Raw genomic sequence first — 240,599 nt, forward strand, 5'->3', positions numbered from 1 at the left:
CAGAAATGAGTGATGTTATGATGGTGTAAATATGCTTATATACAGGCATCAGAGTCCTCAGTATATGAGTGTGTTCAATGTCATGAAGATATCCAGTTAGACTTTTTTTTATGTATAGGCTTGTTCTATAGTCTATACAGTATTTAATGCAGTTACTTCAGAACTAACAGAAAAATTAACATTAAAAATTAATGGTAACACTTTATTTTACAGTGTCGTAGTAACACTTTACTACATGTACTTACTAAAGTAATAACAGTAAATTATGCATAATTACAAGTAACTAACCCTAACCCTAACTGTAACTCTATAGTAAGTACATGTAGTTAATTAATAGTACTCAGTACTTAGAGTAATTACAATGTAACTACGGCACTGTAAAATAAAGTGTAACCAAATAAATCCCTTTCTATACTTTTGACTTTGATAAGGGAAAAGTAATTAAATTACAGTTATTACTTAGTTACTTAGTAATGCGTTACACCAAACACTGGTACTAACATAAATTCTGCTTGGACAGGCCACAAAACTTAAAAAACAATTTTTAAAAAAAGATTATTTCTATATTAAAGGTGCTCTAAGCGATGTCACGCATTTTTAGGCCAAAACATTTTTTGTCACATACAGCAAACATCTCCTCACTATCCGCTAGCTGCCTGTCCCCTGAACACACTGTAAAAAAAACACGGTCTCTGTAGTCGCCACAAGCTCCAAAAACGGCAATAAAAACAAACTGGTGCAGCCTGGACCACGAAACATAATAAACATGCTCCAGCCAATAACCGACAAGAATGATTTTAAATGCGCGTTCATGACTGTTTCAGGAAGCACGGAGGGGAGGGGGAGGAGGAGGAGGAGGGAGGGTCTAGCTAGCCTCTGTTTTGTTTGACAACACTTCAAACGTCAACAGGAAGTTACTCCACCCAGGATCACTTAGAGCACCTTTAAGGAGTTAATTTGGATTAATCTGTTCTTCTGCTCTTCCATTTTTTTTTTTCGTTATACAAAAAATACTCAGTATGGGTCAACACTCAGATTCAAAATATAGTGTCAAATATTTATAATACATTTTATATTGTCAAATTACATTTATTTCAATTAATGAATAAATTGAGACTACAGAATGGTTTCAAACAGGTTTACATTTACAGAAAATAGCCATATTTTGCTAAATAGGAACAAAGTTGTGAAACCTTATGAAAGATATTTTTTAAAGGTAACCTATTGCTTCTGTCAGGACATAGTGTTTCTCATAAATATATTTAAACATTGAGTTAGTGATATTGAGATATATGGTCTGAGGACATGTGGTTTTTAGGGGAAGGGGTGGATGATAATGTGATGCCATCATTTTGATCTTTTTCATCTGATTATTTTTGAGAAAATATTACTGTTTTAACCCCCTATAGCATTCCTGTAAAATTTGCCTAAAATGCCTAAAAAAGGCATACCCAAAGTAAATTGCATTGTGTTCTTGAACCATTTGGAGTATATGCATGGTTTTGGTCTCTTTTGAAAGTGTACTGCGGGCGGTCCAGTGGAAAATGCAAACATCTTTTATGTAAAATATCTTACTCAGGACAGTACTAAACAAAAAATAAATGCATTTTTTATTATCCCTCTTATTTTATTAAAATAATTCTCATTTTCACAGATTCTGCAAGGGGTTCACATACTTTTTCATGCCACTGTATGTAAGTGTTATATTACTGATGTTGTGGGTGATAAGCTGATTCAAACATAATTTTCCATTTAGTTGTTTTCAGCTCAAAATCAAAAGAAATGGTATAAAAATATCCTCTGATTATTTTTATTGTTGTTGTTTTAAATACTAATGGCAGGTAAATTTGTGGGTCATGTTTTATTTCATGCCTCATATGATTTATTTATTTATTTGAAAAAAACAGTGTGCCAGTATTATGTTTGTTATTGCTTCATATTTTGTGCACATCTGTATTAGCTATTTTTGATTGTGTGTGCTTATGTCATATCCTCTTTCTCTGTCTGCATATCATATGTTAGCATTATTATTATTGTTACATTTCACATTTTTAGACGCTCCAGGCTATTATGACCGTGTACTATTTTGGGAGAGCAGGTGAGTACTCCAAGGCAAACAGAAATCCAATGAATGAGTGCTTCAGCCTTATGACTCATCTGGCATTGGCCATAGACAGCAGGTGGGTGAGCTAATGGGATCTAATGCCAGGAGCCGGGGGTGTGTTTTCTTTAGCCGAACAACACCCCATTAAATGAAGAAGCAGTTTAGCAATTAATTAACGTATTGAATATTTGATCCTCTTACAAATATCATCTAAGCACTCCAGAAAAGGAGTTTAATTTGTCCAGGCATTATTCATCAGTGGAAAGAGTAAAAAGAAAACTTTAGAAAAAAATTCCATTGTTTATATATTTATATAAATCAATGGATCTGTACATTTAGACTTATAACCAGTGTTGAGGGAAAGTAATGTTACAATTGCATTACTCCCTAAAAAAGTAACTAATTGCGTTAATTGGTGATTTTTTTTTTTTTTTTTTTGGAAAGTAATGTGTTACTTTTGTGTTAATTTTTCTCACCTGGATTTGGCTTGCTTGTTTGTTTTTTAATAACAAAAAAAGGCAAATGTAAAGGCCCTTTCACACCAAAAGTAAAATGAATAAGCCTCATGCTGAAGGAAATGCAAATTCACGCCTGTACAGTAGAGGTGCAGCTCAAACAATCCTTTTCTGGATTGCAGAAGAATAGGACACAGGATCAACACTCTCAGCAATAAAAACAAAGTAAATTGAAACACAAATGTGATGTTTAATGTCATTTTTGCTTATTAGTATGGTTGAATTGGATCATCAAAGGTCAGTAGCAAAGACATTGGTTAATAAAGTGAGATTAAATACATAAAGTATATTTGTGTTATTTAAAGGCACAATATGTAAATTTCCGCCGCTAACAGTCGCTTATTCAAAACAAAGGTGTAGCTTGATGACGCCTTCGACGGGAATTTTGACGCGGGATGTGTTGTCTTCACGTCTACAGCCAGTGGAAAAGAATCGGGACAGGACTCAGACAGAAATCATGTTCATGGATGAGATTATTAACTTTACTGTAGTATGAAGCAGATCAGAGCCGAGTGCTGTGCGAGCTGAACGAGGCCGCTGGAGCGATTGCTAATGAGAGATGAGCTCGACACATGGATCTAGAGCAGTGGAGCTTTTATTATGCCGCAGTCACTGCTTCCGCTTCTTCCGGTCAAGCATATGTGGGGTAACGCAGTGCTGTTTTGTCATATTAGATACATTTGTGTGTTGAAAGTTGTTATAGTGCTACTCTGTGCTCGCTTGGTGGCTGCTATGAGAGTAACTGCAGTAAGCTAGATCCATATTAGGCATAATAAAACATAACATATTAGAGCGTCTTTGGCGTTTCCATGGTTTCTACAAAATAAACCAAGGGTAACATGGGTATGATGTCATTATGCGACACACGGACACAGTTCGTGTCCTGGTTAAAATTGCTTATTTCTCTGAATGTAAACATTCTTGGAAACATTTGGGATAGTCTAAGTACACAAGTCAACAAAATATACAACATTGTTCTTGTGGTTTTTGGATAATTTAATCCAAAAATCTTATTGTGCCTTTAAAGGGATAGTTCACCCAAAAATGAAAATTTGATGTTTATCTGCTTACCCCCAGCACATCCAAGATGTAGGTGACTTTGTTTCTTCAGTAGAACACAAATGATGATTTTTAACTCCAACTGTTGCTGTCTGTCAGCCGTATAATGCGTGTCAATGGGAACTTCTTTAATAAGAGTAAATAAAACTTGCTTAGACAAATCCAAATTAAACCCTGCGGCTCATGACGACACATTGATGTCCTAAGACACGAAACGATCGGTTTGTGTGAGAAACTGAACAGTATTTATATCATTTTTTACCTCTAATACACCACTATGTCCAACTGCGTACAGCATTCGCTTAGTGAGGTCTGATCACGCTCTGACAACAAAGCAAGTTTTATTTATACTCTTATAAAAGAAGCTCCCATTGTCCCACATTATACGGCTGACAGACGGCAACGGTTGGAGTTAAAAATCATCATTTGTGTTCTACTGAAGAAACAAATTCACCTACATCTTGGATGCCCGGGGGGTAAGCAGATAAACATCAAATTTTCATTTTTGGGTGAACTATCCCTTTAACATTTAATTATAGCAGGTTTGCATTTCACTGTTTTTATTCATATTTAGGAATACTGAATCTGTTTTGTGCCAGTGAGATGAGTAAATGTATGCTCACATTTAGTCTAGAACAGGGGTAGCCAACCCTGCTCCTGATGGGCTACCCTGCTCCAACACTGTTAGGCTTCATCCAAAATGGCCCTCTCTTGAGCAGGTACTTATTTTGAATAAGTAATTACTTCACGACCGCTAAAAAGTATGTTCTATATAGTTTGAATGTGTATGTATTCATATTACATTCATCCATGTTGCCCTTATCATCTCACCTACCAGCGTCAGTTATGTTGCTTCACATTCACAAATCCTCTCATGGGATAGTAAAGTGTCCATCGTATGTACGCTTCAGAATCTCGCCAGAAGAAGTAGGTCTTTTTGCCTATACTCTTTTATGAATACTGTGAATTCAGACACACTTCTTTTGTCACATACTATTTTTCGCCTACTATAGTATAGTAGAGAAATATGCAATTTCAGATGCAGCCATATACCATGAACACCTTGATTAGCTGGTTCAGGTGTGTTTGATTAGGGCTACAGCTAAATTCTCCAGCATGGTAGCTCTCGAGTAGCAGGATTGGAGACGCCAGTTCTAGAACTACTCAAACCATCATGTTTACATATAGCACACACATGTGGCTCTGCACCAACTTCCAATTTCCCTCAACTTGGGGACAGGAGAGGTGTCAGTCAATAAATGGGAGAACAGAAAAGTAATATTTTAAAAGTAATGCGTTACTTTACTTAGGTAACACTTTAGAAATGATCATTAATGAATAACTACACAGTAACAAATGAGTAACGCAATAATAACACTCTAGTAACTACTATTAACTAACAAGAAACTCTGATTAATGAATTAGTAAGTAATAGTGCTTAGTCAAATAGCTAATCAATAACTTTTTTTTTCATACCTCACATAGGACTACTAACTGCTATGTACAGGTTCATATTATTAACATGAATGATGTATAATTAATTCTAAAGTGAAGATCATGGTAACTCACTAAGTACTTACTAAGTATTACCAAAAAAAAGGAATTACTAATTATTTGGTCAACTAGCTGTTGTTTTTAATTGTGCCTTATAAATAAATTGCCTTGCCTTACTTTACTTTAAAAATGGCAAAAATACTGTACTTACCCATGCAGAGCAGAAGTGTTAAGCCTCAGTGCAGCATCTCTGTCAGTGAGCGTTTGCCAACGTGTGTCTTCTGGTGTATCAATGCAACAGGCTTGATCTAACTATGGAGCAGCAGACACACATACACACAGATGGGCTCTGTCACGTAACCTGGAGAGCAGAGCACCACCCCTACCGCAGCCAGGAACAATATGAGCGGACTAAAGCACCACTCTGCATGTGTTCAGACACTGTGCAAAATGAATGAGGCCACAAATAAAAAACTAAAACATGCAGTCTGAGAAAAATGAGAACAATTGTGTTCCAATTCTCTCATAATGGTTATTCAAAAAAGGTGTCCACAAGTCTAATAGCTTTTGTTGTACACATTGGCATAAATCATTTCACACCTGTATGTGTGTCGGGTTGCATTATTAATTATATTATACCAAAGGCTATATTTATAGTATTAAAATATCAATCACTTAAAATACCATCTACTTCAAAATAGTGATTTGTTACATACACTTGTTTTATACAATGTATTGTTGGCTATTGCTACAAATATACCCATCTGACTTATGACTGTGGTCCAGGGTCACATATGCTTTAAAATTAGCTTATTCAAACATACTTTTCCAAACATACTTTTCCATATTAGAGCTGGTGGGAAAAAATAAAAATAAAAATTAACATTAACATTAAATTGTGTTTCAGTATAGGGGTCATTTACGAATAAGGTTTTTAAAAGTGTGAAAAAACATAATGGAGACATAATTCATTTTGAAGTTTTATTAAAATGTTAACAATGAGATTATGTGGTTTTTATAATCAATTAACTCTGCTTTTGTCATTTTTTACAAGATGGACAAAATTTGTCACCAAAAAAGTCATTCGGTTTAACCAAAAATTTCAGTTTTAGTTAGTTAGCTTGCTATCTAGTGTTATAGCGGTTGTACCAAATGACCTGTTTTGGGACATGAATTTTGAAACATGAAGTTTTCAAATAGTTAAGAGAGATTTAGTTACTTTGCTTCATGACCATGTGGTCCTTTGCAGGTGTCTGAATGATGTCACATCCTGTCACATGATATGACCACATGATTTGATTCAAAATGGTCCCTTTATATTGGTTACTCCGAATGACATCGATGAAATTAATTTTTCTGGACATTCTTTCTCATAACAAAGCAATGACTTCTACACATAATTTTAATACCATTTTGCACTATGTTGATATATGATGTTATAAAATTATGCCAGAATATAAAATATATACATTTATTACACTTTAAGATATTTTAATCACTAATGAAATGGCTGTATTTGCCTTTGGACGGTTAAACCGAATGATCTTTTGACACTTCATAATCTTTAAAATACCTTTATATGTAAAATATAATTAAAAGAGATTGAGGTGTACTACCTTACATACTTTGGATGTCATATCTTTGTTTTTTTATTATTATTAAGGCCTTTGGACAAAAAAATTACCCATCACGTCATTGACCCATAGGCAATTTTTGATATTTACTTTACCTTCAACTGCAGTAAAGTTATGTCAATCTGATCTTAAGTTTTAATGTAAACAGTCAGATAGCAGAAACAAAAATATTACAATATGCAGTTTTAGGAATATAAATAGAAAGTTATCAACTACCATGGGTTTTCAGTCAATTTGTAGCAAGTCTTTGCAAATGTAAATCGACTTCATTTCTTTTATCAATTCAGCACAATCAGATGTAAATTTAAGAACAAATAGCCTGATTTCTAATCTATGCAAGAGGGTGATTTTAATTAACTGAACAAAGGCCAATTCTGTTGGCTAATGTGATATTTGCAGTGTGGAACATCAAACACACAAAGTCTGCTCCAAATCATTTCATGTTGCTACAGTAATTATCAGCGAGAAGCTACCTCTTCATGTGCTGAACAGAATCAACAGAGAAAATATCTCTAAAACAAGCTGGTTTATTCTTTATTTACATTTTCAATCGGAGGGACTTGCCATGGATGATCTTTAATCCACATCTGTCCATCAAATCAGCTAATAAAGACAGCAAATTCACATAATCGAGTGTTATGTATATTTATTTATATTTAGTCATTATTCACAGTGTAACGCTGTGGGCTGTGTCTGGATTCCTGACACACTCAGCTCAATATAAACAAAGGTCTGGTTTCACAGACAGGTTTTAGTTCAATTAGGACATTTAAGTAGCTTTTACAAATGTGCTTCAGAAAAAAAAAAAAAAAACATTACTGGTGTGCATTTTGAGGTAAAACAATGACACTGACATTTTAAGATAAGTCAATGCAAGTACACAACATACATTTTAGTCTAGGCTTAAACCTTGTCTGTAAAACCGGGGGAAAGTGTTTGTGTGAGCAGTTCTCTCACAAGCAAATCTCATTTATTCACCCTCACATGATTTTATAACCAAGCTTCATGAGTATTATTAATCAAGTAAGCTATTGATTCTTTCTCAAAGTTCTGTGACCTAAATCGACTCAATGTAAAATGTTGATATTAATGTCAGCATATTAAAATAAGCCTAGGTTAGCAGACTAATCAAGGACATTGCTATTTAATTGAGACGATTATATAAAATGTTAAAGCAGTATTCATTTATTTATATGGTAACACAATAAGGTCTCATATGTTAACATATATAACATTAATAAAATAAATTTGTTCTTGTTCACAGTGCATTAATTATTGTTAACAAATACAACATGGTTTTAAAAATCTATTAGTAAATGTTGAAATTAATATTAACTAAGATTTATGAAAGCATTGTTTGTTAATGTTAGTTAACTAATGTTAACAAATTAAACCTTACTATTAACGTTAATATTTACACATTTGAATTATAGCCTGAGCTTTCCTGATGAATGTTAGATCTGCATATTATGTCCATATCTACAAGAAAAGTATCCCAATCCAAGTGAGACCTGACAGAACAAGAAGAATGTCCTGTGGAAAATATAAATTAGCACTGGCATGAAGATCTGGTAAGCAGAAAGCTTGTTCTAACATGAGATGATTTTCTGCGCTGATACCTGAAAAACACCATACAGTATCTCAGTTTGCAACATAATGTGAGGAGCAGTCTGCTTTGATACATTTACAGACTATACTATAACATGGACTCAAGCAGTGTTGGGCATGTAATCCGTTTAATAATGGAAAAGTAACATAAAAATTGTAACAAATTACTGTTGCCAGGAAGTAATAATATTACATTTACTTGTTTGTAAGAACATATTCATGTTAACAATGCACATTATAACTACTGCACTGATTCACTACAGCAGCAAACACAATTCATCACACATGGCAGCATAATGTGAAAAAGCTTTTCAGATTAATAGTGCTGAAAAGGTGCCATCTTACCATTTTTAATCCATTCATTCCATGCATGTATCTTGGCACTATCATGATTCACAGTAGACACTGTGGACATATAAACTCTTTTAATAAAGTACAGAAATGGATAGAAAAATTCTTTAAACAAAATAGAAAACTGCATACAAACACCTATTAAGGCATTATTCTCACCATGCGAGTGATCCAGAAGCAGTTTCCTCAGTTCTCGCAGTGTCTGTGTGAGGTTTTTCAGTTTGTGATGTAGGTACGCATTCTCCTCCCTCAGAGTGTGAATTGTATCCTGAAGCTCATATGAAAAGTTCATTTGTGGTATAAAAGACATGGTCAACAAAATAAGTCCCAGATGCACTAAAAACATCATTCTCTAAATGTAGAAATTGTTGCACACTTCTTTCAGTGAACTGATTCTTGTGTGGCTTGCACATGCATGGCAAAAAGCACTTAGAGCTGATGCGTACATTTACAAATCAATCCAATTCTCATGCACCATTTCTTTTGGTCTCAATACAAGCTGTAAGTACACACTGTTCTATATACAAAGCTCTTTTATGTTAACTAGTAGTGTGAAAGAAAACTGCTGTGAAAGCCTCACAATGTAATGTGACTTATTTAGTGTCGGGCATGAATCTCAACAGATTGCTTTATGTAGCCTACTTTAGTTTTTTTATTTATTTATTTATTTATTTGAATAATATAGTTTAAATAGGGAGAGTGGCCCTAATTTTTACTCCAGGGAATATTTCATTTTTTTCAATATTTCAGTTTTTGTATGGCAATATACCTCGCAACCACAAAAAAGCTGTTGTTGCTCAGGAAAAAATCGTACAGTTTATTTAATACACATGCTTTTGGGGGCATGTTGTCATATTTTGACCCTGCCATTCATCTGTTTTAGGCTATTTAATGGCTTTTCAGCAAAATATAAAGAGTAAAAATAAATTATGAATCACATAATGATTCATGAGAAAGCAAATCATAAAATGTATCCGTTTGGGCCAAAAGATGTTGTAATTTTATACAATTAATTAATTATATCCAAGTAGAACACATGTGGCAAGCCCTAAGTCTAATTGGACTTATGATTTAAACCTTTATAATTTTTGAGATATAGCTCTTCTGTGACAACTAGTCCCAGTCTTTTCTACATGTTATGTAAGCATAATATAAACTAGTTGTTACTGTGCAAATAGGCCTACCACGTTGTTGTATATTTCTCATCACAGTACCAATATAAATATATATTTTGTTTCTAAATCTGTCTTCAATATTTACATAATATGCCGTCTATATGTGGGCAGTCTTTCGATTTTAACATTTTGTTTTATTTGTTTCTGGGCAACATCGTAACAAGGAAGTAGAGTAGGAAGTGTTTAATAATCATTTCCGGGCAAGGTTCATGGTCAAATAGAATCCAACATGGCTGCTCACATGTCCAGATTGCGGGGCTGGAGCCGAGCTCAAAGGTTTTATCTAATGTCTTAATTACTGTGTCATATGTATAGAGACGTAGCCACATGTTTGTTCTGACTTTATTCTGAAATAATATTATATTAGGTATTCTCTCTACTTTATAAAATCGTTTGTATAGCGGTGATGTACATGTGATAAACTTCAAAATCTCGCGTGTTTTCGCTCGCGCTTCGGTAATTAAACTGTTTTGACAGCAAATGTCACAATTACCTGTGTGGAGAAGTTGTTGTTGTTATTATTGCTCGTGACTTACCTGTTGTCATATGTGTTAATGTTGAGATACCTGTAAAAGCAAAGTAGTTAGTACAGTCAGTATATATTATTATTGCTTATTGTCTGTGTGTTGCAGGTATGGCATCGCAGTATGTAGACAGTACAGCAGTGGCAGCGCGTATCCCAATGTGTCCCTGTCCACACCACTGCCCGGGATTCCCAAACCTGTCTTTGCTTCTGTGGACGGCCATGAGAAATACGAGACTAAAATTACCACCTTAGAAAACGGACTCAAAGTTGCGTCTCAGAACAAATTTGGTCAATTCTGTACAGTTGGAAGTAAGTAAAGTGTGTAGCAGATAATGTTGTTTGATTCTAATGAGCCGAACCAGATACTGAGTGTTTTATTTCACCTGCTTGATTTTAGTTTTAGTAAACTCAGGCTCTCGTCATGAAGCAAAATACCCCAGTGGAATTTCACACTTTTTGGAAAAGCTGTCCTTTTCTGTAAGTCTGTCAGTGTTTAAGAGTCAGATTACTAAATTGCTTTGAGACTGTTTTGATTTTTAGTGCATAAACCTACTCATTCTTCTTTACTGTAAGTCTACAGCCCAGTTTGGAAGTAAAGATGAAATTCTCCTAACACTTGAGAAACATGGAGGTATATGTGACTGCCAAACATCCAGGTCTTGCATTTTAATCTCTTTTTCAGTCCAAAGTGATTTTTTTTTCAATGCCGTTTTGATTCTTTTCTGTTAACCTCGTGTTTTATTTCTTTCTGTCATTTACAGGGACACAACAATGTATGCGGTTTCAGCTGAAGTGAAGGGTCTGGAAACTGTAGTGAACCTCCTGTCAGATGCAGTTCTTCAGCCCCGTTTATTAGGTGAGCATCTGAAACACAACAGACTCTTTGAATCTTTACAGTCACTCAATTAAAGATACTCTACCTGTCAAAAAAAAAAAAAAAAAAAAAATGTTGAAAGAAGTCTGTTATGCTCACCATGGCTGCATGCATTTGGTCAAAAATACAGTAAAAAACGTAAAATTGTAAAATATTACACATTAAAATTGTTTTCTGTTTGAGAATATTTTAAAATGTAATTTATTCCTGTGATGGTAAAGATTCAGCATCATTACTCCAGTCTTCAGTGTCACATGATTCTTCAGAAATCATTCTAACATGCTGATTTGGTGTTCAAGAAACTTCTTCTAAATGTTGAAAACAGTTGTACTACTTAATAATTGTAGAAAGCGTGATATTTCTATAATTCAAAGGTTTTGTGGTAAATTAATACATTTATTCAGCAAGGATGCATTAAAATGATCAAAAGTGACATTAAAGATATTTCTAATTTTATGAAAATTTCTATTTCAAATAAATACTGTTCTTTTGAGTTTTCTGTTCATCAAAGAATACTAAAAAAAAAAAAAAAAAAATCCCTGTTTCCACAAAAGTATGAAGCAACTTTGATAATCATTATTTAAAATTGAGCACCAATACTAATTGATAACTGCACCAAATCAGCATATTGGAATGATTTCTAAAGGGTCATGTGACACTGAAGACTGACCGTGTGTCTCAATCAGCTCCCTAGTTCAGTAGTCAGGGCACTGATCAGGGTATCAGCCACATTCACTTTCATTATATACTGATTCACGACCTAGGGAGCTAGGGAGCTGATTGAGACACAGGGCGAGTAATTCAGCTTGGCAATCACAGGAACAAATTACTTCAAATATATTAAAACAGAAAACAGTTCTTTTAAATTGTAATATTTCACAATATTATTGTTTTTACTGTATTTTTTTTTTATCAAATAAATGCTTTGGTGAGCAGACTTCTTTCAAAAAAACTAAAAATTAATTATTCCAATCTTTTTACTAAATAGCTTATGTTATTTTCTTCAGATGAGGAGATTGAGATGACCAAAATGGCTGTTCGGTTTGAATTGGAGGATCTGAACATGAGACCTGACCCGGAGCCTTTACTAACAGAAATGATTCATGCTGTGAGTATGACCACTTTTACAAATATCAATACTTTGCTGTAAATCATTGAAATGAGTTTGCAAGTCTTATTTTAATGTCTCTTCAATGTTTAGGCAGCATACAGGGGCAACACTGTGGGCCTGCCTCGCTTCTGCCCTGCCAACAATGTTGAGAAGATCGACAGGAGGCTGCTTCATAAGTACCTACAGAGCTATTACTGCCCGGAGCGCATGGTGCTGGCCGGAGTTGGGATTGAACATGAACAGCTTGTTCAGTGTGCCAGGAAGTATCTCCTAAATGTTAAACCTGTATGGGGCGTGAGCACACCTGCCAACGTCGACCTGTCTGTAGCACAATACACAGGCGGCATTGTTAAGGTGAGCACCTTTTTAAAGGCTGTGACACACCAAGCCAATGTCTAACGGCGACGGAAGCCGACTGTCTTGTTGCCTGCGTCTGTGCCAGAAAGCTGCGCTTAAACACACCAAAAGGACTACAGGCAGCTGTCAACTAGCATGTGCGTTCTGCGCCTTAGTGTAAGGAAATAACTGTCTGTATCAGAAGGTATCAACAAGTTTTTTTTCCTCATTCAAAAAGAGAAACCATAACTAGGACTGTAGATAAACAAACCGTAAACAAAGCAGTGCTTGCTTACCATTTTGAATATCAGTCGCTTTCTTCATTCCAGGCGGCTCATGTTATGAAAATTATGGCTGCCAAGTGATTTAAATATTTAATCTAATTAATTAAACTATGTGGTGATTAATTAATCTAATTAATCACACATCAATTTTGGCTGAGAAATTACCCCCAAAAGATCATTTAAAGTCATTATTGTGTTAAATGACAAAAGCATCAAATAGACCTTACAAAAAGTAGCTTTAGAAAGAAATATTATATTTAGAATTTATTACATGAACTTTTAGGCAACAATAACAATGAGGATGAGTAAATGATGAACTATACCTTTAATGGATTTTTTATTAATATGATTTTTTTTTAAATTAAATAATACTCTAAATAAGAAACTAAAACTGCCAGTTGGTGGCGGTAAATGTCTAAATGAGTAAGTGATTGAGTCTTTCCTTAATTCTATTCGTTCAGAATGCAAATTCATTCAGCAACACCAGTGTTGCTCTCACATTTATGCTAATAACTTTTGAAATGTAAGGGCTAGAAACAAAATAAATTTTTCCTCTGATTCCTTGGTGAATAGATTCCTGAAGAATGGACCATTGAATTATTGGTTTATCCAATTCGTTCAAAGCGCAAATTCATTTAGAAACACCAGTGTTGCTTGGAGATGCACAATCGTTCTGGTATGGCTTATAGGCAGTGTTGGAGAAAGTTACTTTTAAAAGTAATGCATTGGAATATTACGCTACTCCCTAAAAAAGGAACTAATTCCGTTACTTAGTGACTTTTTATGGAAAATAATGTTGTTACTTTTTCTCTTCTGGGCTGAGATGTTTGTTTTTATAACAACAAAAAAAGTTCTTTTTTTAGCAAATGTAAAGGCCCTTTCATATCAAAAATGAAATGAATAAGCCTCAGGCTCAAGGAAATGCAAATTCACACTTGTACAAAAGAGGGTGCAGTTCAAATAAACAAGCATTTCAGCTGTGCTGCCATTCTGGAATACAGAAGAATAGGATGCAGGAGAAGAACGAGTAAATAAGTAACTTGCATTACTTGTTTGAAAAACAGCTCAGATATTTTGTTGTAAATGTAAAAGAAATGCGTTACTTTACTAGTTACTTGAAAAAAGTAATCTGATTATGTAACTTGCTTTATTTGTAATGCATCAACCCCAACACTGTTTATAGGTAACAAAAGCAAACAATATGTGTCTAAAATATAACACAATATGAACTTTTTATTTGTTGAACTGTTGTACAAAATCAGTATCACATTTGCACTCGTGCTATTTGGAACAAAAACAGCACTGGTTTGATATTGCTTAAAGGGTTAATTCACCCAAAAATGAAAATAATGTCATTAATTTCTCTCCTACATGTCATTCCACACACATAAGACCTTCGTTAATCTTCGGAACACAAAAAATTAAGATATTTTTGTTGAAATCCGATGGCTCGGTGAGGCCTGCATAGGGAGCAATGACATTTCCTCTCTCAAGATCCATTAATGTACTAAAAACATTTAAATCAGTTCATGTGAGTACATTGGTTCAATATTAATATTATAAAGCGATAAGAATATTTTTGGTGCACCAAAAAAACAAAATAACGACTTGTATAGTGATGGCCGATTTCAAAACACTGCTTCAGGAAGCTTTGGAGCGTTATGAATCTTGTGATGGATCAGCGGTTCAGAGCGCCAAGGTCACGTGATTTCAGCAGTTTGGCGGTTTTACACACGATCCGAGTCATGATTCGACACAAAAGATTCATAATGTCCGAAGCTTAATGAAGCGGCAGCGGCCATCATTATATAAGTTGTTATTTTGTTTTTTGGGCGCACCAAAAATATTCATATATCACAATATTAATATTGAACCACTGTGCTCACATGAACTGATTTAAATATGTTTTTAGTACCTTTATGGATCTTGAGAGCACCATTGCTGGCTATGCAGGCCTCATTGAGCCATCGGATTTCAACAAAAATATCTTAATTTGTGTTCTGAAGATTAACGAAGGTCTAACGGGTGTGGAAACGGCCTGAGGGTGAGTAATAAATGACATTATTTTCATTTTTGGGTGAACTAACCTTTTAACTATATCATATGATATAAATGAGAGACAAAAACATTTGGGGAATTTTTGAATTTCTTGAATTTTACGGGCATATAACTGCCTTGGGTGCATTAATAACTTTAACGTGTTAATTTTTTTCCCATAATTAAATAAAATTAACGCAACAGCCCTAATGAAAATATTTGCTATTGTAATACTCTGGTAAGATGAAGTAATTAGAAGACTCTTGACTTCTTTTGCTCTCTTTCAGCACTTTCACTTTTATCCTCATGTACTGACACTTTCGTTAACCTGAATAGCAAATCAGTGCGATCTCACTCACCGATGACCCATGCTAGATCGGGTGAACTGCTGCTGACACACTAACCCATCAGACGCTCACTGATTGCCGACTATCGGCATGGTGTGTCACAGCCCTAACACCAGCAAGAATTTTTAAGATTCCTGTAATACTTAAGCTAAGCTTTTTGTCTCATGTCAGATGGAGAAGGACATGTCTGATGTGAGTTTGGGTCCGACGCCCATTCCTGAACTAACGCACATCATGATTGGGCTGGAGAGCTGTTCCTTTTTGGTTTGTTACACATTAAATCAAATCAGTTTAATTTCACACTTGCTGAAACTGGTTGTGTGTTAATATAAGCCTTTTTTTGTGTGACTGATAGGAGGATGACTTCATCCCCTTTGCAGTCCTCAATATGATGATGGGAGGCGGAGGGTCCTTCTCTGCTGGAGGGCCAGGAAAAGGCATGTTCACCCGTCTCTACCTTAATGTGCTCAACAGGTGTGGCATCATCTCTTTATGCTCTGAAACTCTGCAGTTATTGATGTGGTGAACTGTTTTTAGCAATTTGTTGTCGTTTGGACAGGCATCACTGGATGTACAATGCTACTTCGTACCACCACAGCTATGAAGATAGTGGTCTGCTGTGCATCCATGCAAGTGCAGATCCTAGACAGGTACTGTAGTTAAGTTTATGTGATATATTCTGTATAACTACAATACATCACATTAATTGAATTATTATTACTATTTTTTAGGTGCGAGAAATGGTGGAGATCATTACAAGGGAGTTTATTCAGATGACTGGGACAGCAGGAGAAGTAAGACCTTTCTAATGTCCTTCCTTTGTTATTTGTTACTCATTCTGAATTTGTTGCATTCATAACTTGAAATTTCTCACTTGTGCAGATGGAGCTCGAGAGAGCCAAGACACAACTGAAATCCATGCTCATGATGAACCTGGAGTCTCGACCCGTCATCTTTGAAGATGTAGGTCGACAAGTACTTGCGACAGGCAAGAGGAAACTGCCTCATGAGCTGTGTGACCTCATCAGTAAGTCTGATGTTACTTGCATTTAACATCTATATGAATGCTTAATTCAGCTTGTAAATTTATGTTTGTAATGTTTACTTAATACTTAAAATGCCATTCAAAAGTTTGGGGTCAGTAAGATTTTTTAATGTTTTAAAAGAAGTATCTTCTGCTCACCAAGCCTGCATTTATTTGATTAAAAATACAAACAAAAACAGTAATATTGTGAAATATTATTCCAATTTAAAACAGCTGTTTTCTGTGTCAATATACAGTAAAGTGCAATTTATTCCTGTGATCAAAGCTGAATTTTCAGCATCATTACTCCAGTCTTCAGTGTCACATGATCCTTCATAAATCAATCTGATATGATGATTTGATGCTCAAGAAACATTTATGATTATTATTAATGTTGAAAACAGTTATTTACATTTTTATTTCATGATGCTATGATGAATAGAAAGTTCAAAAGAACAGCATTTTTCTGAAATCTAAATCTTTTGTAACATGAAACACTACCGTTCAAAAGTTTGGGGTCAGTAAGAATTTTAATTTTATTTTTGGGGGATAGAAATAAAATTAATCAATACTTTTATTCATCAAGGATCAGTTAAACTGATCAAAAGTTACAGTAAAGACAATTATAATGTTAGAAAATATTCTATTTTAAATAAATGCTGTTCTTTTGAACTTTCTATTCATCAAAGAATTTTGAAAACAAAAAATTGTACACAACTGTTTTCAACATTGATAATAATAATGAATCTTGAGCATCAAATCATCATATTAGATTGATTTCTGAAGGATCATGTGACACTGAAGACTGGAGTAATGATGCTGAAAATTCAGCTTTGATCACAGGAATAAATTACACTTTACTGTATATTGACATAGAAAACAGCTGTTTTAAATTGTAATAATATTTCACAATATTACTGTTTTTGTTTGTATTTTTAATCAAATAAATGCAGGCTTGGTGAGCAGAAGATACTACTTTTAAAACATTAAAAAATCTTGCTGATCCCAAACTTTTGAACGGTAGTGTATAAAAAAAATTATATAAAGAAATTAATACTTTTATTCGGCAAGGATGCAGTAAATTGATCAAAAGTAACAGTAAAGGCATTTATAATGTTACAAAAGATTTCCACTTTAAATGAATGGAAAGTTCAAATTAACAGCATTTTTAAAAGAATCCCCCCCAAAAAAAAAAAAGTATCATGACTTAGCTGTTTTCAACACTGGTAATTATAAGAAATGTTTCCTGAGCTCTACATTAGAATGATTTCTTAAGGATCATGTGACACTTGAATAGGGAAGGCGTAGTGAAGACTGGAGTAATGAAAATTCAGTTTTGCCATCACAGGAAAAAATTACATATTTTAAAATAGATTAAAAAAGAAAACGGTTTATTACTTATAATATTTAACAATAATATAGTGTTTTATTATTAAATACAGCTTTGGTGAGCATAAGAGAAAAAAAAAATCTTACCAATCCCAAACTTTTGAACTAGATTGTGTGCATTCTTGAATTGATACATTAATTGGCTTGAATCTGTAATATCAGTATTTTTTTTGCCTTTTTATTCTATTCAAAAAATGTACATTAATCAACATTCATGAATGTAAATTGTACCCAAATTAGCATGAATTTCATTGGTTAGTCCCTTTGCCAGATGTTATTAGGTATAAAAATTAGAGAAAACAAAAAAGATCAAACTATTAAAGGATTAGTCCACTTTTAAATACACTTTTCCTGATAAATTTACTCACCCCCATGTCATCCAAGATGTTCATGTCCTTCTTTCGTCAGTCGAAAAGAAATGAAGGTTTTTGAGGAAAACATTCCAGGATTTTTCTCCTTACAGTGGATTTTAATGGCTACCAACAGATTGAAGGTCAAAATTACAGTTTCATGCAGCTTCAAGGGCTTTAAACGATACCAGATGAGTAATAAGGGTCTTATCTAGCGAATCGATCGGTCATTTTCGAAAAAAATACAACCGTTTATGCTTTATAAACAAAATATCGCCTTGAACGTACTTTCCGCTTCCGCATTCTTCATAACGCTTACGCTGAATATTCTACGCCTTCCCTATTCTACTTACGGAACGAACGCGGCGCCAGTTTCGTTTTTTTCCGTAACTTGAATAGGGAAGGCGTAGGACATTCAGCGTAAGCGTTATGAAGAATGCGGAAGCGTAAAGTACGTTCAAGGCGATATTTTGTTTATAAAGCATAAACCTTCATTTCTTTTCGACTTACGAAAGAAGACATGAACATCTTGGATGACATGGGGGTGAGTAAATTTATCAGGAAAAGTGTATTTAAAAGTGGACTAATCCTTTAACTTGTTTTTTCCATTGTAAAAAAATAAATAAAATAATAATAATTAACAATTTCTTTGTCTTAGGTAATGTTACAGCCAGTGATATCAAGAGAGTTACAACGAAAATGCTGCGTAGTAAGCCTGCGGTTGCTGCGCTGGGAGATCTGACAGAGCTGCCCTCATATGAGGACATTCAGGCCGCTCTCTCTAGTAAAGATGGACGTCTGCCTCGCATATACCGCCTGTTCCGATAGGGGGCCAACGGCTGACACTATCTAGAGACAAATAGGAGAACTGACCCAACAAATATTTTTCTTTACTGGAATTTAAGTGCAGTGCTTAGAAGGACTGTCTTTGCATTTCCTCTGTATAGTGTTTAAAAGGTAACATAGAGGTAGTCCAGCAGAAAATGGAAATTCTGTCATTTACTCACCCTCATGTCAATCCAAAACTTTAGCCTTTCTTCTTTGGAACATAAAAGATAAATGTCTTAGTTTGCTGTCCATACAATGTTTGGTTCCCAGCGTTCTTCAAAATATCTTTTCTGTTACGCAGAAGAAAGTGTTGTATTACATTAGTAAACTAGTAAACTACAGCATTTTCAGTTTTTGGTGAATTCCTTTAAATTTTAAATGCTGATGTGATGGCTGAGTTCAGTTTCACATACCCATGTTGTTGTTTTTTTGCATGATTTTGTTGAACCAACCATGTGTTTAAAGTGAATTAATGTGCTCATTTTTCACATTTCCATCATATTTAGCTTGACAAGTGGTTTCCCATGTCATTCAAGTCTGTGTTGCTGTTCATACTGTAGGCTGTGCTCTTCTGTGTAAAACTGGCCAAACCAGAAAGATATTCCTCACGTGACAGCATTTTCCCACAAAGCTCTATAAAACACTCTTTTAGTTTAAGTTAGATATTAAATATCCAATCAGAATGCAGTAAAACCTGAACCATCAACCAATGATTTTAAGTATATATAATCCCTACTTCTGTTGTTAAATCACTGTTCACAATTCCTTGCATATTGCATATTTATTCGCTTGCACTTCCATTTACTGTTAAATTTTTCCATTAAGATGATGGGAATAGGTGAAAAAAAGTTTGATCTTTTCTATCCCCCCTCCCCTAATTTAAGCTTTCAGTTTTTTCTCTCTGTATTTATCATGTGCATTTTGAATGTTCAGTAACATGTTCTTTGGTTTATGTCTGAATAACAACCTTTTTACCAAATGTGTGCTTGAAACAAAATAACACCAAACATGAGTCAGTTTTTGTATTACTTTACATTGTAAACAAATATTTGTAACAGGCTATTATTTGGTTTTAAACAGCAGAATGTATTTGAAGTCACTGAGGCAATCATGAGCAAGATCGCAGGCACTTTCAGTACAAATAGAACTGAAATTCATGATGTGAATGCGTGACTTACTGTTACATCAGTCACTGAGATCCATGCGCAAGCAATACCAATACTATGTTCGTTCCTGCTCCTGTACGCATATCACACTTGACATCAAGTAAGCTGAATTTTGTTAACAGTTAAGGCAGTAAACAAGTATAGTCTGTGCCTCTTCACTTAGATTTTGCACACATTTTTATCCAAAGGTCAGCTTCTCTACATGATACACCACATTCACCTATCAATGACAATCAATAAATAAATAAACAGCTGCTAACACCAATTCTCCCTCATTTTGCTGGTAATGATGCTACAGTACAGTTCCCTTTTAAAAAGTTGTACCACTGTTAGCACGTTGTTAAGAAACTGTTTAAAAGTGAGACCCAGGTGCCAATAAAACCAGGAGGATCAGCTACCCAGTACTGGTATGAGGTGTTTACAGTGTCAGTCAAAGATTAGAAGTTGAGCTAATGGTTTAAAAAGGCCATGAAACACTATCAGTTAAAACCATACAAAGAACAGACTTTCGGCTTGCAAGTTAAATTCCAGAATATGAAATACAAAAAAACGAATTAGGAATAATGGATGTACAGTACAGTACAGTTAACTTAATTTACTCTGATCAGTATAATTTATACCCCCGGTTTCACAGACAAGGCTTAAGCTAAAATGTATGTTTGAGCTGTCTTAACTGAAAGCAACTTGCACTGACATATCTTCAAATATGTCAGGCATTGTTTTGTCTACAGATGCACACCAGTAATGTTTATTTTCTAAGGCATGTTTATAAAAGCTACTTAAATTACCTAATTGAACTAAGGCCTACTCCTGTCTAAATTTAAGCTCTGTCTGTGAAACTTGGCCATAAAGTCATATAATATTTTATAGTTCCAACACTAGCTGCTAAACATCCAGCTGCAGTCTTTTGGTCCCTGGGCTGTGTACTTCAATGCCATGACATCCGTAGTAACCAAGTTATCCTTTGGTCCTGAAAGTCCAGCTTTCCAAATCAGTAGCTCGGTGTTTGAAATGATCAGTTTTAGCACCCTATGGCTCTCACACATTGGTCCAAGATCAGGATATGGTGCAAACCGTACTGTTATTCTGGTTTTTCATGGTTGCCTCTCTCTTTTTCAACTCCCTTGTGATTCTCCTTCGGATTCCTTCTAGGTACAGGCTCCTGTCAAACTGGCCAGCACCCAAAGGAATGCTGGGGAGGATAACAGAGTGAGTTAGTGGTTTATCAAACCTGCATGAAAACATTCCATTCCATAAATTGATGAAAAGCTAGTGTTGACTTTGCCTTGGTTTGTTTTGTCCCAGTGCTGGAGACACTTAATATTCAACAATATTACTGACTGACTGCACTGACACTGCAATGAAAACTGAACTGAATGATGACAGCACCGTTTTATCCAGAGCTGCTTTATAGATATATTAACTAAATTAATAACTAATGATTTTTAAAACAGAAATTAATCAACACTGAACTTACTTAAGCTGGACAATGGCATTATCTTCTTCTAGAGATGCCAAAAACTTTGTTTCATAATTGTCCTGTTATCAATGTAAAGCTGCATTTCAACAATCTGTATTGTAAAAAGTGCTATATAAATAAAGGTGACGACCTTTGCTTGTCATTATCTTTTTTAAGGTAACTCCACCACCGAAATATTTAGAATGACATGAATGTGAAAAAGTCAAACTGGAGAGTCATTTAACTACTAGTTTGTGCACCCAAAAATTCTGTCATCATTTACTCAACCTCATGTCATTCCAAACCCATAAGACTTTTTATCTTCAAAACACAAATGCAGCTTCTAAGCTTCCGTTGACCATATCTGACAAGCTCTATGTATGTGCATTAATCAGTGTTTACATATGAATGAAATTATATCAATAAATGAAATCTGCTCATCATATCTTCTTTAGAATCCAATGGATTCATAGGAATTACTTTTACGATGCCTTTCTGAACTTTCGAACCGTGAAAGTTTTGGTGAAATGGAGGGACAGAAATCTCTCAGGTTTCATTAAACGCATCTTCGTTTGTGTTTCAAAGATGAATGAAAGTTTTGAACAACAGGAGGGTGAGTAAATGGTGACAGAATTTTCATTTTTGGGTGAACTATGCATTTTTCAAGAGTACAAGTAGAAATTAGTGCAAGTGCAACTGTTATAATGTGCCACTATAAACAGCTGCTTACTTATCTCTACCCGGACGAAGTTTGACCTGAAACATGCCGATGACAGGCCGGTGATCTGACGTCTTAATGGACGAGCAAGACGTGTACTTGATGACTTTAATGTCATCTGCTTGTCTGTTTCGATAAAGAATCCGATCCTGCCAACACAAGAGGAAAAATCAACCATGACACTACAGGGTATATAGTGACATATTAGCATATAATTAGCAAAAAAACATTTTTTTACTGTATATGAGGGTGTTCTCTGCTTTGTGGTGGTGTCATAGACGTCACAACCAATGTCATACTTGTAAGTAGGTGGAAAGTGAATAGATGCTTCCTGAAATCCTTTAAAAATGGAACCTGGAAATGCACACACAGATTCTTCCTGTTAAAACAAAGTACAAAGAACAAAATATTCCCTAAAAGGGAACATGATAAATGCAGAAATTACACAGGACTGAAATTTCGCATCTTTCCGCACTTGCCTTCCTTCATTTCCCTCAACAGCTGGTCATGTTGTATTAGTGGGCTCATATCTGCGCCTATACACTGATTCAAAATGGCCTCCACCTCTACTCTGGCTTTATTCAGGCGGAAGTTGAAATCTCCAAACCAGAAGACTTCATCAAAACGGGTTGTGACGTCACCTGAGAATAAACAATTTTTTGTACATAACATTTAAATAATAAAATAAATACACAATAAAATCTTTAAATATGACAAAAGCAGCAACACTCACAGGTGGTGGAGCGGTAAGGGTTGGTATCAGGAAGGTTTCTAGGAAGAGCCAAAGCTTCTATGATCTTGTTATAGTCTAAGATCCTCTCATATATTTTAGAATCTCCAGCTGAAACAAACACAAAGACTGGGTTGGATTTATTCCTAGCTGGGCTTAAATCTAACGCCATAGTCATTAGAAACATTCATTTAAACATATGACTTAACATATAAAATATAACTGGGCTGTTTGCCCTTGGATTAAGTTTCCAAGAAACATTCCACTTACAGGTGAAATGCGATGTAATAAAGAGGAAGGATGTCCCAAAAAAAGTGAAGCAGATACCCACAGCTCCTTTAGTCTTAATCTGAGATATGATTCGGGTTGTGACTGTAGCATGTTCCACCTCTGTAGTGGCAGAAAAATACAGACTTTTATAATATTATTATGTTATATTATTCAAACATTTGAGGTCTGTACATTTTTAGAAGAAATTAGTACTTTTATTTAGCAAGGATACAATAAATTAGGGTTGGGCTTTTTTAAAAATATTGTATTATTTGGGCTCATAAAAAAAAAATGAATATTCGATTATTCGTTTATTTAAATGAAGTTTAACGAGAAAGATGTTATTTTCAATCATTACATTTTGTCACGGTTTTCTTTTAGTTGAAAACATTAAGCAATGTGTGTGTGGAAAAAAATATACAGATCAAAAGCATTAAAGCTCAAACAGAGCGAGTGGAAAAAGCAAACAAAGCAGACTGCGCCAAATATCGTACAGAACGGACATATATATTCAGTATATGGTTATCGTGTTTATACCGTTTCACATAGTCATGTTGAGAAAAATAAGACTATCCACATGCTCAGGTGAAAGCTGGCTGCTCAGTCTGCAGCGAAAACACGTTCCGTTGACACAGACATTGCAGAAACACAAAGATAACAGTGTGCTAAGCGAAGTTTCTTAAAGTGCTTTGTGTTTTCTGTTCTTAAACATGTCACAAGATCATTTTGGTATCAGAAGAGTTATCTTGTTATCTCGCTCGGGGGTACAGCTGTCGTAAATGCAGTGATGGACAGCTGTCTTCCTCATTCGACTGGTCAATAATAATGGTTCTGTGTTTGGATTTCATGCGATTTCTCATTGTGGTGATGATGATAAAACTCAGTTTCACCCGACAATGTTTGCACTATTCGTGCACACCCCTACATTAAAGACTGCTATTGTATTCTTCTGAACAAATCATCATATGAGATGATTTCTGATGGATCATGTGACACTGTAGAATGAAGCAATGGATGCTAAAAATTCAGCTTTGCCATCACAGGAATAAATTACATTTTAAAGTATATAAAAACAGAAAACTTGTAATAATTGTAATAATATTTCACAATGTTTCTACTATATTTGTGAACAAATAAATGCCATGGTGACAAAAATATTAGACATCAAGACGTCAAACTTTTAAATGGTACTGCATAATATATCATAGGGCTGGGCGATATATCGCATGCGATCACGCGCATTTCGTCAGTAAAGCCGGTTCCCTGATTACCGCTAAATCGCCATCACCTGCTTTCAGATAGAGCGGCATTTAATAGACAGAGCCGTAGTTCACTGACAAGCTACGCAATATCGCGATTATCTGCGATTCATCTGCGATATGAACGCAATATTGCGTAGGTTGTCAGTGAACTACGGCTCTGTCTATTAAATGCCGATCCATTTGAAAGCAGGTGATGGCGATTTAGCGGTAATCACGGAACCGCTTTACTGACGAAATGCGCGTGACAATCGCATGCGATATATCGCCCAGCCCTAAAAGATCATATTAATATGAAAAAAACAAACAAGCTATACCTGAACAGAACCATATGAGATCTCTCCTGACAAACATAGTGAGATAGAGAACTCCATGGGCTGCTGCATACAGCATCACGTAATACGGCCCAAGAGTTTCCTGCAGGCGGATCTCCCACTCCCTCCTGTGGATGAACATGAAGAGAGTAAACATGCTGAGCATCAGGAAAAAAAGCTGTGAAAAGCAAAATCTTACCTATCTGGACAACCTTCCTGAACTCCTATAATGTAGACGTCCTGTGCAAAGTCTGTGTCGGTTGGGAGCAGAAGATCATCTAGGTTGTATGGAAGCCCCTGAGAACGAGAGTGAGAGCTTCAAGCTACAGCTGCTATGCACTTCAACAAACAAAACATGATAAATGACAGTACTGTTCCACACCTTCTCTCCCTGCATGTTCCATGTGGCGACGTAGATACCAAGTCGTCTCTCTGGGAAGTAGCGGTCTAGCTCTTCTGCCCCCAGCAAGGCACCGTTACCCAAAACACTGCCCTCCAGAAAGCTCCTAAAACCATATGCAGGTACATTTTCAGGAAAACAATAAACAAGAACAAAAGTTTTGAGAAATTCTCTTTCTATCATATGTTACAATGTATTCATATAAACTGCATTAGGATGACTTCACCCAAATGTTTTTAATGGTCATGCTGCCCTTTTCCACACAATGAAAGCATACAGTGGCCAGGATTGACTTTTTTTTTTTTTCATCTAAAAAGTAAAAAAGTACCATAAGATCTGTAGATTGTGTGTGGTCTGGGTAAACCCTACATTGTGGGAACCAAACCTCTTAAGTATAGTAAACCCTTACAAATATAAATATGGATGCAAGATAAATCAGTACCATATCGTTTATTAGCCAACTTTAGAGAATTTTTAATGTATTTGTACTGCCCAATTTTGGATATAGGAGTCGATAGTCAAGCGGTGAATTCTGGAACAGTGATCGACCGAAATTGATTTTTTAGAACCGATGCCGATAATTTGTGTGTTTATGTGCCCGATAACCGATATGCAGAAACGATTACTGATTTATTTACTGTTATACTTCTGGTTTTGACACGATTACAACACCACTGAACTAAACAAACCATTTTATTTATAACAATCACTGTATTGTTTTATGCATAAATCTTATTTACACAACAATAAATAGAGGGGTCTGAAAGTGCAAAAAATAAGTGCACTGTTACTAAACTGTTTTTGTTGAAAATTAGTAGTCTTTCAAGATAATTTTAATCTTCATATTACAAAAAAAGCATTAGCAGCAACACTAATGTTAACAATAAGCAAAATAAATGTAGAATGTCTAATATTTTCAAGTGGAGAAAATAAATTAAAGACAGGAGGCATATCAACTTTGCAGAAATGTAATACTTCATTTTAAACTAGTTTTAGTAGATTTATTAGCTGTTTAATAGGCTAAAGAGTGAAGAATAATTTGCTGGATAATGTTAAATAACTGAATAATATTCTCTGGAATACTGGAATATAACAAACAAAACATCGTATTTTATTGCATTTCTCAACTGGTATGTTATATCAGAATTATTCATGTTTTTGTTGTTCTAGATTATGAAATATCTGCTGACAATGCGCTGTTTATCTATGCATTTACACAGAACTATACTCAAACTGCGATCGCTCGCGGAGATTAGTTGTGTTTACTTGGATGTTTATTAGTGAATTAATGGTTATATAGTAAATGTTTATATAATTACGGTGTTTTAAACAAGTGAATCTTGTTCAAAATTACATGCAGTGGCCGTGCTGGAGAATTTCCTGAGCATCAACCCGCTAAGTGAACAGCAAAATGCAGACGACTTCACGAGACTAATGATGAGCATAGACAACAGAGAGAGAATTAAATTCAGCGCTTTTATTTCCAACATGTGCTCATTCATGGCTGTATTATTTAATTCTCTATTTCTTAGAGACAAGCTGCATAAACTAGCTACATTTCACACTGTTGTCGATCCTGTGCGCAATTCTCAAAACACACCACAAGATGGCGCCATTTATTAGTAAATCCAATATTACAAAACCGATATCCGATATTGGTAAAATGCTTAAATATCGGGGAAAATATAGGTAAATCAATATATCGGTTGATCTCTATTCTGGAATCCACTGCTGATTCAAAATATATACTTTTGAGTGATTTGTTGATTAAGTTATTAATATTTAACCGATTTGAATAACTTCTTCAAGCTTATGAGATTTAGGTCGTTATAGAAATACATGTCTGTTCACTGGAATGTAGTCTCTCTTTGTTTGCGGGAGAAGCACCCAACACATGTTAAAACATATATTTATTCTTCTAGCTGACCATGACAGCCTAGGTCACTGGGGTCACTCAGGCCTGGCTCCTACGTGACCAATTCACAGTTAAAGCATTTACTTTATTTTTCATCTTCAATCACTAGAGAATAATGACAAATATTATCTGAACCTCTCACCGAGAGAAACTACAGCTTATCATTATGTTGTGGTAAAGTTTCCTGAACAAAGTTTCCTGAAACATTCCTAGAGCTTGACTCCAACCTTGAAGAAGCGGTGTATCTGTATGTGTGCGTTAGTATTCTTTGTTACAGGTCCTGACTTTCGTGAGGTGAACAACTGGCACCCAGGGGAGATGAAATGACCATCTTGTTTCCAATTCACACCGCACCGACAAACGGCAACAAACTCGTCTGTTGGAGTTTGTTGGATAGGTGCGATACCCCTGTTGGCGTCTGTTGGCATTGGTCGGATGAACGTTTAATCGGCGTTTGTCGGGTCGTGGAATGTCTGATTAGTGTGAACAGTTTTCCAACAAACGGCAACAAACTCTGACATAATCTGACCTTGCCACCAACCGTTGCCATGACGATGAGGCAAGTCCCCTGCAAAAACAGCTATTTGATCGCGCCAGCGCCTCACGCACACACAACAAAGCACTGGAAACGTGACATCGCAGCTTGTTCATTATAAAAAAAAACATATAAAAAGGTACAATAGTCTATAGTGCAATATGTGCCATTCAGCAAGAGCACTGCTCCACTTCACCGAAAGAGAGGTATAACCACCATGAGAGCAACGCAGGTTTACCATCAGTTTCGATTAATTAATTAATTAATTTAAATGAATTTGTTTTGGCTTGTTTAGCTACATGGTTGTATAGGCCTATGGGTCACATAAATAAAAAGGGTCACGCTTAAAAAAAAAACGGTGTATACCAACCGCAGCGCAATAGGTTGCAATCAGATCGATGGCTAAAGTGCTTTGGATTTCAGGTTAGTATTTTTGTTTTGCCTCAATACTTTAATACAATGAAAATATAAATTATACTATATTATTAATATAATAAACTTGCCTGACAATATTGTTAACATGGTTACACGTATGTACTCATTTGTCGGTGTTTGTTGGGGCAGTGTGAACATGAGTTTTTTCTCACAGATTTCTAAATCCAACGGCCAACTTGTTCGTTGCCGTTTGTCGGTGCGTTGTGAATTGGCCTTTACAGACAAACTGGAGCCTAGAAACTCAGATTTGTGACCTCACGGGTCACTTCACGCCTAAGCCAGGATCCTTGTGTCATTCGGATAATCAATGGAGATATGCTTCTGAATGTTCAGTCCATATGTAGATTTTTTTAAGTTTATCTATGTCTTAACCAATCAGAATCGTTCAACTTGAAGTAATGACATAGTTTATTGACCTGTGTTGAAGTATAATTGATGTTGTATTGAGTATTGTGTATGGACAGCGGCCAACAAACTCCTTGCTGAGTGTGAAGCTGACTTCTGCTGATGAAACTGCAAACTATTCTTCAGTAAAAAATTTTTCAATTGACTGCCTCTCTGACTCCTGGTCGTCATTCATCATATCTGGTCTTGGGTCTTAACTGTAAATCCCCTACAACACGGACTGGATATTTAATTATGCTTGCATCACAATACGAATTTAAGTAATTAATTTTATTAATTCTTAAAACTGTTAAAAGTCATTTTTAATCTCAAAATAAATATCTATTTTTCATATTGCCCATTATTGGTATGACTAAATATACTTGTAGCATTGTTTGTTTAGTTTTTAAGTGTTTATTCATTGACATTTAGGCAAAATAGTATACACCTTTAATACTAGCCATAACATAAAAGTAATTAATTATCGATAAGCAGCTTATCGGTATCGGAAATCAAGCTTATCGGTATCAGATCAAAATGTATTATCAGTGCTTAAGATAGCTTTGTGTGAGACCCTGGTCACGATATGATCTTACTGTATGGAAAAGAACAGTGAGAACATTCTTAAAAACATCTCCACTTGTGTCCCATAGAAATAAATCATATGCGTTAGAAACGACATGAGGTAACAGTTAGTTAATGACAACAGAATTTCATTTCTGGGTGAACCATCGCTTTAATCAACACATTAACTGTCTAATAGTTAGATACTGTATTTCATATTTTCCTTGTATTAGTCATTTCACTTTCAAGCAGAACATGAATGAATGGTCTGATGCAGTTTGACTGTTACAGTAGGTACTGAACAAGCATCTCACTGATCCATTAATGCCCTATGCATTCACACTGCTTCACCTTTCCTCTTCAATCTCTCTCTAAATATCCAGCTTCACTTTTCACTTCACACAACTAAAGCTGTTCAGGTGACTCTTTAAGTAGCAACTCCAAGGGCCTGTACTCATTCCTGCAGGAACATTATTCATGATTTACTTTCTTGTGAAACACTGAATTTGGTTCATGCATTCACACAAAAATTCTCACATTCTGCTTTAAACAAAATTAAAAAAGTTCAAATACTTGAACTCTTTAGACATTCATGTCAGCACGTGATCATGTGATCTTAAAACAGAGGATATGCTGAGCAGTAACTTCTAATAAGTGCAGAAAATAAGAAATGAATGAAAAAACACAAGCTTCTCACCTGTTCCTCACATCCCGGGGTCTGATGGGGTTCAGAACACTATAGGTGGACTTCATGGAATGGACAGAGGTATTGTCTGACACCATGGTGTCCAACAGCCGGCTATCGCTCAGATTCCTCTGAAGCCTCTCCGACCGCCCCTTTCTCCCCACCACACTGTAATCCAAACAATCCTTGTCAATCCGATTAGTTGTCCTTAAGGACGTGGAGGCTGCACTGTTCTCCAGAGGAGGATATGTCCCAGTGAGCTGCAGTGGGGACAGAATAATTCTGGACGGTTTAATTCGCTCTTTATTCGGATCAAAATGCTCACAAGGGGACATGTCAGTCTCGGAGAAGCTTCCGGTCCTAATCATGAATGGTGGTGTCTCCATGGGTGGGAGATCGAGCGGACGTCCAGATGCAAGGCCCTGGCCATTCACTGAGGTGGTGTCTTTAAGCGAATCAGTGGAAGAGCCCATCTCTCCTGGGTCCGTCAGACTCTCCTGGCTACTCCTCAATATTCTCCGCCACACCTTCTCCTCAAATGAGATGTTTTTACCCCCCATGCCCAACCCCGCAGGCTTCGGAAGAGAGGGAGGTCGAGGCTGATATGGACTAAGCTTGGCGTCCTTGTTATGCTCATCCTGACGCAGTTTGGTACCATCATATGGCTTCTTGATGTCTTTGAGCTCCTCCTTGTTGCTCTTCTCTGTTCTCAGGTCTACACTTAGAACATTAATATCTGTTTTACAAGCTGATTCTCCTGACCGGAGTTCTGCAGGGTTAAACGGGACGATGCTGTCTCCATGCTCACTCATCCTACTGGCAAACTTGGTTTTAGATGTAAACAAGCCCCATGGTACTTAATTGATTACATCCTGTGGAGAAAGTGAGGAAATTATTTTAGAGATAAATTCTGATTATCACATAATTTATATTATGTGCAGGTCTATGAATTTTGTGTGAAAAAAAAAAAAAAATCTAAATAATTTTAAATCTACTTTTAAATTCAAAGGATTAGTTTACTTTAAAATGAAAATCACCCCATGATTTACTCACCCTCAAGTCATCCTAGGTGTATCTGACTTTCTTCTTTCAGACGAATACAATCGGAGTTATATTAATAATCACCCTGATGCCCCAAAGCTTTATAATAGCAGTGCATGGAAACCACCTGTTTGAAACTCAAAAAAGTGCATCTATCATAAACATACTCCACCTGGCTCCAGGTGGTAAATAAAGGCCTTCTGAAGCAAAGCGATGCATTTGTGTAAGAAAAATATCCATATTTAACATGTTATAAAGTAAAATAACTAGCTTCCACCAAACCGCCTTTCCATGCACTGCCATTATAAAGCTTGGCAGCATCAGGGTAATTATTAATATAACTCTGACTGTATTTGAATTAAAGAAGAAAGTCATTTACACCTAGGATGGCTTGAGGGCGAGTAAAAAATCATAGGTAATTTTCATTTTAAAGTGAATTAATCATTTAAATCTATTTAAATCAAAGTTTTTTTTTTTAAACTTTGCATATTTAAAAAAAAAAAAAAAAAAACAAAAGTACCCCTTCCTTATAAAGGCAGCTAGCTATACATTAGTAGCTATACTTTTTTTTTTTTTTGCTCTTATTTATCATTGTACTAATTGTACATTGTATCATTGTACTAATTGTTGATAAATGAAAACACTAACTTAAATTCTCTATATTTTATCTTTTGCAAAATGCTTATGCCCCTGTATTGTAAGTAGCTTTGGAAAAAAGGGTCTGCTAAATTAAAATGTAATTTTCTCCAGTAAATAAGTTTTGTTCTATCCAATAGTATTGGGTAAACTTTAAATCAGTCAATTTTAAAATATATATATAAAAAATGTATAATTATAAAAAAAAAGGTTCCAAACTAATTTACTTGGAAAACTGCACTACCACACAAGAAAGATAAGAAAGAAAACTATTGTAAAATCTTTCTTATTTTCTTTGACCTGCCCATTGACCCGGCCTTATAGTCTGTAAAATGAGTTAAATTTTTACATTTTCAGTTTGAAAACTGGATCAAATAATCAAACTCAGGGTACGTTTACACACGACAACGAAGCACTAAAAACGGAAACGCTTTTTCTTTGCGTTTTTCGCGGACAGACGGCAACGTTGACAAAACAAATTCGCGTTTTTGTGAAGTTTACACAGAGACAATAACTGTATCCTTTTCAAAAACTTGCATTTTGAAACCCGTTTTTAAAACTTTGCGTTTTCAGGCCCCCAAAACGCCATTATTGTGTAAATGAACGTCCAAAACAGATAAAAAGTTTTCCGTTTTTAGTTGAAAACGTGTCGTGTTTGTTGTGTTTGTTAATAGCTAGTTGTGCAGAATTACATAATCCATAGACAATTAATCCTACGTAAGACTGCATGACAAACATTAACGGAATAATAAACATTAATCATTAATAATCTACCGAAATGTTTATTTAGCAAAAGACGTAAAACGTATTAAACGGACGTCGTAAATTATCAACAACAATCATTTTAACTTACTAGTAACAACATTACAAACAGTATCAACAAAAACATTACTATTGTTAATAATGGTATCCAACTTTTAACTAATACTTAACTAAGACTAAAAGGCATTAATAATGAACCATAATGATCAGTGATTACAGCTGACTGAAATCCGTCCCTCACAGCGATGTAAAACTCACTGATGCCACACGATGGTCACTCGCACATCTGTAAAATGTAGCGTTTTATCTTTGCAAAATATAAATAATGAAATGGTGGGATTAAAATATTAAGATACATTTGAGTGAAGAATAAATTGACGCATTCTGAATATGAAATAGCTCTCCGTTACCTCTAGTTTGCTGAAGAGGCAAACTTACTGGACTTCCTTAGCAACCAAAGCAACCAACAACTTCTCAAGAGGGTGTGCTGACAGTTCGCAGTAGTGTATTATGGAACAGCGCCATCGTGCGGTTTTTTCTAATCGAGTTGGTATTATTTTCACAAACAAGTGGCCAGTTTACAAAACTATTCACATATTCAGCAATATGAGAACCAAATGTAATGTTTTAAGTATGTCACTGAAAACTCCATATTGATTACTGTGAAAGAGGATGGTATGCAAATGTTCAGATTATTACACTGATCTGTAGCTTTATCATATGTCAGTGGAATATTATTGTCCCAAATGTTTCCAATTTTCCCCAGATTTGAAGAACTCAACGGATAATAAATTATAAAGTAAAGCATTTAAACACTTTTGACTGCTTTGGGTATTTTATTTCAATGAATTCAAAGATCGTTGTCATTTCCACACTGATTAATAATCTGCTGCCCTCTTGTGTTCGGATCCACATCTTTAGTCTGAGAGTCATTCATGTTATTAGTTTGAAATTAGTGATCGAGTTAATGTACAGGAGAACTATTTTTTGCTGTTATTTGCTTTACCATAAGCTGCAGACATTTAATTGATGCGTTAAAGACAGCAAAACAAGAGAATACTGGCTTAGAATTATGTTCTTATTTTTACAATGAATTTTATTAATATCATGTAGGTCATGTATAAACAACTATTCTTGTGCTTTGTACAATTTTTGTTAAATTAAATTGTTTATTGTAGTGAAAAAAACAGCACCACATTGAAATCTGCTTTCTGCAATATTGTAGAGCATGTATTATACCTCTGATGTGTGGGATTACAAATTTAAGAGTCTGTTTAAAGGCACAATATGTAATTTTCTGCCGCTAGAGGTTGCTTATCCAAAACAAAGGCATAGCTTGATGACGCCTTGATTTCGCGGAATCATGGGAGGTGTTGTCTTCAACTCTACAGCCGGCGGAAATCATATTCATGGATGAGCTAATGTAATAAAGATTTGTTAATATTACTGTAGTATGAAGCAGGGTGTAGCTGAAAGCCGTTGGAGCAGGATGACGCAGCTGGAGCGATTGCTAATGAGAGATGAACGCGACACACAGCTCGAGAGCAGTGGAGGTTTTGTTACGACTGCTTCTTCCAGTCAAGCGTATGTGGGGTAACGCAGAGCTGTTTTATCATATTAGATACATTTGTGTGTTGAAAGTTGTTATAGTGCTATATCGCTTGGTGGCTGCTATGAGACACTTGATGCACACTGCAGTAAGCTAGATCGATATTAGGCATGGTAAAACATGGTACTCGCTGTAAATCAAGTAAACAATATTTAAACAATAAGACTTACTGTGTTGAGCGATATAACAATAATCAGTTTTCTGTAGATAAATGTATCCAAACACTTGCTCACCTTTGACTATGATGGTGGTGTACTTTCCAGCATGATAGCATGTCCCTCTAAAGGGTCAATGTGAGTTCAGTGAACTGTATCATTTTTCTGTGTCACGGGGCGAATGGACTGTGACTATACAGCACATATATTTTTAATAGCACAAGGTGGCAGGTTTTTTAGTCTGAGAGTTATGAAAATGTAATGCTGTCCTCTTCAGAGAGAGCATTGTCTTATGGAAAAAGAAAAACGTGAACATCACAGTTGCTTGCATTCCTCTGCGGTTGGCTTCTCAGTATGGCGGTACTACAATTTTGCGGTTATCGTGACAGCCCTAGTGTAACCTTTAGCACAATCTGCTGCAGACACAATGTGGTCTGAGTACGGACCAGCTCTATCAGAAAACCAGATTCGTTTACGGAGAATAAGCTTACAACAATAATGAATCACTCAGACACTGTGTTATGTTCAACTGAATATATTATCTATTTTGTTAGAACCTGATATTGTAACACATTAACTGGAATGCATAAACGAGAGCAAAAAAACAATATCTCATAAGAAAGAAAGAAAAAGGGGTAAAAGTAAAAAAACAAAAAAAAAACAAATTCGATATCAATGGTTTTACTGTCATATAGAGTGGTGGAACTATGATGTTACTTTGTAGGCCAATCCAGTAGCTCCTCACGGCAGTACACAAGATCCAGGGGGCGAGGTTGGATCCAGATCCAGGGGGTGGAGACGGGTTGGATATCCACCGCAGGCTGTAGCGAGACGCTTCTTACATGTAAAGTGGGAGGAGTTGGATCTGGATCCAACCTCGCCCCCTGGATCCTGTTCTGCAGTGAGAACCACCTCAGCCAATCGGCAGTTAGCATCACACTAGCTCCCTCAACAAAATCCCAATAGGATTTTCCAATAGGCTTTTGGATTATCGCAAAAATAAGTTCTGTCATCAACAAAAGTTTACGATACTTACACGTTTTGTCCATCAAGATAATTTTCACTAATGAACACAGCTTTTATGAATTTTGAAGCCTGAATGCAGTCGCCAGAAGCAAAAAGCTAAAGGTAGGCTATAAGCGAACTTAGTGAAACACTGAAGCAGTTGAAGCAAATGTGCCGTAATGTGTCGAGGCTTCAAAACAATCTGACACCCGTCTCCACGGTGACCCCTAGTGGTCAGAACAGTGTAAATGCAACAAAACCCAGGCCAAACATGCATTAAAAATACCCTTTTACAAATGTATTACAAATGTTTTATTGAAAGTAAAATCTTTCAAATGCAATTAACTAATCATCTAATAAGATTAAATATATAGTGTCTGTATAATATGTGTTCTTTTATCAATTTTCAAGGCTTGTTTCTCTGTTCCATGGCGCAAGCTACACAGATCAATAAGAGATTAATAATGTCTAATTAAAACATCTACAAGTGTATAAAACTGATCAGAGATCTGGTAAAACCATAAAGCCCTATAGACACTTGTTCAATAGTTCTCAGTGAATCTGAATGATTCATGGGTTCACTTTATCATCGCCCTCTACCGGTGAACCATTGAAATCTCGAAATGTTTTGAAACGCTTCGAAACAGTGATGACGTAATGAAGCCTCATTTACTGAAATCACGTGACTTTGGCAGTTTGATACATGCTCTGAATCACTGATTCGAAACAAAAGATTCATGAAGCTTCGGAGCTTCATGAAGCAGTGTTTTGAAATCGGCCATCACTAAGCGAACTACACCACGGTCACACAATTTCAACATCACCACCACTAAGCTTCCGACAACTCTTTCGTGATGACGTTTAATGTCGTCGACAGCCTCTATAGTCCAATTTAGCCACTTGTTAGCAACCGTCATTTTCAAGACATGTAACAGCTTAAAAAAAAAATCACAGGTAGGTTAATACTGATTTATTGTATGTTGTAGAATAAAACATGGAAGTATCTTGAGCTTGTGTTAACCATGGACTTTATTTCAGCCTTTTAACCAAAAAGTCATTGACTTTTGACAATGGAAGCGGAAGTGCTAAAATGCTAACTTGCTTCTGGGTTTTGGCCTACAAAAATGCGTCATAGTTCCACCACTCTATTCTTAAATCTTTTTCTCCTTTTCCCATACAGGTTGCACTTGCAATGACTTCAGATTACCTCAGGAGGACTCAAATACTATTCACCTTTTCTTGAATAATGTTTACATCACTTGAGGTATTAACACTTGGTTCTTCCCTTCTAGGTATTATTCACTTATTTTTTTCAGTTTACTCTGAACTGAAGACGTAAATATGAACCAACAATAGTGATACTCTGAGTTCATCTTTTGAGTAATAAATTCACGCTAGAAATAATAATTAAATGTAAATTACCTTATTTGGTACTTCCTGAAAATGATGCAATACATTTACCTTCAATTTGTAAAAAAAAAAAAAAAACATAAAAAAGTTAACATAATTTTGAGTTTAACTTTTCAAAATGAGTTCTCTGAACCATTTTTTTAAGTTATATTCAAAATTTTATACACGGTTTATTCCGCGTAGTTAAGCCTGTCCTCGACTGACATCCATAAAAAAAAAAAAAATGGCCTCTGGTCTCCTTCCCTGCTTACCGCAGTGTTATCTAGCCTTACGCTTTTTTTGGGTAAGGTTGCAGGCTTGCCTTCAAGTGGCTTTGAGTGGGCATTCGATGAACACTTTAGGCTTGTTCAACTTCATGCAGCACTGAGAGTCTATATTCTTTATTCTTGTACAAACAGATGCTGTATAGACCTATTTTGTGTTTGCAAACAGCGATGACGTTTTTTGTGGGCGGAGCCTACCTGGTGGCAGAAAAATGACAGTTCTACAGTAGCAGTCTGTGGAAGCCACAGAATTTAATTATTTAAAAAAAATGTAATATAGAGTTTATATCTCACAGTTCTGACTTTTTTTCTCACGAATCTAAGTTTATATCTCACAATTCCTAGAAGGAAAAACAGAATTGTGAGATATACTGGTTATTCTGTCTTTTTTCCTTAGAATTGCGAGTTTATATCCTGCTTTTTTCCCCTCAGAATTGTGACATAAACTCACAATTTCGAGTTATAAAGTCTGAATTGGGAAATATAAACACAGAGATGCAAGAAAAAAAGTCAGAATTGTGAGATAAAAACGTCATAGGCTATGTTTAAAAGTTATTTATGTAAAATGTTATAGGTTTAAATATTATTTCTTGCTGTAACTGCTATGTATGCATGTCCCTTATGAACTGCATTTGTGAATATTATGTAGACTTACTGTTTACATCAAATTAATGCTTTAATAGACTAATCATTGCAGGTTTCATCAGTACAGGCTGTGACTTGCAACAAAAATGTCTGTGTTTAGCTTCAAAGGACGTCTTCAATGACGGTATTCTATAAAAATGAAGACTATATTTTCTACATTCCGATTCTGACATCCAAAGGCACAACAAAACATTTTTCTCTTATCCTTTGGATTTTCCCATTTTCCCCCACTTACCGCTATTTTTCTGCCACCACTATATGCGCACAATTGGTCTATTAAGCTGCACATAAAGTACTGAATGAAAACATCTCTGAAATGTCACTTATCTTTGATAAAGTATGCAAACACCACACAAACTTCACTACGGGAAGCAGAAAGTGTCTGACTTCAAGTCTCTGTTTTCAGCTCCTCCTCGACTGCAAGCGGCAACTCTCGCTGATCAGTTACATGCAGCCAAAGTCGAACACACCTAGTACTATTACGTGAGGCCACGGGAGGGGATTTAAAGGTGGGGGTATGTACAAACCCGTGAATAAAAACAGAATGCAATGATGTGGAAGTTTCAAATTTCAATGTTGTCGGAATGTTGTCCTATTCTTGTCTAATACAGGATTCTAGTTGCTCAACTGTCTTAGGTCTTCTTTGTCGCATCTTCCTCTTTATGATGCACCAAATGTTTTCTATGGGTGAAAGATCTGGACTGCAGGCTGGCCATTTCAGTACCCGGATCCTTCTTCTACGCAGCCATGATGTTGTAATTGATGCAGTATGTGGTCTGGCATTGTCATGTTGGAAATTGCAAGGTCTTCCCTGAAAGAGACGATGTCTGGATGGGAGCATATGTTGTTCTAGAACTTGGATATACCTTTCAGCATTGATGGTGCCTTTCCAGATGTGTAAGCTGCCCATGCCACACGCACTCATGCAACCCCATACCATCAGAGATGCAGGCTTCTGAACTGAGCGCTAATAACAACTTGGGTCGTCCTTGTCCTTTTTCTCTGAGAAACTCCTTTCTGATATTCTTCCACTATTTTTCGCCACAGCATTGGGGGAATTGGTGATCCTCTGCCCATCTTGACTTCTGCCACTGCCACTCTGAGAGGCTCTTTTTATACTCAATCATGTTGCCAATTGACCTAATAAGTTGCAAATTGGTCCTCCAGCTGTTCCTTATATGTACATTTAACTTTTCCGGCCTCTTATTGCTACCTGTCCCAACTTTTTTGGAATGTGTAGCTTTCATGAAATCCAAAATGAGCCAATATTTGGCATGACATTTCAAAATGTCTCACTTTCAACATTTGATATGTTATCTATATTCTATTGTGAATAAAATTTAGGTTTATGAGATTTGTAAATTATTGCATTCCTTTTTTTATTCACAATTTGTACAGTGTCGGAAATTTTTTGGAATCAGGTTTGTATTTTTTCAACAACACTGTTTGGAAGATGGTCAGGCCGACACCAACAACAAATTTGTAACCAATAATCATTAAGGGGCGTATGATGGTCGTGGAGACAGAACGAGCAAGAGGGAGATTTGAAAGAAAAAAAAACGCAGAAAGAGAGATGATGAGACAATACAAAACAGCCCAAAATAATATCATTTATATTATTCAATCTTAGTACTATTGATAACAGGGGTTACACCAGAAATATCACAAGCAAAAGTGCTATTTTCCCAAATATCAGCACGATTGCAAATGTAATTTTAATATATTCATTTTAACACAACAGTTCAATAAACAATAAGTTGATATTAATTTAAAATTTTAAACAGAGTAATGTCAATTTTGACTGTTTTTGCTCTATTTCATGAAGGAAAATATTTCTGAACAAAGCAGTTGTTGCTTTTCACTCTGTACATGCTACCCTTGGGAGATATCATTAGGAAGCATGGCGGTAGTTTTCACTGTTACGCTGATGATACTCAGCTCTATATTTCTTCGCGCCCTGACGAAACTTACCAATTCGCTAAATTAACAGAATGTATAGCTGATATAAAAAACTGGATGACCAGTAATTTCCTACTACTAAATTCAGAAAAAAAACAGAGATTCTAATTTTTGGACCGAAAACTTCACGCAATAACCTAGAATACTGTCTAACACTTGATGGCTGCTCTGTTAAGTCTTCGTCGTCAGTTAGGAACCTGGGTGTGCTCTTTGATACCAATCTTTCATTTGAAGGCCATGTTACTAGCATATGCAAAACCGCATTCTTCCATCTTAAAAATATATCTAAACTACGACATATGCTCTCAATGAAAAATGCAGAACAGTTAGTTCATGCGTTCATGACCTCGAGGCTAGATTACTGTAACGCTCTACTGGGTGGTTGTTCCTCCCGCTTGATAAATAAACTACAGCTTGTACAAAATGCAGCAGCTAGAGTTCTTACTAGAACTAGGAAGTATGACCATATTAGCCCAGTTCTGTCAACACTGCATTGGCTTCCTGTTAAACATCGTATAGATTTTAAAATCTTGCTAATTACTTACAAAGCACTAAATGGTTTAGCTCCCCAGTACCTAAGCGAGCTATTAAAGCATTATAATCCTTCACGTTTATTGCGATCTCAGAATTCAGGCCAGCTGATAATACCTAGAATATCAAAATCAACCGCAGGCGGTAGATCCTTCTCCTATTTGGCACCTAAACTCTGGAACAATCTTCCTAGCATTGTTCGGGATGCAGACACACTCTGTCAGTTTAAATCTAGACTAAAAACACATCTCTTTAACCTGGCATACACATAACACATAATCAATTTATATTTCCAAATTCGTTAAAGGATTATTATGCTGCATAAATTAGGTCAGCCGGAACCGGGAACACTTACTATAACACCAGATGTACTCGTTACATCAGAAGAATAATATTAGTCTTTCTGTTTATCCCGAGGTTTACCGTAGTCAACCGGATCCGGGCCGTATCCAGCTGAGACCAAGGACCTGTGCCTTGACACGACCACAACGCAGCCCTGAAGTATCAGCAGAGATCGAGTTGTTGTTGTGAAGACATCATCGACACGACAGCCAGCGCCACAGTTCCTCAACAAACCGTCCATACCGGCGTGATGAATACGATCCTCAACTGAAATAAATACTTTGAATGTTGCGATCCTATCAGACTTATGATAGCAACCTGATTCGTAAAAAAGCACTGTTCGCCAGAGGAGAACTGGCCCCCCGACTAAGCCTGGTTTCTCCCAAGGTTTTTTTTCTCCATTTTAACACCTATTTGCCACTTGTTTGCCACCTGATGTCACCTGTTGGAGTTTGGGTTCCTTGCCGCTGTCGCCTTTGGCTTGCTTAGTTGGGGACACCTGACATTTGACTTGACATTTGATATTCAACAGTATTCTTGACATTTATTCAACAGTGCTTTGATCTGCCTGCATTGACACTATTCTTTAAGAGCTGCTGTGCAGCCAAAATTATTTACCAGTTATCAATGTAAAGCTGCTTTGACACAATCTGCATTGTAAAAAGCGCTGTAAATAAAGGTGACTTGACTTGACTAGGCCCCCTGTTCCACCCTCAGCCAGCCAGTGCCCCGTTACCATCACTAGGCCCCCTGTACCACTTACCCCCACTGTCAAGGACCCACCATCTGCCACTCTCCAATCTGGTGCAGTATGTGGAAACCCTTCAGAAACCATTCAAACGTCACCCCCCTCCATCCAGTCAGACAGGCATGAGTCACAAGGTATTGCATCAAAGACTGTAAAAAATATAAATGTCAGTGCTGTGGTTGAATTACTTTCTTTTTTCTTTTTGTGGTGTTGAAATATCTCTCTTTACATTTTACAGAAATAACACATAAAATGACACTATTCCTACTTACTATACAGTAAGTTTAAGACCTTATTATATTCAAGTATCTAAAAATAACATTGTCATGTCTTATAAGACTGAAATATTGGTCATTTTTCACTGTACTCTTCACATGCCCTTTTTTCCACCCCGAGTGGAACGAGTGGACGAGTTATTTGGCTCATCAGGGATTGGTACTGCACCACCTGGCACCATTCAATCCACTCCTCTGGGTTTGGAAGACATATCCTCCAAAAGGCCCACTATTTCTCAAGTCCAGCCAGCAGGTGTTGTGATGGATGCACAGCCTGGAATCTGCAATGCACAACACAACCCTCAGCAGCAGGCAGAGACGATCACAACCCTCACAATTTCTGGATGCCTTTGAAGCGCATGCAGAGAGAAGGACTGCTGTGCACAAAAAGTATTCTCGTTACTTCATAACATTAAGGTTGAACCACTGTAGTCACGTTGTCTATTTTAATGATGTCTTTAGTACTTCTCTGGACCTTGAATGTGGTAATTTCATTGCTTTCTATGGGAAACCTCTTGGATTTCATCAAAAATGTCTTAATTTGTGTTCCGAAGATGAACGAAGGTCTTGCGGGATAGGAACAACATAAGGGTGAGTAATTAATGACAGAATTTTCATTTTTGGGTGAACTAACCCTTTCATTTAAAATATGTATAGCTTTTATATAGTGCATAATAAAACAAACACATAATTTATTTCATTTGATAAACTTAAAAATAATAATAATGAATATAAAAGCCTAAGTTAATAATTAAACATCATTACATTATTTTCATAGGCTAACTGAAATATTTGGACATTTAACACTTAATTTAATACGTAATTACATGAAAGATTATTGTGAATACATGTAGGATAAGTACAAATGCACGTATAATCTAAGCTATCGTGCTAATCAGGTATCTATGATAGTACATAACATACTGGCAGTTTCAGTTTTATATCATATAGCCTACAGAAAAGTATTTTTCATTTTTTTCATTTTATACTTCTATATTCAAATTTTCACATTTAAACATTAATTTCATAACATTTTTTTCCTGCTACTGTAATTGCAGTGTAAATACATCTAAATAATAATAGTAAAAATAAATAGTAATTTCTGTCAGTAATGCACAATATTGATTGTGCGAATTGAACAAAAAACACATTTATTTATTTACATAAATAAATGAATAAATATGAATTTAAATTAAATTTTAAAGCTTTAAATTTATACATTTTTTAAGTATTTTTTATGAGAAGACTGCTTTTCTTCTCACTTGAGTACCTGCCCCCCAAAATGTATGCGCACGGCCCTAAAAATGATACAATGTTTAAATGTTCCTAGACTCACGTCTTGCGCTCAGTCTGGCACGTGCCGCCAATTGATCAAAACAATGAACCAAAGCGCGAGCTTGACCCAGTGACCTTGTGAGGACCTCGGTCAAGCAAGACTTCCAGGGGGTCACGCAAATCAGACAGGTGTTCAGTGCCCCAGACAGACCGCATTCCTGTCTGGAATCTTTAGACGATTCTTCTATAAATACTGATCAGGGGTCATGGGTGACACACACCTGACTGACCGACACTGGACATGATGCAGCCCTCCTCTCCGACCGATCTTCGCAAGACGATCCCCGCAGCTGAAGACTTCCTCATGTGGCGGGACTACATGAATCTTGGCAGGACTCTATCCCAACTCTTGGAGGAGCATCGCGACGAAAGGCAAGCCGTAACTGCGCGTGTCCCCCCCGCGGAGCGATTCATCACGAGAACCGGCTCCACCAGTAGTACCTCCAGCACCAATGCCTCTTCCTCCAGCCGGGACCAACGCCGTGACACCTGCGGCTTCTGTCTGCAAAATGGAGAGAGTGAAGAGGTGTACATGAGTCACAGACTGAAAGCCCGAGACGGACGGATCCTCTGCCCGATCCTGCGGAGTTATGTCTGTCCTTTCTGCTCTGCGACCGGAGACTGGGCGCACACGCGCCAGTACTGCCCTCGGAGAGCATCGAAGACCAGCAGAATGTAAACCGATGGACTCTCACACTCTCTTATTCGTGTCAAACTGTCTGTGTTCGAACTTCGAAGTATGTTGTGTTGTGAAAATATGTTCAGAAACGTTGTTTACATACTAACGGTTGAAACTTTTTCATGGTTCCTTTCAAAATAAAAATATTTTTCTAGTATATCTCAAACACGTTTCAATTCTTGTTATTGTCTTTGCATTTAAATACGTTCCCCATTGTTATGGTTTGGAATTTAGTTAAAGCAACTGATAATATTTCAGGTAACAGTTTAAAATCTGGTGTGTTATAGGGACTGATTAAACGGGTTGTTTTACAAAAGCATCAGTTATGAGAAAACAAGTTTCACAAGCTAAGAAAAACATTTACTAAGTAACCATTTGACTTAAAACATACTACTAAAACACATCAGGCTGAAATATCCCGTTGTTCTGGTAAACTGCAGAATAAATCTTATACTACCCATGCTTAATGTTCCTTTCTTGCGCAAGAAAAGCAAATGAAAATTAATTTTGGCTTAACTTGGCACATTATATAACAAATGATGTCAATTCATGTATATTGTCATAAATAGTTTTCTAAACATTTTTATTTCATTCAAAATATAAATATAAAAATGTTTACAAATATAAAAATATACATACAAATGATTTGTTTTCCTGGGGGTCCGTCACCGAGCGCATTTCCTCAATAAACCAACATCTAAAGATAACCTGTGCTGTTTTATAAATGTTGGTCTTTGTACACGTTCATATGGTCTTAAACCATTATTATTAGTAGTAGTATTATTATATTACTACTACTATTATTATCACTCAGCCAAAGCAAGTCGACGGATATTAGCCTAACGTACTTCTGCTGGATCGCGATTCGAGGTTCTGAAAGAGGAGGTTATAATGGTAAGAATTCACATTAAAGTCCCTTTAGTTAGCATTATTTAATTAATTAACTAACGTTTACAAATACTTATATTTCTTACAGTAGGCTAGTTAAGCTGTTTGTTAGCATACTTTTGGCGCTCTACCGGCTGCGGAAGAACACTGAGATTCTGGTCTCTGTGTTTGGATATGACGAGTCACGCAGGTACTGGATTACTCCGCAGCGGTTATCGCCACGCCCAGTCTAAAATAGTCCGAATATAAACATTTATTTAGGCGTACCGTACGTTCAGGATAAGACAGAAACACGGTTTGGAAGATGGATTCAGATGTACTCGGTCAGTATGTAAATTGTGAATTGTATAGTGTACCGTTGAGTATTATTAATAAATGCTTTATAGTATTATTAGTTCATGTCAACCAATCTAGTTAAAGGGCATATTGCAGGTTAGAGCTTCAGTGATTCAATGTATAGAAAAATAATGTATGAAATAGATTTTCTTGAAAAAACACATATAAATACGCTACATAGGCTTCTGGAGTCGTTTTTTGAGAGAAAATTTTACTTCTGCATCTGAAAAATGCCAAATCGGAAGTGACGTAACTGAAGGGAGTGCGATCTTTATTTAGAAAACAACTTTATTTATAAACATGCTCTCTGATTATGATCTGTGCTGTTATGAATACTTATCCACTTTTTCATGAGAAATGCTGTCCAAATGTCCCGTTTTTAATGATGACGTCTAAAGTCCCCGCCAAAGGAAGTTGTCCCTTTTATTAGCAATTTGTTAGCAACCGCAGATTTTAAGACAGTAAAAGTTTAAAAAATCACAAGCGGGTTATAACTGGTGTGTTTTATATCATAGATCAAAACGTTAAAGTATTTAGAGGCTTTGTTAACCACAGACCTTATTTCAGGCGATTTAGCAAAAACCCATTCAAAAAACCCATAGACTCTACGGCGTTGGAACCAGAAGTCCTAAAATGCTAACTCGCTTCCGGGTTTTGCCTAAAAAAAATGCGTCATCCCTGAGGCACTTCATATAAACAATAGGAAAACAATGGATCGCATTGACAGTTCGGACTCTGAGGAAATTGTAAATGTTTATTCATACTCGTATCACAAACCACAGCCATACAATTAGCCTGCTATGTGGTCAAGGAGCAGGAACAGGCCAGGGTTAGACAGAATAACGTCACTTTATCTACTAAATTCGTGCCCTTATGTCCTGCAAAACATTTTAAAACCCTGCAGTACCTTTTTATATGGTATTTTTGTACAAGGTTATATATTCATCTCGAAAAAAATGTTTAACCTGCAATATGCACTTTAAGTTATCTAATGTCAACACATATCAACAAGTGTTGCCACTAACTTAACTATAAAGGCAGATCTGAATATATCCATCCATAAGTCAGGTTAGCAGCAGGGATAAACTGTAAATAGTGGATACTCTCTATTTTTTAACTATGCCGTTTGAGATTTGACTAACCCATTAGAAGCAAGCAGATTAACAAACACAGTCACAGTGGATGCCTGCAGCAGGCTATACTTGGGCAATTAAGCCCACCTAAAATGCATGAATGTCTTTGCATTAGCCTATAACACAATATCAAACCAAGTATAGCATTTATTGTCTCAAGCGCACTTTAGCAAAACATTTTGTATATTATGTTTGTTAGGTTTCAAATGGTAAAAATAGAGATATTTTTCAAAACCAATGTGAAGAACTACCGACACTTTTGTGTAAACTTGAGTGAATCTCAATCGTCCAGTATCACAGACAGAGCTTAGACTAAGCCAGGATTAGGCCTTATTAGGGTATTTAAGTAGCTTTTATAAACGTACCCTAGAAAAAAAACATTACTGGTGTGCATCTTGAGACAAAACAATAACACTGGCATATTTCAAGATATGTCAGTGCAAGTTGTTTTCAGTTGAAACAGCTCATATCTGCATTTTAGTCTAGGACTAACTTAAGCCTTGTCTGTGAAACCGGGGGAATATGTCTTCATATGTAATTTTTAATAGCCGAATCCTTTTTTTCATACTTTCTCTTTTAAAGTTAAATATACCTTTATGTAATGAATAAGCCTGTCAGGAAACACAGACTCGTAAAGAATGGTGAGTGAACGATAACACAGGTGGGAAGCAGGAAGGATTCTGGGAAATGTAGTGCAGAGGTGACAGATGATTGTGACAAGGCCTATTTTCTTGATTATTCATAAAGATTTTCTGGACCTGCAACATGTCCATAAGAAATTACAAGTGAAACCACCAGGAAAATGTACTCTAACCTTTGTTTTCTGCTCTATTATTATGTCCTAGATTTAAGATCTGTAAGCAAAATGCCTATAAAAATACATGAATAGGCCTTACATAAAAAAATGATTAACTTTTATTAACAAATTAGGTTACACTTTACAATAAAGTTCATTAGTTAAACATTAGTTAAAGGCAGGGTAGGTAAGAAATTTTGTTCCAAATTTGTTTAAACTTTCTATATATATACATGCATAATTAAAATGTAAGAACTCTGATAAAAAGAGTATAAAAATCGAGTGACTCTAGACCGTTTAATCTGTATTAAACACAGCTCATTATTTCCATCCGGGACGAAACATAGGATTGGCTTAGGCGGCTGTCACTCTCTCGCAACCATGGCAACCACCCTTTTGCCACACATGACCTGCCCACTTGCGCGCACACGTTTGATTTGGGGAATCCAAGAGGCATGGATCCTAGGAATACCAAAACAATGGCAGAGAAACAGCAAGCTAAATTCACAGTACCGGCCTATGCAGTTAGTGAAGGCAAACCAGGCAAAAAAAGGAAGACAGTAACAGTACAAGAAAAGGCAATGAACAAAAAGTCTTTGGATAAACAAAGAAATAAAACGCGAGTTAATATCGGCGTGGCTTTCCAGCGATGGCGAGAACTGAGGGAACTCAAGGGGCTGAAAAGTGACTCCTTGATGGCTTTATTTCTGCTGGACAGGTAAATCTTTCTTTTTGTATTTTGATCATACATATTTTTTTGTTTATTTTTTCATGAAGCATGTGTCATTAGCACACGTAGCTGCGTAATATAGCTAACATAACATTACTTAGCGAGCCGTAGTAGAGACGATAAATAATGATAGCTATAGTGTTGAATTGTGCATAATTTTACCCTCTGTCTAAGTCTTTTACCATGTTCACCTGTAAGTTTACCTGCACGTTTTTTTCGCCTTTGTTTTGTTTTTATATTCTCTACCTATGTTTACTGATGTCTTTATCTTGTATCTGTGTGTGTCGTACACACTTTGTTGTATGTGTGTGTTATTATTTTGTGTCTGCAATGCAGTTGTGAGTTGATATTTGAGTGTATGTTACTCTGTTGATCTGTAGAACAACGTATATGTTATGAATCTTACACGAAATTCATCTTCATCACAGTGTAAATGATGGTAATGGAAAAACGTGTATCATGCAACCTGTTTTTAGCTTTGCCTTATAGATAACTAGCTCGTTAGCGATTCAAAAAATATATATTTTAAACTTTACCAATATCAATATGCTAGCTTGATAGTGAGTACTAAAATACATCTTGTTTATCTTCATAATTATAAAGTTATTTTTATTACATGTGATTCTGACATGATGTCACTACATGCACTGTGCTCCTTCCTCTCCGCTCGTCTCAGGTAAATAATGCGTCTTCCAGCTCAGTGGTCGGAGTCACACGTTCATGCGTTTTGGGGGCGTGGCTTTGGAAGGAGCCCAGAAGGGAGGGGGTGGAGTGAATGGAAATAATGAGCTGTCTTTAAAACAGTCGTGAGAGGTCTACAGACACTCGATTTTTATACTTTCTTTTTCAGAGTACTTACATTTTAATTATGTATTGATATATAAATAAAGTTTAAACAAATTTTGAAAAAAAGTTTTTTATACATTTTTTTGCCTACCCTGCCTTTAATGTATTGACTAACCTGAACTAACCATGAGAAATACATTTGTTACTGTATTTTCTAATCTTCTTTAACATTAGTTAATGAAAGTACAGTTGTTCATTGTTTGTTCATGTTAGTTCACAGTGCATTAACTAATGTTAACAAGATTTTAATAATGTACTAGTATGTTGAAATTAATAAAGTTTAATAAATGCTGTAGAAGTGCAGTTCATTATTAGTTCATGTTAACTAATGTAGTTAACTAATGAACCTTATTGTAAAGTGTTACCAAAAATTATTCTCTATAAGCAAATAGGCCAATACTTTTTAAATTCCAAATCTGTATTTGAATACATCAGTAAAATAAATGGAACTGTTTATTGAATCTTTAGACAAAACATAAAAAGAAACTCTTAAAGAAAGTTTACATGCTTTATGATTTGTATCATATTTTATATAAGCTTTTATGGCTCATATAGTATGATATAGTGAGAATATGGAGCATTCAATAAGTAAAAATAAAAAGCCTATTCCCAAACTGAGCATAAATGCAATTTGGTGCAGATGTTATGGCTAAAAAGATGAAATTTCAATAAATTTTGTAAATCAATAAGCTTTTATAACAAACAGCATAGCAGACTACTTACATAAAATGCATATAAATAACTATCTGTTGTCACTATTTCCCAATATGTCACAGTAAGATGATATTTAAAAAAGCTATTCTTATGTTTACAGATCATTAAATCATTAAAGATTTCACAGCACAAAGATGTGCACCATGAACTGAAATAGATTCATACTTTTTTAGAATTATACTAAAAGGCTTTTTACTTGCTAAAAAGTATAAACTATACGTTAGAGGGCAAAAAGGCATGTAACAGATTGTATACAACAGGTTTTTCAACAAAGTTTTGATCATGATAATTTAGAAGCCTTAGAAATTTCCTTATCAACTATGGTAATGTTGGCTGTATGGGGTTAAGTATTCTTTTCCCCAAAACTTTGAACGTGTTTGGAAATGTGTCTCCGATACTGTTTTTCCCATTTCTCCTACATGGTAGTGATGTGTCGTTCTTGAACGATTCATTCATTTTGAACGAATCTTTAATGTGACTCGGGAAGAACGAGTCGTCTCGGGGGGTGATTCGTTCATTCGCGCATGTGCAATATTCTACAGGTTCTGTACTGCTAGTAGTAGTTCACCTGATGATTCAATTGATTAGTTCATTTCATGAGTCTTTCGGGTTTTTAGTCGTTCCTTAATCACGTGACAAACCCATACACTACCAATGCATTCTGAGCCGGAAAGAGAATTGATTAGTTCTTTTTATGAGTCTTTCGGGTTTTTGAGTCGTTCCTTAATCACGTGACAGACCCATACACTAAACCAATGCATTCTGAGCCGGAAAGAGAATTGATTAGTTCTTTTTATGAGTCTTTCGGGTTTTTGAGTCCTTCCTTAATCACGTGACAGACCCATACGCTATGCTGTGTGACCCAAGCACATTATATTTATTAGTAAATAACGTTAACTCTCCAGTTTTGTTTGAGTTTGTGTTACAACTGTTAAAGCTGAAGTTATCATAACCTTGATGTTTTAAACTAACATTAATAATTCAAATTCAAAATGTTATTTGCTTTTAATTTATGTCATTATGTCCTTTTTGAGCAATCTTCTTATACATATATTAGACCAATATGTCAAGTCTGCCTAGGAAAAGCAATTATTATAACAGCAAACTCAAAATTGGAGTAAAAATGAACAAACTAGGCTATAAATACTTTGTATTGTAGGCTTGGATTATTATATAGCCTAGTGTTTATTTACAAATAGACAGTCAAAAAGATAAATTAATCAATATTTGATTTATAACAGGGCTTTATGTATTTATAATAACACACCACAGATCCTCAGTAACAAAAACAGTGACAGAAATGTCAGAAATAGCGTATGGGTCTGTCACGTGATTAAGGAACGACTCAAAAACCCGAAAGACTCATGAAATTAACTAATCAGTTCTCTTTCCGGCTCAGAATGCATTGGTTTAGTGTATGGGTCTGTCACGTGTTTAAGGAACGACTCAAAAACCCGAAAGACTCATGAAATGAACTAATCAGGGGTGCGTTTCCCAAAGCGAACTATGGTCGCAAGTTCCGTCGTTACCAATAGAGTTCAATGGGACTTGCGACCATGGTTCACCAACGATGCTTTCGGGAAACTCACCCCAATTCTCTTTCCGGCTCAGAATGCATTGGTTTAGCATGGGACTGCCTGTCACGTCATTAAGGAATGACTTAAACCCGAAGACTTGTCAGACAAGAGGTGAGGTGAGCTTAATCAGCTTGTCATAAACTGAAGACCCAGGTAATTAATTAATAATTTCTGAATCTTATAGCATTGTAGTTTTGTATTGTTTGTAGTGGGATCAGCGTTTGCATAAGTAGTAGATGTGTTGGGGAAGTAACACGTAATATTTAATTACATTTTGCTAAAATGAACGAAATGACTCGAAAAAAGATTCGTTCATTTTGTTGAACGAGACTCAAAAGTCCGAGTCGGTAAAATGATCCGAACTTCCCTTCATGGCACTGTCTGAGCACTGCGAAAGGTTATTCTCCACCATCAAGATAGATGGCGCTGTACTAAAAAAAACTCCTTCGTTTCTCTGAGGTCAGTCATCCTCGCGTTGCCAAATATATAAAAAACACTTATAAAAATGTATGTTTTCCTAAACTGGTCAAAACACCAACTGTTATCCCAGCTACATCATTTAATGTTTCAGTTTCACATATGTTTAAAATTGTTCTGGGATGGACCGAGATAAATGTTACACTTTGCCCTTATGATTTGACGCGTTAAGGGGGATTTTAAAGGTGAAATCTGGCAATTTTTCGATGCACGTGGACAGGAGAACGTGTGGTCGGTAAAGAAAGACCGCTGATCCATGTGAATAAAACGTCTTCAAATGAACTATAGGTCCCACCGATTATGCTGTATATAAGTTGTAGTTTCTTTGCTTTATAGTCGCTATTATTCGTAATGTAGAAGTCCACCAATCGAGATGTGTAATAGACCGGTATCGGTATCTTAACATGACTCATAATGAGTAACACCACAGTTCATGGCAAGGTCTGGGCGGCTGTGACACAAGCTTTCAAATTGCCAATGGCTTTCATAAGGCAGATGATAACGAAGCTGATTAACCGAGTGTTGATGAGCACGCTGCCATCGCCGAAGATGGCTGGTCAAGCGATAGTTGACTGTAATAGAAGAAAAATGGTAGGTTATGTCTTTTACTTGGCATTGTTATTATAACAGGTTATGACTAACAGTTTTCCTCAAAAATAGATACTAAAGTTACCAGTGCCTGTGTTGTAGTTACTGGTTATTAGTCCAGTAAAGTCTCTTTTTCAGTACCACTAACGTTAGTTTTACGGCTGTTCGTTAAAGTACTTATTCGTTATATTCTATTCCTGTAGTGACTTGTATATTTTCAGTTGGTCACGAGAACTCATAACAAACTACACATTTTTAATTTGCCAAAAGTCGCTTTCCCAATAGTAGGAAGTATCACCAGTAACAAATATCTACTTCAGTAACTCGCTTATTTAACACTAGTGTGTATTTCATTTGTTGATAGTAAAAAAATATTTTAAAAGTAAAATTTTAGTAATTTAACTTATTTAAAAAAAAAAAATTAAGCCATTCTGACAAGTTGTATGTCCTCCTGGGACCCAGGAATAGACTTTTGTCCTCTGTAGTGGACATTATATTTTAGTGATTTTCTCTTTCTGTTACAAAACAGGACATTGATTTCATACATGTCCACTGTAGAGGACATTTAATTCATGATTATCAGGCATTTTAGGAGATACAAGTGAATAGGGAAAGAAATTATATATCAATATTCCTATTAATTATTAGATATTATTATGAAAATGTCACCAATTATTACTCCCATTATTACACTTCTTTTTCTTTGAATGTTGCTCCAAGAACACATTAATATGCAAATTAGATACAGTGTATAGATACATTGTATTGAATGGGAAAACCCATGTATGGCTATTTTACCCACATATTGCATAAAGTAAAATGATATGTCAATTAATTCCATTATATCTTTCATAACATAGTCGAGAATCATCTTTATACAAAGTTTTAAAAAAATCCTGAAGCCTAAAAATTGATTGGTGATTTAAAAAAATCCCTTTGTTTTTGCCTATACATGTAATTTCATGTCAATTTATTTTTTAAACAACGGAGTCCTCGTGTCGACTACAGAGGGCATAACATATGAATAAAATAAAATGTTTACATTTTTTTTTTTTTCATTTGTTTCTTATGCTCTAAACAATGTAATGACGTGAAAAAATACTAAACTCGAAAAAGCTTTTTTTTCTGGGTCTCGGGAGGATATGACAAGTAAAAATAGAATTAACTAAAAAGATGAGGCTACTTATAACAGTCGAAATAGTAGTACTAGTTTAATCAGGACCTATATAAACCTATGACTGATTCACTTTGTGTATTGCTGTTGTGTTTCAGGTTGTCGGGCTGGGAAACCCTGGTATGAGTGGCTCTCGACATAGTGTTGGTATGGCTGTGCTGACAACGTTAGCAGAACATTTGGGAACACCAGACAGCTGGAGACCTGACCGAGAAGTCTCAGGAGAGGTTGTTGTAACACAGCTTCAAGACATCCAGTTGGTTCTTCTTCGACCCAAGTTGCTCATGAACATCAATGGTGTGAGTGTGGCAAAAGCAGGTGAGACACATTGTATTATCCTATAAAAGAATAACTCAACATTGCACCTTTTGAGCTCCAGAATGGAAAAGACATCATTACAATAGTCAACATGACTACAGTGGTTCAACCTTAATGTTATGAAGCAACGAGAATACACAACGACTTTATTTAACAATTTGAAATATTGTCATACACAGTTGACATAGTGAACGCAGTGAAGGCATCCATATTCAATGGATATTCGGAGTCTAAACACCAACTCCTTATTGGCCCTGCTCCTGCGTCGTGCTCCTCACGTGTACAGCGTTGGCCAATACTGAGCTGGCGTTCTAACCCTTTAAATAAACCCTCTGTACCTGAAGAATTTGTATTTCATTTGTATATTTGCTCTTTTTTTTTTTGTTATAACAAATAAACATATTGTGATTATATATCATTATCGTGAAATAAAATTTCTTATATCGTGAAATAAGATTTTGGTCATATCGCCCACCCCTATTTCCATCATTGGAAATCTGAATTTATTGCTTTATTTTTATTCTTTTTTCCAGCCAGCAAATTTTTAATTCCACCTGAACATATTCTCTTGATTCATGATGAACTTGACAAGCCACTTGGGAAGTTCGGCATTAAACATGGTGGAAGTGCAAGGTGGGTAAACTTTTGTTCAGACTTTTGTTTTGATAACATTGGTTTAAGTTCCTCTATAATATATTATATTGACCTCATTGGACTATGTCTCTTCCTCTCAGGGGTCACAATGGTGTGAGATCATGTGTGGACTGCCTTCATACTGATGTAAGCTAGCAAATATTTTATAGAGCAAAACATCAGCTGTACTAGCGACTTGCTGTATGAGTTCATTATAACATACGCTAATTGTGCCCGCAGGTGATGCCACGGTTGCGCATTGGTATTGGGCGACCGTCAGGTAAAACGCCTGTTGACCGTTACGTTTTGGGACGTTTTTCACAAGAGGAACAAAATGTTCTAGACTCTGTCATGAAGCAGAGTGTAGATGTTCTGCTGACATTTCTCACAGACTCGCAATCCCAGACTTCTCCAGCAGAGGGAAGGAGAGCGTCACGCAAGAATAAAGCAAGGACACTTTCACCGCCTCAGGACACCACAGAAGAGCACAAACAGAACTGACCTTCTGTTACTACACATTATATATTTTATAACTGTTTCTCTGTTGTGAAGGAGCTCAGTTTGGTTATAATGCCATGTTTTGATCCCCAGCAAAGCTAAGGACATGGAGGCCAAAACCAAAACTGACATCATTACCTACTAGTAATTTTCTGATAACTCTGTTCTGAAGGAGTTAAGCTTGTAATGATCGGCTACACAGATTGTTAGAATGCACTGTCTCTGCCATCTTTTAAAGTTTCTTCAAAATTGGGGTTTACAAACCCCTAGAGGTTCCTAAGGGAACAACAGAAGGTTTGTGGCACTGCTGTACTAAATTAAAAAAAAAATTATAATATTGAAAATAAAAGGTTTCTTAAAATATAATAGAATTACATTACTTCAAATATCAGCATATAAATAAATTCATAGGCATTAATGTGACAAAACAGTTTGGAAAACCCTGGTATATAATCTGGACAACACTAACCTCACTCTTAATAGTGCCATTTCATGTAACTGGGTGATTTTTAAATGTGTTAATTTCATTGTATTGTGTTTTGCTTTTACAAAATATTTGCCCATTACTATGTTCAGCTATAGTCAAGTCACCTTTATTTATAGCGCTTTTTACAATGTAGATTGTGTCGAAGCAGCTTTACAGTGATAACTGGTACATTACTTTGGCTGCACAGCAGCTCTTAAAGCAGAACTAAGTAACATTTTTTACCTTCATAAATAGTTTTCTAAGTCCTTACGATGGTTAATTGACTTGTAGTGGTGTGTTTGAGGCGTGCACTAACCCCCTCTGGCACGTCTACGCCAGAAAACAGCACTTGCAAGTTGAGCTGCACCGACCCGACACAATCTCGCCTCATGTTCATGTTCACGCGAGAGTGACAAAATGCTTTACGGTAATTCGAAAACAATGTATATATTATGACTTTATAAGACAATTTCAAAAATTACCCACCTCCATCGAGATTTCTTGTACTGTATTTACAAAACTACTGAGCTGATGAGCGTTGTAGTCCAGAGCTGCACTTGGAGTACTTACGACAGTGTGATTCACTGAAGGAACCTGTAGGGGGAGCTTTGCAAATCTTACTGAGTTCCGCTTTAAAGAATAGTGTCAATGCGGGCATATCAAAACACTGTTGAATATCAAATGTCAAGTGTCCCCAACTAAGCAAGCCAAAAGGCAACAGCGGCAAGGAACCCAAACTCCAACAGGTGGCAAATAGGTGTTAAAATGGAGAAAAAAAAAACCTTGGGAGAAACCAGGCTTAGTCGGGGGGCCAATTCTACTCTGGCGAATTCTCTGGTGGGGCGCCAATTTTTCTCTTTGTTACGACTCAGGTTGCTATCATAAGTCCGATAGGATTGCAACATTAAAAGTATTTATTTCAGTTCCATCCAGTTGAGGATCATATTCATCATGCTGGTATGGACGGTTATTGAGGAGCTGCGCCACTGGTTTAGCTATAGGTTTACAAACATTTCTGACATTCAGAGAACTGTTGCTTCATAAATGTATGCTTCATCATCTATTAATATGAGAATGAGAAACCTGGACTTAATCTATATTAAACCTGCAAAAAAGTGTTTAAATTTTTAAAACAATTACACATGATGTAAAATAATTACGAAAGTGACGTACAAGAAATATTTCAGATTATAGGTCACAAATAAGTTATGTCATTGATCAAATTATCCCAGGTGAAAAGAAGTACACTTTTATAATGTACTTAAAGTGCTCTATTTTCATGCACTATTTTTATACTTAATATACTAAAAACTCTTCTTTAATACTTCTTAAGATAATCTTAAGAACATCTAAGTGTACTCAACTGTGCTATTTTGAGACACAATGAAATATGAACTAAAATGTGCTTTTAATATACTATCTCTATTTAAAAACTATATTTAGTTACCACATAGTACATTTGAACCCATACAAGTAGTATCTAAATATGTTTTTTAAATACAGAGACAATATATTAAAAGCACATTTTAGTTCATATTTCATGGTGTCATAATAGCACAGTTGAGTACACTTAGATGTTCTTAAGAAGTACTAAAGAAGAATTTTAAAATAGAGAACTTTAAGTACATTATAGAAATGTACTTTTTATCACTGGATGGAGTGCTGCAAGGATCTGTTTTAGGCCCTCTGCTATTTTCAGTATACATGCTGTATCTTAATAACAATAGAAAACATGGAATTAGTTCACACTGTTATGCTGATGATACTCAGCTTTATATTTCATCACAATCAGATAAAATCTCTAAATTATCCAAATTGACAGAGTGTGTTAAAGATATAAAATTTTGGATGACCAGTAATTTTCTTCTAGTAAATACGAATAAGACTGAGGTATTGCTTATTTGACCAAAAACCTGTAGGCCTACACAGAATCTTAGAATACAATTTGCATCTAGAGGAATGTACTGTTACTTCATCCTCTACAGTTAAAGACCTGAGTGTTATATTAGACAGCTACTTGTCTTTTGATAATCATATTTCAAATGTTAAAAAAAAAAACAGCCCTCTTTTACCTCAGAAACATTGCCAAGCTATGGAACACGTTATCTGTTTCTGATGCATAAAAGCTAGTTCATGCATTCATGACCTCTATTACTGTAATACAGCTGATTGTCCTGCATCCTCAATAAACAAGCTACAATTAGTCCAAATTGCAGCTCTTACCAGGTCAAGAAAATATGATTAAATCACCTCAGCTTATCATCTCTACACTGGTTATCTATTAAGTTCCGTGTTGATTACAAAGTATTGCTACTGACCTATAAGGCTCTAAATGGTTCAGCTCCTGTGTATTTAACCGATCTTCTGTGGCCCTACAGTCCATAACGTTCTTTAAGGTCACAAACTTCTGGACTTTTGTTCCAGATATCTAATTCCACTAAAGGAGGGAGAGCGTTTTCGCATTTGGCTCCTAAACTCTGGAATAGCCTTTGTGATGATGTTCGAGGCTCAGACTCACTCTCCCGGTTTAAATCTATTAAAGACATCTATTTAGCCAAGCATTCACATAATACACCTCATCACCTTGTACTCCAGTTATTTCAGATGAAATGCACATGATTATCTTTTCTTGGAATGCAATGAACAGCTACACTAATTATTTTCCACTTGCGTTTCTGTACCTTGGGATTCCCATAACGAGAGAATACACCAGCTCTAGTTTAGATCCAGCCTCCTATGAAGATTTCAGATGTCCCAACACCTGTGAAGAGATGACGCCAACTCTGAATCAACATCAACAATCAACCATTGCCAAATTTTCTATATTATGATCACAACTTGTAATAATTGCTTTAATGAGATCATTGTTTCTGCTTAAATTAATACATGATATGAGCTAACTTGATTTGTATTATCTTAAAACAAACATACAATAAATGTGAAATGAATTGAATTGAATCATGTGACTATACAGACATTTAAATGTTCTTCCATTGAAGCTCAAGATACTCTTTGGATCATCTAAAATCATGCTGGAGAACAAGATCATCAGATCTCACACAGACTTGTGGAGTTCATGGAGCTCGAGTGCCGCATGCTCTCATTAAAGCAACATGAGAGCAAAAAATGTGCTACAACATTCTGAAATTCAGTGTAAAAATAATAATAAAAATAATTTGCTTTGAAAAAAATGTAATTAGAAGAATTCTAAATTAGAAGAATTCTAAAATTAGAAGAATTCTAAATTATATATATATATATATATATATATATATATATAAACTTTCATCAACTCATATAAATGTAATAAAGACGTAATGAAGGAATTCCATTATTAAAATGGGTTTTATTGCTCTAACATGAACAAAAGTTTTGTAGGTCTAAGAGAGAATCACTTGTTTCGTCACTGAATTAAAGAATGCTGAATGAACACTTAATCGACAAAACATAATCAATGCAACTCAAATACAAACAATGGATATTGCATACAGAGCCAGTTTAATGTCAGCTCTTTGCTTGTATATCATTAGGCTATAGGCTTTAGTTACACTTAAAAATGTGATCATTCCTTATTGGGATCAGTGCAGTTATCAAGTTACAAACTCATATAATTAACTCTATAACTGATTAAAAAAGAAATATGGACAGCGAATGATAAAAATCTTAAAAATCAGTGGTGTGTGGAGATTTCTGACAGATGTGGAGCATTCATCCGAGAGGACCTCAAAGATTTCCATCAATACCACAGCATAAGAGAACTATTGAAAAATACTTCAAAGACAATATCACTTGTGGCAGATTTTCAACATTCAAGCTTGACAAATACGCTTTCCCTGAGCAATCCTTTACAATGGACCATTCCCAGCTTCTGTGAATGGTCAGGATTTCTTGGTCCACTCTTAGCACTAACAATAGTTAAGGTCAGAGGTTACTGGCACGGCTGGACACAGCTAATACAAAAGTGCAAATTTATGCAGGGTAATGTTCTGAGCCTTCTAGGGGGTCTTCCCTGTTTTACAAAAATATTTAAAGTAATACCACCTAATACACAATGCCTAAAGTAACTAAAAGTCATTATACACAAATCAATGTTTTATATACAGTTGTTTTTTTTTAAAAAAATGTTTGTTTCAAAAACATTTTTTGTGTGAATTCTGTCTTTTAAACATTTTAGGTTTGCTTTAAATTTATACAATTTACTATTCACAAAAATATTTTTGGCCAAAAAAGTTTGATATTTTTGTTACATTTAACTTTACTTTTTTCATTTTAAAAATTGATGTGCCTCATTACTGTTTTACTGTTTAAATTATGATAAAAAAACATTATTAATATGTTGCTTAATGGCAGGATACAATGTAAAAGTTTACCCCATTTGAATTATATTTTTTTCTGAGCAATAACAATGTAAATGTTCAATATCATTTTAAAACATGTAGTCTAGATTTTTATTCCGTGCTAAATTACTTTATCTACAGTATTTGTGCAATTCTTGCAATATCTCCCCAATATACGTTTTAAATTAAAGAAAAAATGGCTTTTAGTAACGTTATATAAATGAAAGCAGTCTTATAAAGGTTGTAGTTTTTATGAGGTACACATGCAATTAATATTTGACTATAGGCTACTTTAGTGTTTTCAGAAACCCTGTATTATGCGCCTATAAAAACACTTTATGAAGTGTTAATGAACGATTCCTTTGTGGTAAAGTGCCAGGTAATCCCTTACACGAGTGGCTTTTGAGAGATAGGAAACGTCATCGACGACACAAAGCGTAATGGCACTGTAGACACTGTTGGATTGTAATTGCAATGGGCAAAAAATGGAGTGTTGTTTCTTTAAGAGGTTACTGGTCCCAGCGCAGCTGCTGGTCAGTACGCCGATTGAGACAGTGGATGCTCATCCCCTTCTCACCACAATGGCCATTTATCACTCACTGGTGTGTTATTCAAATCTCGTACCAAGCGGCCACCGACCCCACTCCCCTCGCCGTTTATTTAGAAAGCTGCGCAGTTGTCACGCGAGCCTCCGCGCATCCTTTAGCCAGAAACGCCGCCAGTGTGTTTTGGTCCTCATTTACAACAGTCATCCGGACGGGACTGATAAAAAGCTATGTATAAAGGAATTCGTGCCTCACTAACATATATTGTGAGTGTCACGAGCATCGCGTCTTGAACACGCTAAACAACTTTATTTTATTCTGCGCATTGAAGTTGGAGACTCGCAGCACCGCGGAACGACACCTCTGGAGGAATTTGACGCACATCAGGAGGTTTCTCTTTTTTTTGCTCGTTTTTGGTCTTCCATACTTGATCAGAAACATCTCACAGGTGCAGACATGGCGAATCGCTGCCTCAGTGCCTTCTGGAGAAAGTGTATCGTGATGGTGCAGCACAGCCTCCTAAAGATCACCGACCACATCGACAGAGCAGCTCCGCCAGCACATTCCTCGATTATTTTAAGTGGGAAATTTTGATTTTGTGAACGACAATCGCTCATTTATTTATTGCACTGGAACGAATTAATTGATAAAATATTTCATTAATTTGCTTAATCTGAGCCTTATTTACCCGGTAAGACCCGATTTTATTTTGCGGTTATTATTTTAATAACAACAACAACAAAAAAATAGGTCTGTGGAAATGTGCTTTTATTTTTTAGAAAAATAACATAGAGTCTTAAAGCAACATTACAGGCTTGACGGACAGTAGGATATTGAGCGTCAATTTCGTCTCGTGCTATTGTGGCATATTTCTGTAGATAACGAAAAGTGGACCGAAAAATATTATGATGTAATTCTACTGCCAAGGAATTTGTGAAAAACCGCCGATATAGGCTACTGAAAGGCAGCACGCCTGAATTATGTAAAGAAAAAAACAATGTGCTTGAAGGCCTTTTCCCACTGAAGAGCAGAAAACACACGAGGACCCAAACGCATGGATCCTATACAGTAAATATTCACACAGTTGTGCTGTTTGTGGAAACATGAGCTCAAGCAGTTGATTGTCCAAACGCAATTCTTGTGAAATGTCAAGCGATCAGTCGAGAATTGTGCCTGGACATCTGTTGCTGGAGGCTCCCACGCGTCTCCAATCAGCTCTGTTACATCGATTCATTATTATTATTATTTTTAAATAATGAAGAACTCTAATGAAGAAATTGATGGTTTAAAATGCAATGTTGAAGAAAACGTTTGACTTCATTTTAATTAGCAAGATTACATTTGTTGTATTTTTCGTTATGTGCTGGTAATGTTTTGAATTAACAATAGAAAATTTAGCTTGAACGTTAACTTCATGGCACGTAAACACAACTGTTTTATTATAGCTGATTTTATTTCACATCAGATGTTTTTTTGTTTTTTTTTTGCATGTTGGTTGGTTTGTTTTAATTGGTGTATTTCCATAGCATAAATGTAACCTAAAATAATGTAAATTCAGCACTACACCATCATGTTTTTTTAAAGGCTAACCTTGTATAATAAAATCCACATATTTATATCACGAAAATAGATTTTGCCTGCATTATTGTTTAGTAAAGCAGAACGAAAAATGTTTAGGAAATTAATTTGTTAATTCAATGATTTGTCGAGTAAAGTAACTTTATTAAATTAACTTTAATAAAGCTTTCATTTGTGATATTATTGTTTCTTTTTCTCGTTCAAAATGAGCTGACAGGATTTTACTATTTTGTCACATTTATTGTATGAGGTGTCTGCTACAGACTTTAGGATAACAAAGAAATGGCATGTTAATCCAATAGGATTAAACAAGATTAGTTTTACACACAGGTCAGATCTTTTGATCTTTTGAAATCAGCACGAGTAGCATTAAACGAATACATAGTTGTCATCCATTTGCATTAGACCTTTTCATTTTTTTTCTTTCCATGTGAGATCATTACATAGGATATTTCTGCTGGAATACATTTAAAATGCGATTAATACGATAGTCTAATTGTTTAATGGTAATTTAAATCGTTTTCTTAGATTTAAACCACATAAAATAATGATTTGGTTCTAGCCATAACGTTACAGTAACAATTCATAACCATCATAGCATTTTTAGGACACTTAAAAAAACAAAAAAAACAAGCAATTGACATTTAAAAAAGAAATACAAATTAAAAAATAATTATCAAAATATAATTTAAATATAAAAAACAAAATAGCCAACAATTTCTGTGTAGGAACTTTAGGAATGTTCTGTTCACCTATGTCATAATTTAGAGGATTCTTTATTGTTATTATTATTAGCCTGTTTAGCGCCAGCACATCATTTTAAAAATGTAAACTTCAGTATTTTTTTTACTGAAGAACTTCTTTCACAACAAAATGTGTTTATTTATGGCATTCTACTAAAATTAATGAAATTCCTCTGCTATATTAAAAATATACACCTACTAAACGTATATGATTTTATTCAAATGGTTACAAAATTATAAGCACCCTCTGAATGAACTGCATTGGTCCTAGAGACTGACTCTCCATGCACTGCTGTGCGAACTTCACGTCCCCAGCAGAATAGAGTCACTGAGCTGATATGAAAGACTAGAAGCTGTGTTAGAGGAATTCGCACTTATCATTGCAACTGCCTCACGTGGAAGCAAATGAGGCCATACATCATGTAGAGGGAAGATGTGACAGTGTCAGCATCAGAGTCTTAGTAAGTTAGAGGATTATCAATCATTTCATGCTTGCAAAGAGGGACAGATTTTGGACAGACATTTTCGTATGCATCCTCCAGAGGCCCATGTCCCCCACTGACCACACAGAGGCCAAGGGCATCCCCGGTGCCCCCTCCACCCCTCTCCCAGCATTCCCCCTCCTCTCGCCCTTTGTTCACCTGTTGTCCTGGAGACTCCATTGCTGCGGTAACCACCCATTGTTTGGTTGAGAACAGAGATGAAGAGACACAGTCCACAAATAATCTCACAATCAGCATATGACCCAATATTGACTTTTGAAATCGGAATGACAGAAAGTGGGATGTATTTGAGGTCGCAACATCTTAAACGTTTAGTGGGCTAGTAAAACGGCACCCTAAAAAGAAATTCAGATGTATTAGCCTACCACAACTTAATGAATGCATGATTGCAACTTTTATTCTAATTTATTGATTTAATGTAACATTTTACGGAAAAAAAGAACCTTTCAGTAGACAAAAACTTGAGTTTTCGAAGTTGTGAAAATTATGTGTTCTAGGACCTGTTTACAGCCCATACCAGCCTTGTTTTCGTCATTGTAAATTTCAATTTCAAAGTGGCCGTTTACACTACACCGTTTTTTAACTAAAAACGGAAACCGTTTATGTGTTTTGGTCTTTCATTTACACGACAACGGCGTTTTGAGGCCTGAAAACGGGTTCTTGAAAACAAAACCGTTTTTGTCACGGTGTGTAAACTACAAAACGCGAATTTGTGAAAACTGTGACGTCATGCGCATGCGTATTACGTATTCAGTCTATAGGCGCGTAACGTGACCTTGCCACCTACTGGCCTGGCATGCCATGCATAATACAGCATTTTTAATCGTTTTCTTGGATCCGTGTGAACAGGGATCGTTTTGACAACGTTGTCATCTGTACGCGAAAAGCGAAAAGAAACACTTCAACGTTTTTAGTACATCGTTGTCGTATAAACGTACCCTAAGTTCTAAAGGGTCACGTAAATTTACGTGATAAACATGTTACATTTAGCATGTGCTATGCTATCTGTTTATTTTAACTGAAATAGATAATATTAATTGGTTCCAGGTTGCATTTCTTTTTTTTAGCCAAAACATTTTTTTTTAAAGTGATGAGTTTCTAATATTAAAACATTGTTTAATAAGAATTAATAATGACAATACTGAGTCTCTATAAAGCATATACGAAACACAACCAAATAACTGATGCAGTCAGAAAAAAGCAAAAGTTGGTTTAGCTGAGCGTCTCAGCTGAATGCACCTTAAAAGGACTTTGCTGATTGTTTTTCATCTCTGGGCCACACAAGGCCCGCTGCATCCTCCGTCCCACCCCTCAGCCGGCCGCTAACTCCGGCCTGACCCTGGCCATGCAGATGAAAGCCTCATCAGCACTGTGGCTGGGCACATTTACAAGTGAAAGACAGCCAATAATGGGGTGGTTAGGGAGAAAATGAGGAGACAGAGGGGTGCTCACAGATGTTGAGGGGGGTGGGGGTCCATTGTAGCCAGGCCAGAGGGGACCAGCGGAGGGGGTGAAGTTGTGCCTTTTTAGACCTGATTTAGGACAGAATGGAGAGAGGTGTCCAAATGAAGGGGCCAGTGGCCAGGCAAGGGCAGCCGCTTTGGAGAGCGTGTGAACGGGAGCACGGGGGTCAAGCTAAGAGCAGAGGTCTAGCGGAGGGAGGGGGTCATTCTGCTATTATCTTGCTTTTTGTAACAGTCCTGCAACGTTTGAAAATCCTTCCTTTGACGCCACCCAATGTGAGGGCCTTGTCGCTACACTTCCTCTTGGTATACTGGGATGGGACAGATGAAGTCATCAGAGTGGGTATTAGTGCTTTGTGTGCAGGTGAAATGGTAGGGAAAGCTTTAAGAGCTTATCCACTAAAATTCAACACATTCTCAAAGGGCTTAATGTCCAGCTCACAGTCATGGTGTCCGTTTCGCGGACCCTTCAACAGACCACCTAACACCTGCTAACATTTCCTGCTGAGAAACATTTAATATCCTTTGGTAAGTGGAGGAAGAAGGGCCGTCAGAAGGAGTTGGGGGGCTTTGTGTCATTCAGTCCATGTTTAACAGTTATATGTTCACACAGTAAGGGGCTAGGAATGGTCATATATGGGGTTGGGATGATGCTCAAAGCATTGTGAAAAAAAGATCTTGTGGATTTAAAAGATCAAATACACAAGTTAAAAAATGAAAGTTGATTTTATTGCCTTGTTTTTGATGAAGTGTTTCTTTTTTGCATTTTATATTACTGTACATGTTTCAAATTAAATAAAAAAGAAAGACAAAATAACATTGCTGAAAAAGATGGTTGATCAATGAATAGAAAGATGCATAAAGAAAATGCTTTAAATCCTTTAAAACATATTTACATCACATTGAAGACTATTCTAAATGAATGTGCAGAATAACTGTACAATGTAAACAACAGTGAACAACACTGGAATTAGATATGGACACAATTCCACTGAATTTCAGGGCACTTATTTTAGTGTTTAAAATTAAATAAATTAACTGTTGTTCTTTGTTAGAACCATTCAAGGAGTTTTATATAGTAAAGAGAACAAAAAAATACTAAATAATTTAAGTAATATTTAAAATCTGGCAATTTGTCTCAGATCAAACTAGACAAAGTGGCTTTTCAGATGAGAGAACAAAATCTAACACCCCCACGTTGTTCCAAACCTGTATGACTTTCTGCAGTGGTTTTGGTTACCACTGACACCAATTGTATAGAAAAAAAACAAAAACAAAAAAACACTGAGGCGTTTCTCAAAATATCTTTTATGTTCCACATAAAAAGATAAAGTCATACAAGTTTGTAACAAGGAATGATGGTTTGTAAATGATACATTTTGGGTGAACTGTCACTTTACGACATCCTCATGTACAACATACTAAAAGAGCTGATAGATTCCACTTTCTGGTTTCATTTACATATTTAATATGAATGTTTTAAAATTGAAAAAAAAAAAGAGAAAAAAAGTGTTGTGGGACAAAAACCCTGCTTCAAATAGGCACTGCTGCCACCCAGTGGTCAGCATAAGAAATACAGCAATTAGTTTAATTGCCAGCCCATGATAAAATAAATAATCAGTTCAGAGAGCACTTGATTTGTAATGAACTCCACACAGAAAATGAGTGTTTTGTAGGTTGTTTCAGTGACCCAGAGAACTCTGAAGTATAACAGAGGTCGGCTTTGTGAATTTGCCTTTGTATTACCTAGCAACTGGCTTATTCTTGCTTGATTTAAAACTGCAAAAACCTGAGATGTTTATCAAATCATCTACATTCTTTATCAGAACTCATCCACATGGCTGAAACATACAACTGAAAGAATGTCTCAAAATCCCAAATTCAGTTGGCTTCCCAAAAGTCTTTGTGCTGTGAAGATCCTAAAGAGATCTACCTTCAGCATTCAAAGGAACAGGTTAACTTTAGCTGGTACCAATTTGCAGCCAGTGCTGGAGAAATACTGGCTGTCATTTGGTGTGTAAGTTATGGCGCCCCCTACAGATGATGCCACATCCGCACGCTGACACTCCCCGCGCTGGCAGAGCTCCCGCTGGGCACAGCGCTCCACGTGTCGCCGAAGCAAGGGAAGGAAAGGCACAAAACGAGTGATGAGCTTTTCTGTAATTATTCTGGAGTGGTAGAACCCACCTGGGAAACAAAGTTCATCCACAGATTAGATTGAAAATTGTGCAACATGCATCGAGTACTGTAGCTAGCAGCTATCATTTACATGATTGAGCTGAAGACCTACTACACTCACTGTTCTTGTTGTTGTACACGGCATCAGCAATACTTTCCTCCAGCTCATCAGGGCGAATGTCCTCTCGATCTCTACCTGCCTGTCGACTCTCCAGCGCAAGTTTGTTAACTACCTCCTGACCTACAGTACTGAAAAAAGGATGAAGATATGAAAATCCTCATTAATACTTGAAATTTGTTCTGCTTTAAAATGTAATATTGCCCTGAAAGATGGAAGCCTAGCCATAATAAGTATATCAAATATTACTTTATTAATCAGTCATTCAGACTTACCTGATAAATATATAAATCGCCTTACGGTAGTTTGTCTGGAACAGAACATGAAAGGGGCCTAAATGCGGTTCTAAAACGTCAATCACACCAGGAGGCATTTTCTCCATCTCATCGAAGATAAAGATTGAGCGAGCACAAGCGGTTAGGTTTCTCTCGACCCAACGTTTTAGATCAGACTGTGCACAAAACAAGAAAAGAACAAATAAATGAAAAATAAACAGATATATCTTATCTATCTTAAAGGATATAAATAATAAAGTGCACAACATTTGTGTTTGTATCCAGAGTTGCCAAGTCTGTGGTTTTCCCGCAAAACTGGGCTACTTTTGAACGGTTACAGCGGGTTTACAAAAATTGTATTCGACTGAAATTATTGTATTGAAATATAAACAAATAACAGCAACTGTAAAATATGTGTTTATGGCATGAGAGTGGCATATTTTGAGTTTTGATATTTGGGATAGGGTCTTTTGGGGCCATTTTTGACTGGCCATTGGACTAGTTTTGTTACGCAAACCTGGCAACCCTGTTATATATCTATCAATAAATATACACATACCCTGTATTGTTGCACCCGGTTGGCTAAGGGAAAGTGTAACGTGGGAACAAACTGATGGATGTACGGACTGCCCATGGCTGTTCCATAGATATGTCGTCCAATCATAGCGCTGACCATACTTTTTCCAGTCCCGGATGCTCCATGGAAAGACAGCACTAGTGGTCTGTCTGGGTTTTCATTCAGTAAAAATTTCACCACTGCTTCTGAGACAATGTCCTGAACCATATGCTGACCATAAACGTTTTTATAAAGGTCCCACTCTAAACCTGAAATTAAAAAAAAGCAGGCACAGTTGGGATGAGTGAAGGGGTTTGTAAATAAAAGCTTGCTGTTACTCACAGCTGAAGTATGAACAAATGTCATAAGATCTTCATTTGACAGACATAGTCCTACTGAATGACGTCATTACAAAGCAATTCATTAAGTTCTCCAAATATTGAGAAAAACAATAACATTTCAAAGCAGAAGTTTGTCTCATGACATTTATTGTTGCCCAACAACACATATTAAATATAGCTACTTGGGATTGCTAAGATTACCAAGTATGTAACATAATCTAACATATTTATTTTTTAATATTCATTAGAATGTCATTCAAGCAGTGATCTGTTTTAAACACATACAGAGATGCAGACATACTGTAAACTATGTAGCATTTCGTTTATGTTTACAGTGTAATCAGTTGTCACCTACCACCAATGGTTAAGTTAAATCTGTTGTATTAGGTATAAAGGAATAGGGCCCATATTTATGTCGAAAGTAATCCCGAAGAAGTTTTTCTCTGCCAAGCTGGCAACACTATTGAGTACTACAGAAGCTAACGCTAACTGTCTATATGCTGAAGAGACAGCTGTTAATATCATAGACACCTTACCTTTTATGTCTGGTTTGTAGTCACAGTCGCAGCTCTCAGATATTGAACAAAAAATAGACTTCATCTCAAAACCAGTACCTAAGGAAGTACAATAAATTAAGAATATTATAAATATCATCGTAGCTACAGCCTCGGAGCACAGCTCCATGAGTTGGATGACGGAAGAGCAACTACAGATGCCGGACACTAGAGGGCAACAACTGATTTGATCTCACATATTACCGCGAATCGGTTCTTTCGAGCAGTTCAGTTCAAAGGACAATTCACTGATTCTTTTACGTCGTGACGCAATTGCGCCATTTCGTGGCGCCTTACTTCCGGCGTTTATTATATATAAAAAAGCAAATATTTCTGCTTATCCTTGAGAATTTTGTGGAAGGAAAAAAGTTTTTTTTGCTTCAGAAATCTATAGAAAGCTGGGGTGTATGATACAAACGTGTGTAGGCCATTTGATGTGCTTTTGTATTATCAGGATGATCATTTGGAATGTAAAGAACAATATATTATGCAGTTTTTTTTATGAAAACACCATATAAATGAAAAATTTTTTTTCACACTTTATAATTTATTTAAGTTGTACATAAAGCTGGAACAAACTGAAAACAAAAATGCGCTGAAAACATGTAATGTTTTAAAAGCACCAACATTTATGTAGGCATTTTTTTCTCTTTCTGATGTTAATAATGTGATTATGTCCCCCTCGATTATGCTTATTGCGTTTTCTTTTCAATCAAGTTTTCTAAATAAAGGTATAATTGTAATTTTAAGTGTCCCATTTGCAGCCATGATTCATCTAATAAAAATATATAATTTAAAACCTATAAAAATAGCCTAATTTGCTTTTACTATTTACACACATCTAAGCATGATTTCGCACGTTTTAATAAAACGCCATCAAATACAAACATTCTTCGTATGTGTGATACATTTTTCTACCATTTAAGTAACCTTTCGCCCTATCAGATCGTTTGTAGTGTAGTCAGCTCACTGTCGACTCATTACGAATCGGACATGTTCGAACGAGACCGTTCTCGGTTCAGTGACTCGTGAACCGCTAGAACTGATTGAGTTTGTAAACGAATTTTTCAGACAAGCTTTATTAATACAATCCATTCAAAATAACGATATTTAGAATTACTACTAGTAGGCTACCATGGATGATGATTCAGACTCTATTATATTTCAACAAATAAATAAGGCAGAGCCTAATATATTCACTTGACGCAAGCTTTATTTGACTGTGATGTGGCGACTGGTATCAAAGTACATGATACAATTTCAGATCAGTATGCTGTAAATCAGATAAACAAACATTTCACTTGGATATCATAGAGTACCACAGTCAATTGAAATAACTAAATTTATTTATAAACGATGTAAGTATGAAATAGTAGAGTTAAATGTATGCATTTAAAATCTCCAAAAGGTCTACCAACGAGTAAATATTACCCATTATTTGGTCATTGATTATATGAACCAATAACAAGTGCAATTAAATACATACTTCAAAGTTTAAAGCTAACAATATTAGTATAGTTAAAGTTATTTCCTCTTGAAAATATAACAAATGAACAAAAACCCAAAATCCAATAAGTTAAAATTGCTGAATGTGTTCAGTTTATGTACAGTGGCAGACATACATGCCCTCCATATTCCATGAAAAAAAAAAAGAAAAAAAAAAAAAACTGTAAATAAATTCACAAAACATAGTGGATATAATATGTGAATAGCTATCTTCCCTTCTGTCATTTTGGTGAGTGAGAAAGCTCAAGCCTGTTGGAGAGAGCTGTTAGCACTTCATCAAACTTTGAATATCGTTCATCTTTATTTCTTTCCACTCCACGGCTTCCCCACAGGAGACGCATCTGAAACTCTGTGAGGAAGACCTCCTGAACATCTGCTTCCTCCTGAAACCCTGCAAATAAAAATACATAAATAAGCCTCATGACCTATAACATTGCCTTTATGTTCACTTTTCATTAAATGCATGCAAATTTTATGTTTTGCATCACTAATCAACTTCGGACTTGTTCTTAATTCCATTGTTTTTACATTATTATTTTATACTTTAAATATATTTATATTTTATACTTTAGACTTTAAAGTGGACAGGGTATGAGACATATAAATGCAACCATTTATTGTCTTTATAAAAGTGTAGCTATACTAAATAGCCCTAAACTTCTATAACCATTAGAAATTGTTTATGTTATAAAGCCATTACCCTGCAGTTTGGCCTCTGCATTAGCACTGAACATCCTCCCATTGCACGCAATCTTACGTGCAGCATTCAGATGGCTCAAGACCATGGCCACCCCAGTGTCTGCACTTTCCCATGACTCGGACTCCTCCAGAGCCACAACACTCCTTTCAAGAAGGGACAGCAGGGGGAGCACATGGGGAAAAGTTGTCTCTGTGGGTCCACTTATCTCTGAAAGAGAGTTTGAGGTTGTCACTGGAGAATTTAAAAGAATCTTTAAAGCAAAGGTGAACTCCCCAGCTAACAGGGAACATTCTTAGAATGTTCTGGCAAGGTTCTCTCAATTTTATAAATTTTCAAGTAACGTTAATAGAATGATTGTTCATCTGGTTCTTCAATGTTTTCAAAACATTAGCACAAAAATATTATTTAAACATCATTCATGGAACTTTTTTTGTCTGCAATGTTTTAGTTGGATGTTCACCTAACAGTTTTTAAAGGTGCCCTAGAACCAGTTTTTACAAGATGTAATATAAGTCTAAGGTGTCCCCTGAATGTGTCTGTGAAGTTTCAGCTCAAAATACCCCATAGATTTGTTTAAATTAATTTTTTAACTGCCTATTTTGAAGCATCATTAAATATGCTCCGATTAAGCGTGTGCGGCCCCTTTAAATCCTCGCGCTCTCTGCCCCCCCGAGCTCTCGACTATAATACAGTTCACACAGCTAATATAACCCTCAAATGGATCTTTACCAAATGTTCGTCATACATACTGCATGCATGCATTGGATCATGTGAGTATTGTATTTATTTGGATGTTTACATTCGATTCTGAATGAGTTTGATGGTGCTCCGTGGCTAAAGCTAACATTACACATTGTTGGAGAAATTTATAAAGAATGAAGATGTGTTTATGCATTATACAGACTGCAAGTGTTTAAAAATGAAAATAGCAACGGCTCTTGTCTCCGTGAATACAGTAAGAAACGATGGTAACTTTAACCACATTTAACAGTACATTAGCAACATGCTAATGAAACATTTAGAAAGACAATTTACAAATATCACTAAAAATATCATGATATCATGGATCATGTCAGTTATCATTGCTCCATCTGCCATTTTTTGCCATTGTCCTTGCTTGCTTACCTAGTCTGATGATTCAGCTGTGCACAGATCCAGACGTTAATACTGGCTGCCCTTGTGTAATGCCTTGAACATGGGCTGGCATATGCAAATATTGGGGGCGTACATATTAATGATCCCGACTGTTATGTAACTGTTATGTTGAGATTCGCCTGTTCTTCGGAGGTCTTTTAAACAAATGAGATTTACATAAGGAGGAAACATGGTGTTTGAAACTCACTGTATGTCATTTCCATGTATTGAACTCTTGTTATTCAACTATGCCAAGGTAAATTCAAATTTTCATTCGATGGCACCTTTAAAACATTACTTTTTAAAATGGAAAGTTCCGGTCAGTGTTTATAATTGGTTGAGCCGTGTTCAAAGGCAAAGCCGTTGTAAATTACTCTCCAAACATACACAATATGAATTACATTAGACGATTAGTATGTGTAAATGCATACCTTCTCCGTCATTCATCATCCTCATTGAGGATCTAAGGGTTTTCTCATAAAGAACAGCACTTTCTGTGTACTTCTGACGTAAAACTGTCCATGTCTCATCCAAACGAGCAATCTGAAAAAAGCAGAAGACTGACTGAGTAGAATATTATAGACGTTCACTGAACATTCCTGTCTGAAACTTTAGTCTTAACCCTGTGTCTACCCCAAAACTTATCCATAAAATCAAAAGGAAATGATAGGTGAATAACACTGATGTAGAAGCACCTAACACCTGGTTGTATGCCTAAACTTGACATAAACTGTATACTTGTCCCTCAAATCTGATTGGTTGATTAGAATGTTGTTTATTTACTTTATTGATACACTTTTCCCTCATGGTTCAAGAGAAATGCCATCAGTCTCCTAACCTGTGGTAATTCGAGGCATTTCATAACTGTGGCAAAGCCAAACAAATTGCCCAAATTGCTCTTGAGTTCAGAGGCCAGGCAGATGGCTCTATGCAGCAGGGTGGCTCTCTCATCGGCACTGCCCGTGCAGCCCAGCAGCTGTACAGCCAACATTATGGACATAGTGTGAAACCTGAGGGGACAAGGAAGAGGTATTTGGTTATTTTAACCAAAGGAGGTTAACATCTCAAAGAAAGAATTTACCGGGTAACCAACCTTTCAAGCAGATCTTGACGGAGGTGATGTCCATGTGGGAGGGTAAGTAGCTCCATTCCCGAACTCACCCCCATCCCTTTCATCATCTCATCAGACATATCCAGAATTCGAGCAACCTGCAGAGTGAAGATTAGAAATCTTATTAAAGGGATAGTTCACATCAGACTCACCTTCAAGTTGTTCCAAACCTGTATGAGTTTCTTTCTTCTGCTGTGCTCTTAAAGGGACAGTCAACCCAAAAATGAAATTTCAATCATCTTTTACTCAGGTTGTTCCAAACCTGTATGAGTTTCTTTTTTCTGCTGAACACAAAAGATGATATTTTCAAGAATGTTGTTAACCAGACAGTTGACAGTAGCCATTGGTTCCATTGGTTTTTTTAGTCCTACTATGGAAGTCAGTGGCTACCGTCAACTGTTTGATTACCAACATTCTTTAAAATATCATCTTTTGTGGTCAGCAGAAAAAAGAAACTCATACAGGTTTGGAACAACCTGAGTAAAAGATGATTGAAATTTCATTTTTGGGTTGACTGTCCCTTTAAGAGCACAGTTCAGTGCATAATTTACTTGGAAAAATAACATTTTAAAATGTTCAGAAGATCCAGATTAAACATTAAAAAGTTTTGATTTTATATATATATATATATATATATATATATAGGGCTCCACAATTTGGCCAACAAGTTTGTGATTATGTATCATAATAATAATAATATAATAATAATCAACAAAATAAATCACTATTGTAATATTTCAATGTAAAATAAAAAAGTCAGTATTTAAGAAAAAAATAACGACAATAGTTGAACACTGAATTATGAGCTGCCCATGTGTAAATGAACACTCTGAAGCATGCAGTGCAAATGCAACCTTTGTGTTTTGATAATCACACTAAGCCATATTGCAATTTTGGTTTTATTTTGATAAATCGTGAAGCCCTAATGAATTTCAGTTATTTTAATGCATGAAAAGTAGGCAAAAGATTAATACTTTATAAAGTCAAACCTACCATGCAGTCAATTTTGGTAATATACATTGCCATTGTCTTTATGTCAACTTCAAACAGGACATCCTTCACTTTTTTCAGCATTTTGTTCTCCAAAGGTTTATTTTCTGGGGGGAGCAGTGGTGACTGGTACATACTAGGCCTGAAACAGGAAACTGTGTCTATGGTGAAAGGCACTAAATAATCCTCGTCGTACTCCTCTCTGCGATCCAAAGTCTGTATCTCATGTCTTACAAAGGGATGATTTGTAGTAGCAGGCTCAGTTTGAGAAATCACTGGGTCATTTTGTGGATGGTTCGCTTCTCTGTTGTTTTGATGGGAATGTGTCATGGAGGACAGAAGATGTACTGTTGGTTCCAAGTAGATGAGAGTGTTTTCAGGGGGGGATGAACAAAGCCGTATTTCACTGGATTTTTGCAGAACAGGTGATGAAGGGACTACAACAAACTTCCTGTTTTCAGAGGGGATTCGTCGCCGCCTGGCCACTGGAGACAAAAGCAGGTGCACAATCACAATGCTATTCTCTGATTTTCTGGTTTTACTTGATTTGATGACATTGAACTGAATCTTACATGTGCTCATTAATATGGGGGAAGTCGACACTACAAGGCGCTGCTCTACAGTGCCATCAAAACTCCTCACCACATCACTGTGGAATACAGTACAGGACAATCAGTTATTACAACAAAACCTAATCATTTACAGGATTAGATTTCTGTACATTCCTTAAAGGTGAAATGTGTGATATTAAATAAAAATACTTTCATTCATATATACACTTCCCGGCCAAAAAAAAAAAAGTCGCTGTTTGGATTTAAAGGTGCAGTGTGTAAATTTTAGCAGCATCTAACGGTGAGGTTGCAAATTGCAATATAGAGAAGCTATGGTGGCCAACACAGGACAAATATGTCGTCGTCTGAGACAGCAGAGAAAGCTAGTCAATCAAACGCACTCTGTAGAGCAGTTTGTCCATTTAGGGCTACTGTAGAAACATGTCGGCGCAAAATGGTGACTTAACATGTAAGGGACAATGAAGAATCATTTTCACACACGAATTGGCACCTCCAGATCATAAATTCATAAAAAGTCTTAGGGATGTGCTGGAGCAGACTTTACAGAGTGCTCGACTCTTGCATTGTCAATACAACATTTTGGCCAAAAAGTGATGCACCTCTTGATGGAAATAGCATCACAACATTTATTTCCATTAAGAGGTGCAGGTTTAAGCATCCCAACCAGCCTGACAACAGCAACATTGGCTCAACCAATGAGATGTGTTTGGGGCATGACCATGTGTTTGACTGACCAATGGCATATAGGGGGAATGTTTTCAAAACAGCCATTATTTTTGCAAATCTGTTTGTTGTTGCTTAAAGGGAAAATTCTCTTATCATTTACTCACCTTCATGCTGTCCCAGATGTACATGACTTTCTTTCTTCACATGAACACAAAGATTTTTAGAAAAATAATCCATCTCTGTGAGTCCATATAATGCAAGTGTACAGGACCTCCAAATTTGACACTTCAAAAACCACACAAAGTGAACATGACGGTAATCCATACCATGCTTTCTGAAGTGAAATGATTAACAATCGCTTAAGGCCAACTGTCATATGATTTCATGCTTGACGTAAGCGTGTTGTGAAACTCAAGCATGTGAAACTTCATCACTTCTCACATGAGTGAACTCATTTGGCAGTTAGCTGGAAGCAATTGTTTATAAGTCTCGTATATGGAGTACATTATATGGACTCACAGAAACAGAGTTAGAAAAAAATCCTTGTTCGTGTTCATGGGAAAAAAAGTCATACATCTTGGATGGCATGAGGTTGAGTAAATAATTAGAGAATTTTCATTTTTTGGGCGGAGTGCCCCTTTAAGGCTAAGAATTTACACACGTCACCTCTTACACCAACAAATTAAGATTTTCTGAACAATTTCTATCATAAAACTCACCTCTGTGGTCTTCTCAGCTCAATTTCCAAAGCCTCTGTCACAGTTATGCTTTCCCTCTTCTTTTGGCTTCCTTTCTGCCTAGTTGGTGAATTCAATGGGCCGCTCTCCACACTTGGTAGCCCAAACATGGTTTCTAGGTATCTTAGTGGAAGTGTCCTGATAACTGGTGAGTAAATGTAGGCACCACTCTGCTTTGTCAGAGGCCTTTTATTTCCAACAAATGAATGAACCAGCGTCGGCACAGAATCAAATGTTTCCCCCTCCAGAATATACTGCGTTCGAGTAAATGCGTCAAAAGATCTGAGCTGAACCTTGCTGATGAGGAAATGAAGAGCATTCTGGTTCCAGCAGCAGGTTAAGACATAGTCTCCAATGCTAGTGAGGGAGTCACGGACTAAAAAGTCCCCATTCCGTTGCACAAGAGACTCGGACACCTGTGAGAAGCAAAATTAAGTCATATTGTTCATTATATGTATTTTTGAGAAGAAACATTAGTCAAACCAAGAACTTACAAACATGTAAGGATATAACATATTATATAAAAATATTTACAATCTCACCTCCCAAGGTATGCGACCATGGTACCAGCCATGACTTGATAAGTTACAGCTACTCAGTTTCAGCTCTTTCTCTAACTCCTGCTTTAGTTTGTCTGATGGGGAATTCAGTTGGCATGTCTCTTTAGAAAACTAAAGGAAATAAAGCAATGATAAAAAACCATAAGAATAAAGAAATCAGTACTTCCTATGAAACTAAGTGACTCACATGTACAGTGGTTTTGGTCAGTTGTTAAGGAGACATCACTGTGTTTACAGTTTGTATAGGCCAATATATTATCACTAACAACATTGTGTTGAGTCTTACGTGCACCAACTAGCCCTATTATCCAATATATTTATATGTTTATCTGGAGCAATAAAACTGATATAGGTGAACTTGAATGATGGGAAAATGTCCTGAATGTTAAATAACCACTGTGCAAAAGACAAACGACAGTGATGGTAAAAAGAAAAATGTCTTTGTTCTAGAGGCTACAACAGAACTACCAGTGGTATAATGTGACACATCTCTCTTTAAATGTGAGCCCATTTTCAGTTGCCCTAAAATAAACAGCAACATTTGGCACAGTTGGTTGCCTACAGTAACCCTGTTTGTCCTCAACCATTCTGAAGACATGGGCAGCAGTCCAAGCCCCTTTGTGTTACCCATCTTAATTCAATTAGAGTTTAATGGCTATGCTCTCAGATTCCTTTGTGACTATCGCTTTTTGAGGGAATGTCACCAGAAAAGTAAAATAACCAGTGTATTGCGGATCATTTTTTCTTTAATAATCACTTATTAGTTCACCCAAAAATGAATTAATTTCATTTACCATCATGTCATTCCAAAATTATATGGATTTCTTTTTTATTTGGGCAACACTAAACAGTTTGTTTCCCATTGCCTTCCATTGTATGGACAAAAAATACAATGGAAGTCAATGTGAGCCAAAAATGTTTAGTAACCATCATTCTTCAAAATATCTTCTTTGTGTTCTACAGAAGAAAGAAAGTCATACAGGTTTGAAACAACATGAGGGTGACTAAATAATGACAGAATTTTCATTTTTGGGTGGACTGTCCCTTTAGATGATCTGCATGACTGAAAGCCATTAAGCCAATTTTACCTTAAAGGGTTAGTTCACCCAAAAATGAAAATTCTGTCATTTATTACTCACCCTCATGCCGTTCCACACCCGTAAGACCTTCGTTAATCTTCGGAACACAAATTAAGATATTTTAGTTGAAATCCGATGGCTCTGTGAGGCCTCCATAGGGAGCAATGACATTTCCTCTCTCAAGATCCATAAAGGTACTAAAAACATATTTAAATCGGTTAATGTGAGTACAGTGGTTCAATATTAATATTATAAAGTGACGAGAATATTTTTGGTGCACCAAAAAAATAAAATAAAAAATAACGACTTATTTAGTGATAAAACAATGCTTCAGGAAGATTCGGAGCACAAATGAATCAGTGTATCGAATCTGCTGTTCGGAGCGCCAAAGTCATGTGATTTCAGCAGTTTGGCAGTTTGACACGCGATCCGAATCATGATTCGATACGCTGAATCATTATGCTCTGATGCTTCCTGAAGCAGTGTTTTGAAATCGGCCATCACTAAATAAGTCGTTATTTTGTTTTTTTGGCGCACCAAAAATATTCTCGTCGCTTTATAATATTAATATTGAACCACTGTACTCACATGAACTGATTTAGATGTGTTTTTAGTACCTTTATGGATCTCGAGAGAGGAAATGTCATCGCTCCCTATACAGGCCTCATGGAGCCATCGGATTTCAACTAAAATATCTTAATTTGTGTTCCGAAGATTAACGAAGGTCTTACGAGTGTGGAACGGCATGAGGGTGAGTAATTAATGACAGAATTTTCATTTTTGGGTTAACTAACCCTTTAACAATGTCACAATGTCACCCTGAAATTTGTCAATTAAAAAGTTAATATATTACATGTATCATGCAGTAGCCTACCTTTACATAAACACCGCTGTTTTCCATGGGACCTGAATGCCTGTAAATGCAGGAAAATGATCAGATTAGACCAGTGTGGTAACTCAGGTCAATTGTAACTTTTTTGTAATGAAACTTCACATTGGAGTATAAAGTGACAGGCAGGTGGCCGTTAGGCAGGAAACTGTCAGAGGAAAAACACATGCTGCTCTTTCCCATGACAACTATATCCTCTGTGTATAATGGGGATGCCGTTACACAGTTCAGAACATTAACTGCTGGACCACAGACACATCTGACAACACCCAGTAACAGCCTGCTGTGTCCATTCCCAAACACAAAGCCTCCATGCCAAACAGTCTGAATATCTTAGAGATTACAACATCAGTTCCCTCTCACGGTTTCACAATCAAATATTTAACGCTCTGTGCAGAACGAAGCCTTCTGGGTTGAAAAAGCAGCACATAAAAAAAAGAAGGAAAAAACACATTCCTCAGCACATGGTGTTCACAGTCAGACACATTAGAGACTTATAAATGTAACCATTGTTACATTTATTAACCATTGTTTCTTAACCATTGTTTTTGTTGTTTTCAAGTAAAAAAATATCACACTTACCACCACATTTCTTTAGAGTTTCTTTATAGACATGTACTAAGTAAAAACAAGCCAAAAAACTAATAAAGAAAAGGTTTTTGCTGTTTATCAAAATGGCATAAACAGATTAGAAGACACTTTAACACCTTACTCCAATAATCTGTTAACAATATAAATCAGACGTCTTCTAAACGACCTTTATTTAAAATAACCTCCCAGGGATTCTCATCAAAGTCATTCTTCTCTAAAACACTTTTTAGACTCACACACAAACACAACACAGGCGATATGACAGGATGAGGACGAGCACGTACTGTGCTTTGTTTTGCGGTGTTTCTCGGTAAAATCATTATTTTTGCAGTAGGCATATGGCATAAGAAGACACTTTAACTCTTTTCTCCAATAATTTAATTCGTTTACAGTATAAATAAATCTCCTAAACGCATTTTTAACAACCATAAAATAACCTCCTACCAGAAAGGGATTCTCACCAAAGTCATCCTCCTATATACTTCTAGACTCAGACACTTCAATACAAAATCCTTCCACAAATAGCCTATCGAGGTTCGATACGACAGGATGAGGATGAACACGTACTCTGTGCACGCTTTCTCTCTGTGTTTTCTTCTGTGATCCGTTCTCACTCTGATGTTTATAACGGAATCCCAGTGGAACTGTAGGAATGTCAGACTCAGAAAGCGAAACGCGAAAACGCATTTACAAACAGCAGTTACATAATGAGCACTGCAGACTCCCCTTCCCGAACCTCTCTCCTCTCAGACATCCATAAACAAGCACCATCTATCGCTATAAACACAAATGATATACTGACAATGTAACTTTTACCCTATCATGTGACAATTTACCTGTACACAGAATGCAAATTCTACGATTAATCAGAAGACCCGGTCAGTTCAACAACATTTCATTAACATTTCAAATAATTTTGTAATATCTCACCTCAGCGCTCAGTGTAGAACTCATTTCTATAGAATTTCTCTTTAATTCCGTTTTTTAAAGTTGTGTAAGTAACTTCAACTGTCATTAACCACTACTAAGATGGTCATTAAACTTGGTGCCGCTGGTGAGAGGAAGTCCATCATTGCTTTGTGTGTATTTCACCCGCAGTACATGGACACGCAGAGCGTCTATTATTCTTCGCTACAATGTTGCAGTATCTCATGATGTCATGACGTTTCTGTCTGTATTTTTCTCACCCCTCCCCCTCCAACTTGGCAACTTTGTCATACTCACATAAAATGCTTATTATTGTACGCAAAAAAACAAAAAACAAACAAAAGAAACCCTTTGTTTATACAGTTCAGTAATACCAACTGAACCTCGTAGATGCCCATTTAGGTCACTGTTTTTATTCCTTGTGCTAGTCTCTGGCTGGCATGCTTTGCAGATAGAGCACAGAAAATTATTTATTTATTTATTTTTTGTGAAACATTATAAAGTTAATTTAACAGTGAGGATTTAAAAATGTCAAAAGTAAACAAAACATAATACCCAAAACGTTATAAACCTTATTTACTATATGAAAATGTCAAGCCACATGCACCAAACTCAGAAAACCTGAAGATTTGGTTAAAAATAGACTGTAAGGTCATACTTTATGTTAGGCGTCTTGAACTATGAACAAACAATCTAACATCTAACAAACAAAAATACAAAACAAACAAGAAAAGTTAGGTAGGCTATTTATAGTGTTCATGTTGCATTGTAATTTGCAAAACACTTTTGCTGCTGGTGGGATACGGGTAGGTTTAGGGGCAGGTTTCATGGTTACATTAATTATACGGAAAATAACTCTTTTACACTCCTTTCCTTTGTTTTAAATTGTACTCAAAACTCTATAAAATGACAAACAATATATATAAAAAGGTCGGTTGTTATTTGAAATATTATCCCATTAGGTCTACACTAATTCTCATGTTTCATACAGAAAAAAATACTTTATTATTATTGTTTTCTTAAATTAAATATTTGTAAAACATTTATGTAAAAATACAAACATAATGTTGTTAATAATTCTCGAAATCACCACCAGATGGCGCAAAGAGGCAGGTGGCATCATTGCTCACGCTGTAAAAAAAAAAAGAATAGGCCTAGTAAAAAACGGTCAAATGACTGGAAGAACTGTAAAAACTGTAAAATTAAAGTAAAATATCTTAATTTAAATAAAGTGCAAAAACTTGTATAGAAATGTTCATTAAAAGTTTTACAGAAAAACAAAAGTGTGGGTTAAAGGGGAACGGTCAACAGTGTAATTATGCAGGCCTAACTTAATTACAACTGTAATTACATGCAGGTATTTTTAAATATAGGCTAAGAACAATGTAAAACATGTATATACACATAATAAGTACATTGTATGATTACACAAATGATTACTTTAATGGTTATTACATAAAAACACTTAAAGAGGGATTACTGTAATTTTAACATGGACTGTTTATATAACTTTGTTATTAAAAAGGGGAATTCTGCAAGGGTGAATAAGGATATTGCAACAGACAAGAGGGCAGTTCTTTATGCAAATTCTCATTATCTGAGAATGTAAACAATGAGAAAGAGTCAATGTCTTTCAACAGTTTTAACCTGGTCCAAGGAAACTGCATGATTATTACTATTAGTTTATGATTATCATTATTATTATTATTAGTTTATTATTTTAAAATAATTCTGGTTGAGTATGTTAACATAATTTGTGTAAAATAACACGTGGTATACAACCTGTGGGTCAAAAATCAATTGGTTTCAGTATTACAGGTGTTTAGAAAAGTGCTGTAGTGATTTTTGTTGTATATTTAGTTGCAAATTACATTTAAGGGGCCTTTTACCCCAGGTGACCTTAAGCACCTTTGATCTATTGAGAACAATATGTGCAAAATAAATGTAAATATTCAGAGGACAATTTGAATAGCCTATTGTTTGTTTGTTAGCCTGTTCTTTTCCATGGATCAAAGTCTATTGGTTCCCATGCCAAACACCATGTGGTATCCTATTTATAGCGCATTCTTTATCGAAATCTGACCAAACAAGGTTAAGAAAAAATAAAAATAGCCTAGCTTACCTAATTAAAAATTAGAATTAGGCTAACCTAATCGGCTGATTGAGTAAATGAACTGGTACAATTCAACTTTTAATCAAAAAATGTTTTATATGGCCAAACCTTTTTGTATAATATTTTCAACAATTTTATGTTCTGAAAGTATGTGAAAAAGCACAAAATGTTGCCTACTTGCGCACGTCTCTGCGCAGCGCATGACCCACAACTCAAACCTCTCGTCCATGGCAACAAGAAACAATCGCATTTGTTTAGGTTTTTACTTCTCAGACTGTTTAGTTTAAAGCACGTAAAAGTCCAATGCCTCCCAAAAAGAATGGAAAGGGGAGCGGAGATTTCTCAAATAAAAAGGAAAGTATTGAGCCTGAGCAGAAAAACGACGAAGAATTAACGGAGAGTGACAAAAACTTTTATCGGGCTCAAATACGTGATTTGGAGGAGCGTCTGGAAAGGTGAGAGCTCTGGCAAGTTATCACGACCACTGACATTGCTGCTTATTATATTACATACACGTTTTTACAGGTTTACACGGTATTCAAATACTTAATTTATTTGAGGAAAAACAACAACACAAAACGCATTTGCGCATTCCTGTAGCCTATAATAAATCTGAAGCAATGGGCACGTGCGCAGGAAACACTCACCTAAATGATGATGTCGATTTGACCACTTGATTGAAGTTTCATTACAATATTATAATCGCATCTTCAGAGATCAGTTGTTTAATTGTGTTGTATTCGTTTAGCTCATGTCTGTGCCTTTGAGGGAAATAAAATGGAGTAGACTTTGGATTACAATGTATAATGTTAATAATTAACCAGCCAATGTACTTCAACAAATATGCCCTCAACAGGAAGTACTTGCCTCATACATGTTATTAAGAACTGTTACCTTGTCTTTTTCCTTGCAGATACCAGCATAAATGTGATGAACTGGAGGTTAAAGAAAAGGACTTATCCTCTAAGATTGATAATGTGGAGAAAGAGAAGAAAGACATAATTCTCTACCTGAAAGGCACACTGGCTCAAAAAGAGGATGAACTGACTGATCTGACTGAGACTTTATCAAGACACCAGCAAGCCCAAGAAGCTGAGAGAGAGTCTTTTGAGTTACAACTGAGCATGCTTAGACACGAACTTCAGGAAAATAAGGAAAAATTCACATCTGAGAACATGGCACTTGGTACAAGCTTTTGAGCAGTCGCCTATTTGCATATATACAATACAAATATCTAATGAAATGAAAGCATATATTGATTGTCACTAAGTGTGAGATACACTCTTAAAAATAAAGGTTCCTTATGGTTCCTTGAAGAACTTTTAACATCCACGGAACCTTTTTCATTGCGCAAAAGGTTCTTTGTGTTGGGAAAAGGTGTTTTAGATTATATCAATATTCTTCACACTAAGAAAAAAAAATATTTTAAGAACTGTTAATGTAATGTTAATGTTTTTTGGTCTTAGCTGTACTGCTATGTGAGAGAGAGGCACTATCATATAAGTGACTGGTATTAATAAATGCACTTTTCTACCGATCAAGATTGCCAGTGTCCTTAATTAAAATGTGTTTACCTTTCTGTGTTTAGCCGGTAAGTTGGCGTCTTTGGAGGACTTTTCTATGCAGCGAGAGAAGCTGATGGCGGAACGCAGGTCTTTGGAAGAGCAACTTCAAAATCAAAAAGAGGAACATCAAGCACAAATATATAATCTGGAGAAAAAAGCTGTACTGGACAATGACAGGTGAGCATGTTCATACTCATCATTCAGACATATAGGTCATGGGAGGTGCATTCTTATTTGAGCATGACTTGATCAATAATCTGCTCTTCTTTTTAAATACTTCACATTATTTAAGGTCTGAAACCATACAACTTATGATTTTAATAATGCATTGAAATTACCATGAAATTAAAATGTTGAAATTAACATGAACTAAGATTAATATGTGCTTTAAAGAACCTTATTGTAAAGTGTTATCAATGTTAAATATTTTTAATACATTTATATATTTTTTAAATGTATATTTTTAAATATAATGTTGGTAAATAAAGATGTTTAAAATAAAATAAATGTTACATTTTTATTTATTTGACCTTTTCGGCTTATACAGGCTAAAGAAAGAAATGCTGCAACATGTTGCTGCTGTAGCAGCTGAGTTTCGGCGGGTGTCAGACCAAAAGATGCCCGAGACGACAATGAGGGCCATGCAAGAGAACCTCTTTGTGACGGCACAACTTCAGAAGCTCTCAGATAAGACCCAGGAACTGCTGAAGGAGAATGATGCTCTACGAGCAAGAGAAAGGCAACTCAAAATAGAGAATGGCATTACAGAACCGCTGCTGCATGAAATAACCAAGAAGAATGTTGCTAATCAAAAGGTTGCCAATTTATCCATCTATACTCAGCTAACAGGGAACATTCTCAGAACTTTGGATAACGTTCTGGCAAGGTTATCTTAAAGATATGAACAAATGTTCTTCCAGTAACGTTAACAGAACATTCTTTCAAAGTTATCTGGTATTTCATATTGTTTTTAAAGCATTCATTAAACGATTTTTTCTTCCTGAAACGTTTTAGTTGAACGTTCTAATTTTTTTGGTAAATGACATAGTTGCTACTTTTGAATGTTCTCTGAACATTCTGAAACAATCACATTATGTTCGCAAAATGATCAAATGGAATGTTCCATTAACGTTCACATAACCAAGAAAATGTTTTTAAAACATAAAAAATGGACATTTTAAACATTATTGTAATATTCAAAAATAACGTTTTTATATCTCAAAGGGTTCAACGCAAAAATGAAAATTCTGTCATTACTCAACCTCTTGTCGTTCCAAAGACTTTCATTCATCTTCGGAATGCAAATTGAAGATCTTTTCTTTCTGTCCCTCCATAGACAGCTACGCAGCTGAAACTTTGATGCTTTAAAAAGTTTATAAAGGGATTGTAAAATTAATGCATATGAATTGAGCAGTTTAGTCCAAATTTCCTGAAGAGACTTGATTGCTTTATATGATGAACAGATTTAATTTAGGATTTTACTCATATATAAAGGTTGATCAGCGAACATAAACAGAAGCTCAACCGAACCTGATTGACACGCAAGAAGCTCTTGACCTCTTGCGGAAGCTCAAATGTGCTGCCTAACACACGAGAATGAACCTCATTGGTTCACCAAAACATGCTTGATCTTCCGTTTACCACAACTGATATGTGAGTTGATGAATATTTAAATGTAAATATAAGCCTAAATTCAGTATGTTCATCATATAAAGTGATCATGTCTCTTTAGAAAATTTGGACTAAATCACTCAATTCCTATGGATTAGTTTTACGATCTATGAACTTTTTGAAGCTTCAAACTGGTAGTTCCGTAGCTGTCTATGGAAGGACAGAAAGCGCTCAGATTTCATCAGAAAGACCTTTATTTGTGTTCCGAAGATGAACGAAAGTCTAATGGGTTTGGAACGACATGAAGATTAGTAATTAATGACAGAATTTTCATTTTTGGGTGAACTAACTCTTTAATGGTATCATTAGCAAAACATACTTGGACCATACTGTATTTTTGTTACCTGGGTACTTTCATGCATTTATAGGTGCAATATGTAATAATTTTGCAGTAAAATATCCAAAATCCACTAGGCCAGTGTTATGTCTGCAACTATTTGTAAATCGTGAGAAAATTGCAATTTTAACCAAGGCTCCGGGACGTGTGAGGAGTCGCCTGTCAATTGCGTCATACCCGCGTTACCCTCGGTTTTCGGTTTTATTTTGTAGAAACCATGGAAACACCAAAGATGCTTTAATATGTACATGTTTTAATAGACAAGGGAACAACTGTTTTGATATATTTGTAGACAGAAAACTAATTGTTGTTATATAGCTCAACATGTTTAGTCTTATTGTTTAGGCTAAATCTAATTTTCTTGATTTTTTGCGAGTACCAAGCTTTACCATGCCTCAGAGAAAAACAAGTAGCTAAGTAGCTTTTGTCAAGTAGCTGACATAGCATAATCAGATGCAGCTTTATTTTTAGTAACAGTAATACAGCATTTTCTCCAGCATGCAATACGTTTTAAAATTAATTGCATGTCATTTATCAACACAAGCCATCCAGCATTTAATATGATATTCTAAAATCGATTTAGCTTACTGCAGTGTCTCACAGCAGCCGCCGAGCGAACGCTCAGAGTAACGTTATAACATAATTTTCAACACACTCATATGTATCTAATATGATAAACAGAGCTGCGTTACCTCATGCTCATGACTGGAAAAGCAGAAGCAGCTCCGGCGACTGTGTCATAATAAAAGTTCCACTGCTTGTGAGGCGTGTGTTGTGCAATCGCTCCAGCTCCTCGTTTAGCTCCCACAACACTCAGTCCTGCTCTGCTTCATACTACAGTAACGTTAATAATCGCATCCATGAACATGATTTGTTCCCGAGTCCTATCCCAATTCTATTCCACTGCCCGTTGAGGTGAAGACCACATGTCCCAAGATTCCGCGCTCAAACTTGGCGTCATCAAGCTACGCCTTTGTTTTGAATAGGTTTCTAGCAACCTGTAGCGGACAGAAATATTACATATTGCACCTTTAAGTGATCTTTTTTGCTGTTTTGAAACACGTGAATTTTATATATCCTATCGCACAAATGAAACATAATTATTTCTCAAGGTGGTCCATCAGTTGACAGAAAAGTGCAAGCAAATGCAGTCTGAAGTTGAGAAATGTGCCAAACTTAAACTGGAGCACCAAGAGCTGCTGGACAATCATTCTGCAGTATGCACAGAGCTTGATGCTCTCAGGTTGGACTCCTGAAGTCACTTATGAGTTAAATAAATGAATTTAAATACTTGTTACATGTATTTTATTAGTATTACTACCACTTACAGAAAGAAACATGCAACAGTTAAAGAACTGCTGAACAAAACAAAAGCTGAAGCCAAGACACACAGGAAAGAGCTTGAGGAGGAAAGGACGCTGAGAGAACAGATAAAGACAGTTCTTGAAGAAGCAGCTGTAGCACTAAAAGAGGCCTTAAGGGTAAGAGTGAACATAAAGATACATTATCATTCGGTGCTACAGAGAAGTAAATAAACAGTAGTCTTTGTTTTGGTTACAGGAGGTCCCTAAAGAGGAAGACTCGGAACTGAAGGCTACTGTAAGACGAAATCAGATGATGCAAAAGCTTCTGGCTGTGCTGGACAGTGCTGCAGCTTTAGGAAACGGTCCCACTCTTACTGAATTTATGCCAGAGGTGGCTTGCAGACATGATCTGAAAAAAGTCTCTGACGTGAAAAGGTACAAAATGTATTTAATTTCAATGGCATGGAAAACAAAACCGTAATATATGAAGAAATGATTATAGCAATGTGATTCAATGACTCTCATACTGGCTTTCAACTCCAGACCGAGTGAACTCAGACAGAAATCGATTAATCTTTCTCACTTCAAAACTGGAGACCTGGGTTTGGTCCCTCGCAAAACACACACCACATCATCAAAGATGGGAAATCTCTCAAGGAGTGTTTATACCTCTCCACATAAGTAAGTATATAAGTTATGGCACATCAACAGTACAGACAGCATGTGACTATGGATGTAATGTGAAATATTGTTTATATTTAAACTGATGAATTTAATATACATTTAACTCTGTCTTTTAGGAAATTATTAAGTGAAAAATGACTGACTTCTTCATAGTCGTACACCATCAAACTTTGTGGGGGATATTTTTTAAATGTAGAATAGAATTCTAAATGTCATTGTTGTTTTCATGTCTTGTCATTAGGTGGCAGTGTTATATCATTATATGGATAGATAAGTGAACTTGGCCTGAAATAGCAATAAAGTGTACTTTTTTAAAAGAAAATGTCTGGTTCATCAAGTGTTGTCTATTATTATCAAATATCAAATGCTCTTTTTTTATTTTAGACTGGAAGAATTACGAAGCAAGCAAAGGAGATAATATGCTTTATTTACTATCTAGCCTACTAAAATAGCTTTAGGCTAAATTTAAACAAGACAAAGATTGAAATCAAAAATTTAAAAAAATTGCTTATTAGTATTGCCTACTGGTGATGTCATAAATACATCATCTTTATTAATTTTGGGGGGTCCTGAGCAAGCTGAGCATGTTCTTTTGAGATGAATGATAATACTGATGGATATCTTTCCACGGGTATATAGGCCTTGGGTGTGTCCCAGTGGTTGGGTTATTGAGGGCCATACAATCATGTAACACAACTGCAAATGTTTACACATAGGCCTATAAATGACTCAACCTTATTACAATTTTGAGACCTTATCAAGGGTTAGTTAAATTATGACCAACTAGTAGGGAAAGTGTTTCCTACAAGCAAAATTTACAGCAGCAATCGCTGAAATGCTGACTGTTATTTTAGTTTAGTTACTGTGTGCATATGTCAATGATTAACATTAGGCCTACTTACCTTTACCAGTTACATACAGTCATATCTCAAAGCGTAGCCTATTTTGATTTTTTCCCTATCAGTTTTGAACCAATAGTTTCATTTGTAGTATTTTTGCTGGTGTGATTGTGGCCCATTGCCAGCACTGTGGGCTCAGTTTCAGTACCCAGACTAGGACCAGTACCAGCTAAGTGTAGTATTTTTGCTGTCGTGATTGTGGCCCAGTGTTGGCTCAGTTTCAGTACCAAGTCTCGGACCAGTACTTGCTAAGTGTACCATTTTTGCTGGCATGATTGTGGCCTAAAGCCGGCAGTGTCGCCTCAGTTTCAGTACCCAGACTTGGCCCAATACCGGCTCAGTGATTGTGGCCCAATGCTGGCAGTTTTGGCAGCTGGACTCGGGCCAGTGTATTTGGGCCGTATCTGGGGCGTCATTCATCCGTTGTCCGTTCCGAGTCTGGCAACCGCAACCAGGCTGAGTTATTTCTTCTGGCCTGTCAGATCTGGGCCTTTATCGGGCCGAACCGTTTTGGCTACCTGGGTATTTAAATGCTGGAATGAGACGGTCTAGTAAGTGTGTATGGCTTTGTCACACATGTTCCATGGTCAAGGCACTGAAATACTATATTAAAACTTATTTTTGTAAAAATAATTTGTATTAAAAATCTTTAAATTAGAGAAAGTGAAAGTGACGTGTAGCCAGAGTATGTACACCATCAAACTTTGTGGGGGATATTTTTTAAATGTAGAATAGAATTCTAAATGTCATTGTTGTTTTCATGTCTTGTCATTAGGTGGCAGTGTTGTATCATTATATGGATAGATAAGTGTTGTCTATTTTTATCAGATATCAAATGCTCTTTTTTTATTTTAGACTGGAAGAATTACGAAGCAAGCAAAGGAGATAATATGCTTTATTTACTATCTAGCCTACTAAAATAGCTTTAGGTTAAATTTGGGACACTTATGTGAATAAAAGCCTAAATTAAATGTTCATCTTAATACAATCAAGTCTCTTCAGAAAATTTGGACTAAACCACTCAATTCATATGCATTACTTTTCCGATCTCTTTATGAACTTTTTGAAGCGCCAAAGCATCATTTGCATTGGCTGTCAATGGAGGGACAGAAAGCTCTCAGATTTCATTAAAAAGATAATTTGAGTTCCGAAGATGAACGAAAGCCTTATGGGTTTTGAATGACATGAGGGTGAGTAATGATAGAATTTTCATTTTTGGGTGAACTATCAGTTTAACTGGCTTTCTATTAATGGAATACAGTGAATGACAACCGTCTGTGGTCTCCCAGTGGCTTAATTTAATTAATTTACACCAAAACAAAAGATAGCTCAGTGCTGCCTTGTTTTCCATCCGTTCTTTTTCGTGAATTGGAAAAGGATTGTGGGAGGTTGAAGGCTGCTGAGGATACATGCATCCTTCAAAATGAGCCAAATGTAGGACGCGGAATGAAGGCTGCCTTCCAAGGATCCTTCAAATTGAGATGTCCTTTGACAGAGCTTGATGATTGGCCGGCGAGATATGCAGCCTTCAATTGAGAAGCACACCCAACGGGTGGTGTGTCCATTGCCCTATGAATCCAGTGCGCATAAGTTAAAAAATTTGTTCACTGTTGTCATATGTCAAGAGTGTCATAAAGATTCTTCAAGCTTTCTATTTTTGTTTCGTTAAAGCTGCTGTCCGCAGTTTTTCCTCTTTGTCGCCATCTCTGTTTGAAACATGCGATTGCAGTCATATGCGGAACAGTTATCTGTACGTGCGTTGTGCCTCGGCACAGCTCGTCAGCGCGGATGAATCTAACGTTTGCTGTCAGTCACTGCACCGGTGTGGATACTGTACTTCAGAATCACAGATTCTACATCTTGAAAGTATGACCAAAATAAGAATTTTCACTGGAAAATATCATCTGAACAAGTAAGTAACATGTCTGCCACTTTTGTTTTGACCAACTGAGGAAAAAAGCATTAGGCTTACAATAAATTGCGCTGCCAATGATGATTAAATCTAACGATCGCTTAGCTCTGATCACACCAAACCGTGCAAATTATTATTACTGTTATACTGTTCTCAAATTGTTAATGTTAACAACATCAGCACTGCGTGAATGTGTATTTAGTGTGTATTAGCGTTACCTGTAGATTTCAATTTCTGTAGCCACTCCACAGTCAATGATGATTGTCATTTGGACCTTTCTGGATTACAGTCCGCCATCAAAATGATAAGTTTAATTATTTCAGCTGCTGTGAGAAAAGGCTATAAATGTGCCGCTACCGGCAGCTTCCTCACGATATAACTGATTCGATGGGACTCCTTTCTTTGTTTACGGACGTGACGTAATGACGCACAGAGGAACTGCTGCATGCTTGAATTTCCCGCGGAAATCCGCCATGTCGCTCTTATTATAAAACATTATTACAAGCTAACCGTCGTGAATCGAGACAAGATAATTAGATAGTTTTGAACACTGGCTGGTTATGTACTTGTTCAAAAGTTGACTTTGGATAATTTTTAACCAAAAAAAGTTGCGGACTGCAGCTTTAATAAAACATTAGCATAGGGGTTTGGAACAAAATGAGGGTGGGCATATTTTCATCATTCTTTATTCAAACGGCCAAAACAACTTCATACAGACAGATATAAGGACTGCTGTCCCGCACACTAATATTTCTGTGGTATCTTTGTGATTTAATTTACACAAAACAAATCTTTGTTCTTTGGTTTTTGCTAGATTTTGGAGGTAATGTAAAAATATTCATTATGAGAATATCCACCTCTTTCTTTGCTCTGAAATCACAACATGCATTACAGTGAGACCTCATATTTACACTTACAAAGAACAGATATTTAACAACCCCTTGCGGCAAGATAAGATGGCTCCTGACAGTTTTGATCAAAATAACAGAAATATTTCACAAGAATTTCATACATAACTCTTTTTAGTCACAGATATTGAAATAATTAGCTTACCATGATGTCAAAGCCATTGCTCATGACAAACCTAATATAGTGGAAGATTCTAGTGCTCTCATTTTGATCAGCAACAGCAATATTACAACTTGGATTTGTACGGTTTCTAAATTGTAACATTCAGATTTGTACACGCACCTCAACAAAGACACAAAAATCAGTAATTTTGACAGAGCAGAGCACATTTTCCATGTCAAACAATTACTTCTGCAGTCAGATAGGGCTTATGCAATTGCATATGTACTTGATGGAAAGGCCTACAGCTGAGTGATATAAAACACAGTGGATGCTACAACACCACGTTTGCTATAATAAAAGAGTTCTTGTGCCTTTAAAGTTCAAATATTTTTACAAATAAAGCATAATAGAAGATAAAGGATTAAAACAATTTTGGCTGGAAAAAAAATCATTTTAACTTTACTTTTAAAAAAACGTATACAAAAATATTCCCTTTCAATGTATAAAAGGCACTTAAGTTAAAAACATTTGACGGAAACGGAAATCTAACCACAGGAGTTAAATGCATGTGAATCCATTTCTTTAAAATGTTTTGTCCCAAAACACCAAAAACATTAGAGATGGGAGGTAGATGTTTACATGTAACTTTTCAAGTCTGGATTCACCTTGACTCATATTCTGGCTATGAATTAATGTATATGTGTGTTTATGCACGTGTGTTGGTATCTGAAGCTTTTACAACAGACCTGCAGATATACACAAGTACACACGACAATGAACCTGAATTGAATGATATGAGTGACAGTAAACCTCACTTAGAACAAGAAGATTCATCTTTTAAAAACAATCTGTTCATTCTCTATTGCACTTTACAGAAAATATACATACACACACATGTACATGTATAAATACACATGATCATGTATAACTATAGAATACAAAATAAGTACTTCATTAAAAATAAATGTCATAATTGCTCCTTACAACTTGTCCAAAACGGAACATCTATGAATAAATTAAGACTTCTAACAGAGTTTAATAAGCACCTCTAACCACATATCCAGGCCTTGTTTTGCTCTGAAAAGGCAGTATCTGTCATCTCGAGCTGCTCGCATAAGAAGTCTTGTTTTCTCCAAAGCTGCTCTAGATTCCTCTTTCCTCCTGTTTAAATGCTGAGGTCCATGCTTGAGAGAAGAGGTACAAAACCCGGGCCAGTTTTGCTGGCCTCGAGAAGCTCTGTAATCCTGTTGATCAGGTGTATTTAAGGTTTCCATTGTTGCTTTCTTTATGAAAAGCATACAGGGCCCACCTCCAGGTGGTAATGTGAGCCAGGTTTAGTGCTGGGCAAGTTGTAGACCTCCACAATGGGCAGTAAGTTTGGGTCCTGTGTCCGGAAAATGAACTGTGCCTGATGCCATCGGCCATCTGTGATCTGAGAGGATAAAACGTGGAAGGATCAGTTGCAATAATGAGGTATCCTAATAATGCCATGTGTAAAATAGTTGCACTATTATGCTACACCAGGGGTTCCCAAACTTTTTTGTTGGCTGAAACCTTTAAAGGTGCCCTAGAATTAAATATTGAATTTATATTGGCATAGTTGAATAACAAGAGTTCAGTACATGGAAATGACATACACTGAGTTTCAAACTTCTTATATAAGAAGTTTCCTCCTTCTTATATAAATCTCATTTATATAAAAGACCTCAAAAGAACAGGCGAATCTCAACATAACACCGACTGTTACGTAACAGTCGGGATCATTAATATGTACAACCCCAATATTTGCATATGCCAGCCCATGATCAAGCCATTAGAAAAGGACAGAACGTCTGGATGTGCACAGCTGAATCATCAGACTAGGTAAGCAAGCAAGAATAATAGCGAAAAATGGCAGATGGAGCAATAATAACTGACATGATCCATGATAACATGATATTTTTTGTGATATTTGTGAATTGTCTTTCTAAATGTTTCGTTAGCATGTTGCTAATGTACTGTTAAATGTGGTTAAAGTTACCATCGTTTATTACTGTATTCACGGAGACAAGAGAGCCGACGCTATTTTCATTATTAAACACTTGCAGTCTGTATAATGCATAAACAACTTCATTCTTTATAAATCTCTCCAACAGTGTGTAATGTTAGCTTAAGCCACGCAGCACAGCCTCAAACTCATTCAGAATCAAATGTAATACATCCAAATAAATACTATTCTTACATGATCCGATGTATGCAAGCAACATGCATGACGAACATCTTGTAAAGATCCATTTTGAGGGTTATATTAGCTGTGTAAACTGTGTTTATGCTAGGCAAGCGCGAGCTCCGGGGGAGGGGGAGCACGAGATTTAAAGGGGCCGCAACCTATATATCAGTGCATAGTTAATTATGCCCCAAAATAGGCAGTTAAAAAAATGAATAAAAAAAAATCTATGGTGTATTGTGAGCTGAAACTTCACAGACACATTCACGGGACACCTTAGACTTATATTACATCTTTTAAAAAGAAGTTCTAGGGCACCTTTAAACGGGTCATATAATGCCCCTTTTACAAGATGTAATATAAGTCTCTGGTGTCTCCAGAATGTGTTTGTGAAGTTTCAGCTCAAAATAGCCCACAGATAATTTATTATAGCTTGTCAAATTTGCCCCTATTTGGGAGTGAGCAAAAACATGCCATTTTTGTGTGTCCCTTTAAATGCAAATGAGCTGCTGGCCACTTTCCAGAAGAGGGCGGAGCTTTAACAGCTCACTCTTAGGTTGCTCAACAATAACAAAGCTGGAGAATCTCACATGCAGCCAAAATGAGGATTGTCAGCAACTGTTTTCAGCCTTACATTGTTTAAACCGGAGTCAGACACTAATGGAGAGACTCAGGAAGAAGTTAGAACTTATAGAATGCATCTGGACGTTTCTGAATGGTTAGTGGATACATTTATGTAGTTGCTGTGGAGTTGATTCAACTCATTGACTAGCATGTGCCGACATTTTAATATTTTGTGCAAATCCAGCATTGAATTGACCCTTGTTTGTGAAGCAGTCTGGCGTAAAATGACGGCATGGCAACAACACTCTACTACAACAACTCTTCCTCTTCTCTAAAGCAGCCCAACATGGCCTTACCCCCTTTGTTGCATGTTCTTGGGGGCAGGGTTTATGTCAATTTTAGGGTTAGTGATGCCACTAACCCAGGAAGAGCTCATTGTAGTTCCTACTAGCCGTTTGCTGTGGTCCTTAATGGGTTAGTTCAACCAAAAAAAAAAAAAAAATTCTGTAATTACAGAATTGTCATTCCAAACCCGTAAGATCTTTGTTCATCTTCGGAACACAAATATTTTTGATGAAATAAATTTGTTATTTCTGTTTTGTTTTTGTGCACAAAAAGTATTCTTGTCACTTCATAAAATTAAGGTTGAACCACTGTAGTCACGTTGACTATTTTAACGATGTCTTTAGTACCTTTCTGTACCTTGAAAGTGGTGATTATATTGCTGTCTATGGATGAGTCATATACCTCTCGGATTTCGAACTTAATTTGTGTTCCGAAGATGAACAAAGGTCTTATGGGTGTGGAACGACATGAGGGTGAGTAATTAATGACAGAATTTTCATTTTTATGTGAACTAACCCTTTAAACAGAGAATTCTTTAAAAGAAAATCCCTTTGCATTGAACTTTGAGTGTCGTAATTTTGCAGATGTTATTTATGCTCAAACAGCAACATTACACACTAACCAAAGTTAAAAAAGTGAAATCATAATCAACCACCCCTTTAAAATATTTACTTTAAGTACCCCATGAGATTTTATGTTAATATTTCAATTATATAACACATTCACATGTTCCCATTTCTTTGATGTTGATTAATGGTCACATGACATTCAAGTAAAGCCTAATCTTTTTATTTGTATTTTATTTTGACTTAGTAGCTTTAAAGTGGACTCAAATCTCAGTTCACATTACATTTACACTAATGTTAAGAACCTTTCAATCAAATTGAATGATAATGATAATAATTATTTTTTAACTTTAATTATGAAATGAAGACAGAAATATATTACTGTTGTAAATTAGTTGTACTTTAAAAAATATATGAGAATAATTATAATATTTTTTACATTGTAAGTTACAATTCAAAGAGCTAAAGAGCTTTTAACATTTCAAATCCTCAAGCTTCTTCTTTGGCAGAATACTGGTGAAATTCTGTAAACGTCAGAAGTGTTGGAAATTATGCAAATGTGTAAATAAAGTAAACAATAGCACTTGTTGCTTTCCCAAATTAACAGAACATGCAAATTAAAATCGCAGAACATGCAGAGATGGAGTGTGAACTGAGCCGCTCTGAGACACATAATAAATATGGTGCCGTGCTTCACACTGAAACACGCAGTGCATCAGAATATATCGATTTTTAATAAAATTGCAGCCTTTTATTAGATAATCGCACAAAGCTATATCGCGATTATTGTAAAGTCCCATTTATATACTTTAATTTTAGCTTTTCATCAGCTCACAAACTCCCTGCAGTTTCCTCACAAACCATTGTTTGGGAAACCCTGCATTAATTTATGCATACCCAGCACTCATCCTTTATCAGATCAGGCTCGACGAATCCCCCAGACTCGATTATCTGTCCATTCCAGGCTTTAAAGTACACTGCGCTAGAGGAAGGTGTTTTGGAGTCCCCTGCTGCCCAAACAGAGACGTTCAGGCAGTGGATGGTGATGATCTGCATAGCCTCTGAGCTCAGGAGGTGGATGAAGTTCATCTGGATTAGACTTACTCCAGTCTCCAACTTTAGGAAAGAAATAAGAATATAATGAATATATTAGAACAATGGAACAACATGTGGGGGAAGAAATGCTGACAGATTTTCACTTCTGAGTGAACTATTCTGTAGAGAAATGGACACAAAACCAGAGCTTCCTGAAATATGGCCATTTAAATTCTAGAGAAATCTGTGGGTTCAGATTCTCATAATGTTCTATGGTTGGTTGCCGGCTTTAAAGACCTTGGACACAGCGACTGGCTTTAGGCAGGTTTGACCTCCGTTGGTGAAGTTGCACGTCACTTCAATATTGTCAGAGGAGCAGCCCAGGTTAGGATCTATCCAATAAGTGCCTTTAGTGAAGAAACAAGATACAAATAGAATGAATGAGTCTGTTCCTATCCTTTTTTTTCCTATCATACATGACAAACTACAACTGCAACTGGCTATTAGCTACTTTTATTATTTTACATAATAGGTTGTGTTAATGTAGCTATAGTGAATGTCACACAGCTGAAACAATGACATTTACAATGAATATAATGTACTCACCATCATTCAACTTCTGCTCGCATTCGAACAGATCTCTGCACATTCTGGCTGGATTCTCCTGCGTGCCCAGCGGGTTCTTTATGCTGTGGATCAGGTTGCTGAGGTAGTGAAGAGTCTTAAAGATTTCGGTTCCCTGGTCCAGCATTGGAAAGTCAGTATCTTGATACATCTGTGGAATGGAATGAAACAAAGTCAAGATGGTCTATGATGTTTTGCAGACTACCTGTGACTAGGGGGGTTTTCACACTGGGCACGTTTGCTGAGGTCTGCATCCAAGTGCGATGGTGATGGTCTGGTTTCACACTCACTTGATTCAATTGAACCCTGGTGCATTTGCATTCATCTTACATCCTCACTAAAGTGAATGGCGCATAATAGAAAACAGAACGTGTGTCAGTACGTAGTTTTTTCTTTTTTTAATTAAATTGGGGCTATTATGCACAGCAGAGTGAATGACTGCTGTTCACAGACTCTTTTGTGGAGACAGCTGATTGTGAGTCATTCATTTGCCGCTCAGATTTCACTCACTCTGCATGATTACACTACACGCTCACTCTCGTTTGTATCCAAAGTAAATCATCACCACTGTCATCCCCTAAATGTGTTTTGTTGGACTAATGATGACGTCGTCATCAGCTAAAACGCATGCGCAGGTTACTTTGCTTCGTGAACAACCCGAGTGCAAGATGCTTTCAGATTCAAGTGAATCACTGCAACCGAACTCAGGCCAACTCCTACAGGTAGTCTTGAGCTCAGTGTAAGGTCTGCACAGGATCAAAATTTAGCAGGCCCACCATAAACTGTGTTTAAGCCTTAACCCATTGAACTTTTGTTTGTAAATCTTGCATTGGCTCCGGCCTGGCGGACACTAACAGCTCACCGGACACATTTTAGGGCTATTTCGATAGATTCCTGAACATCTCGCTTGCGACTTCAAACGAGCGTGGTCAACTCGGATCGAATTACTGCAAGCCATGTGGTGGCATTCCAGCCAAATCCCAACACACACACACACAAACACACACACACACAAACCCGCATGAAGATTGTATGCACAAATATGACTGTGCCTAAGTGTACCCGCCGGTGTATTTCAAATTGCATACATGTAGCCCTAGTGTATAAGCTATGACCGTAGTGTGTTAGTGTCATCCTAAACGATGAGATTCGAGTATACCGTATCTTCCCTGTTTGTATAACTGTATCTTCCCTTTTATGTTTTCGCCACCTGACAAGTTTGGTTTCGTTGTAAAGCTCTCTTTATGCCTTATTCAACAATGTATGTCACATTACTGTAAAATGCATTGTTCTAGTTTTAATGGTACTTTGGAGAAAATACAATCCGATCTGACACTTCATAATTCATGCAAATGAAGTCATAAATGGAGACAAAGAAAAGTTTGCCCGCCAGGATTGCACCCGCATCTATTGGCTGTTTCACCCAAGGAGGCGTGTTGGCTTGTTTTTCCATAAAAGACAACAACACGCAATTTTTCTTTTGTCTCTCGATTGTCTCTGAATTGTCCATCGCCATCTCGTGCACGTCTGTCCCGGACATCTCAGGTGACCGCGCTTCCGCTCATCTTCTTTCGGGACGACCATCTCCGGCGAAACAAACTTTCAAGTCCTCAGTTCAAATTTTCCCGCGGAAACGGAAGCCAACGAACTGCAGCAGCACTGAACCGAAACTCGGCATGCAAACTAACTGCAAGTACCGCGTCTCTATATTAGATGCGATAACAGTCATACAACTTAATGATACTGATTCTTTGCTGGCTCTCAAGGACTGTTAGTAAGTTTTGCTACTTGTCTTCTCTCTTTTCCTGCCTTTACTTTCACTTTTGTATATATGTATATCATCTGTGTATATTTAGATGTATAACCTCTGTATTAGTCTTCATATATTAAACACATTATATTCATGCTCGATTGTTCTGCTGCTCATTCAGAAAAACCAAGTCACTTCTTCATTGTCGATCCGACAACACTGCTTTACGCTTTGATGCTATAATAGGAATTTATTCTCGTTGCCAGAGAATAACATTCTTTTTATAATAGTTTATGAGAAACTTAATGGTTTGCTGGACGAACTAGGATAGTTTCTCTGAACAACTATTAAACTAGAACTACTCATATATGTAATTGATTATAATTCGTTGTAATTAATTCACAATATATGTGCATAATTCCCTCTTGGGTCGATATATGTATCATCATCATTAATCATAAGGCTTTATGATTTATTATATTCATATATTTCACCCATGAATTGATTAAATACTTGTAATATCGCTAAAGATTTGTTACATCAGTACCATGGTGTGGTACTACTCTTTGTTAGGGATGGACCTTTGCAGCAATATACTTTTAACAAACATCCTGATGCCGTCCACTGCTGAGAGCGGCGTTTAGATGAATATGTAAATATGTGCTGCACTTTCCACTCAATTACAAAATAAACACACAACAAAAATAACAGCAGTGAGAAAACAACAGTTAAGAAAGCATCTGATCATAGTGATGTGGACAAGTTGCAATTTACTGGCATCATGTTGACAGATGAGGTAATTAAAATTACACTGTTATGATAGAATACTTAAAGCATACTTGAGACTATAGAATATATAGATCTCCCTTTTCTTTGCATGACACATTGACATTACAGTACAGTACAGAATGGCTCTTTTGGCATTATCCTGAACATTGTAAGCATTAATTTTACGTGCTATTGAACAGAAGCGAGGCTCTCAGGAGCGCACATAAATGTTTTAAGTTTCGTTAAAAGCTGTTCACACATTGACAATAAAAAAGTGATTAATGCATAAAAAATTCTCACCTATAGCCCCTTTAACAGACCGAGTCACTGCTTTGAGGTCAAGTTAATTTGCTAAGGTCAGTGATATTGCAAACTAAAACACATTTCAAACAATATTTGCACCTACCTCAGACCTTAATGTAGAACGGGAATCAAAAGCATTTAAAGGAGTTCCAAGAGCCTGATTTTCCTTAGAGAAAACAAAGCAGAGTAGGACTATAAAGGAAGGTAAACAGTACAATGATGTACAGTCAAACACAATATGTGATGTATCAGCTATTATGTAGGTGTGAGTGTTTTTATTTTAGGAGAACAAAGCGGTGTTTCAAGGATAGGGACTATCCTATGGTGAGACATTTTTTCAGGTAGCTCATAACAGCAATCTAGGCAGTGTTAGAACAGAAACAGTAGGAAAAATATATGTGGTGGTGGATGGGGTTGACTTTAATTTTTTTTTCTTTGGTAATCTTTGTGTCTTTTTAGACTAGCCTTGGATATGCAATACTCCACCTAGTTGTTTTCTTGACAATAATTACTTCTGTTTGTAATTTCATCTGAGCTGGTGTGTTTAATTAGGCTGCTTGAGCTGATTTTCCTATTAAATTATATGTAATATCTAATTAATTTAACTTGAGGAAGGTTTTCCTCAAATTTTCGGTGACCAAGACTGTCAAAGATACCTTAATATATTCTAGGCATACTTACATGAGGAAAAGATACACCAGGAAGCCCCTATAAACCAATGAGAGATAAAGAAACAGAAAGCATTGATTACAATGAGCTTCAGCTAAATGCAACTCAAGCATGACACATACTATTCATTTGTTTGTTAAAATGCATCAAAACTACTTACTGGTGGTCCAGGTGGTCCACGAGGACCTGGAGGTCCCTAAAGGGTGGCAAAAAGAACATTTTTATGTTGGTTAAATATATACATATCACTGTAAAGCTGCTTTGAAACGATTTGTATTGTGTAAAGCAGTATATAAATAAAGGTGACTTGACTTGGTAGTAACATTGGGGAAACATACCCTGGGTCCCTGAGCACCCTGTTTAAAATAAAAGGAGAAACACAAAATGTTATTTTCAGTGGGGAACCCTTTTTAACCATGAATTCACTTGGAAACAGACTAGAAATAGTTCTCCCTACTAATTTGAATGTAGCTTAAAAGTGTCTCAGGCTGAGTCTCATTCCACTCTCTATTTCCATATGATGTGAATCGGTTCATCATAAACATAAATGATTCAATTACCTGCTACACGGTTACAAGATTCCCAGTGCATTCTGGAAACTTGTAGAGTGAATGTTTGAGTGCACTTGGAACAATTTTGACAATGCGACAGCCTTAGAAATGGTTTACTCCCTGGGAAGTGCACTTGAGTGGATTGAGACACCCTTAAGGTGTAATATCATTTAGAATAAAATTAGGCAAAAATTAAGCTCATTTGGAGTTTGTTTCGGTAGTTCTAAACACCTTGCTAAAACATTACAGTGGTAAACACCTCTGAACTACCAGTCATGGTCAGTCATGATTAGCTGTGCTCTGGCAATCTATTGTATAAAGTGCTATATAAATAAACATGACATGACTCGAATGGACTGCCAAATTGCAGAGCTTGTGCAAACATATCCACATCCCTATGATTAAATGTTTTCTTAACTGCTGTAGTATGTTTATTTTGTTATTGAGAGGAAAGCACCCAGCACATATTTATACTCTCTGAGCAGTGTAAGCGGCGTTGAGATGTTCGTAACTATATCGCTGCAAAAGTATTTCAATTTCTTTTTACCCCTTTACAAAAAAATTAAAGAGTACTTTGCTGTGAGTATATTGGGGCCTTTAGTAATGTTATTGAATTGAGATGATAAAGCAGGAAGTGAGCTTGTGCCAAAGTCAATGCCAGTCTAAAACAGGATTATATAGGAACCATACATATTAGAAGTTCAGCATTTCAAAAAGATTCTTACCATTTCCCCTCTATTTCCTTTGTCTCCTTGTGGTCCCTAATACAAAGAGAGGAAGAGATAGATGTTTTTTAAATATGCAGCCAATTAGAAAGCACCTATGAAACATCTTGAGTGATTCAGATCATACATACTGGGTTACCACTAGGCCCAATGATACCAACGCGTCCGATAGCTCCTTGCATCCCCTTAAAAGAAGAAACACCTACAGTAGTTGCTGATCAAGAACTCTTCATCCATCTCATTGGTGTTTTCAGAACAGTTCTCACAGTGGTACTTACCATTAAACCCTGAGGACCCTTTGGGCCCTGGATACCCACAGGGCCAAGGTCTCCGGGTGGCCCCTGTGAATGACAGAAACACTTTAGAAATCAAAACTGTTTGGCCTTAAACTGACACCAATGTCATTGCAAAGCTTTTGTTTGGTTATACTGTGTGACTAGATCTCTCAAAGCTGCTTAAGAAGCTATTTTTCATCTTAAGCTCCAGTGCTTCTACAGCTGTAATGAAATGCTACAGTAGATTGCCTTGTTTGCTTGAAGGCTTAGCATTAAAATGAGAAATAAACAATTAATGCTTGCCTGATTGTTTTCTGATGAATCACATAAAAGTGCTCTTTTTTTCCAGTGTTCATTAATCACAAGACTAGTCACTGGTTTTATGTAAGCATCATTAAATATTATGAAGCACCTAACAGCTTTACTTTGTAAAATAGATTTGATTTGTGGTATAATCTACTCTTTTCAGCTTCTTTGGTAAAACAGGAAATTATTTCAGTTACTCAGAATAGAGAGGACATCATTTTACTTCTGTTATGTAACATACTAAAATTACAGAAAGGGACTTGATTAGAAATCTTGTAGTATCTATATGGCAGGTGGTTGGAGGGAAAGGGCCCTGGTAACATCGGTTAAAACAGATGTGGAGGAAATTATTACATTTTGATGAAAGATTATGAAGACAAACATTTTTTTTATTATTTGGCACAGATCATTCACAATAAGACTAGCAACACATATTAAACACAGTCAGTTTTTATTAAAATTTGAATTTATAAGATAACGGTAGTGCAATAAGTGAGTTTACCTTTGGTCCAAACATTCCAAGAACTCCAGGAAATCCCTGTTCTCCAGTATCACCCTTAAGAAAAATTTAAACAGAACAGTACGGTTTAAACAGAAACGGAAACGGTTTGTGACAGTAAGTGTTAAAGAAATGTCACTGTCATTCATTCATTACTGTTGAATAGACTGAAAACATGTATATTTACACTAGTGTTCAAAAATTTAGGGCCAGTAAGATTTTTTGAAATAAACACTTTCATTTAGCAAGGATGCATTAAATAGATCAAATTTGAAAGTACATAAATGTATGTATGTGACCCTGGACCACAAAATCAGTCATAAGTCACACAGGTATATTTGTAGCAATAGCCAAGAATACATTGTATGGGTCAAAATTATCGATTTTTCTTTTATGCCAAAAATCATTAAAGGTGCCCTAGAATGTTCTTTCACAAGATGTAATATAAGTCTAAGGTGTCCCCTGAATGTGTCTGTGAAGTTTCAGCTCAAAATACCCCATAGATTTTTTATTATTCAGTTTTTTAACTGCCTATTTTGGGGCATCATTAACTATGCACCGATTCAGCGCACGGCCCCTTTAAATCTCACGCTCCCTGCCTCCCGAGCTCTCGATTCTATATACAGTGCATAAACAAAGTTCACACAGCTAATATAACCCTCAAATGGATCTTTACAAGATGTTTGTCATGCATGCATGCATCGGATCATGTGAGTATAGTATTTATTTGGATGTTTACATTTGATTCTGAATGAGTTTGATAGTGCTCCGTGGCTAAAGCTGACATTACACACTGTAGGAGAGTTGTGTTTATGAATTATACAGACTGCAAGTGTTTTAAAAATGAAAATAGCGACGGCTCTTGTCTCCGCGAATACAGTAATAAACGATGGTAACTTTAACCACATTTAACAGTACATTAGCAACATGCTAACGAAACATTTAGAAAGACAATTTACAAATATCACTAAAAATATCATGTAATCATGGATCATGTCAGTTATTATTGCTCCATCTGCTATTTTTCGCTGTTGTCCTTGCTTGTTTACCTAGTCTGATGATTCAGCTGTGCACAGATCCAGACGTTAATATTGGCTGCCCTTGTGTAATGCCTTGAACATGAGTTGGCATATGCAAATATTGGGGGCGTACATATTAATGATCCTGACTGTTACGTAACAGTCTGTGTTATGTTGAGATTCGCCTGTTTTCCAGAGGTCTTTTAAACAAATGAGATTTACATAAGAAGGAGGAAACAATGGAGTTTGAAACTCACTGTATGTAATTTCCATGTACTGAACTCTTGTTATTCAACTATGCCAAGGTAAATTCAATTTTTGATTCTAGGGAACCTTTAAGATATTAAGTAAAGACCATGTTCCAAGAAGATATTTTGTAAATTTCCTAGTGTAAATATAACAAAAATGTATTTTTTTGTGAGTGGATATGCATTGCTAAGGACTTAATTTGGAATTTAAAGGTGATTTTCTCAATATTTTGATTTTTCTGCACCCTCAGATTCCAGATTTTCAAATAGTTCTCAGCCAAATATTGTCCTGTCATAACAAACCATACATAGATGGAAAGCATATTTATCCAGCTCAATCAAAAAATTGACCCTTATGACTGGTTTTGTGGTCCAGGGTCACATATGTTAAAATATGTCAGTTTGTCCTTTTGCACTTTCTATTCATCAAAGAATCCTGAAAAAATGTATCTCAGTTTCCACAAAAATATTAGTGATAATAATAAAAATGTTTCTTGAGCACCAAATCAGCATATTAGAATGATTTCTGAAGGATCATGTAGCATTGAGGAGTGGAATAGCTGCTGAAAATTCAGCTTTGCCATCACAGGAATAAATTACTTTTAAATATATTAAAATTACAATTTTAATAATATTTCACAATATTACTGTTTTAACTGTATTTTTGATCATGTAAATGCAGCCGAATGGTAGGGTACAGTATAATGCATAGGCAGGTGCACTGTGTGATTGTTAAAAAGTCAAAATGCTGTAATTGTCCAGTCAGAATCAAGTATTTTAGAGAGTTGTGTAAGTTACTTATGTTTGATTTAGTTATGATTTAATTATGTTTGATTTAAGCAATCTGACATCAGTGGAGCAACATTTGTTGGTGTTTTTGTTGTATTTGGAATGGATTGTTTGTCATAACAGAGAAACGATACTCACAGGTTGCCCTTTGACCCCTCGGTCACCTTGTTTTCCAGGAAATCCCATTCCTCCAATAAATCCTCTTTTGCCTGGAGGTCCAGTTTGGCCAGGGATGCCCGTGTCACCCTAAGCCACAACAAAGTAAAATGTGAAAACTAAGCTGAATATTGTGATAGATGCAAATAAAGAGCAGGTCATTATCCATATAAGCAAGGTACCTTTGGCCCAAAAGAGCCTTGAATTCCTGGCAGACCTGGTACACCTGTGTTTCCTTGAGGACCTTGTTTTCCAGGAAGACCAACCTCCCCATCACTTCCATGCTCACCCTAACGCACACAACAGAGAAAAACAAACCAAAACATCACAAACCACAAAAAGCACCTGGGCCATATAAAGTGTTACACTGAGAGCATTGAGAATTACATTCATTGTCTTACTGGCATTCCTTTAGCTCCATCTTTTCCAAGGGCTCCATCAACCCCAGGATCACCCTCAAGACCCTCACGACCAACAACTCCTCTGGGGCCAGGAAGACCAACGGGACCCTTTGGGAGAAACACAACTGTTTATATTAACATCAGTTGTAGGTTTATCATGATCTCACTGAACTCAGTTCAGCGTGTAAGAAACTTACTTACAGGGGACCCTTGATTTCCAGATTCACCTTGAGGACCGTTTTTGCCTTTTGGACCCTGAATAAAATTGGTTATTCAGTTGAGGTGGACATTGGCCTGGTTTCACAGACAGGGCTTAGATTAAGCAAGGATTAGACCTAGTTTAATAAGGACATTTAAATAGCTTTAATAAACATGCCTTACTGGTGTGCATCTTGAGACAAAACAATGGCACTGACATATTTTAAGATATGTCAGTGCAAGTTGCTTTCAGTTGAAACAGTTCAGACATACATTTTAGTCTGGGACTAAGCTTAAGCCTTGTCTGTGAAACTAGTGGAATATGATTTAAAATGTGTGTGTGCATTATAACCAAAACAAAATCCACAATATGTTTGTGTTCACATGGTAAATTACTTTACTGCCTTTGGATCCTTTAGGCCCTGGAAACCCTCTTGGCCCTGCATTTCCCTGTGGTTAGACAGGGAAAATAAGATGAAGAAAATGATGAAAATGTATATTTTATAACAGTTTATTTATAACACAGTTTAAAAGGATTAGTTCATTTCTGAATGAAAATTTCCTGATAATTTACTCACCCCCATGTCATCCAAGATGTTCATGTCTTTCTAAAGCTTAATTTTCTAAAGAAATTAAGGTTTTTGAGGAAAACATTTCAGGATTTTTCTCCATATAGTGGACTTCAGTGGGGTTCACTGGGTGGAAGGTCCAAACTGCAGTTTCAATGCAGCTTCAAAGGTCTCTACACAATCCCAACCGAGGAATAAGGGTTTCGTCTAGTGAAATGATTGGTCATTTTAAAAAAAAATAATAAAAATTTAGAAAGTTTTCAACCACAAATGCTTGTCTTGCACTGCTCTGTGATGCGCCGCACATTACGTTGAAAGGTCACACGTGACGTAGGCGAAGTACCGTGGTAGGGCGAAAAATCTAATTTTCTCCTCCAACTTCAAAATATCATTAATATCCGATATCGTTGTTTTACCTTTTTTTTGTAAAGGGCGTTTGGCTTAATCTTTGCACGTTCTCTTTGTAGACACTGGATCAGTACTTTTGCCTATGTCACGCATGACCTTTGTAACGTGATTCCGTCATGCGAGTGGATTGCAGAGCTAGTGCAAGACGAGCATTTGTGGTTAAAAAGTGTATACATTTTTATTTTATCGCTAGACAAGACCCTTATTCTTCGCCTGGGATAGCGTAGAGCCCTTTGAAGCTGCATTGAAACTGCACCCCACTGAAGTCCACTATATGGAGAAAAATCCTGGAATGTTTTCCTCAAATACCTTAATTTCTTTTCAGCTGAAGAAAGAAAGACATGAACATCTTGGATGACATGGGGGTGAGTAAATTATCAGGAAATTTTCATTCAGAAGTGAACTAATCCTTTAAAGCAGGGTTATTAATGTTAACTAAAACTAAAACCATAAAAACATTTTTATTACTTGAAATAAAATAAACATTAACTGAAATAAAATATATATAAAAAACCTTAAACATACTTAAAAAAAAAAAAAAAATCAGCTAGTTGCCAAAGCAACATTTCTCATTTTCATTTAGTTTAAGTTGAAGTACTAAAATAACTAAAATTAAATAAACTAAAACTAAAAAGCATGATCAAATTATAGTAAAAACTTAATAAAACAATAAAAAACTATTTACATATTTAAAAAAAAAACTAATAAAAATGACTAAATGACTAAAATTACTTTAAAGCTGCTGTAGGCAACTTTTGTAAAAAAATATTTTGTACATATTTGTTAAACCTGACATTATGTCCTGACAGTAGAATATGAGACAGATAATCTGTGAAAAAATCAAGCTCCTCTAGCTCCTCCCAGTGGTCCTATTGCCATTTGCAGAAATACACCGCTCCCGGTAAGAAACAACCAATCAGAGCCAGGAGGAGTGTCTTAGTAGTGTCAATCAATCAAGCTCGCGTGCGCGCTCTGATCACACCCCTCTCATGCACAGTGTACAGGCGATCAAATTCAAGATTACCGGTGTGCTGCAGCTTTGCTTATGGCGAAATAAAACGATGTTATATGCAAAGGACCACCCTGAAATCTACAAGAAACCATGCCATACATAATTTGTCAGTCCTGTTTTGAAATTATCTTAGTTGTGTTGTTCTTAAAAAATTAAACAAATCAAGCAGGGATAGCTCCCTCCACCTCGGAAAAGTCGCTCCGATATTTACCCTCGTTTTATTTTGGGCTCTATCTAATTCTTTCTTTTTGGCTTTTTTATCATCGTCAACTGTCTTTTTCCGTTTACCCGTCTTTATTTTATGAGCAGGTGCCACTCGAGGAATTGGCATTTTGGATTGTTTGTCCGCCATAAGCAAAGCTGCGGCACACCGGTAATCTTGAATTTGAACGCCTGTACACTGTGCATGAGAGGGGTGTGATCAGCGCGCACGCGAGCTTGATTGACACTGCTAAGACACTCCTCCTGGCTCTGATTGGTTGTTTCTTACCGGGAGCGGTGTATTTCTGCAAATGGCAATAGGACCACTGGGAGGAGCTAGAGGAGCTTGATTTTTTCACAGATTATCTGTCTCATATTCTACTGTCAGGACATAATGTCAGGTTTAACAAATATGTAAAAAAAATTTTTTTACAAAAGTTACCTTCAGCAGCTTTAACTACAATAAAAATTAAAACAGAAAATAAATAATAAAATAAAATCTAATTTAAAATATTAACAAAACTATAATACTATATTACTAAAATCACTCACAGGGAGTCCAGGAGCCCCCGGTTTTCCTCTTTCCCCATGAACACCTTCATTACCCTTAAGATTTAAAATAGAAATTCAAAATTTGACATATAAAGCATGTTTAATTAGTGATCTATTTTGGATTTTTTCTAAAAAAAAAAAAAATGTGTATAAAATAAAAAGCAAAAAACTCACAGGGTATCCAGGGTCACCTGGCTCTCCCCTTTCTCCTCTGTTGCCGACAGGTCCCTGAATCCCAATGAAAACCAAACACATTGATCAGGTTGGCATCCACAATTCTCCCAAAACAAGGCATAAATGTGTAGTATATCTAGCGGACTGACTCACGATGTCACCTGAAGGACCAGGTGGACCTTCAACCTTCCCGTCATCTCCTTGCTCTCCCTGAAAAAAATGAAATTAATTTCAATATTGATTTCTGAATTTTTCTACCTAAAATATCTGGTATATTTGGCCATGTGCTGTGTGTATATCCTAAGGTAAAATGACATCAATAAATTAGAGTTTATGATAACTGGAAGATGATTTAAAAGAAGGTTAACCTCCAAAGTCCATTTAGATTTTTGGAAAAACACAATGTTTGTTTATGCAAATACAAAGAACATTCATCTGTTAGATTTATTGGGCTTCTGAAACTAGCTTCTAGTTATAAGCAATCTATTTTTTTTTTTTTTTTTACCTTTTCACCTTTTGGTCCTGGGTATCCCATTGGACCTTGTGGTCCTTGATGACCCTAAAGTAAATGTGAAAATAAAAGAAAAGAAGTGGAGTATGGAACCATTTGAGCGCACAAAGACAAGTCAACTAGCTCTAACAAGCCTTATTAGCTCAGAAGAACCTCACATAATGCAGAGCAGCTGTTTTGACTTTGTACCACTTTATGCTGAGGTAAAATAAAGTCTTATAAGGCATGTCTATGTTAAATAACACTTACTTCATATCCCACTAAACCCGGTTCTCCTTGCTGACCCATTTTTCCCAGAGCACCCTGAAAATGATAGCCATGGGATCTGAGTTAGTTTTCAGAGAGCAAAATCAGAAATTGCATTCTTGCCAAAACAAAACACAATTAATAAAAAACTCTACAATATTTTCTGTTGTTTATTATGACATAAATATCATCAGTTTCTATGGTCTGTTCATGTAATACGAGATGTTTAAAATCAAACAATATATATCTCTGGCAAAGAAAAGCCTTTTTCAGAGCAAAGCATTTTGTAATTATTTCTCTCTTCCTATGGTGGCATCATCAGACCTTTGCAATCAATGGACTCATGCCGTTTCGGTTGACTGCATTGACGTTGAACATTCAAAATATGGTTTTGCAGAAGAAAAACCTTTGAAAACAACAAAATATGTACCACAAATCCAGTAGTTCCTCTGCTTCCTTTTGGCCCGATGAAACCCATGGCACCTTGCTCTCCCATTGATCCAGTCTCGCCAAGGTGACCCTGGTGACCTTTGCTGCCCTGAAATGAATTTAAGCATCATTTATACTCTACATTTGGAAAAAAGAAAAGTTTTGATGGGTAACCATGTAAACTAAAAAGTCAAACTTAAAATACCGTCTCTCCTGGTTTTCCCCTCTCACCAATTTTTCCAGGTTTGCCCTCAGGGCCCTGAAATTACATTACAGAATTGACACTGCAAAAATTAGTAGACAGATATCTCTGAATGAACACATTCAGTAATGACTTATGAGTTTGATCATTCAGAACTACCACAAAAATGTGCAGTTTGTCTTCGCTGTCATCCAACTCATCACTCAATCTTCAATAAAATGTTAAAGCATGTGCTACAGCAATATAAAGTGTCCTAGAGTGAAATGATTTATACCAGTACTGCTGAGAAACTGCTGAAACCAGTGTAAGTGTCACATCTAGTTTTGTTTTGTTTCATGTTTCATGTTTTATTTTGAAGTTTAATCATGTTTAATGTTCCTGTTTGCCATGTGCATGTAGCCTTGTTTGTGTCATGTTGTAGTCATGTGATCCTGCCATGTGCTCCCCTTGTCATGTGTCCTATGTTGTCATTGGTTAATTGTCTTCATGTTCACAGGTGTGTCTGTTTAGTCATTAGTCTGTGTATTTAAGCCCTCGTGTTTGCCATGCTTCTTTGTTAAGTATTGTTCCCTTTAACGTCCCCTGTTTGCCTAGTAAAGTCCCGCCTTCTAAATAAGAGCCAACCGCCAAATGGTAAAGTCATCGTGTCACTGCAGCTGCCATTAGAAGCTCCGGTTCCTATAGAAACAGTCAGATGTGCACTTCCTGTAGAGACTTGCACTTAGAACTGCGCATATGCATTGGCTTGATCAAGCCTGAAAACATCTCGGTTACAACTGTAATCCTAGTTCCCTGAAGAGGGAACGAGATGCTACGTCGAGAATGACGCTGTTCTTGGCAATAATGACAGTCCTTAGATCCGTGGCTGCGGTTGAGAGCACCTCCCCGGTCCCCCTTCTTTCTGGGGGGGAGCCCGAGTGGCGACGCTCTGTTTTTGAATGGCATGTGGTGCGAGGAGTTGGCTTTTGATGTGTGGGGCTGCTCCCTCTCAGCAGCCCCTGAGAGCGGTAGGGGATGTAGACGCTTGCTTAGTGGCCTCCTGAAACCTCTCGACAACAGTGGTGACTGCATCGCTGAAAAGGCCAGGAGGCGAAAGCGGTGTGTCCATAAGATAGTTCTTGTCTTTATCTTTTATTGAGGTCAGATTTAACCATAAGTGCCTCTCTGTGGCCACCAGGGCTGCCATAGCACGGCCGATGGATCTGGCCGTCTCCTTGGTGGCACGGAGAGAAAGGTCTGTGGCCCGACATAAATCATTGACAGTGTCCAGGCCAATACCCCCGCCCTCATCTAGGTCTCGTAGCAGATCAACCTGGTAGTCCTGCAGCATGCTCATAGTGTGTAGACATGCTGCAGCCTGACCAGAAACTGCATAAGCCTTGTCCACCAAATCTGAAGTCGTTCTAACTGGCAGTGTCGGGGCCTTTAGGGCTGACGCAGACTGAGGAGATAGCATGCTAGCGTCTCTTTCACCTTAGGCATCGCCCCATATCCGTGCTCTTTAGGCCAACTATCGAAGAATAGTGAGAGTTCATAGTGCACAAACATCTCACTATTCTTTGATAAAAAACGGAATGCCCCGACGTGGAGGTTGTGCTCATGAGGACAGGAAGCATTCATCCAGTTTGCGCTACTGAAGACACAGAAGCTAGCGTTTCCCTGTTTGAGAATGCTTTATAGTTTCCTGGTCATGATATCACCTGCTTATGACGTCTTGTTACACCATTGGACTGATTCATATATGCTTCATGACGCAATCACACAGAGCGTTCCGACAGCATTCTCGATGAAAGGGAAATGCAGTTTTTTGTCATGATTCGAGCATTTACAAACAAAATTTATGAGACAGTTGTTAGATTTCATTGGTGAATTCACATATGAAATTTAATCGTAAGCTTGGCAAAAAGCTTTGGAGAATTTTATGTTTCACCATTCAAAGAGATAGGAGATGCACTTGCATGCCCGAGAGGCGTTTTAAAGATGGCCGCTGAGTGAAATGACTTGTCTTAAAGGGACTTTGGTAAAACTCAACAAAATTATCTGCTATTTATAAATAGAAAAGAGCAAATACCTTGATGCCTATTAAGCCAGGATCTCCAGGACGCCCTTCAGTTCCTTTAAACCCGACGGCTCCTTTTTCACCTGTTTCTCCCTCCATTCCAATATCCCCCTTTTCACCCTACAGACAACAACATTTGTTGAGTCAATAAAATATTATCCCTCCAAGCAAAGAACTAAACAAAGTTTACAGACATTTCTTAAAGGTGCCCTAGAATTAAAAATTGAATTTACCTTGGCATAGTTAAATAACAAGAGTTCAGTACATGGAAATGACATACAGTGAGTCTCAAACACCGTTGTTTCCTCCGTCTTATATAAATCTCATTTTAAAAGACCTCCGACGAACAGGCGAATCTCAAAATAACACAGACTGTTACGTAACAGTCGGGATCATTAATATGTACGCCCCCAATATTTGCATATGCCAGGCCATGATCGAGGCATTAGACAAGGGCAGGACGTCTGGATGTGCACAGCTGAATCATCAGACTAGGTAAGCAAGCAAGAACAATAATGAAAAATGGCAGATGGAGCAATAATAACTGACATGATCCATGATAACATGATATTTTTAGTGATATTTGTAAATTGTCTTTCTAAATGTTTCGTTAGCATGTTAAATGTGGTTAAAGTTACCGTCGTTTCTTACTGTATTCACGGAGACATGACTGTCGTTATTTTCATTTTTTAAACACTTGCAGTCTGTATAATGCATAAACACAACTTCATTCTTTATAAATCTCTCCAACAGTGTGTAATGTTAGCTTTAGCCACGAAGCACAGCCTCAAACTCATTCAGAATCAAATGTAAACATCCAAATAAATACCTTACTTACGCGATTAGACATGTTGCACGACGAACACTTTGTAAAGAACAATTTTGAGGGTTATATTAGCTGTGTGAACTTTGTTTATGCTGTTAAAGGCAAGCGCGAGCCCCGTGGGCGGGGAGCGTGAGCATTTAAAGGGGCCGCAGCCTAAATCGGCTCATATTTAATGATGCCCCAAAATAGGCAGTTAAAAAAATTAATAAAAAAAATCAATGGGGTATTTTGAGCTGAAACTTAACAAACACATTCAGGGGACACCTTAGACTTATATTACATCTTTTAAAAAGACGTTCTACGGCACCTTTAAATAAAGTGATTATGCAAAAAAAAAAAAAAAGATTTGGTGTTTTTCCTGACCTTAGCTCCATCAGGACCGCTCAGACCAGCCTCCCCATCAAGCCCATGGTCACCCTAAACAAGAGCTTCATTAAAAAAAACTCACTATACTAATTTGTACTATTTGTATACTACAAATGAAAACAATGCTGTGAGGGACAAACATAGAGACTCTAGGTTGCATCTATAAACCATCCTTTGTGAAAAACAAGTACACTTTAGCCTACTTTTAAAAAGACTACTTGTTATGGAAATGATATACCTAAATAAATAAACTTAAAGGGATAGTTCACCCAAAAATGAAAATTTGATGTTTATCTGCTTACCCCCAGCGCATCCAAGATGTAGGTGACTTTGTTTCTTCAGTAGAATACAAATGATGATTTTTAACTCCAACCGCTGCCGTCTGTCAGTCGTATAATGGCAGTAGGTGGGAACTTCATCTATAAGAGTAAATAAAGCTTGCTTAGACAAATCCAAATTAAACCCTGCGGCTCGTGACGACACATTGATGTCCTAAGACACGAAACGATCGGTTTGTGTGAGAAACTGAACAGTATTTATATCATTTTTTACCTCTAATACACCACTATGTCCAACTCCGTTCATGACTCCTTTAGTGATGTCTGATCGCGCTCTGACAGCGGCAGTGATGTCTGACACTCATTGAAGTATATGCGCGAGACATCACTTCCGTTGTCAGAGCGCGATCAGACATCACTAAAGGAGTCATGAATGGAGTTGGACATAGTGGTGTATTAGAGGTAAAAAATGATATAAATACTGTTCAGTTTCTCACACAAACCGATCGTTTCGTGTCTTAGGACATCAATGTGTCGTCACGAGCCGCAGGATTTAATTTGGATTTGTCTAAGCAAGCTTTATTTACTCTTATAGATGAAGTTCCCATCTACTGCAATTATTTGACTGACAGACGGCAGCAGTTGGAGTTAAAAAATCATCATTTGTGTTCTACTGAAGAAAAAATGTCACCTACATCTTGGATCCGCTGGGGGTAAGCAGATAAACATCTAATTTTCATTTTTGGGTGAACTATCCCTTTAAGTGTGAACTGAATACAATGTTGGACACTTAAAGGGATGGATCACCCAAAAATGAAAATTCTGTCATCATTTACTCCCCCCTTCAGTTGTTCCAAACCTGTATAAATTTCTTTGTTCTGCTGTACGCAAAGGAAGATAAGATAAACTATGCTCAAACTATATAAAATATACTCAAGCGCCATTCCTATTGAAACTTTTGTCATGTATTTACATAAAGTGTAATTACACATTTGTAATGAAGAATTTGCAATTTTGTACATTTATAGTATATTAACTATTAACTGTAATATTGAATATCACACTACAGTTAAAATTATCTTACAAGTACCTTACATGTGCTTTAGTATGCCAACACATCAAAATAAGCATAGTATGACAAGCGCACATTCAAAATAATTAAGCACACTTCTTTTTCATGAGGAATTTTTTCTATTCTGTCCACTGTACATTTTTTGGAAAGACGTATTTTAAGTGTTATTAAATTAAATATGGCATCTCTCCTGAAAAAGTGTGGCTAAAATAAAGAAACATACTCGAGGTCCAATCAAGCCTTGCTCTCCAATATTCCCAGGAGATCCAATCGCACCCTAGAAAATGTGGAAAAAAGTTACTCCATTTTGTGACCATGTACTGAAATTCTCAAATAGGATAATTATTTATATCCAGATAGGCTTTGTATAAAACATCTGCAAATGATCACAGTAACCTCACTATGGTAAATGTTGGACATGACATCATTACACAACGGCTACAACACACTAATCAGCATTCAGTAAAAAATGAGAAAACACAGCAGATTTCACCTTCTCTCCTGGTTCACCTGGTAAGCCCCGCTCCCCAACCTTCCCAGGTAAACCCTGTCACACAAACCAGGAAACTAATAAATGCTGAGCGTTTGGCTTTCTGAATCTTGCTACAGTCTTTGGTCCCTCACAGCTAACAAAACATGTGGGAATAATGGATAGGTAATTAGAAACAAAGCGACAATGTGGGACAAAATCTGTTTTTTATTTCTGGTAAAGTATTTCAGTTAGCAAAGCCAAGCTAAGTGTTGCCTAGTGCCACTTGAGGACATTATAATTGTTTACAGGATCCAAAACTAATTTGGCATTGGTTAAATTTGGGCATAATGATAATTGTTTATTTAAAAAAACAGTAAAGAGAGTAGGGCAGAGTGGTATAATGGGAAATAACACAGCTGGAGAAGTAAATATCAAACTGACTTAATACTGCTGGATGTACAATATAAAACAGATTACGTAAAGAATCTTACCACGCCTCCAATCTCACCCAATGGACCTAATACTCCAGGTGGCCCTTGAGGACCCTATTAAGAGACAGAAGACGTCATTAAACCTGACATGTAATTTGTAAAGGCACCATTTTTAAATTGATCTGAACAGCGGAGCAAAACATATTCAACTTTTTCACACAAAGTTATTGTATACAGGGACGTGCACAGACATTTTGGGGGGCAGGGGCTCAAGTGGAAAAAAGGGCACTGCCACTTCTCATAATTATTTATTTAAAAAAATAATAAACCCTTAAATATATTAAGACAACTCTGACTTCCTTACCAATTTATTTTAATTCCCTCACACTCATGCAATTGTTTTATACTCCACAGATTTCTACAAAATAATCAGTTCACACAGAGACTATGGTCTTCTTTAGTATTCACTAGGTTTGTCACAAGAGAAGGCAACAGCAAAGGAAACTATGCCACAATGTGCATGTTTTCTACACAACTATTTTCAAGTAGCTATATTTCATTGGCTTCAACTTGTATTTAAATGTATTCATTTTGATTATCCCAGTTACCTGCAGCAATATTTTGTACCTTGTTCATTAAATTATTTAGTTAGGCATTCTGTTCAGATTTACTTTTTGGTTCCTTGTGCAAAAAAATACTTGGTAAAAGAGCATTTAGGTTCAAAGCACCAATGGATTGGAATAATTTACCTGTAGATATTAGATCCATTACATCATTTGGGCTGTTTAAACAATGTGTAAAATCTTATTTTAAGAAAGATTGTACATGTTACCCTTGAGACTGTCGCTGTTTTTTTTGTGTGTGTGTGTGTGTGTGTTTTAAAAGTTCCCAGTAAATGTATATCATGAATGCAATGAAAATCACTTTGGATAAATCCTGTAGATATTAGATCCATTACATCATTTGGGCTGTTTAAACAATGTGTAACATCTTATTTTAAGAAAGATTGTACATGTTACCCTTGAGACTGTCGCTGTTTTTTTTGTGTGTGTGTGTGTGTGTGTGCTGTTGTGTTTGTATTGTTAGTTATAATTTATGATGTTTGTATGTTAAGATTGTGTAATTTTGAATGCTGGGACCCCCTCGAAAACGAGATGTTACATATCAAGGGGTTTATCCTAAATAAATAAATTTCACATATATTTAGAATAAATGACTGCACCAAGGAGAGGGACATAGGTTCACTAATAATTTGTTTATTTTGCTCAAGTCATTAAATCGTTTAAATTTTTTTGTGTTATTGGAATACTTCTTTCATGTAGTGGACAATTTTAAGATTGTGGTCCATTTTTGCTTCCATGTCTTTTACTCTAATGGAAAGAAAACTTAACCCTAACCCTACACATTTAGATGGTGTTTGTTTTAAGCCTACTACCATCCGTCTGTTTGCATCTGTAGGTTTCTTCTAATTAACCAAAACAAGCTAATCTGCATATCTAAGCACATCAAGAGTTTTTTCCCCTGAAATGTTATAAATATATTATATATTATAACAAATTCCTGCAGAGGGTGCCAAAAGCCTGCTGATTTTTGTTGTTACACAGCACAGCATGATCAAATCCATGATCAAAGCCAACCACCATAATTAAAATTATATTATTAGTTAAATAATAATTTTCGGTCACTTTTTTATTTTTGATAGAAATGCTACAGCCACTGTAATTTCTTCAACAAGAATATGTGGACATCAAACATGCAAAGACAGAGCGAGGGTTTAAACTTTTATTGATGTATTATCCTGTGTAAGCGTAGATTTAAGAATAGCATTATGTAATGCTGTATTATGAGTCTAATAATGCGGTTCATGGATGCACGTCCATGGAATGCTCCTCTTCCGGTATTGACAGCCCTACAGAAATCTTTACCATGGTTCAAATGGCACGGAGGGAGGGCAGCTGAACTCGACAAAGCTGAACTGATATATAGTATTTTTTTTTCAGTAAATATATTTGTTTGACAGGGAAGCTGTGCACAAACAGGAATATATGTTCATTTATTTTTTTATTTTTAAAAAAAGCACCCCAGAAAAAAGGGCACTTTCTCTCGAGGAAGAAAAAGGGCAGGGGCTCAAGCCCCCTTTTATGTATATGTGTGCACGTGCCTGATTGTATAGCTTTACAATTGAATTGATGCTTTTATGAACTTTTATGCTTTTTTGGCATTTTGGAGCTTGAAAGCCCAAGTCTCTATTCATTATATGGACAAGACCAACCAGTACATTCTTCAATATTTCTTCTTTTGTGTTTCACTGAAAAAAGAGTGATGGTGACAGAAATCACTCCTTTTAGCAGATGTACTTACAGGTTCTCCTAAGATGCCCTTTGCTCCAGGAGGTCCAGTTGGTCCTTGAACACCCTAGAAATGGATGTTTTTCAGAGATTTGTAAACATTCAACATAGTTTATGCTTCTAAGGATATTAGTTACTTCATTTACTTACTGTAAATCCAGTTGGTCCTGTTTCACCAGTTTCACCAATTTGACCCTAATACACAAGAGAAAATCTCAGTGCTCCAGCAGAAACACACTTAAATGCTATACTGCCCGTTATATAAATGACCATCTATCTTATAAGTAACTAAGTATTGAATCAACCTAACACCGCCTAGGTCGTGGGTTCGATTCCCAGTAAATGTATATCATGAATGCAATGAAAATCACTTTGGATAAAAGTATGTGAAAAATGCTTAAATGTACAATGAATCAGATGACAAAGTATCTTGATGAGTGAAATGCTAATATAAGGAAGAGTCTTAGCACTTTTTAAAGACCTGATCAACAGCTAACCTTAAACTCTGTCCAGCATGCAATGATATTAAAGTGTCAATCAGAAGTTTAGAACTTAAAGGGATAGTTCACCTAAAAATGAAAATTACCCAATGATTTACTCACCCTCAAGCCATCCTAGGTGTATATGACTTTCTTCTTTCAGACGAATACAATCAGAGTTATATTAAATAATGTCCAGGCTCTTCCAAGCTTTATAATGGCAGTCTGCCGGAAGCCAATAATTACGTTTTTAAAGTTTTAAATGTGGATATTTTTCTTACACAAACTCATCACTTCTCTCCAGAAGGCCTTTATTAACCATTTTTATGATGGATGGTTGCACTTTTTTGGGCTTCAAAATCTCATCCTCTACTCCCATTATAAAGCTTAGGAGAGCCAGGACAATATTTAATGTAACTCTGATTGTATTCGTCTGATGGCTTGAGGGAGAGTAAATAATGGGGTAATTTCCATTTTTGGGTGAACTATCCCTTTAAGAGATAAAACAAATAAAAACTGTAATTTTACCATTTGTCCACTGAAACCTTGTTTTCCTGGTGGGCCCTCAGGACCCTGTAGAAAAAGGACAGAACTCAAAACAGTCACCAAATACTTTCCATTGCAACACACTGAGAGCCAAATGAAACTATCCTTTTTTATTCTGTTTAATCAAACCAAAACCAAGTAATTTGGACATGTTTTGGATAAACCTTCAATGCACACTGTTTCCATCATTGGAAGGTTAATAAAAATGTTGTGCTGACAATTTAGATGCGTTTCATATGTTGTTTTGTTCTGTGGTAGGGAAAATGCAGTGCATGCCAGCATGGCGGAAGGCAGTTACTTCATTTTGAAACATAGCATAGCATCACAATGCTGCTTTCAACATGCACTATTTTACTTCATACAGCTGTATCATGCACACCCAGATACACTTTTTGAAGTTAAAGTATGACATAAACACATGAGAATAAATTTGCTAACAATTACTTAGCTAAATGTTTCAAGATCTAAAAATTAAGCTGCCAGTGAAGATCAATATCAAAATAATCATATGCAGCAACTAATTATGTTTTTAAAGAATTGTGAAAACAAGGAAATTGTTTCACCTTCATTCCTATCACTCCTTTTTCTCCAACTGGTCCATCTGGTCCCCTCTCACCCTGCGTAGAATATATGGAGGTGAGAATGGCATTAAGAAGCAGACACATATGGTGTAAGAAAATAATTAGTTGAACAGCAGAGGGCACACTTGTACAAACAAAGACATTTTGAGTTATCAAAGGTGAAACACTGGGTCAAGGGAACAAGTTATTATTACTATCTAGCAGATGTACATTATGGCATTTTGTCAAGGTTGTCAAACTCATCACAAAAGGACAACTCATTCAAAGTAATCTGAATGACTTATGGTCTTGAACGAGTCAAATCTCTGGCTCACCAGGAACAAAAACCTGAATGAATGCAGCTTTAAAGACCTCTGTGAAACATTAGCCTTTCACATCTTGGAAGTTCAGTTACAGTAAAATGGAAAGTTGCCATTATATTTCCATTGTGATTATTCATAAGCTTTATGAAAAGTGTAGAGCCACAGCTGGGTGATCTCTGACTTTGAGGGATTTCTTTGTCTGGAAGGTGGAAACAATGATCAATGGGGATATTATTATGGCTGCAACCACTGTGGCTCCTGCCGAAGAACAGAGGCATGGTGCTCCTCTGACAGCACTTGGTTTTGTGGGCCAGTGCAACACTGTTACCTCTGTTCTCCTGATCTAATGTCATTCAGGAAACCTTTGACCTTTCAGGGCCTAATGACAACATTTGAACTCATTGGAATCAGGCCTGGACAGAAACTTCAATCATAAAAGGGCTTAAAATAAAACATTCTTTAAAGGAATAGTTCACCCAAAAATAAAAATTTTGTTCCTACTATGAAAGTCAATGGCTACAGTCAACTGTCTGGTTAACAACATTCTTAAAAATATCTTCTTTTGTGTTCAACAGAAGAAATAAACTCATACAGGTTTGGAACAACTTGAGGGTGAGTAAATGATGATAAAATTTTCATTTTTGGGTGAACTATCCCTTTAAGGGTCTTTCTGAATCCTAATTGTAAAAGATGGCCTTGTCATGATCACTAGTGGGAGTGCCCGAATCTGCCACTAGAGGGCACTCCATCCCAGACTCTTGGACTTCATTACCCATAACGCACTTCCCGGATTCATTATCTCATGACATTGCACCCAGCTGTTTTGTGTTTCCCTCATCAGTGTCTGTCTATTTATACCCTGTTTGTTTCTGTTTTAGTCATGGAGTTTTCAGTTCAGGTCACCAGTTTCTTTGTTTGTTTTCTTGTTTCCTGTTTGACTGCTTTGTGGATTTTGACCTCTGCCTGTTTCTGGATTACGACTTTGGATTACCCATTAAAACCTTGCACTTGGATCTTGCCTGTTCATCTCTGTGATTTACCGTGACAGGCCTTGTCTGGTTTCAATGGCAACTGTAGATTTTGAACAACAATAAAGAATAATAATAATAATTAAAAAAAAAACACACAAACTTGTTGAATTTGAATAGCATGCTTCTAACCTGATATTCAAAAAGCTTTCTGTACAATTTAAATGATAATTTAAAAAAAAATGTTCGTAAACACGAAATTCCCAAGAGGACTTGAACGCATCATAAGAATAAAGGGCAATACTTTAGAACTACTATATACAGGTTCATAATTAACACGAATGATGCATAATGTATAATTAATTCTAAAATAAAGGTCATGGTAACCCACTAGTAATGACTGAAGTATTACCAAATCCCTCAGAAGGAATTACTAATTATTTGGATCAGTATTCTAAAGTGAAAAACATAATAACTCTCTAGTAACTACTGGAGTCATTGTAAACTTTTGAAGTTAATTGACTAACTTTAGAATTAATTATACATTATGCATTGTTCACGTTAATTATGAACCTGTATACAGTATAGTAGTACTTAGTAGTTCTCTGGGAAGTTTGAAAAAATAGTAGTTACTGATAAGCTAATAGTGAACTACCACCTTCAAGTGAGCACTATTACTTACTAATTCATTAATCAGAGTTTCTTGTTAGTTAAAAGTAGTTACTAACTCGAGTGTTAATAATGCATTACTCATTTGTTCCTGTGTAGTTATTCATTAATGAAGGATCAGTATTCTAAAGTGTTACTGAATAAAGAATCTGAGTTGATCTGACATGTCCAGTGAACAATTAACCCTATAATCAATATTTATCAAACTATTTTTTATTTGTCTGAGAGACAACTTTCTATTCCTCAATAAATTACATTAATATTAGCCTCTGAAGAGCAGTGAGATAAATGCACACGTCCATGGGAACTAACAGCACTGAGCATTTAGAAAATGATGAAGCTCAAATCCCAGACCTCAATGTTCTCCATCATTGATAATTCAGTCCATACTGCCGTTCATCTTTCGTTTGTTGAAGGAGTAATGTTTCATTTGTAATGGTTAATTTAGTTTAAAATGTGTTTTTGTGATGTGAGGAAAGACAGCTATGAGTGCTGAAATTTCTGATGGGAAACCAGCAAGCTATTAGAGAGTATATTAACACATTATGAGTGTGAAATTCATTTAAGTGTGAAGATGTGTGAAAAAGAAATCCCATTTAACTTTCTTTCATTCCAAGAATGTTTAAATCCAGAGAAATTAGCAATTTTAACCAGGACACAGACCGTGTCTGTGCGTCGCCTATCAGTGTCATCATACCCAAGTTACCCTTGATTTCCAGTTTTATTTTTATTTTATTTTCGGCATTCTCTCTGTCATACAATATCTTTTAAAATTAATTGCATGCCATTTAACAACGCAAGCCATCCAGCATTTATTAATATGATATTCTAATATCGATCTAGCTTACTGCAGCATGCAACAAGTGTCTTACAGCAGCCGCCGAGCAAACACACAAAGTAACATTATGACATAACTTTCAACACACTCAAATGTATCTAATATGATAAACAATGGTGCGTTACCCCACATCCGTTTGACCGGAAGAAGCGGAAGCGGCGACTGTGGCACAATAAAAGCTCCACTGCTCTAGAGCCCTGTGTCGCGCTTGTCACTCATTAGCAATCGCTCCAATGGCCTCGTTCAGCTCCAACAGCACTCAGGCCTGCTCTGCTTCATACTACAGTAATGTTAATAATCTTATCCATGAACATGATTTCTGCCTGAGTCCCGTCCCGATTCTTTTCCACCGGCTGTGAGGTGAAGACAACATCTCCCATGATTCTGTGCTCAATCTCGGCGTCATCAAGCTACACCTTTGTTTTGAATAAGCAACCTCTAGCAATGAAAAGTTACATACTGTGCCTTTAATGCATGCTCCTGGTCTTACTGTGAATGATTTATCATTACAAAGAAAAAATGGTTTGACTTTTAAAATAAAATTTGATCTTTTCATGTAGATTGTACAGGCTATTAGTGGCTAATAATCCAATTAGCTAATAGAATGGCCAATTTTTACAATAAATCAAATTCCGAAAAATAAAATCAAACCATCCTACAATTTTTCTCATTAAATATAGTTTAATTTTGAAATACGTCAAACTACGGAAGTAAAATTGGTTGCATATGGTAACTCATAGTGACTTGAAAGGTTTTTCTACTCAGTGTTCTTGACTGCTGAGAATAGTCATAAATCTGACAGCATTGACATAATCCAATCCTCAGACTTGGGACTTTCCCAATTCTTTAGCAACCCCCACAGGTTTCCATTACCCATAACACCCACCAGCACTACAAACATCCAAACGACTAAAATTTGACTTTCACAGTTACTGTAAATCCAAAATGACCAAAGCTGCTCATGAGTAATGCCACTTCTCCCCAGTTGATGCGAGTCTGTCCTCTGTTTACCCTCAACTCCCGTTGCTCGCTTTGATTCGGAGCAGAACCCTGTGGGTGGCATTGACTCCTTCATTGTGATAGTATTGTTTTACTTCTAAAGAATGCCTAGTCCAACTGCAGCTGGACTTAATTTTTTTATATAAACTTTCTTAATGCAAAGTAGTACTTTCCCCAACGTGTGATAGGTTTGTCCTAAAGTATTGTGATTGTGCTTTGTAGACATTATCATTACTCAAAGTTTTGAGGATAAAGTTTAAAATACAGGACATCTGAACAAAAAAGTAGTGTGTAATTTTATAGTTTTGATTAGTTTTTAATGGTAATGTAATCAGAGCTGATGTAAAGACACCATCTGCCAAGGTCTCCTGCCATGACACTGTCATTGACTGTAAATATACAGGAAATATAGCCCAATATAGCTTCCAGTAACCACTGCATCAGCAGGATGCTAAACTCTCCAAAGATGACAGAACTATATGCCAATGCAAAACTTATTACAGGCCTATGTGAACTTAAATCGCTTCCACTGAGATTATTGAGGATACAGTGATAATCATCTAGTGAGGTTACAAAAATACATTAAAAGGTAGGGTAGGCAATTTTGGAGTGGCTAGCTTTGAAAGCATGAGATCCCACCCTCCCTTCAGGGTGTTCTCCAAAGCCACACCTCCTTCAAAACACATGAACACACACAGCAGAGTTTGCAAAGCGTCATGAGACGAGAGACGGTGTTAAATTACCTCATGCCTCAAAGCACATAAAAATTACAATAATAATAATTAATTTACTTGTAACACCTGACTGCTGCAGATTCATTTCAGTGTTGATAGTGCTGACATAGAAATGCAAAATCTGAGTCTAAGGACATGAATGACGTGTGATGGACCCAATGCAATGATTGGACGAATATTTTTTGGTCCTGAGACTTCCACAGAAGATATTTGTCCATGTTTTAATATTTAGGGCACTTCTGTGATTGCTATCAGGATGTGAAGAGAGTTTCAACCAGTATAATAAAAAGTGTTTATAAAACAAATTGCCTACCCCTACCTTTAATGGATAAAGATGTGAAATTAAGACTTCTGCAGATGTTTGGCTTGAACATTATACTGTTTTATTTATAAAATTATATCTTCCTTTTAATTCTTGAACATTTTTACTTTCCAAAGCACGTTTAGGCAAGGATATTGATGATCAGTTCTTACCCTTCTGCCTTTGGGTCCTCTGGTGCCGCTGAGGCCCCTAGAACCGGGAGGCCCCTGGAGAACACAGAACAGAGGACAAGAACAGAGTCCTGAATCAGGCAGCAAGAGAATGTTCCCTCAGAAAACCCAGCTAGAGCTGGCAAGAGTTTCTGGCAGGCAAACAAACATCACTTGACCCGATTACAACTACAGGGTGAAAGCTCTGTCCTTCAAAGGCTGGTGTTTGTTTGTACTCCGCTGCACTCTGCCCTTTTCATAGGGTCATCTGAGTACCTCTTCCTGCCAAATGCTTGTATGACATTTGTGCGAGTAGAGCAAAGAAGCGAAAAGAGCTGTCGGGTTTCATTCAGTAGGACAGTAATTACGTTAGTGTCTGTGTCTATCATCAATGGGCATGGACAGCTCTAAAGGGAGAATGTAAACGGTGCTGTGCAGAGGCAAAATGTTCATTTGTTTATTGCATGAAATGAGACAGACTTGGCTTTTTAAGATGCTTCTGTACTCTGGATTTACCTAGAAAGATTCAGACCAGATGATTGCATGAAACAATGGAGGTTATAACAGCAAAGTAAGACACAAAACAGACTGATCTGTGCTGTACTTTTAGCAGAGACTCTTGGCCAGGCATATACAGTATATATTATAGAATACATGACATTGACTTACTGGTGTACCTGCTGGTCCAGATGGGCCTCTCTCACCCGGAGCCCCTGGGTGTCCCTAAAACAACATTCACAATTACAGACACATCATAATAGAATAATCTCTAATTAAAACAATAATCTCTGATACCTTTCATTCATCATTCATTCAGTTGTAACTGATGTTATGCGACTAAAACGTAAATTTTTCCTCTCGCGAAAAGTCATTCCAAAAATTATGGCAACGGATGTTAGTAGGTTTAAGTATATAGCAGCCACTGCACTAGCCATTATTTTTAATTGAAGGGAAACTTAGGCATGTTATCCAAGCATTAATGGCAAGAAAAGCCCCTTATATTTGGGAGCAGCCATGAATGAGGTGTTTCTGCGTGTTTCTCCTGCTTCGAGGTCTGAATTTTCAATTTTCAATTTGCTCAATTCGAAGGGTAATGGAAACGCAGCTATTTTACCATTTTAGGTTGTTGGTGTGGTAACAAAAAACTCCTATGTTGTTTGCTGGCAAACGCACAAAAGTTAACAATGGAAATGAATACAAACTATTTTTTTGAATTGCCATGGACACCAAATACACGTAGACAGTTTCACGTGTTATAGGAACTGTTGAAACACTGAAATGATGACAAAGCTTCTTGGAAAGGCTAGAAGGTTGCTCTTGGATTTCTTTGGAGTTGCCCAAACCACTTTACACAGCAAATGGCCACAATTTCCTTATGTCATTGAAAGGGAAATGACTCTTGCAGTGGTCTAGTTGATTATCTCATGAATGGAAAATGGCTGATGAGGCATTTTCCCACATACTACTACTTTCCAGCCATTGTAGCTGTTTTGAGTTATGGTGACTGCTCAAGGTTAAGTGGGTATTAGAGTTCCCCTGAGAGCAGAGACGAGATCCAGACTTACTCCTTACCATCGCTCCCCTTTCTCCAGGTGGCCCGGGCAGACCCATCTCACCACGATCTCCCTGAGAGCACAAGAAACACATCTAAGCCAAACAACACAATAAAAGATAATACTAACATCAAGGAAAGAAAGACAACATTGACCATCATATAAAACCAACACAAACGTCTTCTGTTTGATTTAAAACACATGCAACAGAAGATTAATCGGAATTTAACATGATTACACATGGTTGAATGCTGTGAAAGCAAACAACCTACTGACCTTTTCTCCAGCAAGCCCCACCTCACCAAAAGGTCCGATGAAACCAATAAGACCCTTTTGTACGCAATAAAAAGGACAAAAACAATAAAAGATGATTAACTCTAGTTTAAAATGTGTTTATTAAGGTACCAGAAATGTATATGAAAATTCCTTTACCCTCTCACCAAGCATCCCAGGATTTCCAGTGATTCCAGGCTCTCCCTAGAGCAAAGGGCCAAGATTTGTAATACAAAAACTCACTTAGTTGTTAATTTTAATAACTAATAAAAAAGGACTCATTCATGCATTATTGGGGGGAAAAAAAATGTAAAGGGTGTTTCTTCAACTATGATCCTATATATTGCTGCTAATGGGGTTTTATCCAACTTTAGTGAACTTGTTTTCCAAGGAGACAACAGTGTCAGTGAAGAGCTTGAAATGAAATATGAAATATGAAAAATAAAATTGCGTCATTTCCATTCAAGCATTAATTTAGTCATAATTACACAAAATGTGTGAACTCAGTCTGTGAGCAGGGCCATACCCACCATTGATAGGTGTATATAATAAAGGTTGTGAAAAAATAGCCTATTAACTCTACTTCAGTGCTGCAAGGATATTGCATAACACCAAGATAACTGACCTTCTCATCTGAGCTGCCTCAGTGGACACTGATCGTCAATGTCAAAATGTTTGAGATGACCAATCAAATCAAGATAAGTGGGCTTTATGTTAACACAAGCTGCAGAGTGTGAATTCCAGAGCGACACTTCAGTTATCGGTCGTAAGATGCCAGATAAGATGTAAGTAGCTAAACTAAACATTTAATATTTGACAGCTGTTTCAGGATAGAAATGTTAAATGACCAACAGAAATACAAACTAATAAACTTGTCTAATTTCACCATTTTGAATTGAAAATAAAAAAATGTATGTGATTCATGTAATGTAATCTGCAAGTGTTAATGTGATTAGACAAGGAACATTTATAAAACACCCCAAACCTACCAACAAGCTCAATTTTGGGACCTCAGTATTTATAAAACCCTAAATACAGCCCTGTCTGTGAGTATACAGAAAAGCTAGCTATGAAAGTTTTCAATAAATTTGTAAACATTAAAAAACATTATTACAAAAATACAGAATGCTGTTAAACATGATACACCATTTATGATGTGATGATGAAATAACATGGTAGATAACCGGTAGATAACTTTTAAAGAAATAAACAATGAATGAATGTACTGTGTTCATATTGTTTTACATTGTTAATGGACAAATTAAATCAACTAGTCAGAGTTTGAAGATTTTCCATAGGGCCATAGGCCATAGTTGAAGAAAGACATTTAAGAGGAAAATTGGAGTCTAAATTATAGTGGTCATTTGGCTGTCATGAATTCTTACCTTTATTCCATCTTCCCCTGGATTTCCAGGGACACCCTTCCTCCCAGGTCTGCCCTGAACAGAAAGCAGAAATGACCCATAGTACTGGACTCCCAATCCTATAAATCTACTCCCTGATATCTCATTATCTCCTGTTCCTGGGACCAATCTCCTCCACTCACCAACATATCAGCTCTCCAAGAGAGAGCTGCTTCATTAAATAACTCTGAAACAGAAGCATCAGTCACCTTGAGTCTCACAAAGAAGTGTTTATGTTGGAGCCTGGATGGATTTTCTCAGGTCATCTATTAGCTAATGTCTGACCCCTCAGTCTTATTAGCTAAATTATCCATCCATTTGGACAGACCAAACTGTGGGCTCTTTGGCAAGGTCTGTACATGAAAAACTGGGTTAAATGTAATGAACTGTTAATTTGAATTCATCTCTTACTGCCAGGTACAGGCAGCTGTTTGTACAACAGGCTTTGGCATGAGGACAGACTATTCTTCACAACAATTCATACTATCATTGCTGAATCTGGGTCAAATCTGGATGCAGCGCTCAGAGCAGCAAACTCTTGTGAAATTGTTTTGGGAGAGAGGAAAACTGTTATATTTGGAGGGTTTGAAACTCACACATTAGTCTATGCAGAGTGACATAAACCAACAGGAGTGTGTGAATTATTTATTACTCTAAATGCTCAATTGTAGCATGACAAAATTATAAAAATACAAGAAAAAGAGGCCGCCGGTATTATGGACCAGTTGCTAAGCAAAATAATTTAGAAGCCAAACTGATTCCACAATAGCAAAATGAAAAGGCTGGAATAGACTGGTCACAGATATTGTAAACATCATAAGTAATCATACCACATTATAAATGTGGAGATGTACATTCAACAGAGCTTATCATTGTAACAAAGCATGAAACAGCATCAATAGTTTTGAAGGAAAGCCTCTGGTTATGAGAGGTGTCGTTCCCTACAGTGTGAGTAGGCTATAAGGCTAATGTGGTGATAGCTAAGTTGTCTAATTTAAGTTTAACTCAAGATATCCAGTGGATATCTCGAGAGAGCACTCACCTCTAGTCCTGGAGCCCCTGCTGGTCCTACAGGGCCCTGATCTCCCTGTGGTTTAAAACAGGATAATTATTTTAGTAAGCATCTACAAAATTGAATTGATGAAGATGTTAATCTTTTTAATCTTTGTTTTGATATGCATATGAGCGAAACCTTTCTGAAAACACCTTGGATTCTTTAACTTAAGTTGAGACATAATGTAATATAATATACACTACAGACCATATGTAGCCCTGCCTCTTTTTTCTTGTTTTGTATTTCCACAGTATGAAGGTAAGATCTTACAGATTTATGAATGAACCACTCTTTTTAAAATATTCCCGGTCTACTTCAAACATTACAATGCTCACTTCACCAGCTAACTACTCTTCGACAGGGATGCCAAAAATGCACAAAATTCTAAAGATGGCTGCGAGCTTGTTTCTCTGGTGCATAAGGACAAATATGGACAAAAGTATTGGGACACACCTCTTTATTCTTGAATTCAGGAGTTTCAATCAGACCCATTGCCACAGCTGTATAAAATCAAGCACCTAGCCATGCAGTCTGCATTTATAAACTTTTTCACCTAAAAAATGGGTCCTTCTGAAGAGCTCAGTGAATTCAAGCATAGTATTGTAATAGGATGCCACTTTTGCAATAAGTCAGTTTGTGAAATTTCATCCCTGCTAGATATTCCATGGTCAACTGTAAGTGGCTTTATTGGAAAGTGGAAGCGTTTAAGAGTAGCAGTAACTCAGCCACAAAGCAGAAGACCATGTAAAGTCACAGAGCAGGGTCACCGAGTGCTGAGGTACATGGTGTGAAAAGTTGCCTTCGCTCTGCTGATTCCATAGCTGAACAGTTCCAAACTTCCACTTGCATTAATATTAGCACAAAAATTGTGTGGTGAGAGCTTCATGGAATGGGTTTCCATGGCCGAGCAGCAGCAAGTACAATGCCAAGCGGTGGATGTAAAGCACGCCACAACTGGACTCTGGAGCAGTGGAAATGTGTTCTGTGGAGTGATGAATTACTCTTCTCTGTTTGGCAGTCTGTCAGGCGAGTCTGGGTTTGGTGGATGCCAGGAGAATGTTACCTGCCTTACTGCATTGTGCAAACTGTAAAGTTTGGTGGAGGAGGAGGGATAATGGTATGGGGCTGTTTTTCAGGGGTTGGGCTAGGCTCCTTACTTCCAGGGAAGGGAAATCTTAATGCTTCACCATACCAAGACATTTTGGACAATGCTATGCTTCCAACTTTGTAGTAGCAGTTTGGAGTAGGCCCTGTTCTATTTCAGAATGACTGTGCACCAGTGCACAAAGCAAGGTCCATAAAGGCATGGTTGGATGAGTTTGGTGTGGAAGAACTTGACAGACCTGCATAGAGCCCCGACCTCAACCCCATCGTACACCTTTGGGATGAACTGGAACAGAGACTGCGAGCCAGGCCTTCTCATCCAAAATCAGTGTCTGACCTCACAAATGCTCTACTGGATGAATGGGCAAAAATCCCCACATAAACACTCCAAAATTTTGTGGAAAGCCTTCCCAGAAGAGCTGTAATAGTTGCAAAGGGGGACTGACTCCATAATAATGTCTATGTATTTAGAATGTGATGTCATTAAGTCCCTGTTGGTGTAATGGTCAGGTTTCTCAATACTTTTGTCCATATAGTGTACATTCATTTGAGTGTTAAAACAGGAATGATCCTTATAAAATGTGGTGTAGTTTCTGAGATATTAAACATTGTATTTTTGGCAATACACTGTAAAAAAAAATATAAGAATGGTAAAAGACTGTAAAAATGGTATAGTAAAACCCTGTTAATTGGTTAACGGTACGTTCCCTTACTCTATACAGTGAAATAATAGATAGTAGTCTATTAATGTAATAGATCTAATGAGACATTTAATGTAATTTTACAGTAAAATACTATACATTTTTTGGAAGAGAAAAAGGCAAATACTTAAGAGTCTATGGATGGATCATTATTACAGTGACTATTATTTTTCTAGCATGTTATATGTTTGGCAACGGTTCTTTTAACCCTAAAAGATGGAGTGTGTAGCTTTTCATTACTTAAACAACCATTTTGTTTTAAGATGTATCATGGTCATTTTCCAGGATGACAGTGTCAAGATTCATCTCAAATTGTAAAATGATTGTTGGGAGGGAGCATAAAGAATCATTTTCACACATGAATTGGCACTGACCTTAACCTCAGTGTATGTTTTTGGCATGTGCTGGAGTAGACTTTACAGAGTGCTCACCTCTTGCATTGTCAATTCAAGATCTTAACCAAAAAATGACACACCTCTCGATGGAAATAAATGTTGTGATGTTATGTGAGGTGAGCACTCTGTAAAGTCTACTTCAGCACAACCCAAAGACTTTCAATGAAATTAAGGTCTGGACTGTGTGCCAATTCATGTGTGAAAATGATTCTTCATGCTCTCTGAAATCATTCTTTCACAATTTTAACCCTGCTGAATCTTGACATTGTCATCCTAGAATATGGCCATGATGTGTCTTCCTACATGGTTGTTTAAGAAATGAAAAGCTACACACTCCATCTTTAAGGGTTAAAAGAACCGATGCCAGACATATAACATGCTAGAAACATAATAATCACTGTAATAATGATTCATTCATAGATTCTTAAGTATTAGCCAATTAAAATCCAAACAGCGACTTTTTTTTTGTCTGGGCAGTGTATATACAGTGAAGAATTACGAACTGATGCCGATATCTATGGACTTTTAAGTTAATCAGCTAACCTAACTGCTTCTTTTTATTGTCTGCGTTTTATTTGATTTAAATATCTAAATGTTAGTGATAAGAAGAAAAAAAAAACTTTTAGAAATAAATATGCAGTGGACATCAGCTGCTCATCTGTGCTTGCTCCTTAGATATAGACTGTATCTAAGGAAGCACATACAAAAGACCTGAACCAGAAGTGATGCAACCTGTTTTTTTTTACTGTAAATTTAAGTTTAATCTGTAAAACTTATTTAGCTGCTATATTTTTACTGTAAAGTTCTGGAAACCACAGTTGCTGTTTTTTTTACCGTAAAAAACACAATTACAGTGTTGTTAAAATTACAAGTGAAATGTCATTTTCTACAGCAAGTAATGCAGAATTTCTCTAAATTGGTATCATTCACTTGATTTAATTTTGTAAAAGTTGTGCCTCATTGTGCTTGCAAACAAACATTTCTTTATGTTGCCAAACATGGATAAATTTGCCTTCACCTAAAAGCAAATATTTATTAATTATACTTACAACTGGTCCAATAACACATTCTTATTTTGACTATAAATTCCTTCTTTGTAAATGCCAATAGACTTACAAACGGAGTTGTATTGAGCTAATTTTTGTGAAATTACTTGTATGCGTATATACAATGACTTGTTTTTAAATGACACATACAGTTATACACCCAGAATAATTATCACATAAACATGTTTATATTGAACACTGTTTATAACTTCATACAACAGTTGTACATTAAGATTTACAGCTATAAATTCAGGATTTATATACAGTTCTCCTTGTCAGGCCCTTCACTGGTTTAGGAATGAACAGGTCCTACCTCAAGTCCAGGAACTCCTCTAGGGCCTGGAATCCCTCTACCTCCTGCATTCCCCTGGAAAGTATCTAAAAATTAGCATATCTGCCACCAGTTTACAATATGGGACCCAATTACACATTTTGGGAACCTTTAAACTCCAAAGAAGAGAGATGCACACCTTTGGGCCTTCAATGCCATTCTGTCCTGGTGGTCCAATATCCCCTGGAAAACCCTGAGAAAACATAACACAATTAGACAATAATAGAAAGTCTTCTCTGATTCATACATTCATTAAACCTGATCTAAGAAAACACGCTCTGTCAAAGCTACTCTACTTTCCCTCCCACTCTCACAACTACTACAACTTCTCACTCAGAAAGTTATTGGAGCAAATGCGAGCAAATTAATGCCCATCTCTTTTCAGTGACTTTAAATGAACTCAAAATGAAATAACTACTAAAGCCAAGTGCACTACAAGCACACTTTTATGTAGTAAGTCTGCGAGTTGGCTACATTTTGTTGCAGATTTAAAACATGAAAGAGCACCTGTGTGCAGCCGAAAGACACTCTGACATGTCTCCAAAGCCTTTCTCATCCATATTTTTTTTGCTCTTTTACTTAATTTTATTATGTATGAGTTTGAGCATGAGTTTGTGTGAGAACTCAATTACACCCTAGTGAAAAAAAAGTATACTTTATTGTATTTTAAATATATTCCCTTTTTCTATAGTTCACTGCAAATATACTAACAAAAAATGTACTATCATTAAATATATAAAAAGTATATTAGTATCATATTTTCACAGTGCAACTTTTAACACACTTTAAAATAATTGTACTTTAGTATATTTTCTAAAAAATATATTTTAGAAAAATATACTTGAAGTGTAAGTTCAGTTTATTTTTTAAAAGTGTATTTATTTGCACTTTATAAAAATATATTTGAGGTATATTTTAACAGTGTGCTGAAAATGATCATTGTAACAATGCACTGAAAGTATATTTAAAAAATACATTATTTAATATCCTGAAGTTGTAGTGTATCTAATGTTAAATTTGAGTGTATTTTTAAGTTTATTTCTTCATCCTTGGAATTCATTATATTACTTGTGCTATTTATTTCAGTATGAATGCATTACAAGCCCATTTAGTATATGCAGTGTAGCCTATACAATTTCCAAATACGTGTAAATGTTTATTAAGTTTACACTGGCAGAATCATTTTACAATTGTACACACAAATTTATATTAAACAACACACCAGCAGCACAAGTAAAGCGAAAAAATATGTTGAGTGGTTAAACTTATCGGAATTCAAACGTCTCTTCAACTTGGTCTGTGACCAATCAGATTTTGCTGCTCACTGCCTTCAGCCAATCAGAGCTGCTGACGTCACGGTCGTCGTCTGAATCCCCTCGCTCAGGTGAAGTATAATGTCGCAATGTATAATTTATTTAATAAAACACTGAAAGCGCAATACATCGCTCAATCTTGGGGATTCTGACCAGTTCAATCAAGTGACATCGCAGACTGACCGTGATGGCGACGACAACCGGCTAATCTAATGGCCTACGCGATCCTGAAAGAACCGGAGAAAAGTGCTGCTATTGGGAGGTGAGTTGTAGTCTACCAGTTAAACTTTATTTTATTTTCTTTAACAAACAGAGAGCGATATTTCGGCTTGATATCTCCTTTTTGAGTTTTTGTGTGGTGGTTTATGGCACATGTTTGTATGCAGCACCAAAACATTCATATGATTGGTCAAATCGGCCCGTATTCTGTACGATATTAATTCATAAAGTGTTTTATGCTTGACTATGTACCGAAAACAATATCGACATGCCATTCTGATACAGTTCCCTGCTGCTAATCCTCATTTACTGTTCAAAAATAGTATTGGTTCAATGTAGGATTTAGACAGACTTGTCTAACGTGAATAAAGAGTTTAACATTTCTTATATCTTTGGTATATTCTGTCAACAGATGCTGTTCTTCACGAGTCTCTGCGGTCATCATTGTGCCATCAGACACAATGAGAAGCTCATCAGAAAATGGAATATAATGTGTAATTTGTATTTGTGTATAGAGGGTCACCATGGTCCAATATTTTTTTTTTTCTTTAATGAAAAACATAGTAAGTTTTGCTGAATCTAAGTTTAAATAAAAACCATTGGATTTGTCAATGAAATATGTCTCTTCATTAGTGATGTTGTTACATTTTATTTATTTTAATGGCCTTGAAAACAAATGCATTCAACTTTGGGAAAATGTGTTAAACTGTATTTAAATAGTAGCACAACTGTATTGTGTGAGATTATGTAATTCAAAGTACAGTAGTCAACATTTGAAGTGGATCAAAAAAGTTAGGACACCTTTGATTAAAGGTTTTGATCCGCTTCAAATGTTGACTATATTATACAAAGTACAAAGTGTATACAAAGTGTATTGTTATTGACTGCAAAGTGTGTAATGTTTAATATTTGGAATAAGCCAAAGGTACTGAGCATACAGTATATACTATTACCTGTAAAATAATATATTCAGTGTATATTGCTTGTGTTTTCTGAAGACACTCGTAATTATTTTGTAATGTACTTAAATCACAAATAAAGTGTACTTATAACACAAAGTGTACTCATAACAGAAATAAAGTATACTTATAACACAAATAAAAGTATACTTATAATACAACGTATATTATAACAAAAAAATATACTTTTAACACAAATAAAGTATACTTACAACCCAACTTAAGTACACTTTAATATCACTAATCAAGCATGTAATTAGTCCCTACACAGACATATACTTAAAGTGTACTAAGTATACTTGAAGTTGTTCCAATTTAGCACACATAAGTATACTAAATATACTTAAAGTTGTATTTTAATACTACTTAATTTCAACTTAAATATACTTAGTACAAAATTAGTTGTTTCAAAATAGCACACTTTAAATGAACTAATCATTAACACACTTGAAATATACTAATAATTAGTCTTGCTGCAAGTATACTTAGTATACTTTTTTTTCACTAGGGCAGTCGGGGAGGAATATGATCCTATAATAGACACAGCTGGATTGTGATTAGATATGTAGTGTAGAACAAGAAACCGTTAGTCCTTAAATGCAAACGAGGTGATGACCTGTCTTTGTAGAGAACACTTGGCCTAAAGTGACAGCACAATTACCTCAGGGCCAGGTGGTCCTGGCAAACCATCTGGGCCTTGATCTCCAGGCTTCCCCTGAAAGTCAAAAGAGCTTGGTATGCTTTGGATTTTTGTCAAATCAGCGCTAAAGATTTAATACAAATCAACATGGTTCATTATCAAAAAGCTTATGAATTAACCTGTGGTCCTGGCTTTCCTCGAATTCCTGGTAAACCTGGTGAGCCCTGTATACCCTGGAAAATTCAATTAAGCATCAGCACATAGTTATTGGGATGTTTGAATACACAAATACAAATACATGCACATACTACATATACACATACACTCTGTGTGAGTAAATCAAAAGTAATGCCGTGAGATGAAATACCTTGTCACCTTGAAATCCAGGTTCCCCCGGTTCACCTGGCAACCCGACTTCACCCTGTCAACAGACACAACAAAACATACATTTTAAGTCACTATGAAATCAAAATTGACGCTTATTGTTTTTTATTTTATTTTTTTATGGAATATTGCAGTATTGCAGCACATCATTGTTTTGTTTTTTTAAATTATTGTGCCTAATAATCTTCAATCAAAATAACGTCCCCTACTTTTTGCAGCAACATCTCTTTTCTCTGATAGGGATAGTTCACCCAAAAATGAAAATTTGATGTTTATCTGCTTACCCCCAGCGCATCCAAGATGTAGGTGACTTTGTTTCTTAAGTAGAACACAAATGATGATTTTTAACTCCAACCGTTGCCGTCTGTCAGTTAAATAATGGGAGTGAATGGTAACTCGAACAATAAGAGTCGAAAAAACGTGCACAGACAAATCCAAATTAAACAATGCGGCTTGTGACGACACATTGATGTCCTAAGACACGAACCGATCAGTTTGTGCGAGAAAAACGAACAGTATTTATATAATTTTTTACCTCTAATACACCACAGTGTCCAACTGCGTTCAGCACTCGCTTAGTGAGGTCTGATCGCGCTCTGACAGCGGAAGTGATGTCTAGCACTCATTGAAGTCTATGCGCGAGACATCACTACCGTTGTCAGAGCGCAATTTTTTCGACTCTTATTGTTCGAGTTCCCATTCACTCCCATTATTTGACTGACAGATGGCAACGGTTGGAGTTAAAAATCAATATTTGTGTTCTACTGAAGAAACAAAGTCACCTACATCTTGGATGCGCTGGGGGTAAGCTAACAAACATCAAATTTTCATTTTTGGGTGAACTATCCCTTTAAGGTAACCTATCACTCACGTGAGATTGCAGCAACAGCAAACCACAACAGTCCAATCAATTCCAGATGGACAAAATCAAGCTTTTCCTTATACTGTTCTTGTTTGAGAAGCTGTTTCACAATAGGGAAGAAAAGACTAAAAGCCTGTTCACACCATGGACGATAACTATAACGATAAAGATATATAGTTCTAAAAAATTGTTCTTAATATAAAAGAAAAGCACATCGTAACTATAACTATAATAGCACAGAGAAACAATATCATTGGAATTACTTTCAGAACGATTTTTCCAGCTGATGAATAATAAAAAACTTTGACAGCCAATCAGAATCCATTCTCGAACATTTAAAGCAGCAGATGACATAACTGCATCGCATCAGTGGACACTAATATAGTTATCATTATAGTTATTTTTTTGTGTGAACGGGCCTTTACACAACTTCCATTTCATGCCCACTTTAAGACAGGATGTCCCAGCAGTTCAATCACAGCATTAGTAAAGTTCTACTATATCTATGTTCATGTTACAGTGTGCCTGAAGTAAACTGTAGACATGGAGATGAAAACAAAGCCTTATGTATATCTTGCCTGAGAGCAAAATATGACATTTAAGTACAGAGCTGTCAGCACCTGACTAGCTGGCAGACAGAGAGACTGCATGGACTATCAAAGAAATCAAAAGTTTGGGATTGGTAAGATGCTTTTGAAAGAAGACTCACCAAGGATGCATTTATTTAATCAAAAATATTATTACTGTCAAATTTATGCATTAATTGGTAACAATTTATTTTAGTGTCTTTGTTACACATTATATGTACTTGCTATTGTAATAGCAGTAAATTATGCATAATTACATGCAACCCAAAACCAAACACTAATCCTAACTCTAACCCTATAGTAAGTACATGTTGTTAATTAGTATTACTCAGTACTTAAATGTATAGTTACACTGTAACAAGGACACCTTAAAAAAAGTATAACTTTATGGTAGCAATTTATTTTACAGTCCTGGTCCATATGTACATACTACTGTGTGTACTTATTATAGTAATTGCAATAACTGGGTTATAACTAGGTACTACTAACCCTGAACCTACCCCTAAACCTAACCTTAACAAATGTAGTTACCTTATATTACCCATTGAATTGAACGCATCCTTGCTGAACAAAAGTGTTAATTTTCTTTCTTTTTTTTTTTTTAAAGTTACTGAACCCAAACTTTTGAAATTTTTGTATCTGTGACTGATGACTTGTGGTATGTTACAGCTGACCTCAGTCTCCCCAAAAAGTGGCTCTGTGCAATCAAATACAGAAGAAGCAAAAGCTAATAAAAGCCATTCAGATCACCTTATCACCTTTCAGTCCAGGCTCCCCTGGGTTTCCTGGCACACCCTGCAAGGCAACAAAGAGACAAATGTTATTAAGAAGAACTGGTACAATAGGCCATTGTTTTATGAATTGATGCCACATGAAGACAAAGGAAATTTATACTTAAATTTAAAGGGATAGTTCACCCAAAAATGAAAATTGTCCCATTTACTTACCATCAAGCCATCCTATGTATGAATGTCTTCTTTCAGATGAATTTAAAAAAATATCCTTAGTACTCCAAGGTTTATGATGGTTGTGAATGGCTACCCACATTTTGAAGACAAAAAAAATGCATTCATCCATAAAAAAATGAATCCATATGACTCCAGGGGGTTAATAAAGGCCTTCTGAAGCAAATCGATGTATCTGTGTAGGACAAATATCTTTATTTAAAACTTTATAAAGTAAAATAATGAGCTTCTGGAGCGACAGCCATACACATTCGACGTACGTCCAAAAAGTGTTAACTTCCGCGATGTATTACACAATGCCATGACGTACTACGTGTTATAGTGTAGGACATAGCGTAGTAGGTCATGGCATAGCGTAGAACGTCATGGCATTGTGTACTACATTGCGGAAGTTAACGCTTTTTGGACGTACGTCAAATGTGTATGGCTGTCATGCTGGAAGCTTGTTATTTTACTTCATAATGTTTTAAATAAGGATATTTGTCTTACACAAATGCATCGATTTGCTTCAGAAGGCCTTTATTAACTCCTTGGAGTTGTATGGATTAATTTTTTTATGGATGGATGCTTTTTTTGGGGGGGCAGCCATTCACAACCATTATAAACCTTGGATACAGAAGTCAACGTTTGAAGTGGATCAAAAAGTTAATCAAAGTTGTCCTAAGAACTAAGTTGTCCTAAGAAGAAGGTTTTAGGACAACTTTGCTGAAAGGTTTTAATTCACTTCAATTGTTGACTACTGTATATCTCTGATTGTATACACCTAGGATGGCATGAGGGTGAGTAAATCATGGAATAATTTCATTTTTGGGTGAACTATCCCTTTAACTAATATGTCTACAATATTTGCTGTTATGAAAATAATCCATATTAATATGTTAGTCATTAAATGTGTTGAAAAAGTATTATGTAATACTTTCCCTGCTGAAAAATCCAGCATGAACTCCATGTTGGCCCAGGCTGATTTATGATGTTAGAGCTGGTATAGTGCTGGTTTAGCTGATGGACCAGAATAGTCATGCTGTTCTCAAGCAAAATTGAGATAATGTAGGTAGTCCACCACCAGCAACCTGCATCCCATGCTAGTCCCAGCATGCAAAACACACCTTATGCTGGTGACCAGCAATGATAGATTTTTTGCTGATTTTCCAGCAGAGAGTGACAAAGAAATTGTTCTATCCTAAAATTCTTTTTGTTATTCCAATGTAGTGTGCGAAGATTTCCATTGATTTCTCCCAGCTTGGTCAAGCTGGTAAGGCTGGTGTGTTTTTCTGGTTTAAGAGTTTATTTTGAAACTTATCAGGCTGGAAGACCAGAGAAACCATATCAAATCAGCTAAGACTAGCAAATCCCTTTAGCATGGACTTTTCAGCATGGATGTTCATAACCATTTCAATGCAATCACCTTTGGTCCTATTAGTCCAGGAAGACCCACAATTCCAACAGGACCCATATCACCCTGTCATAAAGCATAAAAAGCATAAACAAGCATAAAATTTTACATGCCAACAGGTTAGATGATAATAACTTAATATTGGTTCACTCACAATAAAACCAGGGATGCCAACAGGACCTGGGGCACCCATCTCTCCCTGTGAGAAATGGAGAACAGATACTGAGCGTTACTGGCACAACAGGACGCTGGAGAAGGGGGGTGAAACCTCTGTTCCCTGATAGCAAGCTAATCTGTGGCTTGCATCTACCCCTCAGTGAGCCAATGAAAGAGACACGCTGTGGAGTACAGAGAGGGGCTTGTTTTGTGGCGTGACTGGCCGGCTGCTACCTGCCATACCAACTTCCTCCCTCAGCAGCAGGCCAAAAAATCCCCTGTGTATTTTCGCTCTCCTTGTTCTTTGAAAAAGAGCAGAGAGATGTTAGGGGGTCGGCTGCTCTTGCGGAGTGACTGCTGATGAAGGAAAGGGATTGAAGTGAAGGCGTGCATGTCTTGTCCGTTTTGTGATATGGTTAGGGTTACAGTGCAGCAGCGTTGACGGTCAGGCGGTCAGGTTAGTGCTAAGCTAAGCTACTGTTGGCTCAGCTATAGACAGCTAAAGTGGGTTAGCGAGGACAAAGTTAGTTCACATGAGTGTATATTTTACACTCATGTGAAGAACATGATTCCTTACTGAATTAATTTTGTAGTCAAAATGTTTAAATAAAACTACTTTTTATGTAAATGGGGTGCAGAAGTTGAAGATAGGATGGGTGGTTGTTGCTATGTTGTTGATAGGGGGTTCTGACTAGCTTTTAAAGTCTTTCCACGTTGTTGTGAATAGTTTCTAGGATTTTGCTAGGTGGCTTGTAATTAGCCCAAGTAAACTGACCTCACTAAAATGTCTTAATGATGTTCTGCATCCAGACATTACAAAAACCTTAAATTCGCAATGTAAAGGAAGTAGTGACAGATCTTTATAACAAATTGTGACATACATCTGAGTGAAATGGACTATGAAAAAACATAAATCCTTATTATATTATTTTAATGTTATTTAAAGTACATGATGATGTTTTTCTGTGGCTGCTCGAGCCCTCAGGATCGGCGCTTATGGTTTCATAAACAAGGCCCAGTTCTACGCTGGATTTACAGATTGTTTGAAACTGAAAGATAGAGCGGTCACAGCGGTAATGATCCCGGTTATGATTCGGAACCGCAGGTGGTGAGTAAAACTGCTTCAAATGTCTGTTTTGTTGACAATAGGCACCTAAGTGCATATAATGTAAACAATACGAACGTAGTTAATTCATAAATTCATTATTCATCATTCACTATACGCTATATTCAATATAGTGATTCAAAAGTTATCCGTGGATAATGTGATGGTGTATTGTGTGTGTTTAAATTTAGCTGATCATCAACAGCTTACAGACGATCTCTACACAAAAGCAGCGCATGCTCGTGACAGCTAGTCACTCTCCGCTTACACGACACATCCCCAGGCACTCGGCTGTTTTCGGAGAGATTCGGTACAGCGTATGTATCTTTTATAAATGTGATAAAACTAAAGACTTTTCTGCGATATGAAGGATGCTATACTACTCTATAGGTACTTAAGTTTAACATGAGATTGGCAGAAACTGTGTGTGATAGCCCCCCTTTAACTTTGAGGGACACTCATTACATAGAACTACTCATTCCCATGACTTAATTACTTTATCAGAATACAAAAGGAAATCATTTAATAAATATTCGGTGGAATGAACTCCATACAATGGCAGTACATAAAATCAATCCTCATACAAAAAAGGTCATGCAGCTTGCTGATCATATTTCAAATGCTCTGAGAATAACAACTGGATATTTAAGCAGTTTTAACAGGTAAAGGTAGGTGTTCGAAATGCATCAATTATGTTGGTGGGCAGAAACAGCAGAAACAAAACATTTTTGCCAACTATTGGACTGGACGCTACTAATTTACTGTTAAAACAACAACAACAACAACAACAACAACAAAAAGACCAGAGAATGTCAGAGAAGCATGCACTTTTTTGGGGTGCTTTATTAAGAATTGAAGTGGTCTCTATAAACTGTCATTGTACTGATTACCCAAACAATCTTTGTTCTTCTGTTCCACAGAAGAAATAAAATCATCTGGGTTTGGAACAACAGAAGTTTATTGCACACATCTCCTCAACAAGTCACAAGACTGGATGTCCAAAGCAGAAATGGTGTGGGACGAGTTATGTGCTTGAACTTTAATACTCGAAATTAGAGGTTTGTTCAAATTCCTAACCATAAGTAATTGTGATGATTGGCTTAGGAAATAACATTAACAAGCTGGTGAAATGTGGTTTTGCACTCTTTTCTGCAGATCTTATAATTTTTGACAGTACACATTTATACATTACTAAAATATTACACTTATATCTTAGAACAATTCATAATATGCATATTAGTGACAGAACAAATAACTAATTTCAAACTTATGGTACATGGAAACATGAATAACACAGAAAGGATGAAATATTAGGTAAAGAATATGGTAAAACGATCAGAAGTGAAGCAACCCCTGTAATGGCAAAAACAGATTTTCTGCTGAAGACTCCAGTAGTGACAGCTGATTTCCTCATTACCAGTATTATTCAACACTGATTGGCACACCGAACGCCCAACTGGCTTGTGTGTGTTATTGTGGTGGCAGAAATCAAAGGTATTTATTAGAGTGTAGTGGTTTAAGTGCCCCGGTCAGCTTGTATAATCATATGTCCATAACAGTGTATGACAGGCAGAAAAAGGGCATGCAGAGGCTAGGAGACTTTGGGATGACTTTTTTGGTGAACATTTCTCACACTGTGTGGCAATATTCTGATACACTGAACTTGATAATGCATATAACCCCAAACATTAAAACTCTGAGCATTAGAAAACTGGAGTTGCCCCAGATGGCAGTCAGCCAGATGGTTGATGTAGCACTACTTACTGGGTTTCCATCAGGTCCTGGTGGTCCTCGCTCCCCAAAATCTCCTGGAAAGCCCTGAGCACACAAATGTGAGAGACAGCAGAGTTTAGCAGAGCAAGACGTGGAGAAACCACACTTAGACTCAGGGCAGATACCATTTGTGCATTGCTGTTTCCAGTTTCCCACAGGGTAAACATTGTCCCTTCACTTTAATCCTGCACAAACCTCGGTAAAACCAGAACCATTCCATAATCATGGGATATTGAAAAACTGGATCTCAAAAAGCAGCCACAGGAAAGCAGCAATAGGATAGAATACGTTTTAACCACTAAAAATATATCATATACAGCCAACACAATCTAGAAAAGGGATAATGTCAGTGGCCATAATTGTTTTACCACTATTTTAGTATGTGAGTAAAACAAATTGGAATTAATGTTTTTGTATTATTATTACTGTGGATAGTATGGTAAGTTAGGACAAAATACCTGATTTTTCTATTGCATTTGCACTTCAGTCATGCCACCCATATAGCAATGATTAATAATAAATACTGAACAGACATTTAAAGATCTCAATTGTTGTATCAATAAATGCATAAATAAATGCTCTATACAGAATATATTGGTATAAAACAAAATTTAAACTCAAATCAAAAGTTAATAACTGAGACAGCGATTTCAGAAACCCTCCACCTTCCCCAGCTCCACCTGTATAGATCTGCTACGCTATATTGTACAACAGCAGCATGTCTTACTTGCTCACAGCGGCGTGTCGTGTATGTATTGGCAGCAGCAAGTCCTGCAATTGCTCTGCAGCAGCAGCAATAACCAATAGCAGCAGCAATAAAAGCAGCAGCAGCGTAGCTGTTCTATTTCGCCAAGACCAAACATATCAACATTGTCATACCCATTACCATGCCAAACACTCCGAGAGTTGTCATGACAGAAATATGTGTCTGTGTGCGTTAGATTTCTATTTCAAGGGGAGAAAAACTATCACGGTTTCCGCAAAAATATATTAAACAACAGTATAACTGTATTAAATATTGATAATTATATGAAATGTTATTTTATGAACCAAAATTAAAACAATAACAACATAGTAAAAACATTTCATAAAATTAATGTTAATTTACTGTATTCCAAATAAATGTAGCCTTGGTGAGCATAAGAGACTTTCAAAAATATTTAAAAAATCATATTGACCCTAAACTTTTGAACGGCCGTATCTACATATAAATAAATATAAATAAATAAATAAATAAATAAATAAATAAAGGATGTGTAGATAGTTTTGAGGAAACAAGCAGCATATAAAAAAATACCAATAAAAAAAGCATTTGGCTGCTACACTGAAGTTTTGTTTTGTGAAAACAGAGCCTGATGTCAAGTCACAGAAACAACCTCAGTTCTCGTCTGTGTCAGCCCTGCAGGAAATTCCATGGCTGAGTGTTTCCTTGCACTGGCAACAGCCAGGAGAAGCAAGAGGAGGACCGGCAGGGATTCGCTGACAGCGCCGTTTCCCTTCTATCTACTGTTAGGTTATATAAGAGGACAAGAGCTATGACGTCGCACTCCACTGTGTGCTAAACGTGTGCTTGTCTGAAAGCCAAAGTCAACACTTGCGCTGTGTGGAGATCTTTTTTTGTCCTCCAACAAGGCAAACAGTAAGTTACGGCCGAGGTGCATGAGTTGCCTATCAAACAGAACTGCAGAGTTAGAGAACTGCTTATTAAGAACAGATGAATCTGTGCTTGGCACCACGTTTGCTTTGAACTGCACATAATTGTAGTTGTTTTGGAAAAAGATGAGCTTGAATTCTTAATGTCAAGTTCTTTTGAAAATAAAATATGCAGACTCAGAGCGCCAAAGTCATTTTGGTAAATAGAGAATGATTATGGGTAGTAGAGATGGAAAAGACTTTTGTTAATAATTAGTGGTAATTTAGTATATTTATTCAGATAAAATAAGATAGCTCTGTCTTCTTTTCTATTAAACAGTGGTTTATTTAATAAATTGTCTCTCTCTTTAAATAAATTAAATTATAATTAACAGTTTCTTAGGGATGAAAAAACAATCTATCTCAGATAATGCTGTAAATTATATAAGGAAGCCCTTTCTTGCACATTACTATGATATTGTTACAATTAACAACATAGCCCAAACTATTAAATTCAGTTGCTATTTATATTTAGATATAATAATCAACACTCAAATAAAAAAACAACATAAACTGCACATAAGGCAGCTTTTGCATTAACTTCTAAATGTAATTATAAAATGATTTTTCCTTTATTTTTCTACTCTAATTTTTGAAATATAATCATTTACACAGTTGCTGTCATAACTTGTTTTCATGACAAATTTATTAAGACATTGTAAAGTAAATATAATGAACATATAAGTTATTAAAGCTGCAAGCAGCAATGAAAATGCCCTCGACTCAGGGCAACCACCACACAGTGGTCTTAGGAAAACAGTGAATAGTGGGTGACATGCATGTAAGCGAGCAAATACAGGAGAAATATGGCAAGTCATTTCGACGTGCCACACTTCCTGCTGCCAACAGGTGGCGCTTTGACTATTACTGAATATTGTCATATAGATGTCTTTAGGCCAGGACTATTATCAAACATGTGAAGTATGGGGCAGATTGGACATTGTTTGCCTGAGTTAAAACAACTTCCTGTTTCGTGGCGTTAATCGCATAACTTAACACTTAGACAATTATTGCATGATTTAACGTGTTTCTAGCATGTTTGGTACTTCATGGCATATTTAAATGTGTTGCAGATGGCGCTATGACTAACTGAATATTGGGATATAGATGTCTTTAGACCAGGACTCTTATCACACATGTGAAGTTTGGGGCAGATCAGACACTGTGGGCCCTATTTTAACGATCTAAACGCAAAGTGAAAAGCGCACGGCGCAGGTGCACTCAGGGCGTGTCCAAATCCACTTTTGCTATTTTAACGACGGAAAAACGGTCAATCTTTCAGTCGTCTGCGTTGGATGCAGGCTTTCAAATAGCTCTGCGCGATGAGTCAGTTAATATATATGTGTGTGTATTGGCACGATTGTTCAATTAATTAGCCAATTTCGTTCATCATTATAAGTAGTAATAGGCTGAATTGAAAATAGGTAGCCTAATTCTAATACACGCAATGACTATTCATCATTACATTTGTATATTTATGTAGCCTACACAATAATATTCTTTTACACTGTAATCCTTTTGTTTTTAATATTTGGCATGTTTGTGTGATGCGCATCCCTGTGTGTAATAAGCAAAGTCAACGTGCACTGTGGACGTTGCAATGCGCCGGCAATGCGCCTGAACACACCTCTTTTTTAGACCAGCACGCCCATGGGCGCACTAACTGGTGCAAATGCATTTACTAATTTAAGGACGTGGCGCTGAGCGGGAAAACGCGAACGGCGCCGGACGCAAGCTAGCAAACACACTTGCGCTGCTCCTTGCGTCGTATTGCGCCGGGTGTATTATAGGGCCCTGTATGCCTGAGTTACAACAACTTTCTCTTTCATGCCAAAACATCAGACTTTGTCAGGCCGCCACAGACACACCCTACAACGAAAACTCAAGATCTTTGCAATTTAACATCGTAAAGGCCTTAAGATTAGACTGACCAAATATGATGTTGATCTGGTTAAATCTCTATGAGGAGTTAATCACAGTGTAAAAAATGTCATTTCCTGTTGCCCACAGGTGCGCTATGCCTGAAAATTGCCATGTTGATGTCTTCAGGCCAGGACTCAAATAAACATGTGAAGTCTGGGGCAGATCGGACATTGTATGCCCGAGTTACAACAACTTCCTGTTTCATGGCAAAACATGGAATTTTGTCAGGCCACCACGGACACACCCTTCAGCGAAAACTCTAGATCTTCGCAATTTAACGTTAAAAAGGCGTTTTTAAAAAAAACGAAGCATTAAGACATGTTAAACTGCGCCCCCAAAACACAATCAAGTCTAGAAAAAAACCACCCCTGAACCACCCCTTTAATATCTTTCCGCACTTGAAAAACTTGTTGAGAGATTACACGTAAACATATCTATGCCTAGATCATCTGTTCCTCTTCTTCTGTGCTTTTTCCTGTTGTGGTGGTTAGCAAACAGCATTGCATTACTGCACACATGTGCCCTTCTGGATTGGAGCATGGATCACCTGTGACTAACTGTATTTGTCATCTGTCTGTATGCACTGAACCGTGATGTCAGTACCGTGATGGTTTGGGATGAATACAAGTACAGTTACGCCCCTACTAACTAACTAACTAACTAACTAAATATCTAAATATCTAAATAACTAACTAACTAACTAACTAACTAACTAACTCAAACATCGTCTTTTTAAACTGTGTAAATGGGTCACAAATCAATTAACAGAGGCAAGTCATTCACAGAAGGTTGTCTAGAGAGGATGGTGAGAGAAAACTTTACCGGCCTACCCATCTTGCCCTTCTTCCCAGGAACACCAGGTAAACCCTAAGAGGAGGCAGCAGAGAGGAGGAAAGCAAGGAAAGACAGGTAAAAAGAGACAGAAATGGCAAAAAAAGAAGAAAAAAAGAAAGAAAACAAACAAACAAAGCAATTAATCGATTACCAATTCCAGTGGATTCAACAGACTATGTGAATGCTGAAAGGTCTTTAGTTTCTATTCTTCTGGGCACAAAAGGGTCTCTCAGATCTCCATGAAATCTGTCCCTCTGGGCCTGAAAATAGGAGACATGATCTGGCTAATCTGCAGCAGGCCATATTCCAGCCCCTGGGGGCTCATATTGCCATTTCCACAAAGTACTGCAGGCCGGAATTCACCAGCTCATGGTTTCTAAGCAAATATTGTGAGAACTGAGACTAACTACTGTTTTGAAGGGGGATCACTGTGGTTTTAGTAGAGCGTGCCCCTTTCACCAGGCTTCCTATTCAAAGCAAGTGCTTTGGATTTACAAGCCACCATTAGAAAGGAATAATGATACATGTATGGCATATGTGTAATAGTGTGGGGTTTGTTCCAGGAATTTTCCACTAGGGGCAACTAAAAACCAAACCTATCTTCATCATGCCACACAGTTTTACTAAAGACTTCAGGGAACATCAATGGACTTTTAATACAAATCTGTAATAACAGTTATTACAGTTGCACTTATGTTTTTTCTTATATTTTTTGGTTTGTTTGCTGTGTTCAGACCTACTTTTATGCTTATGCTTTGTAAATGCTGTCTGAAAGCACTATTTAAAGTAAACATTTTTGACACGGCTGATCTCAATATGGTGCACCCTTGAGGAGGCAACCTGCTCCACGTAAAACTAAACAGATTTTTTTCTATAAGACTTATGTCTGGACTCTTCATCTATACATCTGTTCAAATTCAAACTATTTGCTGTTCAATTCTTTGTGTAAATCTCTCATAATTAGAAAAAATTACTTAAGAGCAGAAACAACAGCAAAACTCACTCTTTCTCCGTCAGGTCCAGGAAGACCGAAGATGCCTGGGATTCCAATGAAGCCCTAAAACAGGGGAGTGTAATAAGACAAGAAATAAACAGAGAAACTTTAGAGCGATATGGTCCGAATATCCCTTGCTAAACTGCAGATTGACTTGCAAAGTTCTTTTGAGGACAGTGGTCGCTTGGTGAAGATCTAGGCCTTGAGGCAAGTGTATATGCCCATGGACTGCATGGTGCTGGCTTCCACGATGTAGTCCAAGGGCACATACCCTCACACCAGGGATCACACTGGCATTCAGCAGGATGGCTAAGGTTGGGTCACAAGGTTAACACAGATGAACATACAATGAAATCACGAAGAGAAAAAGACAAATGAAACATGAGATGATGCACTTTATGATATAATAGTAAAAAAAAAAATTCAACAAACAAAAATCATTACAAAAATTGAACAAAATTAAAACATTAAAATAAAAATAAAGTTTTGCGTTCTTATACAGTAAAACAAAACCCCCCCCCAAATAACAAATAAATAAAATCTTTCTAGCACAAAGGCAGAGAATAAAAATAATAACAAGATGGAAAAGACTTCGGATGTACACTGTTGCCATATACTTTACAAGACCAAACTGGTTTTAAAATTTTAGTGGAATTATAATGTAAAACCCAGCTGACAAATCCCTGACAGCGGTATACTTTCAGAGCTGATGTTCTGAGGTTTTATAATAAAAACAACTCTCAATAACGGATCCTTAAATGTCTACAACCATTTCCTTTTCTGGTGCCTTTCACAGTTTCCAAACTGGAAAACAAGGTTTCAATACCTAATATGTGGCAGCCCTTACAAAACTTTCCGAACATAAATGCTCAATCACTCAAAAGCAAATTTATAAGTAAGAACAAACATGGAATGCAAAAAATCTTGTACTCAGTGAATACATGATGATTAATTTATAGCCAACACAGTCGAATTTTTTTCTGATTAAAAAAAAACAAAAACACTTGTCCCTTACCCGTGCGCCTTTTGATCCCATATTTCCTATAGGCCCTGGTAAACCCTACAAAACACAAACAATGCAATATTTCATGCCTGCAGATTGGACCAATAATAATTTTGTGCCTACAAAATTTGAATCACAAAATAAAGACTTCCATTTTATGGGGGCCAAAAGAGTTATGCTGTTGCAATTTTGCAAATATGCTCTAGTGCCAATCATTTAGGTGTTTAAAAGAATTTAACTTGTGAACTATGAAACAACTCTGGCAATACTTTTTAAAAAATGACCACCACAGACTTGCCAAACTCATAAAATGAACTGGGATGTGCTAATTCTGAGTAGCCTAACTTGGCCAAGTGATTTAAAGATCCACTTTGTTTTGTTTCCCTTTTGAGAGAACTCGCGCTCCATTGCCATGGCAATGCTTTGGGGATCCATTCAGTGTAAGTGCTCCTGAAGACGTGTACAACTAGTCCAATTGTGATTGGTGCGACGTCATCCCGTGATGTATGCCGGCGGAATGTGGAAGCTATAAAGGAGCCGGCAAAAACAGCTGTTTCAGCTTTCTGATCTTCAGCAAGCATTCTGTGTCTCCTGTCTTATTTAGTGTTGTTTGTCCCATAGATCATATATATATATATATATATATATATATATATATATATATATATATATATATATATATATATATATATATATATATATCTCACATCATCAGAAACGGCGCGTGAATAAGTTACAGCAGAACTTTAGACTGTGCATTCCTCCCTGCTCTCGCTTTATCATGTAGGGAGATGCACACGAGTTCTGTGTCTGTTGTATGGGAGCGGAGCATGCACGGTCAGCCCTTGAGAAGTTTGTGAAGCATTTCCTCTTAAAATGCTCCGCTCCCAGCTGGCCCTTTTCTCAGAGAGTGGCCAGTTTGGCATTCCCCGTGGCTCAAGTCCCTTCTCATCCCTCAACCGCTGGGCCCAGTGCTCAACACCGGGATCCGGAAGCCTGCTCTGAGTGATTTGGGTGACTCGCCAGCTCAATCACCACAGTATGAGGTTGTGGATTGGCCAGCCGAGAGACAGGAGGAGTGCAGTAAATGCAAGCTAGATAAGCACTTTCTCCAGTCAGCACAGCAACCTCCACGTCGGGGCTTGCCGTTCTTCCAGGCTTTCGAGCCCCACCATTCATCATTATTCTTCTCTGGTGGGGCTCAAACAGAACAGTTATGGGACGATGCCCAGGGTTGAAGAGATCCTGGCTGCATATTTGTCACCTGATGCTGCGTCGTCCCTTAAAGCCCCGACACTGCCCACCAAACCATGCCGTACTACTTCTTCTTTGGTGGGCAAGGTGTATATGGCAGCAGGTCAGGCCGGTGCCTGTTTACACACTATGGCCATTTTACAAGCATATCAGGCCGACCTGCTGAGGGACTTGGATGAGGCTGATGAGGTGCGGCCCGATGATATTAAAGAGCTTCGTCGGGCCACTGATCCATGGCAGCTTCAGTGGCAACAGAGAGGCACCTCTGGCTGAACCTCTCAAGCATTAAGGAGAGGGATAGAACTTTCCTCCTTGATGCCCCGCTGTCATCCTCTGGTCTCTTCGGCGACGCCGTTTCTACGGTCATCGAGAGATTTCAAGAATCGACAAAACAGGTGGCAGCATTTCAGAGGTTCATCCTGCTGAAATCTAAGTCCCAGGGGCCTGCAGCCAAGGAGCAGCCCCGCCCATATATACGCCTAGCTCCTCATACCGGCAGGCACAGAAAGAGAGTGTTGCCTCTTGAGCGCCCCCTGCAAAACCTAAGGAGCAGAAGCAACACTCTCAACCGAAGCCCAAAGGGAGAAGGCAGATCTGAGGAACGTCATTCTGTCTAGACGGGCTTCGGGAAAGACGAATGGCTGGTGTTAACTCAGTCTCAAGAGCGATGCGGGCACAATTGTCTCCCGCACGGAGAGTCGATTCTGGCGATGGTGTCCAGAATCAACCTAGGCCAATCCATCACTATAAAACTGTTTCAGAGACTGTTAGGGCTCATGGCAGCAGCGTCCAACTTGATACCTTTTGGCCTACTGTACATGAGACCCTTACAGTGGTGGCTCAGGACCAGAGGGTTTTCCCCGAGGGGCAACCCATTTTGTACGATCAAGGTAACGCGCAGATGCCTTCATTCCCTGGTCATATGGAAGAAACACTGGTTCCTGTCTCAGGGCCCTGTGTTGGGGGCGTCCTGTCATCGCAAAGTAATCTCGACAGACGCATCCAACACGGGGTGGGGGGCGTCATGGAAGGCTGCTCTACTCAAGGTCTGTGGAGCAAAAAGCATCTTTCTTGGAACATAAATTGCCAAGAGATGTTAACGGTTTGGCTAGCCTTAAGGCATTTTCTCCCAGACCTTAGAGGCAACTGTGTCATAGTTGGGACAGACAATACGTCAGTGGTTGCCTACATAAATCACCAGGGAGGTCTGAGGTCTTGCCCCTTATGCAAGCTGGTGCATCAGATCCTCCTTTGGTCTCAGGGAAATTTGCTCTCTCTGAGAGCAATGTATATCCTGGGGCATCTGAATGTGGGAGCAGACGTCCTGTCGAGGCAGGGGCTCAGGCCTGGGGAATGGAGACTGCACCTCGAGACAGTGCAGCTCATTTGGAGGAAGTTTGGACAGGTGCAGGTGGATTTCTTCACGAGCCAAGATAACTCGCACTGTCCTCTGTGGTTCTCCCTTGCTCATCCAGCTCCTCTGGGGCTGGACAATATGGTACAACCGTGGCCGAGGCTGCGGCTGTACGCATTTCCCCCAATCACTCTGCTCCCGCGAGTTCTAGAGAGAGTTCGGCAGGACGGGGTCAGACTGCTGCTAGTAGCCCCGTGCTGGCCGGCCCGAGTGTGGTTCTCGGACATAATAGTTCTCCTCGACAGTCTCCCGTGGGAGATGCCTGTCAGGAGAGATCTCCTGACTCAGGCAAAGGGCTCAATATTTCACCCTCGGCTGGAGATCTGGAAACTCTGGGACTGGCCCCTGAGGGGGACCAACTCCTAAATGCGGGTCTCTCTGCTGAGGTGGTAGAGACCATACTCAACTCCCTCCACAAGGAAATTATATACTTTCAACTGGAGAGTGTTTTCAGCATGGTGTAGGAGGTGTCAACTCGACCCAGTTAAGTGCCCAGTGGCTTCAGTGCTGGAGTTCCTTCAGGACTGCTTTTCGGCTGGTCTTACGCCATCTACTCTTAAGGTGTATGTGGAGGCTATATCTGCCTTCCACACACCTTTAGATGGTGCATCCCTAGGGAGACACCAACTAATAACTCGTTTCCTCCGTGAAGCTTTGAGGATGAGGCCTACGGCTCAGGTCAGGATTCCCTCCTGGGATCTGACAGTTGTTTTAGAAGGGTTATCCTTGGCACCCTTCGAGCCCTTGGACACAGCTTCTGATAAATTTGTCACACTTAAGATGACATTTTTGTTGGCTATTACATCCCTCAAAAGAGTTGGGGACTTACAAGCTCTCTCTGTGGCTCCATCCTGTTTGGAGTTTGCCCCTGGCGGTGTTAAAGCTATCCTGCACCCTAGACCAGGTTATATACCTAAAGTACCCACTAATGTGGCAAGATCCACAGTCCTCCAGGCCTTCCATCCTCCTCGGCTGAACGCGAGAGGCTGCAGTCGTTCTGTCCGGCCAGAGCCCTCAAGGTCTATGTCAGAAAGACCTCTCAATGGAGAAAATAGGATCAACTGCGAGTATACTTCGGGCCCCCTAAGAAGGGTTGCCTGGCTACTAAACCTACCATTAGCAGGTGGATTGTAGAGGCCATATCTATGGCATATGAGGTGCGTGGGTTGCCTTCACCTCTGCCTCTTAGGGCCCATTCCACACGGAGTATGGCATAATCTTTTGCACTATGGTCGGGGGCCTCCCTCCAAGATATTTGTGATGCGGCAGGTTGGTCTTTCCCACACACTTTCATAAGGTTCTATACTTTGGACCTGCCGGCCACGCCTGGTTCTCAGTTGCTTATGTCCTAGATTGTGCCATTTCTGCTTCACATCAGGACAGGCATTCTGTCAGTATGGCGACACTGGTATTCGTTCCCCAAAGCGTTGCCATGGCGTCGCAGCACGAGTTCCCTCGAAAGGGAACGTCTCAGGTTACACATGTAACCATGGTTCCCTGAGATGGGAACGAGATGCTGTGTCCCCTTGCTATACTTCCTGCATGCCTAGCAGCCGCTTGCTTCAGATCAGTAGCTGAAACAGCTGTGTTTGCCGGCTCTTTTATAGCTTCCGCATTCCGCCGGCATACGATGACGTCGCACCAATCACGATTGGACTAGCTGTACACGTCTCCAGGAGCGCTTACTCTAAAGGGATCCATAAAAAAGCGTTGCCATGGCGACGCAGCGTCTTGTTCCCATCCCAGGGAACCATGGTTACATGAGTAACCTGAGACGTTTTTTCTTCTCCTATATACAAAGCCAGGACTTGCACATTTCTTTCAGCACACACACAGAACATGCATCTAGCAAATATTACCAAAATTGTTTAGTTGTTGATTTATATTTTCAACAATGTTTCTCAGAAAATGCTTACTGCTCCTTTAAGGAAACATTAAAGAGTTATATCAGCTGAAAATAATAATTCCAGTAGGATTTTCTAGAACATGCCTAATGGTGAAGTTATATAAGACTGGAAGCTACCAGAAACATTTATTGGGTAAGTTGCATTTGCTTCCGTGAATATGTAAATCTGGTAGTTCACAAGGAAAAGCTGAGGCCGATCTAATAAATTACACCAAATCTTTCAAAAATGGGAGAATCATCTTTTGCAAATGACTTTTCCAAAATCAGGTATCATTCATGCCTTTGGCAGCCCAGAAATGATTAACTTAGTGCCAGCCCATTAAGCTCGAAATATAAAATCCATTTTCATTGCCTCTTAATTCCAAAAACAATTCTCATTTTTCAAAAATGTCAAATCTTGGGGTCATATTGGCAGAGCAAGCTCTTTTAGTCTCCAATACAAGCCCCAACACTTTACTATTAGTCTCATCATACTCGTATCTGTGAGTACTGTGCAAGTCAGCAGCACAACAGAAGATTTACTGCACCTGCCTGCCAGGATAACCTTTGGCACCCGGGCTTCCATCCGGTCCTCTTTCTCCCTGTGGAAAGAGAAAGAATAAAAAGAATAAGCAGGAAAAAATCCATTACAATAAATATATCATTAGCATTGGAAGCTCTTCTTGTAGAGAGCCATAACACACAAAAAGAAAGATAAAAAGTATAATGGAGAGAGAGGAGTGAAAAACATTTCTATTAAAACAACATGTTATTCTTATGCATGTCTGTAAATAGTTTCAGAGTTTTTTCATGTGTTCCCATTTTTGTCAATATGACAAATGCAGAGCATGTGTAGCCCACCAGAGAAATGTGAGATTATGAAACAATGATGAAAGCAGAAATCTGAGGAAAGTCCTTTTTTATTAAATTGGTTCTACAGTGTCTATTTAGTTCCCTAAATAGACACTGCGCTGCGTCGAGAATGACGCTCTGCATGACTGCGTCGTGAAGCACATGTAAAATCAGTCCAATGTTGTGACGAGACGTAAGAAGCGGGTGATGTCACGACAAGAAAACAATATAGCACGCTCAAACGTTAGCTTCTGTGTCTTCAGTAAGCGCTCTCTGTGAATCATTTGTCTTATTTGGTGTTGTTTGTCTCAGTTCACAAGCATATATATATATATATATATATATATATATATATATATATATATATATATATATATATATATATATCTAAAAATGCCGAGCAAGCAGCAATTTGGATTGTGTGTTCCTCCTTGCCCACGTTATATCACGGTCTATACACACGATCTGTATGTTGTTAGTTTGGGAGCGGAGCATGCATAGTCAAAACTCGAGGGTGCTGGCTGAGTACACTGTAAACAGCTTCCATTACGGACTCTCTGCTTCCACCTGACGCTCTTCGATGAGGGTGCTCAGGCTCGCGTTCCTCGTGATCTAGATCATAGGGATCGCAAATGGATTTAGCAGAGGGGTTAGAGATGGGCCGAGCCTTATCTCCGCCTTCATCTGCTAGGTCCAGCGCCTTCTCTCAAAGTTTGGAAGCACGCTTTGCGGTTCCTTCCACTTTGGGAGAGGTGCTGGTGCTTCATGTAAGAAGAGTTGGATGGACTTGCCATCTCACTCTCCTGCATATGAGGAGCTGGTGGAGGTTGTCACTCGTGCTGTTGCCAAGTAAAATATTGAATGGCCAGCTGAGAGGCAGGATGTTCATCCTAAAAGCAAGCTGGATAAACGCTTCCTGCCCTCGCGAACACAACCTTCATGTCAGGGCCTTTTTTCCCAATCTCCACACTATGTCGAGATCATGGAAGAAACCAGTCTTCTATCGAGTGCATAGTGCATAGACATCTCATTAAAGAGCACGATTATGGGGCGATGACTAAGGTGGAAGAGATGCTTGCGAGCTATCTTTCACCTCAGTCTGCATCGTCCCTAAAGGCCCCGACATTGCCCACCAAGCCATTAATAACTACATCAGCTTTGGTGAGCAAGGCTTACGCAGCATGAGACCTGGATGAGGGCAGGGGTATTGGTCCAGACACTGTCAACAAGTTGTGTCGGGTCACAGATTTTTCTCGCCGTGCCACCAAGGAGACGGCCAGATCTATTGGCCATGCTATGGCAGTCCTGGTGGCCTTTGGTTAAATTTGATTGCTATCAAGGAAAAACTTCCTTATGGACGCAACACTGTGGCCTCCTGGCCTCTTCTGCGACACAGTCAATACTGCTGTCGAGAGGTTTCAGGAGGCCAATAAACAGGTGGTTACGTTCCAAAAGCTGTAACGATTCCTCGATTAAATTCGAATACTTGATTTTAAAAAATCCTCAATTTCAATTTGCCCATGTCGAGTAACCCGTAAATACCGTAAGTGGCACTTTCCATGAAGGAGAATCCATGAAACGCATTATTAGACTGGTTTCTAAGGCTGCACGAAATTAAATCTGTTTAAAAATCATAATAAAGCATACTGCTTTTGTAAATTTACAAAGGCTGCGAATCAATTAAATAAATGTATTTGATGCAGTTTTAATACATATGCGCTGTAATTATTTACATGCATGTAGGTTATCTACATGCAGCGGCGCCGTTCACAGTAAATGCTGCTCCACGTGAACTGTTACCATGACATTTACATTAGTGGTGTGTCTCAAACTCCATCTCTGCATATGCTGTGAGTCTGGATTGCTTTTATCATTCATCTGGAAACACAATGTGCGGCATTTAATCCGTTTAATTTAATTTTTAAGGTAAGTCATCTATAAACCTTAGCATCTATAAACAACAGCGTGGTTCTACTTGGTGAAATGTGCCAACTGCTCATTGCGATTTCAAAATAAAAGTTTAAAGCCCTCATTTAAGTCCACATGTTCTTAGAAATTACAATGGTTGTAGCATTTCTGTTGTAAAGAAATGGCCAAATATTAAAGATTAATTGGACATTTGAAATAAATGTTGTAAGCCCATATTAAGATTATTAGATCGCATTGTAAAGTGTAAAAACAATCGTCCGGCCGCTGGCGCCCTCAGCAGGTATTTGTTATAATACATAAAGAACAGTAGTTGTACAGTACAATATATTATATATTTTGACAGCTTTGTTCAATAAAACCATACGACTGCTTGCTTTTGATACTTTACTTGAATCAATTATTATTGTGTTATTGCTATTATATATGTATTTTAAGCCATATGTGTAAGTGAATGTGTTTTGTTGTACAAACACCTAATGATCTCATTAGTAGTTGAGATATATGCACTATGGCTGCCGCCATGTTTGTTTACGCCGCGGCTCAGAGAATAGATCTGTCAGATTTACAACATGTGAATTCATCCACTTCTTTCGAAATACACGGATAGCTGTCCGGTGAACTGGGAGAAGAACAGGGTAAACTTTATAGTTGCTTGCCTTACAGTATGTAATATTCATCTGATATGAATACAATGCGTTGTCTAATTATAATGGAAATGATTATTATTGCAGCTTCCTTAGACATCAGTGTATATTTTACAAACTCTAAATGTATTGTTACTAGTACGTATGTGTATTTAAATACCTGAAACCTAAAATAAACATCATGTGTTTGAAAACACTAAATAGTTGTGATAAATGCCAAGCACTGAGTGCATCCGTCTCTGGCTCAGCACCAGCACCTGGAGGCGGAGGGGGGCATTCGATTACTCGAGTAATCTTCAGAATCGAACGATCGAACAAGGCCAGTCTCGAGAGACTGGTTCCCTTAGTAGAATATCTGACATCGTGGAAGCTACTATCAAATATTTCTCGTTGGGTCCTGCATACAATCGAAAAGGGTTATACCATTCAGTTTGGGTCCTGCCCACCCAGATTTATGGGGGTCTTACCCACAGTGGTGGGCCCCAAGCAGGCTCTGGTTATGGAACAAAAGGTAAAAACGTTGTTGGAGAAGGGAGCCATAGAACGTATACTTCCTCCAGCCAGAGAAACCGGTTTCTACTGCTTTCTCGTTATTTTATCGTTCCAAAGAAGGATGGGGGGTTGTGTCCCATTTTGGATCTGCGTCATCTGAACCAGTCAATTATGAAGCTCAAGATCAAAATGTTAACCTTGAGACAAATCATGTCACAGATAAGGTCCGAGGACTGGTTTGTCACGATAGATCTCAAGGACGCATACTTCCATATATCCATCCTTCCACAGTAAACCGAATAAAGCTAGGCCAGTCACTCACTGTAAAACAGTTCCAGAGACTGTTAGGTTTGATGGCACGCAGCACTTAACATGATACCTTTTGGCCTGCTGTACCTGAGACCCCTGCAGTGGTGGCTCAGGACCAGGGGGTTTTCCCAGAGGGGAAATCCTTTTCTCATGATCAAGGTCATGCAACGATGCTTACGCTTATGCTTGGTTATGTGGAAGAAACCCTGGTTCCTATCCCAAGGTCTTGTGCTGGGAGCTCCTTGTCATCGCCAGATGCTAATAACAGATGCTTCCCTCATAGGGTGGGGATTCTAGATGGTCGCTCAACCCAGGGTCTGTGGAGGGGACACCACCTGTCCTGGCATATCAATCACCTGAAAAATGCTGGCTGTTTTTCTTGCTCTCAAGAATTTCCTCCCAGTCCTCAGGGGCCACCATGTGCTCATTGGTGGTTGCCTACATAAATCACCGGGGGGGGTTTGTGTCCGCGTCAACTTTTCAAACTGGTGCATCAAATCATCCTGTGTTCCCTGGGGAAACTGCTTTCACTCAGGGCAGCTTACATCACTTACTTCCTTTGGGTGGTATGTCTTAGGGAGAAACCCACTGGTTTCACATTTCCTCCGTGGCACCCTGAGGCTTAGGCCTGCAGTACGCACTAGGGTACCGGCATGGGATTTGGCCATGGTGCTCCAAGGCCTTTCCCTGGCTCCTTTTGAGCCTATTGAAGAGGTTCCAGTCAAGTTCTTGACTATCAAGACATTGTTCCTCTTAGCTGTTACTTCTCTTAAAAGAATAGGAAATCTACAAGCTTTGTCGGTCACCTCATCATGCTTGGAATTTGCACCTGGTATGGTAAAGGCGTTTCTTCACCCTAGACCAAGTTATATTCACAAGGTCCCCACTAATGTGGCTAGATCTACTGTGCTGCAAGCCTTCTGTAATCCTCCCTTCGGGAATGCAGACCAGGAAAGAAACAATCTGCTGTACCCTGTTTGGGTGCTGGATGCTTACGTCCACAGAGCTGTCCTGTGGCGTAAAACGGAACAATTGTTTGTCTGTTTTGGGTCTCCTAGCAAAGGGTCCCCAGCATCTAAGCAGAGGATGAGCAGTGGATAGTCAAGACTATTTTGCTTGCTTATGAGTCAGCCAGGCAACATTCCCCTATGTCAGTCCGAGCCCACTCTACTAGAAGTATAGCTGCCTCTAAAGCTCTCCTGTCCGGAGTGTCTCTTCAAGATGTTTGTGATGGTGCAGGCTGGTCCTCACTGCACACATTTGTGAGGTTCTATGACCTGGACCTGGGCTCTACTCCTGGGGCTCAAGTGCTTTCATCCTAGTGCTTTACAATTCACACTAGACATGCACTGGTCACTATGGTGGTATAAACATTCACATGGGTATAAACATTCCCACAGCGTCATTCTCGATGCAGTAATTAGTTCCTTTGAAAGGGAATGTCTCGATCACGATTGTAACCTAGGTTCCCTGATAAGGGAATGAGACGCAGCGTCGCCTGCCATACTTCCAGAATGCCTGTCAGCGACTTCAGACTTTTTGAACCTAACGTTACACTGTTTGAGCATGCTATATAGTTTCCTGGTTGTGACATCACCCGCTTCTGATGTCTCATCACACCATTGGACTGATTTCACATGTGCTTCATGACGCAATCACGCAGAGCGTTCCCACAGCATCATTCTCGACGCAGTGTCTCGTTCACTCTTCAGGGAACCTAGGTTACAGTCGTAACCAAGACATTTTCTCTGTCCACTGCTTAGAGTGTAATTTATTATGTATGCTAGTGTGGATGCTTTGTAGTGCATCTCAATTGAGCAGCAAAGTAAGACTGTCCTGATTAGATGAGAGATGTTGTCACATGCATATTTTAATAGGGATGTCAATTTAATATTAATTTAGTGTTGTTATTGTGTGACAAAATAATCTGACAAAAATTAATGCATATAATATTTTTGTGTGCTGTACTCTGCTGAACTCTGTTCATTTTTTTAATCTATAATTTATATCCAGTACTCTGGGGCTGTATTACAGAAACATCCCATCTTAAGTCTTAAAAGATCTGAGAAGTTTAGTCTAAATTTCTGGGCGAAAGAAAGTGTGACCACCACCAGACCTGAAAAAATTCCATGAAATACAGGAAGAATGACAATGAATAAAAATTAATTGATATTCTACCAGCTAGCAAACTTGAAAACCTGAACCAGATGCAATATTTGCACAGGGAAATAACTTAGGCACCGGACCACCATCAGCACCTTAAGGATTTTTCTGTAATATGGCCTCTGGAGTATTTTTATTAATTTCTAATTAAAGGGATAGTTCACCCAAAAATGAAAATTTGATGTTTATCTGCTTACCCCCAGAGCATCCAAGATGTAGGTGACTTTGTTTCTTCAGTAGAACACAAATTATGATTTTTAACTCCAACCGTTGCCGTCTGTCAGTGGTATAATGCGAGTAAATGGGAACTTCTACTATAACAGTAAATAAAACTTGCTTAGACAAGTCCAAATTAAACCCTGCAGCTCGTGATGACACATTGATGTCTTAAGACATGAAACGATCGGTTTGTGTGAGAAACCGAACAGTATTTATATCATTTTTTAGCTCTAATACACCACTATGTCCAACTGCGTTCAGCACTCGATTCGTTTGGTCTGATCGCGCTCTGACAGCGGCAGTGATGTCTCGCTCTCATTGAAGTATATGCGCGAGACATCACTGCTGTTGTCAGAGCGCGATCAGACCAAAAGAATTGAGTGATGAATGCAGTTGGACGTAGTGGTGTATTAGAGGTAAAAAATGATATAAATACTGTTCAGTTTCTCGCACAAACCAATCGTTTCTTGTCTTAGGACATCAATGTGTCGCCACGAGCCGCAGGGTTTAATTTGGATTTGTCTGTCGTGTTTTATTTACTCTTATAGTCCAAGTTCCCGCTGACTTGCATTATACCACTGACAGACGGCAAAGGTTGCAGTTAAAAATCATCATTTGTGTTCTACTGAAGAAACAAAGACACCTACATCTTGGATGCGCTGGGGGTAAGCAGATAAACATCAAATTTTCATTTTTGGGTGAACTATCCCTTTAATTCCTCTAATACTCCTCTTGTGGAAAGTAAAAAAAAAAAAAAATGGCATGAATGAGAACTCACTTGATCTCCGGGGTGGCCAGAGGGACCAGGATGACCTTTCTGTCCCTAGGCAGAAAGAGAGAGAGAGAGACTGTGTTGAGAAAGGATATAAACACTGCCATTGTGGAGGTAAATTACAGCAAGGATAATGTGCCTTTAAGGGATTCACTTCTCAAACATGTGCTTAATCATATCCTGGGGGGTTTTCACAAAAAGAACTCTGAAATTCAGTCTAAAAGGAACTGAATCATTTCCCGCAAACTGCTATTAAATGACCATAGGCTGACAGTTTGTTCTCATTACACATTACTCATTAAGCAATTTCATTCTTTTTTGACATGACGAGATAAAAATTTGCCTTGCATTCAATCTGTTAGCCAATGAGCTCAACCACAAGAACAAAGTGAAACCAGCATGTACAATCCAAGCGGTTAACAAATGTTCCCAGGATGGAAGGATGGAAAAGTAATAAATGTAGAAAAACTTAACAGGTCTCAAAACGCACATCGACAGATTCCACACCAACAGCAAATCATTTCCAAACCAATACCAACTCATTAACGGCTGAGCAGATGGTTAAACTGTCTGGGGACAGGCCAATTAACTCTCATATCAGCCCATAATGAGGGGAAGACAGCAATTTATGCTTATTTGGTAGCAATACCTCTTCAGGTATTATTTTTATGAGAGTTTACCACATTACTGGACTATGTACTGTAACTGCTTCTTCACAAATTTCTTGTAAGCAAAAAACTAGGGAAATTTTTTTTGAGGGGGCACCACTTGCATTGCTAGTATTGTGCTCAAAACCATTGAAACCAAGATATTTCACAGACTGTCCAAACTGCTCTTTATCATATAAAAAAAACTATGAAAATGTACATTGTATTTAGGTTTGTATTGACTTAGGGTGAGGTGAGTACATGATAACAGACTTTTCACTTTTGAACAATTGCTTTCAGAAGAACAAGAACTAATCAACAAATAGTTACCCACAAAACAAATCAGAATCAACCTATGGAGCTCTTCAAAAGGACCAGTGGTTTAATGCAAGAGAAACATTCATGAAACTCAATCTTTAATGTGCAGAGGTACCACTTCAAGAACCTCTCTTTCTATGAAAATTTATAGGGACTGTAAATGTAATGAAGACATCATCGACACCTTCACAGTGAGTGAAAATTCATGTGGTGTTATGTGTCTTGGCTAGACAATTGGCAGTAACCTTTGGGATCTCAATAACAGAGAGGAAACTTCCATTGACTAGAATTCAAGATGAGGAATGGAAATTCTATGGTAAAATTCAGCTCTCTGAAATAAGATGTACATTGTGAGTAATACTCTCACACACACATTATATACGTAAGAGATAATACATGCTTAGCTATTATATACACTGCTGTTCTTGAAAGAAAGTAATGGGGGGGGGGGGGGGGGGGGGTTGAGACCCTTTCTTAATCACATAAGAAATGTTTCTTGAGCTACAAATCAGCATATTAGAATGATTTCTGAAGAACCATGTGGCACTAAAGACTGGAGTAATGATGCTAAATTCAGCATTTTAAAATTACATTTTAAAATATATTCAAATAGAAAATGTTGAGAAAGAGAATGAGACACTGCATCAGCTGCTGATGCTATGGGGACACGCCCTCACAGAACCCGCTGTCTGAGGCACATGTACAAACACGCCATACAATGGCCGATGCAGAGCAATGACATCACACATGAAAGGTATAAGAGAGGTGCCTGAGAACACTGATCGTAACCCTATACTTTCCCTTTTGAGGGAACTTCTACATTGCATCAGCTGCTGATGCTATGGGGATGCCATACCATCTAAGTCAGGGCACCCCACCACACTTTTTTGCCTGATGATCTACTTTTAAAGTGATCAACTAAATGAGATCTACTAACCAAAAAACAAAAAACAAAAAAACAGTAGCCTAATTTAATTTAAAAAAAGATACATTTCAAATGCTTGTTTGCTACAACTGCATGTATCTCGACATGGAATTCAGGAAAATAATAATAAATGTTCATTGTTGATGTTCAATTTTAACAATTTTTCAATTTTAACACTAAACTCAAAACACTTACAGCACAACAGATTACAATAGCCAGGGAATTTACCTTATTCTGATGACTTGTACTGAATAGAATTAGACAGTTTTACATCTTTGTCGACAAAACACCGCTGCCAATGTGTAAACTTGTCAATCACAACTGACGGAGCACATGCGATGGTCGGCCGTTCAAACTGATTCATTATTAAGTAGCTACAAGGAGGAGGATGCTTTTCCAGACTTTCTTACACCAACAAGCTGTGCGAAAATGCTGAACATGAAAGAGATCATGGATGTGTCCATGAAAATCGTCTGCTCAATAGGTGCACACTTACTTTAGAGCAGGCTGTTTCGTGCGTATTTGGAGGAAGACGACTTTGCGCGCTGTTCTCTGGCTAGTTGTCCTGGCAACTGAATAAACAAAAACGTGCTGGTAAAAATGTATTAGTGAAATGCAAGTCAGACAGAACCTAAAAGCATAGGAAGGGCATCGTTATTTCTTTTTATTAAAATTTAACAAAAGCATTTATTAAAATTGTGTGCGATCTACCAGCATTGTCTCTGCGATCGACTGGTAGATCACGATCGACCTATTGGGCACCCCTGATCTAAGTCATTCTAAGAATCTAAGCACTAAAGCTCAGAGGCCTTAGCCCTGAGCCATTAGCGTGTCGGTGGGTAAGCGGGCCTTGCAAACAAAACGCCTTGCTTCTCGGGCTACAGTAAGCAGTATAGTTCACTCTTTGGGTGAGGAGTAGGCCCAACACCCAGCCCTACTAATAGCCACAAGAGCCAGGCTCCCAAGCCCAACACCCTCTTCTTGTACCCCAACACCCTCTTCAGAGGGGGAGGAAGGGGAGGGCTGAGACTAGAAGAAAAGAAGAAGGAAAAAGAGGAAAAAGAAACAGGCTTAGACCACGTCCCTGCTCAATTACTCTCTCTTTTTTCAGCCCCCAGATCTGTGTGTGACTTGATTTGGTTCACCCCTGGTTCCTCAGAAGGACTGCTAGCTTTAGCCACACTTGCCTTTCGCTCTTCTCCCCAGGAACATGTTCCTGGAAAGGGATGAAAAAGGGAATGAAAAAGGGAGCAAGACCATGGGCCTCAGCCCTGCTCAACCATTCTCCTTTTTCTTCGCCACACCCACAGTACCCCAATCTGTGTATGGCTTTCTCCTATTGTGCTGCCTTTGCCCCCCACTCCTCGGAAGGGGGAGGCCAGGCAGCCTCACTAGTCTTCTGCTCTTCTTCCCAGGAACCCGGCGAGAGATATATTTCCCAAATTCAGCCTCCTGTGTTCTTGCCTCTCTAACCACCATCTCAATGGCAGTGCCAAACAGCCCCAATGGGGACAACTTTATCTGACTCCTTGATCCCTGACAAATATGGCCAGAGATGTCGCTCCATTACCAGCATAGCAGCCTGCTCGGTGGCACAGAGAGCTAGATCTATGGCCATACGCAGTTCAGAGACTGCCTCAGGAGATAATCCCTCCCCTTGATCCAAGTCTTTGAGCAGATCTCCTGGTGTGTGCAAAGTTCCACCAATCTGACTAGCTGCCACATACACTCTAACCACCAACCTCAATGTCATCAGATATGGTTTAGAGGGCAAAACAGGAGCCATCAGTGGTGAGGAAAGTCCCCGGTGAAAGGTAATTCTCTATATTAATTTCCACCTGAGGCATCCACCTATATCCACCACTGCTCTCTCAGCCACTCTACATTCGAATAACATGAAGCTGAATGGACCTCTCAACTGACAGCTCAGTGTGCATGTCTGGGAGAAAGGGAAGGCTCACAGGAGCTGCATACTTATGCCTCCACAGATATCATTCATCTAAATGACCTTTTGCAGTGTCGCGCATTGTCATAAGTTTCACCAGCTCATCATATTCAGTGGTTTGCTGCATCAAGCAGGAAACAGATCTATTAAATAAATTCTACTGAAATCACGTTTCTACTGAAATCACATCTATTATATCAGAATCACAGATGAGAAATGAGTCCTCACTTTCCATGAAAGAAACTGAGTGCACATCTGCTTCTTGCGCAAAGACAATGCACTGCAGCTGGCGGGAAAGGTGAGAAGAAATTCCTCACGCTCTTCTACCAGCTCCGTCTGAGATTCCCATGATCGTAGCCAGGAAGTAGCCTGCCTCAGCAAACGCAGAGCTAGAACCCTTCTTATATGTTGGGGATATCAGACTGTGTCGGTCATTGTATGCCATGTTTGTACACGTGCCTCAGACACAGGGTTCCATGAGGGCACGTTCCCATAGCGCCAGCAGCTGACGCAATGAAAGGGAACTGTTATTAAGGCCCGAGCACCCATGGCTTCTTCTCCGAAATGTATCGCATTTTCGAGGGCCTAAACATGCTTGAAATCTCATGAAACATTGCACACAGTTTTTGCCATTTCCAGGCATTGTATTTTAACAAACTCCTCCTAGAGCTTTAATCAGATCAACATCATATTTGGTCAGTCTAATCTAAAGGCCTTTGCGACATTAAATTGCAAAGATCTTGACTTTTCACTGAAGGGCATGTCCATGGCGGCCTGAAAAAGTTTTGTGTTTCGCCATGAAACAGGAAGTTGATGTAACTCAGGCATACAATGTCCGATCTGCTTCAAACTTCGCATGTTTTATTAGAGTCCTGGCCTGAAAACATCTAAATGGCAATATTCAGTTACAGTCATAGTGCCACCTGCGGGCAACAGGAAATGACTGATTAACTCCTTGTAGAGATTTAACCAGATCAACATGATATTTGGTCTATCTAATCTTAACCATCTGGGGTCTGAGGATTTTCGGGGCCCTGGAGAAGTTTTGACATGCCCTGACATTTGTGCTTTTTCAGTTGTTCATAAACATATTAATGGAAAAAGTGTCATTACACTGTATTCAGCACAAACTAAGCTAAAATAATATGTGAGGAATATGTATGTACATGTTTGTGTTTTTGAAGGAATAACGTTTATGCGTGGTTATTGAAAAAACAAAAAACTAAAGTCACTGAAATAAAGCCAAAAAACAAAAAATTAAATCTGTGTTCACAAGACTTCTGGGTATTGGACGTTGTAGACTAGAATTTTTGCTTCAAAATTATGTAAAATGATCCTGCCTACTCGTTCATTTATAACAAAAAATTGATTTAGTTTTTGTAAGACACTTTTTGTTAAGAAACACAGTATGCATGGAGGCGTGAATCATCATGAATAATGGATGATTTACACCTGAGACAACAAAAGAATCGCATAAAGAACCTCTAATGACCTGCATAATAATGAGGCCTTTCAGTCAGGTAGGCTGTGAAAAAACCCTCTGTGATCATGTCTCAAGCTCATCATGGTGTATATCAAACATACAGAAAAAACAGCAATACTGTTAAATATTATTACAATTTAAAATAATGGTATTCTATTATATACTTTAAAATATAATGTATTTCTGTGATGCAAAGTGTCTGAACAATTATGTTACCTCTATGGCATTTCATATAGCCTTTTAGCTTAAAGCATGCACATTTGGAGAAATATTGATGGATTCTCATATGTTTATGTCAATTTTCTATACAGAGGAGTAATATTTATTTAATATTTATTGTCATCACTGTGAGCGCTGGATACTGCGTTTTCAATTCATACTTGCAGCCGGAGGGCGCTCTGTGCACCTTTAGTCCACAAATTAATTTAATGAAGAACAGGATATTCCATGAACTAACAAAGGCTTCCAGAGGTCGCTCACCATGGCTTTAACATCCAGATAAACACTTTTCAAGACAATAAATACACGATTTAGATGATGTATACATGTATTTCCTCAGAATTTGATTCTGAATAGCGCTCCCTCCGTGAGCGTGGCCGCATTAGCAGATAATGAGCTGAATGAGGGCGTCTGACATGTGTCTCTTTTCATACAGATTACATAAACAGAATTTTTGTTTTCGATTTGACTTACATGATTTAAAACCTGACATTTCAACGTTTCTTTAGACATAAGTCTAATTTTTTTGTGAAAAAAAGAACTGTACTTTACTCAACAAAGTAGACGGTTTTTGACCATTCAAGTGCAAAAAGACATGAAAGAGAGCTCAGTTCAGTACTTGTCAGGCACTGACACTTATCATTGATGTGCTATTATATTTTTTGATTAAATTCGATTTTTAGTTTTTCTGCTTTCATTGTAATTTTAGTTAACCCTCTCTGAAATCAGTGACGCGTCCTGGGTCGTTTCAGCATCTGACGGCGATCCAGAGCCTCTGAGAAAAATTAGACTGAGACTGTTATTCAGGACAGGATTGCTACAATAGTTACAGAGAGTGAGCATCAATAAACTTTGGATATAAATAATTAAGGTGAAGCTGCGCGCTTGAATTTGTCATCGCATCATACATCCTATGCAGTGTGGTGAATTATTATTGTTCATTATTGTCTATAGGCTATTTTAGTAATTTAAATAACATGGGTTATCTTAATATATGATTAATTATAATATTACACCACCCAAATATGTATTTACTTCCTTCTAATTCTCGTTGTCAGTGCAGACTTGTTTAGCTTGACCGTTATGAAAAGTGATTAGTGTAGCCTGCATTAAAAAAAAGCATTGAACATAAAACAACAGAACAAAAATAGTTGATGACTAGACATAATCATTTCATGACTCTAGACACTTCTTTGTGAAGACAGTGACATAATACAGTGAAATAATATGTTCTTTAGCCATATAAAAACAGGTGTAATGTGCGTGGGTAAAATTTACCCACATGGCGGTTTTAGGTATACAGAGACCCCTGGCGGTTCTAGTGTTAAACGTTTTAGTATTTGTGTTTATGTATTTTTGTTTTTGCTTTTAAACGTCTATATAGTTTTTTTATTTCTGTTTTAGTTATTTTAGTACATCAGGTTAAGCTAAAGCTTAGAAACTAGATGAAATAAAATAAGTTTACATTTTTTATATATTTATTTTTTTATTTCAGTGACGTTTATTTCAAGTAATGAAGATTTTTTATGGTTTTAGGTTTAGCTAACTACAATAACCATTATACTTGTAAAATATATTGAATAATGTGTCAAATAATGTTCTTAGATACAGTAGTTTACTATGACTTAAATAGAAATTAAATTAAATACAGTTTATTGTGTAAACATTTCGTTTACTACACACAAGTTACATTAGTAAATTGCCATGACTATTCACAAACTATATTGCTATACTGAGATGAGTGAAATCGATTGAAATACGCAATAAATACTAAAATAAAATGTGTTAGCAATGTATTAAACTGCACATCAACATTTAGGCTCTATAATATAACATATAATATATAAAATGCCATAGGGGTAATATTAATGTTTAGATGCTTTGCATCACAGAAATACATTATATTTTAAATTATATTAAAATAGAAAACCATTATTTTAAATTGTAATAATATTTCACAGTATTGCCATTTTTTTCTGTATTTTTGATAAAAATAAATGCAGGCTTGATGAGCATGAGACTTCTTTCTAAAACATTATAAATAGAAATGCGTCCAATCTTTGACATGATGTGCAATAATACAGGCATGCAAAAGATCACAAAAATCATGTTTTCTATTAAGAGTGGACATTATATTAACATTAATACAATAGCTGATGTGATCCTGTTATCAGCATGTTCACAGAAGGTTTTTTCTTTTATCTGACAGATTTGAGAATCATAGTGTACTCCGCTTCTCTGGTTTGAATCCTATCTCACAGGAAGGTCTTTCAGGGTTGCCTGGAGAGGGGAGGTATCCAAAGCTCATCAACTGACCACGGGTGTTCCTCAGGGTTCAGTTCTTGGACCCCTCCTCTTCTCCATTTACACTACATCACTTGGTCCCATCATTCAGGCACATGGTTTCTCCTACCATTGCTATGCTGATGACACACAACTCTTCCTTTCATTCCAACCAGATGATCCCACAGTAGCTGCACGAATCGCAAGCTGTCTGGCGGGCATCTCGGCATGGATGAAAGAACATCATCTACAGCTCAACCTGGCTAAGACTGAGCTTCTCGTCTTCCCTGCCAATCCGACTCTAAATCACGATTTCAGCATCCAGCTAGGTACATCCTCAATTACCCCGTCAAATTCGGCCAGAAATCTTGGAGTAATCCTTGATGACCAACTCTCCTTCAAAGACCACATTGCAAAGACAGCTCGGTCATGCAGATTTGCACTATACAATATCAGGAAAATCAGGCCCTTTCTAACAGAACATGCAACACAACTTCTGGTCCAGGCCCTGGTAATTTCTAGGCCCATCTCTTTCGTGAGCACTTAACCTCATCTTAAAAAAAAAAAAAAAAAAAAAAAAAAAACTTCTTATTCCTATCCTTTCACTTCCTCTAATCCCTCTCTATTGTATCTTAGGATAATCTGAGCACTGCCTATAACTTGTATTATGAGCACTTCTTGTCTATTTGCCTCGTCATGACGACTCGCTTGTTGTATTCCTCACTTGTAAGTCGCTTTGGATAAAAGCGTCTGCCAAATGAATAAATGTAAATAAATGTAAATGTAAATAGTGACCAGATATTGGCTCACACTGGACATTCTGAATGAATTTAATGGTGAGATCACTGACTGGAAGCAGGAAAGGTTTTTTTTTTTTTTTTCTCCAGTGCAAAGAAACACCAAACACCTTGGAATGCCAGTTAAAAAGCACAAATGTCAGGGCATGTCAAAACTTCACCAGGGCTCCAAAAATCCTCAGACCCCAGAGGGTTAAATTGTGAAGATCTTGAGTTTTCACTGAACGGCGTGTCCGTGGCGGCCTGACAAAGTTTGATGTAATTCACTCCCTGAAAAACATTTAAATATGCCACAAAGTACCAAACATGCTAGAAACACGTTAAATCATGCAACACTTGGCTAAGTGCTAATGTATGCGATTAATGCCACAAAACAGGAAGTTGTAAATTAGGCATACAATGTCCAATCTGCCCCAAACTTTACATGTTTGAGAAGAGCCCTGCCCTGAACACATCTACATGAAAATATTCAGTTATGTATAGCGCTACCCAATGGCAACAGGAAGTGACATGTTTTCACAACACTGTGATACACTACTAGCAACATACTATATAAATATGAATTGAGTACTAAACATGTTAGAAACATTCTAAAACATGCTAGCAACACTTAGCTGAGTGCTAAAGCATGCTATTATCATGAACAGGAAACAGGAAGTTGTTGTAACTCAAGCATACAATGTCCAATCTGCCTCAAACTTCACATTTTTGATAATTGTCCTGGCCTGAAGACCTCTTCATGCCAAAATTTAGTCATATCGCCACCAGCTGGTAGCAGGAAGTGTGGCAAATACAAATGACTGACATTGTCCTCCTATATTGATATACTTAAATGCATATTTGCAATATTTATACACTTTAATTATACTTTAATTATATAATTAAATTCATAATGCCCACCGTGCTCTGTTTCCTGAAGCCACTGGGTGGCGGTGGCACAGGTGCGAGGGCCCTTTCATCGCTGCTTGCAGCTTTAATTTTAAATTGTAATAATATTTCACAATATTACAATTTTTACTTTATTTTGAAATATGCAACCTTGTTGAACAAAAGAAATTTCTTTCAAAACATTTAAAAAATCTTATCGACCCCAAACTTATGAACAATAGTGTAAATATAGATATATATTTACAGTGTTCCCAAAAGTATTTGACCTTTTTTTACATATAAAAATACAAGAATTCAATTACATTAGAAAAATTATTAATAAATATTCTGCAACAAATAATGCCAAAGCTTTTCACAGAACTAAATGCACTTTTCTAAACCAATGGTTCAGTTATCTTAACCAGCTGCTCTTTTCAGTAGATCTATGAAGTCAGTTCCCCTAAAGTTTACGCAGGTGTAACAAGTGTAACATGTATCTTTATTTGTTACATCTACTGTCTCGTCTAGGTTGTCTTTGACTGTCATGTGATCCTTTGTTTTGTTCCCGCCACTCATCATTCACCATGGACACTGATTACACCCTCAGCTGTTTGTCATTAATTTGTGTATTTAAGTTCCTCCCTGTGTTTAGTCCAGCGTCCGGTATTGTTTGATGTTACATGTATTACTATGTATCCTGACTCCTCTATGAGATTAAACTACATTATTGTTACTTATCCTGCCTTCCTGTCTTCGATAGTGTACTATTGTAACAGAATACCGGACCGAACACTGAAAATGGATTTCGGCGGCATGTTCACGCTCGTAGTACAGAAAAACCACGATTTTTGTTCGTTCACCAAGGAATTCTTCAGTGTTGCACTTGTCTGCCCCTTCGACGACGAAACCCTGAAGTCGTTGTTCTGGATCGGGGCCAACTACCATCATCCCGTGGACCTCCCAGACACCTCCGGACTCGACTGGAGGGAATATATCGTTAGGTGTCTGGAGAGTGTTCGTCCCCGATCCAGAACACAGCCAGACCCAGAGCCCGTATCTTCCCCACGGACCGCGGAGTACTCGTGCAAGCCCCCCGCAGACGGAGAGTTACCACCGGCAGCTAAAGGTCAGCCAGATCCCAAGACCCCGAGGACAGAGGTGACCAGCGCCCAGGAAGTGGAACTCCACCAGACGTCTGACCAGGGGTGTGAGCCCACGACATCTACGGACGAGGGGGAATCAACTACGGAGAGGGAGGACTGGCTGATTGACTTCAGCGATGAGTCAACGCCCACCCAAACCCACCCATCATTTTCATCCTTGTTACTTAACAGAGACATTACCATGGACTGTGTTTTATTTACAGATTCTCTACTGACACAGTTAACATCTCGCTCAGCCAGTCCTCCTAGTACATCGCTGCTGGATGTCATCTGCCCTGCACCGTCTCCGGGGAACCCCTGTGACGTCGAGCCGCAGGTCACACTCCCACCAGCAGCACGTAGGCCAGAGGTTCCAGTGGCTCCGCCTCCAGCTGCCTTCCTCGTCGCTCCATCTCGGCCCGTCGACCTGCCGGCTCCGTCCAGGCTCCTCCCAGCTACGGTTCCGCTGGAGACCCTCCGTCTGACGGCTCCTCCACTCTCCCTCGTCCGGCCGGCTCCCCCTTGGTCAGTCATCCCTCCTCTTCCGCTACGGACTTACGAGACGTCGACTACTCTCCGTCCCTCCACCCCTTCAGCTACAGAGGGCTCTTCATCTCCCTCGGAGTCGCCTCTGTCCTTGGTCGAGCCGACGTCACCGCAGCCCTCGGGATCTCCAGCTCCACCTCCGCTGATCGTCACCAGAACATCGCCGCAGTCTCCCAGGCCAACGACGTCGCTAGAGTTCGCCAGCTCTCCGTCTGCGCACCAGTGTCCACCTGCCGAGTCTCCGTCAGTCATCCCCCAGAAGCCGTCAGTCCACCCTACAGCTTCTGGACTCTGCCCTCTGTCTACCCGGCCGTGGACTGTCGGATCTGGGGAGCTCTGGGTCTGTGCCAGCGGTCATCTACCTACGCCACCAGGGGATCGTCGTCCTCCCTTCATCACTCCATCACCAGCACTCCGTCCACCTCCAGAGCCCCCTCCGGCCACCCCTATGATGTTCCTCCATGGCGCGAGGATGCGCCTTGCCGGAGGGGGGAGCTAATGTTACATCTACTGTCTCGTCTAGGTTGTCTTTGACTGTCATGTGATCCTTTGTTTTGTTCCCGCCACTCATCATTCACCATGGACACTGATTACACCCTCAGTTGTTTGTCATTAGTTTGTGTATTTAAGTTCCTCCCTGTGTTTAGTCCAGCATCCGGTATTGTTTGATGTTACATGTATTACTATGTATCCTGACTCCTCTATGAGATTAAACTACGTTATTGTTACTTATCCTGCCTTCCTCGTCTTCGATAGTGTACTATTCTAACATTATTATTGCATCTATTATTTTTCTAACAATTCAAAACCAAACAAACTTGTTTTTTTGTGTGTGAAAATCTTTCTTTAAAATAAGTAACAAATATCACTTGGTTTGATTTTCTTACATAAAGCAATGACATTCATACATTTTTAAGTGAGGTTTTAGTATCCAAATACTTTTTGAGGCTACTGTATGTGATTAAGAGCAAACGTTCTATCGACAGCTTCTGTGACAGTGCCATCAACAGTTTTCGGTGGTTATCTGTGCCAGCTGGGGCAAATCTCTGTACAAAACACCGCTGACAGAAACCTAATTAGTAAGGACTTCATCTAAGTAAACAAAACAAATCATAGGCTGGGACAAGCGATTAAAGACAGGTTAAATGCATACACACAGGCTTGTGATCTCCACACTGGAACTGAGTGATCTGACATGGGGGACAATGAACAATGCCCTTCCTCCCCTTAAACTATGGAAATAGATTACATAAGAAGAGGGAAGTCCTTAGCGTAAAATTAAAGAGTCAGAGGAGGAAGCAGGACAAGTCTCCATCGCCATGTTAAAAGAATGTGTCTTGCCACTGGTGCTTATGTTTATGCCATGCATAAACAGAGAACAAATAAATCCCAGATGTGTGAGCTGAAGGGACCATAATAAAATGAGTGCATGTATGATGGTGTATGCGTTTGGTGGACTTTCAGAAGATAAAGTCTCCCTTCTATGTTTGCTCTTTTTTTTCCAATGTATTTCATGTCAACATGTTTACATTTTCATCCGGTTAGAAGCATATGAAACACCATTACACTATCACCAATAGTTTTGTATGATTACAACCAAGTCACAAAAAAAATCTCAAGTTTTTTTTTACAATGAAAAAAAAAAAAAAACTACAACAGCAAACTTGTTATTGTTTTCTTTGTTATTAATAATTACCCATTTTTGAAAAATTAATGCTGTGCACATTACTTTCACATTCTTAATTTTGCATATTTCACTGTTTTTATATTTCTTTTTTTACAGTTTTAATTATTATTTGTATTATTATTTTTTTTTTGTATATTTTCTTAAAGTTGGTTTCAAAAGAAAATTTACCCTATTTATTTTAAATATAACTAGATGAACAACAACAACAACAACAAATTTGGTTTGTAAAAAACAAACAATTACAAATTTTTTCCCCTACCTGGCTTCACAAAGTCCATTAGACAGTAAAGTTGAGAAACAAACAGACTTTAAGGGTTATAGTTCACCCAAAAACAAAAAAATGATCCCATTATTTACTCACCCTCAAGCCATCCTAGGTGTATATGACTTTCTTCTTTCAGTCAAACACAATTGGAGTTATATTAAAAAATATTCTGGTTCTTCCAAGCATTATAATGGGAGTGAATAGTAACCTCGATTTTGAAGCTCAAAAAAAGCACATCCATCCATCATAAAAGTAATTCATACGGCTCCAGGGGTTTAATAAAGACCTTCTGAAGCGAAGCGCATTTTTGTAAGAAAAATATCCATATCCCGTCCATGTGTTCACGAGTTCCGTTGTATGACGTAGGATGTAGGAGTAACATAAGCTTAGGTGAGAGTAGAAGTCTCTCGCTTTTCAAACAAATAGGGCTGGGCAACAAACTCAAGCTCCTCCAACATTTCTTTTTAAAAATCCCCATTTTAGACTTCTAATTCGTGACTGGTGCTTTGTTTTACTCTATCCTCTGTGCTTCTGCGTTCGTCAATACGTCATGTGTCAGGTCAAAGTTCATTCTTTCGCTGGTATTGACTCGCATACAGAAGCCAGTGATTCTAGTTTATAAATTAATAAATATGGATATTTTTCTTACAAAAATGCATCGCTTCACTTCAGAAGGCCTTTATTAACCCCCTGAAGCTGTATGGATTACTTTTATGATGGATTGATGTGCTTTTTTGGGCTTTAAAATCGAGGTTTCTATTCACTCCAATTGTAAAGCTTGGAAGAGCCAGAATACTTTTTAATATAACTCCTATTGTGTTTGACTGAAAGAAGTCATGTACACATATGATGGCTTGAGAGTAAATTATGGGATAATTTTCATTTAGTTTCATTTAGAAGATTTGAAATTTCTCCACTGGGAAACGGATTCATAAATTTAACCATTAAATTCTTATTATGTGATTGCTGTTCATATTGAGTGCTACTAAATAAGCCAAGATAGCTTAGTGCTTACTCAATTTAGACTTGATATACTTTTAAAACATCTGACAGTTCTAGTTTTGCTCCAAAACAAACATAGTCCAAGATAGTCTGCAGTATCCATCTACTTCTTATTGTTTTGCACTTGTTATGTAAACCTTAGCTACAGAAAAAAAAGACTAATATATTTTTTTTTCTCTTTTGACCTAAGAGTGTCACTTTATTAAACTTTTTGCAGACACAGATGCTCTTCCAGGTAACTATGAATATATGCCTCCAATTAAAAAAAAAAAAAGTTCCATTTCACAGTCAATGCCAAAGGACAGTCCTCCTCCCAAATGGTCATTCACCTCTAGCTGAGTAAAAGAAAAAGTATTTTTTTCCCCTGCAGAAGCTGGCCCCTTTTCTCTCATTCAGTAAATCTGTGAGAGGGATTAGCAGAGAATAAAGTTCAATATAAGTTTGCTATTACAACCAAGGACATCTACAAGACTGATACTCAGTAACAGATGTGGTTGAAAGTCTGAGTTTGTTGATGTTGAACGAACATATTCCTATTGCTCAGACAGGTGGCAGGGAATGGCGTGTTCAAAAGCTCAGTTATAAAGGAAAGAAAAATAACTCAATTTTTAGCTGAGAGAATGTGATGTTAACTGTTTTATAGCGGTCTTATCCCTAAGATTTATTTTCAGCCAATTCCTAATGCTAAAGATTCCTAAGACTAATTTCCTTTCAATTATGCAAGGTTTTTAGCTTACACCATCTCACATAATGTCAGCACATGATGGAGGAGTAGCAGGTCTTCTTGTCTCTTATTGGCCTTAATGTCAATATTTTTACAATTTAATAAATAAACACAAGTGATGTTTGCCCATACATAGTATGCAGGATTTTGTGGATGGTTGCCAGGATGTTGCCATGCAGCTGTTAAGGTGTTCGAAATTTTTTAATTGTTTTGCTATAGGGTTGCTAGGGCATTTTAGGAGGTTGCTAGGTGGTTACTTACTGGTGTACATAAAAAGAGTCAACCCCCTGCTTAAAATAGACACCTCAAACAAGCCTCCAAACCAGACTAAGCTTGTCTTCAGTTGACATAGCTGGAATCCCAGCCTGACCAGCTTCAAGTCAGCAAACCAGGCTTATGAAAATGGGATTTTTTTGCCCGTTTTATAGTCCGGCAAGCAAAATCTGTCAGTCTGATCACAAACACACCCCCCCCCCCCCCCAAACAAAAAAAAAAAAATTGCTCACCTCTTCTCAAAAAGCAGCACAATTTGAGGTCATTCACATTTGTAGCACAAAAGTTTAATGGTAACACTTTACAATATGGTTCCATTTGTTAAAGGTGCCCTAGAATTAAAAATTGAATTTATCTTGGCGTAGTTAAATAACAAGAGTTCAGTACATGGAAATGACATACAGTCAGTTTCAAACTCCATTGTTTCCTCCTTCTTATATAAATTTCATTTGTTTAAAAGACCTCAGACGAACAGGCAAATCTCAACATAACACCGACTGTTACGTAAAGGGGCTCACACACCGGACGCGAAGCTCAGCGCTGCGACACGTCTTTAAAATTCGAACACATTGTTTTCTATTGTTTTCTGAGCCGTAGCTGGGCACCGCGGACAGGCGCCGAATGTCGCCACCGGTGTGCGTACACTCATAGAAAACAATGCGTTCGAATTTTAAAAACGTGTCACGGCGCTGTGCGGCGCTGAGCGGCACTGAGCTTCGCGTCCGGTGTGCGAGCCCCTTAACAGTCGGGGTGTACGCCCCCAATATTTGCATATGCCAGCTCATGTTCAAGCATTAGACAAGGGCAGGACGTCTGGATGTGCACAGCTGAATCATCAGACTAGGTAAGCAAGCAAGGACAATAGCGAAAAATGGCAGATGGAGCAATAATAACTGACATGATCCATGATATCATGATATTTTTAGTGATATTTGTAAATTGTCTTTCTAAATGTTTCGTTAGCATGTTGCTAATGTACTGTTAAATGTGGTTAAAGTTACCATCGTTTCTTACTGTATTCACGGAGACAAGACTGTCGTTATATAACACTTGCAGTCTGTATAATGCATAAACACAACTTCATTCTTTATAAATCTCTCCAACAGTGTGTAATGTTAGCTTTAGCCACGGAGCACCTCAAACTCATTCAGAATCAAATGTAAACATCCAAATAAATACTATACTTACGCGATTAGACATGCTGCATGACGAACACTTTGTAAAGATCCATTTTGAGGGTTATATTAGCTGTGTGAACTTTGTTTATGCTGTTTAAGGCAAGCGCGAGCTCCGTGGGTGGGGAGCGTGAGCATTTAAAGGGGCCGCAGCCTAAATCGGCTCATATTTAATGATGCCCCAAAATAGGCAGTTAAAAAAATTAATAAAAAAAAAATCTATGGGGTATTTTGAGCTGAAACTTCACAGACACATTCAGGGGACACCTTAGACTTATATTACATCTTTTAAAAAGACGTTCTATGGCACCTTTAACATTAACTACATTAGTTAACATGAACTAACAATTAAAAATACATCTAAAGCATTTATTAATCTTAGTTAATGTTAATTTCAACATACTAATACATTATTAAAATCAAAAGATGTGTTTGTTTATAATTTCGAATGGACCCAAGTTAACGTCTAGTAACAAGAACTAACATTAATAAAGATTATTGTTAGCAAATGTATTGTTCGTTGCTAGTTATTGCATTAACTAACATTACTAATGTGACCTTATTTTAAAGTGTTACCAGTTTAATACTTAGTGTAAGGAGTTTGTTGAAATCCCCTGAATATACCCGATTAGAAGCAATAATAATAATGCTTGCCTTAGATGCTTTGCTGGTTCAACTATGTCTGAGAACTTTGATAAGTAAGGGCAACTGAGCATAGAGCAGCAGCTGAGTGTGGGAATATGAGTAAGAAGAAAGGAATCTGGAGCTTGTAATGACAAATGATGTGGAGTCAGCTCTACAGAAAGCATTTCAGGACACATCACAGAAAAATACTAACATATACACGGCATGCAGCGGTTCACTGTTCACAGCTTGGGTCTATAAAAAAAAGTACACAAACCAACTGACAAATACGGTGTATAAACGACCGTTCCCAATGAACCTCAGTGAGAAAGAGAAGGGGTGGAGCAGCACAATCTCCAAGCAGACGTTAGTAGCCTACGCTTGTCCTATTACGACACATTGTCCAGATGTGCCAGAGTCCACATCTGCCTAGTTTGAAAGGATTGAAAGACTGTACATGGATTAATATTTTGGAATTAAAAGCATAACTCAATCCCAACCGATTGTTACCTGCTCATATGACCAAATGTGTCACTGCTACTTACTGTACATGTGTTACTTTACAGTACATTTGAGTATTACTTTTTTTCATTTGTTTTATTGTTACAAGATTTTGTCTCTGGCCAAGACCCATGGAAGGAATAACATTCTGGTTTGCTGCCAGCAGTAATTTAGCACAAGTAGTGTCTGCAACTATTTTCCACAAGCTTTTAATATTTTTTTTTTTATTTCTGTGGCTGTGTGATTGGAAACACATGGAGGCAGAGAAAATGCCAGGTAATTCCATTACTTTACAATGTTTCAGGGAATCGTTTTGATCCAAACGTTCAAACAAACACATTTAAACACCATTGATTCTGAATATAAGTAAAACTGCTGATGTAATATGGTGTGCATGTATGGGTCTCTTTGTGCGTGTTGTGTGACTGCGTGTGCTACTCAACAGCACATAAAATGACTTCTTAGAATCATGAATGCCAGTGTGCTGTATGCCAAATTTTTAAACCCAATTGAAAATGTCACTCTGCCTCATCGGTGAAAGTTTCCTAAAAGCTTAATAGCAAATTTGGAGAAAGTGAGTATGGATGTCTTTGCAATTTGGCATTAGACAGATTGTAGCAGACAGACTGAAAGTGTTAGCAAAGGGACCTGGCAGAGTCAACTTCATCTCAGCGGTGTAAACTGTGTATATGTTCACTGGAAATATGAATGTTTTGAAACAGGCCTTCTGCCCTGGCCAAAGTGCTGTCGGTTCATTTGATTTGGTATCCATTTACCTCTTTTGTTGCACTATAATGACACCTATTTGGTCCTCTTAGGTAAAGCACATTTCAAAATAAAATACACATACTACATGGAGGTAAACCACAGTATTTTACAAGGAATTTTCCACAGACATCCCTTGGAATTGGAATACAATGAGGTAATGCACTGGCTATCCCATTCATAGCAGTGTTTGAGGACACCAAGGTCAGGTGGACATGTCTGAAACAAATTGGGTTTCTCTCCAGAAAAAGCAGAGGAAATGCTCTAAGCTTCCATGAAGTTTTCTACAAGAACCTTTTCCAATGGGTTTTCACACAACTGATTTTAGTCACTGTTGGAGAACCTGTTTTGCATTTACCGAGTTAGACTGATGTACCGCCATTCCGAATATGCAGTGGTATGATTTCATGTGAGGGATTACTTTAGCATCGGGCTGATAAAGCAATAATGTTTCCTGGAAAAACATAATGCTTTTGCTGTTTGCGGTTGGGTACTACTCTTGGATCCTTTCTGTGACGTGACCTTGGTGGAGTCTCCCTATAGCAGATGAATCAAAGAATGCCTCTTACCTTCCGACCAGCTTGACCGGGTAGTCCAGGTAGCCCTAATATCCCAGGATCCCCCTATAAAGAGGACACTGAAAATGACTTCTGGTATGATATATTTGGCATTTCAAACATTCAGACACCAAACAACTCACTGCTCACTGATTCCTGAGAACTGGAACAGAACAGGCTACAAAACTAAAAATATTTAAAAACTAAAACTTATGTTAGGGTGTTATCTCATTCTTCTTCCATTTTCTTACTCAAAGTCTGAGTTTTTCCTTGTCTTGAGAAGGTGAAAAATAGAAAGAGAACCTTCACGATGACGGCTGACTTTGATATTGGCTGATTTCATTTTTTTTTTTTTTTTATGTTCAACAATGTTGACAAAACTTAAAAATATAGTTGTGAAAAAGAGGAATATTGTTTTATATTAACATCTTTCATCTGTCAGGACATAAACATACATAGATATACTGCTCAAAAGTTAAGGGTCTGTAAGATTTTTTTTGGAATGAAATTGAATACTTAAATTCAGCAAAGGAGGCATTAAATTGAACAAATATGACAGTAAATACATTTATAATGAATACAATGAACAATGGGGGATATGGTAACACATACCTTTATTCCATTTGGTGCTCTGCCAGGTGAGATTCCAGGGTCTCCCTTTTTCCCCTGTAACACACAGAGGACAAACAACTAATACTCACACAGAATATGTATGTGGGATCCAAACAGAGTATGTTATTTTAAAAGGCTTTTAAATTAAAAGACTTTTCAAACTACCTACAGTGACATACCACTCACCCTTGTTTTGCCTATTGTGAATAATGTATACATCACACAGGAAATGAGGCGGTTGCTGGGGAGTTGTTGTGACCCCTGCTCTCAAATTAATTCCAAACAGAAGACTGTAACAGGATTCCTCTCTGGATTTTTCTATATAGTCTACATGGATAAGAGTAATGAAGGCTTGCTAAGGAAAGGAGTGTTGTTTACACAAGAGAGTGACCCATGTACGCTTGAAGAATAAGTTTACAGTAAGTCTCTGCAATGACACTGGGGTTCACACACCACATTCTTCTGCCTTTTCAGGCAATGGGATGAAGCCATGCTTCATGGTTGTTTTAAAAACATCTATTAATATATTTTTTTCTCCAATTAATCTAAGTAGAAAAATTTTGCAATGAATGCAAAGCTGTTGTTGTTTTTTTTTTTTTTTTTTTTTTTTTGATAATGCATCCGTCATTGTTTTTGCATCAGTTTCACAAAAGTAACAATGCAAATCAAGTATGGTGCAAACATGCCCATGAAATCTGTGCTGAATGCAATTTGCATGGCATAATCTTGCGGGGCAGTTTTGAGTTTGGTTGTGGAAGACTCAGGAGACAGTACAGCATCATTCCAACACCGTGATTCAGACACCTCGGCTCTTAAAAGACAAACATGTGCTTGTCTACACCATGTGTCTGGATATATGCCAGTAATCACACTCTTATTCATCATTTGATGAATTACTGCTCAATGAATGATAAATTTACTGCTATTTCTGAGAGAAAAGCCTGCTTAGAATCCCACAACAAACATACTGCAACTAGTGTTAATTCTGTGGGTCTCATTCTGTCCTTTTTGTCTCATTTTTGTCCCATTTGGCAGTAATAATAAAAGAGGGAAATCTTAACTTGGGCCCGCCTTCATATGGCCAAGAAAGAAGAAGCAGCCAGATGTGGTAAAATGCACAACTGTGAAAAACATGAATGGAAATAAACAGGTCCAATAATGTCGTCAAACTCATACATCATCCTGAATTTCTTGCCAGCGTTCATTAGAATTCAGCTACTCATGCTTTTATTGTTTCTCTTTTAATTTACAACAGCTAAACGTAAATGGAAGAGTTACTGGTTTTCTCTTAGGTCTCAAAGTAGCCACATTTTTATTGTAGTACTGTTGTAGTATGTTTTATTGCTGTCATCTTTTTAGGTATTATAAAATAATACATAAACTACCTTGTGAGATCACTGTTGTAATAAAACACAATCACTAATTCAAGTGCTACATAACGCACATATGGCTAACAAATAGAAGCCACTGAGCAGATCAAAGCTCATGTACAGGGGTTGGACAATGAAACTATATATATATATATATATATATATATATATATATATATATATATATATATATATATATGCCTATATATGTATGGCCTGGTGGTCAGTCTTCACTGATTTTACATTCCATCAGTAAGAGCAGAGTGTGAAGGTTGGATTAGCAGAGCAATAGCTAAGCACAGCTGTACATAAAATATTACAATCCACACAACATAACAGGGGACATATCAGAGTTCAAAAGAGGACAAATTATTAGTGTGAGTCTCGCTAGCGCATCTATGACCAGGAAAGCAAATCTTTGTGGTGTATTGAGAGCTATGGTATCAAGGGTAATGTTGGCATTCATACCAACCACGTAGGACGAACCACATCCAACAGGAGTACGCAAGAGGAAGCTGTCTGAAACGGATGTCCAGGTACTATACCGGATTGTATCCAAAAACATAAAACCACAGCTGCCCAAATCACTAGAGAATTAAATGCGCACCTGTCTCCTGTTTCCACCAAAACTGTTTGTTGGGAGCGCCACAGAGTCAATATTCATGGTCAGGCTGCTATAGCCAAACCTTTGGTCACTTATGCCAATGCCAAATGTTGGTTTCATTGTCAACAGTGCAGACCTTGGGCTGTGGACAATGTGAAAAATGTATTGTTTTCTGGTGAGTCCACCTTCACTTTTTTTTCCACATCTGTGGGAGTTACGGTGTGGAGAATCCCCAATAAGAGGCTTAACACCCGGACTGTTGCGTGTCCAGAGTGAAGCACGGGGGTAGATCAGTGATGGTTTGGGCTGCAATATCATGTCATTTTATACTGTGCTTGATGGGCGCATCACTACCAAGGAATACCAAACCATTCTGGAGGACCATGTGCACCTAATGGTTCAAACACAATACACTGAAGGGGCTGCGTGTATCAGCATGATAATGCACTACACACAGCAAGACTTGTGACAGAATGGTTTGATGAACATGAAAGTGAATTTGAACATCTCCCATGGCCTACACAGTAACCACATCTAGATATTTACACTTTGGGGTATTTTGGGGGTGCAATCCAGAAAACGTTTTCTTCCACCAGCATCAAGTAATGACCTGGCACTGTTCTGGAAGAGGAATAGCTCAAGATCCCTCTGGCCACATACTAATATATTATATATATATATATATATATATATATATATATATATATATATACAGTGGCATGAAAAAGTATGTGAACACCTTGCAGAATCTGTGAAAATGAGAATTATTTTAATAAAATAAGAGGGATAATAAAAAATGCATGTTATTTTTTGTTCACTGATGCTCCAGAAGGAAACACGATGCATTAAGAGCCGAGGGGTGAAAACTTTTGAATTCAAATATGAAGGTAAATTGTACTTAATTTTTCTGCCGGGAAACATGCAAGTATCTTCTGTTGGTTCCGAAGGGCAGTACTAAATGAAAAACAATGATATTTAAACAAAATAAGAAAAATTGTGACATCTTCATCCTGTTCAAAAGTTTTCACACCCCGACTCTTAATGCATCGTGTTTCCTTCTGGAGCATCAGTGAATGTTTGAACCTTTTTTAATAGTTGAGTTTGAGTCTCTCAGTTGTCCTCAGTATGAAAACACAGATCTCAAAATCCTACAGTCACTGCTGGAAAGGGTTCAAATATGCAGAAGATGCTTGAAAACTGAAGAATCTGCAGGAGCTGGAGGATTTTTCTGAAGAACAGAGCTCAGTTTAACTGCTCAGGACAAACAAGAGACTCATGAACAACCATCACAAAACAAAAAAACAGTCGTGGATCATCAGGTAACCACACAGAGTATTGAGAATCAATGGTTCACATACTTATGAATGGGGTTATTTTAATAAATTCAGCTATTGTTTTGTCTTGTGAACTAAATGCAAACATCTTTTATGTAAAATATCTTACTCAGGACAGTACTAAACAAAAAATAACATGCATTTTTTTATTATCCCTCTTATTTTATTAAAATAATTCTCATTTTCACAGATTCTGCAAGGGGTTCACATACTTTTTCATGCCACTGTGTTTATATATACATATATACACACACATATATATACATAGTTTTTTTTGTCTATTGTAGTGTCTTATTATTTGATATGGATGTATATTGATGTGAATTTATGTGAGACAGTAAACGCTGTGGGATGTGAGACCATTTTTGGAAGAAATTCCAACTATAAAGTGAAAATGAATTTAATTGAATTGTGGCCTAAAACCAGGTGTTTCAGTTTCATTGTCCAACCCCTGTATATGTTTAATGATCCTCTTTAAGTTTGTGGGATTCACTAAAAAGTTAAAAGACTTGAATTTTATGAGGAAAGCTTTTTATGGTATGTCCAAACAAACTGATCAATTTCATCACATGTTGCTTTTGTAAAAAAAAAACAAAAAAAAAAACAAAAAAAATTAAATTAAACAAGGAAATGATCCCATAGTTCCAAACACACAAGTCTAAGATGATCACATCCACAAAAACATCACAGTACTGTATTTAGTGGTACATACCTTGGGCCCGGGGGTCCCTGGACGGCCTGGGTTTCCATATGGACCAGGGGGACCCTACAAAACAACACATGTTCACTTGTATTTGTGTGCTGTCTTCACTATAGTTACTGTGCAATCACTGCAGGAAACTTAGGCTGGGTCACAGGCCTTGACCCACATTATTGTTTTTCCTTTTGCCAAAAGAAATGGCCAGTAAAAAGACTAGAATCAAAAGGAGAGGGGCATAAAAGAGAACTAAATATACAGAGAGAGAGAGAGAGAGAGAGAGAGAGAGAAAAAAAAGTGAGTGAAATAAATACTCATGTAGTGGACTGTTTTATATGCACTTGACCATCACTTCTGTCAGTTCAATTGCTGTTATCAGGGTCTCAAATTAACACTTATAAATTGTCAGTGTGAGTTGAAATTGACTTTGGCAGGTAAAAGTAACTCCCCAGTTATGAATTGCAACATGATTTAAATCACATTGTAAAATGATAATTTGACCCTCTCTGATGTAAGCGACTTAAGCTAATTAAATCAAAGACAACTGCCTATTAAAGAAAACATCTGTCACATCTCATCTGCCTTTAAACATTTTTTTCCTTAGTGGAAATTGTATTGTCAGACATTTATTTTGGAAGCCTTAAAGTTTTTTTCCCCTCTTTTTCTCAAATTGTGTCTTCCCCAAAACTCCCTGTGTTCAATTAGAAGGATGAATGAAAATTGCATCTCAGTGCCAGTGGATGAATAAAGGTTAGCAATTTTTCACTGATATAATCATGTACAAATAAATGTACAATACAATACAAATAAATTAGAACTTAATTGAAATAAAATAAAAATAATATAAATAATAAAAATTAATTAAAAATTAAGTAATACATTTTTTTAATGATTGACTTTGACTTTAGTACAGTAACAAAAAAGGGTGATTTAATTTAGCTAACAACCTGTTTTTATAATACCATACTTTTTCCCCCTTAAATAATATAACTAGACCTTTGTACATGAAAATATATATATATTAACTTGACATCAAAGCAGTGATGAATCTGCAGTGGCAATTCTGTAAATTCCTCAAAAAACGATGTGTGGTGCACTTGGGTGCCTTTATACATTTCAGACTAAAAGTTGTAAAGAATTAAATAAAAATCACATTATGTCAGGGCAATAAATCAGCAGACCATACAGGGGTTCAGGACCTCTCTTAGCCCTCCACCTTCAGCTCAAACACTGGGGGAAAAAAAGGTTTTTAAACAAGAATCAGGACATTTACTTTAGTCCCTTAAAGTCACCAACACTGTCGGAATCTGAGGGAAGCAGCCTAGTCTAAGTTACGGAATGTTTCTAAGTTACAAAATGTTTAAATATCTCATACATTTTTTATTATTCTGGCCCTCATGATAAGTACTGTACGTAAGTAGCACAGTTTGCCCAAGGCATGCATTCGGAAAATTGCCCTCCACTTAACAAGAAAGTGTACTTCTAGCATATGCTTTTGGCATATAACATATGGACATGATTTTCTTCATTAGCTGACTTTTCCAGCAGCGACCAGGGGGCTTGAGTAGAGAAAGAGTGCAAAAAAGCTCCCTAGACACTGATTTATATGCTCTGCTTGCAAAGCAGACAAAATGGAAATGATCTTAAACAACAAACTGCAAAAGCCGCAATACAAATGCCTGTCACTTTGGAGGATAAGATGTGCTAACTGAAACTAAAGGCCACACTGATAGAAAAAAAAAAAAACACTGTGGGGAAAATGATTTGTGCCTGCTGATGTTATCGTTTATTTGCTCATGCTTTCTGCATTGTTTTAGCCAGAGGTGGGTAGTAACGAAGTACATTTACTTTCTTACATTTACTTTTTGGAAAATTTGTACTTTTTAGAGTAGATTTAAATGTGGGTACTTTTACTTTAACTTGAGTACATTTCTAATGAAAAATCTGTACTTTTACTTCGCTACGTTTGGCGACGTTTCTCTCGTTACTTTACTTTAATGCAATACTGTACATGTTAAGAAATGCATAGTTTATTCCAAGCGCGCTGTCTCTTTTTTCATGAACGATGCCCCATCCACAAATTAATCACTCTTTTGAATCGATTCTGTTCCAAGAATTGATCAAACAAGTTGGCAAAACTGTCTAAATTGGTTCACGAATCAGTTTGAATGATTTGTTCAGTTCCTGCACGCACTGAATCATCTGAAGCGGTTTCTCACCCGGAGCGTTGGATGAAGTAGCAGTGGACCTACAGTCAATTAAAAGCAAATCTGCAAATGCATCCTATTGTTCGCCAGCGTTGAAGATCTTTATTAGTTGAAGTGCATTTGCTGTCTGTGAACAGGTATCGATTTTATTTGATTTCAATTCATACAGCCAATAGCCTAGATTTTACAACCAAACAGAGTAGCCTATTTCGCCACGATAACAAAAGTATGTAGCATTTCTTTACCGTTGCTTTGGACATATATCTTAATTTATACATTAAATAAGCTACCATTGTTCAGAGAGTATGAAATGAACACCCGCCTTCCCGGGGTAATTTGTGGATATTGTGCAGTGGCGGCGCCAGCGACTTGTTCGTCTTGAAAATGAACGCCTTTGCATAGACACTGTTAACCAGTTTAAACGCGCCTGCAAAAAAAAAATACATTTGATTAGATTTTGGAGAACAGACGGAAGAAGATCCGTCAATGTGCATTTGATCATTGTTTGTGTTCAGATGTTTAGCGGTTATGAGCGCAAACACATGTAAAGAGTTTTCTCTTTTCCTTCTTTTTTAATATGATAGCCTACGTTATTATTATACAAAGCAAAATAATGATATGATATTGATATTGATTATGATAATGATATTTGGGCTACAGATGCCAGAAATAATGCTAGTCTCTTCTGTGTTTGTTGTAAAAATATCTAATTATGGTAATAATAATAATAATAATAATAATAATTTAAATATCTATCTTAATAACAACATGCTATTATATTGTGGCTACATAGCCTAAACAGTGCTCATAAGTTTGGGATGGGTAAGATTTTTAATGTTTTAAAAAGAAGTTTCTTCTGCTCACCAAGGTTGCATTTATTTAATTAAAAATACAGTAAAAACAGTAATAATGTGAAATATTATTACAATTTAAAATAAACGTTTTCTATTTATATATATTTTATAAAGTAATTTATTTCTGTGATGCAAAGCTGAATCATTAATCCAGTCTTCAGTGTCACATGATCCTTCAGAAATCATTCTAATGTGATGTTTTGCTACTCAAGAAACATTTATGATTATTATTAATGTTGAAAACAGTTTCCGGATTCCTTGATAAATAGAAAGTTCAAAAGAACAGCATTTATCTGAAATAGAAAGCTTTTGTAACATTATACACTACCGTTCAAACGTTTGGGGTCAGTAAGAATTTGTATTTTTATGAAAAGAAATTAATACTTTTATTCAGCAAGGATGCATTAAATCAATCAAAAGTGGCAGTAAAGACATTTATAATGTTATAAAAGATGATATTTCAAATAAATGCTGTTCTTTTGAACTTTCTATTTATCAAAGAATCCTGAAAACAAAAATATATATATATATATATATATATATATATATATATATATATATATATATATATTAAGATTATTACTTTAACTTTTACTTTTAGCACATGATTCACTAAAGGCAAAAGCAAATCAGGTAAATAAGCACAAAATATGTGCTGAATGTAATTTTCATGATCCAATTCCCTATCTTAAGGGTGTTGTGGAGGATGCAGCAGACTACAAATCTGTTATATGTTAGTGAGACTGTACAGCATCACTCTATCAATGTGATCTAGACACCTCAATCAGCTCTTTAAAATGCAGAAAGTATGCTTGACTACATTTCATGTTTGTATATATATATATATATATATATATATATATATATATATATATACAGATTACTTAACTACTTTTCTCTATCATGTAATCATCATTTAATAAATTACTGCTGCCAAGATTACTAGACATTGTACACAAATATCTCTCTTAGCTCTATTTAAGCACATTTAGCAGCTACTTAAATGGATTGCAAGTCGTTCTTTTTGCACTGAAACACTGCAATCATTCACCTCTGTGTTTCATAACGTGCAAAATGATTATATCTATTTGATTTTATTTAAATAATTATGTTTTCACGTTAATCACGTTTTAAAAAGCAGCATAAATCTGTTCATTGTGAAATCAATTGGGGGGTATAATGCTATTTCATGTATTCTGACTTATTTACACTGTTAAAGAGTTGGATTCCCATACTAAACATGGCCAAAGTTTCAAAACAGAGTTGGACGTATGACGGAGTATTTCTGTGCCAAAACTACTCTTCCAAATCCTCATAAACTTCGCAGTCTTCTTTTCGAGTATGGGCCTGTGTGATATCATAGGTTGGAATTCCTTTTTGGGCACTTCTCCCAGAAGAGTGCGCGTGCACACGTTGACCAGAGTGAGAGAGCAAGAGTACGCCCATCAACGCGCGTTCAGCTTTACGGAAGTCGTCGGCAGCGCTGCATAGGTCACAGGACTTCACGAAATCAACATTGTCACCAAAGAAGTGTTTTTGGTTGTGAGGGAAAGATAACCTTGCTTCCCAAAGAACCCAGCGTTAAGTGGAGCTGAGAGATTTGTGCTCACGCATTACGCACTACGCTCTCAATATTTGTTATTAAAATAACCATAGAAACTGATAGTTCCAATCACTTTTTTATTGGTTAAAATGAATGGAGAATATCTTGTGTTTTTCTGTGGCTGCTCGAGCCCTCAGGATCGGCGCTTATGGTTTCATAAACAAGGCCCAGTTTTACGCTGGATTTACAGATCATTTGAAACTGAAAGATGGAGCGGTCACAGCGGTAATGATCCCGGTTATGATTCGGAACCGCAGGTGGTGAGTAAAACTGCTTCAAATGTCTGTTTTGTTGGCAATAGGCGCCTAAGTGCGTATAATGTAAACAACATGAACATAGTGAATTCATAAATTCATTATCATTCACTATCCACTATATTCATTATAGTGATTCAAAAGTTATCCAGGGATAATGCGATGGTGTATTGTGTGTGTTCAAATACATTTCTTTAGCTGACCATTGATAGCTTGCAGATGATTGCTACGCAAAAGCTGCGCGTGCTCGTCACTCTTTAACTCCGCTCACACGGCACGCCTCCAGGCGCTCGACTGTTTTCGGAAAGACTCGGTACAGCGTATGTATCTTTTATAAATATGATAAAACTAAAGACTTTTTGGAGATATGAAGGATGCACTACTACTCTATAGGTACTCAAGAGTAACATGAGATTGGCAGAAACTGTGTGTGATACCCCCCCTTTAAATGTATTCAGTAAAAAGTATGATCATGGATAAAATATGGCTAGCAGTGTAACAAGCAATATTCAGTTAGTTAAAATGTTTAAGATGGAAATAAATGGGATTCACTGATGATAAATAAATAAACCTGGTTAGTGTGTAGTTTAAACACATTCAGTTCGTTTGTACTTTTAAATCTTACTTTTAACTTTTAAATGTTAAAACTGTGTAGTCCAAATGGATGGAATTTATACAGTATATACAATTCAAATTCATAAATCTTAAATTTAGGCCTAAATATTTTTTAGTGATAGCTGACAACCGTCAGAGAAATAATACTGTAGAGCAAATAACATGCAATGGTGAGATTCAAAGACTTAGCGAGAGCCAAGAAGCAATGCTAAGTCTACTTGTCAAAGCGACACTATTATTTATATATGATCCACCTGGGGTTAGCCATGAGTGGGGCTCTTATTCATTGCCCTTCCTGCTGAGTACACACAAACTGGCCATATGGAGATACTTACAAGAAGCTCATGTACAGATTTCCACCTCGTTTTTTATGTTTGGTCAGGTTCTGCACATGTGGCCGTGGTTAGTGATCAGAGGAGATTGAGAGAGGAGTATCAAGAAAGCCTATCAAGTTACATATTGGTTAATCTCTCCTGCTCACTTTCAGTTCTCCAACAGGCACCCGTGTGGGCAGACGCGCGTGGTGGTTGTCACTTTCCGCCTCATATATTTGAGAATGGCTGACTTATGGCGGAGCTCCCTGACCTGGCTCAAAGAAGCCCCCTGCTAATGTTTACCAGTGCACTTGAGGGAATATCTTTGTCTGATCTGGCCTCTTGACCAAGTTAAACTATATTTAAAGTGAACTTTTTAGTGTTGGCATTGTAAAGAATTGGATCTAAGACAGCATGTGCAGTGCCAAGGACAGAGACAAACTGTATGTTACAGAATTTTACTGTGTTGATACAGTATGTCCAACACTCATGTGTGTCATCTATGAGGCATTGATTCACACCAGACAACCCTGACAGACCACATGACCCAGCACATGGTGACACAGAAGGGAATGGTTTACAGTTCTGTGCAGTTGAGAGAGACCTGAGGGATGAATTACTACATAAACACTACCATACTTGGTATTGTCACTAAAGAAGTATGGAAATTGTTCACAATTGCTTTTTTCTTCAAAAATAATTATTATCCAAAATGTGCAAGTGACAACAGGGAAGTGACAAGGCACCAGACTAAATAAACTAGCCTGACTAAGTTTTAAAGAAAAGCTAAAATAGAACAATTTCAAATGGTAGAAGAAACTGTGAAGCAAAATGCTTGATGATTTTTCTTTTCTTAGAGGACTGTTTAATTTGCTATTATAATGCTATTATAATGAGTTAAAGATGTGAAAGTATGGGCAAGTTCACTAACATGCTTTCTTCATGACCTCTAACCCTCAAATTTATCATTTTTGCAGCCTGCCAATGTTCTTCACCATTCAACAATTCTAGTGCAGTGTTGGGGAACTTTACTTTGAAAGTTATATTATTATAAAAATCAACTAGTTCTGTTACATTGTTGCTTTTTAAGCCTGGAACACACCAAGCCGACGATCGGCCGTCGGGCAGCTTTTGTTCGTCGGCTGACCAAGTTTTCTCAGTGTGTTCCGCACCGCCGTCCTCGTTGGCTTTTTTTCGGCCGATTTGACATGTTGAATCAGCAACGGAGCTCGACAGTCTGTCGGGCAATCTGATCATTCTGATTGGCTGTTCAGCTACTGCCACCTGCTGGTACGGAAAGGCATTTCTTCTTACGCAGGCGCAGAACGGACGTGCTACTTGGCCGCTGGGTGTCAAGTAGGGCTGCAACTAACAATTATTTTGATAATCGATTAGTTGACTGACTTCCTTTTCGATTAATCGATTAATTGGATAAAAATCCTAATTTTATTTTTATTTTATTGACAAAGAAACACAATATTGCACATCCTGCCCAATGTACTTCAAATAAATGTGCCAACTGAATGCTACGAAAACATACAGTCAATTATTACACTACCTGTCATAATAAAGAGAGAACACAAATATTTTAGGAATCTATAAAAAACTTGTTTGAAACAAAAAATGGTATTGCCATTTATTAGGAAAATAACAAACTGAAACAACTAAATAGTTTCTAAATAATATTCACACATAATATCCAAAAAAACTTAACAGTCTCTGTTTGTATTGACTGTAACTGGGCATCTGAAAAAAACAACAACAACAACAACTATGAAGTGTTTGACTTTTTCCTGACTTTCTTGTAAAACAGTAAAATCAAAAATTCATGGATAACAACAAGCTTTAGAAATACTGCTGTAACTAAAGAGCTTACACATACTGGTGGATTAATCATTACAGAAACATGAACAATGACTTTAGTAATCACCAATACTGATTTATTACAGTTTATGCTGCCCTGACCTGTGGCACAAACCATACATTGGGTATCAGATGTCTAATAACTTTAGCACTGTATATAGTGAATAGCCTATAGTTTAAATCTCTACTCTACATTAAAAATGAAGATAGTAATAAAGATAAAGAAAAACACAAACTCAGTGTTAACCAACAGGCAAGATAAATGTTCTGCAGGAACACACACATCCACTCTGGACACAATCACCTTTTACTGTCATTTCTTTATCCTGTAAAGAGGCTATAAGAAACGTCTTATATTTATATTCAATTACATGTTGTTATCCCTTTATAGTTACTACTATCATAAAATACTTGAATGACATGTTGACTTTTAAATCTAAATTTAACTTTAAACAGATATTTCAGCAAAATGAATATTTTTGCACTGAATATTAATAGTCTCCCTCTCTCCCGCACTGCGTCTCTCTGATGTGGGTGCGCGCGCCGGTGCTCATTCAGTAAAGTTTGAAGTTTAACGCAGACTGTCAGGACGAGCCTTTATGCAAAATGTAAATGCTCGCGTGAATTTATAACATTTACAGATAAGGATATAGCCCTAGAATGAACGTTTTGCTAATGCATTATGCAATAGCTAAAATAAATAATTCTCATGTTTTGATCAGCTTTGATCTCATACCTTTCCCACAGCAGCTCACTGTTTCCTCCACTATTTTTAGATGCATTTTGGTCCATAGAAATGCATTATTCAGTGCTGTAATTTGATGCAACTGGGGGAAGTCTTCTGTGCATGGTGGGCGGAGCCAACTAATCGATAATGAGAATCGTTGTCGATGATTTTCATTATCGATTATTATCGATTTTATCAAATAGCTGTTGTAGCCCTAGTGTCAAGCGTCGGTTTGGTGTGTCAGGGCAACTTTGGACCCAGATGCTGCCGACGTGAGCCAACCTCGCAGTCTGCTTTCGGCGCCACTAGTTCATCAGCATCGGCTTGGTGTGTTCCAGGCTATATGGGCATTAAGTTAGTACCTTTGCATTACTTTTACATTTATATTTAGATCCATAACGCATTTTCCTTGGATTTAACCATACAGCAACAAATGACAGAACACAAGACCTTGATTTGATTGGATTATCTGCCTTATTTTTCAGTTAAGAGTGGGTGCGGCCATTTGTAAGTTTAATGTGTCTGGCTTCCGGTGTCATTCGCTTCCAGTTATTTTTAGCTGTACAAAACAGCTCGTTATGCTGCTTGATATTGCAAACTGGTATTTCTTACCATTTGTTTTATGTATTGTCTTAACTATAAACACACTGGAGAAAACAGTTTTACAGTTTACTGCACTTTGATATTCTTTTCGTTATTTACCTATAGCGGCCAATGAATCGGAAGTCTCGCACATTCACAGAAAACGCCTTACTTCCATGTTAAAATATAAGGTGGATAATAGTAAATATTTAAACATAGATATCCTCACTGACCATCTTCTCCTGCCCCGACTCAAAAATCTCAAAAATCATACAGGTGCTTGTCAAGTTATGTCTCAAAAGGTACTTTCAATAAAAGGTCCAACATAAGAATACATTTAGCTGTGTTGCTATGTGTTATGAATAAGCAACAGAGGCAAACACTATGTAGAGCGAATGCGAGCGTCTCGCTTACAATAAGCCCATCTAACCCATGTCACCGGTCGGATATTTTTATATGACGCACCACAACTTTTTGAGACTGCTTACACTAGACACATGAAAGTAAATATTATAAACTGGTGCATGATGGTGCTGTATGGTACTGAAGCATCTATTGTAGCCCATCGCTTCACAATGCCCAGTTTGCTCTGATATGTTCATGACCAGTTTAAGCTTTGAAGGTCTAAATGCAGTGAATTTTAGCTTGCACTTCTGTAACCAACGCTGAATGTTTTTTCCCATGTAACGAATTGTATCTTGCATATGAAATTTTATGAATTCATTTTCTTTTTTTTTTTTAATGTCAGGAGTTACATGAAATATTCTTAGTAACTTATGCATTGACTAAGGCTGTGGGATCCCAATACTCTTGACCAGCCACTCTGGAGAGCTTAAGAGCCGGTGAGCACCAGTGAGGCTTTAAATGCCTTTAATAAGACTGCTACAAAGAACCCTTTCTTTAGCTCAACAGATTGGGTTCCCACAGTCCAGCCCTCAGGGGCCTCTCTAAAGGGCAGTCTCATAGGCCAGGGCAGGTATCCCACACACAAAACATCTAGACTTCCACCAAGGGAAGTCTCTTTGAATCACTGACTAACTGATATCTCATTGTCTCACTATTTCTTCCACTCTCGATTACAATCTTACTGAGCAAAAAGTCATTTATACAAGGTACTTACTCATCCTAATGACAAACTATCAGTTTTGTAACAAATAGAGACTTTGAGACTAAATAAATTGAGGAAAACATTTTCACAAAATAAAATTAAACCTTAACAACAACATAAGTCTTGTATAGTCTTGTAAACAATTTACAATTCAAAAATTGCACAAACCAGATTTTACATGGAAATTGAACAAGCAGCAAAAATCAATTTTTAAGTGCAGGCCATCTGAAATGCAAAGTTGAACTCAACTTTGAGTTCAACTTTTTTATACAAACATATGGGTAATTAGTGTTTAATAGGAACTGGCCTTCTTACACCATAAAAAAAAGAATGCACCTCAGTTCAAAGACCCCTCCACTCTCCAATAATGAATGACATAGTTAGGCATAATATGTTTGCAATATTTACAACAGATGCATTTTAAAACTACTAATTTACTTTACAATGTTGTTACCCCTTCTAGAACACCTGACAAAAAGAACATGTTGTTCCAGTGTCCTAGATGGAGTAATAATATGAGTGCGTCTGAAACTGGAGCATGGTAGTGTGGTCGATGGCGAAACTGCCAGTGTGAGTAACGCAAAATGCCAATTTCATCACCTTTTAATGCAGCTTTGGCAAAATCCATTAATGTAACATGCAGAGAAATATTAGGTTGACTTGGATGAAGTACAAACATAGAAATCTCCTAAGCCAGGGCTAGGCAACAGAGACATAAGAAAATAAGTAAAGGATTTTAACAGGCTTACCCTGGGCCCTCTCTTTCCTGGTAATCCTGGCTTGCCAGGAGGTCCTGGAGGTCCCTGAAAGAAGGGAGGGAAATCATGACAAAAAGGGTCATTTAGTGTTAAATATCTACCTGCTGACATTGAATGAACAAACAAGGCAATAATCCCCCTATTGGATGGAGGCAGTGAAATCAAGTCAATGTTTTAAGATACTTTGAGAGTTAGACACTTAAACTCGCAAATATATAGTTTTAGTGGCTGGTTTAAAAAAAATAAGTAAATTGAAGAGAGAAGAAAAAAATTGCTGAAGAAGATTATTTTAAAATGTTACAAGTTGAAAACGGACATTGGAGAGACAGGATACTTTTTAAAAAACTCTTTAGCAAAGCTGAAGTTTTTTTTTTTTTTTTTTTTTTTAAATAAATCAAAATTGGACTGCTGTTGTTTTTAATAAACTGTCCATACTGCTGCACCTTTTGGCTTGTTTTTCTGGCAAATGACTGGTTTTAGTCATTGGTGACCTTGATAATTTTGCGCATCATCTAGCTTTAAATCAATTACACACATGAATCAACTGAGCTTGCATTTAAGAGGTCAGTGTTCATAGAATTGTGTTTTCCTTTCACTTAGGTAGAGGAGATTTAAAAAAAAAAAAAAAAAAAACAAGAGCACATGCAGGTCTGATATAACACATCCAGCAATTCTTGTGCATCTGGCAAGAGTGGATCCTTTTCACAATTCCGCCTACCCGCAAAGAAGAGTATCAGTTGTTTTGTCTTACCTTCGCATCACATACTTCTATGAAAATACAAAAGGTATACATTAAGAGTAAGACTAATAATGTTTATAATAATGTCTATGTTTTTCAGCTGGGTTGTGTTGGTAACGTTATTGATTATTTCCATTCTGCCTTAGATGCTTAGGGAATTAGGATAGCTAGCAGCAACTTTAGCCTAGTTTTTGTGCAGTTGAATTGCTGTCAGAGTTGTATGACAACGATTACGTGTCCACACAAATCTGTTATTTGTAATAACAAGTATATTGTCTATTGTGTTTAAAACAATTCTTTATTTTTAGAAATTGGTATGATAATGGTATTGTACTGGTGAGAGTTATTTAAGAGTAATGGACAACTGAAAGTATCACATTCACATATAATCCTCAGAAGAATTAATGGTGTGAAGAATTCAGTCCATTTTATTTACATCATACCATTTTAAACTGAACTGATGCAATATTTTAAGTTTCTAAAATACATAAGAAATACAAAAGACAAAACAAAAGTACAGAATATGTGTTCATTCATTTAATGTTATTCCCTGGATAATTTATTTGGTTCGTTTCATTTGATGCTGCTATGACTGTAACAGTGAGTATACTGTGTAAATCATTGATATGTATAGATGCCAGATTTGACCACTTCAGATATGTCCACCATCTTGGAACAGTTAACATGATGCTGTTCATCACTTACACTAACAACAGCATCGTACAGCCTATGGCTGTAAAAACCACTGAGCTATAAATTCCAGATGAAATGGTTTAACATTTCAGAGGTGAGAATGTGATGTTCCCTTTCGAAAATCTCAAATCTCACCAATCCTATGACATCATTAAGACGTGGCCCCGAAGTATAAAGGAGCCGTGAAACAGTATCATTTCGTCTTTCGGGACTGTTTTGTCTGATCGCGATTTCATCGAATCTGGTAAGGAAACTTTATATCATGTCTGACAAACGTTTCAGAAAGTGTGCTGACCCGTGTCCCAGGTTTTTGACACCCAAAGACACACACAATCTGTGCGTTTTCTGTCTGTGAGAGAAGCACGCACGGACAGTGCTTGAGGGCACTGTCTGTGTTAACTGTGAGCATCTCCATATTAGGACGCTCCGTTCTCGTTTGGCACTCTTCTCGAGGGAAGAGGCATCAACATCTGTGCCTGGTGGTTCTGGCCCCGCTCGTGCTGAGGCAGAGTGGTGGCTGAAATCATGGGGCTTGCAGGTGGAGCTCACTGAAGAGTTTGAGAGAGGTGTAAATCTCTCTCAGCCCCCAGTGGCTGGCAAGGATGAGCTGTTGGATGACGATGATGTCCTTTCATTGACGTCACTGGATCCAGCAGAGAGTGCTCTTCTGGCTTCTAGCCCAAGAGAGCAGGAGATGGCTGTTGATGAGGAAGCAGGCAAGCCTGCTGAATCTTCAAGGCCTCCCTGCCCTGCTTATGCAGAGCTGCTGGAGGTTATGAAACGCGCTTCTGGCAGGCTGCAGCTGCCTTGGGAGCGCGTTAAGAAAGGGACCGCACGCGGACGGCTCGACAAGTGGTTCCTTTCTGGCCATAGCCCTGCAGCCCCCGTAAGCCTTCCATTCCTTCCTGATCTCCATGTTGAGATCGAGAAGGCATGGAAGAACCCATATTCGGCTCGCAATCATCGACATCAGCGGGCGAATTTCGCTGATGTTGAGGGATTGACCAGCATGGATATGTGTCGATGCCTCCTATTGACAAGACGTTTGTGAACTATCTGGTCATGGGGCAGGCACCGACACTGAAAGCTCCAGTCCTGCCGTCTAAGCCCCTTAAGACCACCTCTCGCTTAAACGGCAGGGCATACACGGCAGCGGGTCAGGCTGGGGTGACCTTACACACCATGGCGGTGTTACAGGCCTACCAGGATGACCTGCTGAAAGATCTGGATCAGGGGCAGGGTCTGTCCCCTGAGGCGATAGAAGAGCTGCGCCGCATCAAGGATCTCGCTCTCCGGGCCACTAAGCAAACCACGGAGAGACATCTGTGGCTGAACCTGGCGGATATCAGGGAGAAAGAGAAGGGCTTTAGAGGGCCAGGACCTTCTGTCTGTCTGGGCCCAGATTTAGATCTTAGCGGTATGCAGGTTTTAAACGCTGCTGAGCGCACCTTCGCCTTCTGAACTTTTCGGCACCTCTGTCGAGGCGGTGGTGGGAAAGTTCAGGGAGGCGAAGGTGCGCTCAGCAGCGTTTAAAACCTGCATACTGCTAAGATCTAAATCTGGGCCCAGACAGATAGAAGGTCCTGGCCCGTCTCGAGTTGAGGCTCGAAGACAGGGCCAGAAGTCCAGCGTGGCCTCTCGGGCACCTCCTCTCCATGGAGCAGGTCCCAGAGAAGGCAGGACTCACGGAAGAAGAAGCAGGATTTGAGAGAGGTGATCGACCGCAGACGCCAGCAGCATCAGTAATCAATCCCCTCTCTGTAAGGGCAATTTACATCTGCTCTCTCCTCTTCTTCTTCCACCTCCTGTGTTCTTGATTCAATGTAACATGCTCAGACGCTTCTGACGGTCAGGCTGACCGCTGGGCCCATGATGAATATATTTCTGATGGCTTGCCTTCTGGCTTGATAGTGAAGAGGCTCTTTTAGGCTTAAAAGAAACCTAGATTCCATCCTTCCTTCTGGAAAATGAGGAGTCTTCAGTCTTCGAGCTGCAAGAAGGTAAGCTGGTTCTATATTTATGTTTTAAAATATGTCGACCTTGTTTTTCCTGTATAGATTTTTTTACTGAGCATATAGATGAAAAAATATAGTTTTTTTTGGGCACTGAAGTTCCATTAGGTTGGCTGGAATGATTTATTTGTACTGTGTTGGCCACAAAATGGCCGCCTCTCAGCCACTTTTGGTAGAGTAGCTTCACCTCTGGTTTTAGCTAGAGTATGTTTGAGTTAGCGCTCTTTACTTCAGATAGATCTAATGTCTAGTGTCGGCTTTCTGGGCAGCCTGACATTGTTTGCTTGATGAGCTTTGCTTTACTTAAGTTTCCTCTTCTCTGGTCGAGTTTAGAGGTTGAGTTTAAGCCCAGGCAGATCTATGCTTCGTGCGGCCTTATAGGTCGACAGCTTAGCCGGCCTAGGCTAGAACTAGGGTTTAGGTGGTTTACTGAAACAAATTCACCCTTTATTGCTACTATCCCTTGTCAGGTGGTATAGTTCCTAGTTCTGGCCTCCTCTTGTTTGAGTTGTCAGGCCAAATGCCCATTTTCCCCCTTTTTGGTGTAGGTGCTAGTTAGGATAGCAGCTAAGGTAGTAGGCTGCTTCTAGCCTCGCTGGTGCCGTTGTCTCAGGTGGTAGGCCCTTATCTTTGTTTAGATAAGTGTATGCTATGTTGCTTAGGCCTCACTTTCTAGAACTTCATTCATAATGAATTTGCCTTTCCCCTGAGCCCCTTGAATTAGCATTCAAGCTTGAGGTTACGGTGTTAGCTTGATTTAGCTCCCGTTCTCTAGGGTTCCGTACATATGTATCTTTTCTGTTTGGTGAAAGCACCCATTCTTTTCAGGATGGTATGTATGAATAGCAAAGCATTGTGTTTGCTTTGGGTTCTAGTTTTGCCCTACACATGTGTGAGCTTAACTCCTTGCTGACACAGGTTAGCACCTGTTCTTATGAGGAGTTGGCTTGTTTCTAGCCTCTGTTAGAGCATGGTGACTATTTGTACTCCCCTTGCTTTTAGGGTTTTTGGTGTTTTACTGAGTACATGACCTGATGGTTTGCATAGCTCAGGTTGAGTGGTAGGGAACCTCACTTTTCAGTTTGGAAAACAGTTTTGCTCACTTAATTTAGCACTGCCACAGGTTTATGCCCATGTCTGTCTGAAGTAGTAGACCACTTTAGGCCTCCTTCAGACCATGGTAGCATATGTTGTTGTGCTCCCCTGTTTTGTTAGGGTTTAGAGTGTTAATTACATTGCCTGTTGAAATGTGTAGACTTAAGCTCAGGTTGAGTTAAGCTAGTTAACCACAATTGTTTGTTGGGTTTTTAGAGCTGGTTCCCTTTGAGCATGGTCACCTATGAAACCACTAGCTGACGCCACGTGTCTGTTGGAGTCGCAGGCCCTGCTTGGGCCTCCTTCAATTAACATGTTGGCACAGTTCTGTGTTGGTTTTGCTATCACTGCCACTGGCTACGCCCGTATCTGCTATAGCAGGCCCGGTTTGGGCCTCTCTCAGGGTATGCTGGTGGAGTGTGTACTCCTCTTGCTTTGAGAGTAAAAGGTGTTTTATTGAGTACATGGCCTGTTGGTTTGTGTTGGATTTATTAAGCTCTAGTCGAGCTAAATCTTCATTCTGAATGAGTTACATGGTTGTGGGTCCTTGCTTTCAGCAAGCTAGCTGTTCGAGGTGTGTGGCCCTAACAGGCCGCCCTTGAAGCTTTCCCACCTCCATTTCTGGGTGTTGAAACTTAAGCAGATTAAACATGTAGCTTCACATGTTGGCTTTTAGCAAGGCTGCTGTGTTATTTATATTTCTACACTGTGTAGAACTGTTGTCATGTTGTAGGCCCCTTCTTGGGCCTCCATGATTTTGTGCCTACAGTACGGTCTCTGTACTTCCCTTGTTAGGGTTGGCCTGCATAGTGCTTAGCTCCCTGAGTTTGTCAGTGGTTGAAGGCCTCTATGAGGCCTCCCGTTTATGTTCTAGCCCCAGGCTGATTAAGGTGCTCCCCTTGTCAGGGGTATTTGAGTACACAGACTCCTCAGTGCAAATAATCAGGTGCTGAGTAGATCCTAGGATTGAGTAGAGTTTACTCCCCTCATTTGTAGGATTAAGAACACTTAGCTGAGTCCTGCTCTCCTGGATGCCCGTCTCTATGTTCTGGTCTGAGTTGCTTACTGCCCTTTGGCAGTCACACTTACTGGATATCTTCTCTGAAGAATGCGTTGTTGAGGCTCTTTGTTCAGACAGGTTGCTGGCCAAGACTAGGTTGCTATCAGACCGGGTCAGCCTCCCTGGTGGCATTTGGGGTGACTGTGTCCCCCTTCTAGTGACTGGCTGGGGTTCCTTCCAGCCCCCTGGCTACATTCCCTTAGAGGGACCCTCTTTGTCAGAAAGTTTGGTCCCAGAAGCCTTGGAGCGGCCTTGGTAGGCCTTACATACGTAAACTGAGACGGTTTGTGTTTTTATGTATAACTCAATATGCAATATCAGTATGCAGAATTATCACATTAATGATAAACTAAATGCTGTGAAAATGATCTTTTAATGTCAATTGCAAATTTAAATGTCATATTTTATATTAAGTATTCTCAAGTTACATGACAAATTTCACATCCATTAATGCAAGTGGTCTGAAAGGAAACCCATAACTACCAGTTGAATAAAGTTAAGCTTTATTTTGAAACATTGCAAAATTTGGACTATGGACATCTCCAAATACTTAAATTCCTTGTTTGAATTTATGCCCTCTTCTTTATTTGTGAACTATTACTGATTATTACATGACTGATCATATTTTATGTTCGTTATGTGCTATGGTATCTTAAATAACATTTAAAAAAGACAGTGATGGTATGCTTTTTTTTCAGGCCTTATTCTGTTCCGCCAATGCTCACAAATCTATTTTTATAACATTAAAAAGTCTTTTTGCAACATATATATATATATATATATATATATATATATATATATATATATATATATATATATATGCACACACACACACACACACACACACCAATCAGGCATAACATTATGACCACCTTCCTAATATTGTGTTGGTACCCCTTTTGCTGCCAAAACAACCCTGACCCATCGACTCATTGACTCCGCTAGACCCTTGAAGCTGTGCTGTGGTATCTGGCACAAAGATGTTAGCAGCAGATCCTTTAAGTCCTGTCCGTTGGGAGGTGGGGCATCCATGGATTGGATTTGTTTGTTCAGCACATCCCACAGATGCCCGATTGGATTGAGATTTGGGGAAGTTGGAGGCCAAGTCTACACCTCAAACTCGTTATTGTGCTTCTCAATCTATTCCTGAACCATTTTTGCTTTGTGGCAGGGCGCATTATCCTGCTGAAAGAGGCCACAGCCACCAGGGAATACCGTTTCCATGAAAGGGTGTACATGGTCTGCAACAATGCTTAGGTAGGTGGTACATGTCAAATTAACATCCACATGGATGGCAGGACCCAAGGTTTCCCAGCAGAACATTGCCCAAACATCACACTGCCTCTGCCGGCATGCCTTCTTCTTGGCATAGTGCATCCTGTTGCCATGTGTTCCCCAGGTAAGCCACGCATTGGCCATATATATGTGTATATATATATATATATATATATATATATATATATATATATATATATATATATATGTTTATCAAAATAAAACTGAAAAAATATTGACTTTCATTTTTTATATATATATTAACAAAATAACATAAGATTATTAAGTTGACCTTTATTCTGGTACATAGAGGTGGTGAATTAAGCAGTACATAAAGTACTGAATGAAGAGTCTTTCTGTTCCTACATGTAAGTAAATGCCATTTAGTTTTTATATCATTATCTCTCTTTCTGTCAAGATCACAAAAATCTGGCAATATCAGTGAAGGACTTCAATCATCCATGTTAGTTTTGATATAATTTACCTGCAATGTGCTTTGGAATTTGCCTTTTGAAAAATGTGTCAGCGTCAATCCAAGTGGCATATGCATCTGATGACAGCTTTGAACTAATGAAAAACATTTCTTACAAAAAAATTATACAAGACAATTCCTGGCAATGTTTTGTAACACCTGTAGACCTGGCAAGATCCCACATACTCATACTGAGAGTGATGCTGCCAGAACTCCACAATGTTTGCAGGCTTCCTGTTTCTAATCATTTCGAAAGCAAAACTTACTAATAAAAGATTATCTTAGATTATCAAAGGGGTGCGCTATTAATGTTTTAAAGAAATCTACTTTAAAACTACTTTAAATAAACATGAACTGCATATTGACTGTCTTTAGTTTTTTGTGCAATAAACTTCCTTTTAAAAATTAGCTTCTATGGAGTAGGATCAAACACAATAAACCAAGAGACATTGTGCACACAGTGACTGCTTGATAAGAATGACATTAATATGGTAATGTTGAGCTCCAGAGAGAAAGAAAGACAGAAGAGCCCATTTGAGCCCCCTACTCTTTGTCTTCCACGTGGCAAATTTCCTGAATGAAAGCAATCTCTCTCTCTCTATCTGTCTCAAAGAAGGAATGAAAAGATTAGAAAAGGAGGAAACAAGGCCTTTTATAGCAATTGCTAAAGGGGATCTCTCCCGAAAATGCACAGTGCTATCTGTGTGACAGCCATACTGAACAGCACATCTGGTTGTTGTTTGTTGTTGGAAAAGAGTTCAGAACTGTGACTGTATATACAGTACCATAATACGCTGCATAATAGTGCTGGATGAGGTCAGCAGACTTTATAGCAAATATCAGCTCACTTTCAGTAGAGCACAGTTCTGTTCTGTAGTAAAAATCGTATGCACAAGAAATGGATCTGTTACAAGATTGATTGATCGATTCACTCTCATCCAATCACAGTGCAACCTTCAGTGGCATACATCCACAATCTCACCCCGCTGACTTCCTCCAGGTTGTCAGCTAAAAGACATTGGGTCTCATTCGCTAAGCATGCGTACGTGCAAATTTGTCAGTGAAATCTGCGTATGACCGTCTTCAAAATCATGATACACCAAAAACTTTCATAATAAAATTAAAGTTATTTGCATTATAGCTTCAGCTGCAAGGTTTCTCTGAAAGATTGTGCGGAAAGCCCTTAGATGGAGATGGTTTATAATAGTCCAAATTTACTAACATTAGAACGAGATTAAGAATAAATTCACGTGTTGTGAATTAATCCGAGTACAAATACAAAATAATCCACTCAATAATTAGTGAATGAGACCCATTATTCCTATCACTGACTGAATAACATTTTTTTTTATTATTAATCCTACCCAAAAGAGTATTTCTACTTAAACACAAACTTCCTATGATTTACTCTTTTCCCAACGGTGACTGGATTTAAGGTAATCTAAAATGCTAAAATGCAACTGTACACTGTACATAAGAGAGTTTGTGTACCTTTTTTAGGCTGTACTGCAAAAATATATATTTTAAAGGGGACCTATTATGCCCCTTTTTGTAAAATAAGTCTCTGATTCCCCCAGAGTGTTTATGTGAAGTTTTACCTCAAAATACCCCACAGATCATTTTTTTAGCATGTTTAAATTCCCACTTTTTGGAAGTGAGCAAAAACACACAGTTATTGTGTGTGTCCATTTAAATGCAAAGAAGAGGGTGGAGCTTCAAGAGCTCATGCTCCGGCATACCGATAACAACAAAACAGGACAATCTCACGCACTGAAAATGTCAGAAACTGTCAGTAGCGGTGTTCAGTTCAAACCAGAGTCAGACAATGATGCCTACAGAGCCAAAGAACAGGTTTAGTTTAGTTTGATTACGCTATAACTTATGTTGTCATCTTGCTTTTATTCACTATTTGTAGAAGACTGTTGTGGCGGACTCCGTCTGAATGATGGCCAAAACTTTACTGATGAGTTTTATGAAGTTTATTGTACTTCACACAAAAGATGAAGCATCCGTTTTCACTCCAGAAAGAGTAAGAGCTGAAAAAGTACAAGAAGTGTGCATTAAAGTCTTATCTATAAACTCTCTCTCCTCCTTGCATTATCATCAACATACACAGCAAATTACACAAAAACACTTGTTACAACTAATAGTAAACAAAGGAATACAGACCTTATGCTTTTTCGGGGTTTGCTTAATAACTGGCAAACTTCATATCCGTAAAACAACTCCAATGAACTGTAATAAAGTGCATGCTCTCCCTTTCATTACTGCAGTGACCAGTATTGCTCCGGAGACTATAAGCTGGATCACAAATTGTTTGTACCTTGATGAACAACTGTTTTTTAGCAAAACCCGTATGTTTAATTGTCCTTTTATTTTGACCCTCATTCCCAAAGCAGAATTTATGGATATGGGGGCGCATTCCCTTCAAAAATAAAACTTATTCACTGCATCTTCAGCACTCTTATGCTCACTCTTGCATCCAACAACAAAACACCTGATTTGCTTACGAGACATTCTCATCGCTACAGCTGCTCCGGCCTGAAAAAATGGCGGCAATGTGCAACTCACTCAGGGCGGAAACTATGCTAATACGGCAGAGTTCGTCAGCAGTCATGGGCCAGGTCTAGGCATTTTGTGATGTCACAAATGGTAGAATCTGCAAACGGCTTATTCTGAGGCACTGCTTATTATTTATGGGGATTAAAAAAAGAGGAGTTGGTGCTTGACAATTTTACTTGACAAAAAAAATTGCACAAGATATTTTAAACTTTTTTTCTTGTTTAGGCATAAAGCTACATTTAGTAAGGTTAGGTTTTAAAATAAGAAAAAAATGACAATAGGGTAAAGAACAATAAATAATTCAAGATATATTTATATTCTCTGAAAACAAGTCCTAATAATTTACACAATTTTGCTTCTCAAGTAAATTTATCTTGTTTTAAAGCTTCAAGGATATTTAGATATGTTAAGTGGAAAACAAGACAAACTGCTGATTAAGGTTGTTTTTTTAATTATTTTTTTTTCGTTTTTTTTTTTTTCAGTGTGTGTCCTCTCACTCGCTGGCTTGTGACCTCATTATTTAACTACAAGGAAAAAGTGCGTATGCATTACACATGACCGGCATGCAATGCCCTTTCAAAGGATTTTATAAACTAGGCTTAAGACCAAGACCACCAAAAGCTCAAAGGCAACAATGATGACACCATTTTCCAGCCTTCAACCAACAGTTTGCACCCAGACAAGGTTGTTTAACTGGTAAAAGATGTAGTTGTGTAGTGTGTGGTGTATTATATATTGAACTCCTGAAGAGGTAATGGAAATCAACTGACAAAGAATCCATATTAATGCAATGGTACAGTCAGCACTTAAATATAACATGAAGGCAAATGACAAGGCACAAAAAAACCCCCCAAAAACACACACACACACACGTGTGCACACACATGCACGCACACACACGCGCACGCACACACACACGCGCGCACATGGCCACAGCTAATAATTCACATTTCACCATTCTTCAAAATAAGCAAAGCAGCACTTGCCATCTGGCCACCATAAGACACTGTTTAAAAAAAAGAAAGAAAATGGTCTTCGTACCATGGAGTTCTAGTGGTCTGTTGAAAGCTGAAGACCTTGTTGTTATGGTTCTGTAACCTGACTTAGCTTTGAGTATTTCAACAAGCAAATTCCCACCTTCTGTAAAATAATCAGGGAAAATCCTGCTATAATAACATTTTACTGTAAAATAAATGGATCATTTTACTAGCTCGTACGACAAATTTCTTTTACATTTTTTTTTTTATACAATCTGAACTAACCGTGCCAAAAGGTCAAGGTCAAAGGTTTTAAAATATCTGATATTTTAAAAGACTCACTGACCTTGACCATGACTCAGTCATGATTTGATTTGGCAGACAAAAGTTTTGACAAAAGTAAGCAGTGAAGGATTTAAAAAAAATTAAAATTTTGTTATAAAAAAACTATTTTAAGATATGATAAAAAAAACTTTGTCAAACTACATAATAAGGTTTTCTTGCTCTTATTGAGGCTTTATTTTTTATTCATTATGATATTAGTACAGTTATATCAACCCAACATTTTATACCTTATGTTACCAACCCAGTTACAGGTTGAGATCACAATGGTTTATATACATACACACACACACACTATATTATATATATATATATATATATATATATATATATATATATATATATATATATATATATATATATGGACGAATTTGAAGTGACCTTTCCAACATGATTATGTAATGCGTGGCACATCACAGAGGTTTTTAGAAAATGACCGATCGTTTCGCTAGATAAGACCCTCATTCCTCATCTGGGATCCTGTAGAGCCCTTTGAAGCTGCATTGAAATGGCAATTTGGACTTTCAACCATTTGGTAACTGTTGAAGTCTAGATCAATTCTGAGATTTTCCAAATCCATTGTGATTCTCTCTCGAATCGATTCTGAGCTTAGATTTTAACTTTGAACTTGACAGACACACCACTTGAACCTTCTATAAAATAATCATTCATAAAGTTCAAAAAGGTTGAAATGAATTACAAGGGTGTTTGCAGTGGACTGTTTACATTAATCTTGCATCATAAAAGCATTCTGAGGTGCAAGTACATAACTGAACGCACAACTTTTTCGTTAGCATTTGAGCGAGTGGTGAAAAACTAGCCTAGAGTGCCATCTGCTGTTAAAAACAAAGCTCAGAATTGATTCAAGAGAGAATCGCGATGCATTCAGAAAATCTCAGAATCGATCCACGAATCGAGATGAATCGATTTATTCTCCCAGCCCTATTTCTATGTGTCAGACTATTTCTAACCAAAATGTTTGCAGAACATTTTACAAAATTTCCAACAACTTGACCTGTGTCAGTCTGTTTCAATCTCTACAAAAATGTGAAAAATGCAAAGACTATGGCAACAAAAAAAAAAATGAAAGAACATCCTACCGGTGGTCCAGGTTCTCCTTTCAGGCCAGGTGACTCAGCCAAGAGGGAGTACTGGGTTGGTTCAAAGTCAAAGGTTTGGAAACCATCTGTGGCCGCAGGGGTGACAGGCTCAAAAGAGGTGGGTTTGGCCCCAAAAAACAAGGTCTCCTTTGGTAGAGGTTTCCGTGAAGCTATTGATGCTGTTGTCATCTCTGACACTGTGAATGTGCTAGAAGGTTTAGGTTTTGTTGTGGCAGGCGTCTGGATATCTAGTTTGTTCTTCTGTTGGCCTGTTGGTCTGGCAGTGACAGCCATCCCATTCTCTTTTAACATCTGGGGCTTTATAGTTGCCCCCACAAGTTTCTTCCTGGGGCTGTTTTTTTGAGTTGGCTTTGGAGATATTTGTGATGGCATGACAGTTTGTGCTGTGGCCTGCAGGGGGGGCTGTAGTGTGGGCTGGGCTATCGTTGGTGGCACTGTGCTTTGTACAGACTGAGATGTCATTAGAGTGGACATGTTCAGGCCTTGTGAGGTTTCATGATTATTTTGTATTTTGTCTTGTGTTAGTGAAGGTTTAGAGCTAAAATGTCTGTCATTTAGCTCTGTTACAATGCTTGGGGTCTGAATGGTGACAGATATATTGGGGTCTAGGGGTAACAGCGGTAAAAGAGGAGGGAGGTTAGGCCGATAAGTGTCAGCTTCCCTGCACTGTTTTTTAATGTACTTACAATAATTGTGAGCTGCCTTAGCAGAGGGATGGATATCAAACTGGCAGATGGCTCCTTCAAACTGCACATAGTTCTGGCTCATTTTTCCCAAGCGAAAGGAGCCCTCTGGATCCAGCGTTTCTTCATTTTTAAAATGCAAATCTGCATGTACACTTGTCTTCCCACAAGAAGTATATAACGAAACCCTTTGGGCTTGGATTTCCAAAGCCAGGTTGTGCCACTGGCCATTGTGAACATCATAATCAAAATTTACAGTGTTCTTTTGGCCCAAGTAAACTAAGATTTTCCCAGGGATGAACTGCACCCCTAGTTGCAGTCTTTTCCTCTTTGTCACAACGGTGAAGAGGAAAGCATTGTTTATGCGATGCGAACATACGCTAAGGATGAGAGAGAACGCCGAGCCCAGTGATGCAGGGACGACAGAGCTCACTGGGACGTCAATTCTCGCCCTTTGGGTTAGGATGACTCCCGATTTGAAGGGGATGACACCTTGAGGTGTGGAGCGTGTCCCAGATGGTCTTTTCCCAACCAATCCCAGTCTTTGCAGCACGTCCACATCTACAAAAAGGAAAACAACAAATAATTGCAGGAATAATCACATATACATAATACATACATGTACTGTGACTAAAAAAAGGATTTAAGAGCAAAATGGATCTCGTCGCAGGCGACTGAAGGCTTGCAGCTGTTTCTCACACACTGAGAACACTGAGCTCATTACAGGAACAGATCATTAACAAAAGCATATGAAGAACATATGCGGCAAAGGTAATGTTTCATCTGGGGTAATGCTTCAGTTTTTCATTAAATACTCTGCTGACATTGTTACAAGTAGAAAAATAACACTGTGTGGGCTTATGTGAGTTTTACGGAATCATCAACTGTACTACAAATTCATTAGATCGTTAGAGGTCTGCAATAAATTAGGTCAAGTGAAGCGAGTGGGAGTACGGATATCAAACATCCCTTTAAGAATTACAAAACCACAAGCATATTAGTCTGTATTGCTTGAAGCCTTCCAGTTTATTATGTGGATTTGGGTATAAGATGGCAAAAAAACATAAATAAATAACATCTCTGAAGTTTTATAACAATTTTGCTTCTTTTGCTAACATATTTGTTCTGGAAATCAAGACAATAACATTATTCATGAAAAAAAAAAAATGCTGTAAAAAAACTGCTATGACCAATATCAAATGATGTCCCATGTGATCCTTTTGCTAGCAAGTAGAGTAAAGTAAGTGGGAAGAAACGGTCAATGCCATATATCTTAGGGCTGCCACTTCTAAACAGTCACTAATGAGTTTAGAATAAAAACAAACAAGTGTATGCATTATAAAACCAAATCTAACCCAAACACATCCCGACTAAACAAAATCCTGCTCAACATTTGCAGTTATAAAGTATACCCAACGAGCGCTAAAATGAAAAGCACATGTAAATGGAATAATGTGCATGGACTTTTTCCCCCTGTAAGCTCTGTATCCCTTAACAGATGATGATCAGCAGATTTTGAAAGAGGATTGTTGAAAGAGACAACTATGTCTGCAGTAGTATTGTAAGCAAATCTAAACAGAGTTACTAACATAATGGACACTTCATTATCAAGCATGTCAGAAAGAGGTGACAGATTATCTTCTGACAAACAGCAAGAAAACAACTGCTCTGAATTTAGAAAATTAATGATCTGAATAATTTCACATAAATCACATGAGATCCTGACACAAAACTCTAAGAAAAACAAGACCCCAGCGATGCACCTCAACAGAACACATGATGAACATCCGCTGGTTCTACTCACAAATCATAGTAAAGAGTCTGTCTGAAAGAGTCATAAACAGCATGAAATAAAAGCAGCTCAACTATAAGCATGACCCACTGACCTGAGGCCAGTGTGAGCGAGTTTAGGAACAGTTAACACAATTGATCTTGCCTCATCAGGCAACTGCAGCATTGCTATTACATCTTACTCTTGTTTTTATGCCTTCCTTTGACCATTGCTGTTGCAAACTAGAGGTTGACATTTTTTCGGGAATCCCACGGGTCACGGGATTCCCGTGGGATTCCTGCAGGATGGGAGTCATCTTTGCTATAATCACGGGATTTGGACGGTACAGGATAAATGGTTAACGGGAGCAGACGGGAGCGGGAATCAACCAATAGCAAAGAAGACAAAAAAAGAAAAAAGTAAATGCACCATTTTGTAGTTTCCTTTTAATACGCCTACAATGTAACGCAATTAAAAAATAACTACACGACCCAGCCGTCCCAGAAGCCATCAGTGCTTTTTGTCACGGCTTCCCGCCGGAATTCAAAGAGCAGTGATGGAGGGAGCAAACAGCCGCGGAGAAGTCGATGTGGCAAAAAATGATTTACAGCGCAAAGTCAGAAGTAATGACATGTCTATTAGTTTCACAGAACTGGTCGGAAAGTCTAAAAGTCTGGGTTTATTAAACTATTGTAGATATGGTGTGAACTATGTACTGTTTTTCTTTTATTTGCTGTCTTCCATTTTCTGGAGAAAATCTAGAAACAGGGGCTCAGCAGCTGGTCTAAAACAGGATGGAGAGCAGATTAAATCAAATTCTATGTATTAACTAAACACTAATTGAAGAAAAAAAATATATGGGAGCGGTACAGGAGCGGGAGTCAGTTTAAACAGGAGCGGGATGGGAGTGGGAGTCAATTTACCAGGAGCGGGATGGGATGGGATTATTTTTTAAACTTTGGTCTGGGAGTGGGACGGGACAAGATTTCTTTCTATGGGAGTGGGACGGGACAGGAGTGAAAATCCACTCCCGTGTCATCCTCTATTGCAAACATTTAAACTTGTTTTTGTTACGCAGGAAAATGTTTTTCTAGCTGGTTATAGTAGTTTGCAGTAATTTTGTTGAAATTGCGAAAATGATAGGTTTTAAATACAGCACAGTCTCATGAGAAGTCGTAATATTTTGTACAAAATGGTGAAATTGTAAGAAATCATATGATTTGGGTTGTAGAAATGCACATGGCCAATATACTTATAAAAGTGATATCTTACAATTCCGCCATCTCGTACAAATTATTAGTCATTGGAATGTTTTAGTTGAAAATGATAAGCCAATCAGTAGAGGGTTTGGAACTGTGTGCGCCCTTTCGTAGGCATTAGTCAATCAGCTCCAGAGTGATTAGTCATGCCTGTGACACACTAAACCGACATTAAAGAACTAGCAACAACGAAAGAGAAAAAGTTGTACTTGAACACACCGTGAATACTGCAGTTATCAGCCAACTAGAGTGAGATGAAATAACTGCAGAGATCAGCATGATACTGATAGAGATCAGTAGGTGGCAGTAGTCTATACAAACCATAAACAAAGCAGTGCTTGTGCTAACCATTTTGAACATGAATCAGATTTTCCTCTTTTCAGATGGCCATCTCGTTATGAAACTTTTAGGGGCCGTTTACACGTCACCATTTTCAACTAAAAACGTAAAACTTTTTATGCCTTTTGGCCATTCATTCTCACAACAACGACGTTTTGGGGAGCCTGAAAACACAAACTTTTGAAAACAGTTTTCAAAGTTATCGTCTTCGTGTGTACTACAAAACTGCAAATTTGTGAAAACTGTGACTTCATGCGCATGCATATTATGTTTTCAGTCTATAGGTGCTTAGTGTTTTTTTACAAAGTGACAACGCTAACTACTGGCCTGGCATGCATACAGCGTTTTAGTCCTTTTCAATGATCTGTGTGAACAGGAATTGCTTTGACAATGGTGTCATTTGTATGCAAAAAACGTTTCTGTTTTTATTACATCGTCGTGTAAATGTACTATTAGTTTATTGGACTACTCAGGTAAGCAGTAGCGGGCCTGACCATAAATTTAGGTAGGACAGATTCTGGGTCTTAGCGCTAGTTTATGATAAATATTTTTAAGCTTTATATTCTAGTTGCTGAACACATCAGACACACTTTTGGCAGAATTCTAATGTCCTTGCATTATTAAGCCTGAGGATGGTGCTCTAATGATGAATGAGAGACTTTAGTAGAAACGACAAACGCATAGAATGCCATCTTAGAATTGCCTTAATGTACTATTTATTGCCTTTGAATGTTGTTTTATATGGTTACAAGTTGTGTAGGAATTCCAGTGAGGAAAACAAAGTCATGCCTATTCTCAGAACAAACATAAAACAAACAAGGATATAAAGGCTATTCACATGATCACGTTTAAACTAAAGGATTTATACTTTTATTAATTTGATACGCTACTCCACATAGGAAGAACACTGCGGTAAAATTACTTTGACTTGACCAGAAGCAGCCTGAAATTACTATAATTTCAAGGGCAACAGAAATTTATGTCAGAATTAAATGTCAGTGGAAAGTGGAATGTCATACACTGGAAATCATATTTCACACTACAGATAAGAGCAACGGCTAGAAAAGAATTCCAGAAACTCTCCAGCAACGGCTCACAAAGATAACTTGATCATAAGTCAAGTGGCGGATACCCGGATAAATCTTGGACAGCATATGGGGAATGTGCTATATGGACTGTCTCACATATGGTAAAAACATCAAACATACACTCAAGAACAAAGGTATCTTTCATGACTTGTTTAAAACATGATGGCTGTTGCATTTCATTAATGTCTGACACAGAAGCACCATATGTTACATGTACATGAATGAGTTAGACTGAATGTGACGGATGTTATGAACCTCCCCCACCATATTAAATCTGGTCAAAGCAGATGTGGGAATTCTAGACACACCTTGAATGAGAACCTATAAGTTTAGGCTACTTGGTTGAAACAACAAGTAAATCTTAACATCCTAAAAAGTGCACATGCTAGTTCTTTATGTCATGCATAGTTAGTCAGTGCTGTAATTTCAATCTCTACCAAGCATAATACTTAAATTGAATTGATAGTTGTACATTGCAGTAATAGACCACCAGCATTATTTACGCTAGAGATGTAAATACAGAATCTGTTCATTATTAAACTGTTTATACATTTTACAGTCAGCAAACTCAGTGACATCCAATCAGGCACAATGCCATTCAAATAAGTTTCTAATCAAATGCAAAGCATATAGAATCACAGAAGCAACGGCTTCTGATTTACTAGCGAAAAATAAACAGACTCAGAACCTTCATATGTTGTTGATCAAAGGCTGCTCCATATATCATCTGAATATTGTTAACTCTGGCAAATATGGAGCACACTGCTTCTTAAAAACAAAGTACCTGTAGCCTCTTTCCCCTCTGACTCATGGAAAACTCCAATGGGTTGTAACATTAGATGTCTATTTGTCCAAGTCCTGTCAAGTATCCTCAAACTTTATTGCAAGACTTCAATGAACCCATGTGCTCATGTAACATACAGGGTTCTGACACAGATGTCAAGACCATGGTGAAAGTGAACAGAATTGTATTTTGCATGCTGATCACTGATCAGGCACTAAAATTTTGTTAGAAAATGTACAGGTTTTGAAAATCTATGAATGAAAATCACTTACCTGCAGACTGTGCTTGTGCACACCTCAGACAGCATGTACAGTAAAGAACCATGCAGAGAAAGACAGCTCTCCTGTTAAAAAAAAAAAAGTATTACAGTTACAAAATGACCAAATCAAACATTAAGTTGACACTGATTTGTGATTTTACAATGTCTCCTGGCAACATCACAGCTCAAGCATTAATATAAACAGTAGATACAACTTCGCATGAATTTCACTTACGTAAAAAATGACATTTTGTTTCATTTTTCTGCCAATATCCAGTTAGTTTTATGCCTTATCCACAGTTTGAAACCACTTAAGAACTACCCCCACCCCCAGACAATGAATTTAAAATAAAAACAGGTTTATACCAAAGTCCCTTTAAAACAAGTCATTTCACTTGGCGGCCATCTTTGAAACGCCTCTCGGGCATGCAAGTGCAGCTCCTATCTCTTTGAATGGGGAAACATCAAATTCTCCAAAGCTGTTTGCCAAACTTTCGATTAAAAATAAACCAATAAAATCTGACAACAACTGTCTATAAATTTCTAAACGATCGAATCATGACAAAAAACGGTATTTTTCAGGCTGGATCAAGCTAAATGTGCGTCTCTTGTGTCTTATTTCGGAGGTGACTGTTTCCATAGGAACCGGAGCTTTTAACAGCAGCTGCAGTGACGCAATGTCGATTTACCAGTCGCGATTGGCTCTTATTTAGAAGGTGGGACTTATTTTGCTGTATTGCGCGCTGCACTTTCTCCCATTCAAAACAATACGAGTGACACGTCTTGTGTTATTCTATAGTCTTTGTTTATAGCCTACTATACCATTCAAAAGTTGTTGTTTTTTTTCAAAGACTCTTATGATCAAAATACAGTAAAAACAGCAATACTGTAAAATATTATTACAATTTAAAATAACTTTTCTATTTTAATGTATTTTTAAATGTAATGTGATGGAAAAGATTAAATTTCAGCATCATTGCTCCAGGTTTATCGTCAGATGATCCTTCAGAAATCATTATAATATGCTGATTTGGTGCTCAAGAAACATTTCTTATTATTACCAATGTTGAAAACAATTGTGCTTCTTAATATTTTTATATTAAGCATTACTTATTTATTCTATTAATGAGCAGAAAGAACAGCATTTATTTGAAATAAAAACATTTTGTAATTTTACAAATGTCTGTGCTGTCACTTTTGATAAATTTAATGCATCACTGCTAAGTATTAATTTCTTAAAAAAAAGAAAAAAAGAAAAAGAAAAAAAATCTCACTGACCCAAAACTTTTGAATGGTAGTGTATATCCTAAGAGTTTAATAATGTCAAATGTTTATTTTCTGCATACTGATTAGAAATCTGTTTTCAAAGCTTATGTGTCCAATCTCTCAAATGACAATTTGAGACAAGTACTCTAAGCTTAAAGGTCCAACCGTAGTCTTGCAACACTGAGAAAACAACATTGCCTCTGTATTGCAACACTGAGAAAACAACAACAATGCCTCTGAGAGAGTTATTTAAAACCCAGAAAAGGTCAAACCAAAGAACCAAAATCTCTTTGCCACTGATCTTTTTTTATCTCAGCTACTGAAAGAAAACAAAGTCTTGGGATCACATTGTTCCATTCTACACTAAAGCATCACCACATCCATCTAAATTATCAGTCTAGTCAGTGTCCAAAAGCAGTGCTCCATCTGCCTGTAGACCCAGTAACACTTGGCAGCAGCAGCAGCCTTTACTGTAAAGCCCTAACAGCTGTTTCTGCTCAGTAGGCAGTCAAAGCTTATCATCTGCCTGGATACCAAAAATTTGCGATGCTCCATATAGAAAGTGAGTGTTTCCTCTCAATATGCCAAGGTGAGGAAATTCTGAGAGCTTCATTCTAAGAGCTCTTAAATCAGTCAAATCAATTAATATACTGAAATGAGTGCAGTTGAAATGAGTATAAGCCCCTTCCCCCCAAAATATTTAGATCAGTGCAGATTCAATATGAGTCGATTCTTAAACATGAACATGAAAGAAAAAAACAAAGAAATAATTGTGCATTAGGTAGTTTTGCAGTGTTACTGAAATTCTAATGGAGACCGCGAGTGCAGATTTCTTTCATGGGGTCCTTATATTGAGGTATTTATAATGAATGTTGATCAATTTACACTATGCAGCAAAAATGGTTGGTTCCTTCTATGACAATAAGCAAAGATGGTTCTACATGACATCTTGAGACTTTAATCTGGTATTCTTTTTCTGCCCCCATGTGCTGACACTGTGGATGTGGGAATGCATTTGTGACCAGATATTGTAGTTTTACTTTAGTCAGCATTTTCTACCATAGCCACAAGAACTAAACACTTGCCATGCTAAATATCCCTTTATACAGTCCCACCATGGACAATGATACAGTTCAGTGCAAGAGAGAGAGAGAGAGAGAGAGAGAGAGAGAATTAAAATCTAAACACAAGATTTCTCTTAATAATTTCACTGGAAAACAATGAAATAAGTAAATAATAATGACAAAATGACAGCTGAGCAGGCATGGTCATACATTCCAGACACAAAAAAAAAACAAAAAAAAAAACAAACAAGAAATAAATAACTCCTAACTCAACCTGAATTACTGGTTACAAATCATAAAAACAATTAAATCAGTAAAAAAAAAAAAAAAGAAGTTAGTCTAAAATAAATAGGTAGGCCTATATGTTGCTCAAAAAAAATCTTTACTTCTGGATGAATGCTGTTCAACAAAGTTAAACAAGTTTTCTGTGCCCCATTCATTCATCAAGTTTCTCCAAACTCCAGAAAGGACATCATAACGGACCTCCCTTCGCGAACTCATTCTTCCTTATGTAACCGAGCTGACAGCCAACAGGCTAATTTATGACCCATTTAACGTTTGTGTGAAATCTGTCTATCTATTTTCATGACGTGAGAGCGCTGTTACTCACCCCCCGACACCAGCTGCTTTGAGTCTGGAGTTCGGGGCATTGTCCGGCTCCATCGCGCTTACTTCATTCTTCCTCGGGAGTGTTTGCTGCAGTCAGGACATGACAGAGTTGCCGAATTACTTCCATATCACAGCGTCCCTTAATAACTGTTAAAGGTCTTAATTCACCACTGTAGTACAAAACTACATGCCGTAGTCTTTCCCAAGTGTCAAATGTAGTACTTTCCAAACAGAGGAACCTGCGAGGAGCGATGCAGACTTCTCCATCTGACAGTAATAGATCCGATGATGCTGTAAACTAGAAATTTAAGTCCAAAGAGGAACAGACATCGTTTGCTGAGGTGAAGTACAAGCGCTTAGTCAAGTCGCCGAATAAATCTAGTACTTAGTAGGCATGCTGAAGATTTTAAACACTGGAAGCATATTTCCCTCTGTCGCCCTCAACTGTCTTCTGAGAAAGAAACACTTCGCTCTGGAAACTAGAAGGGATTCAATGGAAGGTGTGTCTTTCCAAACTCACACGTATATTTTCGCTCTCCTCGAAATTAATAAATAAATAAATAAGCCAAAATAAAAAAAATAATAATAAAGAAATATTGAATGGCGTCATACAACACAAGTTCGTTTCAAATACAAATCCGGTAACTTATCACAGATGTGGATCATTAGTTCTCCCTCAACTCGCTTTCATAGTGATTTAGGCATTTGTTCTTGTGAAACTGTATCTTGTAATGGTTATTTAACTTTCAACAAGAAGAAATAAAACGCTTTTTGAATTTAAAACAATTACAAAGTCCTTTCTTTCAGTGTAGCATTAAAAATGAAGTCCACAGTTAAAGGATTAGTCCACTTTTAAATAAACTTTTCCTGATAATTTACTCACCCCCATGTCATCCAAGATGTTAATTTCTTTTCGACTGACGAAAGAAAGACATGAAGGTTTTTTAGGAAAACATTCCAGGATTTTTCTCCATATAGTGGATTTCAACGGTTGCCAACAGGTTGAAGGTCCAAATTGCAAATTCGAAAAAAATACAACCGTTTATTCTACAAAATATCGCCTTGAACATACTTCCCGTTTCCGCATTCTTCAAAACGCTTACGCTAAATGTTCTACGCCTTCCCTATTCTACTTACGGAACGAACGCGGTGCCAGTTTTGTTTTTTTCCGTAAGTAGAATAGGGAAGGCATAGGACATTCAGCGTAAGCGTTTTGAAGGATTCGGAAACGGGAAGTACATTCAAGGCGATATTTTGTGTTTATAAAGCATATACAGTTGTATTTTTTTTTTTTTTAAATGACCGGTCGTTTCAATAGGTAAGACCCTTATTCCTCATCTGGTATCGTTTAAAGCCCTTTGAAGCTGCACTGAAACTGCAGTTTGGACCTTCAACCTGTTGGTAGCCGTTGAAAGCCATTATATGGAGAAAAATCCTGGAATGTTTTCATCAAAAACCTTAATTTCTTTTCGACTGACGAAAGAAAGACATGAACATCTTGGATGACATGGGGATGAGTAAATTATCAGGAAAAGTTTATTTAAAAGTGGACTAATCCTTTAATGCAGGGCAGCATATTTCGACACGAAATCCTCTTTAAACTTATAGATTTCATGCAAATCGTTATTTATAGAAACTTTAAAAAGCTGACCAAATTTCATATTCAATGCAAGATTGCTAATAAAATACATTAATCAGCGAACAAAAACAGAAGCTCAACCGAACCTGCAGCGTGAGAACAAACCTCTTGCGGAAGTTCAAACGTGCTGTGTAACACGAGAATGAACTTCATTGGTTGTCGCACTTCAAGCGAACATGCTTGAGCTTCTGTTTACCATAGCTAATGTGTGCGTTGATGAATGTGAATAAAGGCCTAAATTAAATCTTCAGAAAATTTGGATTAAACCACTCATTCATTAACAGCTGTCATTAAAAATGTCTTCCAAAGATGCACGAAAGTGTTTGGAATGACATGAGGGTGAGTAAATGACAATTTTCTTTTCTTGGGCGAACTAATAAATAATAAAATTAAAGGGTTATTATTATTGACTATTAGGTCAATAATAAAATCAATCAATAACTTATTAATTTAAAATAGGCTTAAATATATTAGGTCAAAGAGGTTCAGCTGACAAAAAATTTGAGGAATCCCTGCATTGTATGTAACTAAATAAGAAATAACATGAATTTTAATGTGTTTGAAAAACAAAAGCCTTCCAAAGACAGTAATACATGGTTAAATGACTCAATGAGAGATAACTGAAATAATAATTGACATTTATTACTGGATATGTAGCCTAAATACACACACGCAACAATTTCAGCTTTCTCTTATGTAGTGGAGCATCAGAACTTTATTAACAAACTTTGTGATAAATGCTTACAAATGATAGTCCTCTGGTATATAATGTTATTTTGATGAAATGTAGTTGATGAAAAACATCGAATTATATTGCCGAATAAAGTCCCTCGCTGCTCTAGATGCTGATGCCGCGGCTGTTGGAGATGCCGCTGTAGGGAGAGCTGCCGAAGACGACACTGGCTGCTGGAGATGCCGCCGGAAGTGCCGCTGCAAGATGCCGATGCCGCATTTTGCGCCAGCCCCTGCTGGGATAATTAATGTGTTTGTCAGAAGCCGATTAGATATGCAATACTGCAATGTGCAAAGTGGAGAAAACACTGAAATGAAGTGATTTCTGTAAATCCAGTGATCAAATGCTATCTGATAAGCAGTATGATATTTTTTAGAAAAGAACATTTAAAAGATAAAACAGAAGTAGTAGGGAGAATCAATGAATTTTTCACCTTGATCTTGCTTGGCCCTGTGTCTGAATGTAGTGTGTTGGTGCCATCCTGTGCTGTGAAATTCCTTTCAAAAATAAAGTGTTTATTGACAGGGCTGCTCAGTCCAAACACAAGTGACAGTATCCAGGGATGTTCCAACATAGCAGACATTCAGTCCAGGGTGTACAGAGCCTTACAGCGCTGTTCCAACATAAGGTGTACAATGTGAAAACGTCTGCAAGGTGGTGAAAACCTCCGAGCTAGTTGTCGGCTAGCATATATATCAATAAAGTCAAAACTCAAAAGGTCCAATACAACATATGTGTGTTTTCTCTAGCAGGAGTTTTTGCGTGCTGATTTCGTACAGCTAATTCAAACATACCCTAAATAATGACATGGTATCAGAATTGCCAAAGAGCTGCTTTGGAATTGCTGTTTGTAATCAAGGGATACTGACGAAAAGTCACAGGAGAGGAGGCAACACCTCAACAACTCAGTGTGACTGGCTGATTATTTTGTAAGCACATCAATCGTAAAACGCCCTGATTGGATTAAACATACTCATGGAAATGGACTGATTAAGTGAGTCAACAATAATATCAGCATTTCCTTTCACATCCAAATGAACTTTGAAATGTTGATCTGTGAGTGATGCGGTTTTAGCTTGGTGAAATGCACCTCCGTGTCTGTGACAATGAGAACACCCGCAGTAAGGGCTGCTCGATTATGAATCATAGGCAAAAATCATAATCACAGTTATTTTGCCAATATTGAAGTAAACAGTCAGTAATACATAAAACCAAAGAAGAAAATGACAAACAATAGGATATGTAGGCTAAACAAAATCAAGTCCCATCCTACATTTTTTTCTCATTCAATAAGCCATTTAATTCGGATATATGTCAAAATAGGGAGAGGATTGCAACTGACATTTAATGCCGACTTTAAGCTTCAGTTCATACAGATTCTGGGATACCCTAAAATGGATAAAATTCTCTCATCACCCAAAAAATCTCTCATCATTTATTAACCCTAAAGCCATCCCAGATATACGTTTCTTTTTCAAAGATCGTTTGAAGGCCTTAGAAAAACTTTACAGGTTTGCCAATTCTGGGAATATTTGGAGGCTCACACTGTAGTTCAGTGGAGTCAAAAAACCTCAAAGGTGCAATATGTAATATTTTTGAAGTGAAATATCCAAAAACCACTAGGCCAGTGTTATATTTTGTTCACTTGAGTACTTACAATATCCCAAATGTTTCCAACTATTTGTAAATCGTGAGAAAATTGCAATTTTAACCAAGGCTCCGGGACGTGTGAGGAGTCGCCTGTCAATTACGTCATACCCGCATTAACCCTCGGTTTCCAGTTTTATTTTGTAAAAACCATGGTAACACCAAAGACGCTTTAATATAGTACACGTTTTAATAGAGTTATTTGTATTAACAGTAATACATAATTTTCTCCATCATACAATACGTTTTAAAATTAATTCCATGCCATTTATCAACACAAGCCATCCAATATTTAATATGATATTCTAAAATCGATCTTACTGCAGTGTGTAACAATGTCTCACAGCAGCCGCCGAGCAAAAGCACAGAGTAACGTTATAACATTTTCAACACACTCAAATGTATCTAATAATAAACATAGCTGCGTTACCTCATACCAAAGAGTATATTCTTTGCTCATACTCATGACTGGAAAAGCTGAAACAGCGCCGGCGACTGTGTCATAAAAGTTCTGCTGCTCGTGAGCCGTATGTTTCGCAATCGCTCCAGAAGGCCTTGTTCAGCTCCCACAACACTCGGTCCTGCTCTGCTTCATACTAAATAACCTCATCCATGAACATGATTTGTTCCCGAGCCCTATCCCTATTCTTTTGCACCGTCCGTTGAGATCAAGACCACATTTCCCAAGATTCCGCTCTAAAACTTGGCGTCATCAAGCTACGGTTTCTAGCTTCTATGGCTTCTAGTGAACTCTAGCGGCCAAAATTATTACATATTGTACCTTAAAAAGGGATAGTTCACCCAAAATTGAAAATTCTGTCATTTACTCACCCTCAAGCAGTTCCAAACTTGTATGAATTTCTTTGTTCTGCTGAACACAAAGGAAGATATTTGGTAGAATGTCAATAACCAAACAGATCTCGTCCACATTTACTACCATAGTAGGAAAAATAAGTACTATGGTAGTAAATGGGGGTGTGAGATCTGTGAGATTATAATGGGAGATTACAATAAGTATGTCCCAAAGCATTGTATATTGGAAACAGTATGCCAAAAGTCCTGGATTTTTGAAGTGTAGATCCGTTCACAATATGGCTGTGCTCCACTCCACTTTTAGAACTTCCCTAAGCGCTTTCCCTCCGGGGAATCCCTGCCGCCATTTTGAAGTGTATTCCACTTTGTAAAGTGGACAAGGGAAGTTTATATGGACAGACCCTCGCTTCCTCAGTTTTTGGAAAAAAAGTTAAATAATCAACTCCATAGCAGATTCCAAGTAGCTATTTGGCTAATATTGCCCACAACCCATTGCATTTTGGAAGATTCAGTTCAGAACTACAAACACGAATGAAAAGTGTTAAAAACTACAAACATGGTGAATGTGTGTGACCAACAGTTAAGTAGGAATGTTTAAATAAAGGGGTTTAATTGATTAAACATTTAACCCAATTTAAAAAAAATATGCATTTAATGTTATCTGTGTTATATTTCATCGGCAATAACATTTCTGAAGAACTTTTTTTCTCAGCTATTCTGCAATGCTCTTTGATTGCGGTGTTGTGTTGAAACTTTGTGGTGAAGGTTCAATGTGCATCTTTAACTAAACAGGACAGGTTGCAATCAAGCCTTGCTGTGTAAATCTCCCTAATCCAATTACAAACTCTAACCTGGCTGGTTGTAATTCAGAGTAGTTCAGAAATGATAAAGAGCAGGATCCAAATGCAGTTAGATGATATTTATTAACAAAACATACCAAAAGTAAATCCAGGAACATGAGATGAAGGCAAAAATAGAAAATCCAGACATGATAAGAAAACAGGGTAAATCCAGACAAAGGCAAGATGGGCAACACTGAACTGAACAACACGCACAAATACAACAGGTAACACCAGACCAGGGGCCTGTACTATGATGGTAGTTGAACAAACTCAGTGTTATAGGATTAGTTTCGAGTTGACAAAACCAAACCACTCCAATCCGGCTTTGTACCATGATGCTGATCATCAACTTTCTCTGTCAACTCAGGCTTTGATCCTGAGTCCATAGAGCACGTCCACATGAATGAGTGACATCAGTGGCAAACAGCCAATCACATGCCTTGCAACAGAGAGAAACAATGATTCACTTCTCGCAATAGAGCCAGTGCAATTCAAAACTCTATTGCTGAAGGTTAAGAGATTGAAGAAAATGAAGAATTTAAACTCATTTACACTGATGAAAATAAAATTAATTATCTTGCTCAATCAGTGCAAGTGAAACTTATGAAGTTTATTTAGTTGATAATATATAGTGATACAGACATGTAAGGTCACATGTAGTCATATTTAAAGTTTATTTACAGCTTATTTATATTACATATGATCAGTATATTTTAATATTAACTGAAACTAAATTAATAATAACTGTTAAACCAAAATCGCTTTTGGATTTTATATATATATATATATATATATATATATATATATATATATATATATATATATATATATATATATATATTGAATTAGTATATAAATCATATATAAATCATAAAATCATTCTAAGTAATTATCATTAAAGCCAAACAATTTCATTGTTAAATATTTTTTTACTAGTGACCTTTAATTTGGAGGAAGAGAAACTGGGGGAGCCATATAAAGGGCAACATAAAGATCTCTGTAAATACCTGCAGGTGCCAAGTTTTTATTCTTGGCTGGAGGGTAACAATGGAAGCCTGCTGGTTTTTATGTCTTATTATCATAATGGATTTCATATGTTTAACCTGTGCTAGAAAGTAGACGGTTTTGTTGACGGATATAGAGTGAAGAAACAAATGCTGTAGTGAGATGTCAAATTTGTGTTTTGCATTAATGTATTGACAGCAGATGGACATGTTTATTGTTTGCACATGAGTCTAGAAATGTGATTTACAATGTAAACACATCCATGAAAGCAGATGAGTAAAATGGCATATAACAGTGCCATATGATTAAGTGAACACCGTAAGACAAAATTAATGTAACAAATGTTGCTATAAGACTCCACAAACCATCTCTATCATCAATAGCAGTAATCACCTTATAATGGTATAATGATCTCATCTCTGTTAATGTGGTGGCTTTTTCTGGACCTTGGCGATTAACTTCTCCGCAATGACGTCTGCCATTTTTAATGCTCGAGCCCTTAAATTAGAACGGATTCTGATTGGCTGTCTGTGTTTTATCATTCAACAGCTGGAAAAAAACTATATAGTTTCTCTATAACGTTATTGTTATAGCTGTGGTGTGGACAGTGCTATTCTTTTATATTTAGAACGATTTTTAGAACTATATCTTTATAGTTATCGTTTTTGGTGTGAACGGGCCTAAAGACTTGAACTGCTGCCTTTAACAAGATTTGATAAACCCCATGCACAGTACCACCACACAGCTAAAGCATCTGTATGTGGTACAGCTGTAGTCAACAAGTCCACTTCTGTTGGAATATTTATCCTGTCCTCATATGTAAACAGGAAATTTGGAAAAAATGGTCTGTCTTCCCACTGAGGTAGATCTACAAAGGGCAGAATCCTAGCCCAGAAATGTTGTTATTGTCTGAAATGTGAATGTACCAGCTGTGACTATTGACCTACTTCCAAAACTTCAAGATTTTTAGACTGCAAGTTGAGAGTATTGAAGTTCCTAATTACAATGAGAAGCATTTTGATCTTCAATGTGCAATATATTTTCACTCAAGGTTTGTAATTTTGTCTATACAGACTCTTACTGCCTTGTAAAATATGTATCTTTTACCCTCTTGAACAGATTTACTTAACCTGATTAACGGACACTGGAAGCTTATGATGTCAGCTGGATCAAAAGGGCCTATGAAGAGGCTATTTGTCAAAGAGGCATTTCAGGCATTTGAGGCTGTAAGGTATTTGCATAGATCCTACTTGTGAGAAGGTGTAATGTTGGGCCAAAGTCAAAGAAAATGGGGTTAGTGTAAGGTCATTCCTCCTTTTGAGTCTCTTTCCTCAGAAATATGTGCCATTGCTGACGGAAACATAACCGGTGCTCATTTTTACACATCTCTATCTTAGAATTGCTGAGGAGGATTTAAGTGCTACAGATCCATAACATGTAAAAACATAAATTCAGTTGGTTCTGTGAGCTTCTACAACTATGGGAAGATTTAAAAGGCAGAAAGAAACTGAATAATCACATCTAAGCAGCTTAGTCCATCCAGTCAAAAATCCTGATTGTCCTTTTCTCAATTTTTTTGTTAGAATGGGTCCTAGTTGTCTTATGTTTAACTTTATGGCAACTAAACAAACTTTTGATGCTGATTATAATGATTTCTTTTTATTGGGGGCACTCAAATGTATTTAAGAGTTACAGTACAGGTAATAGATGAATTAAGTACTTTTTATTAGGGCTGCACGATATATCGCATGAGATTGTCACGCGCATTTCGTCAGTAAAGCCGGTTCCCTGATTACCGCTAAATCGCCATCACCTGCTTTCAAATGGAGCGGCATTTAATAGACAGAGCCGTAGTTCACTGAAAAGCCACGCAATATCGCGTTCTTTATCGAAGGCGATTCATCTGCGATATGAACGCGATATTGCGTGGCTTTTCAGTGAACTGAAACTGTCTATTAAATGCCGCTCCATTTGAAAGCAGGTGATGGCGATTTAGCGGTAATCAGGGAACCGGCTTTACTGACGAAATGCGCGTGACAATCGCATGAGATATATCGTGCAGCCCTACTTTTTATGGTGCGTAATTTCTAATTACATTCTATAACAGTCCTCCCAGTACAATCATTAATGCTTATATTGCATGTTCCTCTCATTACTGTAAATTTGGATTAACATTATCCATTACAATGGTCTGTCAAAAATTAGACCAAGACACTTCACAGAGAGATCAAGCAGCAGCAGCAGGAGCAAATTAATGAAATGGAAAGTAGACTTTTTAGAAATGGCTAACAGCATCGAAGACCAATGATGATACTTTGTTGCAGAAAGAAACAAGTTCATTTTTCCATAGGTGCATTTAAAGCAAATTCTGTAAGAATTTCAAAATTTTTAGCACGTAAACAACTTCATGACTTTATTCTCTGACTCTTGGTTGGCTTTCCATCAGCCTAAAAAGTGTAATAATAAAAGTAACAGATTGTCTGGTAGGTCAAGGGTTAAAATTTCAAGTAACTCTGTTGCTGACTCACATCAATATTGCCCTACACTCTAGGAAACCAAGGATAAGAAAGATTTAAAATGTAAATTTAACATGGATTTATCATGAGTTGGATTTCAAATGTAATGGCTGATAAGCTCTAATCAGCGATTAGGTAAAGAAAAATGTACTTCATTTATTAGAGCTTATCAGCCATTTCAACATGTCTTCATTTCAGTCTTCCATCATTTACTTACCCACCCGGCCTTAACTCAATCCTAACAAACAGATGAGGACATCAAATCTTTTTTTCCAGTACAGTGACCTGGAGCTAATTGGCAGGAAATTCAATTTCAGATTAGCTGATTGGTTGCTGGAAAGAAATTAAGCCCCCTCTATCGAGAACCAGGCAGTTCAAGAAATCTATTACAGAACTTCCTATTTCAGAAATCTGAGTTAGCAGCCACTTGAACTTGTGCCAGTAACACCATGTTTATAAATCTCACAGATAAACTGCCTTTCTCTTATCTTCACCCAAACCCACATTGAATTCCACATGATTTGAATTCCACTCCTCATTAGGCGCATGTCTAGTGCTACCACAGAAATATTTGATATAAAAACATTATCATTAATGAGTCTAGAAAAGACAGCAATAAGTTATATACAGGATATCATTGATCCCACTTGGGTTTAAGAAGATTATTTTGTTTTGTTGTGGTCTGAATATGAATATTTGAATATGGCTCCTCTAGTTGCACTTGCCCTTGACTGTAGCAAGGGCAAGGCATTCCTCTAAGTGTTTTTATCTTGTTGCAGAGTACTTCCTGGCTTGTTTGGATATCAGTGGAGGCTTGGCATTCACCTGCCCTAAACAACAAGTGTCTTGTTTGGATTTGGCTGCAGTGATATGCAGTTAAACACATACCTCGAATATGTTCACTGAACCCTTGTGAAACCATTTGCTGTAGTCAGTAGTTTGGCTTGTGCATTTTAACGACAAACCAAGAGTGAAAATGCTATATGCTGCTTCATATAGTCCACAGAGGGTTTTGACAGATGTTTGTGGTCAAATATTACATAATTTTGTGCATTTATGAGACCAAATCCTGTCAAATAAATCTTATGAGCCTGTGGAAACAAGTTTGCATGCAGTGCTGTAGGCTCTTTAATTTGAAAAGGTTTAACTGAATCCTTTTTTTTTCATCCTCATCTTATTTATTTTGAACTGTCTTTTGGCTGTGAAACACAAATTGAGAATTTTTGAAGAATTTCCAAAACAATGAAAGGAAATGAGGACTGGAGCTGTAAAACACTAAAATGACAAAAAGCTCCATGAACTTCATGATTTGTGCTCTATATTCTTGATCAATGATACGTTATAGCTCTATGCGAGGAACACAACAATATTTACTGTAAGTCGTTATTCACTTAAGATCTTGAAATCTGCCCTAACTCTTGTTTGGTGCATACATGCAAGTTCCTGATAGAAGTACTGGTGTCTGATTCATAAATGTATCATTCTTTTCTGTCAGATATTTTCAGTGAATCAGCAAAAGGAAAAAGAAAAAAGATGAATGATTCATTCATGAACTGGATTTTTTTCAGGTTTTTAAGCTCAACTCAGTTAACAGCTCACCGGAGGAGAAGATTAGCATTAGTGAATAAATAAACTTAAAGGGTTAGTTCACTACAAAATTAAAATTCTGTCATTAATTATTCACCCTCATGTCCTTCCACACCTGTAAGACTTTCGTTCATCTTTGGAACACAAATTAAGATCTTTTTGATGACAGAATGCTGTCAGATTTCCGTCCATTGACTGCCTTTGTAACTACCACTTTGATGCTTCAACAACTTCATAAAGAGATTGATTAGGTTGAGCTTTTGCTTATGTTCACTGATCAATGTTTACATGCGAGTAAAAGCCTAAATAAAATCTGTTCATCATAACAAGCGATCGATTCTCTTCAGAAAATTTGGACTAAACTGCTCGATTCATATGGATTTGAAGTTTTTGAAGTGTCAAAGTGGTAGTTACAAAGGCAGTCAATGGAAGGATATATATATATGTGGATATATATGGATATATAATAGGATATATATATATGGTTAAAAACAGCATGCAATTTACATTGGCTATGCCATTTTTAGGCATTTTAGGCAAATTTTACAGGAATGCTAAAGGGTTAATAAATGCTATAGAAGTGCAGTTCATTATTAGTTCATGTTAACTAATTTTGTTAACTAGTGAACCTAACCCAATAAGATAAAAGCAGAAAAGCTTCTACACGGGTCTAAAGCATTGAGTAAACTCAGAGAAGCAAACAGAGACTCTGCTGTCTGACCAAAATTCCAGCAAACAAAAACACATGCCAGCCGAAACTACACAAACACACCCTCAACACCAAGTCTCTGTTGCTCTCAAAGAAATGCATTTATACTTGCCTTTCAGACAACTGTCTATTGAATAGGGGTGGATCCAATTTCCATCTACTTTCCATACACATCACTACCATGCAGAGTAATGATTCAAACAAACCATTTTAAAATGCCAAAATATACAGTAGTCCTAAGGCTTCCACCCATACTATATTGATCCCTGAGGAAAAAATCATCTCAGTGCAAATCTTCACCTTTTTGGTTTCTAGGATTTTGTTTAACAATGCACATTGATTTTGTTTCCATTTTTTTTCTGAATCTCATGTCAGTAAACTTGTGCTATTTAAAAAAAAAAAAAAAACTTCAAAATTATCAAAACCTTTTCGTAAACTGCATACCCATGAAGGCCATGGATGAGTAGAGTGTACTGTCTCATGGCACAGAAGTTGAAAAGGCTTTCTCTTCAAAGCAGATTAATTTTTCAGGCATTAGGATCAGAGCTCTGAATCCAGGAATGCCTCAGAAGTTGAGATCTTATTTCTTTGCTTTTAAAAGGTTTTTTAAAATAATTTCTGTACTTAGTGAGATTAATACAACATTTTTGACTTGATATTATTAATTGGATTATTTATACTTTAGTGGTACCTTAATGACTACAATTTCTATTAATCCTTTTTTTTTATTGCACAAATCAAGGTGCATGGCTGGCAATGGTACTAACATTCTTTTTATAGGAATGTTCAGACATATATGAATGTGCATTTTCTTTTGTCTTTTATGCCTTTAGGAGGAAAATGCCATTTATCAGTGATTAGAGCTTCACCATCTCTCAGCTGAAGCTTTGAAGGAGACCTGACATGATACTTATCAGCAGAAAAAAAAGGAACTACCAGACAAAACACAAAGGGTACACCAGTGTTTCTTGCTGGCACAGCAACAACCTCCAGCAGAAATTTATTTTATGAAAAGCTTTGATCAAGGTTTTTCCGAATGTCCTTGCTGATGGATCAATGTCATTCCACTGTAACGCGAATGTCTGAGACTCATTTAGTTGTCTATGAATCAAGGCATTGTACTAAAGGTTTTACCAAAAGGCCCCAGATTGCCTTGCTCATGAGTTATATATTCATGAAAAATTTTCATTCCCATAAATTTTATTTCAATTGAGGGTGAAATCTCAAAGAATAGTGATAATGTGCGTATTTCATTGGAAAAAGGTTCCAAATTGTTCCACTATGAATTCTCAGTACTCACATTGTGAATACATGTGTTGCAAAGAATGACACTTTACATCCAAAAGTGGTCATCAATTTTCTGTTCATGATATCAATCTCATCATGCATGAATACAACATTTACAATCAACAGGACTATAAAATGAGAAAAGTGTTTGACATTGAGGTCAGGCATTAAATTCCCAAATTTTACTTTTAATCTTTCCTTTAGTAGGATGGAACACAGAATGTGTGAAAATAATGTCTGCTATAGAGGTCTGTTCTTATCTTTTCAACCAAAGGCAACAGAAGAGGCAGCTTTTTATGATGATAAGCTAATGGATATAACAGACTTACGGTCCAATGCAACAATAATCAAGAACTATATTTTTTGCTCTCCAGCTCATTTTACTTATCATCCAATAAATGGTGTCTCTTATATTACCCAGAACCAAAATGAACATCTCACCTTCCATTAGATGCACAGACAATTCACAGACTTCAAAGACATGAGTGGGAGAATCTGTTGGCTTGTGGTGTGAAGACCGGGTCAAGAGCCCAAGCAAATATTTTTCTGAAGTTTTTCCTCCACTGTTTAAACTCCCAAGTAGATGGATCACTGAATAAAGCAATTCATTTAGAATTATTGGAAGCCACCCACATACTGACCACAAAGTTCCTCCCCTCTGTCCTGTGCTAAAGATGTCAGGCTTATTTACAGTACATCCCACCTGTGGTTTGAGTTGTAAAGCAGAAATTAATTGATGATGCATCTCCATTTACAGAACAGCTGGTCTGTTAGATTTGAGCTCCTGCTGTATGCTGGCCATGAGTGTGGTGCTGATGTAGTTCCCCTCCAGGCTGAGGTGCTCAAGGGAACATTTTCCCCCAGAGTGCAGAGCCTCCAGGAGATAACGTCCTCCAACCTCACCGAAACCATTATTATCTAAGTCCACCTTCCTCAGGGTCTCATTTGATCTCAGCGCCTCAGAAAACAGCTTGATACCATTGTCCCCAAGGTTGCTTTCATCTAAGATGATGTGTGTCAGCAAAGTGTTCACTTTTAGGCTTTCAAACAAGACTGTCCAAGCCTCCATGTCTGAACATGAAGTCTGTGCCAGGCCCAGATACTGAAGGTGGGAATGATACCTCATGAATGTGGCCAGCACCCTCAGGCCATCACTGCCAATGCCATTTCCTCCTATGTCTAACTCTTTGATCACAATGCTAACTGGAGAGAAGTGGATCTGGTCAGAGTTTCCACACAGCGCTGCTGTTTTATCTTGAAGTTCAGCCAATCCACTAAGCAGGGTCTGTACTCCAAGATCGCCAATTTGGTTTCCAAACAATCTAAAGAAGAAAGAGAAAGACCTTCATTATTCATAATGATTTATAACAACCTTCAAGAGTTTCTTTATCAGAGCTGTCCTGTAAAGTCAGATTATTTTTAGACATATTTAGAAGGTCTGCATGAAACGTACAGTAGTTCTTTGATCTGTGGTTTGGCTTGCAGAAGGTCCAGTAAAACAGTGATTCCAGGTGGTCCGATTTGGTTCAGATTAAGGTTAATCACCGTGACTTCGGATGGGCTTTTCTTGAGTGCTGTTGCCAAACTCTTGAGAAGTTCATCAGTCAGACCTGTGTTTCTCAGTATTAGTTGCTCCACTTCATCAGAATTGTTCAGCACTTCTGTCATGGCATCCATCTGAAGCAAAGACAACAGATTCCTCTAATAATAAATTGTCAGTTTACAGTAATTACATAAGTAATGCCAGTCTTGTATTATTTCATGAAGTGACAAAAAATTATTCAGTATTGTGGTTTTCTGCTTATTAAATTTCCCATCTTGATTTCTAAGATAGAATTATTGGAAAATAAACTTTGTAACAAAATTTATTACATTATCTTAAAATGTACTGATTGTGAAGATGGTATGTTTTATAAGAAGGCTATAAGATAATGTTAAAGGCACAATATGTAAGGACAATACCACTGTTGCATATTTTGTTGACTTGTGTACTTACATTATCCCAAATGTTTCCAAGAATGTTTAAATCCAGAAAAAATAAGCAATTTTAACCAGACACAGACCTTGTCCATGCATCGCCTATCAATGACATCATACCCGTGGTACCCTCGGTTTCCGGTTTTATTTTATAGAAACCTTGGAAACATCAAAGACGCTTTAATATATTATGTGTTTTATTAGACAGATGAGCAACTGTTTGGATGGCTACATTCATTGACAGAAAACTAATCATGTTATATCGCTCAACACAGTAAGTCTCATTGTTTAAATCTCATTTTCTTGATTTACAGCGAGTACCATGTTTTACCATATCTAATATTGATATAGCTTACTGCAGTGTGCAACATGTGTCTCTTAGCAGGCGCCGAGCGAATGCAGAGTAGCATTATAACAACTTTCAACACAAAAGTGTATCTAATATGATAAAACAGTGCTTCTTTACTCCACATATGCTTGACCGGAAGAAGTGGAAGTGGCGACTGCGGTATAATAAAAGTTCCGCTGCTGTCGTGAAGTGTGTCGCACTCGTCTCTCATTAGCAATCGGTCCAGCATCCTCGTTTCTGCTCGCACTGCACTCGGCTCTGCTCTGCTTCATACTACAATAACATTAATAATCTCATCCATGAGTCCCATCACGATTTTTTTCCACTGGCTGTAGACATGAAGACAACACCTCCCATGATTCCACGAAATGAAGGCGTCATCAAGCTTCGCCTTTGTTTTGAGTAAGCGACCTCTAGTGGCGAAAATTTACATATTGTGCCTTTAAGATATATTGTACAAATGTTTTGAGTGAAGCCAGGTTGGTGTAGTGTGACCGTTTTCTTTTTTGGTATGAAATCATGGGTTCCTTATCTATCAGTCACTTCGACCTTGTGTCGATTTGATGACGCTGCTGATGACAGTTTGGGCCATGCCAGAGCTGGAGTAGCTTTTGTGGATGGTACATGCAGTCATTGCAAGACCATGGCCATGGGAATTTATAATTTATCTCCTTTTTTTATGTAGAAAGTCACCTCGGTTGCTCCCTATCCTGGTCCTTCTGCTACTATGCACAAGGCTTCGGTGGCAAGCGCTGAGGGCAATCTGAGGGTGCCAATGGAAGCATTTCCACAAAGTGAGTCCCCACGGACCTTCCATTCTCAGTATGTTGGTCTCTCTCTGTCGACTTTATTGATGAGTTAGGCCTCCTTCCCGGAGGTGCACGAGAAACTCATGAAGTCGTGTAAAGTGTCTTTTTACTGCCAGAACATGCTTCGCAGGTTCTTCCACCCTCACTACCCTTGACAGCTAGGGATTACTCTGACATTCTCAGGTTGAGTTAGCGATTGCAGTTCTCCTGTGCCCGTGAGACGCCGCCACCTAGAGGAACCATCTGAGACTCCCGTCCAAAGCATGTAAGTTCACGTAATCTATGACGGCAAGAGCTTACAGAACTGCTGGACAGGCCGCTTCTGCCCTGCAAGCCATGGATGTGCACAAGAGTAGTCCCAACCCAGTGCTTATGCAGAACGCTTCATCGCTCTTGGCTGCAGTGCAAATGAAGTCTGGGAAATGCAGTGGTTACAAGGACCCAAAAAACAGCTTCCTCAACTGTTGCAGACCCATACTATTGCGGGGCTCCAGAACAAGGTGGGTGTCTCTACTTCTTACAGCCACTGAATCAGGACGCGAAGCTGCCTATGTGGCCTAACCACGAAGCACCTTCCTTAGTGCTTCCTAAGCTTGTTCCTTAGTGCCCCTCGGGCAGAGTTTGAATGCGCCGTTTGCACTTCCAACCCCGCTCATTAGAACAATCTGACTTGACTACGCGATTCAGTTCGCCAGATGCCTGCCCAGGTTTGACGTGTCCTTTTTCCCTTGATGCGAAGTTTGCGGTCCTGCTGCGAAGGATGTGAAAGAGCCTTTTTCTCCAACCAAGATGAAGAGAGGGTTTTACAGCCCTTATTCCATCACACTGGACATAGGTGGTGGGTTGCGGCCACTCTTAGGCCTATATTGAATCGGGCCCTACGTAAGCTCCCATTCAAAAGGTTAATGCAGAAACACATTTTGACATGCTCATTTCTCCCTCAGTAAAGGCCGTCCCTATGGTTTGCCCTCTGGGGATGAGCATATCAGTACAAGGTTCTTCCCTTAAGGGCTTTCCCTGTAACCTCGGGTCTTCACAAAAGGCGCAGAGGCATAACACTGAACTGTATCAGAGGTGTTTAGGGCTCCCAAGTGTGAGCACTAGTGTCATCAAATTGACAGAACGTCTCGTTCCCTCTATCAGGGAACGGAGTTTAGAATAGTAACCAAGATGACATCCTTTGCTAAACTGTGCAGAACAGAAGCAGGGCCCAGTAAAGCAGGGTTTATATTATAGCTGTATCTGGTTATCTGTAGAAATATCTGATGTATTATTTGGTTTGTAGACAAAGTGTTTTTAGAGTTAAGATTACCTGTTTTTGTAAGTCTTGCTGCTTCTCATTCAATGGACCTTCAAAAGAATTTGAGAATGTCATAACTGTAATATCTGTAAAAGAACTTTTACATAATGTGTAAACTATATTTTAATCACACTACTGTTTTTTATGTTATAGAAGATATTGATCATAAAACAATGCCATATTGTAAAATCTGATCTTCTTTGATGTACCAACCTTGTTTGTTATTATTTTTAGGTTTCCTTGCTTCTGTGACACTGCTGTCACTTTCCTCACTAAGTTCCACCTCTGATGCCGAGCCATTGGCAGGGAGTCCTGAACTGAGCTGCTCTTTGATTTTATTCCTCTCAGACTCTAGCAGATAATACAAAATACACAACAACTATTTTCATCATACGTTTCTTTTCATCAAACTTTACACTAACCTTAGTATATGTTTGCATTAGAAACTACTTTTGTCATAACTTTTATGGTAAAATGATTGACTCTCTCTAAATCAGGCTAAAAGACTCAGGGGAAACCCTGTCTATGAGCAATGAGCTGCAGTTCTTGACTCACTGTTTACTTTGAACCACCTCTGTTGGTCTAGGCCTGATTCCAGACCAGTGCTCATTTCAACACATTCTTCATAGAAGTCCCTCAGTCTTCCCCTGTTCCTGCATTTTCCATTCAATTTTGAAGGATCCATCATTTTGTCCCCATCACGCTTAGTCAGAGTTTTTCCTTCCTGCAATGAATCTTGAGAAATGCAACTGTCCTGTGATAGTGCTGTCTTCAAAATAAAATACAACCTAGTGATTTACAACAAAGCTTTTCGTGAGACAACTTCAAAGTTTTACAATGTGCTGGCAAGCAACTCTATCCAACGGCCTTGTCCTCTCACAGGCACAATAAAGAGTGGAGAATCATATTGCTGGAAAAGATTTGTACTCACCTGGCACTTTCATTTTATTTTCAGTCACTGAATTCTCTTTGCTTTTCACATGTTCTTTTGCTGATGTTTGCAGTTGTTCGTTGGTGTTGGAAGGTGGTTTGTCTTCAAGTTCATTTCTGTCTTTATGTGGTTGCGATTCCTCCAAACCTTGGCCCTCTCCCCACTGGCTGCGTGGTCTTTTATGACGTTTGTGATGCCTTCTTTCTTTCACGCTGCCATTCATGTCTTCACTGTCAGTTGACAAAGCACCTCCATCTTTTGAGAGCTTTCTGGTCTTCTGCATGGATCTTTCCATTCCAAGAGGGATAAACAGAGGGGAAGAAGGGCACGATTCCATAACACCTGCACAGAAGGCATGATTACTGTGAGACATTCAGTAAATAATCTGCCCTGAATCATTTTGAAGAATGCCAGTGGAAAAATCTAATAGCAATAGCATTAGGACCAACCTTCATTAGAATTGATGGCTCTTGTCAAGGCTGGAGCTGGACTATCGATCGCTGGGGTGCCAATACCGTGCCTTGAATTCACACATCTGTAAAAGGAGAAAATGTTAACAGTGGCAACCTATTTGGTCTTGCTTTAAATCGTTTCTTGATCTTGCACGCCATCATATCTCACTTGTAGCAGGGTTTCCCTCCATTTAGACGGGTCAATCTGAAGCAGCTCCTGCGGCCTTGCTGAAAGCCAGGGGCGTATCTGTATTCACAGCAGGAACTGATCCTGGCTGCCATGATTCCATTCACAAAGATAGTAGCACTAAAGGGGAAGCCCAGATGTCTCTGGGATGTGAACTGGAACTGCTCTGGTGGCAAAAAGTCAACATTATGGTTAAAAAAAAAAAAAAAAAAATCACAATACTTTTTAACTTTGTAAATATTTCTTTATTGAAACATTTATTTTTATATTAATTTAAACATTTAATGTATTTTAATAATATAATAAATAACATTACAGATCTATTGGGCAAAGTAAAAAAAAAAATATATATATATGCTGAATACTTATAAATATTTAAAGCTTTTGTTTTATACTTAGTACAAGTAATATCACTTGTATTTTTGTGCTTTTTGTTACTCTATTACAGGGATAGTTCACCCAATAATGAAAATTCTGTCATTAATTGCTTACCCTCATGTTGTTGCAAACCTGTAATACTTTCATTCATCTTCAGGAACACAAATGAAGATCAGTGTCAGTTGCGTAGCTATTTATGGAGGGACAGAAAGCTCTCATCAAAAATATCTTAATTTGTGTTCCGAAGATGAGCGAAGGTCTTACGGGTTTGGATCAACATAAGGGTGAGTAATTAATGACAGAATTTTGATTTTTGGGTGAACTATGTCTTTAACATAATTACGTTATTAATATTGTATTTCTACTTGGTTCAGCATTATGAAAATTTTGATTATACATGCTGAAAATGCATAATGCTTTCTTTGTATTTCTTTTATTTCCTTTTGTAGAACAGGTAAAACAATTATATGTGGCCAGAATTTAGATTTGAGGAAAAGAATAGCTTCTAAGATTATATAAATGGTTTTCCTTGGCATAAGATCTCAAGCAGTGTATTTAGTGTGGTAACAGGATAATGATCTTTACCTCCAGGTTGGACAAATCCTTTAAACACACAGATGTTCTCCCCTCCACAGATCTGCTGAAGCACTTTCATCTCATCCTGAGTGCTTCCAGGAAGCCCCTGCCCCAGGTACATCATTGTCACAATCACATTTGACTTCTTGGACTCCTTCTGTGCTTTGAGGTAACTCTGGAAGACAGAATTCAAATCTTCTTCACATCATGTAACTCTTTCAGAAGCCATTAAGGTGAGGCACGTTTAACAAATACTGTAGTGAAGATGCCCTGAAACATTTTAGAAACTTTTTTTTTTTTTCCCCAGGGAGAGACAGACCAACTAAAACTTATAACTCATCACTTATAACTGGTTCAAAGCTGCTGTGTAATCTCTCAACAGAGTCAGAGCCAACTCACCTGCTTGAAGTCAGGAGCTCTTTGAGAGTTGATGGAGGAGGTGGAGCCGCGGCGTCTGCTGGTGCTGAGATAAGGACATGAGTGACTGAGTTTGGCCCTTGCTGCCTGCAGGTTTGACATCGTTCCTGTGATAGCAGGAAGGTACAAGTCACTCAACCGTCCTCTGATCGCTGGCTGGCTTGACTTGTTGGACTGCACAGATTAAAGCAAAGAATTTCAATATTGGAGACAAAAAGACGACTTCTTTTGTTCACTTGGTACTTAATGTGTTTCACTGTTGGTGTCAATCACAACATTCAAGTGCTGTATCTGTTGCATTACTTTGTAGATTTCCACAGCATTGTTTCCATCCAACAGAATGAGGCTGCCTTTACGTGTGAAGATGCTATCCAAAGAATTATGCCATGTTGGAGTCAGAGGTCTCTCTCTCCTACGACCTCGAGGACGAGTCTGCTGTCAAGTACCAGAACATTGAGAAAAGTTTTGAAAGGTTAGTTATGGTCAAGATTGATTTTCATTTGTAAGGATAAACAGAATAAAGAAACATCCCATATGATTTCTGGCCAAAATACATTTAAAATCTATGCTAATTACTGTATGTTGTAATTAGTGCGGCTTAGGAAAACATATTTTTTTCAAATTGAAATGCATTTAGTTTAAACCTTCAAATGCCAAAATATCAATTTCAAATGTACTTCAAGAGGTAAGAAATACAAAAAACACAATGTACATAAAAAGTACAATGAAAAGCATTGCAAAAAGCTTTTAGCTTTTAACTTGTTGAAAATATTTTTATTTAAATATATCTATATTTTATAATATTGGTAACACTTTACAATATGGTTTCAGCAGTTACCATTAGTTATCTACTTTAGTTAACATGAACTGAGAATGAACAATACTTCTACAGCATTTTATTAATCTTAGTTAATGTTAATTTCAACATTTACAAATACATTATTAAAATCAAAAGTTGTCTTAGTTAACATTAGTAAATGCACTGTGAACTAACATGAACAAACAATGAACGAAAGTATTTTTATTAAAAACAAAGTTCTGTCATGAAACTCTAGATGGCGCAGGCTAATAGCCTGTTTAACTCAACCTGCTCATAATCACATCATTATCTATAGGGCACAGTTGATTGGTTCCTGCTGTATCAGTAGCCAGTAAGCTTGCATGCTCAACCTTCAAAATACTATGGTAGCATTTGTCTTAGCAGTGCAGCACGCTTACAGAAACCCTCCATCGTACCCAGCTCCACCTGTATAGATCTGCTACAGGTAATTCATGTATGCTATTGTACAGCAGCAGCATGTCTTACTTGCTCACAGCAGCATGACGTATATGTATTGGCAGTAGCAAGTCACGTACTTGCTCTGCAGCAGCAGCAACAGCAATAAATGTGTTTAAAATTTTAGAATATATTTTATTAAAAAAAAAGAAAGAAGAAAGAAAATGTTCAGGTACATCTGTTCAGAAAGATACATAGGGACATGCAAGTTCTTGAGCAATTCAATCAGGTGCTCAGTGTCAGCAACAGGTGTTGCTTAGTTTGCTCTACTCCAATTTTTTCCACATTTAAAAATTGTGGAAAACAAAGGCCTGTGGCAGCAATAAATCTTGAAAAACAAATAAGAAAAACGTAATTGCTACTTTATTTCAGCCAAAAGCCTGGTGTATCAGGAACACTTTTAATTGTTTTAAACAAACCCAGAGGAAAGTTTTATTGCTCATATGTTGTTGTTGTTGTTGTTGTTGTTGTTTTTTTTTTTTTGTGAAGCTAAGGAATTTTTATATATATGATTAATGAATTTATATATATATATATATATATATATATATATATATATATATATATATATATATATATATATATATATATATATATATATATATATGAAATGTTTTTGCCAGATGGGATATCTTACACAATAGCCCATTAACAGTCTAAATTATCTTATTGTACAATACTTACATCTTTGACTTCATCTTTGAACCCTTTGAGGAGCAGGTCTTGAAGGACACTCTGACTATGTCTGCGGATGCGTTTCATGGACTCTTTCTGATATGTTTCCATCCTTGCTCTCTTAAATGCAAATAAACGTAATTTTATTTTAAATTATCATTTTGTTTATCCACACTTCACAGTTGGTAATAAATTAAATATTTCAAAGTATAAGGTTCAACTCCTGTTCTACAGTAAGATACATGAGTCTTGAGCAATTTCATCAGGTGCTCAGTGTCAGTAGCAGATGGCAGGAAAACAGCCAAGGTGTAGACACATGCTTAAATAATGCATGAATACCTAGAATACCCTGATGAAAACCATACATGTGTTTTAGAGAGATAACAGTCATTTGCCCTGAATGATGCTGAAATCTGGAATTGTACAAACATATTTTGTTGATACATGTACATGCTTTTGTTGATTAATTGAAAGTCTTGATTATTTGATTATTAAAATACCTTCACTGTATCGAAGATTACTTTGATAACAAGAGATTTGCAATAGATTTGAAGGTTATTTTGGAAAATAGGTAGCAGTCATCCATCTCAAACTAATTTAATGGTTGGATGGAAATTTTCACACTAAAAAACACAACCAAGTACACACCTAGAATCACACCTATATTATGATGACATGCTTAGTTTATAAAAGTAAGTCTAAACTTACCAGATATTTTTTCTTCACAGCTTCATCTGGGTAAAGCAGAGATATTGTGGTTTTACCTGTTGTTTCTTTCTCTGTCGTCAAGGAGTCATCTGATACCTGGATGGGTTTGACGCCCAGGTCTTATATTCTACAATAGCATGTATTTTTAATAGGCTGTGACCTGCCGTCTTCAGCTGGTACAAGGGCCATATGCAGGACAGAGAGGAAAGTATGCTGCGCCTCAGGTGTTGCTTAGTTTCCGCTATTCTGTTTTTTTTTTTTTTCCACATTTAAAAGTTGAAAGCTTCATGAAGGCCTGTGGCAGCAACACTTTGAAAAAAAAAAAGTGATATAATTTCTACTTTATTTCAGCCAAAAGCCTTGTGTGCCATTAGAGGCACTTTTAATTGTTTTAATCAAACACAGATGAAAATTTCATAGCTCAGATGTTTTTTTGAAGCTGAGGAAACTTGGAATGGAATTCTCAATTATGTTTTGTTTAACTTTAGTTGATTTTAGTTGATTTTTTTCTAAAAATTTCTGAATGGGGTAATTGTTGGCACATAGTAATAGTATCGAGCACTTTTTTGACTCCCAGGCTCTCCATTGTCCACAACAATAAAGGCCCTATGTCTTTTTCACTTGTATGTGATTTAATGGATGAGGATTAATGATACAGATTTTTTTTTTTTTTTAGAGCTTGGCATAACAAGAAAAATGTATGTTCATGAACAAAAAATGCCAATGCTAAGAAAATTTTATTTAATCTTATTTTATAAGATTTTCACTGTTAAAGGGATAGTTCACCCAAAAATGAAAACTTGATGTTTATCTGCTCACCCCCAGCGCATCCAAGATGTAGGTGACTTTGTTTCTTCAGTAGAACACAAATGATGATTTTTAACTGCAACCGTTGCCATCTGTCAGTCAAATAATGGGAGTCAATGGGAACACAATCAATAAGAGTCGAAAAAACTTGCATAGACAAATCTAAATTAAATCTATAGGTTAGTGAGGTCTGATAGCGCTCCTTGCGGAACTCTATATTGAACTTGTGATCGATATGACATCTCTTCGTTTACTACTACAGACTGATAACGGTCAGATAAGTAAATTTTGAACCATGCCAATGCAATTCCACTAATGCCAACATAATTTTCAAGTCTATTTAAAAGAACGTTGTGATTGATAGTGTCAAATGCAGCACTGAGATCCAGTAACATTAATAGAAGTCACGCTTTTAAAAAGTAAGCTTCCTCATATAAAGTATCCAGTATGTATTTTTCAAGACCATGGGAGGAATAAAAGTTGCTGAGGGAGTTTAATAAAGTAAATCATTTTGAGGCTTTGCTGAAGCCTCCCTGGCTGAGAACTGATGATATAAATTGTATTTTGTTTGGGACGAATTTAATGAAATGTCTTGGGTTACAAATGTAACCATGGTTCCCTGAGAAGGGGAACGAGACACTGATTCCTAGGATGCTTTGGGGAACACCTCCAGCGTGACCGGTGTCTGAAACAACTCCTACGATTTCACGCTCATTCACAATGTCATCAAGCTACACCTTTGTTATTGTTTTGAATAAACGCCCTCTAGATATGAAACTTACATACTGTGCCTTTAAGACATTGCTTAATATCTTTCACAAAAATGAGGAGACATGTGAGATTACTGCTGTCTTTTTTTTCTCAGGAGAAAAATCTAGGAAAAGCAAAATTTTCTCCATTTAAAGGGATAGTTCACCCAAAAATGAAAATTTGATGTTTATCTGCTTACCTCCAGGACATCCAAGATGTAGGTGACTTTGTTTCTTCAGTAGAACACAAATTATGATTTTTAACTCTAACCGTTGCGGTCTGTCAGTCGTATAATGCATGTCAATGGTAACAAAATCTATGAGAGTCAAAAAAACATGCACAGACAAATCCAAATTAAACCCTGTGGCTCGTGACGATACATTGATGTCCCAAGACACGAAACGATCGGTTTGTGCGAGAAACCAAACAGTATTTATATCATTTTTTACCTCTAATACACCACTATGTCCAACTGCCTTGAGCGCACGCACGGTATCCATCATGGATGCCCTGGGGGTAAGCAGATAAACATCAAATTTTCATTTTTGGGTGAACTATCCCTTTAATTCAATTTTTGTC

General features: G+C 37.3%; 9 protein-coding genes and 1 long non-coding RNA gene across 18 annotated transcripts; 4 read left to right on the forward strand and 6 right to left on the reverse strand.

Annotated features, from left to right (window-relative positions):
* Window positions 1-8,079: 8,079 nt before the first annotated feature.
* On the reverse strand, window positions 8,080-10,075 carry LOC125267557. Its single transcript, XR_007184693.1, has 3 exons — window positions 8,925-10,075; window positions 8,760-8,819; window positions 8,080-8,425 (listed from the first exon to the last, which is right to left on the reverse strand). It is a non-coding gene; the product is annotated as an uncharacterized LOC125267557 (long non-coding RNA).
* Window positions 10,076-10,079: 4 nt separating this feature from the next.
* pmpca (peptidase, mitochondrial processing subunit alpha) lies at window positions 10,080-20,477 on the forward strand. The gene is made up of 13 exons (XM_048189296.1): window positions 10,080-10,216; window positions 10,573-10,775; window positions 10,864-10,943; window positions 11,040-11,122; window positions 11,228-11,322; window positions 12,348-12,448; window positions 12,542-12,805; window positions 15,627-15,719; window positions 15,811-15,929; window positions 16,015-16,105; window positions 16,187-16,249; window positions 16,338-16,482; window positions 18,877-20,477. Exons 1-13 carry the CDS (start codon window positions 10,170-10,172, stop codon window positions 19,044-19,046), a joined length of 1,554 nt encoding a protein of 517 aa, XP_048045253.1. The 5' UTR covers window positions 10,080-10,169; the 3' UTR covers window positions 19,047-20,477.
* Window positions 20,060-42,956, reverse strand: inpp5e (inositol polyphosphate-5-phosphatase E). Of its 4 annotated transcripts, XM_048189293.1 has the most exons (13): window positions 42,818-42,956; window positions 41,354-41,542; window positions 41,002-41,135; window positions 29,893-30,752; window positions 25,345-25,468; window positions 25,162-25,259; window positions 24,966-25,090; window positions 23,390-23,509; window positions 23,123-23,230; window positions 22,869-23,030; window positions 22,628-22,743; window positions 22,402-22,538; window positions 20,060-21,404 (listed from the first exon to the last, which is right to left on the reverse strand). In XM_048189293.1, exons 4-13 carry the CDS (start codon window positions 30,690-30,692, stop codon window positions 21,269-21,271), a joined length of 1,926 nt encoding a protein of 641 aa, XP_048045250.1. In that variant the 5' UTR covers window positions 30,693-30,752; window positions 41,002-41,135; window positions 41,354-41,542; window positions 42,818-42,956; the 3' UTR covers window positions 20,060-21,268. The 4 variants fall into 4 exon arrangements, with proteins under 4 accessions (XP_048045250.1, XP_048045249.1, XP_048045251.1 ...); XM_048189292.1 differs by lacking the exons at window positions 41,002-41,135; window positions 41,354-41,542; window positions 42,818-42,956 and adding an exon at window positions 32,730-32,847; XM_048189294.1 differs by lacking the exons at window positions 41,002-41,135; window positions 41,354-41,542; window positions 42,818-42,956 and adding an exon at window positions 32,578-32,723.
* Window positions 42,838-43,441, forward strand: nanos2 (nanos homolog 2). Its single transcript, XM_048189299.1, has one exon. It carries the CDS (start codon window positions 42,838-42,840, stop codon window positions 43,273-43,275), a length of 438 nt encoding a protein of 145 aa, XP_048045256.1. The 3' UTR covers window positions 43,276-43,441.
* A 7,429-nt stretch (window positions 43,442-50,870) lies between these two features.
* Window positions 50,871-54,349, forward strand: ptrh1 (peptidyl-tRNA hydrolase 1 homolog). The gene is made up of 5 exons (XM_048189298.1): window positions 50,871-51,363; window positions 52,633-52,852; window positions 53,386-53,485; window positions 53,587-53,632; window positions 53,726-54,349. The coding sequence occupies exons 1-5, from the start codon at window positions 51,187-51,189 to the stop codon at window positions 53,984-53,986; spliced, it is 804 nt and encodes a 267-aa protein (XP_048045255.1). The 5' UTR covers window positions 50,871-51,186; the 3' UTR covers window positions 53,987-54,349.
* A 9,976-nt stretch (window positions 54,350-64,325) lies between these two features.
* On the reverse strand, window positions 64,326-67,849 carry tor2a (torsin family 2, member A). The gene is made up of 5 exons (XM_048189306.1): window positions 67,623-67,849; window positions 66,749-67,014; window positions 66,190-66,365; window positions 65,918-66,045; window positions 64,326-65,805 (listed from the first exon to the last, which is right to left on the reverse strand). Exons 1-5 carry the CDS (start codon window positions 67,768-67,770, stop codon window positions 65,561-65,563), a joined length of 963 nt encoding a protein of 320 aa, XP_048045263.1. The 5' UTR covers window positions 67,771-67,849; the 3' UTR covers window positions 64,326-65,560.
* A 986-nt stretch (window positions 67,850-68,835) lies between these two features.
* On the reverse strand, window positions 68,836-81,981 carry sh2d3cb (SH2 domain containing 3Cb). 5 transcript variants are annotated; one of them, XM_048189301.1, is made up of 11 exons: window positions 81,863-81,981; window positions 77,570-77,609; window positions 75,599-75,727; window positions 75,039-75,472; window positions 73,654-73,730; window positions 73,085-73,566; window positions 72,074-72,189; window positions 71,819-71,990; window positions 71,412-71,523; window positions 69,847-70,053; window positions 68,836-69,537 (listed from the first exon to the last, which is right to left on the reverse strand). In XM_048189301.1, the coding sequence occupies exons 2-11, from the start codon at window positions 77,594-77,596 to the stop codon at window positions 69,368-69,370; spliced, it is 1,926 nt and encodes a 641-aa protein (XP_048045258.1). In that variant the 5' UTR covers window positions 77,597-77,609; window positions 81,863-81,981; the 3' UTR covers window positions 68,836-69,367. The 5 variants fall into 5 exon arrangements, with proteins under 5 accessions (XP_048045258.1, XP_048045257.1, XP_048045260.1 ...); XM_048189300.1 differs by lacking the exon at window positions 81,863-81,981 and adding an exon at window positions 79,106-79,306; XM_048189303.1 differs by lacking the exon at window positions 81,863-81,981 and adding an exon at window positions 78,743-78,889.
* Window positions 81,392-87,098, forward strand: cfap157 (cilia and flagella associated protein 157). The gene is made up of 9 exons (XM_048189305.1): window positions 81,392-81,670; window positions 82,129-82,400; window positions 82,804-82,957; window positions 83,328-83,595; window positions 85,901-86,031; window positions 86,119-86,269; window positions 86,349-86,527; window positions 86,636-86,773; window positions 86,893-87,098. The coding sequence occupies exons 1-9, from the start codon at window positions 81,519-81,521 to the stop codon at window positions 86,912-86,914; spliced, it is 1,467 nt and encodes a 488-aa protein (XP_048045262.1). The 5' UTR covers window positions 81,392-81,518; the 3' UTR covers window positions 86,915-87,098.
* A 3,159-nt stretch (window positions 87,099-90,257) lies between these two features.
* Window positions 90,258-216,171, reverse strand: col27a1b (collagen, type XXVII, alpha 1b). 2 transcript variants are annotated; one of them, XM_048189307.1, is made up of 61 exons: window positions 215,652-216,165; window positions 212,725-212,795; window positions 206,508-207,772; window positions 194,172-194,225; window positions 183,311-183,364; window positions 179,291-179,344; window positions 178,691-178,744; window positions 159,940-159,984; window positions 153,102-153,155; window positions 148,013-148,057; window positions 147,007-147,060; window positions 145,992-146,036; window positions 141,546-141,599; window positions 138,675-138,719; window positions 138,533-138,586; window positions 136,913-136,957; window positions 134,697-134,750; window positions 134,509-134,562; window positions 134,351-134,404; window positions 131,338-131,391; window positions 131,181-131,234; window positions 127,610-127,654; window positions 126,550-126,603; window positions 125,324-125,368; window positions 125,168-125,221; window positions 124,911-124,964; window positions 124,008-124,061; window positions 123,342-123,395; window positions 118,340-118,393; window positions 117,759-117,803; window positions 116,902-116,946; window positions 116,765-116,818; window positions 114,464-114,517; window positions 113,994-114,047; window positions 113,724-113,777; window positions 112,148-112,201; window positions 110,971-111,078; window positions 108,903-108,956; window positions 108,699-108,806; window positions 108,272-108,325; window positions 108,017-108,070; window positions 107,665-107,721; window positions 107,512-107,565; window positions 107,338-107,391; window positions 104,992-105,045; window positions 104,599-104,652; window positions 104,398-104,505; window positions 104,179-104,286; window positions 103,979-104,086; window positions 101,788-101,841; window positions 100,983-101,045; window positions 100,836-100,889; window positions 100,705-100,740; window positions 99,767-99,784; window positions 99,589-99,624; window positions 99,441-99,467; window positions 98,863-98,925; window positions 95,921-96,089; window positions 95,612-95,721; window positions 95,177-95,395; window positions 90,258-92,030 (listed from the first exon to the last, which is right to left on the reverse strand). In XM_048189307.1, the coding sequence occupies exons 1-61, from the start codon at window positions 215,702-215,704 to the stop codon at window positions 91,884-91,886; spliced, it is 5,061 nt and encodes a 1,686-aa protein (XP_048045264.1). In that variant the 5' UTR covers window positions 215,705-216,165; the 3' UTR covers window positions 90,258-91,883. The 2 variants fall into 2 exon arrangements, with proteins under 2 accessions (XP_048045264.1, XP_048045265.1); XM_048189308.1 differs by lacking the exons at window positions 90,258-92,030; window positions 95,177-95,395; window positions 95,612-95,721 and having other exon boundaries at window positions 95,953-96,089; window positions 100,836-100,906; window positions 215,652-216,171.
* An 11,678-nt stretch (window positions 216,172-227,849) lies between these two features.
* Window positions 227,850-236,270, reverse strand: LOC125267563. The gene is made up of 11 exons (XM_048189310.1): window positions 236,108-236,270; window positions 235,787-235,978; window positions 235,397-235,562; window positions 234,416-234,599; window positions 234,244-234,329; window positions 233,795-234,136; window positions 233,419-233,598; window positions 233,077-233,214; window positions 232,876-232,913; window positions 229,882-230,105; window positions 227,850-229,750 (listed from the first exon to the last, which is right to left on the reverse strand). The coding sequence occupies exons 2-11, from the start codon at window positions 235,904-235,906 to the stop codon at window positions 229,180-229,182; spliced, it is 2,049 nt and encodes a 682-aa protein (XP_048045267.1). The 5' UTR covers window positions 235,907-235,978; window positions 236,108-236,270; the 3' UTR covers window positions 227,850-229,179.
* Window positions 236,271-240,599: the final 4,329 nt, after the last annotated feature.

This window comes from Megalobrama amblycephala, linkage group LG4 (assembly GCF_018812025.1).
Source record: "Megalobrama amblycephala isolate DHTTF-2021 linkage group LG4, ASM1881202v1, whole genome shotgun sequence".
Classification (NCBI taxonomy): Eukaryota; Metazoa; Chordata; class Actinopteri; order Cypriniformes; family Xenocyprididae; genus Megalobrama; species Megalobrama amblycephala.

Bases quoted from the DNA above. Each gene is read 5' to 3' on its own strand.
- cfap157 (XM_048189305.1), top strand. From the start codon at position 81,519: ATGCCTCCCAAAAAGAATGGAAAGGGGAGCGGAGATTTCTCAAATAAA. The intron at 81,671-82,128 runs GTGAGAGCTCTG...TTTTCCTTGCAG, and splicing joins TTGGAGGAGCGTCTGGAAAG to ATACCAGCATAAATGTGATG. The intron at 86,032-86,118 runs GTTGGACTCCTG...TACCACTTACAG, and splicing joins ACAGAGCTTGATGCTCTCAG to AAAGAAACATGCAACAGTTA.
- LOC125267563 (XM_048189310.1), bottom strand. From the start codon at position 235,906: ATGTCAAACCTGCAGGCAGCAAGGGCCAAACTCAGTCACTCATGTCCT. The intron at 235,563-235,786 runs GTGAGTTGGCTC...TCTGTCTTCCAG, and splicing joins GAGCTCCTGACTTCAAGCAG to AGTTACCTCAAAGCACAGAA. The intron at 234,137-234,243 runs GTTGGTCCTAAT...CCTTCTGTGCAG, and splicing joins AGCCATCAATTCTAATGAAG to GTGTTATGGAATCGTGCCCT.
- tor2a (XM_048189306.1), bottom strand. From the start codon at position 67,770: ATGGAGCTGTGCTCCGAGGCTGTAGCTACGATGATATTTATAATATTC. The intron at 66,366-66,748 runs GTATGTGTATAT...TTTTGTGCACAG, and splicing joins ACCGGGTGCAACAATACAGG to TCTGATCTAAAACGTTGGGT. The intron at 65,806-65,917 runs GTGAGTGTAGTA...TTTGTTTCCCAG, and splicing joins CGTGTACAACAACAAGAACA to GTGGGTTCTACCACTCCAGA.
- inpp5e (XM_048189293.1), bottom strand. From the start codon at position 30,692: ATGAGTGAGCATGGAGACAGCATCGTCCCGTTTAACCCTGCAGAACTC. The intron at 25,091-25,161 runs GTAAGATTTTGC...GTTCATCCACAG, and splicing joins CAGGAAGGTTGTCCAGATAG to GAGGGAGTGGGAGATCCGCC. The intron at 22,744-22,868 runs GCAAGTGCGGAA...GTGCATTTCCAG, and splicing joins GTTGAGGGAAATGAAGGAAG to GTTCCATTTTTAAAGGATTT.
- col27a1b (XM_048189307.1), bottom strand. From the start codon at position 215,704: ATGGAGCCGGACAATGCCCCGAACTCCAGACTCAAAGCAGCTGGTGTC. The intron at 111,079-112,147 runs GTCAGGAAAAAC...TGTTGTCTGTAG, and splicing joins GCGGTCCTGATGGAGCTAAG to GGTGAAAAGGGGGATATTGG. The intron at 107,392-107,511 runs GTGAGTTTTTTG...TTAAATCTTAAG, and splicing joins CAGGTGACCCTGGATACCCT to GGTAATGAAGGTGTTCATGG.
- nanos2 (XM_048189299.1), top strand. From the start codon at position 42,838: ATGATGCAGCCCTCCTCTCCGACCGATCTTCGCAAGACGATCCCCGCA.
- pmpca (XM_048189296.1), top strand. From the start codon at position 10,170: ATGGCTGCTCACATGTCCAGATTGCGGGGCTGGAGCCGAGCTCAAAG. The intron at 12,806-15,626 runs GTGAGCACCTTT...GTCTCATGTCAG, and splicing joins ACACAGGCGGCATTGTTAAG to ATGGAGAAGGACATGTCTGA. The intron at 16,250-16,337 runs GTAAGACCTTTC...TCACTTGTGCAG, and splicing joins TGACTGGGACAGCAGGAGAA to ATGGAGCTCGAGAGAGCCAA.
- ptrh1 (XM_048189298.1), top strand. From the start codon at position 51,187: ATGAGTAACACCACAGTTCATGGCAAGGTCTGGGCGGCTGTGACACAA. The intron at 52,853-53,385 runs GTGAGACACATT...TCTTTTTTCCAG, and splicing joins TGTGAGTGTGGCAAAAGCAG to CCAGCAAATTTTTAATTCCA. The intron at 53,486-53,586 runs GTGGGTAAACTT...TCTTCCTCTCAG, and splicing joins AAACATGGTGGAAGTGCAAG to GGGTCACAATGGTGTGAGAT.
- sh2d3cb (XM_048189304.1), bottom strand. From the start codon at position 78,645: ATGACTTTGGTGAGAATCCCTTTCTG. The intron at 71,991-72,073 runs GTTGGTTACCCG...TTGTCCCCTCAG, and splicing joins CGTCAAGATCTGCTTGAAAG to GTTTCACACTATGTCCATAA. The intron at 70,054-71,411 runs GTATGCATTTAC...ACTCTCTTTCAG, and splicing joins GATGATGAATGACGGAGAAG to AGATAAGTGGACCCACAGAG.